At 34.4% G+C, this 288358-nt stretch overlaps 8 protein-coding genes across 18 annotated transcripts; 4 read left to right on the top strand and 4 right to left on the bottom strand.

Moving 5' to 3' along the window:
* The first annotated feature begins 21928 nt into the window (after positions 1 to 21928).
* Positions 21929 to 22959, top strand: LOC127872689 (EGF domain-specific O-linked N-acetylglucosamine transferase-like). The gene has a single exon (XM_052416020.1). The coding sequence runs from the start codon at positions 21929 to 21931 to the stop codon at positions 22523 to 22525; it is 597 nt and encodes a 198-aa protein (XP_052271980.1). The 3' UTR covers positions 22526 to 22959.
* A 58311-nt stretch (positions 22960 to 81270) lies between these two features.
* On the bottom strand, positions 81271 to 88147 carry LOC127872016 (D(2) dopamine receptor-like). Its single transcript, XM_052415370.1, has 2 exons — positions 87954 to 88147; positions 81271 to 86425 (listed from the first exon to the last, which is right to left on the bottom strand). Exon 2 carries the CDS (start codon positions 85954 to 85956, stop codon positions 84484 to 84486), a length of 1473 nt encoding a protein of 490 aa, XP_052271330.1. The 5' UTR covers positions 85957 to 86425; positions 87954 to 88147; the 3' UTR covers positions 81271 to 84483.
* Positions 88148 to 91607: 3460 nt separating this feature from the next.
* On the top strand, positions 91608 to 204934 carry LOC127871969 (replication factor C subunit 1-like). 4 transcript variants are annotated; one of them, XR_008045659.1, is made up of 24 exons: positions 91608 to 91721; positions 109205 to 109624; positions 110040 to 110166; positions 111564 to 111638; positions 114168 to 114409; positions 117629 to 117727; positions 118899 to 118923; positions 121338 to 121447; positions 122374 to 122526; positions 122813 to 122902; positions 124196 to 124375; positions 125141 to 125254; positions 127184 to 127669; positions 129665 to 129871; positions 131368 to 131505; positions 133827 to 133922; positions 139400 to 139498; positions 140460 to 140614; positions 142953 to 143070; positions 145238 to 145383; positions 147960 to 148173; positions 149661 to 149873; positions 151877 to 154430; positions 204419 to 204934. XR_008045659.1 is itself a non-coding variant. In XM_052415270.1 (23 exons), the coding sequence occupies exons 1-23, from the start codon at positions 91713 to 91715 to the stop codon at positions 151994 to 151996; spliced, it is 3636 nt and encodes a 1211-aa protein (XP_052271230.1). In that variant the 5' UTR covers positions 91608 to 91712; the 3' UTR covers positions 151997 to 155498. The 4 variants fall into 4 exon arrangements, 1 of the variants encoding a protein (XP_052271230.1); XR_008045660.1 differs by lacking the exon at positions 204419 to 204934 and adding an exon at positions 204117 to 204370; XR_008045658.1 differs by lacking the exon at positions 204419 to 204934 and adding an exon at positions 203961 to 204370.
* Positions 164442 to 173447, top strand: LOC127871998 (ankyrin repeat and BTB/POZ domain-containing protein 2-like). Its single transcript, XM_052415359.1, has 3 exons — positions 164442 to 164717; positions 171119 to 171444; positions 172635 to 173447. The coding sequence occupies exons 2-3, from the start codon at positions 171189 to 171191 to the stop codon at positions 173168 to 173170; spliced, it is 792 nt and encodes a 263-aa protein (XP_052271319.1). The 5' UTR covers positions 164442 to 164717; positions 171119 to 171188; the 3' UTR covers positions 173171 to 173447.
* On the bottom strand, positions 174354 to 183572 carry LOC127871990 (uncharacterized). 5 transcript variants are annotated; one of them, XM_052415344.1, is made up of 10 exons: positions 183196 to 183572; positions 182760 to 182879; positions 181877 to 182092; positions 181240 to 181431; positions 180842 to 180955; positions 179656 to 179820; positions 179196 to 179393; positions 178502 to 178588; positions 177939 to 178086; positions 174354 to 176198 (listed from the first exon to the last, which is right to left on the bottom strand). In XM_052415344.1, exons 2-9 carry the CDS (start codon positions 182809 to 182811, stop codon positions 177971 to 177973), a joined length of 1140 nt encoding a protein of 379 aa, XP_052271304.1. In that variant the 5' UTR covers positions 182812 to 182879; positions 183196 to 183572; the 3' UTR covers positions 174354 to 176198; positions 177939 to 177970. The 5 variants fall into 5 exon arrangements, with proteins under 5 accessions (XP_052271304.1, XP_052271302.1, XP_052271303.1 ...); XM_052415342.1 differs by having other exon boundaries at positions 179656 to 179832; positions 183196 to 183563; XM_052415343.1 differs by having other exon boundaries at positions 178502 to 178576; positions 179656 to 179832; positions 183196 to 183560.
* LOC127872688 (uncharacterized) lies at positions 192581 to 198572 on the bottom strand. Its single transcript, XM_052416018.1, has 2 exons — positions 197120 to 198572; positions 192581 to 192730 (listed from the first exon to the last, which is right to left on the bottom strand). The coding sequence occupies exons 1-2, from the start codon at positions 198458 to 198460 to the stop codon at positions 192581 to 192583; spliced, it is 1491 nt and encodes a 496-aa protein (XP_052271978.1). The 5' UTR covers positions 198461 to 198572.
* Positions 204935 to 227708: 22774 nt separating the features above from the next.
* Positions 227709 to 236457, top strand: LOC127871993 (glycoprotein-N-acetylgalactosamine 3-beta-galactosyltransferase 1-like). Its single transcript, XM_052415348.1, has 6 exons — positions 227709 to 228016; positions 228616 to 228792; positions 231239 to 231477; positions 231702 to 231869; positions 233949 to 234092; positions 234978 to 236457. Exons 1-6 carry the CDS (start codon positions 227878 to 227880, stop codon positions 235107 to 235109), a joined length of 999 nt encoding a protein of 332 aa, XP_052271308.1. The 5' UTR covers positions 227709 to 227877; the 3' UTR covers positions 235110 to 236457.
* A 7288-nt stretch (positions 236458 to 243745) lies between these two features.
* Positions 243746 to 271929, bottom strand: LOC127871976 (uncharacterized). Of its 4 annotated transcripts, none has more exons than XM_052415298.1 (12): positions 271774 to 271929; positions 249969 to 250782; positions 249299 to 249467; positions 247813 to 247950; positions 247531 to 247641; positions 246543 to 246746; positions 245990 to 246070; positions 245755 to 245858; positions 245407 to 245533; positions 244962 to 245194; positions 244468 to 244625; positions 243746 to 244286 (listed from the first exon to the last, which is right to left on the bottom strand). In XM_052415298.1, exons 2-12 carry the CDS (start codon positions 250743 to 250745, stop codon positions 244118 to 244120), a joined length of 2271 nt encoding a protein of 756 aa, XP_052271258.1. In that variant the 5' UTR covers positions 250746 to 250782; positions 271774 to 271929; the 3' UTR covers positions 243746 to 244117. The 4 variants fall into 4 exon arrangements, with proteins under 4 accessions (XP_052271258.1, XP_052271259.1, XP_052271260.1 ...); XM_052415299.1 differs by having other exon boundaries at positions 245755 to 245855; XM_052415300.1 differs by having other exon boundaries at positions 245990 to 246052.
* Between the last annotated feature and the right edge of the window lie 16429 nt (positions 271930 to 288358).

Raw genomic sequence — 288358 nt, 5'->3', positions numbered from 1 at the left:
ACTTAGAACAACTGGAATCTCAAAGCGGTTGCTGAGTATTTGTCTTTCAAAAGTATTTTGAAAAAAATGACGCGACAAAACGAACAACACGCTTATATGTAATTTCTATTTAATAAGTAATTTGTGATATAAAGACCTTAGTACCATAACATAAATCTGAGGCATAATGAAATAAACCCAAAGCGACTATCATGTACATCTCGTCTCGATTAACCTGCACAAAGCATATATCAGTGTAGGTGTTACACTCAGGTTATTGTCGTGCAATGCAGGAAGAAGCAGCAATTGGGTTGTGCAAAGCAAAATTACTAAGCTTGATTGTGTATATCAATCTTATACTGAGTATATTTACTTTTCAAATAGGTTAAGATATTTCAAATGGAAAACAGATCACATCATGCCCTTTATTGACGACAAGGGATCGAGTACCAAATCAATATTCAAAAGGTTTTAACTTCGTCAGCATTTAAAAATGACGCTTGCACATACATTTCAACATTCACGTACACCGCAAAGTGTATTTAACATTCGTTTATATATTTTGTATACTCACTGCAATTTTTCCAAAGTATACTATCATCGTCACAAAGCAGAATCATTGCCAAAGCAAACATTTGCATAGAAAATCAAAGTCAGCTACGAAGCGAGGAATTCTAAATTTCTCAATTCTCATTTTTCTAAATGCTATCGTGGTTTCAGGCTTCATTTTAGATATGTTTATTGAAAAGTGGCGTTAACAACATTATGCCTGCGAATTGTTCCTAAAAAGAAAACGATACTCGTACATAAGGAGTTTTAATAATTCACTGAAGTTTTTCTTCCAGCATTTATGTACGACATACAACTGATACACGATTGATTTTGTGAAAGCACGCCTTCTATAGGTAATTGCTAACCGTTTATATGTACTTTAATATAAATATAAACATTAAAACAACGGAAATAATACAGCACTTACTGAGGTCATTTAAAGTAAATACGGTCCATATGTTTTACCCAAATCATCAAAAGAATATATATACACATGCGAACAGTTAAATTACTCGTATCCTTTGACATTTACAAAACACCCACAAATGAAAAACGAACAGTTGAATTGTTTTCTGTTCAGGTGATTTATATCAAATGTAAGTATACATGCCAAATTATGCATGTGTTACTCGAAATTGTAAGGTCTTTTCAATAACTGTCTTTTCTTAATAAAGGGATGAATTTGTATGAGAAAAAAAAATCTATTACACACCAGCATTAGATAAAAAGTGTGTAAGCACGTGCGTATTTTTATGGAAAGTGGCAAATTGTAAAACATATTGCCATATTTTTTAAACACTGAATACAACGAAAAAACTACAGTATAAGCTTTCAGGAAACCGTTAGAAGCTGTTCAACGCATGATTAAGTGTTTCTATCATATAATAAGACATGTTACACGTACCTGCCTATTGTAATATGACATAGACATGTTCTGCATCACTGCATTCATAAAGAATATGATTGATGTTGTACCCTGGGTATTGGCAAACCGTTAAATAAAACACTGAAGTTGAAGTACGAAACGCAGTTGTCTTCATCCGTCTAAGTGTTCTCCTGAAATAGTTGCTCATGCAGAAAATTATTAATTATGATACAATCTCTTTGTTACTAAAGTGGCCATTTTCATCAAATCCATTATGCGTTAGAACCGCCTGACAAGTTGCTTTATCTTTATGTTTAAATGTTTACAGTGTTCACTCTTACATTAACCTGCACCTGATGACCTTTGTTTAAATAATTACTTAAAAAATATGTGTAATATATTTTGATAATCGGGTTATTATTTTATATATGTATTCAGGCTACTTTGACCAGAAACCCCGGCTACTTTTCAATCGGCAAAAAAAATCCCGACGTAAATATTTTAAATTTCGTCCAGGCAAAGTTAATTTAAACTATTTTTCCCCCAATCTGAGTCGATTGACAAAAATTACGCTTGGAATTCGAAGTCAAATGAGCGACAGTCATCGCCATCGGTCATATCCAAAATGAAGGTTACATTATACTAAACAATCGTGTAACATTCCACTAGAAAACGGCCGAAAAAAAAGAAGGTGCTAAAACAGGCGATATTGATTTGTGTCATTTTATTTCCTGAAAACTGCGTAACATAACATTTTATTGTTGAAATCAATTCAAAGTGTAAAAAGTTTCATTTATTTTCGCGTAAAGTTGTCTCTTTTACATGAATGTTATAAGGAAAATATTAAGTATAATGTGACCTCAATTATCGAGATCATCAGACGCTTATGAACATGAATCGGAACGGCCTGCGACGCTTTCTCGCTGTCAACAGCGACGACGGACGAAGACGAAACAACAGAAGATAACATTTTTTTCCCGAAAAGGTAATTAAACAAGTACTTAAACGTGCTGTTTTTTTTACGATAAATGCCACAAGAATTACTGACAATTTAGACGAGTTTGACGATAAAATCCAACCTCAATCGCTGTGCCCCATCCACTTTTTTACATGAACGTAACTCTCGATTTTAATTAATTAAATGCCAATTGAGTGATCGAAGCAGGTTTCATTCTTGTCAATATTTAAATATATAATAACGAAAACGGTATGGATTTAATTTTATTCCTTCAACCTAAAAAAACATCATAAGCATGTTAAAAATCTAACAGTTATCCGGACTTAAGTTTATCATTAGACATTGCAAAAAGTTATCCCGCCAAAAATTAAAATAGCTATCTGCTGATTGATATCTCTCTTAGGTGAATGGAGACAGGAAAAAATGGTATAATCTAGAATATGCATATTTGTAGGAGCTCTGAACCAGATGGAAAAAAAGAATGTTCAAGCCAGCCCCCCTTGGCCAAAAAGATATGTAGGATAGGTTTGTTTGTTTAACAAATTATACAGTATGAAATTGTTTATTTTGGTGTAAAACTGTTTCAACTGCATTTTAATTATTTTATGGTAGAATACTTATTCATTGATGCATCATGCCACATGATCATTGATGTGTTATATTTCAATACATGTGCTAAGGAAAGACATTTAAAGACACTCACGTAAGAACAAGGGCCACACGCAAGAATAAAATCTGTGACTTCTCATTTAAAACTGTGTACCTCTACTGACACAAATATATATAAAAGTTGTTTCCTTTTAAATATTAAGAGGTTTTAACAATACAATACACTATTTAGTACAGTAACAAGGAAACATTGTGACAAAATGAGACAATACTTATAGCAATTATTATTTTGTCAAAATATTGTCTTACTAAATCTGCATGAAATGGATATTTATTTGATCGCTACAGCAAGGCAATATATCCAATACATATTTTTAAGATATTTCAAAAATCATTCTTAATTTCAGATTGTCCTGTGAATGTCAATGAAGCCGAGACAGAGACAGAGTTGCAAAACACAGAATTGGATTCACATATTACTGAATAGGGAGGTTTGTTGGTAGTTTTTGTTGCTAACTTATTTGTAATTGATTAGATGCAATATTTTTCCTGATTTGATACTTTGAACCAGTACACTCCATCCTGCAAGATCACCATCAATTGATCATGATCTGCTATACCACAGGAGACAATGGCATTCCTTGTTTTCTTCATAAATTATTATTTTTCAGTTATCTATCTGTGGGAGGGGGGAATCAGAAGTGGTCACAAGGAACCTTGTGATTAAAGGGGAAGCAGCTTTCTTTTTTTGTAGTAATATCTTATTTTGTCAGAATATTTGATTTTGCTTAAGTAACCTGCACCAGGTGGAATAAAAAAATCGATGTGCTCTCAGATCATGGTGCATCATGCATTGTGTCAGAGATGGCCCCAATGGACAGTGACCACAAGAGCCAAGAATTCATAACAAAGCCTTATATTTATACAAAGGTTATATTGTTATTGTTATTCGGTGTGCTATATTGTTATTCATTGTGAAAGTAAATGTTTCCATTGAATAAATTGAAAGCAAATGATGATAATTTTGAGGGTTTTTTTTTCTCATGGTCCATTATACTTTAAACTTGACTTCAATAAGATATCACCATAGAAGTACAAGTTTCCATATGGCACTATTAGCACTTAATAAGTGCTTTAAATGTCATTTGGATATGTATTTCATTTTGCATCAGAAGACCTAATATTCATTTTCGGCAAGGGGGCCTTTGGCTCCCTGGACCTCCGGACATGGGGGCGTTGCCCCCTCGACCCCGAATGGGGGAGGTCCCCCATACCCCCCGCCTACTTTTGCAAATCACCCTCCTACTACAAATATTAATGAAACCCCTGTGTATTATTTATTTATTTATGCTTTATGTCAAATTAGGAAGAAAATTTAATCAATCTACTTTCCCTCGAAAGTCTTTAGTAGAAAACAGTTAGAATGTACACATTTTTACAGGTACTAGAGACATGCTCTGCTTGAATAAGAGGCAATGGACAGTGGTACGGGCAATATTCACGGGCTTTTTTTTCAAGCTTTTTATATTTAGGTGCCATTGTTTAGCCTTGTTTTTAACTTCATGTGCTTAATAATTGTTCTAGTTGTTTTCAGTTTCTCGTTATTCATATGTATGTGCTAAGTTTTTACTTTTACAATTCTCAGGTATGTTACTAAAGTTACATAAACCATTCTTAGTGCCAGCGGGTCTTGAGTGATAGACTGGTCCAATGCTAAAAATATATAAAATCATTGTTTTTCCTCACAGAAGTATTACATTGAATGTGATAGAACTAATAAATACGCACGCTGTAAATTACTATAATGTAACTTTTATTATTGAGCGTTTGTTCAAGTGATTATTTTGCGCGTGTTTTAATGATATGTAAATGCATATTTTTTCGTGTGATTCATTTTAAGTCTCATACATACTCTTAACAACGAAAATTTCGAAAAATATTTCGTAAAATAAAGTAAACACATAAAAAGCAGTGTTTCTTATAGCATTACCCTAAATTCAACGCTATATGTGGTATGGCAACATAGATTTAACGCGATGCAAAATTTGTTTTTATTTTTATTTTTTGTGCCACAATATATTCCATGTAAATTTCCAGCCACTATATCCGAACATTTACGAACGAACGCAGGATTGGCTTCGGGCATCGTTGGAAAAACGACGTTTGCATGAGAACTACGTCATATTGAACAAGATATTCTTTGATTTTGAGTGGTTATTAGCTTTTAAGTTTAACAAATGGTGGAATTTATAACAGCGGCGTCATTTTGATTTAACTGAACAATCGATTTTAAACCCGATATATTAACACCGGAATTATACCTTACAAGATAAATACATGTACCCTACAACTTAGATTATTCTTCATGGAAGAATTATCGTGTAAGCCACTTACATATGTTATTTTACAGATGAAGAATACGTTGCGATAAGAAATAAAAATGTACAGGATCTAGCTACACGTATCGCAAATGGTTTTGATTGCATGAGAAAATAGTGAATTTTACAAATATTGAAACTCTTTTTGGCTTTCAATTGCCTGTAATTATCATTGAATGTAGTTAACGTGGGTAAGTCGTTTAATCCATACATTTTTCCAAACAATACTGCTATTAAAATGCAGATAAATGTAAGTTTGTCATTTGCAGTTGGACTGCAAAAGGTCATAAGCCCATTTCGTTTAAAGTAATTATATATTATAATTTGTGAAATATGATCTGTATTAAACTTCCAAACATAAGTGCAAGAGGGATTTACTATCAGCTGTGTAAGCGGCCCGTTTAGTTCATCCGGTGTATCTATCTTGATAGCGAAAGGTCCTGGTTGCAACTCGCAGACGTGCTGATCCTTTTTCACAGCCTGGCGACATTAACTACACATGTAGGATGATAAACGCCTTTCCTGTGTTAGCTATAGAAATTCCTTCAGTAATTGTTTATTCGTGTATGACCTTCGTTTTAACCCAACACGTGTTCATGCATGTCAAGGCACTTTTCTAAGTGGATCTAGAGACACTGTTGTAAATTCTTCTGAAATGCTCATTTGATGTTTTTTACTGGAAGAAATGTGTATATAAACAAAATGAACATTTGGATTTTAGTGCTTCATTTAATTGAAATAACTGGCTTGAAACGTGTGTGGATAGACATCTAAGTTCCCAGTTCTAAGTGGAGATTTTGTAAGTCAGAAACAATTATGCTATTTTGGCATGATACATTATTTTAGATTTAGATACCACAATTCTGCAATTACAAACATCTTTATTATCTGTTAAGAACCATGTAATTGACTTTTGTTTTCAAAAATAAAATTAATAATGATCAAAAAAAAGACAGGCACTAGTCTTTCTAAATTATTTATATCAGTGAGGTGAGAGCACATGCCGATTCCGTTTCACTTACGCTTTTATAGTCAAACATATATACTACCATCGTTACATTCGATAAAACCTTTAAGCTGGCGACCGGTTTCGTTAATATATGTACTTGGATTGTCAATGTATTTTATAAATGCACGACCATAGTAATAACGTGCGCACAGTCTTATCAGAGACTATACTTTCTTCTCGGAGTGAATGTTTCATTTAAGGGAAGCATCTTCTAAAATAAGAATCAGTTCAGGCGAAGTCAACGTCTCTGGTTTGCCTCTGTGGAGGGCAAATATAAATTCTGGGGCCATACTTTCTGCACATGCATAAAGTATGTTTCCAAGAGCGCCGCTCAAATCAATATGAGAATGTTAAGCACGTATCAGACACTTATGTTCAAAGGGAAGGTTTATTATCGGACGCAGCTGATCGAGTTGGTCATTTTGATACATTTTTAATATTCTGCGATCTTTCACTTGCCGTGCAACACATGTTACCTGGATTATATCAGGATTATAATTGCAGAAATACAAGAAACTATGTAAACATACAAGTGATGATCTTTGCCGAAACGTTCTACGCATATCTAAAATCCCATACAATATGCCATGGGCTTGATTTCAATTCTGAAATTGTTTTATTTATCTTATTATCCAACAAAACAGGTGAGAAATATTTTAATAGTAAGAATCACCGCTAGGTGTATTATTAACAGCTGTATTAGACGTGTGTAGCCAATGCTTCGGAAAACCTTCATTAGCTCAACATCTGCAACGAGTCAGAGCCAGAAAATAGCATAAGGTTTCTTGAAATAAATTGTATTTTTTCCATTTAAATCACTTGTAACGAACAAGCAAATTACTGCGAACCCGTGATAAAATCATCATTATTCACATCGGTTGTATATAGTCGTGATCAAGATGGTTTTTCAATATATCACTTTAAATGACACTTCGAGAAGGGAATATTTTATCCTTCTTCAATCAACGTGCCTAGAACGCCGAATCTTTGTGTTGCAATCTTCCTGTAGTTCTACCATGCTTCAATTTAATAATTCGCATAACATGCTGTGATATAATCGCGTTTTTACCTTAAATTTTATCAGGATTATTCACTGCACTAATCTATCATCTAATAAAATACAAGATCTTAATATTACTGGTAATACTTTTTATCGTTGTTCCCCTTGTGAAAAATGTTTGACACAGACCATGCAGCATATAACTCATGAAGTGCTTCACAGTTAACAAGTGGCGCGTGTATGTTTCATTTACGTTGTATTGAACATTTCCTCTAGCCTTAATGTTTACTGAGATTTTATAATAAGCTTTCGCTTTTTTTCAATAGAAAAGCAATTGAAAATATCGCAATAAATGTCTTAATTTTTTATAAAAATGGATTTTTTATAAATTATTGTATATTTTGAATTTCTAAATTTAATTCATTTTTTACACAACTAAACAGCACAAAAATAAACATATACCAAACATTATGTGTTTTGTAAAGAGGGTTTATAAATGTTCACATAATAAATTAGGCGTGATAGCATTGCTTCTTGTCAATACTTACGCGTTGAAAAGTCCACATGGACGCTTTCTTTTTATGAAAAATGACATTTGTTAAGTATTAAATTCGTTATTATAATTCGCCGCAACGACGTCATTTTGCCGAGGATGAACGGAAATGAGATACTTTTCTTATATGTTCACTTTTTATTATTTGTATGTCAACCGAGTCTCACAGAAAATGTCGGACAGTGTGTTTCATTGAACATGCCCGAAATGGAACGATCACAATATATGTACGGCTTTATTATTTGTAAATAGATTCGATTAATTGCCTTCAAATCCGTGGTATGAATAGTGTAACAAAGATTTTTTCTTATATTCTATGATAATTATTTTTCCCATTTGTTTTCTGACCACACATATGGACATCGTCGCGTACGGGAATGATCTAGTCCGTAATGGTAAAGGTTACATACATGTATATCAAAAGATGTAGTTTCCTTTAAGCGTTGTGCAATTTATTACACGGGCTGCTAAAAATGTAATACGGTATAAAACCGTTTTTTTGCTTTAGAACACGCATGTCATTCATTAATATTAGTTATGTTGTATATAATTTTGTGATATGGGTTACTGATCACGATTTTATTTTGCCACGCAAGTATGTACTCAACAACTGTACAAAGGGCGATCGCCCAATCTTTTTAAATAGTACATTGAAAGGCATTGAAAATGGTGTTTTTAATATATTACAATATCCGCTTATTATAAGATGGGAAACAAAATAAAATCCCGTTACCTGGAAAAATGCTAGTGTATATCTGGATGTTATTTTTACAAACGATTTTTAGATTAAAAAAGTCTAAAGATTTTAATCGATGAAATATTATGACAATCGACTTGTCATCTTTTCAATATTTTATCTCACAATATATGGATCCATACTCCTTGTAACACAGTTTCCAAATAAAATAATCAATTTTTATTCATTAAGACGCCGTAAGCATGGTATATGAATACTCGCGAAAATCTATTAGAAATATGACTAATTATGTCAAATTGAAATTATTTGTTTGGGTTTATATATTTTGATTGCAAAAAATAGGGCTAGTTGGTGTACAAAGATAATCCACCTTATAAGCTGACTCTGACCCCCCGTTCACACATAGCTGCGACTTTACGACGATTATCCCGATCAAGCCACGATCTGATAAAAAAGGATCGAGGCCGATCGGAGTCTAAATCGAACAATTTGGCAAATTATGGTCTTCATTTCGACCGTTCAACGATGCCCCTACGACAATCGCTTACTGCGTTTACTGCCGCCACATTCAAGATCATACAACGACGCTACGTTGAGCTTTTACTGCGCTTTTACTACGATCATGAAGATCTCTCTACGATTCTTACGCGCTGCCTGAAAGATTACGGCACTTCTACTACGCTCTTTTTACAACGATTCTTTTTGGCCACGATCCCGCTACGCTTGTTTTGAGCATGTTCAAAATAAGCGTGGCGAGAGCGTAGAGCTCTCCGATCATGAAGACACTACCGCGATCATACTGCGCTTATGAAGACTCCACTACGTTTCTCCTGCGATTTGTTACGATCGGCCACGTTTTCGGCCACACTTTGATCGTAGTAAAAGCGATGTCTATGTGTGAACGGGGGGTTATGTTGGCTTCGTGCACTTTATGCTAAAAGCAGAGCAGCAATATACTGTTTTGTTGGGCCGAGAAAGAATGCAGAGACGACACAGAACTTGTTGGGTGAGAAATTTGGCGGAATTATTTCTTGGAGGCATTACAAATGTACGTCTGGTCGGCTCAAAGCGTGAAACATAAATGAGAACTGGCAGGAACGTAGTCGGTTTTATAATCGCCGTGCAGAAAATGGCTGCAACTACGTCCTAAACGTACTAAGAACGTAGAAGGACGTAGTGAGAACTGCCTTTGAACGAGTTACCACTGCACAACGAATAAAGAAGAACTGCGAACGAACGTAATCGAACTAGCTGAGGACGGGCTCGGTCTGACTGGGAACGGTATACCAACGGGAACAATGGGGAAATTGACCCGATTTGAACTGGATAAAGGCGGAATGGCAACGGGATAGGGCGGGATAGGAACGAGCTGCACGTAGCGCGAACTGTGTATGAACGTCATTAAGTCATATTTCAGATTTTTTTCTGACCAAAACTACACGTTCAAGCAAGTTCATATCCCGTTCTGCATTTTCTTCAGAACTTGGTCGAACTGACTTAGAACACGTACTTGGTGTATTGGGCCCTTTACATGTTTAAGCAGCGGATTGATTTTGTATTAATTGTATTTTGAAAGTGTTCTTATACTCAAATTAAACCAAGACTACTTGGTTGGTAAAGCCCTTGAAGCAACGACTTTACAGAAAACCAAAAATGTTCTGTCAGTTGTTTTTATCTTGTGTGAGTTCTAAATGTTATAAATGTAAATGTTCAGTATTACTGTTTCCTCACAAATATCATAACTAAAAAGAAAATTGGCGAATCTGAAACAACTTTTTTTTAATTTTATCAATTTACCAAAACGTGAAAAGGTCCCTTTAAATAAACTGTGATAAAAGCGAACATCACACTTTGAAAAATGGTTTGGGCTTGTTCGGTGTCCGCATTCCTGTTCTGGCTTTATCAAAATTTGCTTAAATACGGTAATCGCAATACAATTGCACTTGAAACTGGTGTATATTTTTCAAGTGTTTGTATAATACATGAAACTTAAACAAAACTTAAACATTGAGAGTAAAGTGAGTGTACACGATTATGGTTGAAGCGTTTCATTTTCGCAATTTTTAATCAATAAATACGTGCGCACGAGGAGTGACAAATAAACAATGGCTTCATTTATCCACTTGGTTGAACTACACTAAGGGTAAATATCAGTTCACATTTTGCACATTATACTAAAAATCTGTTTTGTTCATTGCCACCAGCTTGATTGTTTACAGAATTCGCCCCTTATAATACTTTATTCGAAAATCTGACCCCATGTGCCCCTAGCAACCTTCTTAGCAACACGAAGGCTACAGTTGGCAAGAGATGTTTAACACATGTTATGTTCGAAAGTACAGGTGTTTAATATGCTAAACGTTTGCCTTAGAATACAACGAATACATAGTTAAGTCAAAAGCACGTATTTTGTGTGAAAAACGGACCAAACTCAAATTCATTTATACTTGTCATCATATAAATCCATGATTAAACAGTATTCTTATTTGATATTCCTAAATCCTGAGGCCTAACGTAACGAAACCTATGGAACATGATCACGAATCTGCTCTTCAGCGAATAAGATGATAATGTTTTGGGGGTTTAGTTGAGTCGCGTTCTGAGAAAACTGGGCTTAATGCATGGCCGTAAAGTGTCGCCTCAGATTAGCCTGTGGAGTCCGCACAGGGACGACACTTTCCGCTTTTATGGTATTTTTAGTTTCAATGAAGTCACTCCATACCAAAAATCAAGTTTAGGCGGACAGTGTCGTCCCTGATTAGCCTGTGCGGACAAAGTTTTCTCAGAACAAGGCTCAATTGTGTCTATGTTGAAGCTGGAGTGATCAGACAACACAGGCAAATACTCTTCGAGCGTTCACATATTCACCGTCACCATAATGAGAGAAAAAGAAATCTCACTTTAATGAGCTATGAAATCAAGATCACTCTCACCGAGATATTTATCAATATAGCTGTTAATTGAAAGCCTTACAACATAAAATTATTGTTAAGATTGCTTTTATCGATAAAAAACTTTCCAAAGCTCCGTTGAATAATTCAACCACACAATAATCAACTCTTGATTCTGTTGCGTTTGAATTATTGATTAGTTGATATTGATGTGTTTTAAACACAAACCTGTATTTAAATAACCTACAGGGTATCCTTTGTATTTACGTATGAGTAGATACTACGAGGTTTGCCAAATACAAATCATCACAAAATGCGAACATATGCTGACATTATTTAAGCAATTGAGAGGCTGAGGCACCGGGGCTTTTGAATAATAAATTGTCAACTTACATTTCATGAGTCCATCAAGTTTGAGAAGGGAAGAATAAAACGTTTGTTTTATGCAGCTTATTTTCCCAAACAAGCGAACATGAAAGATTAATGGTGTATAAATAAATATAATGTGTTTTTGTTTGTTACACCGTTTTTATAACCTTATGTTGAACATTAAATGCTAAATAAATGTCGAAACGACGTAGAGTATATGGAACGTTTCTTCAAACAACTGAATTCAATTAGAGTTTCCCCTGTATCCCTTTAAATAGGGGCATGTTTCGGTTGAAACATTAAAAGCAACCCTCACCAAAAGGACCGTTTTATCACTTAAGGCGGGGTTAATTTGTTGATTTAAATTTGAACATTATTTACTGAATATTTGAAGACACAGACATTCAGGCCTGAAGATGCCATAAGTATTGACACTCTTCTTTCATTGTACACAGGGTGTAGTATCAACGGGGTTTCCATTGGGGTTAACACACGGGCTAGACAGAATATAAACACATCGTTAAATCTGTATTCTTATATTATCTCAAGTTATTGAAATACTTCGCATAAATCTTTAGTGCATAAAAGACTGGTTTTCTTGCAGTTTGTGTCGATATTATGAGGTAGAAGAATAAATCCCTGAATACGTCTTAAATAGGTGACACAATTTCACGTTGTGTGAAGCACAACCGTGTAGTATTAACCGAATTAATAAGAACACAGGTTTATTAAATAAAGTAATTTCGATGTAATTCACATTTGCCATAAGAAGCATAAACATTTGTCTTTTATTTGCTAGTTAAAATTCTTTAGACAATTAATTCGGAACTCGCGAGCTGTGTTTTTTCCGATTTCTGAGCGCGCGCGGGAGGTACAAACATTGTCATTAATACAGTAATGACCAGTTACGTCGATATCCGATTTGCTTCCCATTTAGTAGTGGATAATAAGTATTTAAACGACAGAAGTGTATCTTTTAGGTAATGTCAAAATTGAAGTCTTTTGTTGTTATTACTATTGCTATTATAATTAATAATTAAACAGAAAAAATCTAACACTGATATACATGTATGTCAGACGTTTGATACAGGATTAAAGTCTAAATACACCGTTCAGATGAACAGCCGCCTACACGAATGGGTCCAGTAGCTAACATACTTAAAAGACATGAAAAACAGACTTTGTCAGCTGTATGGTAATGAAGGAATATATACAAACGGCTTAACATATGCAATATTTCTCTTGTAAAACATTTTTTTTATGGAAGTTTGTCAACTAAACTACCAAGACAGTGACTCCATCGTATATATACTATACTATTCAAATATATTTAAAAGTATACAGACAAGTACCAAACAACAAAAACCTTACTATCCTCAGTCCATTCGTAGTACTAGTACTAATATATCGTTCCATATCAGTTGGATATTTATATGTCTATTGATATAGCTCTATTGTGATGTTTTTCTAAATTCGACTTTCTCGCTACATTCTGTGTTTTGCTGTAATATTTTGTCGATCGAATGCTCGGTCATTGGTCGCCATATCATTGGTCGACAGAATCAGAACAACCAACCAGATGACGCGTTATAAAATTTAAATGGTGTACATGTGTTGATGAAACACCGAGTGACATATAGCGAGTAAGTCAAATGTAATTGAATATTAAAGTTATTAGCCGAGCAGGAGATCGGTTAGTTGTGTAATCACGTTGCTTTTACTGTCTTTTAACGAATCCAGTTGCATTTTGTCGGCAACTGCATGGGAACATGTGTGTTTTCGGTGAAAAAGGTCACGTCCAGTGTTCCACAATCTTTCAGCAATAGACATATAGTACGTTTCATACCTTTTGTATATATAATACCTATACGGGGGTTATTTTTTCAAACTGTGTATTTTTGTCAATATTCGTTGTTGAAAAGTCAAACCATACAAGGTGTACATTTAACAATCTGGAACTCCTGGGGTAAGCTCGGAGGGGGGGGGGGAGGAAGGATCCCGGGGGGCAAATTTATATATATTACCTATACGAGGGTTATTTTTTCAAACTGTGTATTTTTGTCAATATTCGTTGCTGAAAAGTCAAATCATACACAATAGGTGTACATTTTACAATCTGGAACCCCTGGGGTAAGCTCGGGGGGGGGGGGGCAGGTTCCCGGGTGGGGGCAAATTTATGATACTGCTGCTACTTTACAATTAGAAGGCACATCACTAACGAGCTTTACCATACAGTACGTTTATTTGCTATATCGATACAGTGGTGTTAACTATTCAGCGATAAGAGAAATTATTGATTCACTCTCTTTTAAAATATGCTAGTCAGCTTTTGTTTGTACCTACCGCGCTAGCTCAAATATCGGAAAAACCCAGACTGGAGAGTTCCGAATACAAACTAATGTTTAAAATGTTATTTTAAAAACTTGCCGTTGTGTTTACATCTATAAACGTTTAATTGGGATCCCACAAAGTCACATGATCCTGCAACCTGGTACAGATGTATTAAAGGGGCCTTTTCACGTTTTGGTAAATCAACAAAATAAAAAATAAAAGTTGTTTCAGATTCGCAAATTTTCGTTTTTTATTTATGAGATTTGTGAGGAAATTGTAATACTGAACATTTCATATGTTCTAAAATATCCATAATATGCATCTTTTGACGATTTTAAAACCTGAAAATTATAAAGCGTTGCCACGCGAAACGATTGAATACGTTGGAAAGTTCTTCTGTTGTTGTTATATTTTGTGAAACTACGAAGATTGCTTATATAGGTAAAAAATTGATGTGCTCATAACATGAGCACGGATGGTCGTGTGGTCTAGGCGGGAGACTTATTATGACAGGACTTCAGGAGTCAGTGGTTCGAGCCCAGTTGAGGTTTACTTTTTTTCTTTTCTTTTTTTTATTGTATTCTTGTTATTTATTTTACTTGAGATTTTTAGGTAATATGTTTAAATTTATCAATATAAAGCATTTTATTACAAACTTCAATACACGCCAACAGCTGTGAAAAGGTCCCTTTAAAGAATGACATGCTCGGTGCCTCAGACTTCAGCACCGGTCAGATGTAGTGAAAATACCATGGATTTAACTGCAGATTTTTCACCGAAATATGGAGTTTTCGTTGAAATAGATGTCCTCATGTTGCCACCAAATTAAAACGTCATATAATAATTTATGGTAATACTCTCAAGGCAATTGTAAGAATGAACGCTGCATGTATACACAAGACTCACTTTTGGTTTTCTGTTTGTCATTAATCGACATTGAAGTAACTTGCCGAAAACGGTTATGATTACTGAACCAACAAAATAACTGGGAATAAATGTATTATTTTTATAATTGTATATATAGAATATTATGTGAGTTTTGAATAAAGATCAAGTTTATCATGCGAGGCTTAGAACCATGGTAGCGCGAGGCTTGCCGAGCGCTACCATGGTTCGAGACGAGCACCATCAACTTGATCTTTATCCAAAACTCACATAATATTCTATTTATCCTATTATGTGTTCCCCTTTTCCATTTATAATTATAAAAAATCGCATTTTTTACGATTTTATCTTTTCGTAGTTAACAAAAACATATTCTCCAATTTTTGGAAAAACCCAAATCTGATCTAAAAATAACGATAGTATAAAGCTAAAGTTTAAACGATCGTAGTAATACTATCGATTTTCATCTGGTAATAGGATGGAAAAAAAATAGCTATTATTGTCACTTTTAATATCATTACTGAAAACAGACTTCTAGACAAATAGAGAATACTATGTTAGTGTGATTGTGTACTTAAATTTATCCCACGAGTGAAGAAAGGTTTACATGGCGAGGCTTGCCGAGCCTTGTAAGCCTTTCTGACACGAGTATATTATTATTTTATAATATATATTATTTTATTTTATTTATTCCTAAAATTTAAGCAAAAACACATTAAATTACTGAATCTTACATTGCGTAGTAATATTTATTGTGATCTTTCCTGTTTACGGAAATCGAAATAGTCCTTAAGAATTCCACGCAAAAGAAAAGTAACGAGACAAAATATCGCTATACGCCTCGATTCAAATTTAATCAGCGTTCCAAATGTAACACACTCAAGTAGAACACAGACGGTTGTGTTCAAACTACAATTCTTGTTTCACCCCTGTAAAAAACCAAAAAACAAACATGGCTCCCGCCATTTTGAAGTTTACAAAATGTGTAGACACACAGTATACCGTGGCTACGTGAAGCATGATTCAGCATTTATTCCCACCGATATTGTTAATTTTAGTCTTTAGACAACTCTTCTTTTTACACACTTTATACTTACTAACATAAAAGTATTGTTCTACTCACCGAAGTTGTATAATATCCACGTCCATGTTTATTTTCGTAATGTTTAATTTGCTTCCATGACGAGTTAAAATACTAGACAAATTTTCATCGCCATCCATCTTTTCCATTTTAAAGCACTGGGTGTAAGCAGGAAATTCTTTGTGGATACACATTCTTTGATCGACTGACAAAGGAACGACTAAACCATCAAAGAAATTACCATTTTAATTCGACATCGATTTTCTTCGAAAAATTAAAGAACAATTCACAGACACTTTTCTTAAATTTAATCCATCAATTGTTCAACAAAACATCGCGTTATTCGAGTACATTCGACAGTTTAATTAAATCGAAAATGCAGTCTCACCAGTTTCATTCCAGTTTTATATCCAAACACTGTGTTTTTCACATTCATAATATTATAATAATCCATCGTAAACACACACACTCGTAAACTCGTTAAACGACTGCGTACCCAATGACCTAAATGACGCAATCAGGGGTGAAAGGCCAAAAAAACTAGTCCCTACGTAATGTTCTAAAAATAAGTGTGGATTAAACCTGATCTAAAAAAACTGTGGGGAAACCCTTATCTTTTCCTTATGAGTCGTATTTGTTCTATAAAATCATTTAGCTGTATGATAAATCACAATTCTATGCTTATGTGCTAAACGTAATATGTATTGATACCAAACTAGTCAAATACGCGTCGTGGTTTGTTATGTTAGATAACTGTATTTCTTTTGTTTATTTTAGCTCGATTGCGTCGAAAGCCTATGGCTTATATCAACGCTCTCTAGTCCGTTTCCTGGGCCTAGAACCAGTACTTGGTGTCTATGGAGGAGATCTAAAGAACGCTCCTTCGATGGGGATGGAACCCGTGACATCCCGGTCGCTAGGCGGACACCATAACTATTACACCACGACGACCTTATATATATATATATATATATATATATATATATATATATATATATATATATATATATATATATATATATATATATATATATATATATATATATATAAACAAAAACGCTGTATTTATTTTTTGCCGAAGCTTTCGACCTCACGGTCTTCATCAGCGGCCAATTCGGCGTGAAGACCGTGAGGTCGAAAGCTTCGGCAAAAAATAAATACAGCGTTTTTGTTTAAATACAACAAGGCTAATAGAGACTTTGTTATATATATATATTTATATATATATATATATATATATATATATATATATATATATATATATATATATATATATATATTTATATATATAATTATATATATATATATATATATATACTTATATATACTGTATTTTTTTTATTCGAATAGCGGTATCCGATTCTGAATGATGTGGTTAATGGCACGATATGTGTCTGTTAAAACATCAGAATATCTATTAATATTCAGTCTTTAAATCTAAATACTGTTAAACGTACATTGAAATAAAATTATGATAATTAAGGACATACATGAATGCGGCAGTTTTAATGAAATTTTGTTATATCTAGAATTTGATAATTTTTGGTATTTAGCTAGAACCATCTATTGTGGATAGAAAAAGTACAATACAAATCTTGGGTCACCGATGTTGTTAATTTTGTATTCGCACTTGAACAAAAAGCCTATTTCAGCAAAAAATGGACAGTTCTGTTCCTAAAAAATGAGTAAATTATAGAGAAAACTGTTAAAAACAACTTCCATTTCTCTCAAAATGCATCATGCTCATTCAATGTGACTGCAAATTCATTTTAAAAACAACATCAATCTGATGAATAATGTATTTACTAGTTTTTAGCAATAACAAAAACAACATAATTTTACATATGGTTATTAATAAAATATACACTAGTCATTATTATTTTTACATGCCTTCCCATATCAAGATTTTGTCCAAATTAACCAAATGTTTTATGAGTTATAACTTTATAAAATATAAAAAGAAAAACATAGATCACCGTGGTTATTTGTTCACAACTGCAGTGTCACTGCATGAAGAAAAATACAATGAAAAAAACAGGTCAAAACACAACCTAGTACATGTATTGCTATATGTCAGTGGAAAAGAAGATTTGAATGTTAATGAAATCACACATTATTTGTTAAAAGAATAGAACACGGTTAGTAGAGCATCCAACTTAAAACAACATGTATACCGTTCATGTAAAGGGGGTAATTCGGCGATATTATTTGCAATTCTTGACATGACTTGACCAATATATTGCGGTATGCCAATTCAAACGTAGATTGAAAGGAAAATAAAAACACAAATTATGTGTAGCAAAATCAGTAAAATTAGGATATATACCCATCCCCATCAAAAAAACAGAAAATGTATAGAATACAGTTAAAGAGTAATTCTTGGCACGACCTAATCAATAAATTGTTGTATTCAAATACAAATTCAAATACAAATATTGATTTAAAGTTAAATGAAAACACAAATAATTAGTAATATATATTGTAATCATTAGAGTTAGGTTAATAACGTTTCCAATTTAAAACAAACATGTTAAACACTCATTCGCCTCCTCCTGAAATTATAATATTCTAAAGTCCTTGGCTGTATGTAATGTAATGATACTGATATTAGTATTTTTTTAATCTGTATTGTCTCACAATTTCTTAAGCAATGAATACATTTGAAGGACGTGCGCGGAAGTTTACATTATATGTATTACACATAGAATATGTTTGATATTTTGTTAGTTTGTTAGACCCATTTTTGCTGATATAAAATGACATAAAAATCGTGGTGGGTGACTGGTGTGACTGGTGTTGTAATTTTGTATACTAGTATAACTAAATGGTGTTTCCAATTCCTTAAAGTGATATTAGGGCATTTTTCACTGTTGAATTGAGCTGAAAAGAATTAACAGGGCAAAATAATTAGTTAAATGTGGTAACTGACCAATTATCTATAACTCTTATTGCTACCAGTTTATATACAAAATATATATTATTTTCAATATTTTACATGACTCACACAGTCCTCTAAGCCGACAGGATCCGTGAAACAAAATTGTGTCTATGTGTCGTATGAACGAATCTGCATGAAAACTACATGTAGACTCGCATCGTACATCGAATTATTTCTGTCCTAAAATGTCAAAACGACAGTACGGTTGATATTCAAATGGATTATTTTTCTCTTCCCGAGATATTTTTTTAGTAGGTTGATGCTGCATTGACAAATATAAGTGTATATGAAGTGAAAACACCAAAAATAAACAACGGTTGCGATAGACACCTATATACTGATAGATGCCCATACTATCACTTTAATACGGGCCTTATCAAGTCCCGTATGCTACACGTGGTTGCATGTCGCGTCTTAAGAAGTTCAACGTGTCACAAAAATAGAAAGAAACATTTAACAATATCAATGTTTCTTTTCATAAATTGCTAACCAAAAATAAACAAAATGTTTTTTCTAATCAAATTGGTCTGAGAAAAAAAATTATGTGAACAAAAATCAATAATATTCGCATAAATAAACGAGACGCAAAATGCAACCCCGTCCGCACGTGGTCCACACGTCGTGGATAATTGATTTTAATTCATCAGGTATTCTATGTAGTAAATGATCTCAAACAACACTTCATGGAAGTTGATATCTTAAGCCGTTGTCCGAGAAATTAAAATTATAAAAGTGTTCCGATTGATTTTTTAGGCATAACATTAAATGTATATACAGGTTTTGATTATAATTCATGTGTAATCAAATATATTTTATGATTTGTTTGAAACATAAGATGATTCAATACCAATTTGCTTAAGACTACGGAAAGCTATCCGTTTTAAACAATATTACTTGCAACAAAAAGATTGTCAAAGGTAAGAGTAAATCGACTTTTTCCCGTAACTAGACTCATGCTCGCCGTTACAATCACGCGAGAAAAAGGTCTGTGTGGTGTTAGTGATGATGGTTGATTCGTATTGTGTAGTTTAAGGGCTACACATTGAACATCAATTAATATTGCTTCATAATACTTTATTTCTTGATATGTTCTCTTATTGGACATTTATCACGTTTTGAAACGACTATCCGCAAAAGCATATACCATTTCGCAATCGGTTACAGTAAAAACAAATTTGCGCGAAACTAAACTGCCGCGTTCGTCTTTAAACATGCTTTGTAAAAAATAAAATTGGTTAACGACATTATGTAAAGACACGAATCACGCGTATTCAATTTCTTAACAAATTTAACTTAAATTAAGCAAGAGATGTGTTTGTCAGAAACACAATGCCCCCTTATGCGGCGCTTTGATTTTTTTACCTTTGACCTTGAAGAATGACCTTGACATTGACCTTTCATCATTCAAAATGTGCTGCTCCATGAGATACACATGCATGCCAAATATCAAGTTGCTATCTTCAATATTGCAAAAGTTATGACCAAGGTAAAAGTTTTTGTTAAAGTTTTGGGACACACACGCACATAAAATGACAGACAGGCCACAAACATTATAACCCCGATCATTCGATCCGGCGGCATAAACATGTTCAGAGAGAACTTGGGTATTATATTTAGATGCATGTAAACTGATAGTTTAAAATTTAAATAAACCTACTCCAACATCATACAGACATTACACGCATGATGCTGTCTTAATAACGAATAGTTTAGCGGGTTTCTACGTTCAGGTCACGGTTGAAGACTCTCACATCTTGCGATAACATGTACTCGCTTTTATGGGACCGTTTGTTAAATGTGATAACTGTAATCTATATAAAACAGGACATAAATGTATTCATAGCGTTTTCCTGATTGAACATTTGAGGATCGTTTTATATGTTTTTTATAAACAATGGGATTATTCGCTCCTCTTTCTCAATTCACATTTTTGACGAGCATAGGGCGACACTGTAATGAAACGTTACTGGATGATTGATACGCTTTCAATCAATCGTTATTTTTGTACAATATCCAGGAATAATATACGGATTGAAATATTGTGAAAATAGTCAAATAAGAATTGATAGTAACATAAAATTATGAAGCTATATTACAGAATAATTTGCTCAGTATGCGGTGTGCTGTTAGGGACATCGTTAATAACGTGGTTGCACCAGCAGGATGTATGGCAATCAACAGCCTCGGTAAAGATTAATCGTTACAACTCGTCTACTACTCAATAAGGAGTTTTACAATTCATTGCATTAAAATACGGAAAAACAAAATTTAACCATTTGAGCATTGGAGATGAATTTTCTACTATTCAGCAACAAGAAAACTGCAACGGAAAATTCATTGGATTCGAACACAAATTTGCTCTGTTAACAAATGTTGTGATACTTCCTGATAAAGGTGTTGGCCGCTCAAGTGGGGAAAACATATCTCAGGTACAAAATCAAAGGGAGGATGATGAGTATTATACGCTTCAAAAGGGATATTTTACATTAAATTGCCTTACTAGATCAATAAATTATGAATTCAATAAAGTAAGTCATTTAAATAAATGGTTGAAAGCTGTGGATTTCATAGACTTTTCGTACAAAAGTGAACGACGTGTTGAGCTCTACACACTAGCAGTTCAAAGGTATGAATATGCAAATTTGTATCACACTATAACTGACTTTAATAATGTATTATTTATGCTGGAAATGTTTAATATTAAAGTGGAAAATGTCCTAATACTGTTTTTTTGGATGGCCACCCTCAGGGTGCATTGGACACGACATGGGGCAAACTATTTAATGGATTTATACGAGCCAGTGGTATCAAACAACCTACCATGTTTACGAATATGCTGTGGCCTACCGTTGGGTACGACAGCCCATTAAATGAGCATGAATTAAAAGGCGTTCCAAAATTAGAGGAATTTAGAACGTTTTTCCTTCGACAACATGGCATTGCCATAAACGATAAACTAAGTTGTGATAATTTAACAATTGTATTTCTGTGGCGACGAGATTATGTAGCACATCCAAGAAACCCATCTGGAACCGTATCGAGAAAAATAAAGAATGAAGAAGAAGTGGTGGCAGCCGCGAAACAACATTTAAGGGAACACTCGATATTGGATATTCAAATTGATCTATTGGCTATGAGAGATCAGTTGAAGATGGTATCACACACAGATATCCTGATTGGAATGCATGGCGCAGGTCTTTCCCACACCCTATTTTTACCTCGACACGCAGGGCTAATAGAGTTATACCCCACCTACTGGTCAACAGCTAATGTGCATTTTAAGGGTATGGCGCGATGGCGCGGCCTGTACTACCGAAGTTGGCAAAACAGTGACATAACTAAAGAACTGAACGATAAGTACACAGTCGTTAATGTTAACAGTGTCATATCTTTATTAAGTAGCATGGTGCATGAGATATGTACATCTTAGTTGAACACAAGCTTAAGGGTTCTTCTTTTAGTTAATAGAGATATAATATATAAATTTCTAACAAATAAAAGAAGAACCATTTAAATTGTGTTCAACCTAACTCGTATTCGAAAGTTTACAAAAGTTGATATTAAAGCGAAACTTATAGCTTATTGTGCAAAACATTCATGGTCTAAGCACGTATAAAATAGACAACGTATTGTTTATTGTCTACTGCTATGGTTATTCTTTTTTTCATTGTGATGTGACAAAGTTTACCGTCTTCCGATTTGTATCCTTACATGTATACACATTAACAGCTCTTCAATAAGTTGTGGCCTGCGTTGATTTTATAAAAATGAGATAAAACACTCATTTTCCACTTTAATGAATCTGATTTTGGGTGGTTTATACACCGTTATCATGTTTTTGGCATCAGCAAATTTCCTTAAAGGCTCTATTAAGGTGAAGATCCGTAATTATTTACCGATTTTTAAATATTGTTTTCATATTTTATTTATAAAGGTTATCAAAAAACAATATATATATATGCTATTGGACATAACAATAAAAATGAGCAATACAACTTGTTTTGAGCTCAAAATAAAGTGTCCTCCAAGTCAATTGTGTTAACAAACAATCAGTTTATTTACATCGCTATTTACTCGGAAAAGAGAAAGTGAAAGTGACTCAGGTCACCAAAAATATAACGATGATTTTTAACGTTTTCCGGTATCACCCACAAAGTAGGTCTCTTCGTAATGGTTAAAACGTTTGTAGTGATCTAATAAGTTACTTTCTGCTGGTTAAAAGTTGTTTAAAATAGAATTAAAATTTAATTTTCTTTCGGCTATTTTAGCATATGTCACCGCTCTGAGGCTGCACATCACGTTAGTTGCAAAAATGTAAACATTTCATCCAATTATGAAACGGGTTTATCTTCCATAATTCTTGACAACGTTGTACCGATGCTGTTTTATAAGCAGTTTTTATGCAAGAGTGACTAAAATCCGGTATAATCAGACCAGTTGATATGCATAATAACTGGATTTGTCACCTTTATAGAGCCTTTAATAGCATTAATCGCAATTAGATTGTACTGACAGAAAATAATTGAGCCTCGCTCTTTTATAAGGTTTTTTCGTGCATGTGTGTAAAGTGTCGTTCCAGATTAGCCTGTGCAGTCGGCACAGGTTCATAAGGAACGACACTTTTCGCCTCAACTTGATTATTGCTACGAAGAGACTGTCAACGTTTTATTTTTTGAATCTTTAATCAATACAAATGTGAGCATTAACGAGGAATGATCAATAAATGATGGTACCAGTTATCAGACCAAGATCACTCCGATATTGGGACGTTTAATCGTTAAGCTGTAGAATAAAAAAATGTGTCTGTGTAATATCGATAAATCTGCAAATTATTATCGGGATTTCTCAATATTACAGATCTTTTGCAAAATAAGTAATTGGCTGATCAGAGGAAAATTATTTGCGATCCAATAAACCGCTATTTTTGTTTTTCTAGTTGCACTTCTTCAGAACACATATCATCCGGTAGTAAATTGAAATGTGATTTTTTTTTTAAGTAAATTACGTCTTGCAAACCTATATTTGAATTGTGATTCTTTTATTTAATACAAAATAATCACTAAGCCAACTGTGCAGCCTGGTGCAATAATAACATGTTAAATTATTGTATTTGTGTGATTTATGATGTTCAAATTGATCTATTGGATATGAGATATCAATTGAAGATGGTATCACAACAGATATCCTGATTGGAATGCATGGCGCAGGTCTTTCACACACCCTATTTTTACCACGACACGCAGGGCTAATAGAGTTATACCCCACCTACTGGTCAACAGCTGATGTGCATTTTAAGAGTATGGCGTGATGGTGCTGCCTGCATTTCATTGAAAACTTACAGTTTCCTTCAGAATTTAAAATAGCACACGTAGCTCCTATATTTAAAAAGAAAAGCACCTTAGACAAAAAAGCAAATTACAGACCTGTTAGCCTTTTACCTGTCATGTCCAAAGTCTTTGAGAGAGCCATATTCACTCAACTAATGAATCATTTTAATACCATTTTCAATCCTGTTTAAGTACTTTTTGACCGGATTATGGATATTATACATCTTTGCTAAAAATTAGTGAAGACTGGAAAGCATCTATTGATAAAAAACATTACGTTGCAGCTATTTTGATGGATCTCTCGAAAGCTTTCGACTGTTAACCGCATGATCTATTAGTTTTGAAATTTAGACACTATGGTCTTGATGAAAAGTCTTTATCTTTTATTGATAGTTATCTATCACAAAGGCAGCAATGGGTCAGGGTTGGTGATATCCATAGTTCTTGCCAAGAGACATTGAATGGAGTTCCTCAGGGTTCTATTCTAGGCCCTGTCCTTTTTAATATTTTTATAAATGATATAATTGGATTTGTAACAGAATCAGACCTTTATACCTATGCAAATGACAATACACTCTCTTTTAGTAGTACATCACATGAACATCTGATCAATGTTCTTGAAAATGTTTAGTCTCATTTAATGGCTCCATGAAGTAAAATGTAAGCAAACCCTGATTACTTTCAGGCAATGTCCCTTGGGAAGAAAACTCACAACTTAGAACTTATTTTCCAATTTAATGATGTAAAAATAAAATGTGAAGATGAAGTTGTTCATCTTGGCGTTACCTTAAATTTTAATCGTAGTTTTAACTCTCACATAAGTAAAATCTGTAGAAAGGCATCAAGGGAATTAAATGTAATGAAGCGACTTGGACATAATTTAAATATGCTTTGTAAAATCACAATGTATCAAGCTTTTATTTTATAACACTTTAATTATTGCCCACTTACCTGGAACTTTATAAATAAAACAAATACAAAGAAAATGGGAAAAAATAAATAAAGAGCACTAAGATTCATTTACGATGATTTTACTTCAGATTATGATGCTCTACTCACAAGGTCTGGTCTTCCATCCTTTAAATAGGCGCTTTAGAATAAATTCCCAATTGTTGTTTATGCCCCAAGATCGAAAGATCGGGGGCATATTGTTTTTAGCCTGTCTGTCTGTCATTCATTCATTCATTGTGTGTGTCCAAAAACTTTAACCTTGGTTAAAGTTTTGCAATAACTTTATGTGTAACTCATGGAACTGCACATTTTGAGTGGTGAAAGGTCAAGGTCAAGGTCATCTTTCAAGGTCAAAGGTCAAATAAATGGCTTCAAATCGGCGCAATAGGGGGCATTGTGTTTATGACACACCCATCTCTTGTTTTAAATTATAATAAGGATGGACCATCTTATTTACATGATTTTGTTGAAATTAAAGAACGTTCTTATAATTTTAGTTATTAAAATACAGTTAGGCTTCCTAAGCCAACAAGGTGTGGTATAAACTCTTTCAGATACACACCTGCAAAACTCTGGAATAATTTACTTGAAAGAATTGGAATCCTTCAACTCCTTTAAATCCATGCTTGGGTACTGGAATGGGTCAGTCTGCTCTTGTCGACACTAAAAGGGTTTTAATCAAATACGACCTTGTATTTGCTATTGTCTGCTCTTAGATATGTTTCCCTGCATGATCTCTACTGTTTGCCTTTGTTTGTAAACTTAAGTGCTTATGCTCCCTGTTTTGCTTTTTTAAGTCTACCCTTATTTTTTTCTTTTCATGTGTTTACATATTTGCGTACATGCATGCAATGTAAATTAATCAGGTTCCCTATTTTATAAAGACTTAATGCTTATTTGAGTCGTATTATATATGTATATCTGTATATACTGTTTCCTACTTTTAATATAACTGTGTCTCGTGACCAAGCCAGTGCGCTCTTGTTAATACGGACACAAGTGTTAGCTTATTATTTTACACTCTAAACTTCTTTTTCGACACTTTCTGCATAACAAAAGCCTGCCTGAACAATATTGTCTAAAAAGTCATAGAATTCTTAGAAGTAATGTTTTTACTTGTACTATTAAAATTATACAACATCGTTTAAGTTGTGATTTTTCTTAATGTTATGATAGAGCTTTTGAACTTTATGTTCTATGTTATTTTTTGTTAGCTGCTATCTGATGTTTTAGCTTGCTTTATATATGTTCTATATGCAATGGGAATGTCTTGTTTATGTTAAATGTGCTTTTTTATGAACCTTGGTTTTCCTATTTGTACTGCTTTTCATTTTAATGCTTGTCCTTATATGTTTGTTTGCTTTGTTCAATATTTATTTATGCATTACTAAGCTCTGTAGTACTGAATTTGTCTGATATTTTAAGTGCATGTAAACGCTGGTCTTTTAAAGTAATATAAAGTTATCTCTAGTCTTTTAAAGCAATACTTTATTCATACTCATATTCTCTGCAGTTCTCAACTACAGGATTGTTATTATAACAATTATGTTTGATTGTATGTGTACTATATCATGCTGCTATCATGCAATGTAATGTGTAAGTCGGCGTTAAAAGCTCTTCAGAGCATGTGTTATCATGTTTGAAATGCCCGACTTTATGAATCAATATAACTTGACTTGAAGGTGGCAAAACAGTGACATAACAAAGAATTTAACTAAACTTAAGTACACCGTCGTTGATGTTAACAGTGCCATAGTTTCATTAAGTAGCAAGATATGTACATCTTAGTTGAACACAAGTTAAACGGTTCTTCTTTTATTTGTTAGAGATATAATATATAAATCTCTAACAAATAAAAGGAGAACCATTTAAATTGTGTTCAACCTAACTCGTATTTGAAAGTTTACAAAAGTTTATATTAAAGCGATACTTATAGCTTATTGTGCAAACCATCCATGGTTTAAGCACGTATAAAATAGACAACGTATTGTTAATTGCCGACTGCAATGGCTTTTTTTCATTGTGATGTGACAAAGTTCACTGTGTTCGATTTGTTTCCTTACATGTATACACATTAACAGCTCTTCAATAAGTTGTGGCCTATGGTGATTTAATAAAAAATGAGATAAAACACTCATTGCACTTTAACAAATCTGACTTTGGCTTGTTTATACGCCGTTATCGTGTTCTGGCATACGCAAATTTGCTTAAAAGCATTAATCGCAATTAGATTGTACAGACAGAATAATTGAGTCTCGCTCTGTTAAAATGTTTAAGTGCATGTAGTAAACCCCCTTTTCACATAACACGGCCCATATCTATTTAAAGGCTTAGTTTCAACAGTGATTGCATGGTAAGTTTTCAACGGCGTTAACATTGAGATTAAAGCGAGTCAATGCGATTTGAATGTCAACGTTTTATGTGTACAATCTTTAATCAATAAAAACGTGAGCATGAACGATCAATAAATGACGGTAACAGGTATCAGACCAAGTTCACACCGATACTGACACGTTTAACCGTATAAGCTGTAGAATGAAAAATATGCAAATACTTATCGGGTTTCTCAATATTACAGATCATTTGACAAATCAGTTATTGACTGATCAGAGAAAATTATTTGCGATTGAATAAACCGCTTTCTTTTATTCCTAATGATCAAATGACATATCTGCAGTGAAATAACAGCAGTGAAAATACATTGTTATTTTCACCGGTAAAAATGACAAATTTTCGGAACTACTTTAGATTATATAAACTAATTAAACATATATTTTTTATGATCACAAGTGAATTTAAATCGATATTCCATCGAATCCAACACATTTTCTTTTTATTTTATGCTTTTATTACCGTGTCTTTACATTGTAAAAGAGTTTAACTGGAGAATTTCGCTGGAATAATGACGTTATTTTGTGTATTGAAATGTATTGAGGCACGCCACGGGAGAAAGAGTAATTTTTCAGCGAAAGGGAAACATATGTTCATTTTCTTGAAAAAGGGCCATAAATGAAACAGAAAAATTGTTCTTGTCAGCTTTAAATATCATTATTAGTTAAGTATATTAGTTTAAATGGTTCCCACAGATATTTGTTACGAGCTATTAAAAATAAATACTCGTATCCAAAATTTCGTTCAACTAGTTTGTTTATTATATCATATTGTTTAAAGGGGCATTTTCACGTTTGGGTAAATTGACAAAATTGAAAAAAGTTGTTTTCGATTCGCAAATTTTCGTTTTAGTTATGATATTTGTGAGGAAACTGTAAAACTAAACATTTACCATGCTCTAAAATTACCATTATATGCATAGTTTGACGATTTAAAACCCGAAAATTATAAAGCGTTGCAACGCGAAACGAATTAATAAATTTGAGAGTTCTGTTGTTGTCGTTATATTTTGTGAAACTTCGAGGATTGCTTATATAAGGTTTAAAATACGCCTCGCATTGTATCCGGAAGGATGGCCGAGTGGTCAAAGTCGTAGTCTTTTTACTCTGAGACTCCGGGGATCAGTGGTTCGAGCCCTGCTTGGGGTTACCTTTTTATACGCCCGTTTTTAAAAACGAGACGTATTATAGTTTCACCCTTGGCGGGCGGGCGGGCGGCGGGCGGCGTCCACAGCAGTGTCCACTCTCTTATTCAAATAGTTTTCAGCCGATCTTCACCAAACTTGGTCAGAAGTTGTGTCTAGACAATATCTTGGTCAACTTAAAATTTGGGTCATGCCGGGTCAAAAACTAGGTCACGGGGTCACTTAGTGCATTTCAAGGATTAAGCATGGTGTCCGCTCTCTAATTGATGTTGTTTTCACCCGATCTTCACCAAATGGTCAGAAGTTGTGTCTAGATGATATGTAGGTCAAGTTTATATATGAGTCATGCCGGATCAAAAACTAGTTCACGAGGTTACTTAGTGCATTTCAAGCATTTAGCATGGAGCCTGCTCTCTAATTGAAGTAGTTTTCATCTGATCTTCACCTAATTTGGTCAGAAGTTGTGTCTAGATGATATGTAGGTTGAGTTAGAATATGGGCCACGCCGGGTCAAAAACGAGATCACATAGTGCATTTCAAGCATTTAACATGGTGTCCGTTCTCTAATTGAAATAGTGTTCATCTGATCTTCACCACATTGAGTCAGATGTTACATCTAAATGATATCTAGGTCAATTTCAAATATGGGTCATGTCGGATCAATAACTAGGTCTCGAGGTCACTTAGTGCATTTCAAGCATTGAGCATGGTGTCCAAAACCTTCGAACGGGCGTATCTTGTGACAGTTTGGCACTCTTGTTTATATTTTATTCTTGATTTTTAATGGAGCTTTTTATATCCAATGTTTACAATTATCAATATAAAGAATTTACTGAAAAAACTTCAAAACATGCCAAAATCCGTGAAAAGGCCCCTTTAAAGCTTATACCCCAATACACCGACTCCGTGCGAAGTACGTTCTGAAAAATGTGACTAAACGGGCTCGAACTGTGTGAGAACGGAGTGATCGTAGTAACAACGTGTTACGAACTGTCTTCGAACTTTGTGGACGCCCTGGAACGGGGTTGAACGGGCGAGGTGTTTCAGAACTTTGAGCCTACTTAAAATTTTCTTCCGATCATCCCGTTTTACAATTAAACGTAGTAACAACGTACTGGAAACGGAATGGACGTACTAAGAACGGATAGGTCGTATTAAGGTCGAGTTAGGAACGTGCCAGAACGTAGTGCGATCGGACCGAAATTACCTTACACCCCCCCCCCCCCCCCGTTCACACATAGCTGCGACTTTACGACGATTATCCCGATCAAGCCACGATCTAAAAAAAAGGATCGAGGCCGATCGGAGTCTAAATCGAACAATTTGGAAAATTATGGTCTTCATTTCGACCGTTCTACGTTGCCCCTACGTCTATCGCTTACTGCCTTTACTGCCGCCACATTCAATATCATACAACGACGCTACGCAGAGCTTTTGCTGCGCTTTTACTACGATCATGAAGAGCTCTCTACGATTCTTCCGCGCTGCCTGTATGATTACGGCACTTCTACTACGCTCTTTTTACGACATTACAACGATTCTTGTTGGCCACGATCCCGCTACGCTTGTTTTGAGCATGTTCAAAATATCAAAATAAGCGTGGCGAGATCGTAGAGCTCTCCGATCATGAAGACTCTACCGCGATCATACTGCGCTTATGAAGACTCCACTACGTTTCTCGTGCGATTTGTCACGGTCGGCCACGTTTTCGGTCACACTTTGATCGTAGTAGAAGCGGCGTCTATGTGTGAACGGGGGGTGAGGAAAGAGCATTCAAATACTTAATTTCCATAAAAGCATTCAATTAAATCCACCTTATAAGCCGACTCTGAGTAAAGAGCATTCACATACTTAATTTCCATTAAAGCATTCAATTAATTCATTTTAATTCATTCAGTTATGTATATTGCATATTGTTCGCATGCACAAAACCGCAAACAGTTCACTTGATGACATGTACAATTAATTAATTGAGCAACATCGTGTTTTAACTGAAGAACAATAGCTTGCCCATTCTCTACAGATAATGAGGATCTGAATCCTATTTTATGATTAAATACTAATAAGGTCATTCATTAGATTTCATTTTTTGGAAAAACATATTCATCGGTAGTTTTAGTGGAGTCAGCTTATCCAATCAAAAAAGAATAACCAATAAGTGTGAATATGAGATGCGTCATTAATAAATGCTAAATTCATTAACAACAACAATGTAGCATAAAACGAAGTCATACACACGCGAACTTATGTTTAATATTTGATAAGATAACTTCGTTTCATGTATCATTTTATTGCTGTTTTATTTGCCCTTCAGATATGGTTTATTTATTTCTACAAGAACACCAATAGTAATAATAATGCAAATATCGCCACAGTTTGTTTAACTTTTACATTCCATAAACTTCTGTGGATATAAAAGAAATCAAGATTGTTTTTCAATAAATTTCAAGGTAAATAATTCGAATGAAAATGTCAAATGAATGTATATTCTATACGTGGATAACTACCGTTGCAACAAGACAATATACTCAACATTACATATGCCTTTTTTATCTTATTCTTAACAAATAAATCACGATTCCGGTTCCGGTAGTGGACATATTGGTTGTGTTTATATCGACTCTCGGAAATTTGCTATATTTCACAAATGATGTGATTATTCACCAATATTTGTTGGGTGTGAAATGATTCAGTGTGCTATATAGAATAGTCTAATGATCTCAAATAAATTAAAAAAGTGGATATAATGATGAAAATCAGCTGTGAACATCGTGAGTAAACAGTCTTTGTTTTGAACTTTGAACTATTTATAGTAATACACTATATATAGAAGCAACACCTGGTATCTTGTCAGCAATTAACATCGTGCAAACGTGTACATACATAGCTGTCAAGCCCAATATTTACCTATTCTATACTGTTCAAATTAGAAAGTGCCCATAATATAATGAGTTTTACTGCGTCGACCCCTATTACTTCTGCTAAAACAAAGAGGACTATTTCCGTGTTGTCAAATCCAGAAGACCAAGGAGAGCAAAAGAAAAATCGAATCAAAAGCGTTTCAAGCTGTAATTTCAATTACACATTTGAAAATAGAGCCGAAACTGACAATTTTGGTAATGTTGCACTTGACGACAACACCATGATGGCAAACAAACAGACCGTCCAAGATGCCATCAACAACGCTATTTCGTCTCAAATGAAATCTATGATCGAAACAATAATCACCGGGGTAGTTGATGGTCTATCAAAACGTATTGAATGCTTGGAGAATGAAAACATGCAACTGAAAAACGAGAATCGCATTCTAAATGACACGTTGGATGCCAGCGAGCAGTACAATAGGCGCAATAGCCTGCGCATCTGCGGCATTCCGGAGAGTGATAAAGCAAATGAAATACTGACACTATTGTCATGAACCTGTGCAAATCTTTGGGGGCGGATGTACCCATAGGCGAAATCGACCGCTCACACAGAACAGGAAAACCAGGTGGGGGACGACCGCGTCCCATCATTGCTAAATTCATCAGCTATCGGGCAAGGAAAAAGTTGTATTCCTTACGAAGGAACCTCAAGACCCACGCAGAGTACTCCCGAGTCTTCATAAATGAGGACCTGACTCAGCGTCGTGCACAATTGTTATATGTCGCGTGTGGGCTTGTAAAATCAAAAATAATTGAAGGTGCCTGGTCTGCTGACGGAACAATTCTAATACGGGTGATTGAAAACGGTGAGCCGAAGATCAAACGTATTGCGTGCGAAATCGAGTTGGACAATTACAAGTCAATGCAACTGAACTATTCTTTTTAGTGCAGTATATAACTGAAAAATACCATTATTATCTATAAGCACACAAGTAACGGGATAAACGCTATTTGTTAACTATTCATCTTTGTATTGTTCTCTCCAAGCCCCGAGTTAATCTATAAGTCCCGCTATTATGCACTGCACCACGACAGTGCTTTCTTAGTGCCTTCATCTGTACTTTATATTTAATTCCTCGTAAATACCAAAACAAACCCTATTGTTGTAATTGATTTCTATAAAATAGCTGTACTCGTACTCAATAAATTATATATAATTAAAATAATTCGAAAATACTTTCTACTGTACTTTTCACGAGTATACTATTTACAGTTTGACATTCACTCGAATTCGTAAACGTACAACAAATACTCCACCTAGTAGAGCCTTAGGGAACTTGAAAAACATTTATATATGTGTATGATACTGTTAACATAAATTGTTTTTATTGTACTTTTCATATGGGCATCCTTACATTCAAACATTATTTTGCTTTGCATGTAAAACTAACGTTATACACAATCCAATAGTAATACATATAAGTAGTAAAAGAACTTATGTTATGTTTTGCAATAAACAGTTTAGTTAGTCACAACGTAATTTCCCATCAATAAGCGCATGCGTGCTACTTATTATATTTTCCAACGTCACTTGGCGATTGTTATTTTTAATATGAAATAGTATTTATATGATATTGTAATATTGTACAATGTATGATTATGTAATTTGCAAGTGACTTATTGTAAATATGAATTAGAATTTATCTGATATTGTCATGTTGTACAATGTATAATTTTGTAATTTGAAAGTTATGGAAAAAGTAGTGGATGCAATATCTAATTTTGAGTAAAATAGTACATGTCTAAAGCTAGAATCATGTCCCATTCTATTTAGTTTATATAGACTCATCATTTCATTTTTTTTCTACGGTGTAATTTCATACCAGAACTACTCAATCTGGTTTTAACACGCGTGATGGCTTTAGGCTTTTCTTATTGGCAACTCATACTGTCTTTGCTAACGGTGATCAATTGTCTGTGTTTTTGTCAGAAAACGTGCTAATTACACCTTGGGGCTCTTTTTTTCCGCTTTTTCAAAAAGGGTCTCTTTATGGTGTAATGATTTTTGTTTAAGTTTCAATACAACGTATGTAACATGTAAAGTACTTTTTAGCGGGTTCTGCATCGCATAGATCTATTAAATAATAGGCTTGTGCAATGATGCAGCTAAATTTATATAAAGTTGTATTGTATGTGTCTGGTGTGCGGGCGGGCGTGATACATGCCCTTGTTCTTACGTGTGCTTGCAATATTACATATTAACAAAAAAATTATCAACCTTACGTCTGACACTATAAATTGTGTCATTTTTTATCTTCGCTGACCACATAATATTAAAACTATGCCCTAGTTTACTTAAACTAATTTTTTTTAAACATTCTGTAAAATTCGATTCGTGATAAAAAGTGATGATGTTATGTACACCCTCTTTTTATATCTAATTATAGCGATCTTGAGTGTATACAATTTGTTATTGCCTTACTTTATTGTATCACTATATTGCTGCATTCTGCGTAATGCTTTCACATTATTATATTTGTTAGTGTACTTTTTCGTAAACTATCTTCATTATGGTGACGCTTACTAAAGTCAATTGCAAACACTTTTTATCGTTCTGCTCACGTGTATTATTTACGCGATTTTGATATCATTGGTTTTACTGAAATATGTCTGAATAGCTCTATCCCATCTACTGATCTTCTCTTTGATGGCTTCCACCAACCAATTCGTAAGGATCGTCCATCAGATTCTCATGGTGGCGTTGCTATTTATGTTAATGAAAGTATTGTTTTCAAACGCAGACATGATCTTGAAGTGAATAACGTAGAATGTATATGGATTGAAGTCTTTCCCTCAAAACATAAATCCATTCTTTTTGGCGTGTTTTATAGGCCGCCTAGTGCAGATAGATCATATATGATTTCCAATGAAGATTCTATAGGGCTAGCCAGAGACACGCGAATAAATGATATAACAGGTGATTTTAACATTAACGCTCTCGCAGACTCGTCGGAACAAAAGAATTAATGATTTATGTAAACAACATGACTTAACACAACTAATAAACGAACCAACACATTATACAGAACACACATCGTCAATAATTGACTTAATTTTTGTAAGCAACCGGAATAGTGTACTTATTTCTGGAACAGGCGAACCCTTTTAGATCAAACTGTTCGGTACCACTGCCCTGTTTTCATTACATTAAAATTTACAAAACCCAGATGTAAAACGTTCTATCGACACATATGGCGTTATGATATTTGAGATTTTCCGAAACTACGACAATTAATGACGGATACTAATTGGGGTCTTCTAAAATGCGAAAATGTCGATATCTACGCAGAAAATATTGCTAAAACAATATTACACATTTCAAGCACATGTATTCCGAACAAAATGTTTGTATCCGTTCTCGTGATATTCCATGGATAAATAATAACATAAAGAAAAAAAATCGAAAACGGAAACGTCTATACCAAAAAGCAAAACAATCCAATAGTGATATACACTGGTCTAATTTCCGTCATGTTAGGAATGAGGTTGTATTACTTTTACGCAATTCGAAATTAGAATATTTTAACAATATTTCACAGAAACTAAAGTCATCCGACCTTTGCGCTAAAGATTGGTGGAAAACTCTTCGAACATTTATTCCTATGAAATCAAATAAAACAAATCCACCTCTTTACGATGACCTTACTAACATCTTTGTAGTGGATGACATTTGTAAAGCTGATATGCTAAACCAGTACTTTGCTAGCCAGTGTTCAATTGATGAAAGCAACCACGAACTTCCAGCCATGCACCATACAAACGATAACAGTCTTCAGTCCATCAATGTAACACAGGAGGAGATTATTGACTCAATTAAATGTCTAAAAGTAGGAAAATCGTCCGGTCCTGATGAAAAAGATAACCGTATCCTCAAAGAGGCAATGCATCAATTAAGTTACCCTTTGTGTGGTTTGTTTAACTCTTGTCTTACTTCTTGCAAAATGCCTTCTTGTTGGAAAAACAAATGTTTGTCCGATTTTCAAAAAAGGCGACCCATCCTTAACGTCTAATTATCGACCCATATCATTCTTAAAACTATCGAGAAGGTCTTTGAGAGGATATTACATAAACACATATTTAATTTTCTTTGTTCGAACTCATTCTTTGCACCAACTCTATCTGGATTTTTGCCAGGTGACTCGACTGTCAATCAGTTAACTTATATTTATAACACATTTTGCAGAGCCTTAGACAATGGCCTCGAGATCAGATTTGTGTGTTTTGATATTGGAAAAGCTTTTGATAAGGTATGGCATAAATGTGTATAATTCAAAATCCAACAAGCAGAAATTCGAGGAAATCTATTATCTTTTCTGTCTTATTATCTCTCTGATCGTAAACGAAAAGTAATTTTACCGGGAGCGCATTCAGCTCCTATCGAAATTCTCGCCGGTGTCACTCAAGGGTCTATCTTAGGGCCACTTATGTTTCTTGTGTATATTAATGACATCATCACTGACATACAAGCACACATTCATTCGTTCGCTGATGATACCAGCCTATTCATGGTAGTTAATTCGCCAAACGAAACTGCAGCCGTACTGCAGTCAGACATAGACAAAATATCCAGCTGGGCTGACAAATGGTTGGTATGTTTTAACCCATCAAAATCCAAATCAATGCTTATATCCCGAAAAATGAATCAACTATCCCATCCCCCATTGACTATGCAGAACGAAAAAATACCCACTGTTGATGTACACAAACATTTAGGTGTCTTTATATCAAATGACTGTACCTGGCATGCGCATATATCTTTCATAAAGGAAAAGGCTTGGTCACGAATTCATATAATGCGTAAATTAAAAATAATGCATGATAGAAAGACTCTCGAGAAAATATAGGTGTCGTTTATAAGACCAATATTGGAGTACTCAGACGCTGTATTCGATAATTGTACGCAATATGAAAAAGATGAACTTGACAAAATCCAAACCGAAGCAGCGCAAAAAGTATCTGTATGCACGCGTTTAGTCTCACTTGAAGATCTGTATAATGAGTTAGGATGGGAAACTATCAGTCAGCGAAGAAGCAAACATAAATTAATTTTTATGTATAAAATGTACTCTAGAAATGTACCAAACTACTTACAATCCCTTTTACCCGCAACAGTTGGATTGCGTAGCAATTACTCATTAAGAATTGCATCTAATCTCCAAACAATTCCAGCGCGAACATCACTGTATTCGAATTCGTTCTTACCATCTACTGTATCTGAATGGAATAATCTTCCCGATGACGTAAAGAACGCTGAATCGATCCATTCCTTCAAAAGGCTTTTTAACACAGATCGACTGATTCCATATCCATTATTTTCCTACGGTGAAAGACGCCCTCAAATGTTACACATGCGCCTAAGAACAAAGTGTAGCGCATTAAATGACCATCTCTTCAGACGCAATATTATTTCCTCTCCGTTATGTATATGCGGACTTCATGAAACGGCGTCAGATTACTTTCTCGTATGCACACAGTATGAACATATTCGCGGTGAACTTATAAAAACAAAAGTGCATTGTTTGAAATAAATATGTTTAAACTAAATAAATTGACATTAGTACATTTGTTTTGTTTCGAATAAATAATTCTAATGTTGTAGCAGACATTCATAATAATATATATGTAGCTGACTTATGTATCATCCAAATGCCCCCAAAAGCGGGTGTAATTGTCAACTTGTATTTCTTTGAAAGCAAATAATGTTTCACCTATGATTTTATGTCCACACCAAATCAGTTCATTTTGAAAAGTTGTGAAAGGCACCATGAAATTATATTTCAGGGAAAACTTGCACAAAACATCACGCCACTTTGTGATATTGCCTGTAAGCTAGTGATACCGTGGTTGGATAAGAACAGAACATAACGTTAATACTGAGATTCAATTGGTATCCATAATCAGTGTACAGAAAAGAAAAATATACGGTTACATCCATACCTTACTAGCAATTCAGCTGTTTCAATGCCAATCTCAGATTTATTGATAAGGTATCCATTTAAAAAGAAGTGCTACTTACCTATGCCGAAAACATGTATGGGCACGTGTATATCCACGAATATCGATGTCTAATTTAAAATAATCTAATTGTGAAGTAACCGATATTCGTATTTTAAAACGGGTAGATACACACTGACCGCTTTCAGATCAAAAGATCTTTATATTAAGCATTGGTTACTGGTAAATATGCATGATACCATATCATTATTGGTTGATATCACCATTATCGTTATTGGTAATAGTATTGCCATCCAATCATTTATTTAAAACACTCAACCAATACTCAACTGTTGAACGAATATCGTTAAATATCATTTCAGTGAACTTCTATATTGGTCTGTTTAATTAAACATTCCACCAAAAACGAAGAAAAGCATACTTTAAGAGAATATTAAGACCAGTAGCATTGGAAGTGAAACATGGGCTTGTCAATAGCTTAATCTCTCATTATCTTAATAATATGGTGCGTATGTTGAGAGTGGCAAATCGATATCCACCGGCCCCCAAAACACACAGTGTGTCATGTGTGAGTGATGAACAACGACGAGCTTTGGAAAATCAATAAATTGATTTAGACAGAAATTAAAAGATTGTGCACACATCAAGTGCATACAGTTATAAAGTTGTTTCTCACTTTTAAAGACTTAGTTTTGCCAAATCAAAAGCTAAACCTAGTAACGAATATGTAGTTGGCATTGCCCTAGACAATTCAAGTAAATTGCAACCCAAAATACACAGTTTTACATTAAAACTAACTATAAGATAATAACAGAGTTGTCAAGACATGTTTTACAAAAATATATACGGTTTGTTTAAATATAGAAATTAACATTATTAAGTTATTGATATTTTAGATGAACACCAAACACACATACTCAAACAAAAACAACATTAACAGAACAGATACGGATCGACTATTTTATATCCTTAACAAAGAATATGTTTGATCATGGAATCAACGATTTTAAACATTTTGGAATGCTTAAAGTACCAATGTGGCTTTTGAAAGTTATTTATTAAGAATCTAGCCTTTTGAGCTTGGGAAGCTAACTTGTTAAGTGCCAATTTCCATAATAATATAAGGCTAAACAATTAGTGCCATATACTTTTACACTGGTGTTGATTTGACTTCTTTGCACAGAAAATTCCAACGTTCGTTGCCTTTTAGTACTCTATTATTAAGTAATACAATTATCTCTATTTTAGATTCATTTTCATTCATTTGTTTTGACAGAAAATTTCAATTAAATTAATTTGTTCCTGAACTGTTTGTTTTGAATCTGCGAAATTCGCAGTATCATCAGCACACATTACATAAATAACGTCGGGGATATTATTGGTAACAAAAATACCGGATCAACAGTGTTCACGCACAAAAAAAGATAACTGTTCAATAAAGACGGAAAATATTGGCGAACTTGTTTTGTCTCCGTATATGGTGCCGATGTTACACGAGAATCAATCGTTAGCAGCGTATTAAAATGATTGTGTGTAGATTTCGTTTTTGCAATTATAGTGTGTGTAAATGTTAAAAGCATTCACCAGCATGGTAACAATGTGGTATTTGCAGAATAACGTATTTATAACGTCATTCCCTCAGGCTTTACATCTTTTTGTTTGTGTCTCTATGTCTTGTGTAGGATACGGCAATAATGTATTACAATTCTGGGGATGTAAACACTATTTTCGAAAGTGCTATAATTCATTTATCGTGTAGGATACGTTACATATTATTCGTTTAAAGCGCATTTTTATAAATCGTTTCGAATCATAAACGGATCAAAATTGAAATCGACGTGTACCGGACCAAATATATGTTCTGTTAATGAGTGTTCATCGATTATTATTGTTTTCACAATTGGAATATTCTACGAAATTTGTTTGTTAAAATCAAACTTAAAGAACCCCAACAGCGGTGTGTTTACTTAAAACTTAGAGTGTTCTTTTTTGAACGAAAAACAAACACATGCATGTATGAAAACTGTTAAGAGAATGTAACCGTTAATCAATGAATTCTTGAAAACATTATATTTTAAACTTTTCAACAATACTAATTTTAGTTCTAGTAATGTATTACTTGTGTTAATACGAGCATTATCTATGAACCTGCTTTATGGTCAATTGTTAAAACGTGTTTTACCTCATCAAAATCATCAATAAATTAATATCAATTTGCAATTCAAAGTATCCTTGTTGTCGTTTTATTGACGATGCTGTTTCAGCGAAGCAGCTCGTCTAAATTATCATACCATGAAAAAATTCTTCACAATGACGACATATGTAAAAGACCGAGCTAGTCCGATTGAGTTAGCTAAATTTTCTCAATCGGCATACCTCGCCGATTATCATTGATAAAGGTAAAGGCGACTTGGTTCCCGTCCTCTTTCAAATTTATCGAGAGGTTTTGGACAGGAACCAGACACGAAGCTGCCAGGTGGCACTTCAAACGCTGTGACGCAGGGAAATTCCCAAATGTAGTTATTTTAGATTTGATCGAGAATGTAACCCGCCTCCAAGTTTTGCTGAATGAGTCAGGTTCCCCACGGGCACTTTTTCCCCGTACCCCCGAACAATTTTTCGTACCCAATTTTTTCGAACCTAATTTGTTTTCGTACCCAATGTTTTTTCGTACCCACATTTTTTTCGTACACAATTTTGTTTCGTACCCAAATATTTTGTTCGTACCCAAATTTTGTTGTTTGCATAATTGTTTCGTACCCAAAATTTTCGTACCCAAATTGTTTTTCGTACCCAAAATTTTCTTATCAGAATACACAATTGTGGTGATGTAGATAAACTTAAATTGATGCTTTTATATCCATCCTTTTCAAAAGCATCGTCACACCAGTACTGTCAGTACTTTGATTGCTATGCTGTAGTTAGGTGAACACAACGAAGCCACGATGTTCTGTTTAATTAAACTCCACTATATGGATCCTTTTGTTCCGTACTAAGTTCAACATTACATTTATTGGAATTATATTAGTTTTGTATGTTCCGTTATTTAATTGCACGGCAAAATATGACCATCTATGCACATAGTTAAGACAAATATGTAAATGTAGGCACTTTGTATATTAACATAATACAACTTTACAACTTATTCAAATTTTTCTATAATGTACTACAATAATTTGATAAAGTAATGTGTTTATTTTTTTGATGTGTTTAGATATGACGAGAACAGCCAAGAAGATTTGTGCCATTCACGCTGGCTACGTTGATGCAATGCAAACCTGCATTTTTAAGAGCACTTTAATATATTCTTCTATATGTTATGAATAAGTTGATTTCATATGTATATTTTTATGAGCTGAGAAGAGTTCTCTCAAAATAATGGGATTGTTGAAATTAATAAGTAATACTATAACACATAAAATACACGTACAATAATTGTTCAAGTAAGCAAACTATTAAAATTGAATAGATATATCGATCGGTAGAAAAACCGATTACTAACGAATTAAATTGGTATATATTACTTTAGATTTTGTCTCTATCAAGGTAAATATGTATAAAAAAAAACGATGCTTCAGTAGTAAAGGTTTCTTTACCAACATTTGATTGATACAATCGTCACTTATTAGAAGATTGCTCAATGCCTTACATTCTCGCATCATTGTTAAAAGCTTACTATTTGCAAATACTATCGCAGAATTATTCACGTATTTCGTCAGCGGTGCCTTTTATCTCCTTTTAAATCGCGGACGCATCAAAACGAAAAGAACGCGTTCATTTTAAAAATGAAAACCTTCGGCTCTACAACATCTTTTTTTAATTAATAAACGTGACACGAACGGACTTATTCCCTGGATGTTGACTATTTTGTTTCGCCCTGAATACAAAAACCCCGATAGGTAAAGATTTCTACATTTCTTCATTTTATGTTCAAAGATTCATCACTGTGTCTACTTTTCAAAGTATGATTTGATTTTTAATAAGGGAATTCTGGTATATACAGGAATGTATGTTCGGTTCGGAGAATATAATTTTTGGATATGTTAAATTTTTTCATTTGTTTCAGCAATAACGTGCGCTCGCATTCGTCAAAACAATTCTTAATAATGAATACATTTCTTATCAATACACAGGTCTAATGTTCAAATTTCATTATTTCTCAAGTTATACCTTTGTCTCAAGTTGTTTACATCATAGTGTTAATAGGAGTTATGCATATTGCGGTAAATGATCAGTAAGAATATTTAGACTCATAAAAATATTAATTTTAAATATTATTTCATTGCTGATTTAATAAGGTGCCTTAGAATAATGGACTATATTTTGTATAACTTGTCATTTCTTCAATACTAAAAGACATTAATTTATCTTGTTAGTGTGTTTGAAATCATTTTCAAATGTGCACTGTACTTGTAATGCAATCAATAATATCCTGAAGGGGCTAGGATATATAAACCAGTCGCCTTATTAATCCTGTAGGTTACGTCTTAGTTGCCATTATTAAAGGACCCTTCCGTGTCTTGCATCTAATTTTAATATTACTGGCATGGCTGGAGTGTTTTGCATTTAACATATCTCAATGCTCAATAGTAACTTTGGCTACTTCAGAATGCAGAATAGCTAAATATCATTTCATATACTGTCAATTGGGTGGTGCTATCTGGTTATTTGTTTATCTGAATGCTCATGGATAAGGTTTAATTTCTAGTATTGTCGTATAAGACATTATAAATATTAATAATTATTATAGCAATCTTAAAAAAAGTAAAACAGTTAAGGTTCTTAAACTATGTCTAATATGATTTGGTTTATAAAGATTATAACGTTATAGAAATTGCACCTTTATCTTCTTTGTCATGATGTTCTGTTAAAATATTGCAGGACAATACAACAATTTCTAAGAAAAGAAGTATTGGGAAAATACTTAATATGAAGGATTAAAGTGCCTGCAACTGCTTGAATCATTTTTAACGCCAAACTAGTCAACTTTTCCTCAACTTGCTCTAATTGCATATCACATTAAACCATATCGTACAATGAGTTTAAATAAATTAAATGCAAGGGATGAAAATAAAGTGGATCATTAAAATTAACTGCCTTGAAAAACGCCGATATTATTTTCAATGTTAATTTTTACATTTAATAAATTGGTTTCAATTTCTTGAAATACCAGACTCACAAGTTTGGCAATTAAGTAGGTAAATCGCGCGATACGTTTCAGAATTTCTATGCCTGGTCACTATTACTTTGTATGGAATGAGGAAGGATTAACTCCGTATTCATAAGACTTCAGGGGAATAGTTATGATTGGATATACAATGTGTTTCGGTGATCCTTTATAGAAAACCTGGAAATGCGTTCGATTGGCGTTTAAAATCATTTAGATATCATAATGAGTTTTAAGTTTTTCATTCTTTAAATAAACGACACGATATACTAGAAACTTCATTAGATGGATAAAGCTCAGTGTTTTTGTTCTTGGGTCAATCTAAACATTTCAAGACAAATAAAAATAATTATACTTAAAACACAGTGACAATTATTGTAATAATAATTGTCATTCTTGTGTCAAATTATAATATGTGCAAAAACAAACGTAAAAATTCGGTCGTGTTTAAAACGACATATATTAGATATTTGAAGTATTTACGTATACGAAATGCCTGATACACAAATAACGAAATGACGTGCACCGATGTAAACGTTTAAATCAAATGCAAAAATAAATATAAGCTCTTAATTCCTTTTTCACAAATAATATGGTAATTACCTTATTGTAAACCTGCATGTATTTAAATTTAATTCACATTAACTTGTATAAAAAATATACGAGTTCAATCGATATTATACTTATTTTATCTATTTCAAATAATGTCGATGATTTTTAATAGTATTAATTTAAAGTGATATTATGGGCATTTTTCACTGTTGAATTGAGCTGAAAAGAATTAACAGGTCAAAAGAGTTAGTTAAAATGTGGTTACTGACCAATTATCTGCAACTCGTCTTGCTACCAGTTGTTTTTAAAAATATATTTTATATTCGAAATTTTACATGACACACCCAGTCCTCTTAGCCGAAATGATCCGTAAAACAAAATTGTGTCTTTGTGTCGTATGAACGAATCTGCACTAAAACTTAATTTAGGTTCACATCATACACGCATGATTAGTTGTCAAACGAAAGAACGGTTTGTCTTTCCGGGATATTGTTTTAATATGTTGATGCTGCATTAACAAATATAAGTGCATATGAAGTGAAAACACCAAAAATAAACAACCGTTGCGATAGACACCTATAAACTGTTAGCTGCCCATATTATCACTTTAAGATTGTGTTCTTCTTTGTTAGATTATTACGCCGTTACAATCGTATTATTAATTATTTTCCAAAACAAACATATGCTAGTTTATTTTGAGGGATTATGTCAGACATAAGACGTTACCTGCGGTTGCAGAAATAAAGGAATAGGATCAGACATATGATTTTATGAATTGTTTTTCCGACCTCTGAGTGTATTCTAATGGACATTTACAAATAGACAACTGATTCATTTGTAATTTAGAAACAAATTCTTCCTAGATTTTATTTTAGTTTTAAGAAGTCTTCTTCGTCACGATGACTTCAATCAAAGCGAACACTTACTTCCCCAGTTAGACCTTGCAAACTGCGCGGGACTTCAATCAAAGCGAACACTTACTTCCCCAGTAAGACTTTGCAAACTGCGCGCGCTAATTAGGGACGACACTTAACGCACATGCATTCATCTCGGGATATTCCAGTGGGCGGAACGTTTTTCTATTAATTTGTTATTTTTACTAAATATCAACACTTATTATAATTATCTTAAACAAAGCAGCAACATGTTTTGTCATGTAATTATGGCCATATGATTGTATAACCGCCGGTCGTTTATTCAATCTGGACATTCATGTCTACATCCGACTGTTCTTTTTGTCATGTTTTCCATGATGTTATCAGCGTTATGAATAGTGAAATGCAGTTTCATATTTAGACTATGTGCCGCTCATTTTCATGTCGATTGCGAAGTGAAAACAAGTTTATGTGTGAGGACATAATGATTAAAATACATTAGCATAAGAGGGGCACGCGAGAAAAGGGTGTATTTTAAATTGTTCCACTTGTCATGATTGGATTATAAACTGAGTTTAAATATTTACAAACGCTATGGAACAATTATAATAAGTGTTTACAACATTATATAATGGTTAGGTAGTTAAAATTCAGTTATAAAAAGACGAACATTTTTAGTTTTATTAGACCATAATTTAGTCATTTAAACTGAAGTTATAATGGTTTAGTTATATTTTAAATATATTTTTCAGTTACAGCAAATTACATCTCCAATTAAAAATACGCATTCTGCTAGATACAAATGAATAACAGCACACGCGCAGTGTTTGTTTTTGACCAAAGTTGTTTCACCATCGGACCGCAGGTTGCTCAATATTTAGCATCAATAAACGAGTAGATCACTGCACCAACGCGGAATTGATTGGATGAAGTTACCTAGGCGATTTATTTCTAAGAGAAATTGGTTCTAAAGTAATTTTAAAACAAAATCAATACGATCTGGGAAAATAAAACAGCTGTTCTTAAATTATGAATATAACGAATACATCATTATATTTAATTGAAAACTTGACGACATATTTGTCAAGCAATTTCAATGCAAACCCTCCGGTGAAAATCCTATATGTGAGCTTTTGCTTAAGAAGACGATGGACGTCATTATTTACCCAATCATATGTGCGTTCGTTTACATCATTCTAGGATTCGTTGGAAATTCCACAGTGATATGCTTCTACTTGACAAAGTGGAAACAGAACAGGGCATATTTATTCTCTGCTTAGGAATACTTGATTGGTTGAACTGTACGTTTTCCGTTCCGTTAGAAATAGCTATATTGTTGCACCCGTTGTCCTTTGACCATCACATTATTTGCAAAGTCTGTCGCGGTCTTACATATGTAATAAATAACACGGGAAGTCTTGTGCTTGTATCAATCGCAGTTGAACGCTTTCTGGTTGTTCAGTACCCAGTAAAGAGTTGGCAGTTAACTCCTCGATTTGCAAAAACATTGTGTTTGATATCATTTGTAGTACCTTAGGTCGTCGTTTGGCCTATATTTCTCATTAACGGCACACACACCCTGACAATACCTATACATTTGACAAATGGAAGCTTGTATATTATTGAAAAACATGTCTCATAGCGGATGAGCATGAAATTAGAAAAGTCTTAATATTGATTTTTACGACTATTCTGTTAGGCCTTCTTTTTCTGATTTTCGTTATTCTGTCCATGCTTTACATTGCCAAAGGACGTATAATCTACATCGCAACATGTTCTGATATCGGTGAGGTCACTCCAAGTTCGGGACACATGATGCGGACAAGCATTGTATCTGCTATCACCGGTTTTAGAAGACAAAAGAAATAGCTGAATTGAGACGAATGTCGACGCCTTACCTAGACTTGGGGTCAAAAATACAAAACAACAGTGTTGATCATATACATGATTCAGATACAAAGACATAAACGCACTCTCATAGTAATAGGGAGACCATGCTTAATAAGGCTCCAGAAGTAACGGATGACATGGTATCCAGAAGAGCTTCGCTACCGGCTATGTCGACGTTAATGGCAACACACAATCCTGCAAGAAAATATAGCCATGGTGAAATGAGCAGGCCGATAGTGCAACGGTCGTTTTCGACTGTAAAAACAAGGGCCACACGGTAAAACACTTTGATGATGCAAATGGTTACGATTGCATTTATGTTGTCATAGACACCATTCCTGACAATTTTGATAATACGCTACACACTGTCGTACAGATATTACCTTTCTCTTGGAAAAGCTGCAAAAATAGCTTATAAGGTATTCCTAAATTCCTATTTCTTAAATAGTATGATTAACCCGTATATTTATTTTCGAAATATATTCTGTTGTGGTTGTATCCTTACTTTTGGAATTCCTCATTTGAATCACATGTATTTGGATATTGGAAACCATTACCATGACCTGTTTTACTTTCATGTTTGCAAAGTTGGAAATCTTTTGATAAAAATTTTGGAATTAATTACAGACGCAATTTACTTCTTCGCGAGCTTCATGCATGCATTATACTTTTTCAATGTCGTACATTTTCAAATAAAATTAAATCATTGTTTTGCGAGCGAGCATTAATTTTACAATTTAATTACATATATGTATATCGATTTGAATAAAAATGGATTTCTTTGTATTATGTTTTATTCGACTAATATGTATGTATTCTAAATATTATACTTTAAATTATGTACGAAAATATCAATATGTTAGTATAAGTACAATAATTGTACTATGTTTGTGTTTTTTGTGTGTTTGGCAAATTATAACAGTTAACTTTATCTCCTGATAATATTATAGTGATTATCAGAAAGCCCATTTATCTCTTAATATGTCATATTTCGTTGATTAAGACTGAATAGTTACTTTACTGTTAACTGTATGCCATACGGACATGAACGCGTCATTAGAATAATTAATTAGTGACAGATTCGTCAGCACAATAGTCACAGTATTTAACAAATTACATAATATGCACGTCAGGTAATTGTAGTTCCGTTATATTAGGCTTTGAAGTGCAAAACAATTTTCAGGTGACGTAAATAATTATGAAAATCGTTTAAATTGTCCATGTCTACATTTCAAACACAATGAAAAAGCAACTAAAAACAGCCAAACATTGATCAAATCTGCACTGGTTTTATTTGATATATTCTTCAAAAACCAGCATTCTGATACGGAGTTGTAATTATGTCGTGTTGATGGATAGAGTGTCTTGGAGATCGATTGATTCATTTAAGTTTTTTGTATAGTCTTCTTTATGTATGAACGTATTTTGTGAAAAGAACCTCATTAAACACTAATAATCTCAATACCGGCGGCCATAATTCATAACGGAGCAATCAATGTAGGCAAAAGAATATATAATATATAATCACAACTCGAACTCCTACTCCTCAAAAAAACGCTTTGTGTTAAATTATACACTAAAATAATATATAGAACAAGAAAGATACCCGTGTGATATTGCACAACATTAAGAATAAATAAATGAAAAACAAAATCAAACCCTGAAAATATCAGTCGGAGAGGATCCACCTTTAGTTTATACCAATACATGAGTTTACGTGCAACATAACAAACTTGGGGCAAACAACTCAGAAAGGTACCTAACAACTATATATATTTATTAACTAAAGAAATAAAACCATCAAATGTGTTAACTTTCATTGATATGCAATATAGTAAATCAATTTCGCAGTCGGCAAACGTGTTTTATGTCAAGTGTGAAAACATGTAGTTTTGGTATGTTAAAAATAATTGTCTGGCAATGTTTAGTTAATGCCACTAGTGCAAACATACATAAGCGGCGCTGGCTCAAACTTTAGTATGCAACTGATTCGTCTGAATTCGCATGAAATAAGAAATGGATTAACACTAAAATGTTGCGGACAACATAAGTAATGATGATCTACAAACGTCTTATCTGAGATGTTTTAATATCAAAGAGTCGCCTTGATGATTTTTGAAAATCGTTCTCGTCAAGCGCAAATGGAATGCCTCGGTCGTCGAGTATGATATACGTCAGGTACGTCGTCGAATCTATAACGTCTTACATGTTAACATTTGGCATTGATTACATACATTCGATATTATATGTTTATGTATTTGTCATGCTGTAGTACGATGAAAGGCAAGGCTCTTGCATTGACCTTTTTTCTCTTCGTTATGTATAAATCACACGAATATAATTTAAACTGTAGATGAGAATGTGTTTACTTGCATACAAATATTTATAATTCGAACATTATTATTATTGCAACATTTTGTCAGATATGTTGCAGTTGTGATAAATATTAAACTAAGCTACGTCATTTGTGGGACTTCAGTATTATGTTGCAAATGAGATGTGTTTTAACGAGGTCACTGAGATAATATTTGAATATGTATTTATGTATAGCGTAAGTGCGTTTTTTTTGTTTGCTTCCGTTGTCGTCCTGATGACATATCATACCCCTAATGGACCAATAATAACAGCTTGCCGGAAACAGGAAAATGTAAAAGCTTTTATCGTTCTTTAGGCAAAATAGGCAAAACTCTGCATTACGGAAGAGCACAGATGTAATATACAGATAAACATTATATAGGTGGTATGTGTAACATATTTGTGTCTTATTTGGCATTTGTAATTCACACACCATATTGCAAACAGATATTGTTCACTACAATTTAATAATTTTATATAATCTATGACAATATGTGAGAACTCAAAGAGTGATTTGAATTTCAATACAAAACAATGCCGTAAAATGTAAACAGTAGCAATATCTCTCGGTTCTCTAGTTTTAATGTCGACAAATTTAAGACATATATTACGACAAAAAATAATAGTATAACAAATTTTCGAATCGTGATTGTGTGTTAAGTGTTGAGTTACACGCTTGTCGCCCTTTGAACTATATAAACACACGCGTTTTTGTTTTCGCCCGCTGCTGTGACCTTATGTATGATATAGCAGTTAAGATTATAAAGTCTTACACAAATATGTTATTTGCTCGAATTGTACATATCTGGTAAGATTATTAAACCAACTTATATTTATTATGATAATTCTGGTTACAATACATTATATACCATATATATATGAAGTTGTTTGTCACCACAAACGTTTGCCGTATTCGAAGTACTTTGACGTACAGTTATTGACAGATTAATATCTACAGAAAATAGTTGAGATTTTAAAGTTGAAGACATTTTAAAGAAATTTTGAAGACAGAATATATGATGATTAATTGTGACTGCTTTTCAATTTGCAAGAAGATTTGGCATAATTATAGCAAATCTTTAAGTATCAGATTAAATGTGTTGTTTAAAGTGATCACGTTAAAAATGTCCAATTTCACGTTAATTGCAACATAGAGAAATAATACACTTATTCAACCAGCGTAATTGGAAAAAATACTATGCCATAAAATGTTAGTCATAAGCAGGTATGGGTCTTTCATTTATTTATGAACACACATGATTTTTTTGTCAGCTATAAAGTTTTTATAATTAAACGAAAGGTATATTATTTTATCAAATTGTTTTGCATACTGCATTATTGTATACGGATTGTTTATTATTTCTTTCTATGTTTTACTTTATTAACAATTTTAAATTGAAGAAATTCAATATGATTTCTTATCCAGATTGCTCACTAAAACGATATCGATAAAGATTGTGTTTGTTAACAACAATACTGTCCAAACATTTCACATCTGAAGTTTACATTTGAGAAACATTTTTTGCAGTAAAAAAGTGCACCAAACACTACAGAAAAATAGTGTTAATGGCTTGACCTTTGAGAGTTTAGTGTTTTTTTCTACACAATTAGGCTATTGTTCAATGCAAATATTTATTCTATTTTAGCGACTTAATTAACCTAACTGACACTGTGTTTAAAATAACATAAGAACAACAACAGACCAGAACAGTACGGTTTATTTGCGCCTTTTTTAACACATTCGTCAAAATTACAACACAAATTTTATGCATTTTACAAATATGACTTTTTGTTGGAATTAAATATGTTAGAGAAGGGTTTGTATTTTTCAGCGAACGTGCGTAACAGTTTTAAATCCGTAATTGCTTGCGAAAATTATGTTGCAATTAATATATTATATACCAAATTTCAATTCTCAGACTGGTAAAAAACATATATTCTCTCACCAAGCTATATATTTTCGGCACTTTGTTTAATACTTAAATACAGATATTAGTTAGACGTATCAGAGAACAACGATGGAAATCTTTAAATGCGAATAAATATAAGGGAAGAGACGAGCATCGGTCAATTTTGCAGCATGATGACGAATTATTCGCAAAATAGTTTGTCGAATAAAAACGCCGGACATGAAAATAACGGTATGTATTAATGTATACCATGCTCGATATACCATTGATTTTGACATGATACATCATGTGGACTAAATGAAACATTATGGAATCATCCAACACCGCCAGCTGTTTTAAGCACAATACCTCTTTATTCAATTGAATCATTTCAATTTCTTTTTCTGATCTGATTTGTTTAAAGGGTGTCCAGGTATCGTGCGTATTTGGTAAGAAACAGCTATAGTTTACGTTGACAAAACACATTATAAACAATTTCAATGGGATCACGATAAACAATTTCAATGGGAGCACGGTTAACATACAGCATAAGATACTGTTTATGTTTTCTCAAGAATAACAAACTTACAGGTGATATATATATATATATATATATTCTGTGTCAATCGCGCGACATAGAATAGGTATTTTCCTTGTCAAATAATAATAACCGATTGCTGAATTGAGGATAAGTATAAGTTTTGATGATCTACAAAAGGAATAGACGTTTGCCTCCACATTAGTGAAAATTGCGTATGTTAATAAGTTAATATACAATCATTATGCGTAAAAATATATGACTGTTAAATATCGCTGTCGTCATTAGCGTATATTTACCCAGTCTCATACTTGTAATATCTCATATGTTATGTCATACCATTCCACAATTAGTGAACGATAAATTTAAGGGTGCTGGCGAATCCTTTTAAACCGGCATTCCCAAACAAAAACTATTAAAATAATGCAGTCTCATTTTGGTAGGTACACGCGACAAATAACAGCCCAAGTTTAACATAGACAATAAGTGACATTGATGTGTAAGCCAAAGTGTTAAAATACAAAAATAAGTAATAATGATGAGTAAGCGAAATATTTATTCTACGAATGTTGATAAATAGCTATTTTTCGTTATTTAAGTCTCGATCAATTAACTGTTTCAATTCGGGTGTTAGTGTATATTTTGAAGTTAATGAGTTCCTTCCGCTCCTAAGGCTTCTTTATGTGGGCGTCTGGAATGTGTCCAAGCTGTCATACATCATTAACAATTCGACTCACGAAAGTTGGAAACAATTTCGAATTATTACTGCAATATCCAGACATTTGAATTTTACTGATATATATTTTTAATTGTGGTCTAATGATGTGGGGGTGGCTAAGTATCCGGGGGAAACCAAAACTTTCGAGCATCTGTTTTTTTAAATAAATATTAAATGGTAAAATGTACCTTCTTGGCAATTTGTATGAATTACTTTCCTGTTCGCCCTTCACTTATTATGAAATTTTACGCTTGGAAGTGAGTTGTTATTTAATAGTAATTTAATGGAGAATTGATTTGCGCAGACCGATCAATGTAGCCTTTCGAATGAGCAAAACTCGATAGTATTCGACGCCAACAGCGAAGCATTTTATTGATTTTTTTTTCCAAATTTGATTTAGTTTTGTTGTTCCGTACGAATTGTAACTAAATCACTTGCAATCTACCAGACGTAACAGAAATTCAAATCTGTGCACAATGAACAAATCTACCCATAGAACTTTACTGAATCTAAATTTCATGATATATGGTCAACATTCAACGAGACAAAAACAAACACACCGAACAGAATACTGTTTGAGTTAATATAAATTTCGACTACACGTTACTTTTACACATATTGATTACACAAATTCACCACAAAAAAAACGAGGTCATTTCACATTATCAGAAGCATCCAAAAACCACCTGAACACTCTTGTTACCACATATCTTTATAATCATGGCCTGTTTAGTAAAATGGTCTGAAAGTTAGCCAGATGCTTATCCAGACACGTGTTTATTTCGGTTGTGAAAAATGTTACCGCGGCATGTGCTGTAATAAGACGTTATCTAAACGTTTGAACCATGATACAGTCATGTTTGCTCAATTACTTTGGTGCAATCCTCAACATTCAAAGAGTTGGCATGGGAAATTTATATATTAACTCGTGCTTTCGAAGACCGTTATAAAATACCTCAGTCGCGTTCGTGATATTGCCCGTAGATATAGCATAACTCTATGCAGCGTTCATTTTATAGGAAATTGGACTCCAACGCATTAGGACAGTTATTTATAATTATCAATAAAAACATTTTAGGATGGTTTTTAAAATGAGACCTACGTATATAGAAACCATTATTTAAATACTAATCAACAATAATTGAATTTGTTTGTATAACACCGTCTGTATCGTCGATACGCCTCTAAAATCTTTGTTATTTCATTGTAAACGATTTTAAAAAATCAAACACACACACCGTTAAATTCTAATTATATAGTCTTTATGTAGGCAACTAGATTATACTACTTTTTAATATTTCACGCCGAGTAGTGTTAAATAAGGCAAATGTTTAGGACTGGAAGGCTTTTGATGTATAACACAATTCAAGTCAGATAATTATTTATTGTGAACATGAGCATTTAAATTCATTTCAAAGCTCACCGTGTACGTATGTAAGCGACTGTTTGGCAGCGACAAGTTAGAGCGTGTTTATTTTCAGTTTATTTCTATATTAATGTCATGAATTGGCCTCCATAGTGCAAGTTCAATCAGAGAACACTTATGAACTTATACACTGTGTATTTTTATTTTATTAAAATTGGCTATTGGCTGCGTACTTTATGACAACATGTCGACTTTTTTATTTTCGACGCTTGGGTTTTCTAGGTACATTACAGTTTATCAGGGAGTCTTGTGTAACATTTCAAAAACGTAAGACAGAAAAGCAAGATGAAAATAGAAACATATCCAAATTTGAGATATAGAATGAGCACCTCTGCTCCGTATCTTTACTTAATTGTCAATGATTTGTGGTCGCAATGATATGTATGTGGAGTAAAGAGTACGCAGAATATTCTTTGTAACCGCTTTAATGTACAAACATAGTGCATACTATCATTCAAATGTACTATCTTTAATATTTGTATCAAAACAAACAAGGTAGCATTGCAATTTGACGGACTGTAAATGATATGCATTATTGCTTGAAATTAGAACAGTTGTGTTTGCTTAATGACTCCCTACTCGATAGTGAACACTGGAAACGCTCAAAACGTAGGTAATGGATGGTATACGAGTATGTATTATATATCCAAAATATAATGAAGTTTATTTTACCAATTGTTATTTTCCTACACGTTTTTTAAGAACAACCTTATATTAAACTTTTTGTTTGTTTTATTATCTGTTAATAACAACGTATCGTTTGATCATGGATCATGAAGGACGTCCGCAGTATAACTTAGTTGACTTGTTTCTTATCGTAATGCAACGCCGTATATCTTTTTTAAAAGATATTTCTTGTTTGCATATAATGCGAGAATAAGTTCCTCACTTGACGGTCTAGGCCTTAAAGATACAAGAGTCTACGGAGACAGTAAGAAGAATATTTGTCTGATACATTTTTTGAAGACATTATACTTGGTGTTTATAAACATATTTTTAGATATTGTTATTTTATTTTGCGTTAACGAGACATTCAAGAAAAAATAAAATAAAAAAACAACACATATTCATGATAATTCTCGGAAATATACGAAGTTACCGGATATGATATTTCACTGCGCAGATCGAGCGCGCAAATCGAGCGCGAAAAGTTCTACGTGAGACAACGTACACAATCTGTACACCGTTCTTTATCAGGGTAAAGGCCCCGTCTCACTATGATGCCGGCGGAGCCCCTTTGCGTGATCCGGGATCTACCGGGATGAACTGGGGCTCTACCTGGATTAACCGGGGCTCCATCGGGGACGATCGGGATGAACCGGGGAAAACCGGGGCTCCACCGGGAAAGTATTAAAATGTTTAATACCTCCGGTATAAACCGGGAGTTACCGGGAAGATTCCGGCAACGACCGGCGCGGCACCGGGAACAACCGGGACGGCACCGGGAACAACCGGGACGGCACCGTAGCTCCACCGGGGCCCATACAGACCTTGGCAGAGCTACGAAAACGCCCCGGTGAATGCCGTTAGAGTCCCGGTATAGCTACGGTATATAAGAAAACAGGCGCTCTGCCGGAACGCCACTGGCATTCACCGGGGCTCGGCCGGGGCATTACCGGCGACGACCGGGGTAAAACCGGGGCGTTGCCGTTGCTCTGCCGGGGTCTGATGCCGGTATAGACACGGTGAGTGCTGGCGGTGTTACGGTATACCGGGGCTCTGCCGGCTTTCACCGGGGCTAAACCGGGGCACTACCGACGACAACCGGGGCTATGCCGGGACGCTGCCGGCTTTGACCGGGGAACTACCGGCGACAACCGGGGCTCTGCCGGGGCTTCACCGGGATAAACCGCAGCAAGTCCGGGTTGACCGGGACTCTGTCGGGCTGTTGACCGGCTTCAACCGGGGCGGCACCGGGCAATAGTGTGACTGCGTTTAAAATTTCTACGAATCATCCCGGTCCTCGCAGGTTGACAGGCGTTAGCAAACCGGGATGGACCGGGGTACTACCGGCAAAAGTGAGACTTGGGCTTACGTGGATTTTCTTTTGTATACACATTACAAAGGAAGTATGAGTGTTTTCCTTCCTGATATGTTTATTATGTAATAGGAAGCTATTTAGGCCATTGAAAGTGATTTATTTGACGCTAACAATAACAGTTTTTTTGCTGCCATGTTGTTGTTGTCGTATATCTTCGCCGCCTGTGTAGACGAACCTCAACCAGATCTGTAGAGTAGAACAAAAGGTTATCGTTCCCACAACTAGTATCATGTTGTCCTCCACCGTCTATGTACACTGTAGTATATACACAATTATTGTCTTGTCTTACAGTCTCTGAGCTTCTGCACTCAACCGCTAGGGTCAATCCGTATAAATTCGGACAAAGGAAGAAATTCGGACACAACATCGTAAATGCATTTAACGTCACACTAAACCTAGCCCCAGGCATTTAGCGCCTACAGCGCTTTGATTCCAATCTGTTCTTGTCAATTGTGTCACTAATTATTGTTAATTTTTTATGGTTTACTTGTGTAGTAATTGTTATCTTACACAATCACTAGTTTGATAAATTCTCACACAAAATGGTCTTTTGTCGTTTCCAAAATGTTAAATGAGTAAAGTTGAAATTAAGCAACTTGTTAAAGAGCTTCAGGTAACGTTTCACCCAATTTACCTACACAAATTGATAGCACAAAAAATAATTACATCAAATTTCAGTTTATGACTTGAAAAACAGTCTTGATACTCAAATTTCATCTTTGCTAATTATGCAATAATGTATTGTATTAACCTCACATTTTCATCATTTTAGCATGTGACTTGAGATTTTAGGTGAAACCATTATGCCACGGAATAACTTCCAGACAATCCATACATCGTTCTAATGTTGCCGTATTTTACCCTCATACCATTAACCCATCGACCATTAATGTAAGCAATGGAAATTCTGTCATACAAAAATATGCATCGTTAAACAGTAAGTTATTTGCACATCCATTCTCTTATTCAGATCAGAATCGGTTTTTAGAACTATATTATTGACATTGAATAATGTAAATGAGAATAGTATTGGCATACTGATTGATATATTAATGCAGAACAAAAGTCTCAAAGTATTTAAGTACATGTGAGCGAGTTATTCGAGCGCTTTATCCATGCGGTACAATTCAGGCACAAACCCGGGTTGTTTTTGCTAGTATACTCATTTATATTCTCGACTTCGTAATGAACGCTTAGAATGATTTTTCAAATTTGAAAACAAAATAAGATATAAAGTGTTGTTCAGTGATTCGAACAACTTGTGTATGCTTACATGTATTGGTTCAACTGATACTTTAGAAATGCTGAGTTTTTGTGTCGTGATTTCTTAATTATAAAGCATGGATAAGCATTGATAATGACACGCGTGTTTTTCCATTTGCGACGGCGCACTGGGTTTGCTTACTTATTTATTGGCGACTGCCATTCAAGTACTTATGTATTGGCAACTGCCATTCAAGTGAATAATATATGGTTAAATTCGAAGTTCTACACAATTTGCACTTATATACTAATACTAATACAACTAGTGCCGATCTATTAAAGGAACGAATTTCAAATGTTACAACAGCTTGTGTTGTTATGTTCTGTTAAACGAGAAAAAGGCGGTGTTGATCGTTATATGCATATATGTTTGTGGATAATTAATATAAGGACTCTTGAATGCCACAAACCATGTTTGTTAATTTTATGCAAAAAGCGTTGAGACTGCATAAAAATTTATTTTTTGAACTTTATATGTTACTGTTATTTGTCTTCATAAATATAATGAGTGTGATGAGATGTACAATTATCTCGAGTTCACAAAAGGATGGAAATTTAAACACGTGTCATTTGTCATAAAAAGAGATCATAAGGCATCGGCATAAATTAAAAATATTATGTTCTTAACATTAAGTGTATTAAATGAGTTTTTTCGAAAGGTCAACGACATACTTGTTTTGTTTTGTAAGTTGTGTACACATTAATTTTTTCATTGTATTATTAAGCACATGTTAAAATGAATGATACACACATCGGAAACTGAAACTGATAGAAAAAAAAGTGAAAATGTTAGTTTGGGCCAAATCCCTTTATTGTTAATATTCAGAGCATTTATTTATGTCATGTTATTTCCATATAATATATTTCAACGTCATTTGATTATCTTATTTTTCTTCAGGCAGCATGATCTAAGGAACGCACACCTGGAAACTCGGAGTGAATATCAGGATTGTCATAATGAAAATCGTAACTTCCGGTACGTTCGTCGACACGTCAATCATGAAAACAGTCGACACTGCACAAACTGTGGACGTCAAAATCATGTTACACGTGACTGCAGACTACCCAAAAGACAATAGGTTACTGATGACAGACGTTCTACATCGTTATATAGCACAAATAAATTTGACATTCTTTCGTCGGTATGTAACCAATGTGACTCGCACAAATGAAAGTGTAGTTTAATTATTGCTAATGATGATACAAATCAACATAAACTACATTGCTTAAGATTGAATAATGTTAAATGTAGCACCATAAATAATTTAGACACTGATATATCATCCCTGGATAGTGACGTTCTTATGGAAGCTCACATACAATCTACTTTAAAATGTAACATAAATAATGACCATTATATTCCATTTACATATAAAGGTTTGCATATTATGCATTTGAAAATCCAACATTTATTGCCTAAATTGAATGAAATTCGTGTTTACTTACACGAAAATAGTTCTTTAGATATAGTAGGCTTTTGTGAAACATTTTTAAATGATAAAACGGAGATTAATACAATATCCATTTCCGGTTACAGCATTGTAAGACGTGATAGGGCTATTTCTGCTGGAGGCGGTATAATAGTTTATATAAAAGATAGCATCTCTTTTGTACGTAGACATGATTTAGAAAGTGACGATATTGAATCTATTTGGCTACAAATCAACATTGTAAAGTACAAACCATATCTAATTAACTTTGTTTATCGCCCACCAAATAGCCCTCAATCTTGGATTGACTCATTTGAATCACAGATAAATAAGGCAGACATGGAAGATTGTACTATGTATTCAACCGGGGATTTATATTTTCACTGTTTAAGCAAAAACATATTAAACAATAAGAAATGGGAAAAACTTATCACTGATTTTAATTTAAAACAACACGTGTCTTTTCCAACAAGGGTTACGGAACGTTCATCATCAATATTAGACCATTTGTATTCAAAATATGACAACATTTCTGAGGTAATCATACCAAAAATAGGCATAAGTGACCATTACCCAGTAGTTTTTACATTAAGCGTCAAAGGTAAAATTGTTAAAACAGATGATCATAAAATTATTAAGTACAGATGTTTTAACAAATTTAATGAAATCAATTTTCAAAATGACTTAGCAAATGCTAATTTTGATATGGTTGAAACAATAGAGGATGCTAATGAGGCATTTGAAGTATTTTATAACATATTAAACTCAGAATGCCCCTATCAAATATAAAAAAGTGAAGAGATTACAACAACCTGGTTGGTACAACGAAAACTTAAAACAAGCAAGGTCTTTAAGGGATAAATATAAACGTGAATCTAATTGGCCACAATATAAGTTGTGGCGTAATAAATGTAACAGTGCAATCAAAATGGCTAAAAAAGAATATTTTTCGAATGCGGTACAAAACAAAACAAGTGCGAAATCGCTCTGGAAAACTATTAAATTAGCATCAAATAAACACATAGAATCCTCTATTTTGCCAAATGTAATAAGGAAGGATGATCAGATAATATCTGGTAAAACAAATGTAGCTAATGCACTTAATGACCACTTTGTTGACATCTCGAAACTTATTAAAAAGACTAAATTTGCTGAACACGATTTCCACTCACTGAAAACATATCTAGATGCTAAGCTAGAATCTAAGCATTTCTCTGTTCAGTTTATTAGTACATCGGAAGTTAGTACTTTAATTAATCAACTTCATTCAAACAAATCTGCTGGGGCTGATGGTATAGGGCCCAGCATTATTAAACTTTGCAAAGAAATCATTATACAACCAATTACTGCTCTATAAATAACTGTATATCACATGGAACCTTTCCCGACATGCTTAAAATTGCAAACGTAATACCTTTATACAAGGGTGGATCGGTAGAAGATCCCAATAATTATAGACCAATATCACTTTTACCTACTATATCTAAAATATTTGAAAAGCATATAGCTAAACAATTGCATATATATCTAGAATCTACAGGTCTATTAAACAAAACTCAGTCGGGTTTTCGCAAATATCATTCTTGTCAAACAGCATTGATTAATATAGTTGATTCGTGGCTTAAACAAATTGATAATGGAAATCTGGTAGGTACAATTTTCTTGGATTTAAAAAAAGCATTTGATCTTGTGGACCATAGGGTTCTTTTACACAAATTAAAACTTTATCATTTTAATGATATGTCATGCGACCTATTTTCTTCATATTTCCGCAATCGATTTCAGTTTATCAAAGCAGAAAACACTACCTCTACTTGTAAAAGCATCATTGCCGGTGTTCCCCAAGGATCTATTTTAGGACCTCTTCTATTTCTTATTTACGTTAATGATCTTTCGCTAGATCTTACATGTGATTCTGCAATGTATGCTGATGATACAACATTGCACACTGTGGGAACAAATATTCAAACACTTCAAAATAAGCTACAAACAAATCTTTCAATTGTTAATGATTGGTGCCAAACTAATAACATGATTATTAATCCACTAAAAACTACTTGTATGGTATTAGGGTCAAAACGGAAAGCTCAAAACATAACAGATCTAAAACTTAAAATTTCAGATACGGTGATCAAAACAGTAAATTGTCAAAAACTTCTTGGCCTTTATATTGACAATACTCTATCTTGGAAACTACACATTAACAGCGTTTGTTCAAAAATGTCATCACGAATGTTTCTTTTGCAAAAAATAAAACCATATTTAACCCTTGAAATGCGTAAGCTCTTTTATAATGGTTATATCTCACCTATATCCGACTACGCATGCGTTACCTGGAGTTCAGCGGCCAAAACGGAAATTAATAGAATAGTCAAAATACAAAAGCGTTGTGGTGCACACATTTTAAATAAAAAGTACAACACTAATTCAAAAACACTATTTAAAGATCAAAAATGGTTGACTTTCGAACAGCGTAATCACTATTTCACGTCAGTTATTGTATTTAAAGCATTACACAATCAAACCCCAACATACATACGTGACCTTTTGACACCTTCACAAAATAATCACTATAACTTGCGATCTTGCGAAAAGGGGGATTTAAAGCTAGTGCGAATACCCAAAACAAACTATTTCCAACAATCGTTTGAATTTCCTAGCAAAACAATTTGGAATTCGTTACCCAAATCTATACGTCAAACAAAAAATTTAATTACATTTAAGAAAAAATTAAAAGCTTATCTTTCTTCCACACTTAATGAAATAAACTGAACATGCTTCATGTTGTTTTGGTAAATAACATTAGTTTAATGTTTAAATACTGTTCTTGCATAAATGGTTATTGTAGTTTTATGTCTGTCATTTGTTTTTAATTATAGTATATATCATTATATGTGCATGCATATATGATTCTTTATGTTTTGTTCTTATTGCTCAAGATGAAATGTGATGTATTTGTTGTAAATTGTATCTTGTTAGAAGACCTTGTTGAAAATAAGAAATGTATTATATAAATTGCATATTATGTAATTTCATCTGATGTATTTCTTGACAAGTCTTTCTTATTTAAATAAAGATATTATTATTATTATTATTATTATTATTATTATTATTATTTGTACGGGAAAGAAGTGATCTGACGTGTTAGATTTTCAAATACTATATCTTATATTTGTTGATACTATTACAGTGTGCGACTGCGTTGTAATTGTATGTGTTAAATGTTAAATATTAAACAGCATTCGTATAGACCCAATAATGTTAAAGTGAAAATGATTTCCAGTTTGCCAAATGGAGATTTCTCACGGGATCAAACCGTCATTTTAGCATGCGTTACAATACCCGATGATAGGAACAATGTTGTTCTCGCTAACATCTTCAAGAAATAGGAAAGGTAGGTTGGTTGCTCTCGCTAACATATCCAAGAAATAGGATAAGTAGGTCGGTAAAACCTTTAGCCTAACCTTTTTAAACTAAAATAAAGTTATTCCCTACTTGTCTGAAGATTTACTGATGGCGCAATCTTTCGCATCTCCAAACAACATACTGTTCTGTATGTGTAAATTTTGCAAATATTTTGCAATGCAGAGATAAATGATTGAATCTAGCACACACACAAATCAACGGCTCCAAATTTATGCTTGTTCGGATTGGTTCTTTGTTAAGTAATACGGATGCATTTACCGGATGCTACTATCATTTACTATGATATCGCCATATAAAGTGTGTATATGTTTAAATGTTTCCGCGCAAAACAAACCATTCTAAGTGCTTATTTAACACATAGCCAACAAATCACGATGAAAGGAAATTGTCCTTACCCTCTATCGGATTGTCAGATCAAATTTTAAACGTGTGATTTAATTCTTATATTCAACCCATATGATTTGTTTGCCCGAAAATTTGCGATAGGCCAGAACAGACAAACCATTTAATGGGGCTTGGGACCAAAGTCCGCTATCAAATATCTTTTGAATTGTGTTGTACAAAACATAAGATAATGCACCCATAAACAATAAATGATTTTGACATATAAACCATCATTTAAGCTTTTGACCAAATTGAGGTTGATGTGCCGACTGTTCAAATTACACGTCGACGTGTTAATTTCTTCACACAAAATGTGAAACGATCCCAAGCCGGACAGCAATCAAAATTAACCAAATTCTATGTCTACTATTTAAATAAATATAAATATGTTGATTTATTTGTATGGTTATTGTATGTAATATATGGACAGATAATATGTGTTTTCTTTATGTTCCATTATGTAGATGTATCATAAATATCTCGCGTAAATTTGACTTCCTGCTTTACTGTCGGATTAGTTTACTAGACACATTGCATGTGCAGGATGAAAATAAATAAAAAGCATAATTTTAAAATTTATATAAAAATATATCGGCCAAGCATGCATCGTTCAATAATTTTATGAATGGAAGTCTCTTTATATATGACATTCAGCTTCAAACCAGATACTTCACATGTTTCACGGGTTTCTTCGATTCAAGCACAATCGATTCACTTGCATGGCGTTTTTGTATCTTATAAGAGATGATGAATGAACACATTAAGTTCAACTCACATTATATTCTGCGTAAATATAAGCCAACATAGGCAGTTGGTTTTTATTAACTAAACGCATTATATTTCCCACTTATATAATTATAGCGCATGTGTTACTTGAAAGGAAACAGTCTTGCAGTCGTAGACGCATATAATAATTTCAGATTCATAATGAGGAGATGTGTCTTATTTATTATTTAAAACGTCATGGTAAATATAACGTTAATGGTTATTTAATCTTATAATGTTTAAACTAGATGTTCATAAAATATTTCATTGCCGATTTTATGTTAAGACAATGGTACATTTATCATATATGGGGCTTATTTTATTACTCACTTTAATCCCATTGCATTACCTTTACAGGATCTATATATATCTTTAAATATGGCTCTGAGAAAAAATCGTGAAAGGCTGCATTGTAATTTGCTGCCATATAAACGTTCCGTTTTAACGGGAGGTTTGAATGGATAGTTTTAACGACTCTCCTTCACTGGCAATCTCAAACAAACATGCATGGGAGTATGTATAATGTGATAACAGAATCCAATACATTTTTGTTTTGGCTAGGTTTGAGATTCGACGCGTCATTCATCCGTGTTGCTTTACATAGACCGTTCCAAGATAGTTACCCAAAATTTAATCATGGTAATATTTTATTTATCGTTTTGTATTGAATCTGTATGATCCACTGGTCACTTGCCTAAAATCAAACGTTAGCTTTGGTTAGTTAGTTTTGCCCTCCTTACAACGGGCTGGTCATTTATTATTCTATATATCGGGAATCAAAGGCAACACTGGACAACAAATAATTGCCAGAATATTTCCAACTGATCAATATTTAAAACGATGTTTAGACCTTAAAAACTTAAATTTGTAAGCAATACTTTGCGTTCAGTGTACTACTACAGAATCAAGCGTTAGTGGCGTAATATAAATATTAAATCAGACTTACAGGTCCTATGCGGATACGGTTTCCCTGTAATATTGACTTAAACCAAAATCAAACGCATGACTTAGTTCTTTACGTAAATATATATCTCACAAAATGCTTCAATTCAAAGATTATCAATCTTGGAAGCATGTTTTGTATATGATTACTGGTAATGTTCGTTTTCCGACCAAAGTGGTAATAAGGTTTAAAAAAACACTTATTTCAACCAACTGGCGTGCTATATAGCGTTAGATTTCCCGTTATTTGTTTTGTAAACTCTAGTTGGTTCGTATGGGGTAGTAGAATTGACGTCCTACTCACGATCAGGAGGTATCGAATTATATCGTGGATTCGAATCGTTCTCGAGATTTATCAAAACACGTGAAGCACATAATCTGCCTCAGACAATTATTCGGAAGAGCCTCTTAAAGTCTACAAAATTGAGTTTTCTGGTGCATTCTTGCTAATGTTGATACATATAACTATTGAAACTCTTGGTTCTTGTATGTTATCAAAGTGTATTGAAAGAATCATTTACTGTATTTCGCATAAACGCTTACAATTTGACAAACCTCTTTGTAAAAGGACGCTTGTTAAATCTAATATAGTTTAGTGACTTATAATTACCTGTTTTAAGTGTGAAGAAATGTCGTTTTACTTATAAGCTATACATAATTTCAATTTATAAAGAAGAATTGCATTGCATAAGCATTAATTAAAGAAGTTTTTTTTGCAAAAACAAATATATGAACACATCATAATGCAAAGTGAAGTGCATGACTTTGCTGTATTGTCTCGTATAATTACAATAGTGTGCATCAATATTAACAAACGCAGTTTCTTGAAACATTACAGTATACATTTTTTCTTTTTGAAATGGGCATATCAAACTTTATTCCTAAATAAAATAAAATACGATGATTTGAAATCCATTATTAATGTATTTATAAAAAAAATATCTACAAGCAGATAGGCGAAGCATACGGCTTTACAATACATTACACGCAGAAATATCTTCTACACATGAAGTTTTTAAATAACGATTTTAATACAGTAAAGTGAATATGTTTATTTTACCAAGCTGGATAATGATTTCATATAGAGCGATATATGTATATTTATTTTATTTTTTATTCACATTTATTTTATTTTTTTATTTTTTTATATTTATATATGTATCTGGCATAAAAACGGTCAAATAATACACAGTTTGACCATGAGCAAAATATTGCTGAAAAATACCTGCTTAAATGTCGGGATATTTTTTAAGTGTGTCGGTCAATGCATTTAACTGTCACTGTAATTTATACAATATCCAGTTCAGAAATGTCGATGTAAAGTCTTAACGATTTTCATTTGGACCCGCTTAACTTTTAAACTGTGAATGAAATGTTTTAACCAATTTCATTAGCTTACCCTTACTTTTAGCACGATTTATTAGACATTTGGTTTAATGTTTGTTATCTGCAGCAAAACGACATCCTAATGTCACTCAGAGATTATAATGCAAATAGGCTACGTGAAACTGACATACAAACTTACAAAATTAAGTGTCTCGCGATTATTTATTCATTAAATCTTCAAGTGAAATACGATATGGTTAAATAAGGTAACGATGCAATAAAACTGACAGAGAAATGTGTTTTATAACCATACTAATCTATAATATTAAATACACTTATGTAAAAGAAGTATTGTATTCAAAAATTGAAATGATTTTGTTTTAAATGGCCGCGAAAAAATTTGGTATTATTTTAACGATGTAAATTATACATGGAGGTAAAACCCACTTCCTGACTGTTTTTGCTTAATGAACAAATCTCCATTTTTCAAACATTTAGTATATATGTATATATACATATATATACATATATATAAATGTATTCATGTATTTTAGAATAACCGAAAAATTAATTATGTATAAGACCCTCTGCCAGGTTCCTACAAAGAATTAAGCAATACTAGTTCTTCAATTTTTAGTTTTTGTCTTATCTGTTAGTTTGAAAGCATCCTTTGAAAAGTTATTTTAGATGAATTCCACATCATTACTGAATATACGGTTGTGTTTCTTTCGAAACATTGCAGTTTTGTTCTTGCATATTTTACTATTGATGTCGGTTTTAAAGTTGCTCTTGATCAGGCATGCGTTCACATAAACGCCTGCAGATACAGAGATGGTCCTGGCAATACCGTGTTACTAACTACATTTCATCTAAACACGAACCAATTAATTTTTTGCTCTCAACCTTTTATTGACGGATTAACCTCTTAAATGCCAATGAATTATCTTTATTACTTCTTGAAAAGCACATAAGCTTTCGTAAAGTTCACGTTGAAAATCATAACTTGAGATTGTATCAGTTATGTTTGCATATAGACTCCCTACAGTCATCCGCTGTACGTCGATAATCCAAACCCAGTTGGATAATTCAAACGGAAGAAAAAAATGTTGGCCGAAACTGAAACTGAAACTGAAAGGTAGGTGATTATTTTATCATTTCTGCTAATTTAGTAACTATAAGGGCGTAATTTTTCTACACATGTGCACACACATGCGTTTTGAGTTTTGCAATGATTTAATAGTTTTCTAGTAAAAAAAATGATACATTTGTCTTGGGAAAATGCTAATTTTCATGAAATGCGACCAATGTGTTGAATTATGTACACGTTAATTGACAAAGGAAAGAGCGAAACTGTAACAGAGACATGCAAAATTATATAATGAATGTCCTATACAATTTTACTTTAACACATAGTGTGTTTCTGTGATAAAATCATGTGTTTGCAGGAGGGGTATAAAATGTTATGGATAAATCCAAACTGATATGAAAATTTCTGTGGATAATAACCAAACTCAAAATGGATAATGCACAAACTGCGATGTATTGAACATGTTTTCCAAAGACAGGTTGGATATTATTCTTTGAAAACAACTATTTATAACCAAAAACTCATACGATGTGTATAATGGAATATAAAAAAATGCTTTCAACGAACATCAACATTCATTTATTTGTTGTTAGTGAAATCAATTTCAACTGAACTTGCATATATATATATAATTGATATTAGAAGCAAAATAAGCATGCGAAATTTGCATTCCACGTACACAGATTTACCATAACACGTGTTCCATGTCATTTTGGATATGATGAAACGCATAGGAAATTAAATATGCCCCTACTTATTATTTAATCACTTGGTTTAAAGGGTTCGAGTCGAAGCTGCAGGTTAAAGTGGCACTTGCCCCGCGGATTCATATATTTGTTACCATAATAGAGGTTTCGAAAATTATTTGAGGCATAACTGATCTGATTCATTTTACATTTTATCAGAATGATTGCATCAAATGGTACACAAATATTTAAGGTACATATCAACGGCTAGTATAGCATTTTACTTTCCGAAATATATTTACATATTGAAAGAACATATTAAATGATTTCTCAATACACAGACAAATATATAAAAAATCTTCTATAAATTATGTATTTTAATAATAATAAAAAGTTTTCCCCGTGACCCTTTTCGCCGGCGCGAAAAATTGAAGTAGTAGTAATACAATTACGAGTGAATTGTACAGTACCGCGCTATTCGCATGGAATGACTTTGAACCCTATTGAAACCTATGTGTGTCTAATATTTTTGAACTTAACCATTTTTCTTTCCGACTTCATCAATTACGTATTATTCCTTCCGATTTTATGTTCATAAAATTTGGACTTTTCGTAATTTTGAATATTTGATATTTCATTATATAGGAAAATACCGTAGATTCGCTCCTTTAAACTGGTGGCAAATAGTTTTAGAGCCGGGGCTTGGACACAAAGTATTGCATTTATTTCGCTACATGGTAGAACCAGACTGATAGAGGCATTCGTATGAAAATGCTTTTTTATTTTCAACATTTTAATACAGTTTTATGAAATATACATTTTTCAGTACAACTCCTTTGGTGGAAATCGAGATCGATCGGCATGACGAAGAATTTGAGTTGTCATTTCAAGACGACAAAGAAGAAAAGAAGAAAAAAAGAAAAATGTTTTACATGAAAAGAAAACAAAATCATTTTTATGATGATTGTTTAACGATGTGCTAAAATGCATTTGTTGTCAGCAATTAAATAAATCTAGAAATATTTAACAAGAGTGTTCATTTTACATAGATCTTTACAAAAAGACATATGGCAGTTTGGTCATTATCCATCGACTTCCTTATGTTAGTTTGGAATTATCCATACACTAGTTAGGTCATTATCCGATTTGTATATTCTTGTCCCAAACAAATACGAATATATTGCGTTTTCGAGCATTAACGCCAATCAAATTTTTTACATACATATATGAAAGGTAAATACATAATTCCATTCATAAAAACATTAATAACATTCGATTATAATTGTTTTTGGCCTAAAACTGTCGAAAATTTTATTTACTTTTTCCAGATTTTCAAACATATCATTTTATTTCGACGTAACTGTTTGTAATCGTTATGGGTTTATTAGCGCATTGTATCTGGCAAATAACATGTTATAAAAAAAAAACGTTTATTATGTCACAAGTAAACTTAAATAAACGTGGTCTTAGAAATAAATGACTGGAGTCTTTATTTCTGTCGCCATTTTTTTCCTCAGTTTGAATCCTCCTCCTCAGTTTGGATCATCGACGTACAGGGGGTGACAGTGAAACCCCTAATACGCAATCTGTTAGCAATGCACTGTATTAGTAGGAATTATTTTATGACATCCGAAAATCCAATATTGTTTTTTTGCCCTCACTGCCAGTTTTACCGAAGTTTTCAAAAAGTCTTGCTCACGAACAGACTGTCAATTTAACATACTCCCGAAAATAAACAATTTAAAAATACTTTTATTAACATAAATCTTAAAGATCCAAGCAGATTTTTCAAATTATGTTACTTCAGTTCTAATTCGGCATTTCTAATAGTTTCGTGTTGCAAACTATGCAAACGTATAAATAGACGGCATTTCTAATAGTTTCGTGTTGCAAACCAGGCAAACATATAAATAGAACATTCATACTTACAGTGCAGATACCAGATTTATTTTAATTAAATAACCAAATTTCAAAATTAAAGTTTGCTTCGATTCATATTTGGTAATTTTCAACTTTGGTTTGTGCAGATAATTGTTATATTCCTAATATAAACTCAACCAAACGTATTCAAAAAAGTACTTTTAACAAATGTACTGAGTTCAAAAGCCATACTTTTTCGTTTGTAAACAAAACGAAATATCATATTATCACAATAATAATCATTTAAATCATGAAGCAAATCTTTCACTTAAAGGAGAGTATAGACATGTATTTTAGAATATAAATAGATACAATTCGAAGTTATATCTCTTTTCACTAGTTATAAACATTAAAATGACAACCCGGCGATGAATCAAATCACAATGTATAAATACAAACCTTACGACGTAACACAAAAACATAATAAGCAATCAAATCAACACGTGGTTTATGCGTTCAACGGGATTCATTCTTGTATTTTAAATTGGCAAAGACAAATTGATTTGTTATCTCATCTTTTCCAAAAGCGTAACCATACGCCTGTCTTAAATAATAGCATATGCGCGCTTAACCCTTTGCATGCTGGGTAATTTGTCTTCTGCTAAAATGTCGTCTGCTGAATTTCTAAAATAAGCATTTTCTTCGATTTTTTTCAAAGAATACTATCAGAATAGCAAACAGTTTGGATCCTGATGAGACGCCACGTTCTGTGGCGTCTCATCAGGATCCAAACTGTTTGCAAAGGCCTTCAAAATTCGGTTCCCGCACTGAAAGGGTTAACGTAGAACATAAAAGACTGTAAATATCTGTGAGTCATAACTGCAGCACCTGTTGAGGGGATTATTTGAGTCCATCACATCGGCGTTTACGAGCTGATATTCTGGCGTATAAATAAACAACTGACAAACCATTACTTTCTGTAACTTAATTTACTAACATTGTATATTAATATATTGGGATCTTTATGTTAAATGGAATTCTTCATACACTTTCATTTTGATTTCTCCATTGCTTAAATATGTTATAATTTTAGTTTGTTTGTTTACATCAAACATAAATATTTCAATAAAATGTTGAGCGCAATGCAATCAAAGCCTCTGGTATTACATTTTTTATTAGTGGATGTTGCAAAAATGTAAATATATTTCTCGCTTTAATCATCTTAGTATATCGCGCCAATATTAAATTTGCGCTGACATTTATGCACGAAGTATGGATGGGAACGAATATTCGAAACTTTGAACATTTGAAAATATTCGTTTATGATTAATATTTTGGATAGCAGGATCTTCGGACGTGTCTATATATGTTTACTCAGTCAGCTTGCAAGCGTGGGATTAAATCGTGTCTTATCTATTATCAAAGATAATTGGCATTATTTGTAGTTTAGCGTCTTGCAAGCATTGTAATGGCTATATCCCTGATTATATGAACAGAAATAAATACTCTAGTATTAACCTATCAAGTATGTGTGTAATCAGTATATATACTATGAATGTACTTAGACTCGAGAGCGGTCATTTGAATTCACACTGTGTACAACATACATCCATCACAGTGAGGACTTCTACTACCTATATTCTCCATTTGTGTTTAGGCATTTTGTAACAATATCGATTGGTATGGTAAATATATTTCCAAATATTAATTTATTTAAAGGTCGATTGTTTAATTTTATGACACAGGCCGATCTTTTTAAAATTACCTTCCATCTGGAAGGCTCTATTCTGTACAGTCTGTGGTAGTTTTCTACATTATGCGTAGCAACCGACTTAAAAACGTAAAAGTTTGAGAATTTAACCGTTTTCACTCACGACGTTTTCAGCTTTGATTATGCTTATGCTTATATTACTTTATTTTGATATAAAGAATGCAAAGAAAACGATTTATTAACGGTTGTTTTGGGATTCATATCTGACATTCTCACTATCGTGTTCAGGGTAATTGGGGGTGGGGTGGATCGACGTTTAATGGGGGTGGGATGGACCGCCGTTGGCATCGATGAGGACTTTTATTTGAAACAAAGAAAGATAATGTTGGCTTATTTGACTCTTTATTTAACATATAATCAGTGTTGTGTATAGTTCAGGAATTGCAATGTCATTTGAAATCAATAGTGCTCGTTTTTCTTGGCCACGCTTAGAAAATCAACATATTAATATAAACACTACATATTGCTACTTTATTGCTTATATTATACTGAGCCACATGTTCATTTAGTTTATTCTACTTTTATCAGCAGGAGTAAGGATCACAGTGCGGAGAACACGCTTGACATTTGGATATGGTAAAGCACGCAGTTTCGAACGGCAAACTAAGACTAAGCACGACAAATCGAGCTTTATTAAATACGTGTACTATTTTACCCTACGCTAAATATTTTCTATCAATTATTTTTGCAGATTCATAGCGCTCAGCGGCCTACGCTTCTGAATGTCACACAAATGGTTTAAATGTAAATTTTCGATTGGAAATTAAATTGGCGATAGGAAGCAATAAAAAGATAATATTAACTGTACCATGAGGTTGTTGTTGTTTTTTGAGCGACACAAGACACTACACAATGACATTCGTCATGGGTAGTTGGTACCAAAAACGCACCAATATACTGTGCAAATTTGTTACAAATGCGACACATAGACACATTTTTGTTTCTGCATTAAAGACTGGCAAACGTGTCGGCTTTGGCGTAATATTGGTCATCCAATGTCGATATAAGTAAAGATCGTTTGATAAATGACACCTTTGTATGATGCCCGGTAGTTAATATTATTTATTTTAAGCTCATCGTCAATATTCATGTATTGATTTAAGATTAAGGAAATGAAATCATGACATTTTTATCGTGTATACTATTTTTAAGGATAGCAACCAACAGCCTATTCAATACAGGGACAGATGACAATTTTTTTTTCTAAAGCTCCTCGTCAATATTCATGTATTGATTTAATATAAAGGAAACAAAATGGTGACATTTTTATTGTGTATACTATTTACGAAGGAAAGCAACCAACTGACTACACAATACAGGAAAAGATGACATCAATATCAAAAGGGAGTTTTCTCTTCCGGGTCAACTATGGCTGACGTTGTTTTTTTTTTCAAACTCTGAGAAATAAGTGATTTTTGTTTAAGTGATTGCATATTTAAAAAAGGATTCTGGATAGTAAAATAAAGTGAGTAAAAGTGAGCATGTGACTTTATGTTATCTAACTTACAGGCATGTGCCAGGAAAACATTATAATTTGGACAAACAATGTGTTAAATAATTTTAAAAACTTATATGAACGCAGCCATATTGGACACCATGTTCATTGAAGCTTGACCATTTCACTATCGATGCTTATTTAAATCACGAAGGTCACGTTCAATCACTCTATCTATACTTCCCAAAAAAGATCAGTACCACGAAAATGTCAACAGAGGGCAAACATGACAAAAAACGTAAAAAAGAAATAAACTCGACGGGTAGCGTCAGTGAACTAGAAACGGACTCGATTGAGCCTGAACTGTCTAAAAAGCAGTCTTCAAGTGATCGCGCTGCATCAATTGAAATAAGCAGCGGCGAAGAAAATACTCGTTAAAGTGAAATCGCTGACATAAAAAACAATTGAAAGACATTAACTCAAAATTGTCGAATATTGTTTCAAACGTCGACAAATCAATCAACAAGATGAACGATAAGGTGAAAGATATAATAGAAAGAGACGACGTTTTATTAACATCATGTACAAAACAAATTGAAATTTTAGAGGCAAGACTATTTGAGAAGGAGATTGAAAATGATACACTGAAGAAAGATGTCAAAAACCTGAAGTCGCAAGTAAATCTACAGTCGGAAGAAAATGCAAAACTGAAAACTGAATTAGCGAACCAGAAAAAAAGAAGATCAGAAAATGACTCTAACCAATAGAGCCGAAGCAATTATATAATTCTAAGTGGAATAGAACATTCAACCACAGAAATTGACCCCAACGGAACGCCTTTATTTGAATCAGCAGAGGAAACCACTAAAATCTCCATTGCCAAAAGTATTGCACCACCAAGGAGAGCATTACTATGGAAGACGTTGACATCGCCCACCGACTGAAAAGGAGTCCAAATGGCAAGAAAGATATAATCTTACGCTTCAAATCACGTATGACACGTAACCGAGTGCTGAGGCAAATCAAACTGCTTCGTACGAAAGGCGTGTTTGTACGTGAGGATCTAACCCCCCTAAATCGTGAGATGTTTATGAGCGTGAAACGGAAAATGTCGGACGAAGTTAAAAGTGTCTGGTCCAGGAACGGTGCCATCTCCTACAAAGACGCAAGAGACGTGGTTCATCGCGTAGAATGGGAGGACTATCAGCACTGGCTTGATCTACCGTGGCCAAAAAAATAACATTGATACCTCAAACTACAATTTTCTAAAGTGTTGATAGAGTAAAAATTACATTGTTTACGCTATTTTTGTACACTACATACTAAAGGTGCTCAATAACCAAAAACGATAATATGCCGTAAAAGTTTGATTTTGTGAAAATGTTATGGTTGATAACGCTACTTTTTTGTACACTTTACTTTGAACTCGCATTGGACTGACACGTCAATAAATAAAGATTAATGCGCGAGTTACACGGGTAACCCGTTTCTAGTGAAGCCGATCAATAAGGTTTACAGTGCTTGACTTAATGAGATAAGAGTACAATCTAGACAAATGTTAAATGTATTGCGTACTATAAAATGTCATGGAGCAAAATCTTTGGGGACTTTATGAAAACATAAATTTGGTTTAACATTACTTTTAACACCTAAAATAGTCTAGTAACGTTGTGTTTTTTTCTTCAGTTTTCGTTTCTCGCTGAAGAAAGAAACATCCTCTCTTTTAGGAAGGCATTTTTCCTTAACAAAAAAGCAGTGGCCGTGTTGCATCTTTTTATGCAAAAAATATGTGTGCCTCGGCCTCACTGTCTTTCTTTATTTTTTTTAAACAATAACACAAACATAAGCAACCAAATGCATATTTCATATCTTCATGTACAAACATTTCAATATGAGTATGTTAAATTGCCTAAGCATTAATGATATTTACTAATGATGGATGTTTTATATAATCTTGAGCGCTATTCTTGCTTAGACTTATGTCCGCCTCAACTATCAATTGTGGTAATTGCCTAAAAAGTATATCTGGCGCAAATATCAGGAACATAAATCAAGTCATATTGTTAGTATTGCTATATTGCTTTTAATTGTTTTACGTTGTGTTTTTTTGCCAAAAAAGGTCTTTACTAAAGCAACATTACTGTATTACTTATACTCAAACTAATTTTTACTCCTTACTCGAGCTTATATTTAAAAAAAACATGTACATATATTGTGTGCTTAGAATGCTCATAAATATGTTTCCCTACTCAGTTTGCCTAATGTAAACCTGATATGTTATGAACTTAGTGATGTTCACTACATATGTACTTATATTATTCTAAGCTGCACATTTTGAGTGGTGAAAGGTGAAGGTCAAGGTCATTTTTCAAGGTCAAATGTCAAATATTCCGTCCGTCCGAAAACTTTAACATTTGCCATAACTTTTTAAATATTGAAGATAGCAACTCGATATTTGGTATGCATGAGTATCTCATGGAGCTGCACTTTTTGAGTGGTGAAAAGTGAACGTAAATGTCATCCTTCAAGGTCAAATGTCAAATATATGGCGTCTGTCCGTCCGTCCAAAAACTTAACCATTGGCCTTGACTTTTTGAATATTGAAGATTGCAGATTAATATTTGGCATGCGTGTGTATCTCATGGAGCTGCACTTTTTAAGGGGTGAAAGGTCAAAGTTAAGGTCATCCTTCAAGGTCAAATTTCAAATATATGGCGTTACTCCGTCCAAAAACTTTAACATTGGCCATCACTTTTTAAATATTGAAGATAGCAGCTTGATATTTGGCATGCGTGTGTATCTCATAGAGCTGCACATTTTGAGTGATGAAAAGTAAAGGTGAAGTTCATCCTTAAAGGTCGAAGGTAAAATTTTGCAATATTGAATATAGAAACTTGATATTTTTCATGCATGTGTATCTCATGGAGCTGCACATTTTGAGAAGTGAAAGGTCAAGGTCAAGTTCATCCTTCAAGGTCAAAGGTCAAGGTCGAAGGTCAAATTTTGCAATATAGAAGATAGCAACTTGATATTTGGTCTGCGTGTGTACCTCATGGAGGTGCAAATTTTGAGTGGTAAAAGGTCAATGTCAAGTTCATCTTCAAGGTAAAAGGCTGTGGTCAAATGCCAAAGTTTGCAATATTTAAGATAGCAACTTAATATTTGACATGCATGTGTATCTCATGGAGCTGCACATTTTGAGTGGAGAAAAGACAAGGTCAAGTTCATCCTCAAGGTCAAAGGTCAAGGTCAAAGTTCAATTTTTGCAATATTGAAGATATCTACTTGATATTTTGCATGCTTGTGTATCTCATGGAGCTGCACATTTTGAGTGGTGAAAGGTCAATGTCAAGTTCATCTTCAAGATCAGGGGTCAAGGTCAAAGGTCAAAGTTTTGCAATATTGAAGAGAGCAATTCGATATTTGGCATGTGTATCTCATAGAGCTGTTCATGTTGAGTGGTGAATGGTCAAGGTCAGCCTTCAAGGTCAAAGGTAAAAAAAAATCAAAGCAGCGCATTAGGGGGCATTGACAAACACATCTCTTGTCTTGTTTATATTATGACGTCTACTGTTTGAATTTTAACGTCATAATATGTTCAATGTCTGTGTAATAAGTGCTTTTTTTCCTGTAATGAATTATTGTCGTCATAAGTTATAATATGTTCAATGTATGTGTAATAAGAGCTTTTTCTTGTTTGAATTTTGACGTCATAATATGTCCAGTGTCAGTTTAATAAAAGCTTCTTCTTTCATAATATGCTCAAAGTCAGTGTAATAAGACCTTTTTCTTGTCTTAATTTTGACGTCATAACAATTTAAATATTAGTGTAATTAAAACTTTGTCTTGTTTGAATTTTTGACGACAAAATATGTTTCAAGGTCAGTGTAATGAGAGATTTTTTTCTCCGTAACAGGCGGAATGGCTCGGCTGTTGTTTTGTTTGTGTCTTTTCTTGTTTACATTTTGCTGATGTAAAATCCTGGTACTTGCCTACCAAAACCTCTTTCTTATGTTAGATTTTTTTTCTTTTTCAATTTATATTACTTCCGTTTTGTATAATATTGGAATATTCATATTTTTGTATCCATAATTTTTGTTTTCTTTTTTTGTGTGTATGTATGGACATCTTGTGTCTTATAATAGAAAGCAACTGGACTTGTTTTAAAAATAGAAAGCAACTGGATAAAAACACAAACAAATTATCATTAACATCACCCTCCACCTCTTTAAATGATTAAAATATGTACTTTTAATGTAAAAGGGCTAAACAATAAGAGACAAACGCATAAAAACCTTCAAATGGTTAGACGAAAAAAAAGTGTATGCCTATTACAAGAAAGTCACTTGACACATACTTTAGCACAAACCTTAAAAGATGAATGGGACGGAGACATCTATATCAGTGGACAACTTACTAATAAACAAGGCATTGCCTTTCTGATTAAAAATAATATAGGAATCACAGTCGATAGCTTTAACGAAATAATAATTGGCAGACTAGCAAGTATAGATATCAAAATACACGAAACACAATTAACATTAATCAACGTTTACGGCCCTAATAGAGATGATTCCACTTTTTACGAAACATAACAATCCTTTATAATTAATAACCAAGATAAAAACAGCATAGTCGGTGGTGATTTCAATACTGTTCTTAACCCATTATTAGATAAAAAGAAGGGAAACATTTATACTCATCCTAAAAATAGAAACATTTTAAATAACATAATTGAAAACTACAATATGATAGACATCTGGCGTACAGTATATCCAAACAAAAGCAAATTCACCTGGCACTCAAACACAAAACCAACAATATTCTGTAGATTAGACTATTTTTTAATATCTGAGTCACTTTGCAACATTATTGACACATGTAGCATAAACCCAGGATTTATTACTGACCACTCTCTAGTTGAATTTAAACTACACAAAATACAACCTGAAAGAGGCACATGATACTTCAAAATTAACAACAGCATCTTATTAGATACACAGTATCAAACGCAAATAATCCAAGAAATTTTACAAACAGTTCAAAATATAAAAGATGCGAACTCAAACACCTTATGGGAAGTTATTAAAGGAAATATACGTAACACAATAATTAGATACACATCTTTTAAACAAAAAGAAACACGCACACTTGAAACTGAAACTATCAAAACCATTGAAACACTTGAAAAGCAATTACATGAAACAAACACAAACGATACCAAAGCCATTGAAAATGAAATAACATTGAAAATAACAAGTATTAGAAGATATTTATCATACACATATCAATGGAATAATACTACGAGCACGTGCACAGCATGTTGAACACAATGAAAAAAATACAAAATACTTCGTAAACATCGAAAGACGTAGAAGTGAACAAAAAACTATACATAAATTAGTAGTCAATGGCGAAGATATAACAAACAGACCTCAAATACTAGAAGAACAACGTTTATTTTTTGAAACCCTCTATAACCGAAAACATGTTAAATATAAAAAATACACATCATGCTTTAAATCAAGAGGAAAAACTGCTGTGCGACGGATTACTTAATGAATATTAATGTGGATTAGCACTAAAAGAGATGCAAAATAACAAAAGTCCAGGATCTGATGGAATCACAATCGAATTCTATAAAATATTCTGGAATGATATTAAAACATATTTAATTAATTCCCTTAACTATTCATTTAACAACGAAAACTTAACTACGCTACAAAAACAAGGTATAATACCACTCATTCCAAAACCTGGAAAAAACTTAGAATCCTTAGCAAACTGGCGCCCGATTAGTTTACTAAACAATGATTATAAAATTGCAACTAAAAGTATATCAAACAGAATTTAAAAAAAAATATTACCATCAATTATCGCATCATCTCAATCTGGTTTCTTAAAAGGACGTTACATTGGTGAAAACGTACGTCTGATACAAGAATGCATAAACTGTTTCAACCAACCGAACAATTCTGGCCTCATTTTCTTTGCAGATTTCGAAACGGCTTTCGATTCACTAGACCACTCGTTTATGTTCTCTTGCTTAGAAAATATGAATTTCGGTGAAAGTCTGATTAAATGGGTCAAGCTGTTTAATACCGATATTAACAGTATAATTAATTAATTATTAACAATGGCTTTTTCTCAAACAGTTTTAACATCGAACGAGGGGTAAGGCAAGGATGTCCACTATCATCCTCGCTATTTATTATATGCATGGAGTATCTATCACACTATATCCAATCAAATAAACATATAAAGGGAATATCGCTTTAACCTGACGAAGAAATTAAACAGTCCCTATTTGCTGACGACGCAACTTACTTCTTAAATGACAGAAGTGACTCATTCAATAATCTTATAGAATCGCTAACCCTTTTTGGAATGGTATCGGGTCTTAAACTAAACAAAACTAAATGCACTGTGCAACGAGTTGGTAAATTCAAACAAAGTAATATTCATCTTAAAAAAGAAATGAAATTCAAGTGGACATCAGATGAAGCAACAACGTTAGGAATAACCTTTACAAACAATGAAAATGAAACAATTCTAAAAAACATTGCCTAAATTACAAAAATTAAAAAAAAAAAATAAAATCATGGCAGCATTGTAAACTTACACCAATCGGAAAAAAACCGTGTTAAAAACGTTTGCACTTCCTAAATTAATGTATACACTAACAGTTCTCCCAAACCCACCAAATGATATTATTGAAGATATAAAATCAGAAATATTTAATTTCATATGGGACGGTAAACATGAAAAATTAAACGAACTCAATTTATTCAATCAGTAGAATATGGAGGTATCAGACTAACTGATATAGGTTCATTCCTGAATGCAATCAAATGCAGTTGGGTTAACAGATATTTGGATAATACCAATACGAGTAAATGGAAATTATTCAACCAGAAAATTCTTTAAAATATAGTGACTCCTTACTTTTTGAATGTAATATCGACAATAATATCTTGGATAAAATTTCAACCAAAAACATATTTCTATCGAATGTTCTATCGGCATGGTGTAGAGTTACTCATAATTTAGAAACCAAAATAGACAGTAAAATCATTCTATGGAACAATAAAGACATAACTACTAACAATAAAACGTTTTTCTATAAAGATTGGTTCGAACGAAACATAAAATATGTAGATCAATTGTACGGCTACAGAATAAAGGACTTCTATTCTTTTGATAACCTTTGCTACATATTCGGAATACCTACTAGTAATTTCCTGATGTACTACACATTGATTAAAAGTAAACATATACTTATAAAAGCTGCTACCAATACAAATAACACACCATGTACTCAAAAAACATTCGCAGAAAACATAATTGCAAAACAAAACAAAACGAACAAAATATTTTACACACTTAAAATTAAAACCCCTGCCGAAATCTCTAAAGCTCAAACTAAATGGCAAAACCTTCTTGGAAAATAAAGAACTAAATTGGAAACAAATGTTTGTCATATGTGCAGTGAACATATTGAAACAATAGAACACCTTTTCTGGGAGTGTCAACATATTCAATCTCTATGGAATCAATTGACAACCCTTCTAGAGAAACAACAATTAAATGTTAGACTATCTCTCTTAGACATCAGTTTTAGGAGTAAATACCTTCAAAATACAAGAGGTTAATAACACTGTGAATTACATAATTATATTTTTGGAATTTTTTATATTCAGTATGAAATGCAGCAAACTACCTACAATGAATTGCTTCATCAATTATTTAAAACTGAAAATTAAAATTGAAAAAGAAATAGCCCTAAACAATGATACACTTTATATATTTGAACAAATATGGAAACACATTTAACTTTCATAAACAAATCCAGTATGCTTTCTACCCACTTTATGAAACTCATCCGTTTTCATAACTATTCTGCTTGATTAAAAAATGTTCTTTTTTTTCTAAAAAAACACCTATCAAAAACAACCAAAAATACATATTTACCTTTTTTTTGGCTTAATGAAACCACAAGGTCAAAAAAAAAATATAAGCATATCTTGTATAACTTGTCTGAACATTATTGTTGCTACATGGTTTCACTTTGTTTTATAATCATATACATGTATACATTGTATGTCTTCTATTAAGTAAAAAATATATATCAAAAGGATTGAAGTTTGAATCACGGTTTTTGAAGTCAATTTTAAGGGGCCTTTTCACAGATTTGGGATGTATTGAAGTTTGTCATTAAATGCTTTATATTGATGAATCTATAAACAGCTCCAGTAAAAACCAAGAATAAAATTAAAGAAGGAAAAAAATGTAACCCTCAACTGGACTCGAACCACTGGGAATAAAAGTATATCGCTTAGTCCACTCGGCCATCCACGCTCATACAATGAGTGATGGATTTTATACTTTAGATAAGCAATCCTTGTAGTATCACAAAATATAACGACAACAACAAAACTCCAAATTATTCTGTCATTTCGCGTTGCAACGCTTTATAATTTTCAGGTTTTAAATCGTCAATTATTAATTATAGATGCATAGAATGGATATTTTAGAGCGTGGTAAATGTTCAGTATTACTGCTTCCTTACAGATATCATAACTACAACGAAAATTTGCGATTCTGAAACAATTTTTTTTAATATTGTCAATATACAGAAACGTGAAAATGCCCCTTTAAAGGCGCGCCAAACCTCAAACATAATCAATCACCAAAATGAGAGGTATAAAAGTTAATAAAACACCTTAAATGCAAAACTTGGTTAACATATGGTTATCACATTTGGATGCAAAACACCTTTGATGCTAAAAACCGTTAAGATGGCGCGCCGGACAACATCCTTCATATTTGGATTGTATCTTATTATTTATAGAAATATGTTAGTTCATTTTAATGCGCACGCAAAGTACTTCAAGTGACACTTATATTATCCACTCAACATTTTATTACAGACAGTATTATTCTGCCTATACGCGTACATGCAGTGTGATATAGGTCTTTATTGTGTTTGAAACGTCTTGCTTATACGATATTTCAAACGGGGAAAAGTAAACACAAACAATGTTCCTTATAGTTTCCTTTTTATGTGCAATGTATTATTTGAAATGCAATCCGAGATACTTGTGTCATTCCTATTTCATTAACGCGTGTTTGACAACAACTTTTTCAAGCACCTTATTGCAGTTGCACAAAAAAATTGTTTTTAAGTTATTAATTAATATTGTTTGTTCAAACAGCTTGCAAAAATAGTGAACTGAAATATAAGTAATTAAAGTAAATTTAATTACACAAACCCACATATGTAAAAAATCGAAGCTTAAAAACGAAGGTGTGCGTAATCTTACATTTAGCAGAATTATAGCAATAATGAAACTCAATAAATAATATATCAGGCATGAAATTCTTGTTATCATCCGCTCGTATTTACTTCAAAGCAGTTGAAAAAAATTGTCTATACTATGCATGATATTATATAAAACACGGTATTTAAGATAAACAGTAACTTCCAGTTTAATCAACAGCTTCCGGTTAAATAAACACTTTCCAATAATATGAACACATATTTTATTTTATCGATGTATGCGCTCAATATGTTGCTTTTGTTCTGTATTTATAACATAACATGATTAATCATTTCAAAACACAGTGTTAAGCTTTATATTGAAAACGGGTGAAGTGTCGGTAAAAGTACATTAAGTCCAAAAATCACAGTATATTAACATAAATTTGAATTAAGTTAAATTATTAGAGAGGTTGTTAAATTGTACATAAAACACATTTTTACAATTTAATAATTAATCATACCATTAAACTCTTACGGTGTGATAGTGAAGTTGCAAAATGTAATTAGGATTTGCCAGTGTTCAAGAGTGCAAAGAACTAGAAAATAAATACAGTGCACTGAATACTTATGGATGATGTACGAATATATATAATTATACCACTTATCATGCAACCTAGTTATTTTGTCCTAATACAAAGATTTAAAAAAGTGACCGTATGGTATAAATAACTCAATGTTTGGAAGTATTCATAATGCAAGGAATTATCTGTAACGTTATATATTTCGGTGTTAATGAATCATATGCAAAAAAAAACAATTTGCTTCAAATATAAAGTACAATTAGGACACAACGCGACAAAGAAAATTTACATATTTTTATATTAAATGCAAATGCTCTCGACGTCATCATTTACACGTAAAATGTCATACAATATATTCATTCCAGCTACACACGCTGATTCGAATTGATCATATGTTTATTTCTTTAAGAATTAGGTATGGAAGTATGAAAGCGTACATGGTACACCCTAATGCTGTGATGATGCCAACATTCTATGACGGCATGATATGAAAAAAGTGTCAAGGCGTAAAAAATAACTCATCGTGTCGACTAAAACTATGATGGCAAGTCATTTTCACAAGAGCATGACGCCAAAAACTATGTTGATTTGTCGACTTAGATCATGTCGACCAAATATTTATTCGGGAAAAGCCGGAAACATTTACGTCGAGACTTTACCTTAATGTAGTTATGGCGAATAAAATTAAGAGGGAAAACCCTACAAAACTATGACGACATACTGTGTTATTTCAAAGTAAGTCGATATAAACTAATCCGGCATGACCATATTATTAGGTTGTACCATATTCTTTGACGACATGATATGAAAAAGGTGTCATGGCGTAAAAAATTACTCATCCTGTCGACGAAAACTATGATGGCAAGTCATTTTTACAAGAGCATGACGCCAAACATTATGTTGATTTGTCGACTTAAATCATGTCGACCAAATATTTTTTCGGGAAAAGCCGGAAACATTTACGTCGAGACTTTAACTTAATGTCGTTATGGCGAGTAAAATTAACAGGGAAAAACCTACACAACTATGACGACATACCATGTTATTTCACAGTAAGTCGATATTAACTTATCCGGTATGACCATATTATTGGGGTGTACCACATACGCTTCCGTAATCGAAGCGTATACTGTACACCCTGATGCTGTGATGATGTCAACATTCTATGACGGCATGATATGAAAAGGGTGTCATGGCGTAAAAAAAACTCATCGTGTCGACTAAAACTATGATGGCAAGTCATTTTCACAAGAGCATTACGCCAAAATTAATGATGATTTGTCGACTTAGATCATGTCGACCAAATATTTTTTCGGGAAAAACCGTAAACATTTACGTCGAGACTTTAACTTAATGTCGTTATGGCGAAAAAAATTAACAGGGAAAACCCTACAAAACTATGACGACATACTATGTTATTTCACAGAAAGTCGATATAAACTAATCCGGCATGACCATATTATTGGGGGTACCATATTCTAGGACGGCATGATATGAAAAAGGTGTCATGACGTAAAACAATTACCCATCCTGTCGACGAAAACTATGATGGCAAGTCATTTTCACAAGAGCATGACGCCAAAAATTATGTTGATTTATCGACTTAGATCATGTCGACCACTTTTTTTCGGGAAAGCCGGAAACATTTACGTTGATACTTTAACTTAATGTCGTTATGGCAAGTAAAGTGGGAAAAAGGTACAAAACTATGTCGACATACCATGTTATTTCACTTTAAGTCGATATAAATTAATCCGGCATGACTATATTATTGGGGTGCACTATATACGCTTCCGTAATTAGGGTCTAGATATATGACATTAAGAAAAACAGGTAGTTGCCCGATCTGTGTGTGAAATATATGACTAAGCACGATAAAAGAAACCGCTCGACAAGCCGTGTCTAAATTTATTCTGAGCCTCACCAGGCACTTAAAGGGGCCTTTTCACAGATTTTGGCATATTTTGAAGTTTGTCATTAAATGCTTTATATTGATAAATGTAAACATTGGATCTTAAAAGCTCCAGTAAAAAATCAAGAATAAAATTTAAAAAGGAAAAAAGTAGCCGGTACCAGGGCTCGAACCAGTGACCCCCGGAGTCCTGGAGTTAGTCTGAAGTAAAAACGCATTAGCTCTCTCGGCTATTCCGCGGGTATACACAGTTTAAGTATTTTATACCTTATATAAGCAATCTTCGTAGTTTCGTAAATTTAAACGACAACAACAGAACTATCCAAATTATTCAATCGTTTCGCGTTGCAACGCTTTATAATTTTTAGGTTTTCAAATCGTCAAAAGATACATATTATGGCTATATTTGACTATGGTAAATGTTCAGTAATACTGTTTCCTCACAAATATCATAACTAAAACGAAAATTTGCGAATCTAAAACAACTTTTTTCAATTTTGTCAATTTACCAAACCGTGATAAGATCCCTTTAAAGCGTCATACAAAAAGATACGGCAGTGATGCTCTTTATGTACAAGACAAACTAGTGAAAAAACAGTAAGGAATACCTACAAAATAATTAATACGCAGTATTGTTGATTCGCTTATGACATTTATAAATAAAGTTCTGTTTTACCTTAATTTAAGAAACAATTTTGTTGCTGTACTGTTTTTGTGTATCTGTCAAGATTTTCCATTTTAATATTTACAAAATATCTTAACTTATCAAATTTAATAATCCGACATAAAATTCATGTGTACTTTAAGAACGAAAAAAAATGGAAATCATGCATGCATCTGGTTTTGAATCTTACACAGAATTATCAAAAGTTTCACTGTAGAAACCGCTCATTTATTTCTACTAAAGTAACTGATTGTGTATGCTTAATGCTTTAAAGCGATCCTCTCAAAAATTGTATTACATTACACTAAGTATTATAAACGTTGTTTTAGTTCTTACATATGATGCCTCGTTTAAGGAACGGGATGTAAAAATATTTATAGTAATTTTATTAATATAAAATAGTGCTTGAAATTTGTGCAAATATGGACACACAATAACGTCTGTAAATTCGTCAATTTGAAGGTCTGTTAACAGGTCCCTTAAAAATACAAAATATATTACGAAATAGAATGTTTACCTGCTTTCTAAATTGTACATTCATAAAACCATAAATATATGGGTTAATCATACTATTAATAAAATAGGAATTCAGGAATACTTTATAAGCTATTTTCCCCGCTTTACCGAGGGATAGGTAATATTTAAAAGAATCCGTACCGTGAGTATAGCGTATCATCAAAATTATCAGAAACGGTGTATAGGACAACATGAAAGCAATAGTAACCATTCTCATCATAATGGTATTTTTCCTTGTCGCGTTATGTATCACGGTTGAAAAAGATCGTCTCAACAAAGGCCTTTTTTGTATTGTTTTTGGAGTATTAGCGTTCAGGTCACTCTGGCTGTAAGTTCTTTCTGTCTTATTCGCAGATGGATTCGCTGATATTTCGAGCTCGGAAGCGTGGTTTGAAGTAACGCTAACCGATTCTTCTGGAACGCTATCAATTCGAGAACTCCCACTATTAGTTGACTTTATTTTTGTCGTTGTCTCTAAATCACATGACCGATCAAAGCTTTCAGTTCGGCGAAAAGACCCAGAGTCCTGAGACATTGAAGAAACTCGCCGAAGTGTAGCTACACTGGTAACACCTGTTATAGCCGAAACTAAACTTCTCCGCATCATTCGGACCGAATTTTCACCGTCCTCGCCAACATCCCTATATGCCGCGAAATAGATTTTTCGTCCGATGGCTATGTATAGCGTAGATAAAACAATGAATACTAAAATCAGCAGAGCAAACAATACTGTTGTAAAAATTAGAATAAGGCCTTTTCTGATTTCATGCTCGTCAGCAATAAGACACGTCTTTCCGATCACACGGGCGTTGTATTGTGGCACGGGTATTGTTATGGTGTTTGTGCCGTAAAAGACAAACGATGGCCACACCACTGCCGATGCTATCACAAAAGAGATCAAACACAATATCTTTGAAAATCGCGGTGTTAATTGGCGACACTTCAATGGATAGTACACAACAAGAAAGCGTTCGATGGCGATGGAAACTAATACAAGAGCGCCTGTGTTGTTTATGACAAAGGTTAATCCTCTAGATATTTTGCAAAGGATGTTGTGATCAAACGACATTGGGTACCATAGGATGCCGATTTCTATCGGAACAGAAAATGTACAGTTAAGCCAGTCTAGTATTCCAAGGCAGAGAATAAAAACACGTGTTCGGTTCTTTTTCCACTTCGTCAAATAAATGAATATCACAACTGAATTTCCAACAAATCCTAGAATGACGTACGCCACTGCACATATAATAGGGTATACGTTAACATCCATCGCTGCAGTCCTAATTCCTTCTGATAAAAGATCGCATGTGGCGTTTCCACGTTCAGTTGCCACGCAAGTCAAAACATATGTAGTGGAATTTTTTGGTATATTGTTCGTCACATTTTCCATTATTGGCAATATAGACATCGTATTATCACAATCAGAAATTTAAGGCAACGTAGAATTTAAATGTTCTTAGTGTGTAGTTGTGTCTACTTCCATTTTACAATGTCATATCATTACAACACGATCCGACGTTCAGCTTATATAACAAAACACTTCCAGTTACTTCTTGTTTATTGTATATAGATTTAACAAAACAGTGCAACACATTTCAGTGTATGTGCTGTATTATATATAAATACTTTATGGCACGGTTTCTTTGTTAACAGGTGTTCGTGCGTAAAATGAGCGCTGTGAATTGTAAACAGAACTGTTGATGTCGTGAAATTGAATGCGTCATCCTTCAAACATACTGCATTTAACACTAATTCAATACTGCCGTTGGATCGTTCGTGCATTGTCTGTCGGGGTTTCAAATTCAATCAATTAAAAGCGTAACGCGGAAGAGGATGTGTACTATCATTGCCGAACGACCGACCAATTATTTCGCAATCTGCAAACAGACAAAAATAAAAACATCAAATAAAGGTTTGTCATGGCTTACTATAATTACTGTGCAGCTTTGTTTAAATATGATTTCATGATAGAAATAGGATGGGCTATCAGAGTTACAAGTCGTCCAATAACCATTGTTGGTCAACAAAAAATTAGGTGTTATATATGATGAGTAATTGGTCCAGTGTTTTACGTATACCAATTGATTTAAAAAACAAATGAATTAAGTTACTGTTCAAATGAAAAAGAACGGATTCGTAGAGATAAAAGCTATAAGATAAATTGGCTGATGGGTTCGGAGAAAGAAACCCAATCGATTATATTATTAATTTCAGTATACTGCTTAACACTTTGTGTCTTTTGACGCTTTATTTTTTTTATATTCTACCTTTCTATTTTTATAATCGGAGGAAATATTCATAATATATAAGAAACATATAACAAGTTCACATTGTATTAAATTCTGGAAAAAATATGAACCATTAATATTTAATGATAAGATGAAACGGAAAGTTTTCATATGATTGCCAAATTTCAAAGTTTTTTTCTACCGATAACATTGATTACATAATTGAAAATCAGACTGGACTCCATACTATTGATGAAAGCGGACAAACAAGCCAAACCTATATCTCGCTACTAAATTAGACCAATCACAAACGATCCCTATTCACAATATTTGATTATAATGCCTTGCATATCTTAATAACGAAGCCGTGGTAGTCGCACGTTTAATAATTAGAGAGACCAAAACATGTTGTAGTTGTATAAACGCAACGAATAAAATTGTTTTGGACAATGGTGTCTCTAATGAGATGTTTATAAGTCGAATTCATAAGCCAACAGAATAAGAACAAAATAAAATGTTGAAACAGATTCCCCACTAACACCGTACCTAGCGTTCTTGTGTGTATGGAGAGAATAATTGTGAAGCAAATGAAATCTCCTTTAAATCAATATAAAGATCGTTAGTTTACAACCATTTATCGGTTTACTTAAAGCGACAGAAACACTCAAAATCTACGAATATTTGATAAAACATTTCGTAAAATAAAATAAACCAATACAAAATTAGTGTTCTAAAATGTCAACACGTTGCATAGTAACATAGATTAAACGAGTTACAAAATGCTCATTTTTTTTATATTTTGTGTGGCAATATATTCCATGTGAATATCCCGTGATGATATCCGAACATTTACGTTTTGGCTTTCGGGCAGCGTCGGAAGCACGACGTTGTTCTCACGAGCTGCCCGAAGCCAATCACGCAGTCGCTCGTAATTGTTCGGATATCGTCGCGGGAAATTCACGTGGAATAAATTGTCACACACAATTAAACGAGCGAGCATTTTGTATCTCGTTAAGTATATGTTAAGCTTAAAGTGTAAGCTTAATTAACGCAGAATCTTATATAACACACGAGTTAATGTCTGCTTAAGATAAAACAGTTTGAAGATAATGTTTCATTTTACATATGAAGCCAAGCTTCCTAGACACCAGTCCACATCTTTCTGTATTTGTCTTACCAATGTTCTATATATTCCAAGTGTAACACTCTGAGAAACACACACAATACACCCACATTATGATTTTGGTATCTTTTCCTTAACAGTCACGACAATCTCTTTTTAAACTTCCGCCCTCAAATATCTCAAACATAAATTGAAAGAGGGTGTTTTACTGTGCATTTATTCATGAATTTACATTTTATTATCGCGCACTGCAGATATTCAAAGGCTGTGGTAAGGATTTAAAGTACCCACGACACAAAGAGAACATTAAACTAGGAGTTTGCAACACAACTGCAACGAATGAATCTACTATATGATTTAAAGCGAAATAGAAGTTCCATTGTTTGCTATATATATTGTGCATTTAAGTATTGTTCGTTCATAAAATGTTCATTTCAAACATATTTCCTAGGGCATAAAGTATACACTTTTTAGTAAATACGACCTTGTACAATTAAAGTAAGAACTCACAAGATATAATGATTCAATCAAAGTTCATTATCTACGACTACAAGACTCTCGTTAAAAATTATTCTGACAAAGTCACTTTTTATTTTCTGAAGAATTGCAAAATCCATAAAACTTTGAACGTCATAGTGATTGTTAAAACTATTATGACAGTCGTGTCCCTGTACATAGAGATAAAGGCATTTTCCTTATGATCCTTGCATATGCTTATTTGATTACTATACAGGTGATCAACCTTTACGAACAACTACCTCTAAGCATTCATGTTATACCGCAGACTACTTATCACATCATTATTTGTGACACCTGATACACGTTATTCAATTATTTTCTATACCTTTCTATTATTCACAACCCATAAAGAACCGCCAGTGTACACAGGACAATTACTTCTTTTATAATCGTAAAACTTAGCAATAAAAGTTGACGATGAAATTGTTTGGTTGACTTGTACAAAAAAAATACAACTTACCCGGTACACAAACTTTATTATTAATTTCCACCGTGATTTATTTGATCGCATTTAACTAACATTTAACTAAAAAATCATTTACTTGGCGTATGAAGTTTTCCAATTAGTTGAAGATTATAGTGAAAATAATGATTTGAAGTATAATAACAGCAAAAAAAAACTTACTTAACCTAATGTTGTTTGTGCAGTAGTATTCAGCGCAAATTGAATTGCTTTAAATATATTGTTGTAAGATCGAACATCGTTTTGACCGAATCAACAAATGCACTGATAATACAATTGTACTAGTGTAAGTTTCAATAGTATCTTAATTATAGTGTCAAGCACAATTTCCTTTTTCATAGATCGTTTCAAACATCTGTGGACAGTGGGTTTGAATCCCAAGTATATACCAGCTGGTTTGTTTATCTGCTTTAACGATAGCAAATTGTTAAACTTAACTATTGTAGTAAGGGATAATGCTCGATTATAGATATGGTATAAAATCTGTCACATGCATGCGTTTGTTGCCAATGCAATTGTAAACAATGAAACAAACAATGTCATTCTCCTTAAACCGTAAACATTTCTGACGGTCATATGAGCCGTTAGAACAGATTGTTCAGTCTGACTTTGAGTGTTATAATACAGTTTGGGCTAATAAATTTCATCGCTGTGACACTTGTGCAACATATCAAAAGTGTCATATTCCGAGCGTTATGTTTTTGCATTGATTAAAAACAGACAGTTACATTATAGATATACGCATTAAGTAAGTTCAGTGAACACCCCATACTTGATTGATTCCTCTTCAAACAAATATACAAACAATACTGGTGTATTATGTTTAAAATGATATAGTCGTATTGTCCTTCAAGCGTGTATCAAACGATTAAAATGGAAACATTTTATTTCCTCATTATTAAACGAACACATGAATACGAAGAGTTTAGTTTTTAAAAAAGTTAATGGTTTCATGAATTAAGATCTGTCCCCTTTAAGGACTCTCGGACCGAACTGCAAATGCGGGACGATACTTGGAGCAAATGCATGAACACGGCTTATTTGTATTATGTTGCATGACACAATAGACGTAAGAAAAAACTTACATAAAATAGTGGGGATTTCCAATAATGTCTTTGGTACTAATACATGTACCTCCGCTCGATTGTAAGAGTGAAACTTGGTTGTATCGTCTACCAAAAGTTGTCTCCACATGTAAATTGCAATATAACAAGTATGTGATAATTTTGTATGGCCGTATCATGGTTTGTGACTTCTTGTTCGTGCTAGTCAGCCAGGTAACTAACCCACTAACCAGCGTCGTCTACACTTTGCCCCAAACCCTCTCTCTTTTGTCTGCGCCGCCCGTAAAATAGGTGTAAGAGAAATAAGAACTCATGCAATTCCTATGTTGAAAAACAAAAACAGACACGTACAGTGTACTCTTTACTCTTTGAAAATAAATATTGCATGATTTTATGAGGTTGTACGTAAGGATATCAACGGCTACCAGAATTACTATCCGAATTACCGTATGTGTTATCAGGATACATTTTAAATAAGCATAAAGGTCGGCGATGTTGGACGAAATGTTGAGTCATACCCGTTTATTTATTGAATGCGGAGTCCTTAAGTACTAAAATCATAAACAAAATTGTTATAGCGTCTAAGCTACTCTACAATATGTAATATCGTGTGATGGCTTGTGTTAAGCATATACATGTATGTGCATTTCTAACATAGATTCGTCACAGCGTTCGCACAAAGTGTTTTCGAACCTTTTGTTATGTTTTTTTTCGGTAAAAACATAAATAGTTGCTTCAAACAATTAAACGTCTTAACGTTCAGTGCAATTAATCATCTTGCTTACATATAAGAAAACCGTAATAAAAACATTTATTTTATTACGATTGAAATAAGTTAGTGCATTTTTGACAGCATACCAGGACGCGATGGGATCGTCATGGAGGCCGTAGGGTCGTCGAGAGAATCCATACAGACTCCATGCACTCACTTAGAACGCCTAAGTCGATAACCTGACAGTGACTTCTTTGTACATTTTAAAAGCAAATTACGTTCATACGACGTCCTGGCAAATACGCCTAAGAATCGCCCTGAAGAATCCATAGACGCAGAAACAAACGCCATGCGATGCAAAAGTGTCTTAGAAGACAAGCTTAGAAAGAAGTGTGGAAGTAGTGAGGTCGACGATGATCTAATATCAAATGCGTATTGACACTTAAAAAATCTCTTGTGTAATAGCGTCGTTGAAAAGAACTTTGGCCAGCTATGATTTGTGTCTTTCTCATAGCCTTGTATGAGGATATATTTCATAGTGAGTTGTGGGTTCTCTTTGAGCCACTCCGCCATAGCGTCTTTGTTCTGTGCGTGAAGTTCGCCATTGAACAGATATTCGTTTTTTTTATTTAGTGGGCTTTTAATGCTCTGCTAGTTAACTATTCGTACGTGTGGCACGTTTTGTATATTGTGAGTATGACCATAAGGTTATCTTTGGAGATTGTGTCATTGTTTACACTTCCCCGCCCACGTCCATAGGACTTGTGAATAATGCTGAGTTTAATAAGACTTCTGCGAAATTTTCAGCCGTTTTATGAATTTTGCAGACGCTATGCTGTCTATCGTTAAAATTTAATTATAAAGCTTATATGAAGACAATCTTATCAGAGGGAAGCTATGCTCGGAACCAGTCTATTTACCGTTGATGTTGGTGAAGTGTAGCCTTTGATCTTGACGCAGGCGCAGTACGCGTAATGGCGCGAAAAATGTCAACATAAAAACATTCTCATATTAAATAAATCTCCTGTTTAAGTAAACGTTTTTGAACTCTTGGCATGGCCACGGTAACTAATTATACTTTGAAAACTTTTAAATTATTAAAAAATCACAGTGGAATATGCGGGAAAATCCAGCATTCATATGTTAATAAGAACACGAACGTCCGATTTTCATTTCACTCAATCACTGTGTAAACATTGATGTGTTTCGACTTTCATTTGACTAGTTCTGAACATTTGCATTGTAATACAAAATATGCAAAAGTAATTTTGTTCTAAAAAAACGCCTGTTTGCGCTAAGTTTGCCATGAAAGCGTTTAAGGGTTCCCACAGGCTTTAGAGACCAATTAAGGGAAGCAATAAAAAAGCTTCAAAAACAGAGTAAATTTACCTGAATGGAAACCTACCTTATAATTTGCATGAACCCTGAAAAGACACTACAATGTTTGAACACGCTATTCTTGTTGACATTTTTTATGGCGAAATTTGGAACAGTGTAAATATTCGAAAATTGTTATGGACTTTGGCTACATTAAAAATAAAAATGTACATAATACTAATATTACTTATTTACTTTTGGACAATAGACAGCGCCAGGGCCCTTGCTACACTTTGGGGGATCGGGGCCCTTAGAGGGGGGAATTTCGCGTTGTTTTGGGCGAAAATGGGAATTTTAGAAGATCTTGTCACCAACCATTCAACACTTAAAATTGCTACATGTTAATGTAATTTATAAAAATATACATATAATCAAAGGTTAATAGCATGATACCAGCTGGCAACATAGTTATAAAACTAAAAAAAAAAATTTTTTTTGGCGGTGGGGACTTTTTTTGCTGAAAAAGGGGAAAAAAGTTATTTTTATTTTTAATGTAGTTATATTTTTGACCGGACTTAAAGCAAAATGAAAAAGACTAAAAATTACACTTTACTTCCAAAAATTAAGAAGATCAGATCATTCATACAAAAGAAAATTCGTAACTCTTACTGGGACTACATGAACAACATAATATGTGATGAAACAGAACATAAACATGGGACAACTAAACGTTTTTGGTGGTTCATAAAAAGCTTAAAAAATGACTCATGTGGTGTAGCACCCTTGAGGAATGATGGGGTCTTAAAATCTAACCCCAAGGAAAAAGCTGAAGTCTTAAATTAACAATTTTCTGTTTTTACTAATGACACAAACAGCTCATATCCAGATCTTGGTAATAGCCCGTATAAAAACATGCCATCAATTAATATTACGGTAAATGGTGTTAAGAAACTCCTACTCAAACTGAATCCTTACAATTCTTTTTAACAAATCACTTATTTCTGGTTCTGACTGGTCCATGGCTTTTGTAGCTCCTATTTTTTCAAAAGGTGAAAAGTACCAAGCTAGTAATTATAGACCAGTCTCATTAACATGTATTGCTTGTAAATTGCTGGAGCATATCATTGTTAGTAACATTTTAGACCATCTTGACAACTTTAATATCCTGGTGGACAACCAACATGGCGGTCTTGCGAAACCCAACTTGTGGGTTTTATCCATGACTTAGCTTCTACCATGCAGAGAGACCAGATGGATGTTGCCATCATGGATTTTAGCAAAGCCTTCGATGTTGTACATCACGGTAAATTGTTGCTGAAACTAGCCCATTATGGCATCACGGGCACTACACACTCTTGGATTAAAGCTTTTCTTGGTAACCGTAGTCAACAGGTTGTTGTAGATGGGGCAACTTCCACCATGGCCCATGTAATTTCTGGCGTACCCCAGGGATCAGTTCTTGGGCCTCTTCTGTTTCTGCTGTACATTAATGATCTACCTTCGTCTGTGAAGTCAAACGTGCGTCTATTTGCGGATGACTGTGTCATGTACAGATTCATAAAAACTTTGGCTGACACTATTCAGTTTCAGAGAGATCTAGATAGTCTATCATTGTGGGAGCTGAAATTGAAGATGTCTTTTAACATAGAAAAATGTCATATCATGCATGTTACGAGAAACCGTAAACCATTAAAAACAGCCTACACTCTTCACAATCAACCTCTGTCTGTTGTAAACCAAGCCACTTATCTTGGCGTTGAAGTAAGCTCAACTTTAAACTGGTCACCTAACGTAAATAAAATTAGTAGTAAAGCAAGCCAGAGCTTAGGATTCTTAAAACGAAACATTCATTCTTCTAAAATGGAAACTAAGGCAGCGGCATATAACAGCATAGTTAGACCATCCTTGGAATATTGCTCTTGTGTGTGAGACCCTTACCATCAGAAAGATATTGATAAAATTCAAATGTGCAGCGTCATGCTGCCAGATTTGTAACGAATAATTACAGCAAGGATTTGAATTGGAATACCTTGCAATCAAGAAGACAACAAGCTAGACTCATTTTGTTCTATAAAATAGTATATAATCATGTTGATGTCAATCCCCTTCACTATCTCACTCCATACATTAGACACTCACGGCATCACCATCACATGGCATACCAAATACCAGCAAGTACAGCTGATTACTACAAATTTTCTTTCTTTCCAAGAACAGTTGTACAAATTACAATGGAACACACTTCCATCGAGCGCTGATACGATCCTTGGATTTAAATCAGTGCTGTCTACATCAGTGTTCCTTCCTTAGATCACATGATTCTGCTTTTATCCTGTTTTTAACTCGACTAATATTCTCACCACATGCACAGTTGTATATGTATATATTTAAGTCTTAAGGGCTTAAGGTGTTAGGTTTTGCAACTTTTTTATCACTGTTGATAGGATATTCCTGAGTGGATTGAGTAACTCGGGAAACCGATCAATCTATTTCTTTTTAACCCCCCACACATGGCCATAATGTATCAGTATTGAACATAGCCATTATTATAAAAGAAAAGAAGAAGAAGAAAAGTTTACTATTTTAAGGTGGGAATGAGGCCGAATTCGACCCCAAAAACGGCAAAATGAGGGCCCTTAGCGCATTTGAACTCTCAGCAACCCTTTGGCAATTAGACAGGCGATCATAATCTTAGGGAGGACTAATAACGTTTACCTATCTAAAGCACAAACTCATGAAAATGATATTGATGATTTCTTGCTTTAATGTAGCTAAAGAAACTTTAGCGTACAGTTAGCTAAAGAAACTTCAGCGTACAGTTAATATAATATTGACATAGCTATACGCTGAAGCCAACCCCGTATCGAAAGTCAACCAGAGTCGTAACATATTTATGTCACGCTATAAATCAAAGAATGCTCATTTTCTTGGATACATTTCTAGATATTTTGGTGAATGAATATAAATTACTGCATCGAGGAATATTTTAAGGTTCAAATGTTTCGAATGCATCTTACAATAGATGAAAATAACTCTCATCAGTCTGAAATTCACAATTTTGACGCCATTGTCGCTTTGTCACGTGACGAGTTTTCATTTGGATACTTTCAGATCCACCTTGACATTTTATGCTGAAATGGTAAACATTACTTTCGTTTTCTAAAACCTATTATTTGTAATTAACAACTTGCGTCTGGTGGATTATAAGACTGATTTCATTGTGAATCAGGTAGTTTTAAATAATATTTACGTTGAGTTTGTATTTACACTACAATTTGTTTACAAAACAAGCCAGAATAATCTAAAATACCGGGAAATGTCATTCTGAATTTGAAAACACTTGGGCACATGGTATGTTACTAAAAATATAAATAACGTCATATGACCGTGAAATCTCGGGAGATTCGCATTTCAAGAAAGTTTGTCACATCGCTGTTTTTTAACCAGGTTTTCCGAAGGAAAAAACTGGTTATTAGATTGGCGAATGCGGGCGGGCTGGCTGGCTGGCTGGCGGGCGGGCGGAACAAGCTTGTCCGGGCCATAACTATGTCGTTCATTGTCAGATTTTAAAATCATTTGGCACATTTGTTCACCATCATTGGACGGTGTGTCGCGCGAAATAATTACGTCGATATCTCCAAGGTCAAGGTCACACTTTGAGTTCAAAGGTCAAAAATGGCCATAAATGAGCTTGTCCGAGCCATAACTATGTCGTTCATTGTCAGATTTTAAAATCATTTGGCACATTTGTTCACCATCATTGGACGTTGTCGCGCGAAATAATTACGTCGATATCTCCTAGGTCAAGGTCACACTTTGAGTTCAAAGGTCAAAAATGGCCATAAATGTCCCTTGAGATATAACCTTCATATTTGGTATGCATGTGTATATGGACAACGCCTTTCCATACGCACACAAATTTTGACCGTCCGTGTGTCCGTCCGAAAACTTTAACGTTGCTCATAACTTTTGCAATATTGAAGATAGCAACTTGATATTTGCCATGCATGTGTATCTTATGAAGCTGCACATTTTTAGTGGTGAAAGGTCAAGGTCATCCTTCATGGTCAAAGGTCAAAAAAATAAATTCATGTGCATATCTCCAATGTCAAGGTCGCCACGACTAAAAATAGATTTATTTTAAAACAAACTTACAAAGGGGGTTAATTTTCTTTGTTCATTTCAAAAGTTCAGTTTGAGTTGTCTCCCTTTATCAGATTTTTTTTCACAATGAAAACCTGGTTTTGTGACAATTTTGTCCCTTGTCTCGATATGTAAGAGCAGAATAGATAAATTTTAAATGTTTAAGATAGTATTTTGGGAAAGAATATTCCAGTTAAATGTGAAAAATGTCAATCTTTCGGATCAAAGTGGTTGATTTTGGTCAATAACTGCATTTAAAAACTGTTTTGGACAGGTCTTTGTTAACTGTCAACTTTTCGGGAATTTCTGGTTGACTTTCCTTAATGGGCAGGGCTTTCCTTAGACCTCAAATCTGAAGAGTCAAGGACTCTTTGGACCATATTTTCAAGAGTCAAAATCAAACTTTTAAGAGTCCTAATAATAACGCAGGAGAGTCAATGCTTTTTTGCAATTTAAGCAAATTACTGAGATATAATATTATATAAAAAGCAACAAATTAAAAGATACATGTATGTTAACATTTATTTCTTACATTTTACTGTCACTAAAACACTATGCATTTAAACACAATATCTCAATGATTAATAAATACAAAACATGTATTCTAATACAACATTTACTTCATGTATACAGCAGAGTAATATGTCATATGTTCTAAACAACATCTCAAAGAGTAATATGTCATATCATGTCTTACACAACATCTCAGAGAGCAATATGTCATATGTCCTACAAAACATCTCAAAGATTACATACAAGATATGTATTCTAATACAACATTTACTTAATGTATACAGCAATACAATATGTCATATGTCCTACAAACTAACAATCATTTGAGCAAATAAATAAATCATTCATGCATTTAAAGAGTGATCTCAAATGGGTGCCCTAGTAAAGAAAAGGTAACAACACTATGACTACACACACACAACTAGCATAAAACCAGCAAACTATCACTTTCTTCTCTTGCACATGTCCTGAAACCTGCGCAGCACATTCTGGGATGGAATAACAGATTCTGGGATCCAATAACTTTGTTTGACCGTTTCGCTTGGCTATTAAATTAAGAATGAAATACAAAATATTATAAAAAAAACCATTTCCGCTGGCTATCACAAAAAAACATACGGGTGGCACCTTAACACAATAGCCTATATAAATCGGTAAACTATAAAAGGAAATTATTTCTACTCACCGATAAAGGTGCCTCCGTATTTAATCCCATTAAAAATTCCGACACCCTTAAATTATTTCATGTGCCATCTTTATTGAAGACGTGCAAAAAACACGCCTACATGTATTGTCACTTTGCCACAAGGTCAGTTATATCAGTTCTATAGTTATTTTTAGCAACTTTGATGCAAAGCGTGTAATTTGACGTTGTAGACAGTACATATGACAGCATAACTTTCGCGCGCCTTTGAATTGAGCAAACATGAAGTAAAACAGTGATGGGTGCATTCAGCTTTGGAAATGCATTCTGACATACTCTTGAAATATCTCAAAATATGCTTTACAGTGTACTGTGGATATGGATGTTATTATTTTATATTGAATATTATTAAAACTGACGCGGATGAGTCCATTCTGTTTTGGGGGGTTTATAGTTCTTCTTAAATACTCTGAGCTTTTATGAGTACATACGTACAGCTCGGAGGGTCAATACCTGGGAGTTGGATTATTACAACTAGATGGGTTTAATACACGTCTTTTCCTCAAACAGCTGATAACAAACGCTATGATAAATAATGGAAAGTTAATACACGCGTCATCGAACCAGCAGTGTTTTAATTGGTCAATACTAGATTTCTCAATTAACCAAACTCCGCCTACTGGGTGGACTTGTGCTTCGATGATTGGAAGCGGGCGTTAACGATTAGCGTCTACTTAATGAGATACTCCGCCCTGAGCCAATTATCGCTTAGTCTTAACAACTTTTGATCTCGTTGACGCAAGTCGGTATATTCCCCCGGGTCAAATGTGACGCAAGACATAATTTTCTCAAGAGTCAAAAAGGGGTCTTCTGTAATTTTCAAGCGTCAAAACCCGGGAGCTCGGGTCAAAGGAAAGCACTGATGGGGTTGGTCCATAACTATAAAGTCGCGCCAGTCAAAAATCATAAAAAGCGACATTTAAAGTTATGGTAGACAGAACTAGCTTTAATGGTAACATTTTAATGAGTTTGTGCTTTAGATAGGTAAACGTTAATAAGTGTTTGCAGTATCAGTGTTTCTTTGTCCTTAGAGTGGTGTTCAAAATGTGCACTTTTGGACAATAGACAGTAGTGTTGCAATAATACGCCAAAAACCGTATTTCAATATATTGTCAGTTCAAAAACCCGTATTGCAATATATCACAATATATTGCTAACTTGTACCAAAATTATAAATTATATACCAGTTTTAAAGCAAATTCTGGTAAATATTTACTATAAATGTGCTCAAGAATAACAAGAAACACAAACATTCGCAAATTTTCTTAAGTATCAAATACATTTTGGCATTTGTTACTATTTAAAGATGTGATGAAATAACGTCCAACCAGGGCATTTTATTCCACTGAACTCGCGTAATTCACCCGACATGATGTTCCCGTTTTTATACAACACAAAATACACCCATACTTTCCATGCCACATTCTACATGTCTGTATAATTTTTGCGCGCTTTTTATTGAGACAAAGGATAAAGCACTTTTTATTTGACGCTAGAATTTTTTATTGTCGCATTAGCATTAAAATTTGGAAAAATATTTCCAAAATTCGGATTACAAATTTAATAATGCTCAATTCAGAATCGAACGAAACATTTACAGCTGTGCGCAATTAATTCAACAATAATCTGTTCAAAAGCATCGAACGAATGCTCCGATGTAACAACGCTACTCCGGATAATACACTTTTCAGAATGCTATTTTTACGAAAAAATTTATTTACACTGCTTTGTTTTGTTTACCTTGTTATCATTATTTCGGATGGCTTTTCTGGACGAAATGTGAATGAATTTTTGTAAAATGTTCGTACCGGTTTGATGAAAATCGTATCGCAATACAATATGCGTATTGCGAGATATACCGATATACCGGTATATTGTTGCAGCACTAATAGACAGCGCATTTCAACTCTCAGTCTCAGCAATCCTTTGGCGATTAGACTGGGGATCATAATCTTAGGGAAGATTCAACAGATAGTCGATGCCTGATTTTTGCATATTTTCACATTTTCAATACTCAGTGTCGTCTATTGCAAATACTTACACATTTCCATGAATTGTTAATGCATTTGAAACTTGGATTAATATCTTTATCCTGCAAGTACACCAATGACCATATCATGTTATTAAATTATTTAAATTTGTGCATAATGGATATATTAATGATTTTTTTGTGTTTATTTATGACAGAACAATGGTTTTTTATGCCCCCGGTAGGGTGGCATATAGCAGTTGAACTGTCAGTCAGTCAGTATATGTGTATGTCAGTCTGTCCGTCTGTCCGAAAACTTTAAACCATAACTTTTTCAATATTGAAGATAGCAACTTGATATTTGGCATGCATGTGCGTCTCACGGAGCTGCACATTTTGAGTGGTGAAAGGTGAAAGTCAAGGTCATCCTTCAGGGTCAAATGTCTAATATATGGCGTCTGTCCGTCCGTCCAAAAACTTTAACATTGGCCATAACTTTTTCACTATTATATCAACTTGATATTTGGCATGTATGTGTATCTCATGGAGCTGAACATTTTGAGTGGTGAAAGGTGAAGGTCAAGGTCATCCTTCAAGGTCAAAATGTCAAATATATGGCGTCTGTCCATCCAAAAACTTTAACATTGGCCATTACTTTTTCACTATTGAAGATAGCAACTTGATATTTGGCATGCATGTGTATCTCATGAAGCTGCACATTTTGAGTGGTGGAAGTTCAAGGTCAAGGTCATTCTTCAAGGTCAAAGGTAAAAAAAATAATCAAAGCGGCGTTCTCATGAAGCTGCACATTTTGAGTGGTGGAAGTTCAAGGTCAAGGTCATCCTTCAAGGTCAAAGGTTAAAAAAAAAAATGTTTTTTTCAACAGGAGTTCTCATGAAGCTGCACATTTTGAGTGGTGGAAGTTCAAGGTCAAAGGTAAAAAAAATCAAAGCGGCGCAATAGGGGGCATTGTGTTTCTGACGAACACATCTCTTGTTTTCATTCAAATTTGGGTCCGGTAGGGGGACTCACTCCCAAAGTATATATTTTTCCCTAATGGGTCCTAATAATTCCCAAATGAAGGTTTCCAAAAAAATATTTTAATAAGTCTAAACATGTCAATTATCTCCAACTCCATCTCTATAAGATGATCTTTAGAAAATATAATAATGGAACAAAATCGAGACGCACCGTTAACAGTTTAAATTGTTCTTGGAATCAATCGATGCTTTTTTCATGTTTTTGTGAAGCTACCTTGGCCCACCATTTTGTGAAAAAAATAGTTGTGAATTGTTAAAAATTGTGAAAAAATGAGTCATGAACTTTCTAAAATTGTGAAAATTTGAGTCGCGAACTCCTTGGAATTGTGAAAAATTGAGTCGCGAACTTCTTGGAATTGTGAAAATTTGAGTTGCAAAATTTCAAAAATTGTGAAAAACTGCCATTCTCACAGCAGAAAAAAGCCCTGTAAGAGTATACTACTGCGATTGTTGTTAAGAATGTTGACAAAAATGTTCTTTTTTATGTCCCCCACTATAGTAGTGGGGGACATATTGTTTTTGCCCTGTCTGTTGGTCTGTTGGTTGGTTGGTCTGTTGGTTGGTTGGTTTGCACCAACTTTAATATTTTGCAATAACTTTTGCTATATTGAATATAGCAACTTGATATTTGGCATGCATGCGTATCTCATGGAGCTGCACATTTTGAGTGGTGAATGGTCAAGGTCATGATCATCCTTCAAGGTCAGAGGTCAAATATATGTGGCCAAAATCGCTCATTTTATGCATACTTTTGCAATATTGAAGATAGCAACTGATATTTGGCATGCATGTGTATCTCATGGAGCTGCACATTTTGATTGGTGAAAGGTCAAGGTCAGAGGTCAATTATATGTGGCCCAAATCGCTTATTTTATGAATGCTTTTGAAATATTGAAGATAGCAACTTGATATTTGGCATGCATGTGTATCTCATGGAGCTGCACAATTTGAGTGGTGAAAGGTCAAGGTCATCCTTCAAGGTCAGAGGTCAAATATATGTGGCCCAAAGCGCTTATTTTATGAATACTTTTGCAATATTTAAGATAGCAACTTGATATTTGGCATGCATGTGTATCTCATGGAGCTTCACATTTTGAGTGGTGAAAGGTCAAGGTCATCCTTCAAGGTCCAATATATGGGTCAAAATTGCTCATGTAATGTCACTTCTGCAATATTGAAGCTAGCAATTTTATATTTGCAATGCATGTGTATCTCATGGAGCTGCACATTTTGAGTTGTGAAGGGTCAAGGTCATCCTTCAAGGTCAAACATCATATAGGGGGACATTGTGTTTCACAAACGCATCTTGTTTATGTCCAGAAATATGATGAACAATCTTTGGAGGTAAAAATCCCCGGACAGTAAGTTTGATGATGCGAGTTACTCGCAGGCTGTTCTGGTTTTCTGCTGTTTGCACATAGCCATTTTCGCTCTGCTTTGTTAATCTGCTCCAGTTATTGACTGTCATGAATTTGTGTCTTAATATTACTGATTTAGTCCACAAAGTTAAAGGTATCAAAATAAAACATCATCTTTTGAAAAATCTTGAATTTGAAAAACTGCCAGCCCACCATTTTTGGGATTTTTCTCCATTGGTTACCCATGTGATCAACAGCATGAATCCTGATCACTATGTTATAGAAACAGATGACAAAATTCTCCCTGATTATATAAATGTGCAATATCTCTTAGCTAGAATAACATTTGACTGGTCTCTGGACTGTCAAGCTTGTATTTGGCGTGATGACTGTGTTCCCATTCTGTTTAGATAACCAAAAAAGTTATAATAACAACAGACATTACCATGATTACATGCTTTTAAGTAGACTATGGAGTTGTATTGTTCAATAAAAATTATATTTCAGTGAAAAATATGAACTGTCTAAGACATTGAACATGTTTGTAGAATATTCACAAAAATTGTTTTTACAATTAATCCATGAAAAATATCATTTATACCATTATTTAGCTACCAATTAATACACTTTCAGCGATTTTCTTCCTTCTTTATTAAGCACCAGAAAACGGCACTTTCCCAATTAGGAAAAAACTACAAATTTCCCAATTGATGTAAAAAAAATTCCCAATTGAAGGTTGAACAAAAAAAATTTTTTTAAATAACATTTAGTTTCCCTATGCAGCTCTATGGCTTGAACCTAAATGAATATATTATTGACAGCTTGACAACACTTATTGGTAGTTATCAATTTTAAAGTATTTGGGAGCAAACAATCAAATACACCAATTTCCCAAAATGAAGAATTCATGACGCGAATTTTACCAATTTTAAGGGTTTTTTTTGCGCATATTTGATACCAATTGGGCTGGTAATGGCACAGGTAGTTAGCGTGTGGCTATGATATTAACTAGTGAAAACATCATTTTGAATGATAAATTATCATATCATAAAGAAAAATCAACTTTTCTGGAAAAAAAAAATCACTATCAAATATATATATAGCAAGGTATCCAACTAGAAATCATCCGAAAACGGGGTGCATCGTTTTGAAAATCCATTTATTCCTCAATTTTGCAGCGATTTTCATGAACCCGGTCTTATTCAAGCAGAAATGAATTTCCTTTCTGGAAATGTATATATCTTGTTATATTTCTACACATGCTGGGTCAAATTTTAAGAAATAACGCGATACACAATTCGCTTGACTCGGTTAATATTGATCAGACCGTATTTACACCCCCATTACCATTGGTAATGGGGGCTATATAGGAGTCACTTTGTCGGTCGGTCGGTCTGTCGGTCGGTCTGTCTGTCCCGAAATTTCATCCGATCTTCACCAAACTTGGTCGCAAGTTGTATCTAGATGATGTATAGGTCAAGTTTAAATATCAGTCATGCCGTGTCAAAAACTAAGTCACAGGGTCACTTAGTGTGTTTTAAACCGAAAGTTTGTCCGGACCATAACTATGTCATTTATCGTTAGATTTTAAAATACTTAGTTCATTTGTTCACCATCATGGGACAGTGTGTCGTGTGAACAAAGTACGTCAACATCTCAAAGGTCAAAGTCAGCCTTGGAGTTCAAAGGTCAAATGCATGTCCGCGCCATAACTTTATCATTTATTGTGAGATTTAAAAATCATTTGGCAAATTTGTTCACCATCATTGGACGGTGTGTCGTGCGAAAGAATTTTGTCAATATCTCCAAGGTCAAGGTCACACTTTGAGTTCAAAGAAAGGTGAAATGCTCATGTCCGGGCCATAACTTTATCATTTATTGTGAGATTTTAAAATCATTTGGAAAATTTGTTCACCATCATTGGACAATATGTCACGCGAAAGAGTTACGTCGATATCGTCAAGGTCACACTTTGAGTTCAAAGATCAAAAATGGCCATAAATGAGCTTGTCCGGGCAATTACTATGTCATTCATTGTGAGATTTTAAAATCATTTGGCTCATTTGCTCACCAATATTGGACAGCGTGTCGCGCGAAAGAATTACGTTGATATCTCCAAGGTCAAGGTCACACTTTTAAGTTCAAAGGTCAAAAATGGCCATAAATGAGCTTGTTCGGGCCATAACTATGTTGTTCATTGTGAGATTTTAAAATCATTAGGCACATTTGTTCAGCATCGTTGGCCAGTTTGTCGCGCGAAAGAATTACGTTGATATCTCCAAGGTCAAGGTCAAACTTTGAGTTCAAAGGTCAAAAATGGCCATAAATGAGCTTGTCCGGGCCATAACTATGTCATTCATTGTGAGTTTTAAAATCATTTGGCACATTTGTTTACCATTATTGGATGGTGTGTCGCACGAGACAATTACGTCGATATCTCCAAGGTCAAAGTCACACTGTGAGTTCAAAGGTCAAAAATGGTCGTAAATGATCTTGTCCGGGCCATAACTATGTCATTCATTGTGAGATTTTATAATTACTTGGTACATTAATTTGTTCACAATCATTGGACAATGTGTCATGCAAAAGAATTACGTCGATATCTTCAAGGTCAAGGTCGCACTTGGAGTTCAAAAGTGAAAAATGGCCATAAATGAGCTTGTCTGGGCCATAACTATGTCATTCATTGTGAGATTTTAAAATGACTTTGTACGTTAATTTTGTTCACAGTCATTGGACAGCGTGTCATGCGAAAGAATTTAAGAGTTCAAAGGTCAAAATGGCCATAAATAACAATGCCATAATAATTCTTAAAAATCACCATTTATATTCTCTTGTTTTGTGAAGGCAGCTTGCAAAATAGTCTGTGTCAATGCAGCATGTGGGGGTATATATCACGTCTATGACAAAGCTCTAGTTATGAATGAAATTTCCAGTTGTAAAGACACACCTTCGCATCGGACCAATGAAATCACTTGTGTGTTTAAAATGTCACTTAGTTGAAATGTATGTAAACAAAGGTTTCAAAATGCGCTGGACAGTTAGTTTTGATGCATAATGCAACAGCAAGCACGGTAAGAATGTTTTTTCATACGTTTTATTAGCTCATCTATTTTTTGAAAAAAAATTATGAGCTATTGTCATCACCTTCACGTCTGCGTCGGCGACCTCGGCGTCAGGTTAAGTTTTGCGTTTAGCCTTTAGGTCCACTTTTCTCATAAAGTATCAATGCCATTGCATTCAAACTTGATACACTTACTTACTATCATGAGGGGACTGGGCAGGCAAAGTAAGATAACTCTGGCGTGCATTTTGACAGAATTATGTGCCCTTTTTATACTTAGAAAATTGAAAATTTGGGTTAAGTTTTGTGTTTAGGTCAATTTTATTCCTTAAGTATCAAAGCTATTGCTTTCATACTTGCAACACTTACTAACTATCATAAAGGGACTGTGCAGGCAAAGTTATGTAACTCTGACTGGCATTTTGACAGAATTATGTGCCCTTTTTATACTTAGAAAATTGAAAATTTGGTTAACTTTTGTGTTTAGGTCCACTTTATTCCTAAAGTACAATGTATCAAAGCTATTGCTTTCATACTTGCAACACTTACTAACTATCATAAGGGGACTGTGCAGGTACAGTTATGTAACTCTGACTGGCATTTTTATGGAATTATGGCCCTTTTTTAAATTAGTAATTTGAAAATTTGGTTAAGTTTTGTGTTTTGGTCCACTTTACTTCTAAAGTATCAAGGCTATTGCTTTTAAACTTCAAATACTTTCATGCTATCATGAGGGTACTGTACCCGGCAAGTTGAATTTTAGCTTGACATTTGAATGACCCTGACCTTACTAAAATTGCCATTACTTCTTTATTTATGATTAGATTTAATTGATACTTTGACAAAACAACTCTTACCTGACATGCCACAATAGACTCCACCAAACCATCCCCCACGCCCCCCCCCCCTCCTGAATCCCCCCCCCCATTTTTTTTTTAAAGATCATCTAATAAATGACCACCACACCCTTACACTATACCCCCCCCCAACCCCCCCCTTCCCAAACAATTTTTTTTTTTTGAAACATGGTTAAAAACACACAAAAAAATTGTGTTGAAACATGGTTAAAAAACACAAATATAATTTTTTTTTATGTATTATTTTATTTTTGAAATACCATCCAACCATCCCACCCAAGAATCCCCCCCCCCCCCAAAAAAAAATAATAAAAATTTTGTTTAGCATTTTTTTGGCATTTTTGGAAGATAATGTAATAAATGACCACACCCCCACACTATACACCCCCCTCCACTCCACCCCTCCCTCCTTTGTGATTGAAATTGAGATAGGCCCCTTCACCTTTAAAAAGAAAAATAGATGAGTCTTCTGCACCCGCAAGGCAGTGCTCTTGTTGAATTATGGTATTGAGGTTCGTGAACTTTACAGGGAAAATGCCCTTTACTCCGTGAAGATTTCAGTCATGAATACGGTCTGATCGATGTTAACTAGGTCATGCGAGTTGTGTATCGTGTTATTTCTTAAAAGTTGACCCAGTATTTGTAAAAATAATGCAAGACATATACATTTCCAGAAAGGAAATTTATTTCTGCGTTGAATAAGACCAAGAACGTGAAAATCGCTGCACAATTGATGAAGTAATGACTGTTCAAAGCGATGCACCCCGTTTTCGGATGATTTCGAATTGGATACCTTGTTATATATATATTTGATAGTGAATTATTTTTTTTTCATAAAAGTTGATTTTTTTTCATAATATGATAGTTTATCATTTAAAAGGATGTTTTCACTAATTAATATCATAGCCCCACGCTAACCACCTGTGGGTATTGGTACTTTTCCCAATTTGGCAAAAAAAATGGCTGTCTTTGTATCATAATGCTTACCAATGACGTTTTTAGCACCTATTTTGATATAATGAAATGTGATTAATGTATAACATAATTGTGTGTGTGTGTGTGTGTGTGCATGTTCGATCTATCGTACAATGTTTTGTAAAGATTTATTGTTTTGGGTGTTTGATCATTTATTTATTACTAGGGGTTATAGAAAAGTAGATGTTCACCAATGGCTCTGAAACACATGAAAATGTTTGTCCCATGACCACAGGTGAGATACATTTTTATCATACTTACAGGGGTTTTTTTTTTAAAAGGGGAAGACGCTGGACGCTGGGTGAAAGGGGAAAATAGAGTATGAAAGAGACATATTTGGGGAAAAAATAAAAACTGTTTTAATCAATGTCTATAACTTATCTACCCTGATTTCAGGGGGTTTTCAACACTGTCTGTGCCTCCGGAAAATGGAGACATTCCCAAAGCAAAATAAAACGCCCCATTCCCAATCAAATCTAGATGACATTTTTCCCAATTAAAATACAGAAGTTTTCAGTCAAAATCATAAAAAAAAACGTTAACAAACACTAATGACATTTAGAGTGACTTCCCCTTATCCATTACGTTACATAGCATGCGCTTAACGACTCAGATGTCAGGGGTTTTGGGGGTTGTGGGGAATGGGACGTTTGACAAGATTAAATTGAAATAGAATTGAGATATTATAATCATGAGACACATCTTTCTATTAAAAAAAAAAAAAAAAAAAATTTGGGGGGGGAATTTTCTGGTCAGGAAAGGGGAAAAAAACAGTCTTGTTCGATGGGGGAAGACGCCGATATTCGGCGTCTGTTATATAAGGTAAAAAAAACCTGACTTAGTAATCGTCAAATATACTCTTTGTCAATCCTTTTTATGCCCCTTGATCGAAAGATCAGGGGCATATTGTTTTAGGCCTGTCTGTCATTCATTCATTGTGTGTGTCCCAAAACTTTAACCTTGGTTAAAGTTTTGAACTTTTGCAATTACTTTTGCATTATTGAAGATGGCAACTTGATATTTGGCATGCATGTGCAGTGATAATTTTTCATGTGCGTTTTGCGTTATTTGCGCATTACAATTACCAAAAGCGCATGTGACAAAAATGTCTGCGTCTAAAAAAGCGCATTGATTCTCAAGAAAGACAAAATCGGAAAGATACTTGTCAATACTTAACACAGCCCGAATTTTTCCACATTTTATCGGAACGCAAAAGGTGATTTTTACTGTAACACCGGCTATATGTGTACTACGTCATTCGTATCTGCGTTTCATACTGGTTCTCTGCTTTGTGCGTGAACTATAAAATTGAATAAGACAACGTAGAACCATCCAAACGTTGGCATCTGCTTTCGCTTTCTGAACTGTCAAAATGCCACCAAAAAAACCCTGTCAAGATCAATTACTTTTGAAGGCTACATTTGGAGTTGCCGAAAGTATTAAGCATGTAGCATCATCCGAGAGTGTCAGCGAGGCAAGTACATCAAGTCACCTTCACTTTCGTATTTTAACCAACTATAAGTTATTTGCCATTTAGGCAACAACTTTTTCAAAATAGTAGATGTACTTGCCTCGCTGATGCTCTCGGATGATAATATAACAAACTCGAAACTCAGTGTTAATGTTTTGTGTTTTTAGTTATAACAGTTACTTTTAGAAATGAAAATGTTTATGAATCATTAAAAATGCGTTGATTTTTCAAGTTTTTTTATTAAAAATTTGAAAACCAAAAAAGCTAATTGTTTTTGGAAAAAGCCCATTGTTTCAGAACATGTGCACTTTAAAAACATATTGTTTAAAAATGAAAAAGTATAACTGATGTGTATCTCATAGAGCTGCACATTTTGTGTGGTGAAAGGTCAAGGTCATCCTTCAAGGTCAAAGGTCAAATACATGTATATGGTTTCAAAGCAGCGCAATAGGGGGCATTGTGCTTCTGACAAACACATCTCTTGTTCATTTAATTTTTGCTGCAAAGACAGTGTTTGCAAAATTTCCTGACCAGCACGTTTTCTGAAAAAGTTGGTCTAGTTACAGCCGAACTTCTGAACATATATAATTATGTCTTTTTATGCCCCCGGTAGTGTGGCATTTAGCATTTGAACTGTCTCTCCGTCCGTCAGTCTGTCCGAAAACTTTTTTTTTACATTGGCCATAACTTTTGCAATATTGAAGATAGCAACTTTATATTTGTCATGCATGTGTATCCCATGGAGCTGCACATTTTGAGTGGTAAAGGTCAAGGTCATCCTTCAAGGTCAAAAGTCAAAAAATACAATCCAAGGGAAGTAATAAGCTTTAAAAGGGATATAATTTCTAAACCTGCCAAATGATATATCGAAATTTTATTTCAAAGCGGCGCAAAAGGGGGCATTGTGTTTCTGACAAACACATCTCTTGTTCAATCTTGCTATGTTTTATTTGGTCGGTAACTATTGAAACACACTTTTGTGGAAAACCTGCACTTTTTAGTGCGGTTTGTGAAAACTGACAAGGAATATTTCGTTTTCACTTGCATAGATATTATTTTTACCACATGCACAGAGATCTATTACCTTTACAGGTCTATAAACATCAGGACATACAGTTTTCAATCTTTTAATTTCAGGACATCCGAAAGTTTTTCGGCAAAACGCCTGTCAAAAACGATAAACCTTCAGAAAAAAGTAAACCAGAGCTGACAAAAATTAAAAATGGCAAAGATAGACCTGAACAAAAATACGTGGACCTTACAGAGACAATGGATGTTGATGATTTTCAAGATGAAAACGGGAATCGAAAACAAAGTAAGAAAAAGCAGGATTCAAAAGACAAGATTAAACAAGAAAAGAGAAAATCTTTAGAAAAAGATCAAACTAAAGATAATATGCACAACAAGGAGAAAGAAAAACACAAAGATAATGACAAGAAAAGCAAAAAGAGTGAAAAGGGCACAAAAAAGCAGCTGGATTCAAGTACATCAGAAAAGGATGAAATTGATGGTGAAGCAGTTACAAAAAAAAGTAAAGCAAAGAAACGTAAATTGGAGGTATGTTGTTACGTTAATAAATATTATTGAAAAAAAAAATGTTTTCGGGAATTTTTCACCTTTTGAAGACCAGATGGGTCTTATCAAATTCTTATTGTGAAAAGAGGGTTATCTAAAGGGTAGCCTTGTTATAGTGCTGTGTTGCCTTATTATAGTGCTGTATTGCCTGATAAAAGTGCTTTGTGGCCTGATTATAGTGGATTTACAGTAAGCAATATTGCTGTATATTGACTTAAAAACATTTTTGTAATGCTTGCCAAGATGTATCGACAATATGATGGGCCACAATACTTTAACGATCAAGACATTCTTGAAAATGTAAAGTCTGCGCCTTGGTTGTATTAAAAAATTAGCTTTGTGATCTGATGTATCTTAATTCTCATATACTGATTTTTATATGGACTTCTCTAATCAGATATCCAGTGATGAAGAAGTTATCAATGTTGAAAACAACCAAGATGATGAGGACGATGATGAGGTCATAGTTAAGAAATCACAGCTGAAGAAAAAAGGAAAGAAGAAACCTAAACTGTTTGATTCAGGTACACTGCAGGTTATATTTAAAAAATATATAAGAATTTTTCACACATTGATTTCTCCCCCCCCCCCCCCCCTCTCCTGTCAAAGAAGCTATGGTATGTTGCTTGGCTTGTTTCTGTCGGTCGGCTGGTTTGTTTGTCCATAGACATATGTTTCAGGGGTGTCAAAGTTCAGGATTATTCCTGATTTCAGGATTTTGGCCCTCAAAAACTGCTTTTGATGTTGATATAAATTAGAGGATTTTTGTTGTGGTATTTAAAGATTTTTGTCACAAAATGTCATTTTTAACATAAATTATTTAATTTGACATATTGTTAACACAGTTAACATAATTAAATGAATAATTAACCCTTTTTTGGCACTGGCCCCCCACATGCTAGGCTTAATTTCAGGATTTTAGATTTTGGCCAATTGACACCCATGTGTTTCTTTGTCATATCTAGAGAATGCTTTAACTTGCAACGGTTTAAATTGATATATGCCTATCTATTTTCAGCAAATAAAATTGTAGTCTTTGAATGACCATATTTGTTTGTGAAATATTGAAGGTTTAAAGTTATGTGCGTAAATGGGTTTCACATGTTGAGCACTGGTCAAAATTGTTTTGTTCACAATTTTAACTGTGAATTCAAAGTATACATTAACTGCCTTCGACACTTACAGGAGTCAGAGGCTCCTTCAAACGAGACTCGGACTCCTTGTTTTTGTGTCAAGGAAGTTGATGGAACTCCTACAAAATCATCTGTGAATTATAAATAATTTGTTGAATTTCTTATTCATTTCGCAAGATCAGAATGTCTAAATTTTTGCTGATCCGAACAATATGCCACTCTACATTCTGCTTGAACACAAAAACAAAACAATCCAAAATTATTTATTTTGGTTCCCTGTCCAAGTGGCACAGACTTTAATGTGTAGTGTTAGGGGAACACCAGTGTTGGACACTAACTTATCTTAGTAAGAAGTCCTTTGGACTTCTTAATTAAGTTGTTTTTAGCTGAATTTTCAATATTGTTGTAAATGCCTTAAATGGCAAAATAAATTGTGAGCCCTGGTCACATGGGCTTTAACCAATGATTATCATGAAATTGATTTCTGCACAATAATTAGAATATTCATAAAATCATACAAACGTTTGTGCTATTTAGTGTTGACATTCCCTTATAATTTTCAAATCAAGATGTCTTAGGGTGGGGTTGGGAATACTTGATTTTCTCTTGTTATTATTTGAATATAAGCAGCTTAGATATCTTGTACTATTTATAAAATAGTTTGATTAACCAGTGTTTTATGACAGCTTGATGTTTCAATGAAATTCCATGTATGTAGAGCATCTTTGAAGTGAACCAAGTGATTTCAATAAGATCAATGTATTAATAGAAGGGTATTTCTCCTTCAGACGAGGATGAAGATCCGATCCCAAAGGAGAAGAAGGCAAGGAAATCCAGGAAAATTGTCCACGTCGGAGGTTCAGGTATGTTTGTTGGAAAATGGTAAGGAAATCAGAAGTACATCCATTTATGTTTTTCATATAAATTTAAATTATCTGTAAATTTTCCTTAATATTGTACAGTTAGAGATGCACAATTTCTGAACAAGAAATTGCTGTGAGTGTTTTTTTATGTCCCCCAGTCTATATTTGTTTTTGCCCTGTCTGTTGGTTTGTTTGTTGGTTTGTTTGCATCAAACTTTAAAATTGGCCATAACTTTTGCAATATTGAAGATAGCAACTTGATATTTGGCATGCATGTGTATCTCATAGAGCTGCACATTTGAGTGGTAAAAGGTCAAGGTCATCCTTCAAGGTCAAAAGTGAAATATATGGGGGGGGGGACATAGTGTTTTACAAACACATCTTGTTGAATTATTCGTTTATTTTTTTGATGGACATGAAGTGCATGATGGCACACATGTGATTGTTAACAAACATTAATTGTTTTCAAACAATTTCATCTCTTTGCAATTTCAGAGTACATATGCCATTGGCTTAAAAAAATCACAATTTTGATCAGCTCCTGACCATTTTTTAGCTCACCTGAGCACAACAACATGCTCATGGTGAGCTTTTGTGATTGCCTTTTGTCCGTTGTCCGTCGTGCGTTGTGCGACGTCAACATTTGCCTTGTTCACTCTCTAGAGGCCACATTTATTGTCCAATCTTCCTGAAATTTGGTCAGAAGATTGGTTTCAATGATATCTTGGATGAGTTTGAAAATGGTTACGTTTGCTTGAAAAACATGGCTGCCAAGGGACGGGGCATTTTTCCTTATATGGCTATATATGGCTATAGTAAAATCTTGTTAACACTCTAGAGGCCACATTTATAGTCTGATCTTCATGAAACTTGGTCAGAAGATTCATCCCAAAAATATCTTGGACGAGTTCGAAAATGATGCTGGTTGGTTGAAAAACATGGCCGCCAGGGGGCGGGGCATTTTTCCTTATATGGCTATAGTAAAACCTTGTTAACACTCTAGAGGCCACATTTATTTTCCGATCTTCATGAAACTTGCTCAGAAGATTTATCCCACTAATATCTTTGATGAGTTCAAAAATGGTAACCTTTGCTTGAAAAACATGGCTGCCATGGGGCGGGGCATTTTTTCCTTATATGGCTATATATGGCTATAGTAAAATCTTGTTAACACTCTAGAGGCCACATTTATTGTCCAATCTTAATGAAACTTGGTCAGAAGATTCATCCCAATAATATCTTGGACAAGTTCGAAAATGATGCCGGTTGGTTGAAAAACATGGCCACCAGGGGGCGGGGCATTATTCCTTATATGGCTATTGTAAAACCTTGTTTACACTCTAGAGGCCACATTTATTGTCCAATCTTGATGAAATTTGGTCAGAAGATTTGTCTTAATGATATCTTGGATGAGTTCGAAAATAAATATGTTTGCTTGAAAAAAATGGCTTCCAAGGGGAGGGGCATTTTCCATATATGGCTATAGTAAAATCTTGTTAACACTCTAGAGGCCACATTTACTGTCCGATCTTCATGAAACTTGGTCAGAAGATTCATCCCAAAATATCTTGGATGAGTTCAAAAATGATGCCGGTTGGTTGAAAAACATGGCTGCCAGGGGGCGGGGCATTTTTCCTTATATGGCTATTGTAAAACCTTGTTAACACTCTAGAGGCCACATTTATTTTCCGATCTTCGTGAAACTTGGTAAGAAGATTTGTCCCAATATCTTGTTATCTCAGGTGAGCAACTTTGGGCATTTCAGGTCCTCTTGTTTTCAAAAGCTGAAATTTTATAATTGTACACATAAAAATGCACTTACCGGGTCAGACTAGCATAAGCATAAGACATGATCAGGCTACCTTATAAGATTGTCTGGGACAATGTCCCTCACCATGGCCAGTGGTCGAGTGGAATCCACATCCCTTTTACCAATGGACGCTGCCAACTTGACCTCAATCAGAAATGAAACAATAGATGTGTTTGTCAGAAACACAATGCTCCCTAATGCGCTGCTTTGATTTTTTTGTTGACCTTTGACCTTGAAGGATGACCTTGACCTTTCCCCACTTAAAATGTGCCTTTCTATGAGATACACATGCATGCCAAATATCAATTTTCTACGTTCAATATTGCAAAAGTTATGAAGAAGGTTAAAGTGTTGGGACACATGGACACATACAATGACAGACAGGCCAAAAATAATATACCCCCGAGCTTTCGATCCGGGGGCATAAAAACAAACTGCTTTGTACTTGTATAGATGGTTAAAGTTTTGGTTTAAGTTTTTGAATTATTTTCTTTGACCTTAAAGGATGACCTTGACCTTTCACCACTCAAAATGTGCAGCTCCACAAAATACACATGCATGCCAAATATCAAGTTACTACGTGCAATATTGCAAAAGTAATGAAGAAGGTAAAAGTTTTGGGACACTCGGACACATACAATGACAGACAGGCCAAAAACAATATACCCCCGATCTTTCGATCCAGGGGCATAAAAACAAACTGCTTTGTACTTGCTTAGATGGGTACACAGAGGAAGAAATTCCAGAGCCAAAACCAAAGACAACATTTATGGATAAGTTCTTGGCCAGTAAGAGCCCCAGTAAAGACACTGGCTCATCAAAAGCATTGAAACCAGAGCCTGCCAAAAACCTTGGGACTGCAAAGAAACCAGAAGAAGTTAAACCCACTGTCTTAGCTTCAGCTTTTTTTGGAGACACTAGCATTCATCGGGTGGAAAGAAAAGTGATCCCAGCTAAGAAGGTACTACTAAAAATAACTTGGATTTTTTTTACCATTTGATTTGATGAAATACAAAAAATAAAAAAATGTTGTATGTTTTGCAATCGTTTTGCTTAATTGGTTACTTGCCTTTATTTAAAGTTTCTTTAACTATAACAGCTAGCAATAAAAAGCAGTGCGGAATGCATATAATCGGTCTTCGAATTAGCCTATAAGCCTGAAGCCCGAGTCGATTCTTGGGCCGGTCGGTCGATCCTAAATGCTTATAAAATAGCCCGACCGGTCGATTAAATATTTAAGCGTCATATCAATAACATGATTTTTACGCGCTTTTAGAGGCAGGCTTAAATTCGCGATTTAAATGCCTAAAATGACGTTATACGTTTTAAAGCATGTGGCCGTCATTTTTCTAAACTGTTGTGTAAACATCCGGGTATGTTGCTATTTAAAGTAATGATGCAATTGACGCCCAATCAAGACGAGGTTATTCAAACTGAACATGCATAGATCACGTTCCGGGATGTTTGCGCATCGCGGCACTTCGTAATGTTTTAAAATAATGACCAATCTAGAAGCATATTTAATTTTAGAAGCGTTTTCCGAAAATGTATTTATACTTCATGAAAAATGGACGAAGTAATTTTTCAATAAAAATAAAGAGTCTGTAAGGGATATTGTATGCATTGAGTTAAAACAAATTGATCCTTATTACAGTTTGGTTTCCATGTGTTTTAATCAATTATTCTTGCGTATTAGAAGACGTTTGTTCAACTTATTATTAATAATTGTAGTACTTTCGTTTATTCTGTAATCTCGTTCTACGTGACCTACTTTGCTACTTATAATCTGTTTACGAATATTCAATACTTTTCACGGTTGACTCGTGATGCTTATCAAAACATCGGGAGTATATTACAGAAGCAGACATTGTCACTTGGTAGATTGGGCAATTAACACACCCAGTGGCCTTTTGTTCTGAAGCCACATGCCGACAGTTCAGAAATTCACCGGCGATTGTCCTAGTAATAAAACGATAATAATCTGTTATTTTAATAGGCTGATGTATTTTTGAAGTTCTTCGGATATTTTTTAAACATGATAATAATTCAATTTGCTTTAAAATTAAACCAAACACCGGTCAAACTGATTAATAGAATCATTGAATGAGAACATGTGTAATTATAAAGTTACAATAAACAGCATTATTATCCGGTGCATTTTGTATAAAATGCATTTCAAAAGGAAACAGAATACCCTTTATTACTGTAATCACATGCATCTGTTTTTACTAATGGAAGTAGATTTTCCAATTGTTAATAACTATTTTGGTGTTCCTGGCCAAAAAAGTCATAAAATTTAAATTGACCTCATCGGGCTATTGAACATGTCTTCGGGCTATTCAAAATTCCATCTGATTTTTCAGTGATTAGCCCGAAGGGCTATTTGGCTAAATATTTAGTGTGAAGACTGATATAATCAATTTAAATATTGTGTCTAACTTTCCAAAGCCTTGGCAGATCAATGCTTTAAACTCGTGCAACTATAATGCAATGAGGATCAAAATACCCCAAAAAATCAAATAATAAATCTCACTTTCAAATCCTGGCTGGAACACTGATAACATTTCTGGAGTCTATTTGTCCCCATATTTGATGAGGTTTTTAATGAAAATAAAAATATTGGTCATTAGATTGGGGCTATGTTTTACTGCGTGGTGGTCTCGCAGGCATACCCGCTTGCATTTAAGTTTTAATTGATCAATCATGAATACATTTTGGAAAAAACAAGCTTGCCTGGAGACTATGTGGGGATTGTGTTTAGGGCGTGTTGGGTCCAAGTAACTGTTACTTATAAACAAAATACATTTTCCGCTGTATATCTTGAACTTGGATGGAGATATTGTTTTTAAATGTTGTGTGTAGGTAGTTTACATGAAGACCTATTTTGGTATTTCTGTTTGGGCTTGTTGGGTCAAGGTCACATTAACTAAAAACAGAAAATCAGAAAACAGGTGGTTAAATTAAATTTAATTTGGGGTTTCCCTTTACACATTGCAGGGGTTTTTCTGCCTATTTTGGGAAAAGGAGTCTGATGAAATTGGGAATTTTTTATTGACAAAATTGTCCATTTTGGGAATTTTTGCTTCGATGAAACGGCTCATTTAGGAAAACATTGTGAATTTATCATGCTTAAATAAGTCAGTGGTTTAACAAATAAATTTGTTTTCATTTGTTATTTTGTCTTCTTTTAATATATAAACACATGCAATATTGGGCATGTTTAACGTTTATTCAAGTGCTGCAATTTTGTTTTTCAGTTACAGTTACACAATGAGATAAGAACTGTACAGTCAAAAACTTATAGCAGATATTGTTGACCAAAACAAACACTGGTTAGTCACACAAGTTACAGCATAATTTTTCTCTGATTTCTGTTTTTGAAAGCATCACACAGCTCCTCCAATGTTTTGTCATTCAGGTGCAGGTAAGCATCAGATGAGTAAGTTTGCTTTGTGTGAATGTGCTGCGTAATGTGGAGCACAGCGAGTTCATGATGCTGAATCCTTGCTCAACCCCAGCAGTGCTTTTTGAAATGATACACATCAGCTGGACGAGTTGGAACATTAATAATCTAATAATCATAAGTCAAAAGACACTTCTTTCTAAAAAAAAAAAAAATTGAAAAACCCCTGCATCGGCAAGCATAAATTAAATAGCCTACCTCTATTCATGGCTAAACTTGTACCTGTTCTTCATGTGACCCTTACATCTGTAAAACATGACTGAATGCACATGCAAACAAAATCTTGCCTTAATGGTATTTTTTGTTTAAAGGAAGTATGTTCTTTGCCAAACTCCAGTTTAGACGGAAAGTGTGGTCCTTGATTAGCCTTTGCGGTGTAATCTTGGACAATATTTTACCCACGTGCATTAAGCCCCGTTTTCTCAGAGCAAGGCTCTTATGTGAGTTGTGTTCTGAGAAAACTGGGCATAATGCATGTGCTTAAAGTGTTGTCCCAGATTAGCCTGTGCAGTCCGCACAGGCTAATCAGGGACAACACTTTCCGTCTAAATTGGATTTTTGCTAAGAAGAGACTTCATTTAAACGAAAAATGTCATCAGAGCAGAAAGTGTCATTTCTGATTAGCCTGTGCGGATTGCGCAGGCTTATCTGGGACGACACTATATGCACATGCATTTAGCCCCATTAAGCACAGCTCATATATGTCTTCCACTACAGCCTGTAGGGGAGACCATTGTTGACCTAGAGCTGCACAGCGATGATGAGTTTGAACGCACCCTGGAGCTTATAGATGAAGAAGAACTCACTGGATTGAAGGTGGGCAGTCAGGGGCCATTGGCCCAAAAATATTCTACAGGGCACTGTTTCTTATCAAAGATCTTATGATAAATTTAGACTATGGTAGTGATGGATGTTACTACAGGTTCACATTCATGGCACTATTTCTTATGTTTTTCAATGCATATTTACAGACTTGGTAGCATTTTATAGCTTTAGTAATAGTGTATATGAATGATTGGAACAGGTTTTTTTTTGGCCCGATTGTATAGCCGAAATTCGGCTATGTACCCAATCCCAAAAAGTATACTTTTTTCCCCAAAATGTGGCAAAAAATTCCCAATTTCAAAAAAAAAAAAAAAAATTTTTTTTAGAAAGTGTCTTATGCGTATTTTATCTCAATTTTAATTCAATCACATCTAACAAAGTATTACATGATTTTGATTTTTTAATTTGAATAAATATAAAGAGTTATAGCAAATTTAGTACATCCCTAAGGCTAATCAGTGGACTTTTCATTTGGAATAAAAAGGCTAATGAATTTATTTTCCCAATTTCATGAAAATGCCGATAAAATTCCCAATTCCAAAGCCATGGGCTATCTTCCCAAAAAGTGGAGAAAAAAACCTGGGGAATTCAGGTGCGTTTTGTCCAGCTTTTTTTAGCTTTTACGGTACTGTTACAACTGATTTGTTGGATCAAAACAAACATACATTGATGATCTACATGTGAAAGATTTCTGGATAAGGATCAGAAATTTCTGAAATTATATCATTATTTGGATTTTTAACAAAAATGAATCATGATGTAAATCTTTGTACAATCTATTAGAAGACAGGTCTCATAAGTACAAACATATCTCAATCCATAAGTCGGTGACATTGTTCTTATTAAAAGCACACACCCAGATATATAAGCACAACTGTCTCTGTAAGTTGGCATCATATTGATTCTGCACATGCAGTGTCCCATAACAATGTTTCATAATTAATTTGCCATGTTTATTGAGTAGTGCTTGATATTTTATACTTTCAATGTTATCGTATTTTCGTAATCTTTTCATTTCCCTTTAGTTCCAATACTGCAAGCTTTAAGGTAGTTTCTATAGTGTTGTAAATATATAGTACAATGCTCCATTTAAGTATTCAATTTGTGATTGTGTTAAAATAATAACAACATTAGTGTAATATTGGTATTTCTTTCATTCCAGAAAATTGACAGTAAAGGAACTTCAGGTATTTGTTTTTAGTAATATTTATGTTTTTCAGTCAACTTTAAAATATGATTATAAAATAATGCTGTTACTGACTTAAGTTATATTTGAAACCTTATTCTCATTTGATGATAATAGTGATAACTGCTTTTCACCATGTACATGTGTTAGTGGGAAACTAATATTCATACAGTTGACCACTTATGTTTGTGGATCTGCTTTGCTACAAATCCAATGGTCAACATTATGTAAAAATCCAGTTGCTTCTATGCAAGTCATTAAGACAACTAACCACAAATTTAGCAAACACAAAATAAGCCAATCTTACTATCCGCAACATTTTATATCAACAAAATAAAATTAATGCACTGATAAATTTCCTGTAAAAATTTACAATCCTGCCCTTTAAGTAGTAAGAAGTTGCATAATGACTGATTTATCAATATCAGTAAAAAAAATATAGGTAAAGATTCATAGACTGCCTTTTTTTAGCTCACCTGTTACAAAGTGACATGGTGAGCTTATGTGACCGTGTGATGTCCGTTGTGCGTGTGTGCGTGCGTGTGTCCGTCAACAATTTGTTTGTGTAGACAGTAGAGGTCACAGTTTTCATCAAATCTTTATGAAATTTGGTCAGAATGTTTATCTTGATGAAATCTGGGTTGGGATTGTATTTGGGTCATCTGGGGTCAAAAACTAGGTCACTAGGTCAAATCATAGAAAAACCTTGTGTAGACAATGGAGGTCACAGTTTTCATGCAATCTTTATGAAATTTAGTCAGAATGTTTATCTTGATTAAATCTGGGTTGGGATTGTATTTGGGTCATCTGGGGTCAAAAACTAGGTCACTAGGTCAAATTATAGAAAAACCTTGTGTAGACAATAGAGGTCACAGTTTTCATCCAATCTTTATGAAATTTGGTCAGAATGTTTTTCTTGATGAAATTTGGGTTGGGATTGTATTTGGGTCATCTGGGGTCAAAAACTAGGTCACTAGGTCAAATCATAGAAAAACCTTGTGTAGACAATAGAGGTCACAGTTTTCATCCAATCTTTATGAAATTTGGTCAGAATGTTTATCTTGTTAAAATCTGGGTTGGGATTGTATTTGGGTCATCTGAGGTCAAAAACTAGGTCACTAGGTCAAATGATAGAACAACTTTGTGTAGGCAATAGAGGTCACAGTTTTCATCCAATCTTTATGAAATTTGGTCAGAATGTTTATCTTGATGAAATCTGGGTTTGGATTGTATTTGGGTCATCTGATGTCAAAAACTAGGTCACTAGGTCAAATAATAGAAAAACTTTGTGTAGACAATAGAGATCACAGTTTTCATCCAACCTTTATGAAATTTGGTCAGAATGTTTATCTTGATGAAATCTGGGTTGGGATTGTATTTGGGTCATCTGGGGTAAAAAACTAGGTCACTAGGTCAAATCATAGAAAAACCTTGTGTAGACAATAGAGGTCACAGTTTTAATCAGATCTTAATGAAATATGGTCAGAATGTTTCTCTTGTTAAAATTTGGGTTGGGATTGAATTTGGGTCATCTAGGGTCAAAAACTATGTCACAAGGTCAAAGTTTAAAAAAAACTTTTGTAGACAGTAGAGGTCACAGTTTCCATCCAATCTTTATGAAAATAAGCCAGAATGTTAATCTTGATGAAATCTGGGTTGGGATTGTATTTGGGTCATCTGGGGTCAAAAACTATGTCACTAGGTCGAATCATAGAAAAACCTTGTGTAGACAATAGAGGTCATAGTTTTCATCTGAACTTAATGAAATATGGTCAGAATGTTTATCTTGATAATATCTGATTTTGGATGGTATATGGGTCATCCGGGGTCAAAAATTAGGTCACCGGGCCAATTCTAGTAAAACCTTGTGTAGATGAAAGAGGTCACAGTTTTCATCACGTCTTAATGACATTTTGTCAGAATGTATTAATTAATTAATGAAATCTGGCTTGGGATTGTATATGGGTCTGATAGAATTTAAGTTGATGTATCAAGGTTAGTCAGGTGAGCGATTCAGGGCCATCATGGCCCTCTTGTTTATAATTGGAACAATGTCAGCACTTACCTACAAGTGAATCTAAAGAGAGCTATAAAGCACCAATTTAGCTTTTTTGTACCTGTCAATATCTGAGCCTCATTCTGGAAAAACGGTGCTTAATGCATTTGCATAAATTGCAGTCCAACTCCACATAGGCTAATAAGGGACGACACTTTCTGCAAGTATGGTTTTTAATGTTAGTGGGAAGGATTTTTTTTAAACAAAACTCCAGTCTAGACGAAAAGTGTCGTCACTGATTAGCGTATGCAGACTGCACAGGCTTGTCTGGGACAACACTTTAAGCACATGCATTAAGCCCAGTTTACCCCGAACGAGACTCATCTAAACTCTTGATGATGGCGTGGCCCTTGTTGCAGATAAGCTCAGCCTCTCCAGTAAGCTGGCCAGCAAGGCGAGGGATCAATCTGTCCAGTCTCCAGAGAAGAAACCCCTCATACTGGCGCCTGATACACCAGTCTCCAAACAGGTCTGTAATACATCTTGTGTTCCAACACCATGCATGCATTGACAAAATATCATTCAACAATGTAAACTGAGTTGTATTTCCAGCTTGTTTTTAATTGTTAACATGCAGTTAAATGAAGTCATAATATATTTTTCATGATGTTATTTGAAGTTTTTTCATTCTTTTTGTACTGTTATTCTCTCGCTACCTATGATTTCAATAGGACAATATGTCAGTTACAGGCATAAGCTTCTGTATATAGTACTGGATAACCAGCTATCTATAGAAAAGTGTGAAATGGTAGACTGACTGTAATGATAAAACTGAATACTTTTGACAATTGAAAACAATCCAAAAAAAGCAATTTTTCATTTTTTTGTAGCCTTATTTCTTTGAAAACTGTATTTTTCTATCCTTTTGCAGCTATATTTGTCTTGCACTAATTAATTCATGGGTAACAAGATGTGCACAATATATAGAGAATTATTTGATCACTGATAATCTAAAAGTGTATGCTTGTTTTCTTTTGAGGATATAAAGATGCCAATTGATTTGGGTTAACATGTCAAATATCAAGGTTACTTGTGCTTGTAGCATGAACATTCTCACACACAATATTGATATAATTTGTAGGATCAGATAAATATACAGGTTAGTCTGAAACAAGATCAGTAATGATTTGCAAATTACGTGATCAAGTTTATATGATGACTTTTTTAAGCCACAGTGGGGCAAACATGTTTTTACAAACTCCTCTGTCTACTGTAATAACAATAAAGTCAGCATTGCCAAGTCTTGTCACTATGCACGTGAACTTTGTTACTAACAAAGGACCATTATTAAGCTTACTGTATACCCTGATTCCAGTGTATAAATGATATATTTAGCAACTATGAAAACAAAAAAATTACTACATTAAAACAAAGAGACCTTTTATGATCCAATAGCCTTCTCCAAAGAAAGCCAAGATGGAGTTTATTATGAACAGACACGAGAGGAAAACAGAAGCGCCCGCTACAAAGAAAACGCCAGAGAAGAAGGTTTCCCCTGCTAAGCAAGGCTCAGAGAACAAGACAAGTCCAGGGAAACAAGAGTCGGACGTGAGTTTATATTGCAATGTTTCTTCATTTCTTTGTTTGAAACTTTCTATTGCACTTTTATATTGTTTGTGTGAGTTTTAAAGATACTTATTTATTTTCAAGTGAGGATCTAAGTCACTTGTTTATATCTGAGTCTCATATTCTTTAGATTCTTACCAGGAGGTTGTTACAATTCTTGCTCAGAAGTCAACGTGAAGAGAAAAAAATTCTGGATTGGCTAACCACAAATAATTAAGTGGTTTCATAAATATTTATGATTTATAATGTGAAACCATCTTGGTTTCAGGGCTTCACTCCAAAGGGAGGTGGGGCTGGCTACCGGGCATACCTCAACAGGGCCGGGCCACAGTCACTAGGGGCCAAGGAAATACCAGAGGTAGCAAAATAGAGCGGGGTAGAAAACTTGCATTGCTGAGTGAACAGTTCTCACTATAGGGTGGTAACAGTGTAAATGAATTCATTCCACGGAAAATACCAGAGGTAGCATAATAGGGCGGGGTAGAAAACTGGCATAGCTGGGTAAAGAATTCTCACTACATGTTTTAGGTGAATAGTCTGTAAAAGAATATTGTGCCCCTCCCCCCCCCCCCCCCCCTCTTGCAACCAAGAGATTGCTGTTTCAAGTCCCTTGTAGGAGGTTTTCTTAAAGTCTTTTCAAACTCACAAAGTATTTTTTACAGGAAATGCTGATTGCTTTTGATGCAATTAAGCTTAAATAAGAAGTGTAAAATTAATCTTACCTCATGTACAGATGACAAAGTGAACTATGTCTACATCTATGACATACTTTGTATTCCATTATTGTTTTTAGTAGAAAATTAAGATTTATTAATTTCTGCTGTATTTGGTTTGTTTTAATGCCCCCGGTAGGGTGGCATATAGCAGTTGAACTGTCCGTCAGTGTGTTAGTCAGTCTGTCCACCCGTCCGAAAACTTTAACATTGCCCATAACTTTTGCAATATTGAAGATAGCAACTTGATATTTGGCATGCATGTGTATCTCATGAAGCTGCACATTTTGAGTGTTGAAAGGTCAAGGTCATCCGTCAAGGTCAAAAGTAAAAAAACAAAATCCAAGGAAAGTAACAAGCTTTAAAGGGAGATAGTTTATATTTTATATCATTTGGCAGGTACAGATCATTTTCACAAGGGAAGTAATATTGTTTAAAAGGATATAATCTGAAACAAATTTTAAGGTCAATGTCATCCTTCACGGTCAAAAGTCAAAAAATACAATCCAAGAGAAGTAATAAGCTATAAAAGGGAGATAATTTCTAAACCTGCCCAATGATATATTGAAATTTTATTTTAAAGCGGCGCAATAGGGGGCATTGTGTTTCTGACAAATCTCTTGTTTTAAGATATCTCTAATATCTCTGAGACAGTTGTTGACTTACTGATGTATATTACAAATTTGAAACAAGGTAGTCAATTTTACATGTATATAAATAATCTGAAGACATTAACTGTTAAATGAGTGAAAACCAATTAAAATTTAACATGGTTATCATTTGATTTTAATTGGTCATTATCAATAAAATTTATTTGACAAAAATTTTGTTCACAAAAATATTTTCCCCTGAAAAGGAAGTTTCAAAGGTCATTTCTGTCTAAATTAATTATATATTTAAAAATCTGTCAAAAAAGACTACATGTATCTCTTGTTAAGGGAGCTGAGAATTGCCTGGAGGGTCTCACATTTGTGATCACGGGAGTCCTGGACTCATTTGAGCGTGACGAGGCAAAGGTCGCGGTAGAACGGTATGGGGGAAAGGTCACCGGCAATGTTAGCAAGAAAACAGACTACCTTGTAGCTGGCAGGGATCCTGGGCAGAGCAAGATTACCAAGGTAAGGGATAGGCCTTGTCAGGGTTCTGTCTTATAATGGTACTTTTTTGAGATTTTGATCTATATTTTTTATGGTGGTATGGAGAAGGTCACTCTACTGATAAATCAGTCTCTCATTCTGCATAAAATGTTATATGATTTTGGTGAGTTACAAAAATAATAATTCTTAATCAAGGATTTAAACATTTTATAATTATGTCCACAACATGAAATGTAGATGTGCAAGACTCTTTTCATACCAAGTTATTTAAGATTTAACAGACAAAACGTTTCTAGGCTATAAGTGGTGTGTGACCAATCAAAAAGGACTAGTTTAAAACATGCCACATACAATGGCTTGGATATTAGCTGTGCAGACGTATAATTTGTATAAAAGCTGCTGAAGGGGAAAACAGAGCTTTATGCATGGTCGTTAAGTGATGTCCAAAATGAGCCTATGCATTCTGCACAGGCTAATCAGGACCAAAACTTTCTGAATTTATGGAACTTTTGGTTAAAAGTAAGCCTTCCATATGAAAATACTTTCCAGGGGAGAAGCGTCAACCCTGCGGGGACTGCACAGGCTAATCTGGGACAACCCATGCATTAAGCCATATTTTCCCAGAGCTCAGCTTGAACATAATTGGCATTTTTGTGATGAAAATCTGCAGTCATTGCAATAAGAAATCACCTCAATATTTCTCTGATTTAATTACAACTTGCTTTTGAATCCTCTGCTATGAAGTAAGATTATATTTGATCTTATAAAGCCTATCATTGTTTTTAGGCTGAAGCCTTTAGAACCAAGATTCTGGATGAAGATGGCCTACTTGATTTGATACGTACAAGACCTGGGAAGAAATCCAAGTACACCTTACAGGCAGAGGCATCAGTGAAAAAGGTGAAATGTTTGGATATCTCTCACATTTATGTTCACCATCATAGTGTGCCTGATGTTATTTTTATGCCCCCTAAGAAGCGGCATATAGTGATAGCACTGTCCGTCATACTTCGGGTTTAGGTTTCGAAAAATGCTCATGACTTCTATGTCCCTTGAGCTATAACCTTCATGTTTGGTATGCATGTGTATATAGACAAGGCTTTTCCATACGCACACAAATTTTGACCCCTGTGACCTTGACCTTGAACTTAGGGTCCAAGTTAAGGTTTCGAAGTCTGTGTTTAGGTTTCGACAAATGCTCAATACTTCTATGTCCCTTGAGATATAACCTTCATATTTGGTATGCATGTGTATATGGACAAGCCCTTTCAATACGCACACAATTTTGACCCATGTGACCTTGACCTTGAACTTAGGGTTCGCGTTTAGGTTTCGAAATCTGCGTTTAGGTTTCACAAAAAGCTCATAACTTCTATCAAGCGTTAATAGGGGGAATAAATCATCCTATGGTGACAGCTCTTGATTTTATTTGACTTTCAACAAAGTTGATAATTCCCATGGTGCGTACAGATATAGCAAAATCAATGTAATAGAGAGTATAAGGTTAGTGTCTCAGTGCACTTGGATTTATCTGAGGAGTTAAAGAAAGGTTTACACAACGAGGCTGGTCTGTAATTTTTTTATTTTGAAAATATTTAGATTTAATTCATGGTGTAGATGCATATCGGTGGCCTTTCTGTCAAAATGCTGCCTCTCTGTTCATTCTTTGCTGCCTCTCTGCCATAAACAAGAAAAATGGATGATCGTAATTCACAAAACAGGTAAGAAAATATATAATTAAAACCCGTAAACACATTTGTGCATAAAAAGAGGTGGTCCATGAGTTGAAGCATATATCCAGCTACAGGTTCACAGTATGCATATGCATCTACATCGTATAATTGCTTAATATAATTCCAAAATAATGCATTAAATTATCTGAATTTATTCTTGCACAGTTAAATCAAATCTGTTTATAATATTTTTAAAGAAACTTCCTTTGGCCAATAGAAACATTCATTATCAATTCCATGCAAAACAATTGTAACAACGCTTAATATTGCTATATGCCTCGATGCAAGTTAATCAGCATGGAACATGTTAAACAGTACAGTAGCAAAATGAAGGTATTGTGTAAATATAAATTCTGGTTTCTCTAACAACAAAAAAACACCATAACTAACATTTCTGCTGTTTTCGCCATTCAAAAAGGGTAGTTGCTGGATGGATATCCTCTGTCACTGTTATAAGAAATCTTAAAATAATTCTTCATTTACGTATTAATAGTTGTTTGTCATACTTGTTTACTGGCATAAACAATAAAAAATCGGCTCTAACTCAAATCTATGCTTTGTCGAGATCTGCTCACCAAGTTATGGTTTTTAGTAAAAAAATCATCTATATTCTAGTGAAGCAGTTCTAGACATACATATTCTAGCTTCTTTGATTTATACCGTAGTGATTCTGCATAGAAGACAATTCATGTTCAACTGCCTCATTTTTACAGTTGCTGAAAGCAGATTATTTTTTGTGGAAAGACATTGTTTAGTCAAAGAAAATACATATTTATCAAAGAAATTATTTAAATTTAACATTTTCCATATAAAAGAAATGAAAAATCAGCACATAAGAACATAATAGGGGCAATAATGTTCTGATAATATGTTATCATTTAATTTGTTCTTGTTTGATTGGTGATGTCTTTCAAGTTTATTAGTGTGTTTGATTGTGTATATGCTGATAAGAATATGTCAAAATGCAAAAATTACAGCAGGCATTAAAAAAAGAGAACTTTTGGAATTTTGTTTGTAAGTAAAGACAATTCTTTAACTTTGATGCGCCAGTTACCCAGGTTCTACAAATATGTGAAGACCTTTTACTGTATTTCAGGAAATGGCAGAAACTAAATCTTCTACAACAGAAAAGTTGTCTTCATTTAAAAAGGAACAGCAAACACCTTCCAAGTCTCTCTCATTCAATACTAAAGACACCCAGTCAGTTTCAAACAAAACATCGCATTCTATCATTTCAAATAAAATACAATCAGATTCCAGTATTTTAAATTCTGACCAATCGGAAACTAGTAGCAAACCAAATACTGAACCTTCAGAGCCATCATTACTTTGGGTCGACAAATACAAACCAACCAGTCTAAAGCAAATAATTGGCCAGACTGGAGACAAAAGCAATGCAAAGAAGCTCCTTCAATGGTTGACAAACTGGCACAAAGATCAAGCCTCTGGGATTAAACCGGTTTCAACTGGAAAGTTTTTTGGTGGGAAAGGTGGGAGTGAAACCGGTGCAGGATTTAAAGCTGCATTGCTATCCGGACCACCTGGGATTGGAAAAACGACAACTGCTACTCTTGTATGCCAGGTTAGTACAGCTGCTTTTTAATGAAATAGGAAACATCATCATGTTTCGAAGTATAAATTTTGTACTGGCAATGTTTTTGGCATGTCAATTAGCCTTGATTCTCAAATGCACAAAAAAAAGTTTTATGTCCTGTGTTCTAGAACTAATTGGTTACAACCATATGCAATTCTAACTCAATGATGTAGATCTTCTACCATTGACAAGTAAGGCTAGTATTCCATCTATCCGTATCCGCATCCGTATCTGCGTCCGTATCCACAATATCATATTACGGACACTATATTCCATTTATCCGCATACGTCGAACGTATCTTTCTTTTATTATATGGATAAAACTGAAAATTATTATTGACATGATTATTATGAAGGACAAGCGTGAATTTAAGTAGATATAAGGTACAAATCATCATTCTGTTTGGAAAATAATACAAATGGTAAATAAATAAAAAATCTGCTTCTAGTGTCTTGGCTATGCTTTTCCAATAATTTGAAGTGAAATCAGAGTCCCGATATGCAGAATTGCGTTGGTTTTAAAATTTCGGGTAATTTTTCACGAATTTGTTTAGTTTTTCAGTTGATTTTTGAGATGACAGCCCCCTCAGCGCGCTTAATGCCGTCCGTATCTTGTCCGCATCCGCATTAGAATGCTCACTTGAGCGTTCTATTGCGGATGCCTATTGCGCATGCAGATATGCTGATGCCGATGCGGATGAATGGAATAAGCGCAGTGCATTTCAACTTGTTCTATTTTTCTGCGGATGCGGATACGGACAGATGGAATACTAGCCTTCAACTGTAAAATTAACTTGTCTTCAAGTTTTTAAAAAAAGAACTACATTTTGTTTGAAATATTATATAAACAACAAGCAAAGTTAATTATTTCTTCAAACTGTTTGGGGCAACTTCTTATAATTATTATTCAAATATAATATTTTTGGTTTTATCAATTTTGACACAAAATATGATTTCGTGCAACAATTTTATTTCTTTTTTTTTTTATTAAATTAGTGTAAACAATATTTTTTAACTTATAATAAATTCATACAAGTTAAATTTCAAAAGTTATGTTGTTATCTAAAGTTATGAAATCCATTTTGTTCTCTGAAAATGTTATTTTGGCTGTTATATTGGAGATGATTCAATTGTAGACTGTTTTTTATGTTGGCTTGTTTTGACTTCCTTCTTTTTAAAGTAGAAATAATGGTACTAATTTCCGATCAGTTTTTATTCAGTCATCGATAATGTTAGGGGTTATCATTAAAAAACACTTTTGTACCTGAAATGTTTAAAATAGAGTTATTTTGCCAACAGTGATTAGTGTATTGCAATTTTTTATGGTCGATTACTGTTTCTTTGTTGTTGTCTGCTGAAGTTGTTTTTAAAGTGCACTTTCCCTGGGAGAAAAAAAATTGGGGTCAGGCAAGCATATCATAGGAATTGCTCATTTTAGCATAACATGTGCATAGTAACTCAAAAGAATCTACTGACTTTACAATATTAATGCCCTTTTAGTTCAATACTTTTACAATTTTTATAAAAAAATTCTTTGTTGAATTTATAGACATTAACAAGTTTAATACTAAGTGTTTATTTCTTTAATCTATAATGTTTTTAATGGTAAGTTTTTCTGAGATGAAAATTGAAATTGACTATATGCAACCAGCATAAAACCAGAAAAGCCTGCCGATAACTCGCAGTCTGTTCAGGTTTTATGCAGTTTGCTTGTTATCGGTATTTTAGGGTTAGAAAGGACCTTTAAAATTTTGATCAAATAGTAAAGGTCTTTAATTGAATTAGTTTTTCTTATGGACTTCAAACAGGCCAAATCGTAAATCTGAGTGGTTAAGGGATGATCGCCGAGGATATACATCATATGAGCATTGCTCTGGCCTAATAGGGTTTCATGAATGTGTGTAAAATGGCCTCCCGGATTAGCCTGTGCAGTCCATTTTCCTAAGGCAAGGCACATAAATTCCAAACCTATCTGCCAAACAGGAGGCAGGTTTCTCGTTTGTGGAGTTGAATGCGTCAGACACACGCAATGCCAAGAGCCTGAAAGAGGTGATCTCCCAGTCGGTAGGCAACACAAGCATCGTGGACTTCATGGGTAGTGGGGTGTCCAGCACACACGGGCACAAGCACTGCCTGGTGATGGATGAGGTGGACGGTATGTCCGGGAATGAGGACAGGGGAGGGGTTCAGGTGAGAACAGTGGTGAGGTAGAGGTAAATGTACACAATCATAAGCAGGGATCATATTTTCCCGCAACATCAATCGGTCCAGATATAAATGGGGAAAAGTATCTGAAAATGTATATACGAAATCATGACAAATTACGTTAAAATATATACCATTGATTTTGCCATTCATGAAGGTGGTGTAATACATGTACAAGTAAAATTCCCTTAGGCATTTTTTTAAACGGAACGAGTTTTCTCAACTGGTTTTATCATTTGGTATTTCATTGTTGTTTCGTGTGCTGTTTTATCAGACTTTTTTCATCGTTGTCAATATTTTTAATCTGTGTAAGTCTATACCGATGTTTTAAATTTTTGTCGACTCGATAATAGCTTACAAACATGCACTGAACCAAACAAATGTCTGTGCGTAGGTTGGCTACTGACAACAACAAACCAAATAATTAAGAAATAATTTGTTGTCAAATAACCCACGGCCGATAGTTTAGATGCATAGGGATTTAATCACGAAGCGAAGCATTTGAAACCACACATCTTATTTTCCGGTCGTGAGTTATTCAACTACAAAGTATAAAGTACACGAATTATTTTGATTTTAACACGATTTTACTAAAGATTTATTCAATGTATATTATTTTTCTTGTGTACTATTTTATGTGAAGTTCCGCCCATAAAAATAACTTTCGGCTGTTCTGTCGATCAGATCCGCGACTTTCATTCATAATTATATAACCGGATTATTACGCTGGTGGAAAATGTATCGGCATGTTTTGTTTAGTTACAGCGCGTGCATTCAGACGCGTCTTTTCGGATGCGTCTTTAATCCGCTGTTCACAAGTTTTTGATTCTTGGTCTGACGTGCAATAACCGGTCCTGACCGGTTTAGAGACTGCAGCGAATGGTTTATCACACCTAATCGAGATAAGAATGTCATTAGGGTGTGTTAGCATGTACACTGTGTAATCGATTTCATGACATGGGAATTTTAATAGCAAACAGAATCGGACCGACTGTTTGGGATTTTCAATCGGTCTTTCGTGACCCCAATCGGTCTAGGACCAACAAAACCGAAAAAAATATGATCCCTGATCATAAGAGAATGTGTCAGGTCTAACATATTTCTCCCTCAGTCAAGGTCGGAGCTAGAGGTTGAAGGTCAAATTTGGCCATTAACAGCTTGAAAACTCTTGTATAAACCTTAACTTTGCCATTTATTGATGGATTTTAAAAATAACTTGGCACAAATGTAAAGCCTGACTAAATGGCATGTCACATATAACACCCATTTTCCTTACCCAAAGGTACAGGTCACAGAGTTCAAAGATTTTTAAAAAGAAAATGTAGGGGCATCTTTGTCATCTGTGTTCTATGGACACATGTTTCTTGTTTTTATTATTTTCAATCATTGTGCTTGTATATCTCTGTAGAGTGCTAGGTCCTAAATGATTTCCTCTTGGTCTTTTGATGCTGTCTTTTTCATCAGCACATGCTTGTGTACAGGAATTGGTGAACATTATCAAGGCAACGAAGATTCCAATCATCACCATGTGTAACGACCGCAACCACCAGAAGATGAGGACGCTGGCAAACTACTGCTTTGACCTGCGCTTCCAGAGACCCAGAGTGGAACAAATCAAGGTCAGACAGGAGAATAACTTCCTTCTACCATTTTACCATTCTTTTGCTTTACATAAATACTTATTTATGTATAACACAATATTAAGTGATTCTGAACACAAAAAAGGTTTAAGATTTACATCTACACTATAACAACCATTTCAGTGTTATGATTGGCATAAGAATTACTCTACTCTAGGGTTCTGTCTCGTCAATAATTATTCCGCCGGATAGAATATATATTCGGGGGTATATTGTTTTTGGCCTGTCTGTCTGTAACTGTATGTGTGTGTCTGTCCCAAAACTTTAGCCTTGCTCATAAAATAAAAACTCTTGGGTCTTCGTTTTTTAATCTTCACATATGCATGCATCTCATTTAGACCGCAATCAAACATGGTTTGAGGTCACTTATAGGTAAAAGGCCAAGGTCACTGCGACCTTTACATTCAAAATATAACATTGTTTCTAAAAACGCTGCCGTGTGGCTTCAAAGCGCAGTAGGGGGCATTGTGTTTCACAAACACAGCTCTTGTTTTATTACATGCATTTAGGCCTTGTTTTAGACTCATTCACTTGAGCACACTTTCACACACTAGCACACACCTCCCCACCCCTTCCCGCTTGAAATTGCATGCATTACCTAGAGTATTAGCATGACCATAATCGTGCTTTAAATAAACAAAGTAATTTTCCTTTTGCTGTAAAAATTTGTTAGCTGAAGGGCCCTGTGTCCTTTCCAATAATCTTAATAATGAAAACACTGCCAAACTTAACCATTAGAAATACTGTAATTATTCGTCGCCATAGGCGGAGGGATATTGGTTTGGCGTGGTCCGTCCATCCGTCCGGACGTCTTTCCGTCCTTCCGTCCGTCCGACACTTTTGTGTCCGGAGCCATATCTTGAAAGTGCTTTGGGGGATTTTCCTGAAACTTGGTATGAGTATATATATATATATATGGATAAGAGGATGATGCACGCCAAATGGCATTGTACACCATTGGATAATAATGGAGTTATGGCCCTTTGTATCTTGAAAAAATGCTTTTTTTGGTGTCCGGAGCCATATCTTGGAAGTGCTTTGACGGATTTCATTGAAACTTGGTTTGAGTATATATATATATGGATAAGAGGATGATGCACGTTGGCGTTGTCCATCTGTCCAGAAAACTTTTGTGTCCAGAAGTATAATGGCGAGGGTTATCAATTCAACGAATTTGCTTGTTAGTCATCATTCTAAAAGTTTGGTCTTAGATTTTGTATTTCTTCAAATGTATTTTTAATGTTTTCATTTTACTGTTTTGTTTATCTGTTCTTATGTACATGTGTAAAAACTTTACAAAGTACAGAATTTATCAGTGAAATATATATTGACAAAAAAAATCTGTATTACTCTACTTGTTGCTTTTTACAATCTGTATACAAAAATTAGCGCTACCCCTACTACTTTTTAAAATATTGTTTCTTCATTACACTGCATGTTGTTGTTTTTTTAAATACTTTATAAATTGACAATGAAATGACAGAATTTTCAGCAAAGAAAGTGTTCAAGTATATATTTTGAATATTATGAGCCTTGTTCTGAGAAAACTGGACTTAATACAATGTGCGTAAAGTGTCATCCCAGATTAGCCTGTGCAGTCCGCACAGGTTAACCAAGGAAGACACTTTCTGCCCAAACTTGACTTTTGGTAAGGAGGAACTTCCTTGAAACTAAGAATACCATAAAAGCGGAAAGTGTTGTCCCTGATTAGCCTAATCTGGGAAGACACTACGCTCATGCATTATGCCCAGTTTTCTCAGAATGCAACTCATATTATGAATATTTAGCAGATGGTCCTACCTCTCCTAGGATAAAGTATTACACGAGCCACTTAATTAATTCTAAATGTTTGAACAAACAACAATCATTATCTTCCATGTTTATGGTATAAGACAAATATTATTTTGACTTTACAAAAATATCTCTTCTAATCATGCTTGTGGAGAAATCATTTTTCCTATATTTGGGGGAAAACCACATATTGATTTATTTAAAACATTTTAGACTATGGGAAAACAAGGCTAAATGCATGTGCGTAAAGTGTCATATCCCAGATCAGCCTGTGCAGTCCACTGAGGCTAATAATAAGGGACGACACTTATCTGCTTTTATGGTATTATTTGTTGGAAGTAACCTGGTGGTCTCTTCATAGGAAAAATGAACTTATAAGCCTTTGCTGCTTTCACAGGCTATAATAGGACATTTTATGCACATTAAGCCTGTTTTCCTGTTAGGAGGCTTATTTGTGTTAATACTTTGTTGAGCACACTATTTTGTAAACTAGTTAACATTGGTTACAGGCAGCAGTGATGTCCATAGCGTTCAAGGAGGGTTTAAATGTGCCACCACCAGCTGTCAATGAGATCATAGTGGCAGCCAACCAGGATATCAGACAGGTAATATAGGCCTCAACCAGGATATCAGACAGGTAATATGGCCTCAACCAGGATATCAGACAGGTAATATAGGCCTCAACCAGGATATCAGACAGGTAATATAGGCCTCAACCAGGATATCAGACAGGTAATATAGGCCTCAACCAGGATATCAGACAGGTAATGTAGGCCTCAACCAGGATATCAGACAGGTAATATAGGCCTCAACCAGGATTTCAGACAGGTAATATAGGCCACATCCAGGATTTCAGACAGGTAATATAGGCCTCAACCAGGATATCAGACAGGTAATATAGGCCTCAACCAGGATATCAGACAGGTAATATAGGCCTCAACCAGGATATCAGACAGGTAATATAGGCCTCAACCAGTATATCAGACAGGTAATATAGGCCTCAACCAGGATTTCAGACAGGTAATATAGGCCCCAACCAGGATTTCAGACAGGTCATATAGGCCTCAACCAGGATATCAGACAGGTAATATAGGCCTCAACCAGGATATCAGACAGGTTATATAGGTCTCAACCAGGATATCAGACAGGTAATATAGGCCTCAATATCTCACCTCCACATTTCAAGTGTTAATTTAAAAGATATCCATGTACAATAATTTGTGAAATTCAATATCAATGTGATAAAATCGTAAAATGACTCCGTCATAGGTTTTTAGCTCGACTATTATATATCAAATATATATAGTGGAGCTATCCTACTCACCCCGGCATTAGCGTCTGCGTTTGCGTGCAAATGTTTAAGTTTTTGTACTACCCCAAATATTTTCTTTGTCCCTTGACATATTGCTTTTATATTTTGCATACTTGTTTACCAACATGACCCAAACCTATAAACAAGAGCAGACAACTCTATCAAGCATTTTGTCATAATTATTGCCCCATTTCCACTTAGAATATGCAGCAAATGTTAAAGTTTGCGTACTACCCCAAATATTTCCTGTGTCCCTTGACATATTGCTTTCATATTTTGCATACTTGTTTACCATCATGACCCCAACCTACAAACAAGAGCAGACAACAGTATCAAGCATTTTGACATAATTATTGTCCCTTTTATACTTAGAATATGCATATTATTGATAAATCTATGTTAAAGTTTTCGTACTACCCCAAATATTTCCTGTGTTCCTTGACATATTGCTTTCATATTTTGCATACTTGTTTACCAACATTACCCCAACCTATAAACAAGAGCAGACAACTGTATCAAGCATTTTGACAGAATTATGGCCCCTTTTATACTTAGATAATTGAACATTTTGCTTAAATTGCCAAGATAATTGAACATGTTGCTTAAATTGCCATAACTTCTTTATTTATGATCAGATTTTATTAATACTTTGACAAAACAACACTTACCTGAATACCACAATGGATTTCACCCAAACAAAACTCCACGCCCCAACGCAGAATCCCTGCCCTCCCCCACCCCCCCCCAAAAAAAATATTTGTTTTTCCTTTTTTTTATTTTTGAAAGATCATCATATAAATAACCACACCCCACATTATACTATGCCCCTCTCTCACCCCCCCCCCCCACCCCCCAACAAAAAAAAACTGTTGTTTTTTTCCCTTTTTTTTTTAAAGATTGTCTAATAAATGACCACACCCCATATTATACCCCCCTCTCAACCCCCCTATCCCCCCCAAACAAATTTTTTTTTTTCTTTTTTTAGCTCACCTGTCACGAAGTGACATGGTGAGCTTATATGACCGTGTGATGTCCGGCCTCCGTATGTGCGTGCGTGCGTCAATCAACAATTTGTTTGTGTAGACAGAGGTCACAGTTTTCATCCAATTTTTATGAAATTTAGTCAGAATGTTTATCTTGATGAAATCTGGGTTGGGATTGTATTTGGGTCATCTGGGGTCAAAAACTAGGTCACTAGGTAAAAAACTAGTTCACATAATAGGTCAAATAATAGAAAAACCTTGTGTAGACAATAGAGGTCGCAGTTTTCATCCAATCTTTATGAAATTTGGTCAGAATGTTTATCTTGATGAAATCTGGGTAGGGATTGTATTTGGGTCATCTAGGGTCAAAAACTAGGTCACTAGGTAAAAACTAGGTCAAATAATAGAAAAACCTTTTGTAGACAGTTGAGGTCACGGTTTTCATCCAATCTTTATGAAATTTGGTCAGAATGTTTATCTTGATGAAATCTGGGTTGGGATTGTATTTGGGTCATCTGGGGTCAAAAACTAGGTCACTAGGTCAAAAACTAGGTCAAATAATAGAAAAACCTTGTGTTGACAATAGAGGGCGCAGCTTTCATCCAATCTATGAAATTTGGTCAGAATGTTTATCTTGATAATATCTGGGTTGGGATTGTATTTGGGTCATCTGAGGTCAAAAACTAGGTCACTGGGTCAAATAATAGAAAAACCGTCAACAATTTGTTTGTGTGGACAGTAGAGGTCCCAGTTTTCATCTAATCTTTATGAAATTTGGTCAGAATGTTTATGTTATGAAATCTGGGTTGGGATTGTATTTGAGTCATCTTGGGTCAAAAACTAGGTCACTAGGTCAAAAACTAGGTCACAAGGTCAAATAATAGAAAAACCTTGTATAGACAATAGAGGTCACAGTTTTCATCCAATCTTTATGAAATTTGGTCAGAATGGTTATCTTGATGAAATCTGTGTTGGGATTGTATTCTGGTCATCTTGGGTCAAAAACTAGGTCACTAGGTCAAATAATAGAAAAGCCTTGTGTAGACAATAGAGGTCACAGTTTTCATCCAATCTTTATAAAATTTGATCAGAATGTTTATCTTAATGAAATCTGGGTTGGGATTGTATTTGGCTCACCTGGGGTCAAAAACTAGGTCACTGGGTCAAATAATAGAAAAACCTTGTGTAGACAACAGAGGTCACTGTTTTCATCCAATCTTTATGATATTTGGTCAGAATGTTTATGTTATGAAATCTGGGTTGGGATTGTATTTGAGTCATCTGGGGTCAAAAACTAGATCACTAGGTCAAAAACTAGGTCACTAGGTCAAATAATAGAAAAACCTTGTATAGACAATAGAGGTCACAGTTTTCATCCAATCTTAATGAAATTTGGTCAGAATGGTTATCTTGATGAAATATGTGCTGGGATTGTATTGGGGTCATCTTGGGTCAAAAACTAGGTCACTAGGTCAAATAATAGAAAACCCTTGTGTAGACAATAGAGGTCACAGTTTTCATCCAATCTTTATAAAATTTGATCAGAATGTTTATCTTGATGAAATCTGGGTTGGGATTGTACTTGGCTCACCTGGGGTCAAAAACTAGGTCACTAGGTCAAATAATAGAAAAACCTTGTGTAAACAATAGAGGTCACAGTTTTCATCTATTCTTTATGAAATTTGGTCAGAATGTTTATCTTGATGAAATCTGGGTTGGGATTGTATTTGGTTAGTCAGGTGAGCGATTCTGTGCCATCATGGCCCTCTTGTTTATTTTTGAAAGATCGTCTCATAAATTATTGAATATGAACAATTTCCCCATGATGGCTTACGTTCAAGCAGTCGAATAGTCGAGCGCGCTGTCCTCTGACAGCTCTTGTTATGCCTCTGGTAGGGTGGCTTATAGCAGTTGAACTGTCCTTCAGTATATCAGTCAGTCTGTCCGTCCGTCAGAAAAAAACTTTTACATTGGCCATAACTTTTTCACTATTGGAGATAGCTACTTGATATTTGGCATGCATGTGTATCTCACGGAGCTGCACATTTTGAGTGGTGAAAGGTCAAGGTCATCCTTCAAGGTCAAATTTATGGTGTCTGTCCGTCCGAAAACTTTAACTTTGGCCATAACTTTTTCAATATTGAAGATAGCAACTTGATATGTGGCATGCATGTGTATCTCACGGAGCTGCACATTTTGAGTGGTGAAAGGTCAAGGTCATCCTTCAAGGACAAATTTATGGCGTCTGTTCGTTCGAAAACTTTAACATTGGCCATAACTTTTTCAATATTGAAGATAGCAACTTGATATTTGGCATGCATGTGCATCTCACGGAGCTGCACATTTTGAGTGGTGACAGGTGAAGGTCAAGGTCATCCTTCAAGGTCAAATGTCAAATATATGGCATTTGTCCGTCTGTCCAAAAACTTTATTATTGGCAATAACTTTTTCACTATTGAAGATAGCAACTTAATTTTTGGCATGCATGTGTATCTCATGGAGCTGAATATTTTGAGTGATGAAAAGTCAAGGTCATCCTTCAAGGTCAAATGTCAAATATATGGCGTCTGTCTAAAAACTTTAATATTGGCCATAACTTTTTCAATATTGAAGATAGCAACTTGATATTTGACATGCATGTGTATCTCATGAAGCTGCACATTTTGAGTGGTGGAAGGTCAAGGTCATCCTTCAAGGTCAAAGGTTAAAAAAAAAAAAAACTTAAAGCGGCGTTCTCATGAAGCTGCACATTTTGAGTGGTGGAAGTTCAAGATCAAGGTCATCCTTCAAGGTCAAAGGTAAAAAAAAATAATTTCAAAACGGTGTTACCATGAAGCTGCACATTTTGAGTGGTGGAATGTCAAGGTCAAGGTCATCCTTCAAGGTTAAGGTCACCCTTCATGGTCAATGGTAAAAAAAACAAAAAAACAAATTCAAAGCGGCGTTCTCATGAAGCTGCACATTTTGAGTGGTGGAAGTTCAGGGTCAAGGTCAAAGGTAAAAAAAAATACAAATTTCAAAGCGGCGCAATAGGGTGCATTGTGTTTCTGACGAACACATCTCTTGTTGTCTTTTCGTTGATAAATAATATATTAAACAATGCAGCACCAAATTTTGTGTCCTTATAAGACAGATAAGTCTTTCTTGACTTGATAAACTGCTGTTTAGGTTTTAGTAGATGAACAGATGTGACAAAGAAAACTGAGAATACTTCAACCCTGCTGTTACCTTTGTTTAATTGTGTTTTACCATGTTTAATGTAAATATGGCAGAAGAACCATATTTTAAAACTCACTGTAGCACCATGTTTAATTTTGACCAAGCAAGCCTGTATTCCTATGCAAGAAGAGACATTCTTTAGTAAAGGAAAAAATCCATAAAAGGGGAAAGTGTTTTCCCTGATATGCCTGCGCAGACTGCACATGCTCATCTGGGACAACACTTTAGGCACATACATTAAGCTCAGTATTCCCAGTACAAGGTTCACTTAATGGAGGGTTGATGGGTTTGTGCTAATTTTGATCTCCGGAATGGGGGTTATATGCGGGTGATCCACAATTTTGATCATATATTTTATTGCACTGTTTATGAGGCAATGAGAAAATTTTGCAGACGGATCTAAAGAGTGAAATGACAGGATTGGTCTTTATGTGAATAATTGTTTTTAATTTGGGTATGATTTTTCATTAAAATGATTTTTTCATGGTTGGTTAAAATATTAATTTAATGGAAAAAATCATGATAAAATTTAGGCAAAATTTACCAACATCATTGTGTGTATTTGCAGGTGATTCACAATCTGTCCATGTGGACTGCAGATAGCAAAGCCATCACGTACGACCAGGTGAAGTCAGACGCCCAGCACGCTAAGAAGGACTTCAAGCTAGTATGTACAAGGCTGCTGCTTAAATCCTTACCACTCAGAAACAAACTTTGATGTATTTGGAGTCCTTTAGAAAATCAAATTAAATTTAAGTCCTTTCTGAATATATTAAAGTTAAACACTTTAGACAAAAATACAAATTCTGATAATATATTTTATTATGCTCCCAGCATCTACAGATGTTAGGTTGCAAATAGCGATAGGTCTGTCAGTTGTTTTATTTTTCATCAGCATATCGGTAATCCAAAATGATTTCTCACATTATCAACACACCAGCATCAACTTACCTTTTGGACCTTTGAGCTAGTTTTTGGCTTAAACTTATACAGAGGGTCCAAACGCTTGCGATGCCTTGTGTCTTACATCAGTACATTCACCTTCTTTGAGACTATGACTTTTTCACTTCAGTTCATGAATCAATACTGAGAAAAGATCCCACTTGGGGATATACCTTTATGCAGCTTATACAATCTCACATTAAAATAAACAAATATTCTCTATGTCTGTTGTAAAGCATTAATAACAGGGTTTTTTTGGCCCGATTTTATAGCCGAAATTCGGCTATGTTCCCAATCCCAAAAAGTATACTTTTTTCCCAAAATGTGGCAAAAAATTCCCAATTTCCCCCCCCCCCCCCCCCCCAAAAAAAATATTTTTTTTTTTTTAGAACGAAGTGTCTAAATGCATATTATATCTCAATTGTAATTCAATTACATCTAACAAAGTATTATATGATTTTGTTCTTTTAATTTGAATGATTATAAAGAGTTATATCAAATTTAGTATTTCCCTAATCTGTGGACTTTTCGTTTGGAATAAAAAGGCTAATGAATTTATTTTCGCAATTTCTTGAAAATGCTGATAAAATTCCCAATTCCAAAGCCATGGGCTATCTTCCCAAAAAGTGGAAAAAAATCCCTGAATAACATTCAATCCAATACACATAATATATCCAACTCAACAGGGTCCTTTTGACGTGTGTCGGAAAGTGTTTGTGGGTGGGGAAGAGACCAACAAGATGACTCTCAACGATAAGTCGGACCTGTTCTTCCACGATTACAACATTGCGCCACTGTTTGTGCAGGAGAACTACATACATGTGATACCGTACGCTGCAAAGTAAGGTCAATATATAAATTTTGTATGCCCCTTTTCAAAGAAAAGGGGGTATATAGTTTTCGCACTGTCAGTCTGTCACAATTTTCGTGTCCACTCTCTAATTCAAATAGTTTTCATCCGACCTTTACGAAACTTGGTCAGAAGTTGTATCTAGACAATATCTAGGTCAAGTTCAAATATGGGTCATGCCGGGTCAAAAAGCTAGGTCATGGGGTCGAAAAAACAAATCCAAGAGAAATAAAAAGCTTAAATGGACATAATTATCTGATCTGTCAAATTATATATTTTTGTTAAATAAATCAAAGCGGCGCAGTAGGCGGCATTGTGTTTCTGACAAACACATCATGGTAAAAGGTCAAGGTCATCCTTAAAGGTCTAAGGTCAAAAATATAGATCCAAGTGAAGTAATAAGCTTTCATTGGAGATTATTATTCAATATTGAACATAGCAACTTGATATTTGGCATGCATGTGTATCTCATGGAGCTGCACATTTTGAGTGATGAATCTTCAGTCACGGTAGTGGCTTTTAAATATTTGCTACTAAAAATAGAGATTTGTTAGAAACAATCATTTTCAAGGCAAGTAATTTATATAATTATAAATCTCAGATTATATATTTCCTTACAAAGAATTTAAGTTCTTTTCACAGTTACTGTACAGATTTTTTATTTTGATTATTTATAACTCAAATGATTTATTTGTCAAAGGTGTTTTTTAATGATATATTTATCATTTCTTTCCTGTACTAATTTGTAAATGGTAGGGTTCATTACATTCATGTGGACTTATGTCCATAGATACATGATGAACTCTGGCTATGATCTCTTTGATAAACCACAGCTTGGTTGTCGGTGATGTCTGACTTGGTCATTTTTCCCCCCTGTAGGGTGGCATCTAGCAGTTGAAATGTCCGTCAGTCAGTCAGTATGTCAGTCTGTCCGTCCGTCTGAAAACTTTAATGGCCATAACTTTTTCAATATTTAACATAGCAACTTGATATTTGGCATGCATGTGCATCTCATGGAGCTGCACATATTGAGTGGTGAAAGGTCAAGGTCATCCTTCAAGGTCAAATGTCTAATATATGGTGTCTGTCCATCCGTCCGAAAACTTTTACATAGGCCATAACTTGTTAAATATTGAAGATTGCAACTTGATATTTGGCATGCATGTGTATCTCCTAGAGCTGAACATTTTGAGTGGTGAAAGGTAAAGGTCATCCTTCAAGGTCAAAGGTAAAAAAAATAAAATCATTTCTCCATTCAAGCTCTTACTTACTTCTCATGGAGCTGCGAAATTTTTAGTGATGAAAGGTCAAGGTCATCCTTCAAGATCAAAAGTCAAATATATTGCTACAAAGCGGCGTAATAGGAGGCATTGTGTTTCTGATTTGATTTCTATACCTGCCAAATGAATTTTATTTCAAACGGCGCAGTAGGGGGCATTGTGTTTCGGACGAACAAATCGCTTGTTTATAATTAAAAAATAACAAATCTGCATTGACAACCATTATATAATTTACACTAATCTATGGAGGCTATTTTTTTATGTCTTGTACAGTTTTAATGTCCAGAGGTCCAAATATGAGGAATGGGTGTAAAATAAGAAAAATTGTACTCATTTTCAACTTGGTGTTACATTTTATTTAAGGCCATCATTCTCGGAGCATAAACTTCCTGTTTTGTGTCTTCATAAAAGGTGGTATTAAAAAAGCATCTTAAAATAAATTGTCTGCTTTCACTGCAATTCAGATTAATACTTTTTCAGTACAGGAAGACAAATTATATCTTATTGATCGCTTTTCAAAATTGTATATCGGAGGAAAACAAGTTTGATTCCTGGTCTTTTCATATTACTTGTTAGGGGATTGATCATGTAGCTATTACTCCAGCTGCTGTCTCCCGCCTTACTTCTAGGTTAAGCACTACAAGTGTCAGTTACTGGCATTACTATGTGAACTGCACTGGTAAACCTGCTACCCAGTAAAAGTGTGATAAGTAAACTGATCGCTGTAAGAAGAATACACTGCTGATGCAAATGGCAAATAATCCAAATAAACATACACAACTGCCGCACTCAGAGAAAGCAGGGATAAATTGAAATGTCAGCCAAGATTAGCCTGTGAAGTTCGCTAAAGCTAATCAGGGACGACACTCTCCGCTTTTATCATTTGACTTTTGTGTAAAGAAAGTCTCTTTTAAGTAAAAAGTCCGGTTAGGAAGAAAGTGCAGTCCCTAAGTAGACTGTGCAGATTACACTGGCTAATCTGGGATGACACATAACATGCATGCATTAAGCCCCGTTTTCCAAGAGTGCAGCTCCAATGTTCCTTGCAGGGGTAACAATCATCGGCACCTGTCACTACTGGCCCGCACAGCTGACTCAATCAGCTGTGGAGACATGGTAGAGAGGAGAATACGTACACTGCAGAGCTGGAGTCTTCTCTCCCTGGAGGTAGGGCAATGAAATACAATCTGACCTGTGGTCCCTGGGGGGCGGTAGGTTAGTGTTCTTGGAGGTAGGAAGGGATTAGTGGTGGAGAGGAGGATATGCACCCAGCAGAGCTGGAGTCTGCTCTCCCTGGAGTTAGGGGCAATGAAATACAATCTTAACTGTGGTCCCTGGGGGGCGGTAGGTTAGTGTTCCTGGAGGTAGGAAGGGATCAGCTGTGGAGACGTGGTAGAGAGGAGGATACGTACACAGCAGGGCTGAAGTCTGCTTTCCCTGGAGGTAGGGGCATTGGGAATACAGTGTAGGAGCAAGGAGCGTATATTGACATCTAGAGTCCCTGGTAGGAGTTAGTGGAGTGATTGCGTACAGCAAAATTACTTTTTATCTTGGCAATAAACATGAAATTAGAGGAAAATCAAAGTTTAAAATCAGTAAAATTTAAGTTAAGACTTCAGTCAATCTGGACCATATATATCCTTTAAGGTTGTATATCCTAGAGTTCTGAGTGACAAAGATCATTTTGCTGTTTGCTAAATGATGCTTAAGTTAGAATACATTTGACTGGACTCACTGGGTTGATTGTGAGGTTTGTTTTTCGCTGAACAGAATTGTGAAAGAATTGTGACCTATAGCTTGCACCACTAACAGTGAAAATAGGAGCAATGAAATACGATCTAACCTGTTGAAATCATGCTGTTTACCTCATAAGATGAATGTATTTTTATTGTAAACCCTTTTTTAATGCAAAAAAAATGCATGAATGATGTGACATTAATTGAGATTCAAATGTTCCTTAAAATAAGTTGATCAATCAAATTGTGTTTTGTTCTTTTCAACGTGTGCAATGCACGAATGACTTAAAATTGCTTGCACTTGTTTAAATTGCCGTAAGTATTGGTCACTTTGTTGATTTTTATATAGTCACTGCTTCGTCTGTCTGTCCATGTGTCCGTCTGTGCACAATTTTTGTCCGGGCTATTTCTCAGCAACTAAAGACCGGAATTCAATGAAACTTTATGGGAAGCTTCACTACCAAGAGGAGATGTGCATATTATCAGAGGATTCTGGTTAGATGGTTTTTCACAGAGTTATGGCCCTTTGAAATTTTCCATTAACTGTACATATAGTGCAATTCTTGTCCGGGCTAATTCTCAGCAACCAATGACCGGAATTCAAATAAACTTTATGGGAAGCTTCACTACCAAGAGGAGATGTGCATATTATGAGTATGTTATGGTCGGATGATTTTTCACAGAGTTATGGCCCTTTGAAATTTTCCATTAACTGTACATATAGTGCAATTATTGTCCGAGCTAATTCTCAGCAACTAATGACCGGAATTTAATGAAACTTTATGGGAAGCTTCACTCCCAAGAGGAAATGTGCATATTATCAGCCGGTTCTGGTCGGATTATTTTTCACAGAGTTATGGCCCTTTGAAATTTTCCATTAACTGTACATAGTGCAATTCTTGTCCGGGTTATTTCTCAGCAACTAATGACTGGAATTCAATGAAACTTTATGGGAAGCTTCATTACCAAGAGGAGATATGCATATTACCAGCGGGTTCTGGTTGGATGATTTTTAGAGTTATGGCCCTTTGAAATTTTCCATTAACTGTACATATAGTGCAATTCTTGTCCGGGGCTATTTCTCAGCAACTAATGACTGGAATTCAATGAAACTTTATGGGAAGCTTCACTACCAAGAGGAGATGTCCATATTATCAGCGAGTTCTGGTCGGATGATTTTCCACAGAGCTATGGCCCTTTGGAATTTTCCATTAACTGTACATATAGTGCAATGCTTGTCCGGGCTATTTCTCAGCAACTAATGACCGGAATTCAATGAAACTTTATGGGAAGCTTCACTACCAAGAGATGTGCATATTATCAGCAGGTTCTGGTCGGATGATTTTTCACGAGTTATGGCCCTTTGAAATTTTCTATAAAAAAATTATTGTCCACCCAACTACTGTGCCCTCAAGACGTTTCCTTTTATCTGAATATATAGTGCAATATTGTGACAAAAAAAAACTTTGGGGAGCATCACCCGTCTCCGACGGTTTCTTGTTTTTTTCTAGTACCATTTACAAATCTTACAATTAATTGAGTGTCTTTGTAAAACAAATGAATCCCTTTATTCCTAACCACTTAATGCCTTTCCCCAGGCGATGTACGGCAGTGTTATCCCTGGGGAGTACATGCGGGGTAACATCACCCAGATGATTGCATTCCCAGGCTGGCTGGGTAAGAACTCGACCACAGGCAAGAATGAGAGGATCCTACAGGAACTGAGGACTCACATGAGACTCAAGTAAGCCTTGTTCTGAGAAAACTGGGCATAATCCTTGTGCGTAAAGTGACGTCCCAGATTAGCCTGTTTAGTCTGCACAGGCTTATCAGGGACAACACTTTCCGCCTTAACACGATTTTCGATAAGAAGGAACTTCCTTTAAATGAAAAAGACCATAAAAGCGGAAAGTTTCGTCCCTGATTAGCCTGTGCGGCACTTTACGCACAAGCATTATGCCCAGTTTTCTCAGAACACGACACATATGATCAATGCTCTGATGATACCGATCTTGATGCATAGGTGTTAAAGATCCCAGATTCGCCTTTGCAGTTTGGTCTCCCCTTTTATTATAGTTTTGGCTTGAAGAAAGTCTTCTCTCAGCGAAAATTCAGTTTAAGCGGAAAGTGTCATTGCAGACTAGCTTGTGTGAACTGCACAGGCTAATATTGGGCAACACTTTACGCACATACATAAAGCCCTGTTTTCCCAGTAGTAATGGTTCCTAAATGAGGTTTATGGAACCTGGTATGTCGATAGATGGCTCTATGGAAAATATTTGCAAGTTATTTCAGTTTGCTTTGTCAGAGACAAAGTTATATAAAAAAAAGATGTTTGCCATAGTTACATACATAAATAAAAATTGAAATCTGGATCCTGTGATGACTCAAAAAGTACTCTAGTTGTATGTGGATAGAGGGCCATATTGGAAAATGCGAGTTATGTCAGTGTTTTTGTAAGAGAAAACTGTGGTTGGTACGGTGACAGTTGCTATTGTTACAGAAATAATTAAAAATATTAATCTTGATCCTCCTCTGATAATTAAAAAAGTATGTTAACTCCGTTAATGAAACTTATTCAGTGTTTTCAGTGCGGCTGTTTTTGGAAAAAATCAATCACAGTTTGCAGTGAGGCGCAAACTTTTAAATGCAAACTGTAGAGTAACTCACTTAACAGTTTATTGTCCCCTACCGGTTTCACGGGAGGGGACTTATGGTTTGCGCTTTGTGAGTCTGTCTGTCTGTCTGTCACACTTTTCTGGATCCTGCGATACTTACAAAGTTCTCAATATTTTTTCATGAAACTTGCAACATGGATAGATGGCAATATGGATGCAGGTCATTTCATTTTGTTCCTACATCAAAAATTGTGGTTGCTATGGCAACCAAAAAACAAACCCCAAAAAATTCTGAAAATGGTGGAATTTCTGACAAAGGTGGAGCTGGTAGGGGACCATATTGCTTGACAAAAGCATTGGTTCCATGCTGTGTTGTCATTTGCCAATACATGCAAATAAACCGAATTGTATCGATTACAGTATTCATACCGCTTTTCTAATGTGCACATTTATCTGATAAATTAATCCAATAAAATTACAACATCACTTACAAAAAAAACTTGAACATTTATGACGATAAATATGTTTAAGAACTTCATAAACACAACAATAATTATGCAATCTCTTGCACTACGGTTGCATTACATTCATTGAATGTGAGAGCAAGGAACGACAACTCTGCGTGGAGATTGAACCATGCGCATAGGCCATTGTTCAGAAGTGTAAAGAGTACAGTGCATTATGGGGCAGAGCTTTCATTGGACAAGCAAATATAAATTTAGATTGAATGCAATATGATACATGTACAAAGAACTGTTTTATTGCGTCATACGCAGTCATGTAAAAAAACATGCTTCACGGGAACTTTCTGATACGGGGCAAAAATGAACGTGAATCTTTGTTAACAATTGCACTGCGTTAGCATGTTAATAAATCGTCTGGATATAAATTTAATTAATTTCTTGTACACGTACTGAAAGATTAAATGCCTTAATACTAGAGTGATAGGTTATAAACATGATAATATACACACATTTATATGATAAACAGTGATAACATTGGAAATATAACTGATTCCATATAACTGAATACTCCTGATTATTGAACATTCGGACGTGACAAATGGGCTATTCTATTAAGCGGAATCTACTGTATTATCTTTATGAGTCTTGTTCTGAAAAAACTGGGCAAAATGCATAAGCATTAAGTGTTATTATATATATATATATATATTATATTTATAATATACCTTCTTTATGTTCCCCAAAAATACAAGTTGTATAAATCGGTACGATACAACTCCACAGAAATAAGTCTCGTATTATGCTACTAGCTAGTTTTCCAATTCCGTATTACCATACTAGCCAGACTACTTTTAATGACGTCACTTTGAATGCAAAAAATTATAAGAGCATTCTTGGTTAATTATGAAGGCTTAAACTCATTTTTTTAACTTAAATGATTCAAAGTTGTATAAAATAAAAGGAATATTACGCAACTCAATTGTTACAAGTCTTTGTATCAGTCTGGTGGCTTGCGCTTATTCGATTAACACTTGAGGCTCCGCCTCTCATGAGATACATCATCACACGAGCCACTGGACTGATACAAACACATGTAACAATTTACTAGCGTAATATTCCGTATATATTTATCGATGGAAGCATGATAGTTGCGACATACTATAACCAAAAATCTCTGCAGCAGGGTGTCTGATGACATGATAGTTGATACATACTTTAGGCAAAGATTTCTGCTGCAGGGTGTCTGGTGACAAGCGGAGTCTCAACATGGATTACCTGCCCTTCATGCGTCACTCCCTCACGGAGCCCCTTGTGAAACGCGAGGAGGATGGTGTGAAGGAGGTGATCCACCTGATGGACGAATACGACATCATCAAGGATGACTTCGATAACATCCTGGAGATCACCAAGTGGCCCAACAGCAAAGACCCGCTGAGTTTACTGAGTACTAAGGTATAAGAAAAAATAGTTCATTCTTTTAATGTCCCCCAGTCTATACTGGGGGACATATTGTTTTTGCCGTGTCTGTTGGTTTGTTGGTTTGTTTGCATCAAACTTTAACATTGGCCATAACTTTTGCGATATTGAAGATTGCAACTTGATATTTTCCATCAGGGAAAAATCAGGGGAAAATCAGGGAATTTTGTTCATACAAAAAGCTGGGAACCTTGTGCACTCTTACAGAAACTTCAAAAGCTATCAATCATATGTTTATTTATTATGCTGCATATAGTCACCGCTTCGTCTGTCCGTCCATGCACTTTTTGTCCGGGCTATTTCTCAGCAACTAATGACCGGAATTCAATGAAACTTTATGGGAAGCTTCACTACCAAGAGGAGATGTGCATATTATCAGCGGGTTCTGGTCAGATGACTTTTCACAGAGTTATGGCCCTTTGAAATTTTCTATAAAAAAATTCTTGTTCCCCAAACTACTGTGCCCTCAAGATGTTTCCGTTTATCTGAATATATTGTGCAATATTGTGACAAAAAACCTTTGGGGAGCATCACCCGTCTCTGACGGTTTCTTGTTTTAAAATTTATGCTCTTAGCTCATGTGGAAATAATATGTTTCGCAAATTGAACCATTTTATAGAAGTGAATTTTGTTTGTGATTAAAATGTGCACATGGTGGTGTTTGTTATTTTAGTTAAATGAAAAAAAAATCTTTAACAATAGCTGGGAATGAATTCTTAAGCCATTTCAAAAATTGTCAAGTGGAGTCACACTGAGTAAATGAATGAAACAGCTTGTAAAATTCATAGAGTCCACATTTATGACCAATAAAATGTATATCGCAATGATATTTCGGCTGAGTGCATAACTAGGTCATGTTGGGTCAAAATCTAGGTAACTAGGTAAAATTAAAGAGAAAGATAGTAAACACTTAAGAGGTCATATGTGTGTACACATGTTTTTAAACCATTTAATCTATCAAGAAGTCTTATTTTTTCCTCACTCATCATGACACTTACCAAGAATATTAAATCTTTGTATCTTGCCTTACTTTGACCGTGATTGTGGTTTGTTGAAAGACGTGGCTGCTAGTTGTTGGCTCTGTTTCCTTAATTTTCTACTCACACCTTGTCAGCACTCCTTGCTAAAAAAATTAATTTTTTTCTGGCCCAATTTGAGTGCCTTAAGTTCTTTTGGGTTTATGGTGAACACCTTAGGGTATTTGGTCCTCTTTTTATTGTTAACTCTTTCAGTGCGGGAACCGAATTTTGAAGGCCTTTGCAAACAGTTTGGATCCAGATGAGACGCCACAGAATATGGCGTCTCATCAGGATCCAAACTGTTTGCTATTCTGATAATATTCTTTGAAAAAAAATCGAAGAAAACGCTAATTTTATAAATTCAGCAGACGACATTTTAGCAGACGACAAATTTCCCAGCATGCAAAGGGTTAAATTGCTTAGTCACTATGGTTGCTCTTGCAGACAAAGGCAGCATTCACACGGACGTACAACAAGGAGGTGCACATGACCCCATACTCCACGGGAACAGTCACCAAGAAGAAGGGGCGTGGAGCGGGAGGGACTGACCTGGACCCTGACCTCCTGGGGGAGGGGTCAGAGGTCATGGAGGGGGTGGGGTCAGAGGAGGAGGAGGAGCATGGGGAGGACGACCTGGAAACTGACACCATGATAAAGGTACAGGCAGTTGTTTTGCGATTTTTTAGTTTGTTTTTTCAAATTTTTTGTCAAGACTGCAAACAAATACATATTAAAATGCAATAAAATGATATAAGAAATGAGATGATCATAGAAAGATGTGAATGCAACACATATGTATAAAGTTATTTGTAAAATAGAAGTCAATTGCAAACAAAACATTGTGGTTAATAAGGTGGACAGTCTTAAAACATGTCTACACTAACTTGATAGATGTGAGAAATACTTTAACATTACATGTATGTACAGAATTTAAAAGCTAAAATTTAAAGCTACTTAAAGTTTTGTTACAGTGGGCGTTTTGCGCCTCTCTTGGGGGAAAGGAACACATCAAGTTTTGGGGGAAAATTTTCATACCATCAATCACGGATATTGGAATTTCTGTCAGTACTGGCCTACAATTAGCCTATTGGGGCTATGTTGCACTCTGTTGGGGAAATACATTTGTTGTATTTTGATAGCAGGAAGATGAAATACTTGGGTAGCATAATTTTTACCTCACCTGAGCACAAGGTGGTAAAGTTAAACTATTGTCGTAGCTCTTTGGCTGGTGTCCTTTGTCTTGAATCATACGTCAGCAACTTTAAGCACATTAAAACTGCCAATTGCATTTTTATCCAATCATGTTGAAACTTGGTAAAAATTTATCTTGACCATATCTAGGCCAGGTTCAAGTCTGGTTTATGTGCACCAAAACTAGTTCACATGGTAAAATCTTTTAACCACTCTTGAGGCCACAATAATTAATTTTCACACACATTATTTTTATGATCCCCAAAAATAAACCAAAATTTATTTTGGGGGGAGCATATAGTCGTCTGTGTGTCCGTTTGTCCGTCCGTGCACAATTTTTGTCCCGGCTATTTCTCAGAAACTAATGACCAGAATTCAATGAAACTTTATGGGAAGCTTCACTACCAAGAGGAAATATGCATAATATCAGCAGGTTCTGGTCGGATGCTTTTTCACAGAATTATTGCCCTTTGAAATTTTCCATTAACTGTACATATAGTGCAATTCTTGTCAGGGCTATTTCTCAGCAACTCATGACCGTAATTCAATGAAACTTTATGGGAAGCTTCACTACCAAGAGGAGATGTGCATATTATCAGCAGGTTCTGGTCGGATTATTTTTCACAGATGTATGGCCCTTTGAAATTTTCCATTAACTGTACATATAGTGCAATTCTGTGCCCTCAAGACGTTTCCTTTTATCTGAATATATAGTGCAATATTGTGACATAAAAAACCTTTGGGGAGCATCACCCGTCTCCGACGGTTTCTTGTTTCACATTGATGTAGATAGATTTGACTCATATTTAATGACTTGTATGAAACGCAGCAGACAGTAATTTTTGAGTACAAAAAACATTAAAGAAAATAACCTCCACAATGGAATAAAATCAAAGGGAGAGTATTCATACCTAAGATTAATTTTGTGGTGAACAGAATTACTCCCTTTTAAATATACATGAATGATTTATTGGAGTCTCTAGATTCAAGACTGCCCTATCTGGTATGCAGTTTCACTGTGTGTTACATTCTTCATCATATGAACAGTAAAAGCATATAATATAAATTCACATTCTTGAATACATTTTGATATAATAACTTTTATTATAGAAAGCTTGTTAATGGAGCTCATATTTGCCTTACATCCAGAAAATATACTTTGTTAAGTTAAAAACAAGAAGACCACCAGTAAAAACCTATTTAGATACTTAATTACTTTCCGAGATACTTAAGTAAATAGACTACATAATAGGTTGTATTTGCTCTTCAATTTAACATATCTAGGGTTAGTTTGACAGTCAGCACACACTGTTTTTTCTTCAGAGATTTCCTTTTTGTGACTTCGACTGTCCACTACATTTATGTGTATTATTATAGCCATAGGGAACAAATTTGCTAGTATGGATGTATATTTGTTTTGTGAAGCTACCTGATTACTGTATACCAATAAACTGGATTTATTTTGTTAGAAAAAGACAGCTTCAAAGGCAAAAGCAGAGCCCAAAGGCAAAGGGAAAGCTCCTGCAAAAGGGAAATCAGAACCCAAGGGAAAATCAGAACCCAAGGGCAAAGGAAAGGGGAAAAGATGAGGAAAACTAAGGAAACAAAACTGCCAGCATCATTCTATGAGTCTGTAGACATTGTTGAAGATATGACAATTTTGTTGTTATTTACAGATTTTTGTTGATGGAATATTATCATGCAGATTGAGATGAACCTGGTTGATGTTCAACAGGCACAACAGTTTGTTGCTAACCATTGTAAATTTTTCTTCAGGCACAACAGATTGTTGCTAACCATTGGAAATTCTTCTGCATGACTTTTGGTAGAAATTTAAAAAATTTCAACATTTATAGTCATTCATGTTGCAAAAAACTGTCATCAATTGAGTTGACTCAAACAGTTGTTGATATTTGGAACTTCATTGATTGTTCAATGCTGTTAGAGACTACTTAATCTTCTGCAATGATCATTTGAGCCCATCATACGGAAATGGGCCCTAGAAGTCTGGTCAGCAGCTGCTCAGTCCACAAATGAGACCACCTTATGTGACTTTATTTTTGACAGCATAGTTCCTGACCAGACTGCATGATTGCATGGTCATGGCTAGAGCTACGCTGTTGGCATATGGCACGAGAACTATTTTCGCAAGGCCCAGGTCATAAGTGTAAATAAAGCCTATGACAGGCGAACCTGCTGATAAGGTTTTTCCATTATTCCTAAAATGGCTTTCACAAACTATTTGTGAAGTAGTGCAATTGACAGAAGTTTACAAACATATGTACATGTAAATGATTGTAAATTGAATTGTTAAACGTCAAACAGGTATATATTTGTGGAGGAAAATAGTTAAGAAATTTTTATTTGAGCACTACTTAATTTAACATGCACATGTACTTGGCTGTGCACTTTTGAATGTGTCAACATTCACACAGAAATTTCAATTTTTGTTAATTACACCTCCATTTATCTGAATTCGTGTTTTTGTTTTGTTTGGTCACATATCAGTTAGCATGGCTAATGTTTAATTACTTTTGGTTCATGCAAAGCTAAAACAATTATACAAGTTTCTGAAGGTTATTGGAAATCTTTTTATTCACTTGAAAAGAAAGTTTATCTGCGCATTAAATAGTGTTAATTTGTTTTTCTGAGAATTTTGTAAAAAGTTTATAAATTTCACGTAGAAACTTTTCATGGTATATGGCTTCTTAAAATATCTGTCTACAGCATTTAAATGCTAGTAAATAATTATTGGTTGTTTGCAAACTGATTTTTGTCCGAATTAATTATTCAGAACATATTTATGTGTGGAAGTAAAATATTGGTCGTTATATTAAAATAAAAATTATTACAATGATATGTAAATTATTCAAAATAAATTGAGGCAATTTCTGAATAGTCTTGGACAAAACACAAAGTAAGAAGAAATCAAGTTCGCATGGTTGTTTGTAAAGTCACTGTTGTGTTTTTGGTGTTTGATTTGATAAACAAAATTTCTCTGAATCACAGTCCTGGATATGTACATGTCTTTCCAGCATGTCAATGTAGTTTTAATAAATGTGATTTTAGCATGATGTGCAAAAATATTCCTTTATTATACTTTTATCCATTTAATTCAAGCAAATGTTGTTAAACAAAAACAAGTGTAGAATAAATTGCTGAATTTAAGACTATTGAAAAATATTTGATTTATTTCTCAAAATCATTTAAGCAATAAAAGAAAATGTGTAGTCACGTGTTGGCTGTTGGCAACATTAATGTTCTATATTGCTGAACACCAATACATTTGTAGAGGCTGATAAAATTCATTTCATTCAGAAGAGCAACCCTTTGCCACTCTGTCATATTGTGTTACTGTTTTCATTCACTTCAAATGTGATATTAGTGTGTGCTGCTGAAAACGAATGTGGTGAACAAAATAATGTCAGATGGTTTGTTGATGTGGGTTGCTTGGTGTATGTCAAAAGATTTTTCTTTGCTTTATTTGAAGTTTAATCTGCTATTTCGTTTACAATTGTTTCTTGGTAAAAATGCTGTATTTACTGATAATTGATTATTCGATACTGATTTCCGGAAATAAATATGACAAGTTTTTTGAAAAATATTTGTGTGATATTTAAGATTTTTTTTAAACATAAGTTTGTTAAAAAACACAAATAACTATAATGATTAGTTTGCATGTATAGCATGTTTGGATTTAAATAAATGCAGTTAGCTATAGTTGCAGTAATTCAAATTTTTGCTTGATATAAATAAAATGGATAAACAGCATCTGAATGTAGTGTCATTCAAATATGTTAATATTGTTTGAATAATTATTGTCATATGTGCGTGTATTATATGACATTAACGTTTATTAGTATGTTTGCGAGTGTTTATTATACGCCCGTTTTTTTAAACGGGACGTATTATATGTTCACCCTTTGCGGGCGGCGTCCACAGCAGTGTCCGCTCTCTAATTCAAATAGTTTTCATCCGATCTTCTCCAAACTTGGTCAGAAGTTGTGTCTTGACAATATCTAGGTCAAGTTCGAATATGGGTCATGCCAGGTCAAAAACTAGGTCAAGTGGGTCAATTAGTGCATTTCAAGGATTAAGCATGGTGTCCGCTCTCTAATTGAAGTAGTTATCACCCGATCTTCACCAAATTTGGTCAGAAATTGTGTATAGATGATATGTAGGTCAAGTTCAAATAAGGGTCATATCAGGTCAAAAACTAGGTCACGAGGTTACTTAGTGCATTTCAAGCATTTAGCATGATGTCCACTCTCTAATTGAAGTAGTTTTCATCTGATCTTCACCTAATTTGGTCAGAAGTTGTGTCTAGATGATAAGTAGGTCAAGTTCGAATATGGGTCATGCCGGGTCTAAAACGAGGTCACATAGTGCATTTCAAGCATTTAGCATGGTGTCCGCTCTCTAATTGAAGTAGTTTTCATCTGATCTTCATCAAATTAAGTCAGATGTAACATCTAAATGATATCTAGGTCAAGTTCAAATATGGGTCATGCGGGGTCAATAACTAGGTCTCGAGGTCACTTAGTGCATTTCAAGCATTATGCATGGTGTCGTAAACCTTCGAACGGGCGTATCTTGTGACAGTTTGGCACTCTTGTTGTATGTTTGTATTGCATATTAGTGATATAAGCTGAGATCGGGAAGGCCAGTCCAGGGACCTATACACTTGTTTGTATAGGTCCCTGGCCAGCCTATGGCGGCATATACGTAAAATAGCGTCCCAGATTAGCCAGTGCAGTCTGAACTGGCTAATCTTGGATGAACTGGCTAATCTTGGATGACTCTTTACCCTTAAACAGAATTTATTATTTAAAGAAAGTAAACGAAAATCCAGTCATTGGGAAAATTGTCGTCCCACATTAGCTTGTGTGGACATTAAGTCCGGTTTTCACAAAGGCCAAATATTATGGTATTGTACATGCTATTGAGTGATGTGTTTATGTTGTGTGCTTCGAAATGACCAGCTTATACATCGTGATCATGACCCTATGTGCTATCGTTGTAATTATGGAATGAAAATGAACATTAATAAATGGCGTAGGAGCATATGATTGCTCCTGCCGACATGTTGAAGCCTTGTTTTATTTTGCTCTTCTAGTGCGAATATGTAATAATTGATAAATCGAACGTGAAGCTCGATTGGTGGTTGTCGGCTGGGGTACTGCTTAAATGTACCCCGGGTACTCTTTAAGTACACGTAAAAAATACCCCGGGTATGGAAAATATACAAAAACGTACCTGGTCAAGTTAGATTGTACCCGAGTAATATTCTCTCCCAAAATCCAATGTCGTAAAACACGCTACTGATTACGGAACAAAATTCTCTTTGAAAATGATTTTTGGAGTTGGAGTTTCGATAATATAGAGGCTATTTTACAGAATATTGATATAAATATGAGCATGGTTAGTTTATAAAAAAATAGCTAACTACCAATTTAGGCTCAATTGGTCTTTGTCGGCTCGGGTTCTACCTACATGTACCCCGGGTACACTTAAGTATACTTACATGTACCCCGGTGATAGTAAATATAATAAAACGTACCCGGGAATTTTGACGCTTTATCGGCCGTTGTCAGCTATTTTTTTATTATGTTCATATTCGTGTAAAATTTCTGTTATATGGCCTGTGAACTATCGAAACTCGTACTCAAAGGTCATGTTAATGCAGTTTAATTTTAAATAAAAGTTTTGTTTCATCATTTGGGAATCGGTAGCGCGTTTTACGACATCGGATTTTTGGTGGGAATAAAACTCTGGTACAGAGTATCGGTCGGGTATGTTTTAGTATATTTACCATACCCGAGGTACATTTTAGTAGTACCCGAGCCGACAATGACCAATTGAGACCAATTCAGCATTAGAATTCTGGAGTACGTGATAGTATATTTTCCGTTCCTGGGGTACATTTAAGTACCCGGAATACATTAAAGTAGAACCCGAGCCGAAAATGACCAATCGAGCATAAATATGTATTTTGGCACCTATAATAGAAAAGTCATAAAATTTGAAGGCACACTCTGGGATCGGTGTTTTATGCCCCGAATTTTGGGATTAACTTGATATATATTGTTAAAAGATTCAAATAATTAATTATAATGGAATCGTTTGTCCAAATATATCCGATGTAAGTTATATTTCATATATTTTTATGTTCTTGTTTACTGGTTACACAGATTGTAAATGACGAACCTCTACAACCATTAAAAAATACTATATACGTGTATTAAGTCGCCGCTGCAATGCATTAAGAGAGTATTTTCATTGTATGTATCAAACAGGTTCATATCTACAATACTGCGACGGTGTAGTTTGCATTGTGAGGTCGTCTGTTCTCGTAATAGACTGTATCGACAAAGTTCCTGCGCCATCGAAACGGGTAAACATGAGAGACACGACTCTCCAATACACTACATTACTAGTGGTTTAAAACTGTTGAATGGGGTTAAGAAGTATTCTCAACATTGGCCATGCTTATCAGCAATGGTAATAAATAAATCACTTGACACCACATAATCACACATGCATGAAGAATTTACCAGCTGCAGGTAAATAACCTGTTTATAGAATATAGTTTCATCCTAAGAATATAATTTAATAAATGTTAAAAGCCCTGTTTAAGCATTTATTGATTCTTAGTTTTGATACTATCTTTTCTTGTAATATACATAATCTTGTAATTAACATAATTTAATAAATGTTCTTGTAAGTTACATAATCTTGTTATTTGCATAATTTAATAAATCCTAAGAATATAATTTAATAATGTTAAAAGCATGGTTTAAGCATTTATTGATTCTTAGTTTTAATAGTATATTTTCTTGTAATTCACATTATCTTGTAATTTACATAATAAAATAAATGTTCTTGTTATTTACACAATCTTGTAATTTTCCTAATTTAATAAATGTTAAAAGCCTTCATCCTAAGAATATAATTTAATAACTGTTAAAAGCTATGTTTAAGCATTTATTGATTTTTAATTTTAATACTATTATTCTTTTCTTGTAATTTCACATTATCTTGTAATTTACATAATTTAATAAATGTTCTTGTAATTTACGCAATCTTGTAATTTACATAATTTAATAAATGTTAAAAGCCTTCATCCTAAGAATATAATTTAACAAATGTTAAAAGCCCTGTTTGAGCATTTATTGATTCTTAGTTTTAATACTATATTTTCTTGTAATTTATTATCTTGTAATTTAAATAATTAAATAAATGTTCTTGTCATTTACACAATCTTGTAATTTACATAATTTAATAAATGTTAAAAGCCTTCATCCTAAGAATATAATTTAATAACTGTTTAAAGCCCTGTTTAAGCATTTATTGATTCTTAGTTTTAATACTATCTTTTCTTGTAATTCACATTATCTAGTAATTTACATAATTTAATAAATGTTCTTGTAATTTACATAATTTAATAAATGTTAAAAGCCTTCATCCTAAGAATATAATTTAATAACTGTTAAAAGCCCTGTTTGAGCATTTATTGATTCTTAGTTTTAATACTATATTTTCTTGTAATTTACATAATCTTGTAATTTAAATAATTAAACAAATGTTCTTGTAATTTACATAATTTTATAAATGTTAAAAGCCTATATCCTAAGAATACAATTTAGTAAATGTTAAAAGCCCTGTTTTATCATTAATTGATTCTTAGTTTGAATACCATCTTTTCTTGTAATTTACATAATCTTTTAATTTAAATAATTTGATAATTGTTATTGTTATTTACATAATCTTGTAATTTGCATAATTTAATAAATGTTAAAAGCCCTGTTTAAGCATTAATTGATTCTTAGTTTTAATAATATTCGTCTTTTCTTGTAATTCACATTATCTTGTAATTTACATAATTTAATAGGTTTAATAAAACTTCATAGGTACATTGATCATGACTCGCAGATGACCCCTATTGATTTTGAAGTCACTAGGTCAAAGGTCAAGGTCACGGTGACTTGAAATAGTAAAATGGTTTTTGAATGAAAACTCAAGAATGCATACGCGGCCAACAGGGCACACTCTGAACAATATTACTAAAGCAACTGGTCTGTAATCCTAAATCTATAATTATCAGTCCAATGAAACATCATCCTTTTAGTAAAATACAGTGGATCCGTAAAAATATTATCAGAATATGAGATTTTTTGTATATTTTGTATTTTAAATATTGTGTTAATGTTTAATTTTGTTGATTAATATAAATATAAGCAGGACAGGGGAGGTAATACACTATTATATCTTTCTTATATACAGGGGAAACAAATGCAATAAGTTTAAATTTATTGTTACAGCATTTGCCTCCCTTGTAATATATTTAAATTTTACCAAATGTAAGGCTAACTGCATTTTTGTAATGCATACTACTACTACTACTACTGCTGCTGCTGCTACTACTACTACTACTACTACTACTACTACTACTACTCTTCTACTACTGCTACTGCTACTGCTGCTGCTGCTGCAGCTGCTGCTACTACTACTTCTACTACTTCTACTACTACTACTACTACTACTACTACTACTACTACTACTTCTACTACTACTACTACTACTACAACTACTACTACTACTACTACTACTACTACTTCTACTACTACTACTACTACTCCTCCACCACCACCACCACCGTTCACAGTGACAAAAAACGTATTCACACAATGGCTGCTACTACAACTTATAGCCCATATAGGGGGGGCATTCATGTTGTACAAACACCCTTGTATATAAAAACATTACATACTAAATGTTCACATGCATCACTTTGTATTAAGACTAGTGATCTTGTAATAAAGAGCATCAATTTTTAACTATACTTATTATGTTGTGTTGTTTAAGCATCTATCACAAACAAACAAATCAAAACAAATACCCATAAACAATTGTTAAATCTAAAAGGAAAACACAAGGTCAACAACATGCATATATTTCTTGTAATTTATTATCTTGTAATTTAAATAATTAAATAAATGTTCTTGTCATTTACACAATCTTGTAATTTACATAATTTAATAAATGTTAAAAGCCTTCATCCTAAGAATATAATTTAATAACTGTTTAAAGCCCTGTTTAAGCATTTATTGATTCTTAGTTTTAATACTATCTTTTCTTGTAATTCACATTATCTAGTAATTTACATAATTTAATAAATGTTCTTGTAATTTACATAATTTAATAAATGTTAAAAGCCTTCATCCTAAGAATATAATTTAATAACTGTTAAAAGCCCTGTTTGAGCATTTATTGATTCTTAGTTTTAATACTATATTTTCTTGTAATTTACATAATCTTGTAATTTAAATAATTAAACAAATATTCTTGTAATTAACATAATTTTATAAATGTTAAAAGCCTATATCCTAAGAATACAATTTAGTAAATGTTAAAAGCCCTGTTTTATCATTAATTGATTCTTAGTTTGAATACCATCTTTTCTTGTAATTTACATAATCTTTTAATTTAAATAATTTGATAATTGTTATTGTTATTTACATAATCTTGTAATTTGCATAATTTAATAAATGTTAAAAGCCCTGTTTAAGCATTAATTGATTCTTAGTTTTAATAATATTAGTCTTTTCTTGTAATTCACATTATCTTGTAATTTACATAATTTAATAAATGTTTTTGTCATTTACACAATCTTGTAATTTACATAATTTAATAAATGTTAAAAGCCTTCATCCCAAGAATATAATTTAATAACTGTTTAAAGCCCTGTTTAAGCATTTATTCATTCTTAGTTTTAATACTATCTTTTCTTGTAATTCACATTATCTAGTAATTTACATAATTTAATAAATGTTCTTGTAATTTACATAATTTAATAAATGTTAAAAGCCTTCATCCTAAGAATATAATTTAATAACTGTTAAAAGCCCTGTTTGAGCATTTATTGATTCTTAATTTTAATACTATCTTTTCTTGTAATTTATTATCTTGTAATTTAAATAATTAAATAAATGTTCTTGTAATTTACATAATTTTATAAATGTTAAAAGCCTATATCCTAAGAATATAATTTAGTAAATGTTAAAAGCCCTGTTTTATCATTAATTGATTCTTAGTTTGAATACCATCTTTTCTTGTAATTTACATAATCTTGTAATTTAAATAATTTGATAATTGTTATTGTTATTTACATAATCTTTTAATTTGCATAATTTAATAAATGGTAAAAGCCTTAATCCTAAGAATATAATTTAATATTTGTTAATAGCCCTGTTTAAGCATTTATTGATTCTTAGTTTAATACTATCTTTTTTTGTAATTTTTTAGCGTATATAAGTTCTGAACCTAATAACGGCAGTATGCTACATATGTGTTTTTATGCATAAACTTGAACTTAAGATAAAGAAATAATTAATAACATGGAAACATTGTCATCAAATCCTGAAGCTTTGCAATAAGGAACACAAGAATAAAACACCATAATTACAGAGGAATGTATACAAGTCAGTGATAAACTGATATGTACAGCTGGCTTGGAAAACTTTGTTTACCTGTTTCAATTCACTGGTGATATCTTGTCGATACATTGTATATTGTGACACTAAGCCCTGTTCCTTCCGTGCATAGATCTTCGGTAGGTATTCAGTGCCTATAGTCACTCTGTGATATCTATGAACATCCATATCTTTGTGTCTTGGGAGCCCGAGAACGACAATGTCATATTTATTCAATGTTTAACAAGTGAATATTATTATGCCCCCTTTCGAAGAAGAGGGGGTATATTGCTTTGCTCATGTCGGTCGGTCGGTCCGTCCACCAGGTGGTTGTCAGACGATAACTCAAGAACGCTTGGGCCTAGGATCATGAAACTTCATAGGTACATTGATCATGACTCGCAGATGACCCCTATTGATTTTGAGGTCACTAGGTCAAAGGTCAAGGTCACGGTGACTTGAAATAGTAAAATGGTTTTTGAATGATAACTCAAGAATGCATACGCGGCCAACAGGGCACACTCTGAACAATATTACTAAAGCAACTGGTCTGTAATCCTAAATCTATAATTATCAGTCCAATGAAACATCATCCTTTTAGTAAAATACAGTGGTTCCGTAAAAATATTATCAGAATATGAGATTTTTTGTATATTTTGTATTTTAAATATTGTGTTAATGTTTAATTTTGTTGATTAATATAAATATAAGCAGGACAGTGGAGGTAATACACTTTTATATCTTTCTTATATACAGGGGAAACAAATGCAATAAGTTTAAATTTATTTTTACAGCATTTGCCTCCCTTGTAATATATTTAAATTTTACCAAATGTAAGGCTAACTGCATTTTTGTAATGCATACTACTACTACTACTACTGCTGCTGCTGCTGCTACTACTACTACTACTACTACTACTACTACTACTACTACTACTACTACTCTACTACTACTACTACTACTGCTACTGCTGCTGCTGCTGCTACTGCTGCTGCAGCTGCTGCTACTACTACTTCTACTACTACTACTACTACTACTACTACTACTACTACTACTACTACTACTACTCTACTACTACTACTACTACTACTACTTCTACTACTACTACTACAACTACTACTACTACTACTACTACTACTACTACTACTACTACTACTACTACTACTTCTACTACTACTACTACTACTCCTCCACCACCACCACCACCACCACCGTTCACAGTGACAAAAAACGTATTCACACAATGGCTGCTACTAATCTTATAGCTCATATAGGGGGGCATTAATGTTTTACAAACAGCCATTGTATATAAAAACATTACATACTAAATGTTCACATGCATCACTTTGTATTAAGACTAGTGATCTTGTAATAAAGAGCATCAATTTTTAACTATACTTATTATGTTGTGTTGTTTAAGCATCTATCACAAACAAACAAATCAAAACAAATACTCATATTAAACAATTGTTAAATCTAAAAGGAAAGCACAAGGTCAACAACATGCATATATTAGCATATCTTGTATAACATGTTTGAACATTGTTGCTGCTTTATGTGTATCACCTTGTTTTTGTGATCATAAACATGTAAACCTTGTATGTTTTATATTGAATATTAAGAGCATCTTTTTTTTAACTGACCTAAGCACAAAAGCGCTGATGCGAAGCTTTTAACCCTTTGCATGCTGGGAAATTTGTCGTCTGCTAAAATGTCGTCTGCTGAATTTCTAAAATTAGCATCTTCTTCGATTTTTTTCGAAGAATATTATCAGAATAGCAAACAGTTTGGATCCTGATGAGACGCCTTGGCGTCTCATCTGGATCCAAACTGTTTGCAAAGGCCTTCAAAATTCGGTTCCCGCACTGAAAGGGTTAAGAGAACTTATTGCCGTCAGTCTGTGCAGTCTGTGCGTGAGTGCGTTTATTTCGCCTTCAATCGACTTCTCTTTAATCGTTTAGAGCTTTTAACGAAACAGGAATGATACTCGGATGACCCTCTTCCAAACTCGTTTCGTATTAAATATAGGTCACATGAGCTACAAATAGGTTTAAAAAAAAGAAAACTCTGAAACCGCGAGGGTAAGGAGTTAAGTATATGCAAAATCGTCTATTGGTCTTCTACTAAGGTTCGTTCAAATCATGTCCCTGGCGATGAAAACGGAATCGTCATAAGGGTAAAATGATCAAAATAGTCCAACATAGCCAAATAATGTGTTTATCTCTAAAATCGCAAAGTTCAAACATATTGTCATGTAGCATTCATAGTCAAATTTGGCGTGTGGTGTTGCTTGTTTCTAGTTTATGTTTATGATGAAAACTTATTAAATATCCACCAAACCCGCAAGACCAAGAGGTTTGGTGTTTAGCATAGAAAATGCTATGGTGCCCCCCCCCCCCCCTATCGAGTTAATTCAAATTATGTCCATAGGGTCCACAAAAGGTGTTAAATGCATGTTCGTAAAGTGTCGTCCCAGATTAGCCTGTGAAGTCCGCACATGTTAATCAGGGACGACACTTTCCGCCTAAACTTGATGTTTGCTTATAAACTAAAAATATCATAAAAGCGAAAAGTGTCGTCCATGATAAGCTTGTGCGGACTGCACAGGCTAATCTGAGACGGCACTTTACGAACATGCGTTAAACCCTTTTTTCACAGAACGCGGAATAACAATGGTATGACTATTGTGCAATCATGTGAACACTGTAGATGTCGTAGTGTTTGCCCAATCATCAGGAAACTTAACTCAGATCATATGTTCCATTTGTACATTTACTGATTTCTTAAGTCGTTCTGGAAACATCACAACTGCGCCCAGACGTTCAGTTCAGTACAGTTTCAGGCGAGCAACCTAGGACATATGGTACTCTTTATTTAAAGCTCAATGATAGGTTTGTAACTGTTTTAAAAGTTTAGAAAATAAGATCCCAATTGTAAAAAAAAACTGTATGACTTCACGTAATGTCTACAAAACGTCAGCTCTTGAAAAGTAATATATTCTGATTTACACAAGTGCACACAAAAAATCAAATTTGTATTATAAAATGTATTTATGAATAACACATGTAATGTACTTCTTTGTGTTAAAATTAAATGAAAGTTGTTGAATACCGTATGTGCCGAATATTTATTTATTGTATGTAAAAACGTATTTATACACATATACTGAACGTCGGTTTAACGTTTTCAGTGACGAGATGGAGTGATACAAACTACCGGTATACGGCTAATTAAACGCTCATGAGTTTGTGATATTTATATTTAAAATGATATTGTATCAATGCATTGATCAGCTCTTGACGTGAAAACATACAGCTTTATCTGGAAGTTATCGTTTAATCATTTACATGTATAAGCATTAGTTGATATTGATTAAGAAACTGCTCTAAATACAAAAAATCATATACATGTTAATCGATTCATAAATAGAAAATGAAGACAACACACACGAGATTTCCCTCTAAAAGAAGTGCGTCAAATAATTGAACAATAAGTTGACATATTCCCATGCAATTATTTCAATTTAACGTACGAAAAGCGAGCTTTAAGCATATTTTACATCGGGGGGGGGGGGGGGGGGAGTATCGACACTTGTTCACTGAATAATGCAAGATGTTTAACAGCTGGACGATAAAGAATTTCACAGTTAAACTGTTTCCGAATATTGATTTTATCCGATCGCGTCTTAACTAAATATAATGTGGTGGATTTAAGACGGACTGGTGTATATTGTACCCATAAGGTTCACGAGATATATTTATGGCAGGTCGTTTGTGAACAAGTGAAAGCGATCACCGGATATCTATGCACATTGGAATGTGAAGGACTTTTCATGGTGGTGAGTGCATAACTTTGATTGTTGATATGCTGTTATGTGCATGCACATTACATAGTTTATAATTGCATTTGATACTGTTCATTCATTCGTAGTACTTGATCAGTTGTCTTAGCAACCGATGCACAGCATCAAATTACCACTGTCATTAAAAACACATAATGATCATCAATTTTCGCCTTACAGCACCATCACACAAACCACCCACTATAAGCATCATTTACTAGCAACATCAAATGATAATAATAGTCCAAGACAACAACATCATCACCATTTCCGTTACCACCAAAATCTCCCCCATCATCAACATAAGCGTACTCTCTGTCGTCTGTTTAACTGCCCTTTACTTAGTTCATTAATAGATTTGTGAGGTGGTTTACCAGTTTGAACAGTAAGCTATCGATTTCATTTTTTTTATCTCAAGTGCATAAAATAGTTTTCATTTGATTGAATGAGTTTCCTCCGTTTCTTTGTTACGTACCGGTATCTGCTTTTAAATTAATTTCGATAATATTAATGCGATTCAATCATTTATAATCGTATACATCGATTTAATGACGTATTAATCTTAAGCATTACAAGGAAAAAAGTTACTACGCTCAATATTATATAATAATAATTACCGGTATATAAAATTATATAATATAATATATCGTAATACAATAGTGATATTGTTTCTCACCTGTTGACGGTATTGTACAACTTACAAATATTGTCATTATGAAAGTATGTTTTAAGTAAGGTGATAATCGAATATTACGTTATGTCAAAATAAGTTCTTTGTATTTCCTTGTTTTCACTAGTCGTTTTCTTAAAAAAAGCATCTCAACACATTAACACACGTTATTCAACATTAAGATTTGTTAAGCTTGTCTGTCATCTGTTTTGAATTTTTCTTAGGAAACCTTTTATTTTATATATTTATGGCGGTTTAAACATTCTTTAATAATTATGCATAATTTGATTTCCTACATATTATTTCAGAGACAATTAATCGATTTAATTAAACAGAACTGATAAGAGAGTTGACACTAGCTCTGTGGCAAGTAATAAACAGTATAACCCTTTCATAATTTAAATCTTTTTTACATGATTTAAAAAAAATTATTTGAAAAGACGTGAATTAAGAGATGCCTGTGTGTCCAAAACTCGTAGGGTTCGTTACAGAACGTGAACACAGATCGGGGAAATGGAACTCCATCACTAAGTCTTATGTTGGAATAATATGAGTTCCCGTTGCTATTGGTTCAAACTTATGTCTAAAGCCTTGGCAACATTAAACTTCGTGTAAAATTACTATATTTTCGTTGGCAATTGTAATGATTTGTTTTATATTGTAACGAATGTGACTATACACAGTAGACGATTTTAATGCGACTTCCGATAATTTTATTATGTTATCAGATTATTAGTATCAATATTAGATTGAATTGCGGCAGTCATTTCGTTAAGACATAATATATGTCGACACCCTTGATAGAACGGCATAAAACATTCACCATCAGCATGCTGCATCAACGTCATCATCATATCTGCATTGTCGAACAATAAACCCATTTATGCATAGTGAACTCTCCTATCCTTCTAAATTGGATCAATTTATTTCCAAAATTAGGGATGTTTAGTATATTTATTTCCATATTTAGAAAATTTCTTACAGAAAATCCTTTAAGCAAACAGCGCAGACCCTGATGAGACGCCGCATCATGCCAAGGCGTTTTTTATGGACGCTAGGCATAAATGGGTTAATGTAAGGATGATAGTTATTATTGGTAAAAACTTGCAGAGCTCTTTCTTCATAGTATTTCACATTATGGCTGGAAAGATAACAGGTTTAAAATAACGTGCCAAGGTCTGTTATTCAACAAGTAAAATATTTTCATAAGTACTTCTCGTATATATAATCATTCGATTTCGTTTATACGGGATAAAAACTGTTTTCAATCATACAAACAGGTAATTATGCATGCACCATTACCATCTGAAAAGAAGGGAATAATACCAGCTTAAAACGGGTATACTTTAATTAAATAGATATTTGATATCGACATTTAAGGTTGTGTACACCTTATCAATATTTTCTTATTTGAACAATGTTTATAATTCGCAAGCTGCTTTCATTGAATCGATCGTTTGGAAATGTCTAGATTTAAATTTTTGTTAGTAACCATTTACAGTCCATTCTAATCCTACAAACTTCTCGCGTCTGAGGATTTAATTCTGCATTGCAGTTTTTATTGCATTTGACAGCAAATACAATTTGCACGTGAGGTTGAATTTATAGAAGGTACTGTTCGATGTTCGCCGAAAGCATATACATTTACATTACTTTTGGTAGACTAGCTTGAAAGTGTCCAATCTGAATAAAAATGTATTTGTTCCTTATACTTCATGTTTTATGCATTTAAATTCTGTTTAAAATTTCAAAAAATTTTATACTATAATAACAGCGATGCCCCTACTTATCGCCTTATCAAATAGCGCAATAGATGCACTTACACACTCGAGTCCTTACCTTAACCCATTTATGCCTAGTGGACTCTCCCATCCTTCTAAATTGGATCAATTTATTTCCAAAATTAGGGATGTCTAGTATATTTATTTCTATATTTAGAATATTTCTTACAGACATTCCTTTAAGCAAACAGCGCAGATCCAATGAGATGCCGCATCATGGGTCTACGCTGTTTGCAAAGGCCTTTTTCTAGACGTTGGCATACATGGGTTAATATTGAAAGGTCCGTTCATTTCCGGTGTAAAATATAACTTCAAATCGATGTTTTTTTAAGTCCATACAAATGTGATACGGTGATTTGAGACGAGTTTAGGGAAAACTGAACTTAACCCATTTATGCCTAGCGTCCTGAAAAAAGGACATTGCAAATAGCGTAAACCCAGATGAGACGCCGCATGATGCGGCGTCTCATCTGGGTGTACGCTGTTTGCTTAAAGGAATTTCTGTAAGAATTGTTCTAAATATAGAAATAAATATACTAGACATCCCTAAATTTGGAAATAAATTGATCCAACTTAGAAGAATGGGAGAGTCCACTGGGCATAAATGGGTTTGCATGGGCATTATGAGTCGTCCAATATTAACCTGTGTACTACAGGCTTATCAGGGACGACACTGTCATCAGCCTAGACTGTATTTTCGTTTAGAAAATACTTCCTTTCAACGAACAAATTCATACAAGATGAAGTTTCGTACCTGGTCAGATTATTATCTATAAATTCCTTTTTAAATCTTTAACAATTAAGTAATTATACTAAATACAGCTCGCCAACTTGTTGACCGGCCCCAATTAATGCTAGCCCTTGTTTTTCACGACGCGCTCTTCGTTTGGTTACAGACGAAGACATAGAAATCAAAGAAGCTAACATAATGAATAACGCTCAGTGTTTGGTACATTTACCACACAAATCCTCCATATAAACGCCCTATGCATTCTGTGTTCAAATCAATAGTTTTGCACCCTCGCATGCATACAAATGCAAATTTAAAGTAAGCTGATGCGATAACAAACCAGCATAATGGGCGACAGAGTGTGCATTGAAATATGTTTAAATAACTCCACACGATCGCAAAGGAGAAGTTATATTGCAGTATGCGCATTACAGACAGACAAAAAGTTTATGCGACAGACAGAAAGTTTATTTGAGTCTCTCTTTTATACATTCATGATATATAAAACGTGTAGAAAATTAAACAAGTTCATGTATAAAACCACTCTAATAGAGTTATGAGAGATGCAGCATATTGAAACCGGACAGAATTTAGAAAAAACACATAGCGATCGAACTTTAAGTATAAGTGAAATAATTACATCTTCTGATACAACTGTAGTTTGAATTATAAAAAAAATGATACGTCTATTGTGAATGACGTGGTTTTAAATGTCTCTGTCGATAAAAGACGTGTCTAGTGATAACAGTATTCGACTATTTAGAATACGACACCTTTATTGTTCATACGACGCGCATACTTCGTAACCGATTACGTTTTGTCATAAAAAGATACGGAATATGATAACAACATACGTCGTTAACGTTCATCTACCGAACAAACGATACAGTATTTGAAAAGATCTTAACGCATATGAGCATGTTTTCAACGATGCATTTTTTATGCCAAGAAACGTATTGGAAACATTAATAAAAACGCATGATTTCTAACGTTCTAAATAGTAAACTGCTTTATGACATATAAAACAAAAGCATACTTTACATATACATTTCATGTTTGCATATAACTATGTTTTATTATCAGCTTTAATTCAACATTCGTCCGAACTTTCGTGGGCCTAGTAAGTTAAGTATGAAGGAGGGCTGGGATACACAGCTGGTCCCCACATAATGCGGCTTTAGACGCATAAGGACCGAATAAACTTCAAAATACACGCACGGGGTATTTCAAATGGCTTTTACTAACATTATATCAATTAAAAAGACATGATATATTTGGGAACACATCAGTGGCGTAGCCAGCCTCAAATTTTAGCCGATGCAGTATCTTAGGTCATCCAAGGGGGGTCCGGGGGCATGCCCCCCCCCCCCGGATTATTTTTATACCCAGAACGTCTCTTCATGTTTTATGCATTTAAATTCTGTTTAAAATTTTATACCTAAACTAGCGGAATCGTGGACGCTATATATGACCGTTAAGCATCAATATTAAAGTTAACAAAAAATATGCTTTAAGTCTATTGTTAATATTAGATTCTATTACCATAAACGGTGTTTGAAGTGACACTGATGTAACAATCTTAACTACGGAAAAATAGTCATATTATTCATGTGAAGTCAGATAGAAAACGAAAAAATTGAGACGCAGCTCTCTCATACAAGCCATGATAATATGAATATGGATAATCTAGCTCGGTACGTTCCTAAGTCCACCATGATTATAGCATCGAAGCGTACAGTGCGACGATTTGTTTAATATACGGATTTTCCAAATCATTTTGCTTATCCATTTTGGCATCAATTGAATTTATTAAATTGAACAATTATCTGCCTGAACATGAACCAATTGTACTTAGTATTCTTTGACATAAATTTTCCTTTTTTTTCCTTGAAATCTCAACATTGCTCTGCAAATTTTAGCCGAGGCAACTGCCTCGGTTTGCCTCAGCGTGGCTACGACGCTGCACATGCCTAAAAACTAAGACATTTTTTGGAATGTAAACTACTGTTATGTTTGTAATTACCTATACTAGCGGTTCATACGTTTTCCATAAGTTTAAACCATTTAAAGCGTTTACTTTTTTAATGAAACGTCTTAAGTAAAAAACAAGTACATACGAATAACATAATAGATCTATATATTTAACATAAAATACTTTATAGTCGATTTATGATCATGAACTTCTACTTATCCGTTAACAAGAAACGAAATACAATCTTTCATACACTAATGATTACACCAAAAAAGTTAAAAGTAAAGAAAGTAGACTCTTAAGCAAATAATGTCAAATAAACCTGTCGACATATATTAGCAGTCGGGTAATTTACCGTGTACTTAAAGTGGATTAGGCGCTTACAAAACAAAGCTGCTTTGAAGGAAAATCACCGCGACCTGTACAGAGCGTTATCTTAAATAGTTTAGCATATTATCCAAATAGCCTTGTTGTATGAGAGACACAGCGGTTTCGTGTGTTTAAATATATCGTTGGTGCTTTAATAAATGTTATCTGTGAGCAAATCGTGACACTGCGACATATGTATTAGATCATAAGCGAAAAACACATTCTTGTATTACTTACACGTTATTTTAATGGTGGGTCTAACAGATATGTTTATAAACAATACGAACACGGCACGTGCCAAATTTCATATAAACAAATATGAAAATCGTCTATGGGTTATTCTGCAATAATTATGGGCGGAGCTTATACACTGAAAACACGCGCTGTATCTAAACAAAACTTGCCAATATATTTTCCATCAGCGTAATAATCCGGTATTTTATGAATGAAAGTCGATCTGATCGACAGAACAGCCGAAAGTTATTTTTATGGATGGAACTTCACATAAATAGTACACAAGAAAAATAAAAAACATTGTATAAATCTTTAGTAAAAACTGTTTTAGAATCTAAATAATGCGTGTACTTTATAGTTTGTTGTCGAATAACCCACGGCCGGATGTTTAGATGCGTGGTTTCAAATCACTCGTGCTTCGCACTCGTGATTTTATCCCTACGCATCTAAACTTCCGGCAGTGGGTTATTCGAAAACAAACTATAACGTACACGAATTATTTCTTAAACAATATGGACAAACGATTGAGATGAATCGAAGAAAACAAATTGTACATCTTTATTAATGCTTATAATAATAATGTTGAATTGAGATTGCCATTATGTTATTGAGTTGTTTTGATAGGATCTTACTTTATTTCAGAAACAAGCTTGAATGCGGAATATGGAAGCGAATGTTTAACACATGAACTTACGCGACTCAGTAAGAAAACATGACGTTACCACCACCACAACGTGACTTTACAAAACATGACGAACTGAGTGACGTCAATATCGTGGTGGAGGGAACAATCCTTTACGTACACAGGCAATATTTAGCGGAGTGGTCAGGCGTATGGCGGAAGTTATTTATAACTGACTGCCCGGATGATCTGACGTCATCAATAGAAATAGTTCTTGAGGACAAAAATCTCGATGACGTTATAGAACTTTTGCAGTGTATTTATTCAACACAGAAACCTATTTCAGGTTAACGTTATTTATTCATTATAAGGAGGCATGTGTTTATTGTAAATGAATCAAATAAAAGATTGTTGTGTGATAGTGTGAGCCTAAATCTGCAGGAAAATGACAGTTTTAAAGGGGCTTTTTCACGATTTGGTAAATTGACAAAATTAAAAAAATTGTTTCAGATTCGCAAATTTTGTTTGTAGTTATGATAGCTATTTGTGAGGAAACAGTAATACTGAACATTTACCATGCTCTAAATATCCATTATATGCACCTTTCGACGATTTAAAAAAATGAAAATTATAAAGCGTTGCAACTTGCAACGCGAATCGACTAAATAATTGTATTTGGAGAGTTTTGTTGTTGTCGTTATATTTTGTGATACTACGAGTATTGTTTAAATAAAGTATTTAAAATGCATCAATGATTGTGTGAGGACGAATGGCCGAGTGGTCTTAGCGGTTGTCTTTTTCTTCGTTTACTCCAAGTGTCAGTGGTTCGAGCCTGGTTGAGGGTTACTTTTTATTCTTTTTTTAATTTTATGCGTGTTTTTTACTGGAGCTTTTTAGATCCAATGTTTACGTTTATCAATATAAAGCATTTAATGACAAATTTCAAAACATGCCAAAATGTGCGAAAAGCCCCTTTAAATGATACGGATAAAGTTGCTTGGTCAGTGTGGTGACTGATTTATGCTTATTACAAAAAGTAACTATGACCAATGTTGGATACAGATCGACATACAATTTGAATCAAGGTGTTTGTTTGTGTGTGCATGGGGGGGGGGTCAACACAAGCATTCGCTCCCTCTTCACTTGTTCGATTTGTTAAGCTTCAATGTATTAAACATATGGATTAAGCTTTCAGTAATGACTAATGATAACTGTTTTTTTTATACTAATGCATTTTTTTACATCATTAATGAGCTGTTAGTAATTAATGTCAGGATTTGGATAAAATATTAATTAATCATGCGGAGAATCTAACTGATATGGTTCAAGATTTTGATCTATTAGCGTAATGGTTTAATTGGTTGATTTAAAAATTGGGTGTTTGCTTCATTTGCGTTTTGATGCTTTCTTCATTGTTCGATTGTTAACATAATTTATCGGTTTCACAAATGTCCAATTAATTGTGTTCTTTATTGGTCAAACGTTTGCTTGTCTGATGTTGTCACTTTATTATTAATTGCGTGTCTCCATTTACAGAAACAAACGTTACATTCCTCCTTGAGTTCGCAGACGAATTCGACATGCCGAGCATGCGCAGTCGTTGTGAAACATTTCTGTGTGCACAAGACGCTTGCATCGACAGTCTCATTCTCGCTGAGAAGCATGATTTAAAGCAACTCTACAAACAGTGCGTAGACTTCGCTAAAACCCGAACTATGGAGGATCTTGAGCGCGACCCTCTTTGTAAATGTCTGAGTGAACGGACGCTGATTAAAATATACAAGGAAAAAGTGAACATGATGAGGGATTACGCACAGGATTTGAAAAATGCCGAGACGAAATTGGAAAGGAGGAATGGTCAGTTGACAGATGAGAAAGACGGAATGATTGAGATGTTTAAGAACATAAGTAAAATATGGGATATGCCAAACAAGAGGTGCTACAAACATATGACAGAAGTGACGTTCGATTTCACGTGCCGGGACTGTAACGAGAAGATACAGCGCGAGGTGCGCCGAATGTGCCATGACGCGCAGCACGTGCGCAGGTTTTTCAAAATGAACAACAAATAAGTGTAAAAGCATATGCGTAGTTGAATAATAGGGATGTTATGTGTTTACAATTGAAAAAAACTACCATTATTGTAAACGGTTCATACAAATAAAATGGAACTGTCAAATTAAAAATTCCTTTTAAATCATCTATGCTAGCGCTACTCAAAAATAGCATTTTTCTATAAAAAAAAATCAAGTCATGTTTTGTGTACAAAGGCAATTTTTTGCATACAATATAAAACGTATCTACGTGTGAGAACCTATTTGATTAAACTCAAATACAAATGAAAGTTTCTCTGGTTGCATTGACAGTCGTGCATTTTTAACAAAAGGTAATTCAATTATAAAATAAAGCATGATCTTTCATTTCAATTTTTGTTGTTGACAAGCGGTAATTCCAGATCAAGAAAGGCGCCTGATCTTTTCTGTTACCTCCCTTCTATCATGAGCTCTGTGTACTGGATGGACATGAACTGGGTCATAGAGGCAAACGGCTTGTTAACCCATTTATGCCTAGCGTCTAGAAAAAGTGCTTTGGCAAACAGCGTAGACCCAGATGAGACGCCGCATTTGCGGCGTCTCATCAGGGTCTTCGCTGTTTGCCTAAAGGAATTTCTGTTAGAAATATTCTAAATATAGAAATAAGTATACTAGACATCCCTAATTTTGGAAATAAATTGATCCAATTAAGAAGGATGGGAGAGGCCACTAGGCATAAATGGGTTTATTTATTTTTTATTTTTTTGCAATCTGATCCTACCATACACCTCTCCCCACCTCATTTATGGTTGCTAGTGAGTATAGTGTTTTATGAAATTCTTATTTTTCTTTTGTAATTTGTGTCGGTTTTTAAAATAATTTTAAAACCTCGATTCCAGGGCTACCGAGATTTTAGCGAATGTTCATTAATAACTAAAATGTTCTCGATATTGTCGTAGTTTAAATTTCGTATTTAATTTACGGGAAAATCGACCAGATAGGAAACGTTTCAGCAAAGAAGTAATAATGGTTCTATTTTAGTAGTTTGATGTTAACCGTGAGAGCTGCATTTCATCTAGAAAAGTTGCACCACAACCAGGGTATTGATCCGGGACCATTCCGATGTCTTGACGTAACGTTTTACAACTATCAAAAGTGTTGAAAACTCTGAACATCTTTGATCCTGCGTACAAGACAAAATCTAAAGAACAAAAAGTTATAATAATATTATAAATCATCTATTTTTTATATATACAAAGAAATACAACTCTTTAATACAAATGTATTAAGTGGTATTGTTAAATTGTCTTTTAAGACGATAAGGCATAGTAATTAATATTACTTTGACAAAAATCGTTTAACTTTTGAAAATTAAGTCAAGTGTTTGGGGAATAAAACCGGTAAGTAGAACACAATATTACAGGAAATTGTCTGTTGCAATTTAGAATCATATCTAATGTCATAAAATACCGTTCTGACGGAAAGTGTGTGCTTTAAACTTTAAACATAATTATACTTACCCATATTAAATATCGTTTAACATGTATTACTTACATTCTATTAGTAATGCACAACATACGAACAAATCCGCAAGTGTAATTAATGTTTAAAATAAAATTCATATTGGTTCTATAACAATGTTAATTACAAAAGCACGTACATGAGTTCTAGCACTATTACATTAATACAGCAGTTCAATATAGACGCAAACCGCAATTAACCAAAGTTTACAAAATCTAAGTAATCTGGCGGTACAAACAAAATTGTCGAATTGGCGATTTAAAAATTCTTACAATGTAACACAATATGTAAGATGTTATCCTATGAATGAAAGTGTGATTAGTGTATATGAAATGAGTCAGTATTGTTTGTTCTTTCTATTTTCTTCAAATGTTTAGCAAAAATAAATATTTAAAAATAAAAAAAATCAATACATAAAAATGAAAATACATAAAAAAAAAACAATATACAACTCCTTTTACAAAGGATATCAAACATAATACAAAACAAATAAATGCAAAAATGCAACAAAAAGTACAGACAAAAACACAATGAAAGAACTCCACAATCTGTTTAACATAGACGAAAATAGCTGTCAAAGAATGAAAAAATCTTGAGACAAAGTATATTCACTGCGGTTCTCCCAGTTTATGCCAGTGAACATTTTGTATAAAAATTTACAACAGACATACATTTCCGCCAGTGTCGTCATGCACTTGTTCACACTAGCTTTATTACGGATTTGGTTTCAACCTTACTAATCTGCAATCAAAGATGGCCAATTGGCGATACGAAAACCCTTTTAATATCACACAATATATCAGCTGTTATCATATGTATGAAACTGGACTTGATGCATTTTAAGTGAGTCAGTATTTATTTTCACGTGTTTTTTTCTTCCTAAGTCTAGCAAACGCAATTTGTTAACAAACGGAGAAACAACACAAAACAATCAATACATGCAAATAAAAATATACAAGCAATGTACAAATACATTTACAAAAGACTTTAAACACAATTCAAAACACATACATGCAGTCATGCCTCATACAACTGGGAAAAGGCGACGAAGATACACGTAAATGAATGACAAGATCTTTCGACAAAATATGCATACGACGTGCCAATAAACTTTTTCAAACGGGAAACACTGAGAATACATTTAAATATGGCGAAACTAACTGTCCATTGTGGATCGACTCAATGGCTGATCGTATGCAAATCAAATATATAATGACATTACAAGTAATATTTGTAGTTATATCGTAAGAAAACAAAGAGAGTGTTGTTGCTCGAAGCACTTTGACGACCATTCCATCTTACAGCCGTTTAGATTGTTAAGAAATATAATCAGTAATAATTAATAATAAAATTATTTGTTCTAAAATAATTGCAAGTTGGTTGATAATAAGGTACCGTTAATATTACTGTTATGCATGTAATGAGTTAACGGAGAGTTTGCCTGATCTGCTGTTAGAGGTTTGAGAATTTGGACCTTGGTGTCTTTGATCTGGTCATAGTTATGGAGTTCCGGTCTTCATATCGTTGTAACGCACGGAATTTACTCCTAGAACAAAATTGATAGTAAAATAGTTTCTGACAGGTTTACAAACTTATTTGCATACAAAGTTTACCAACATTAATCTGGGGTCGTATTCCAGAAACATCTTAAGTCATTTCTTAAATATTTTCACTTTCGTTCAAAATTACAATATTTTGTATTTCTTTACTAAAGAAAGACATGCATGTTTTTTGTATTCCTCAAATAACTTTGACATAATGATGTTAATTTGATGTAATTTTTAGATGCCTAACTATTGCATTATGAAATGAAACACTAAAGAAAATTTCCCAATTTAAGGATAAAAATAAAATTTAACTTAAGATGCTTCTGAAATACCACCTCAGAATCTTGTTAATTTAATTGTATGTTTTTCACACTTTTAATGGCGTCATAAAATTATTCAGTATTTATATGTGTTGATAGGTAAAGGTAAAGGTCTTTTTTATTATAGTGTCAACCCTATTGAAAGGGCCAGCCAATTTGGCTTATGAGACACTTAGCGTGTATACCATGTACCTCCAAACTCCTATCACTATGCCAGGCGCCAGGCGGATAGAAGTCGGTAAACATTCATGTTTAACGCTCGCGACTCACGAGCCGGCCATATCGGAATAAGTCCCATGACAAACATCCATCCTTCGACAAACGCTCCCCATGGGGCTCGAACCTTCGACCTCCCGATCTTGAGGCGGACGCCTTATCCACTAGGCCACGGCGATCGGTGATATGTTATTTTATGTATCCGTTTCCATTAATTTAAATATAAACAATAAACGTCACTACAAGCTTTATCTATATGTTGGCAAACACGTGTGTGTTTGTGTCGGGTTTTGTTAAATATGTTTTATCATATACTTTTATACCAGATCAATTAAGTTAGTCATATGTAAAAATGTAGACCTATTTATGAAAATTGTTAGTTTATTAATTCAACGCGTTTTAATACATTTGTATTGATATGAAATTCTCAATTAATAATGCAAAACGACAGTTTTTTCTTCCCCGTGTACGTCGATAAACGGAACTTGCAGTAGACAAACCAAAGTGCGCACACCACTATGCAGTTAGAAGGTATGTGCATATCTATATATTCTGATATCATAAGTATATCAACATACATTTTATAAAAAAAATCCCATACTATTAAAACGATAGTACATCTTAATAATCTTATACTGAAATCTACAACTATCTTTGATTGGTTTTATGACTGTAGTCATTTTTGAAATTATTTCCAAATAGATTTAGAAAACAGTACTTAAATATGATTGCGAATTAACATTTGTAGATCTTTAAAAATAATTATTAAACAAAAATAAGCACTAAATTCAGTTAACCCATTTATGCCTAGAAAAAAGGCATTGGCAAACAGCGTAGACCCAGATGAGATGCCGCATGATGCGGCGTCTCATCAGGGTCTGCGCTGTTTGCTTAAAGGAATTTCTGTAAGAAATATTCTAAATATAGAAATACGTATACTAGAAATCCCTAATTTTGGGAAAAAAATGTTCCAATTTAGAAGGATGGGAGAGTCCACTAGGCATAAATGAGTTAAGCAGAAAATCACTTATTGTCGATTGTCTTTGCGGCACTTGACTCACTTAGTCTCTACTTGAAACATCAAGAAACCCGAACAATCCTAACACATTGTTTCATGACTGACATGAAACTTAAAGAAATTCAACTCTTGACTTTTAAAGTAAAAACCGCACAGAAAAAGAAAGCAATAGGCATTATACTTACTTAAGTTCTATTTCCGTTTTCTTAGTAGTTTCTTAGACCAGTAAAATAGCTACACCTATTAATAGTACAGCTGCAACCACCGGCAGAACAATGCCCGAGCTTGTATTTTTGCTATCGTCGGTTCGTAAAAGAAGTTGAGTGGTGTCCGCTATGAACAATTGTACAATAAACATGTGTTTTACTTGTTAACCTTAGATGTTGTCAAGTATCGCTTCAATCTTAATGCTTTTGCTCCTTTCTTTATCATTCAAGCGAGGCCACATTTTCCTACGATTAACTTCATAGTTGTCTTATAATAAATTAAATATTAAGAAGTTACCACCAGTATTTTTTTTCAAAAGGTACAACTTTCGTAATTATTGAACTAGCATTTGATGATGTTCTCCGATTCGTAGTTATAATAGTTTTATAAGCGTATGGATTAGGCGCGTAACATAATATTTCCAATTTATGTTGTTCTTTTTTATCAATACCATAGTTTATTTCAATAATCTTTTTTCCCCTATTTAAGAGCTGAAATATATATAATATGCTTATTTCTTGATGATACCTTGTGTGCTTACCTTTTGTAGTATCGTTATCATGACTGGCCGTGCTAGATTGAAGCTTGGTGGTATATGGCTCCGTTATTACGTGACCTATAATGGCAGCTGTATGTGTACAGTTATTGATAGATACGAGTAAAACAGTCATGCAAACGCACACAATTGTCATATGTTAAGAAGCGACAATAGTTACATTGCTTTGGGTATGTTTTAGGAAACGAATCTGACACATAACTTATTGCTAAGTATACACACGTATAATGCTTTAATTATAACACAAATAATAATAATAATAAATTATTATTTTGGGTTTTGGTTTAATTGCGTTTCCCACATCTGATTATGTGTTGTATTATACATATCTTTGATAAAAGTTTTTTAATCAGAACATATAGCAACTGCGAAAAAATAAAAATTAAAATGCATCCACACACAGTTCAAATGCTCATTTAACAAATCAAAACGTTTAAGGCATGCACTGTGTTCATCTTACTTGCGGACACACACTGGCCGTCATGCATGCGCGAAGAGGTTATTAAAATGAAAATTGAGGCGGCTATATGTTAATACAATCGCATGAAATCTAAGAGAGACCACCAAGAGAGAAACCATTTCTACCAGCCCCTTTTAGACAAGCGGCTAATTGCCCTGACATCAGAGAACGCTACAAAAACATGAACTTTGCGCTCCACAAAGCATTAATTCAACTAACCTTGTTCATCGACTGCACCGTGAAGCTCTATCTCACACAAGGACATGATATGCATCTCATACTCCAGTGTGTGGAGCTGCACATACCGAACCGGGCTTGACCTCAACTCAGTCGAAAACTCGCCGTCTATTCGGTCCACAAAGATTTCAGGCCTCAGCGTGTCCAACTTTCTCCCCGTGGACACGATGATGTTGTCACCTTTGTAATCATAAATACCATGTTTATGATTTATATTGATTTATCATAAAACAATCCAATAAGTCTGCGATATATAAAGTAAACACACGAAGCAGAACTTAATAAAATATTAGGTCACTGCCTGTGAAACGGTCAATGCAAAGATTAGGGGGTTTCAATGTGGTAACGAGGATCACATCGATCACACCTTATCTTTCAAACATGGAACGTCGAAATACAATATAATCATGGCAGCAAATAACAATTGAATAAACAGTAATACCTTTTCCGAGTATAGTTATACGTGTAATCACAATGATCGCTCCAAGATCCAATCTCCACCACGCTTGGTTGTAAATGCAGGTGTCCATGTCACCATCTCGAGGCTTTCGTGTCTCGTCTTCGCTCGCACATGTAGATGCCATAGTTTCCTGACTCAGTTTTGATTCTGATGATTGGTCTTTGGTCACAAATTAAACACATATGTTTTAGTAACCATCCATTTTGAAATAATGACTCAAGGCGTATTCATATATCTATGAGCGCACATGTACAACCTAGAGGTTCACATTTGTAAAGTACAAATCTGAGGCGGAATATATAATCCATGCTGCAAACACCATCACCAGCATGATAAACTCATACTTCCAGATAGTCTTTTTAACAGATTCTTTTGTCATTTCTGGATGCATCAACAGCAAAAACAAACTGCCTCGCCTTACAGTAGTAGTTCAAACATATTTCAGAATTATACTCCACAGAACCCTCTCTCAATGGTAACGCAAACATTATAAGATAGACAAAATGGCAAGGCTGGGATTGACGAACACCAAGAAGAGAACAAAGTAAGTGTAGAAGAAATTAACATCAGCGTCAAGTGCTTATCCAGAACAAAACAGCTGCAGAATAGCTATCAGACTTAAACGTCCGTCTTTGAACAGCGAACAATATACAAAAACGTCATATGTACCAGATGATCTATCTCGCGCAGCCTAAAAATGCCCCTGTGAAGAAGATGACCAAACGGATGAACACTCCTCCAGGAATGCAGGGACCACGTACACTTAATAATAAAATGCGTGACCCACACATGTGAGCATGAAAGCAAAGCATTATGAATAGGTTATGAAAAAAAACTATCTAATTCGTGGCCCCGCACACGACTTACCAATTAAAGTTTCATTGAAATAATAAGTGTTTACAAGGAATGTGATTTTGACAGGAATTTAGATGGGACATATTTGTTTTGTAACCACATATTGAGGTGCTTGGTTTTCCAACTTGTAGCACTTTCATGAGTAAGTCTATTTATATTAAAAAGTAATACATAATATGCAAACGCCACTATGGTGCTTCCTAATAAAATGCTCAGGCGCTTAACAGAAACGCGATAATATTGTCCCTTACATTTTGTGTATATGACTGTAAACATAGTAATAAAATTATTAAGTTAGTGTACAACATCTTACTTGGAATAATTTGCGACTGCACATAACTTGTGTTTTCCGGACTGGAAAAAACAATTGTCCGATTTATACTCCTTTCAAACTTCAGTTTTTCTTCGTAACCTCTGTCTTTCCTTACTGTAAGCAAAATAGAACATTTGAAGTAAAACAATTAGACATCGGATTATTAATACACATATTTTTTTAGGTTTCATACAGCATTTTAGTTTCGAACTTTATTTTCTTTTCAAAAGTTTGATTGTTCCAAGCTTTGAATAAAAGAGAAAAGTAGTTAACAAAAATTCCGATTCTGCTATTTTTTCTTGAGTTGCATGTACAAAAGTCTTCTAATATCCGCTATGGAGTTTGAACACTGTTAACACATTGATCCACAGTTGCATGCTGTATATGTAAATACTTACAATAATGTCCAAACGCATTCACCTCACATAGAAAGCTGCCATTCTTGCCAAGGCGCGTTATTTGCAAATATTTTGCCATTGTTGGACGAAGGTTGATCGAATAGTTGGAACCGACATCTTCCACAAAATCAACCGGCCTAATGAACTCAGACTCAACTCCAACGCTCACCAAAATCTGTGTACCATGCCCAACTTAAATAGAAATAAATTGTTGTCGAAACGTTCTTCTAAAGAAATATTGAAAATCAAATAACCAGTTATACCAACTATGCAATTATTTTTTGGAATTTGCGTTTACTGATCCATTATAACTGATTTGGGTATATCAGTCGCGTTATAATAAATTCTAATTTTAGAACGATGCGTTATCAGGCATATCAATCCAAAGTTACACTATTTAAATTAAATAAATCAGTGCACGTATCCGTCAGCTAATTATTAGAGAGAACGCTATGCTCTTCCATTTTATAGAAATTCGTTCACCCTTAAGTTTAACACTAGGCTTTAGAATGTTTGCAAAGCATATGTAGTGGGACTGAGTCTTTCCATGAATGTAAAATGTATCAAAACGTTTGTAAGCCAATACTTGTTTTAAAGTTTAATAATGTGATACAAAACCAGTTTTCTGCATAGTTACCACAACATTGCTTGTCATAATTGAGCTCGATTCTATTCACCATGTGCACGTCATAGAATGTCAATACCCAACTTGAAGTAGATTGATATTGAGAGCAGGCAGCCTCGCACGAGTTTCTCTCCAAATGATCAATAATAGGCTCATCTGTTATGTTCTTTTTGTCGCAGGAATTACATGATTTCTTAAGCCACTTAATTTGAATTGGACCTGTTCTGACTGCAATAAAGAATGAAACCTTACTAATAAATATTAATATATATATAATATAAATTATTGTGTCCATGTCTCCTGGGATGTGGAATTATTCCATTAAGGCATGGCGTCTAGAAAAAAAGGCCTTTGCAAACAGCGTAGACCCTGATGAGACGCCGCATGATGCGGCGTCTCATCGGGGTCTGCGCTGTTTGCTTTAAGGAATTTCTTTAAGAAATATTCTAAATATAGAAACAAATATACTAGACATCCCTAATTTTGGAAATAAATTGATCCAATTCAGAAGGATGGGAGAGTCCACTAGGCATAAATGGGTTAAAGATCATATTCATGTCTGAAACAAATACGCGACATACATTTTTCAATGCACATCAATGCAAGGCTCAAATCGTATTCATTATGATAACTTTACACTAAATATGCTATTGCAAACCACACGGTTTAAATATACCATTCAAAAGAAGCAAAACATAAGAAGTATATCGATATATTTTGACCAAAGCAATTTTTTAGAAGCCCCATTTATGAATTAAGAGCATGAAACTCCAAAAAAGTATCTACATTTTAATGTTGTAAAACGAATCATAGTAGATATTCTCAAACATAATCAAGAGGCTTGAAGTATCTAATATTGCATGGTTAATGTGAGTCCAAAGTAAAACCTACTTACCTGCTGAAACGAGGAGTTGTAAAATAGCACAAGAAATGAAGAATGTCCTCATTTTCCCACGTCACAACAATTCTTTCTCCATGTACTTTTGTTGTATGTTTGTGTGTATGTGCTGGACGCCTTAGATGTAATATAAAGATTGAATCGAATCGAAATGAACATATCGAAACCGAACATATTTTTCATAATAACAACGAATGCTTCAACTGAAATTATTTCTTTGTTTATGAATTTGATTTGTTTCACCATTCAACAAAATTCTTGTATCTGTTTGTTAACTGATAAAAAACAGAAATAAAAATATGTTTCGTGTTCATATTAATATTGCAATATCTTTTAAAAGAGTAAGGGCAAAACACCGTTTGCAAATTCCGGTAGACACTTAAACAGCTAATAATATTATGAAATCTTTATTTTATTATGTAAACACGCTAACCTTTTGATTTCGCACGACGCCAAGACTCAGGATTTATCTTGAGGATAGAAAACTCAATTCCATATAATTACTTCGTGATGTACACTAACACTAACTACATAACATCACAAAAACACCACATATAGTCATGAATATGGGTTTCACGCGAAACGAGTTACATTTCTTTGAAAAATCTAAAATGAAATTGCTTACGAAGCTGAGCAATTTTCAAAGTAAACTTAAACTTAATAGCCCTGTTTATTATATATATTAAAGCACCATCGTAAGTAGCAGCCATGAGTCGAAACGGGTTTGTCAATCGATTAATTTTCCGTGCGTTAAGTTGAATAAAATATTTCCTGTTGAGTTTCGCCATTCACATTAAAAATAGTGTCATTTTTGTTTCACTCGCTTAAATGCATATGCCATTTTACCATCACTACATATATATGTTTGGAAAATTAAAGAAAATGAACCCAGGAGACATTTCTTAACTCTATGTAAATGGTAAGGTTTATATGAGCAATCTGCCACTAAATGGGCGTTCCTAGGCAATCAATGGCCCGGAATCGTTTTTATTTCAGAACGAAAATAGTACACATGATGTAAATCCAATGGGGTTTGCATTGTGATATCATAATAATATGACCACAATTCGGTGCTTTTAAATAAATGATTATTGTTTAGCAGTTTTTTGGGCCGTATATTAAAATGTTGTGTTGGTATGAATTGACCGAAACGCATGTCAACCATCTGAAAATGTAGTACTTAAAATGTATTACGCTAATTTTTCTATTAAACAACTTGCTTATATAGATCTAATTCAGGAGGATACGTAGTTGAACTGGTGTATGTTTAAATTCACTTAACAGTTCATGTGCAAGGACGAGGTGAGCTTATGGACGTTCTGGTGGCTAAAAAGTTAGCCTGTGGCTCGCCTGCCTTGGCGTTGTGTCGTCGAGTGTGACATACGCCAACATGCGGAGTTCGAACGATATTCACCTTCAATATACTGTATATGCTAGAAAGCAGCCCCCATACACATATCAGTGGACACAGAACACATTTTATCTATTTTCACGATAAGTGTGTAGTCAATTAATGCAACTAAACAGTAAATAAGTTATTTGTTGGTAGAAAAAGAATGTATTATTTCTTAAAAATAGCCTTATATTTCATTATTGTTCAATAAATTTGGCTCAGCTAAGACCTTCACAGCACCGACTAAAAGTATAGTAACTGCACATCATCGTATATAGGACCGTCTCTCCAATAGGAAAGAGTATCATATTAATATAAATATAAAGCGATACGTATTCGATGCTTTGGAATTTACTGAATTCACTGCAGTCCGCACAGGCTAATCAGGGACGACGCTTTGCGCTTTTATGATATTTTTCGTTTCAAGAAAGGTTTTTCTTAGAAAAAAAGTTTTGTTGCGGGAAGTGTCGCCCCTGATTAGCTTGTGCGGACTGCACAGTCTAATCTCGGACGACCCTTTACGCACATGCATTCAACCCCTTTTTCACAGATCACGGCCAAGATGTATCCATTTATAATGTTAAGGTAAAACTTATGTGAAAACAGTAACCAATCAGATGGATTCAATAATATAGCACTAATATATTATTGTAATAATACGCATTTTGAGAATAATATGCTATAATTTGTTAATATATAATAAAACTGGTCACTAGATAATTTCAATTGACATTCTTTATCTATCGCGCTCATATTTATCGCTTCTCAATTATTGAAACAACCTAGAAAGTTTAACGAAGTATTATGATGGTTTTAAATACTAAATTGTTATAAAATACGTTTAAAACTACTTATTATATATTGGCTTTAACTCGATACTATTAGATATATAATGTTCAATACAGTGGCTTTTGAGTAACATTTAAGAACCTAAGCACGCAGGAAATTAATCATCCATTGTCTTAACTCTACTCGTCCAAGTTTTATCAATTAAATACTTCAAATTAGTTTGCAATCCTTACATTTATAGCATGTCTTCGCTTTAAGTTCCCGGCGTCCAGGAAGACTGAATGAAATTTCAAGCGTTACTTTCCCATGCCCTTTTCCGTTTTTTTAAAGCATCATGACCACTTTAACAGCCACAAGTACAAAGCAGGGTACTTAAATTTTTAGGCAAAACAATTCCCTTGCATTATTGTCAGAGTCAGCTCACAAGAGTATTTTGTCGGAGATCAGTATCAATGGCATGTGTTTGTGAGACGTTTGCGTAGTCCGCATTATGGACACAATTAAGTGCGTACTTGGGTGAACCATACTCGTCTATAAATTTGCAAAATAACACAAATCAAACGAATTGTTTGATATTAACAACGATGAAACGGTGGTTCAAATATTGTCAACCATTCAGTAGACTTGTATAGAAGGCATGATACATTGCCTGAACACCATAATAAACACACACATAGATTTTAGATTTTATTCGTGATTTACAGTCTAGCAGCGTTAACATTACCGTATATTTAGGAAAACTAATGTATTTAATAATATATGATAAGCAGATAAACATATACACGCCCATTAATCACGGGCGCCACCTCTTTTTGTGGTGTATTATTTCATGAGCAAATGGTACTTCCGAGGCGGCGCTAAGGACAGGATGATTTGAAATTTCACGGATAATTCTTTAGAGTGAGTGGGTTTAATGTTGTTGTTTTTCCAAACATATTTCGCATTATTTTAAAAATCTTGCGATGTAGTGCGATTCAGCGAAGATAAATTCATCCACAAAATGACAGAAACATACAATCACAACCCATTTGGAAACGTGAATACCTATATAAGTTGTAGCACGGTGCATTTTTTTTTAAAGCAAATCGATGTATTTTACCTGTGTGACGAGCACATTTCCACATTATGTGTGGACCCGCAGTGTGACCCTGCACTCCGTCCCAATAAACCTACTAGACTCATGAAAGTTGGACGAATTAAGAATTATAGCTGCAATTTTACATCTATTTCGTTGTTACAGAATAATTGATTTTTTTGTATCCAAACTCACATGCTGCCGGGACCAGGACTTGAACCCGGTCGTCTAGGTGAGAAGCGACTGTAACAACCACTGCGCTAGCTGGACAGCTTAATCATGTATTCAGTCTGTCAATAAGTTTATATTGCAATCCTTGCGAATCTTAAACAAATCCATGACACTGTACAGACGTCACATCCACTACCATCGTCTCGACAATGAATGAAGGTAGATATCTAATTAATATGTTGTTTAAATCCTCAAATCAGTTATAGTAACCAGTCTATTAGAAATTCATCTCACTAATACTATGATAAATACTGAGGTCTAATAATGGTTATACCCCTACCAATAATTATTAATTGCAAATTCTTAGTTTATATAATGCTTTACAACCATCAGATATGGTCATACATTTTGTAATTGGAAACGCCATTTTTGCAAAATATATTTATTTATCTCGCCCGTGATCACCACTACTTAAGTCATTAGTCTTTACAATAATTGCTATAATGCATGAATAACTATGAAAAAAGTGTAAACGGTGAAATTTCCACTATCAAAACTACACATAACAGAGTTTCTTTAAGCCTGAATTAATTTTCAACTAGCCCTACGTTGTAAGGCTAATTGTATGGCCGATCGGACTTCCTTAACTATGGACAATTATTAACATTCAAATAGCAGTTCAATAAATACTTACGTACTTTTTAAATATAATATGACAATCATGGAACAATAATTGTTTTAATTGAAATTGACTTTTTTAACTATAGCATGAGCAATGTTAGACACAACAGTCTCATCTGTCGTCATCATGCTATAAGCTTATCTTCAGTCCGTTACTGACCTTGGGCAAACTACAGTTGAATTTTATCAGTTGGTCTTCAAATCCTCACTGCCTATCTATAGTTAATTGTCGAAGAATTTTAAAACTGGTTCAAGAATATGCAATGATGAAGTCATAACCATCATTCGGATTATTTAATGTTAGTCCAAATGTTCTTTGATCTTAGCAATATAAGATCTCATTTCCTAATCAATACTTATTAAGGTCATTTCTTTGGTCTCATGATTATGACAAGCAAAAATGATCATATTATCATTTACAATCTCCATTGTGGGTCCCATTTATTACTGGCACTATAATCTAAACATGTCCATTATTTTTGCCAAACCGTTGGTTTAGCAATTGTAAACCCAACTGTATTTCTTGGCATTGCGACCAGTATTATTTTTGTGGATGTTATAAAAATTATGATTTGAGTACCTGTAAATAATTGGTGTTGCTGTATTTATGACTTGCAAAATGCTTTACCTTTGTGTTACACTTGTTAATGAGATTTTTGGACTACGTACTGACTACTTCTTTTTTCATAAATTAAAGACCAAGACCGGAATATATAAATATGTTATGGAGGTTTCTCATTATTCGAGCCATAAACACAGCCTGAGAGCAACAAGCAAATTGGTGGAATTGATGTCCACCGCCGAAAGTTTTTATCATTGATTGGCGCAGAAGTAAATTAATAGGGTTGAGCTTTTCCCAACTAATTTATAGATACATAAAAAAAACGAAGGAAAAATAACTCTCATTTAAGAAAGTTAAGGTATATGGTTCTTGTACATCGCAGTTCGCCTGATTGATATCTGAACACCCATTAAGTTTGATCTTGAAATCATGCATCGTATCTAATATATAGACCCGAAAATTAACATCATTCAGAAGTAACAAAAGGCAATAACTCTTATTTAAGAAATTGAAGGGTTATGGTTTTAGGGGAAGGCACTTCTTCTAATTGATATATAATCATCAATAACGTTTTTGTTGAAATATTGTATATGTTCTGAGATTTAGCCCTGAAAAGTAACATCATTACAACAAACAAAGGGCAAGAACTGTTATTCAAGAACAAGTATGGTTATGGGATTGTTCACAGCGCTCGTTCTAATTGATATCTTTCACCCATGAAGTTTCATGCTACAATCTTTTAGCGTACCTGAGATATAACCCTAAAAGTAACATAATACAACAAAAAAAGGCAATAACTCTTTTTAATAAAGTGTAGAGTTATGATTCTTATGCAAGGCTTTTCTCCATTATATCAATAAACTCATGAAGTATCATGTTGAAATATTATTGTTTGTGATATACAGCCCTGAAAACTATATTAATACGCCTTTGGTAGGGGATAATAACAATATGCAAGCAATACCAAAAAAACACATATTGATAAAATACTCTTCTTTTATTAAGACATCTACAATATCAACAGTTAAGCATATGCACATATAATAAGTATGATCCATATATTAAAATAGCAATGTTCAAGTTGTTTTTATTATGTCAATAAATGTTTACAAAGGAATGAGACTATATTTGACTTCAATAGCAGCATCTGTTTCATATCATGGTATAAACTTGGAGACTTTTCTTACACACTTTTCAAACTTGAATATCTCACTTGTTAGTGACAAGTTTGATTGAAACTGTTACATGTGGTCATTAAACTTCATTTTGAGCAAGATCACGATACATGTACAATCATTCACGACGATCTGACGCTTAAGCACGTGTGGTATGTATGGTTTCAACTTAAAATGGTAAAACAAAAATCTATTCTAAATGTATTTCAATTTCATCATTTTAGGTGGGTTCTTACATCAGGATCACATAAAGAAGTATGGCATGTGAGAAATTACAGGAGCGCAACCACCAATTTGGACCAATAGCAGGTTACCTGCAAGTGTGTTGAAGACTTTTCTAATGCAACACTTTACAAACTTGAATATCTCACTTATAGGTAAATATTTTAATTTAAATTTGTAGATGTGATCATTTGACTACATTTACACTTTATGTTGTATGGTAATTTATGTTTTTATTTTTTTGCATTAACATCTGTTAAGAACGAGTAAAATTCAGAAAATAATGCATTTCTCATTTTCATCACATTATGTTTTTAAACACATCATTAACATACTAATTATTAATGTAGTATAATACAGCTGCGAACAACTAATTGTGTGTGTGTGTGGGGGGGGGAGGGTCTCACATTTATACATGTCAAAGATAGAACAATTGCAAATACACTTAATTTGATATTATTAGTATACACGATGCCTATGATTCAATCTATCTTGAATATTTTTTAATCACAATTTCCCAACAAAAGCACTTAGTTAATACTGAAAGGAAGTAAAGTAACGAGGTAAACAAAACAAGTTCCTTTTGATCTCAGATAAGCATCTTCTGGCCCATGACCTTCGTATTTATTGAATTCTGCATAACCTTGCTTAACACATTTTTGGAAATCCTATGTGTATTTTCAGATAATCACTGGATAGTTGAGTCTTTTAGCCAGGGAGATGACAGACAGTTGGTCTCCTTAAGAGAACAGCAATCTAAAGATTTTGTTCGTGCCCGCACAATCAATTGCAAACTGGTCACCTGGAAATTTTACAGTGTTTTCATTCTTAAATGTTGGTAATTAGTACGTTAGTTTAGTTTGTATAGTCTGTGTGCATGTCATTATGTCAAAATAAAAAAAATCATACCTGTTTTATGTCTTATTCCATTTTGAGTTATGTGTATTTCTTTGTAAACACAATTTGAAACCTAAAATAATAATTGATTTTAGGCCATTTTGGTTCACTTTTGGCCTTTTTGGTACGCTTTGGGGCCTTTTTGGTAAGGCTTTTTTTGTATTCGGCCTTTTGGTATGCGGTCTTTTTGGTTTTCGGCCTTTCTGGGCCTTAATCATTATGATGATATAGAAATTACAAATAAGAGGATTGTGGGTTTGAATCCCAGTCTGGCCACTAAACCTGTGGGAGTTGGTGATGAAATTATTCTTATGGAATATTTCCCTGTTAATTCACATTGAAGATTTTCTCATCTGAAATACCTGAGAGTAAATAACAACTTGGTAGGGATGATTTTTTAACAGTCTTCTTCCAAATAAGTTTGAAATCAAAGCTTCCAGTATTTGGCATTTTGCCTGTAATAAGTACACACCCAAACAATTTGTCTGGGATAAGGCCATTTTTTACATGAGTATATGTACAATACTAATTTAGAAACAACCAATCTAATTTCACACAAAGCAACATGGATTGGTTCATAAGCTATTCTGTCCACTTTAAGCAATATATTTGCACAGAACTTAAGTAATCTTTAGATTATAAATCTCGTTGAATAATTGTCAGCTGAATTTGTCTATCTTTGTAAAGTTGTATATAATTTTATAATTAGCTAATTTTAGCATGCCATTATACCTCCTATAATTCATTTGGACCAGCCAATAGCATGTAAACAATAAGTAATGTAAACAGTGTTTGATGTACTAAATAATTTTACAATTGTAGGTGGACTTCAATATGTACGACCACCTCATCCTGCCACACTGTAAAGGAAACAATTTCTGGGTTTTGTTGGTTGCAAGAGGTGCGTAAAGTTGGCACACCGCTCAGTAATCGACATCAGCTCAAGAAATTACGAATGCTGATCTGGCACAAAACATGGCTTGACATTTTAGATCATTATTCATGTTAAAAGTGTTACGGCGAATGCTGAGCCAGCACAACACTCTAGCACGACATTCCAGATCAGCATTCGTTTCAAACGTGTTACGGCGTATGCTGAGCCAGCTCAGCACTCCAGCGCGACATTCCATATCAGCATTCGTTTTTAAAAATATGACGGCGAATGCTGAGCCAGCTCAGCACCCTAGCGCGACATTCTAGATCATCATTTGTTTTAAAAGGTTACTGAGCCAGCTCAATACTCCAGCGCGACATTCCAAATTAGCATTCGTTTCAAAAGCGTTAATGCGAATGCTGAGCCAGCTCAGCATTCCATTTTAGCTAGGAGAATTAGCATAAAAATCTTGCAAATCTGTTAGCAAGCATGAAATTTAGCATGAACACTCAGTTTGATATGCACATTTGAAATAAATCGTTAGCCACTAAAAAATTCAAAATGGCCACCATTTTCAAGATGGCCGCCATTTTCGATTCAATCTATATCGCCATGTTGGGTATATCTTAAGCAACTGTGCGTAAAAATTATGCAAATCTTCAATTTAGCATGACATTCGGTATAAACACTAACTTTGATACACACTTTTGATAAAATTATTTTGTCAGTCAAAAATTCAAGATGGCGTACAGTTACAAGATGGCCGCCTTTTCTGCTCTCAGTTCATGTGAACAAGTTGGGCAGCTTACATAATTATGCAAAATAATCTAGAAAATCCGTAAGGAGACATGCAATTTAGTATGGAAACTCATTTTGATGTGCGTTTTAAATAAAACATTTGAGCCACCGAAGATAGAAGATGGTGTCGATTTTGTTTCAAGATGTCAGCCGTTTCCAGTCTCAGTTTTGTTGTCCAAGTTAGGTTAATCTTAAACTAGTAGTATTTGTGTATTTTAGACATGACATATTTTATTGACTGCCATTATCAAGTCAAGTAATGGTTTTGTTCCCGTGTCAATTAAACTATATTTGTCTTCTCAATACGGGTTGAAGACTCAAATTCAAAGTCCTTAAAAAGTGTTTTATTTACATGATCTCATTGATATAAGTCGAGATTAGTTTTTACACATGCAGCTACACAAACCGGTACAGGCAAGACCAAATCCGTAACATTTGCAGCGACCAGAGCAGTCTGTTTTGCAGCCACACTTGGTTAACTCTTTGCAACTTTCTGCAATTGAATCAAGGTTTGTCCAGAACACTTTCCAAAGAGTGTTCTTCTTTGTCCAGCCCCATTCAGCAGGATCTGTCACAGCCATGCTTCAATCTGAACTTTGACCCCAGACGCAGCCTGCTTTGTATGCTGCACGATTTATATGCAGACAAAGGGCTTCTCTTGTTGGAGGAATTGCATCATATTGTCTTTGTTTTCGAGCAAACATGTCTAATCTTGCTGTTTGTACATCAGCTGCTGAACTGGATCTGTCATACATGGTTATTACAAATCTTTCTAATGCCTCTTTGTCTCCTGGTGTAACCTCAATCAGATATTTGCTTAATTTTGAGAAAACCTCGCCAATCTCTGGGAGCACATTTCACGTTTGCCATGCAGCTTTTTTACCTTTCCCATGGAATGCTGTAACAATGTCACACCCTGTAAATGCGTGAAAAAAGGAAATACCATTAGTTTTGTTCCCTATTGAATAGGGATCCACCTCACATTTGCTCCCTGACCGTATTCAAGCCAAAGTTTCTCCAAGCCTAGATTGCTTAGAGCTGAATAAGTTATAACAGCAATCACTAGAACATCAGTGTCACTAGCCTTAATGATGATGTTTTTATTACATTGGTTTAATGCGTTCTTTACATGCAAACACATCCTTGTGTCTGCTTCCTCATGATTGCAAGGAACTAGTCCCTCAGAAAGATCTGATGAAGGACAAAATAGTCAACTCCATTGTCAGCACAATATGACCAATGGTGAACTGGAGACTTTCTTCCGCTCGCTTCTCGCACCATTGCTCAAAACAAAACTTTTCCGACTTGTCATCGGTCTCGCTGCAGTACATCTTATATGAATATGTAATGAGCTTATACAAGGCACAAGCTGTAACCTGGTGCGCTTTTCTGGTTTTTGTCACACTTGTCACAGGCAGGAATGATTGTACAGTTCCTGAACAAGCAATTTCAGCTTCTGTAAGGGCGTCCGTCCATCCACTTGCTTGCAAAAACGTTCCGATAGTTTAGTGCAGCCATTTCAATCTGAAGCCCTCCAAACATCATTACGATTTTGTCCTCGCCGAATTTATCAGGCCATCGCCACTGTATTTGTTTAGCCAAGGCATACAAAAGTTGATCTGCAGTGAGAATAACAACCTGACCAGGATTCAGGAATGCAATAGTGTCTTTCACCTTGTCCATGACATATAAAGAAGTGAAACTCCAGCCGCTGGAGCAGTATTGAATTTTCATTAAAAACAATTAGTTGGTCCTTTATTTAAGGCAAGTGACCGATTGCCCAAACAGTACAAAACAGCACAATACAAACCAACATAAACACAAAATATGAATAAAGCTGGGGTCACCGCCTTGGAACGGTCAATGCAAAGCATTGGGGGTTTAAACCTGGTTATGGAGCGCTCTACCTCACACTTGGCCCAGCAATATTCATAATACATTTTTAAGTGTAAATAAAATTTAACGTCATAGCATTGTAACTCAAATTAAACAATAATAAAAGGGAATTAAAACGCATTCAATTTAATTACTATTTAATTACTCAATTGCATTGAAGATACAAGAGTAACAGAATTACAACTTTTTGACGAACGATCAAATAAAACTATTAACAATTGTCAACTACATTCCTTCTTTATAGAAAAGATTTGAGAATATAGAATCATATAGTTAATATCTCAGATAATCATCGCGCAAATACAGGAAGAAGCAGCAATAATGGGTGTAAACATTCCATATTACATAGCTTGGTTGTTTATGTGACTGCTAAACAAATTAAAAATAATTAAATCAAACAAGAAACGCCTATCAGAGAGAAAATATAAATAAAATGGAACGTTATAAACCCAATGACCTATGCATGTAGATTACAACTGGGAAATTCGGTCGTATGACGTCACAAAAATCCATAATGACGTAAACAAATTCCAAGGGCAGTACTAAATAAAAATATTAATGGGGCTGTGCTACTAATAAAACAAGTTTAGGTGATTTAATATTAAGAAGCAAATGAATTAAAATGGTAATTCCATTAAAGCGACATTATTGGAATCAAACAGTATATAGGTGTTTTGACAACTGAAGACAGAAATTATTTGATGTACGATTTGAGTCCAAATGTAGTTTACATGCAGATTTGTTCATACGACACAATGACACAATTTTATTCAACAGTGAAAAATGCCTATAATGTAGTATTCATGCAGATTTGATCATACGACACAATGACACAATTTTAATCAACAGTGAAAAATGCCTATAATATCACTAATGATTCCAAATTTTAAGGGAAGAAAGATATAGTGAATCGAAAACCATCAAACACGTGTTTTTAAGTACATAAGCATCGTATCCTTTTGTTAAAACAAGTTAATTAAATTGAAAAGTTTAATATGAACATTTGGTTTAACATATTTTAATTTGCGGACACGCTTCAAAACATCTCCGTAAAATGATGGATGGGAGATTCCATTATTTAAATGCCATTTTAAAGAAACATTATATTTTGAAATTAAATCACCATACTTAGAGTAAAATCTAGCAAATTTATTTCTTAGGTTATGATACAAAAAGCCTTGTTTTAGCAATTTTTTAGTTAATATTAGATTACGATCATTAAAATCTTTAATACACGAACATGCTCTGGCATAACGTACCAACTTCGAAATGTAAATACCATAGGAAGGTCCTTTAGGGATGTTGCCATCTAGAAACGGAAAATTTACAATTTCAAAGTTAAAATCGTCCCTTTTGTCGTATAAACTAGTTTTGATCAAATTATTATTAATAGTTAAATGTAAGTCTAAATACGCAGCGTCTGTATTGGATATACACGATCTATTTAAGACTAGTTCTTTTGGGTAGATTTTGTGAATATATTGTTCAAATAATGGATTATCTAAATTAAGTATGTCATCAATGTACCTACTAGTAAGGTGTCGTATAGTAGCCACAGAATGAGCGGATTCACGAAGCAGTGGCAGTAGAGATCCAATTGTAACTTCAAACGCGACGCCTCTTTCTTTTGATGCATGATGAGCAGACCAGGTAATATTCACATGTTCAAACAGTGTTTCAGTAAGACAAACCTCTTTGAGCCATTCAAATTCACAATGTAAATCGAGTAGTGGGTTTTGAATAGAGATTCTTCCGAAAAGAACTGCAGGGGGGACATTTGTGATCGAATCTGGAAGTTCTGGAACTTTTTTTGACTTGTTCCTAATACTAAAGGGATCGCGCTTTTGGCCTTCCTCGCAAGAGCTTGGATGTTGGAAAAATGATATGCTTGTTCCATGGAAGGATGATGAAAATGTGGTGGATGTTTGGTTGTGGTCAATGTTGTCCATTGCAGCCGTGGTAAATATGCCTTTCCTAAGGATAGATGGACAAACAAGACCTTCTTCAATGTACCTTCCAACAGCTGCATCTCCTAATTGTTCAGAAACCTCGGGAACTCTTTTGTACGGTATGCAGCGTCCATGTTCATTTAGCAGCTCAACAAGAACTTTCTCGCGGGTTTTTGCACACATATGTCTGTTCGTAACCAAACTGTCTTTGAAAATCAGTTAAGTTTGTAGCAGTTTGGCCTTTGTTAAATCTGTCTTTGATGCCCCAAACTGCAATTGCGATTTTATATCTACTCCATGCTCAATCATACAGACAAACTGCAACAGAGCGGATGGGACTGACCGTTAAATACAACTCTCCTTGAATCTACCGTCAAATGAAGTTTCGTGGCCAAGCATAAGTCGGCGTAAAATTCTTGCTGCTTTGATGAGCACAATTGCTTCAGAGAATTTCGAAGCTTTTGAAAGCTAGAACAGTATCTCGTCCGCTTTCATGAGCTTCAATCTCTGGAATTTCTGCCAGCAGTCTATACTTGAGCCTTGTTGAATGCACAGTTGACATTAACGGACTAACTCCGAATTGCTCTAGTCGTTGTTTGAACATCTTAACGAGATCTGCAGGACAAAATACTATGGGGTCTGTTGCTTTGGATTTAGATTCCACAATACATGTCACCAGCTCTGAAAATACAAGCGGGTATACTTCATCTTCCATTACCTTCCAATAAATCGCAGTTCTCCTGGTCATCAAGTCTTGACCGATGAGCTTTCTCCCTGTAGTACAGAGAGGACAAACATTTTTGTGGTACTTGAGCTCTTGTGCCACTGCATCTCCACCACTAAGAGTGGCAAGGAGCTTCCCACCATTTAGAGTCCAGGCACATTCGTAAAGTCGTCTATCAATATTCACAGTCATTGCTTTCCGGAGGTCTGACTAAGGCGTTTCGCTATCACACAGGATGCATTTTTCTATTTCCAAGCTTAATCTTCTAGATTTCAATGGCACTTTCCCTAATGCATCGGATTTTGCAGAAGATATTTTTCTAGCTCTATCAAGTTGTGTGTCGTTAAACATTAGACGGCAGCTCTGGTGATATTTTGCCTGCCTTTTGCGCAGGTTTGTTCCAATTCAATCCCCCTCATCCAACCTTATTGGATCTAAAATCAATGGAAGCTGGTTCATTGCGTAAAATGCGGAACGTTTGTTGCTTTATTAGTATAACACTCATCACCCTTGCTGTCGGGTGAAGGCAACTTTATATCCTCATCTTTCTTTTCAGTCTGACATAGACAACACTTGTCCCAGTTGGTTTGGTGCTTTGAAATGAACACACTGACGTTAGCCATATAATTTGTGTGACTTACCCGAGTGGCTAACCTTTAACAAACATAAGCCACTAAATCTAACAGCTTATATTGACCCGTATAACCAACAGACTCAGTTACAATAAAAATCGATTTTATAAAAAAAAAACTTAATTGGAAAAACAATACTTCTCTTTGATAGAATAATTTTGATAATTAATTTATGACTTCAATCAACTAGAGCAACGTCGGCTATTATCGACAGTTTTAGACATAAGCCTTACCCATTTCGATGACAGCCGCTGCAAAAAGAAATGAAAGTTATATATAGAATATTTAACGGACGCTCTTGCCATTGGTTGGTATAAAATATCGGCGCCAATTTGTAAAAGTAAGAAAAGGGAGGTCATCATAAGTTGACTGTGCGGAGGGCGTTATCTACAGGATTCGGCTATTACCGACATCGTACACTTTTTCAAGTAAACAATTTAAAAACTCTTCTAACTTGTCATTATTTAATTCCATTTTATTGTCTGGTAGTTGGATGGGGGCATGTACATTGTCTTGTACTTGGATCGGGACCGGATCCTTTTCTGGGGCTTGGGAAGGGGCATGGGCTTGTTTTGAGGCTTGAACAGGCGCTTTTGCATTGTCTGGTACTAGGGCTTGGGCAGGAACTTGGTCTCGATCAAGAGCCATGGTGACAGGATTGGCAAGTTTAGAAGGCTCAAGTTTTGTTTTGTCTATCCCGGAAGGGTCCAACGGGAACAGTCCGGACCTTCGAAACCCCCGTACAGCTAATTCAAAGCTGGTAACGGCGTCCCATGCTGCCTTGAACACTTTGGGAAAGTCCTTTTTTGTTAAAATCTCTCCAATATTTTCCATTTGCCAATTTTTCAAGTGTCTCTTCCAAGAAGCCTTCATGGGGGAAAAAAATCCAACATCGCATGGTTGCAGAATGTGGGTGGCGTTAGGCAAAAGACAATATAGAATGATTCCATTAGCGGCGCAGAATTCAGCGGCGCTCCTGGACATGTGAGTCGAATGTCCGTCAACGAAAAGTATAACAGGTTTGGTAATTTTCTTCTGATCTACGTAATTTGAAAATTCTTCCAGAAATGTCACAAAGAGCTCACTGTCCATCCACCCATTAGAAGTATGGCCATATATAGCTTCTGGAAAACTGCTCAATCCGATATCGCGGAATCTTTCACCTGGATAGACAATCAATGGTGGGAAGAAGTCGCCAAATGCATTGAAGCAGACCATGACCGTAATCTGCTGTTTGTTACTAGATGTAACGTTGTAAACATGTCGTGCACCCGTTTGTGCAAGTACTTTTCCAGATTTATAACAAAGTGGGAATCCACTCTCATCGGCGTTAAAAATCCGTCGAGGGTCTTGAATCATATTTTCATACCCATTTATTTCATCTCGAAGGTATTTAAACAGATTTGAATACCATGATTCAATCATAGCCATATTAACAAAGGCGCGTTGGTGCCCAAGTGTCATGGCGAAGCGCTCGCTTAAATCTGGATGACGGTTCTTGAAGGCATAGAACCAATCTTTTTCTGGTTTGTTGTTTTTAAATGGCGTTTTGCGCCCATCAACATCAATAATCTTTTTGACCTCGTTTAAAAGTTCCTCGCGCGAAACCGGATATCCAATGGAAGCCATTAATTTGATATAATTCACCAACACGTCTTCCTCTGCTGCTGATAAGACCGTCGCTGGACCAGGACGAGTCCTTGCCTCCGGGACACGCCCACTCAGCTTGTCTAAGAGCGTTGACCTCGGCACACCGAACGTCATGGCAGCTTTGCGTTTAGACATTGCCTTACTTCGAACGGCCTCAATAGCCAGGCCCATTTTCGTTGGCGAATACTGGACTCCAACTTGTTTTGACATATCTGTTACCTGCAACAAAACAGATAATGCAGGTCAAATTAAAATGTTATGCAAACCTTAACATCATTACATTTTTTACAATTTAGACAGATGCAAAAGACAAAACAAGAATTTACCCTTCTCCTGTGTTAATAGATCGAATTTTTCAGCAAACGAATTTGAAAGCATCAATATAAAAGAACCAACTTATTCAAGAATAAGCGTATGGATCTAGTGACCAAATTGAAGTTGAAAACATAGGAAAAATATGAGGACTATCCCTTTGCCACAATGTTTTTAGAATTTCGACTGCTGCAAAGACGTAGTTAGATGGCCTTTCTTTTATGAATCGCATATCGCAATATCAATAGGTGCAAGATCTATAGCTGAACGCGATATATCAACATGTTTTAAATAGTGTTTAGACCTTTAGTTAATTTGTCATTTATTAAAATAAAAACCTGTCGATAATTGCCTATCGCACAAATTTGCGTCGGCATTTATCGACACATCTGATATTTGAAGTTTCAAGGGCAAATCACGCGCGATTTTGCTATGCGAACGTTGTTCCATGTATTAAACTTGTGTTATAGTAGAAATGTATTCAATCGAGTGCAGCCAAGGACACATGACATTGGTACAGAAAAGGCATCATCCTTATCGTATGTGTTAACGTCATGAAATTTTAGTATAGTAAAATTTTACTTACTTGTTTTGTTTGCGTACAAACTGTTGAGCTCGTTCAAATCGAAAAGATCGAAAAGTGACGTCATGTATTACATAATTCATTACGTCATTTACCATCTTTCGTGAAATAAAAGGCCAAAATCAGGAATTGACGATAAATACCGACGGTCGATAATAGCCGACGTTGCTCTATCAAAATAATTGCTTCAAAATTCAATTTGAAACCTATCGCTATATTATTTAACAGCAGGACCATACATGTTGGTGTACTAACTGACCTGTGACAGAGGTTATAAAATACCAAAGAAGTGACGTAATAAAGATGCATGACGTAGTATACGATGCTCCTTCTTCGTACTTATTACCTATAAATCCATAATTTATCCCATTTTCACCGCGACATTGACGGTATAACACGTTGTGGAATATACTTGCTTGTATTCAACACTGTGGAATATACCTGTCGCGTGCACGGACTACTTTTTAAATGACGTCATGCGATATGCGCTAAAATTAGGTCGATATTGTTTGGTTCATTGATCGAATTTTAAGGTCACCCATTAGAAGTAAATGTGCATATTTTGCAGAAAAATATATATATGACATATTCACCAAAAGAAATGTTGAAATAAAATATAAAATTACACGATTTTTGTTTTGTTATTTTTTTATTTATATTTACCACTGAATGATTTTTCATAAGAAACAAAGTCGACAAAACTTAAGCTTCAAAATTATTGGACCTTCAACCAGGGACCTATACAAACAAATTGTATAGGTCCCTGTTTCAACCTTTAAATCTAGTCATATGACATAATTTTTCGCCATTCGTATAATGAATCAGCTGATTGATGGCGTCATAAAATGACATACTTATTGCGTCATTTTCCCCATTGACGATTTATTATAAACGCGACTTATTTCACATGTTTTCTACATGTACTGTATGTCGACATATCTGAATTGTCAATTGATCACATTTTCCTTCTTTCGTGTAATGTGCATTGTTTATAACCAAACCATATACTTTTGACATTTAACTTAAATATTAAGAATGTACAACAAGCCATACACATATCGCACAGTTCATGAATAATCTGCTATGTTTGCTTTCCTATTTAATTCACGTTAGGCATACAGCTGTGTAAAGTATAAGATGGTAAAAATAGCACCACACTGGAATTGGGAACGTCCCATTTTGTACACGGGTATTTTCTACTCATTTATCTGTTGTGTACTGGAATGTTTTCCATTCTTTGTGTATTTATATATTAAATTATTTTCTCGTACAATAAGGGCATTTACCAATGATAAATAAAACATTGTGCAAGTTTAAACATAATTATGTTTGTATGCAGAAATCTGCAAATGCAACCGAGTTTACCAACGGCTATTATTAGATAAACTGCTCCGGTTCATTTGAACAGCAGTAATGTAGAGCACATGACGTAGCGTGTGACGAAGAAGAAAGTTTATCGCGTTCATAAACTCATTTGAATAAAGTGATAGAATGGCATAAGGGTCTTTATTTAAATATGCTGAAATAATTATTAAAGACCCTAGAGGCAAAATCATCAATTATTGAGTTAAATGGATTATTAGATGGATTTTAAAGGATTATTAAAGGTAAGATACTAGTTCTTACGTGTTTTGATTTTTGTTTGTACTTTTGTCGTTCCCTGTTCTCGGGGAAATGATTTTAACATGGGCGCCATTGATGCATCGGATCACACACGGCATACCCATAACATAATAAAAAAAAAACACGTTCTGCGCGTCCTTAAATTTGTCGTCCGAAGTCGGAAAACGTATTGCCCTGTATATTTTGTAAAATAAAGTGTCAGTCGCTACAATTGTCTGTTTACTCGTCAAAATTGTCAAGGTCGTCGATAGCTAAAGAAACTTCAGTGTACAGTTTATTTAGTATTGACAGACCTGTACAAAGTCGCGCCAGTCAAAAATCATAAAAGGCGACATGTAAAGTTATGGTAGCCAGAACTAGGTCGTTGATGGTGTACATGTATGTTGACATCGACAGCATTTTGTCAGGAGCAATCGCCGCCATATTGTATTTTGATCATTTTCTTTCGAAAATAAAATGAATTATAGTAAAGTTAAATCTTCTTTTCGCGGTCGTAATGTGTTAAAATTCGCATACTGCGTAAAATTGAATGTAGGCATATGGTGATATTTTTACTTGTTTTACAGTTTGTGTGTGAATTTTTTAAAGACTATTTTGCGTACCAGAACAAATACATGTATATCACTACGCATGGTTACATTTGTTAGATTTTAAGCGCTTTTATGACTGAATTAAAATTATTGTTAAGGTTATTAGATCTATTTATGTTAAATGTCACGTTGAAAAAAAATCAAATGGGATAAATAGAATACTAGGATTAGCGTTGAATACAGAGAAGTTTATGTTGCTCGGCTCGAACACCGAAAGCGCTCGCCAAGGCTCGCGCTTCCGGCGTTCTAAGCCTCGCAACATAAACTTCTCTGTATTCAACGCTAACCTAGTATTCTCTATATGCACATCCACGAAGTGAACGACGATCCTACTTCCTACGTAATACCAATAAGTCCATAATAAGCGCACCCCTGGGTGTAAAATAGTTTTCTTTTTAAATGCTATATATATTTATTCAACATGTTTTAAAACAGTTGTCTATGTGTGTCATACATGTGTATGTATTGTTTTTACATTACCGTTATGATAACTGTATTGTGATATATACGTACATATGTGTTGTACAATTATTTTGCAAATTGTGCGACAATTTCGATACAAATGTACAATATTTTTACATCTTAATGTCAAGAAGAAAAAAAATGTATATATTAAACATTCTTTATAACAAAGCAACCTTAATAATGTTTGTTTTTATTTGTCTCCGAGTGCAAATGATTGATTTTGAAGAAAAAATGTATATAAAATATTATGCGGCCGCCAATTTAGAAAACAATGGCCGCCATGTTTTTTTTGTGGCTTACAGGTTTCTTGGAAAGAGCACATATTAAGGTACATTCATGGAAAGTTTGGTGCTTGCTTACAAGTTTGCAAGATTTTGCTGATAAATGGACCTAAATCCCCAAGCTACCAGCGCGACATTCTAGATCAGCCTTCGTTTTAAAGGCGTTAAGTTGAATGCTAAGCCAGCTCAACACCCCAGCGCGACATTCCAGATCAGCATTCGTCTTATAAGAGTTATGGCGAATGCTGAGCCAGCTAAGCACTCTAGCGCGACATTCCAGAAGCATTCGTTTAAAAAGTATAACGGCGAACGCGGTGAGCGATGTTAACGTAGTGTCCCAGGTGTGCGAGAGTTGGTAGCGGCCCCCGTCTTTGTTAAGCGCCGGTCTTATTGCACGGATGTAAATAGCCTCCTTGACCCCTCTCTCGAACCAAGATGGCTCACGGACCAGAATCTTAACGTTCTCCAGCTAAACAAGGACGGGGGCCGCTACCAACTCTCGCACACCTGGGACAGTACGTTAACATCGCTCACACCGACAATTAGCGGCGTAAACGTTTCCCAACAGTTGAAATCATTCTGCTGGTAAAGTCCGTAGTACAGGGACGACAGAGCTCCATGTATAGCTTATAATACTTAAAGTGTGATTTGACAGTCTAAAACTTATTGGATTATTATGGAAACCACAAAGTCAAACTTTCATCGAAGATAGAGACAAGTATTTCCTGAGTTGTAGGATACTATAGTGTTCATAAATAATAGTTTTCAAAAATAATATGCTTCACACACGCATGAAACATCGTATTCTTATGTATCACAATGCAAGCTTGATTAAAGAGGCTTTTTAACGTTTTGGTAAATTGACAAAATTAAAACAATTGTTTCAGATTCACAAATGTGCGTTTTAGTTATGATATTTGTGAGAAAACAGTAATACTGATCGTTTACCACGCTTTAAGTATCCATTATATGCATCTGTTAATGATTTAAAGTGATATTATGCGCATCTAACAGTATATGCTATGTTAATAGGTGTCTATCGCAACCGTTGTTTATTTTTGGTGTTTTCACGTCATATACGCTTGTTTTTGTTAATGCAGAATCAACATAATAAAACTATATCCCGGAAAGAGAAAAACAATGCATTTGAATGTCAACCGTACTTTCGTTTTGACAACTTACGACAGAACTGCTTCGATGTACGATGTGAATCTAAATTTAGTTTAAGTGCATATCGTTCATACGACACACGAACACTAACTCCGATCCTAATAAAAAGACAGTTCCACTCGGCTTAGAGGACTGTACAGTCATGTAAAATTTCGAATATAATTTTTTTTTTCAAAACATCTGGTAGCAAAATGAGTTACATATAATTGGTCAGTTACCACATTTTAACTAACTATTTTGACCTGTTAATTCTTTTCAGCTCAATTCAACAGTGAGAAATGCCCATAACATCACTTTAACAACCTGAAAATTATAAAGCATTGCAACGCGAAACGATCGAATAATTTGGAATGTTTTGTTGTTGTCGTTATATTTTGTGGAACTACGAGGATTGCTTATATAAAGAATAAAATACATCACTCATAGTCGCCGTCATTGTATGAGCACCCGGATGGCCGAGTGGTATCAGCCTTAGACTTTTACTCCAGGGGTCAGTGGTTCGAGCACAGTTGAGAGATACTTTTTATACGCCCGTATAAAATACGGGACGTATTATGTGAAACCCCTTGGCGGGCGGGCGGGCGGGCGGCGGGCGGAAGGCATCACTTTGTCCGGACTCTAATTCAAATTGTATTCATCCGATCTTCACCAAACTTGGTCAGCAGTTGCATCTAGTTGATATCTAGGCCAAGTTCGAATATGGGTCATGCCGGGTCAAAAACTAGGTCATAGGGTCAATAAGTGCATTTTCAAAGGGGCCACTTTGTCCGGACTCTATTTCAAATTGTATTCATCCGATCTTCACCAAACTTGGTCAGCAGTTGCATCTAGTTGATATATAGGCCAAGTTCGAATATGGGTCATGCCGGGTCAAAAACTAGGTCATAGGGTCAATTAGTGCATTTTCAACGGCGCCACTTTGTCCGGACTCTAATTCAAATTGTATTCATCCGATCTTCACCAAACTTGGTCAGTAGTTGCATCTAGTTGATATCTAGGTCAAGTCCGAATATGGGTCATGCTGGGTCAAAAACTAGGTCAAAGGGTCAATTAGTGCATTTTACTTTGTCCGGACTCTAATTCGAATTGTATAAATCTTATCTTCACCAAACTTGGTCAGTAGTTGCATCTAGTTGATATCTAGGCCAAGTTCGAATATGGGTCATGCCAGGTAAAAAACTAGGTCATAGGGTCAATTAGTCCATTTTCAACAGCGCCACTTTGTCCGGACTCTTATTCAAATTGTATTCATCCGATCTTTACCAAACTTGGTCAGTAGTTGCATCTAGTTGATATCTAGGTCAAGTTCGAATATGGGTCATGTCGGGTCAAGAACTAGGTCATAGGGTCAATTAGTGCATTTTCAACGGCGCCACTTTGTCCGGACTCTAATTCAAATTGTATTCATCCGAAACTTTTAAACAACTTTTTATCCTGCGTCAAAGTGGTATGGGGGTATAAGTCACATTCAGTGACAAAGCTCTAGTTCAAGTTGAATTCACCAAACTTGGTCAGAGGTAGTATATAGATTATATATCAGTCAGGTCTGATTGGAGACATGCAACCGATTAACACATGCAATATTTTTATGCAATATTTTTATCCAGTTTTATTTTGCGATATTTTCATCGGGTTTATTTTTTTCGCGATTTTTGAAATTTTTTTTTGCTTATTTCTAAAACAAATACATCAATCATCAGTGTATCATCTCCAATGGCACACGAATCGGGCGTATATTGCTCCGTCATGCGGCGCTCTTGTTTTAAATCAATAACACTTAATAGCATAGCCAAACAGAATAAATGCAAATTGCCTTTGTCGAAATTTGGAAGATTTTACACAATGCATTTATTTTCAGAGTAAATTTATTATACAACCCTGTGTTGTGTGATTAAATCTGGGCTATAAAACAGTTTTAGTATGGCTGTATATCGGATGAAGTCCCTTCTGTGTATATACATTTACAGTTCTATTAATTGACCTCTCCTTCAATCATATTTTATTTTGCCAATGTCGTCCCTTATGTGATTTACACAACCTTATTGTTGTCTTGCCTTTATACATGGATCGAGGAATATTCTTGTCAAAAGTACAGTGGCAAAAAATCCTTTGTAGGCATATAACAAACCAGACTAGAGATTCACGGATTTCGCGTATATGCGTTCAAAGTTCGGTGTACCAGTAATAATTCCAAGGGACGGTAATCAATATGTGCTTTAATCTATTTGAAAATCACTTCAAGAGTTTTTGCTGCTTGTTAAGACTAAAAGGACAATCGGAATGCTGCTCTTCAGAGTTTACGCGGAAATTTTCCACAAGTGCTTGATTGTGTTCGAAAGTGTTATTTATCACTTCCTCTTCTCTTCTCCGATAAACTGTAGGAACAATGCACACATGATAGGCAAAGTTTGCATGCGGAGTAGAATACAACACACGTAACCTTTGGTTTTTCTGCCGTTCACCATTGCAGGAAATTCAAAATTCGCACTTCTTAAAACCCTTAATTGTGTTTGTATGTGTTATCGATAGAATCACAATCTAACTTGTACAGTTTATACGCAATAAAGAGAAGATATCTTAGCATTCATGTCTTTTTAGGCCCTAGACTATTTTCCTGTTTTGATATGTGATGTTTCTCAAAAACGTGTCCTTTGCATTTTAAGCTCATCTATTTTTTGAAAAAAAGAGATATTGTCATAACCTTGGCGTCGGCGTCTGCGTCGGCGTCGGTGTCGGCGTCGGCGTCCGGTTTAGTTTTGTGTTTATGTCCACTTTTCTCATAAGGTATCAAAGCTATTGCATTCACACTTGGTACACTTACTTACTATCACGAGGGAAATGGGCAGGCAAAGTAAGATAACTCTGGCGTGCATTTTGACAGAATTATGTGCCCTTTTTATACATAAAAAATTGAAAGTTTGCTTAAGTTTTGTGTTTAGGTCGTCTTACTTCCTAAAGTATCAAAGCTATTGCTTTCATACTTGTGACACTTACTAACTATCATAAGGGGACTGTGCAGGCAAAGTAATGTAACTCTGACTGGCATTTTAACAGAATTATGGCCCCTTTATACTTAGAGAATTGAAAATTTCGTTAAGTTTTGTGTTTTGGTCCATTTTACTCCTAAGGTATCATAGCTTTTGCTTTCAGCCTTGGAACACTCGCAAACTATCATAAGGGACTGTACAGGACACGTTGCATAACTCTGGTTGTCCTTTTGACGGCATTATGGCCCTATTTTGACTTAGTAATTTTGAATATATGGTTAAATTTTGTGTTTACATCCACTTTACATCTTAAGTATCAAGGCGATTGCTTTTAAACTTCAAATACTTTCATACTATCATGAGGGTACTGTACCTGGCAAGTTGAATTTTACCTTGACCTTTGAATGACCTTGACTCTCAAGGTCAAATAATTACATTTTGCTAAAATTGCCTCGAATTCGTTATATAAATAGCCTCAATACTTTGACAAAACAGCTCTTACCTGACATACTACAATAGACTCCACCCAAACCATCCCCCATGCTCCCCACCCCCAGAATCACCCCCAAACAAGTACGTTTATTTTTTTATTATTTTTGAAAGATCATCTTATAAATGACCAAACCCTCACACTATACCCCCGACCCTCCCTCCCCCAATTTTTTTTTTTTGAAACATGGTTAGAAAACAAAAATATTTATTTTTATTATTTTTATTTTATTTTTGAAAGACAATCCAACTATCCAACCCAAGAATCCCCTCATTTTTATTTTTATTTTTGGAAGATAATGTAATAAATGACCACAATCCCACACTATACACCCCTCTCCACCCATCCCTCCATCTTTTTTTTTGAAGTATTGAGATAGGTCCCTTCACCTTTAAAAAGAAAAATAGATGAGCGGTCTGCATCCGCAAGGCGGTGCTCTTGTTGTATTGTGAACAGTCTCCTGACTGCTTTTTTTTCAGATACTAGTATGCAGCAATTTATTCGTTTAAAATGATTATTTAAAGGTGGACATATTCAATAGTCAGTATGTGTCGTATGAATAGATATCGTTGCAGGAAATTATAATGATCCGTAAAACTAATTTAAAATTTAGATTCACATTTTGACATATGTTCTTCTATTCTTTTACTTTTATTTATATTGAAATATATGTATAATAAGTTTTGTAAAATTTTATATAAATTCTTAAATATTTGACAAAATCGTAAAATCTCACTTTAACAGAAATAAGGTCGCGGTTGCTTAGTAGATATGGTGGATATGGTGATCGCCTAGCGACCGGGAGGTCACGGGTTCATTTCCCACTGTGGGAGCGATCTAAAGAACTCCTCAAGAATTTAGTTTTATTCCCAGAAAAAAAAACATTCGAGTACGTTTCAAAAAAGCTTAAGCGTAACGACACAGTCAATTAAAGTATTTCAGTTAATTAAATAAAACTAGGTGGGAGCGAAATCGCGAGTACCACAACATTTATGTAAAATACAGCATTCGCGATTGTGTGATAAACATTTTCATTATTTGCTGTTAATGCTAATAAGTGGGCTAAACTATATTTGTTTTTAAAGTTTTTAACAAAAAACATACTATTCTACAGCGCACGATGTTTGCATCTACTAGTTCAGCCCCAGATCATACTGAAAATGCTGTAACGGTGTTAACACATTTGTTTTCGCGTAAATAAGACCTCCAACCAATTGAAAAATCAAAAATTTATTTAAAACTACACCGGACAATGTACGATTGGTTTTCGCCAAAGCTCAAAATAAACAAGTTCTCCCCGATACTCGTTTCTGATATTCGACTTTCATTAGGAGTTTTCTTCCGATGATGTCATCGTACACACATGTACATTCGCTCGAACAGAATTTAGAAAATTGTTACAATTGTCTTTCATTGGACGCTTTCTCAATTTAGCACGTAATTGGTAATTATATGTTCCTTTTATCAGATAGTCAAGACGGATCTTTTTTCAATTGCATCCACTTTCAATGTCCCAAATAGTACTTCTGAATCAGACATTTGACAAAGCACAATCAGGGACGTTAAGTCCATATCAATAACTAATCCTGTTTACGTAATAACGTGTATCTAAAGTGAAATAAAAGTATTGATTTAATTTAAAATTGAAATAAACGGATATATGTTTGATTTAAACGATGAGATACAATGTTGGAACAAGGCGTGTTATAAGTTGTGACACCAGTATATCATAATGATTGTCCGATATAACAATATATTATATATAACAATATACACATAACAAGGAACCGGACATAACTAATAAAATAATTGGGAGTGTGGAGCACGGCAGGTCTACTATCAAAATAACCGTTGCAGATATAGGTTATTTTACTGTTCGAGGAGTGTCGTTCATATGGACCAAATATCATGACTCCAAGAAGACACTTTACCAATCATCTTTGTTTTGTTGTTGTTGTATATTCAGGACCAATATTACATCAGTGTTAAATTCAACGTCGCCTGCATGTTCAAAAACATTGTTTGTTACATATGTCATCTACCGGAACAAATTGACATGAATCTTGCCTATTTGTACTATGTATCAATATTTAAAAATACTTACATCACTACATTAAAGTAAGATCCTTAAAATTATATATTGAATAACTTCCATTTGAGAAGTTAAGTCATTAAATCGCAAACCGCGACCATAATATAACTGCAAAAAGACACAAATGCGTTAATATATACAGCCGTTCTTGCGCTAGGTCTAAAAGTAATGTTTTATTGAGTTTTTTTCTCGCAAGGTAGAATTTCTGGATAGGGATGTCATTTTAAACCGGAAATACCATTTGTACACTACACTTGGGGACTTTTCTACCGCATCACTTTTCAAACTTGAATATTTCAGTTATGGTTTAAGATATTGATTTGAAATTTTACATATACAATCATTTGACTACATTCTATGCAAGCTCTCGATAAAATTATTCATAAGTGACAATTGGACGCTTTAATAGCACGTGGGGTAGATGTGGTTACATATTTTTGCACTTGGAAATGTTGAAATGCGATTAAATTCTAATTTTGATTTAAATATTTTTTAAGGGGGGTTCTTACACAAGGAAAACATAGAATTAATTTACAAAACAATATCGCTCGTATGAATATTCAGGAGCGCAATCGCGCACATTGCATTTTACAGGCTACCTTTCCCACTTGCTAAAGCGTCCGATCGTCACGGATGATTGATGTTATCGTTAGCTTGCACATATTTTAATCAAATGATCACATGTGCAATTTAAAAAAAATATTTACTCATTACTGAGATATGTAAGTTTTAAAAGTGTTGCGATACAAATATCAACAAGTTCAGTAAAAGGCGATATATACTACCCAACATTTGCTAAGGTTCACTTTTTATTTTCACATTATCTTCACTATAATTTAATTTATTTAAATTGTTATTTTGCAGGTTTTGATATTCGAATGTTTGTTTTTTATTTTATTTTTATGTATTGATTTATCATTGAAGCGTGGCGCTAGCTGAATCTAGCTAGGGGTGGACTTCAAATTACACATACTATAAAAAGTGATCCTTAGCAAATTTTGAGTAGTACATGTTTTTCCAATTGAATTTCAATTTTATAATTCTAGGAAAGTTTTTACACAAGAAAAACAATATGGCTTGTATGAATATTCAGGAGCGAAACGGCTAAATCGGCATGTTGTAAGCCAGTCAGTTATTAAGACGTGTAAGTTTATGCGTTTTACTTTTCACATTAGTATTATTTAACGTTGTACGAGTTTGCGAATTCGACTTTTGAAGTGACGTTTTTATTTTGTAAAGTTTTATATTTTGTTGTTTTTCAATTTCAATTAAATTTTCAGGAATTATCGATATGTGTTGAATTATTTTTGGTCCAAATTTTAACACAAGCCGTTCAAAAATAAGGGAGCTTTATTGGTTGGCGTCGCACTAAAGTGCGGCGACTAGTATGTAATACGATTGTTTTTTGCTTATGGGAGAAGTTATTTTTCGGATCAATGTATATATTTTTGTTTTAAGAATATCTTGCATAGTGGTGATTTTTGTGTAAATTAGTGTAAATAAGTACTGCATTTTTGCCTATTACATTTACTACAACATTTATTGCCAATAATTCAAAGCTAATTCTTTTAATTAATAACTGATCACAGGGACTGGGCAATAATAAAAGATCACAGGGACTGGGCAAATACGCGAACCGGTGAAACTTTCTGGTTTTGTATAAAAACAAAACATAATCAAAAAATATTTATTTTGTGGTTTTTCTAACAATAGCGCAGACTTTGCTGTTCGAGTTTTGGTTAACGCATATTTTCTTAAATTTTACAAGACGACAGTGATTACACGGTTTATTGCTGTATTGATAACCGTTACACTACAGTCACTTATTAAGGCAGTAGGTGCCTAATGTGATCGGGAATAGTCAGTCGATATCGACGTATTCGGAAAGCGTTTCGGCTATAAGCGATATCTACGGTAAAGTCCGGAAATCATACTAAATACACGAAATACATTTGTATTTTTCTATTTAAGAGTTAAATTTGATTATCTATTTAAGATTTAATAACTATACAATACAAATATAAGTTAATTTATTTCGTTTCATAAAATATTTGTGTTCATGACGTCACGGTTGTTGACATTTTCTTAGCAAAATGAAAGTGCGAAAAAAAGCGAGCGATTTGCAAAATCGAAAAAGAAGCAAACACCGATCGACAACGTTGTGTTCGATAACAATTATTCATTTATCGAGCTCTGCGATGGCGATTTGTGTGAAAATGACTCACGTAAAAGCTATTCGCATTTGCTAAATGTCGTGAAAAATTTAAGCAGAAGTGGGTGGGGGATGGAGATTGATTGATTAACTCGTTGAGCTAGAGGTTTTGCTAAACAAATTACAGTATGGTCAGTTTTGCAATCTGTGTCCCATTCCTTTGACAATATATAACATTGTTGGCGAACTACAAAATGGCCTCAGTGGTTATTTGTACGTTGTGAAAACCCTGACTGTAGAGAAGTCAACCGTGTTGCTTATGTAAAGCAGCACCATCTCAAGATCAGGGGAATGCCATGCTTTGACGTAAATACCAAGCTTGGAACAGGTATGCATGTCTTCATTTTTCAACCTGCCATTTATATCAATGTTTAATCATTTTACAATTGCCATTGATCTTTGGACTTCTTACACATTTTCAGACCCCTTAAAATTTCAAGGGTCATTTCCAGTGAATATTTGTTTATCGTGTAATATATAAGGAAACATTCCGGTGTCCATCATATTTAGCTTTCAAATTTAGCTTCGTATTTGTGTTGCTAAATCCAATTGATTGATCATTCATGTTATTTAATTATGTAATGGTGATACGAATGGATTCATTGAAAAAACATTGTGACGTCATTATTAAGTAACTACGGCCTTATTTCGTTTTTATGTTCTTATAATTTTCAATTCTCTTTTCAGCAATGAAAGTAAGTTAGGGCAGGCCAGTGAACGTAAATAACTTACTAACCACTCTAAACATAACGCTTATTGCAAATAGAAATCTTAAGAAGATGGAGGCTCGTGCTGGGGAGGCCATCAAGAAAATCTCAACTGCGTCGTCTAACAAGGCTGCCATTGATGCTTATGAGAAAGAAATGGAGTGAGTGTTAAAACTAACTTTTAATACAATGTTATTGACTATTCTGGTGCCAAATTTTAGTATATTATTTCTCATCAACTGTCTTCTTATTTCCTATTCCAGATGAACATGAAACATATTAATAATAATTGTTTTATTAAAGGCACTGTGTTCATAGTTTGGTAAAATTACATTTTTTTTTAAAGATTTTTGGTTAGAACCCCAGGGCAGGCACATTATTAAATATATTTGTGATTGTGATTATAAATATTAAAAGCTATTCCAAATATTACAATTTTTTAAAATAAATTCATTACTTTTAGTAATAAATCTTATGAAGGAGCATAGGCATATTAAAATTCTGAGCTATTCATATAAATAGTGAATTCTTTTCGCAAGCGATAATTTGAGTTCAACGACTTGTCAATATGTAATGTGCTTGTTGTGCTGAAAATTGATTTTCTCATAACCAACGATCATATAAGGCGTCAGATTGAACCTTAAATGGGAATTATAAAATTCATTAAATAAGCATTGTGTGAATTTAATTATGTATTTCAGTTCGAGGTACAGTAATGCCTGATATTACTCAGATTGCTGCTGTGCATTTGAAGACGGGTTTTAAGTTCTCGACATATGTGAAGACAACAGTGCCAATTTCTTGCGAAGCTCAGAAAGTGATTGGCATCTCTGTTGATGATCATGGCATAATGCTTGTAAATGGTGAAAGTAATGATAGTGTATCAATTAAAACTTCTCTGCATGACTGTATGATGTGGCTTGCAAAGTTTCCCAGGGCCATTTTTTGGTGCTCATAATGGGCGCAGGTTTGATTTTCCGGTTTTGGTTAGTGCATTGCTGAAAACACACTGTTTTGAAACGTTTTGTAATTGTGTAAGCAGTTTTGTTGACTCTTTGCCGGTTTTCAAAAATCGTATCCTGGACAGTCACACAAACAGGAAGATCTAGTGAACGGGTTCTCCAGGCAACCTGCAACGCCCACAGTGCTCCTGATGATGTTGAAGCACTGGGATCTTTTCTTAAAACATGTAAAATTACTGACAATATGGCCCACATCTTTACTGTTACTGCAATCCATAATTCAGTTTGTTTAAGTAATGAAAAGCCTTAAAGACAAAGAACAATAGATTGTTAGACGTGCTGTTGCATAGAGGAACTCTAAAGCGACCAACAGCTGAAAACATTGCGGGATATGAACTGGCCTTGTATCATTTGAAAGCCATATTTTCTAGTTCCGGAGAGAATGACTTTGGGGATACTTTCATTGCTAAAAACAATGAGGGACTACCAAAAGTCACAAACGCAATAAAATATTTTATCTGGAGTGGTCCCTAAAATCGGCCCGTTTTTCAGTGACGAAAAGTGACGGAACGAGATAATATGGCTTTCAAATGACATGCGGCCAGTCAAAATCACGCAATTACTTAATACTGATACAAAATTATGTACTTCTGGTTGTCATTAATCTGGCTGTTTTTATTAAAATATAAGTTGTATATTTTTGTGCTACATGTTTAAAGAAACATTATAACTTATACATCTTTATGCTACGTAATATTGGGACAACTTTGACATTTTGTGGTGAACTGCGCCTGTATTCATATGTTGCCTTTTGACTTTAGGTGTATTACTAATGTATCATATATCAATATTACTTCAATATTAATTCAAAGTTGGCTTAATTTCTTCACATGTCATGGATTATAACTGTATCTTTTAATAAGCAACTAGAAAACCCCCAAAAAGAAGTGATATACAAATTTATACTAAAATTCATTGCGTGAAAATGAATTTGGGTAGGTATACTTAAAGTAAAATTTCTATAGATAGGAACGGTAAAATTTCCTGAAATTCATTCAGTGTGTAGAAAATATGTTGTGTTTAATAAGTATGTACAATATATGCATTTCATCACAATACAAGTGACATCAAACGTAATTTAAGTTTCTCGTCACTGAACCATTTGTTGTCGTTCTTGCCATTTTATCCAGATAAGTGCATATAATATTGGACATCAAAGGCACAATTCGCTTTTAATGACACTTTGCATGCCCCCCTTCGAAGAAAAGGGGGTATATTGTTTTGCACATGTCGGTCGGTCCGTCCGTCGGTTCGTTCGTCCGTCGGTCGGTCCGTCCACCGGATGTTTTCCGGATGATAACTCAAGAATGCTTACGCCTAGGATCACGAAACCTCATAGGTTCATTGATCATGACTGGCAGATGACCCCTATTGGTTTTCAGGTCACTAGGTCAAAGGTAAAGGTCACAGTGATTCAAAATAGTAAAATGGTTTCCGGATTATAACTCAAGAATGCTTTCGCCTAGGATCATGAAACTTAAGCGGTACATTGATCATGACTGGCAGATGACCCCTATTGATTTTCAAGTCATCAGGTCAAAGGTCAAGGTCACAGTGTCTCGAAACAGTAAAATGGTTTCCGGATGATAACTAAAGGATGCTTACGCCTAGGATCATGAAACTTCATAGGTACATTGATCATGACTGGCAGATGACCCCTATATATTTTCAGGTCACTAGGTCAAAGGTCAAGGTCACAGTGATTCGAAATAATAAAATGGTTTCCTGATGATAACTCAAGAATGCTTACGCCTAGGATCACGAAACTTCATAGGAACATTGATCATGACTGGCAGATGACCACTTTTGATTTTTCAGGTCACTAGGTCAAAGGTCAAGGTCACAGTAACTCGAAATAGCAAAATGGTTTCCAGATGATAACTCAAGAATGCTTTCGCCTAGGATCATGAAACTTAAGAGGTACATTGATCATGACTGGCAGATGACCCCTATTAATTTTCAGGTCACTAGGTCAAAGGTCAAGAACACAGTGAATCGAAACAGTAAAATGGTTTCCTGATGATAACTCAAGAACTTTTTGGCATAGGATCACGAAACTTCATAGGTACATTGATCATGATTGGCAGATGACCCCTATTGATTTTCAGGTCACTAGGTCAAAGGTCTAGGTCACAGTGACAAAGAACGTATTCATACAATGGCTGAAACTACAACTGACAGCCCATATGGGGGGCATGCATGTTTTACAAACAGCCCTTGTTTCATTCTGTATCTACTAACAAAAACCAGTCAAGTACGTTAATTAAGTTAATTGTCAAAGTATATGTATATCCCAATGCAAAAACTATATATTTTGGATATAGGGTAAATCCATAGAAAACGCCCAACCGAGTCAAGGGGTAGGTGTATTCAACCAAGTATAAAAAGTTAACCGGCTGGTAAAAAGTTTTAAAATTTTGCAATTAGTTGTGATTTACAATTTACTATGTGGAAATAATAACAAAGGGTTTTCTGGAAAAGTACCCATTAGGCTCCCACTTCCTTAATATCTTAGTTAGAATTGAATTTTTCAAGCGGTTCCGTAGTGTAGTTGTTACACGCTCGCTTCACATGTGAAAGGTCCAAGGTTCGAGCCCCAGTAGATTCAAATTATTTTATTTGTGTTCTATGTTAACTTTTTGTTTTGATGTAGACATTTTAGTTTAAATAAATATGCTGTTTTATTGTAACCAATTTTTGTTTTTATTATGCCCATGAAAAATTTGTGTGAGAGGGTGGGGAGTTCGTAAACACATTAAAACCTTCTTTGTTCCAATATCCTAGCAACAACCTAGTTACTAATAAAGGCGCTATAGAGCGCGAAGCGCGACACGTAATATTAATTGTAATAATGAATCTTGATAAAGGAAGCAGCCGCTTATCAACGAGGAGCACCATCACAGCACCCCAGTCTCATTCGTATCAAGTCTTCCAACTGTTTTTTTATAGAACCATATATAGAAGGCCGCAGACCTGACCCGTATCTTGCCAGTGGTATGGACCCTTTGGTATGGACCTTTAACCCCGCTCACTACCCAGCCTTTAAACTTCCGGGTTAACCGACTATTAGTAGCTTATTAATATCTTAGTTAGAAGGTGATTTTTCAAGCGGTTCCGTACTGTAGTTGTTACACGCTCGCTTCACATGCGAGAGGCCGAAGGTTTGAGCCCCAGTAGAATCAAATTGTTTTATTGGTGTTCTATGTTAACTTTTTGTTTTGATGTAGACATTTTAGTTTAAATGAATATGTTGTTTTATTGTAACTATTTTTTTTAATTATGCCTATGAAATATATGTGTGAAAGGGTTGGGGGGGGGGGGTCGTAAACACATTAAAACGTTTACAGTATTTTCATATCAATGAGTACTCAACCCCTATCGTAAATGAGCAACGTAAGAATAAGTTCAGAATCATCTCCCCTTGAAGTTAAGAAAAATATGAAATTACGCTTACAAGACAAAGCAGATTTTTTAAAACCTACACAGTTCTGTTCCATTAATGAAAACTGCACACGATGCCAGTAAAAAAGGAAACCAATGTAAATAAAATGAACTATGAAATATTTAGGGGTTACAACACAAAATCATAGATAATGGTTATTTGGGGGTTATAGAACAACATCATAGATAATAATGCTTATTCGCTCAAGAATAAACTGTCTTATTCAACGCTAACGCCATTTTCCTAAGGGATCACCGAAACCCAAACCCCAATGGTATAACCCATCCTACCCAGTCTACTGTAACACATAGACTCGTCCACTAAGTACAAAACCACGTGATTTCATAAATTTGTCTTTAACTCTTTCCTTTCAAAGGAGAACTTATTTAATTAAAGGCAATTGTATCTTGTAAGTTTTATTTACATTTAGAATGTAACATTCAGTATATATTTTGGGGAGGATATTAAATATTTTGCATTTTAGAATCCAGTTTGACCGACCTCATAAATTTAAATGGAGAACATGTATAATTATGAACAGTTGTGTCACTTAAGTGATTTAGTGAAATGTAAAGGTATAACAAAAAAAATCATATTAGGTTACCGTGAATTATTAGACAAAGCTTTATTCTTAAATGTTTTATGTTTGCATTAATTTGAAGTTATTGTCTAATCATTGTTCTCTATCCGATTGTATTAACACAACTATTAAAATTGTTTTATATTGCTACCACGGGTCAAAAGATGTCTTTTGGAGGAAGCGTTGTCGTCTCAAGCCATTGGCACGGAGAATAGACTTGAGACCGAACCAGAGGTAACGGCGTCGGTTATATAAAAGAAACGTGGACTCGTCTGAGCGTGCATTAAGGTCGGTTAAATATGATGTTTCATTTATCACTACAGACAAGACAAACATTTCAAACGAAGAATTTGTTTCCTATATGTCTCTATAACAAAAATGCATAGAAATAACTCAGCAAATAGGCTGCAATTGAGAAATTATTGTGTGCGATTCCGGCGTCATTTAAAACATTGAACGTATAGAATTTAGTTTAACGTGTTATTGATTTATATGGCTATACAAAGTACAACTTATGGAAGTAGAAACAATCATTTTATCTTTATTTTGTTTATGGGCAATCACGCATAGAAATAACAAGAAATATCTTCACAAAGATCAACGGCATTCCACGTTGGTTTGTTTTGGTGAAAGATAATAAGTTAAAACAAAGTTCGCATTACCCTTTCTAAATGCGTAATTCCTAACTGCGTCACACTGATATCAAAAACGAGATGCTGTGCCCATTTTAGTGGCTTATTTCTCATTTTATATTACTTTGGAATATATAATTATATGGATGAAACACATAAATGCGCTGTGAAGGAAAACCATTAAAGTTAACCCTTCAAACGCGATTCATGCATATGTATTTCAAACATGTGTACGCGCGTTCTCAAACAGACCTGTTTAGTAGTTTGCCGTACACAGCTATATGACTCGATTATTGATAGTATTGTGAATCATTCCGATCATCAAACTTATTTATTTCGAGAGTTGAGAGTGAAACGCTTGTATCTACCTCGCTTTTGTACTGGGGATTAAGTAGTCTCAAGCAAAACCCTCAGTTTATATCGTTGCAAAACGTAGAGCTGTACTCATATGGTTTAAAATTGTATGACGAAGAATGCAAATGTTGTAATGCTAAAATCACAAATAGTTGGTCAATGTAATTACCTGTTTACAATCGAATTGGTTGCTACACATTCTACCGAAAAATTATCGGTATAATGAGGGGTCATTCGACAGACAAGGTCGCGTCGTCCTTGTGGAAAGCGTTGGTTTTTAATACTTGATTGCTGTATACAAACTTTGTAGTGCAGAGAACGTTGAGATCTTTACTTTAAATAGACAAAGGGTGCCGTTCACCATTTCGCAATCGTGTCAACACATTAATTCTGTAATAAATTAATTACGGACTAGCTGTAAGAGCGCATAAAGCATATCAGCGTGCATAAGAAATGTTTGAGGCGTTCTTTCAAATCACGAATACGATTCCCGAATATATTGTATTATTAAATATCAGTAAATAAGATTTCCGAATATATTGCTTTATAGTGCGTTAAATTCTGGAAGGTTTTAAACGTGGTCACGTCAAAAGAAATTCTCAATTGTCCCATATCTCAATCCGTTTAAATGCTGCTCGAAAGATAAAAATGCATTCATTATCGGTGAGGTGATACATATCCAATGGAGCGGAAATCAAGATTGCCACGTGCACAGATTTGTAGGGTAGAGCGTAAACGTGATTGAAATCGTTTTATTTATTTATTCTCTGTTTGTTTAAAGGTTAATATTATGTTTTACGTGTTTCAGTTTAATGGGAAATAATTGCGTAATAGTATGCATCAGTGCGTCAAAAACTGATCAATGCCGTTAAGTTTATTCGTTTGCATTCAGTTTGACCAACTCACCTTTGTCGTAACAATGCTATTTTAGTCTGGTTGATTAGGTCCAAAAAGTATGGGTGGAAATCTGACGCATGAAAGTTGTACATTCGTAAGAGGATATTATTATGCGCTAATTTTTTGTTCTCGCTACGTACTCAATCGTCAAAACTATTAGATAGTGTGACGATAATAAAATAAACACGAACGGAACATAACGTATTTTCTTCAGTATGGTTCCATGGGTGTATTTATATATATCGTAAAAAAACTAGGTTTATTTCTAGCCATATTAAATCCATGTCGGCATAACACTTGGAGTCTGATTTATTAAAGTTAATATACTCAATACGATTTGTAAAGCAGAATCGCTTATTATACCTTGGTAAAAACGCTTTTCCCGGGTCTCTATTGCAACGAAGACTAAATCAACGAACAACAAATATGATCGCAGCGATCAACTTTATCTGCATACTATATTAATTGATGGTCGTTGGTTCGTATCTTGCAGCACTTGTAATATAATCCATGTAACAAAATTAATAATAATAATAAAAACATATAATGATGATAATACTAACAAAATATAACACATCAGAGGCTAATTTATTTTCAAAATTATGGTGTTGAAACGATCGCCCAAATTGGCTTATGGTGAAAAGCTCGGTGATCACTTTTGGCTATATGTAAATATTAAATATATATCAAGTTCTTGGTACATAACGCCGTTCCCGGGTCTCTACCGGAACCGGGACCTAATCCCGTAAGAACTTTGTGGTGGTTATATATAGTGGTACATGGTTGGTTGATGGTGAACAAAATGTGCTTATTCATTTTCAAAATTACAGTGTTGAAACGATCGCCCAATTGGCTTATGGTGAAAAGTCCGGTAATCACTTTTGGCTATAAGTAAATATTAAATAAATATCAATATAAAGAAGTTCTTGGTAGATAACGCCGTTTCCCGGGTCTCTACTTTAACCGGGACTTAATCCCGGAAGAACTGTGTGGTGGTTATATATAGTGGCACATGGTTGGTAAATGAAGCGATAAATGGGCTTCTATATTTCCGAAATTACGGAGAATACATTATTGCCAATTGGCTTATGGTGAAATGCACGTTGATCATCTTTGGCTGTAAATAAAAAAATATCCGGTTTTTGGTAGATACGCAGTTCCAGTTTTCAAGTTGTGGTAAAACGATCGCCATTTGGCTTATGGTGAAAAGCCTGGTGATGAATTTTAAATTAATGTATTAAACAAATCAATAGGTTATTCATAGATCTCTACTGAACTGGGACTGGATCCCGGAAGAACAAAGGTCGTTATTTAATGCTATATAGTTGGCTACCAGTGCCGTCTTGTTTACATATACTTGTTTATCAAATATTAAATAAAAAGTTGTTTATAGTAGCCAAGTGGTCTACGTTGGAAAGTCTGACTTAAAATGTTCGTTTTTATCGAATCATGTACAAGTTACTTGAAAAAACACGTACATACAACCGTAACATAATTATATATGTCTTACTGTTTTGTAATATTTAACTTTAGTTCGCCGTGGTATTTACTTGTAACACGTAAAAACTGTATTACGTGTCATTTTGTTGTAAGGTTTGAAACTCAACGGCCGAGTTCCTGGTGGTCTGAACCTGTATATTAATCGGGTATTTAAATGTCACGTAAGGAGCGTATGAATAATCGGATAATCGGTGATATGGGATGCCTATCATAGGGCAGTAGACGTGGCAGACGGTTCTAATCTAGGCTTGCAATATTTAGGGATCCACATCACGTGGGGTTTTAAAAGGCGGAATGCGCCTGAAACACATAGAATAATCCTATAGTTCGCAATTGCCCTTTTATCAACATGCTGTACTTTTGACTACCACTTATGGTGGTAACGAAATCGGACACCGATCAATGTTACACATTTCCCATGATTGTCGATACATAGTGGGCTACCTACAATAGCTTTTATCTGACCCGATCCAAGTTTACTCCTTAATCTTTCCGCGCATAAACTGGCGCTATGCTGTTAGTAAACATAAATAAATAAATAAGGAAACAAATATAGAATTCCCGAAAAACGTTACTTTTCTTAGATGCGGGAGGTTGCTATATCAAATACTCTGACATTGTTGAATCGCTTGTCCTTTTCAAATCCGATGTCACGCACAAGTTCTAGTTAGGATCGATATCATGTTGAACACTGTCCGGAGCAATCTAGCCTTTTATTGAGCAAGGTTTCGTTTTCCCAAACCCGATTTTAATTCATTGTTATTGCTTGCCAAGGCTGGCGTGTGGTCATGGCCGCTGTGTGGCAGAAGGCCCACTTCCTGCGGCCGTGGTCCTTTTTGGCATACTCTCAACGAACACACTTCCCGCTTGTCAAGGGGGATAGACAGTATGTACTTAAATTTCCCGTCGTTCTCGGGGGAACCTGTATAATATAATTGATCCCAGCCCTGACATTATTTTGCCAAACCTTTAAGATAATAAATTGCGTCGTTAAACTGTTTTGCGTTTGTCGTTGAATAATAATGTTTATTCGCTCAAGAATAAACTGTCTTATTCAACGCTAACGCCATTTTCCTAAGGGATCACCGAAACCCAAACCCTAATGGTATAACCCATCCTACCCAGTCTACTGTAACACATAGACTAGTCCACTAAGTACAAAACCACTGCCCGTGCAAATTGTCAGTCATTAACTAGCTCGTCGCATCACAGGGTGGGTCGCGCTATGGTTTACAAGTATACATTTAGCACCCACCCTCCCACTTAATTTTTTATTGTCACACGATGCTTGCCAGATTTTGTTATATTCCAGTGGTGTCGAGAAAGACGAGCTCCATTAGAAACCCACATCGTCATGGGTGGGACTTAACAGCGTACGGAACACCGTCAGTCTGTCCAATGGTCTACTTAGTTCGGCTCCCGACGAAAGTTCCTGCGTAATTGACTGTACCAGTGTTAGAGAATTTTCAGTTCTGTGCGTTACGGAGTACAGCACAGAACGTATGTCTAAACATAACCCACTGCACAAAACAGGTACATGTGCGGTTCGTACATGTGTATGGTTGTCACGTGAGTGATGGTCACTCAGGCGGACATATGCGGGAATGTGCACGGTTTTCATTATTTGATCAGTTCTACGATAGACTTTGATCAGTAAACTTTTACTTTTTGAAATTCCAACTACATTAATAAATTAGTTAAAATGACCAGTTATGTTTAAGTTACACAACGTCCACAGTTACATGTAAATATCGGTTGTTTTCGGGTACAGTTTTCAAGAGTTATTTTACATTGAGTGAAGTTTTATCTATGGTTTTAACACTGGCCTTGGAAACACTATTTAAGGATAAAGAATAGAAGTGATATATAAAAATTAAAGTTGTACTGTCATGTTTTTCTAAGAATATACGTGATTGTTATATAATACGATATGTAATATTCTGGTATGTATGTTGTCAAAAAATTGATCGTGCCCAATTCTAAACGATTTGTGTTTTGAGCTTAGTTGTGTGAAGACCAAATTATTGTGTTCATCGGCATAGTTTCCAGGAACACACTTCCCGCTTGTCACGGGGGATAGACATTATGTACTTGCATTTACTTAAATTTCCCGCCGTTCTCTGGGGAACCTGTATAATACAATTGATCCCAGCCAACTACTACTACCAATACCACCACCACCACCACCACAACCACCACCACCACCACCGCCACCGCCACCGCCAATGCCACCGCCACCGCCACCGCAACCGCGACGGCCACGGCCACGGCCACGACGACCACGGCCACGGCCAAGACGACCACGGCAACGACGACCACGGCCACGACGACCACGGCCACGACGACCACGGCCACGACGACTACGGCCACGACGACCACGACCACGACAACCACGACGACCACGACCACGACCACCACGACCACCACGACCACCACGACCACCACGACCACCGCGACCACGGCCACCACGACGACGACCACCGCGACCACGACCACCGCGACCACGACCACGACCACCGCGACCACGACCACGACCACGACCACCACGAACACGACCACGACGACGACTACCACGACCACGACCACCACGACCACCACCACCACGACCACGACCACCACCACCACGACCACCACGACCACCACCACCACGACCACCACCACCCCGACGACCACCACCACCACCACCACCACCACCACCACCACCACCACCACCACCACCACAACCACCACCACCACCACCACCACCACCACCACCACAACCACCACCACCACCACCACGACCACCACCACCACTACCACCATCACTACCACCACCACCACCACCACCACCACCACCACCACCACTACCACCACCACCACTACCACCACCACCACCACCACAACTACGACTACCACTACAACGACTACCACTACTACCACAACTACGACTACCACTACTACCACTAATACCACAACTATCACTGTCACTGCCACTGCTACTGCTTCTGCTACTGCTATTGCTACTGCTGCTGCTGCTTCTACTACTACTACTACTACTACTGCTACTTCTACCTCTGCTACTAGCACTACTACTCCTACTACTGTTAATGGCGATACATTTTTATAATCAGTGGAACCCCTGACAACTTTTAAATTGCAAAATAAATATGTAAATCAGATTGTGTATATATGTTTCTACATGTTGATTATAGTTGATGTCTTGATAAACCAAGAGTATACAATCAATAAGTGATTTTTCACCAACCTGAAAGGAAATCTTTTGATACTCGGAGATTTTAATTACCCCAAGTTCTCCTTGGATACAGAACACAGACGCACAATAAAACCTGGGTGTAGTAATGTAAAACTATATGATGACTTTATTGACTTGCTTGCAGATTTTAATCTTACTCAAATGGTGACAGACAACACAAGAGGAAACAATATCTTGGACCTTTTCCTGACCTCAAATCATACTCTTGTTAACTCTGTAAAAACTCTTCCAGGTATTTCAGACCATGATATTGTATCCTTTATTTCAGATCTTAAACCAAAAAAAAAGAAACCCAGGGTTGTACCGCTGTATAGAAAGGCAGACTGGGATTCTTTTATAAAGAGTCAGTGAGAGGTTCTTGAAAAAGGTGAAAGTGTCAATCGACGACTAGGCTTCCCGTGCCAGAAAAATAAGCCGATCGAGAGGCTTTCCGTGCCACAACGAAAGCGAAAGTAGGCATTTTCAAGGAAAATTGATGCAAATTACTTCATAGCGTACATTGAACGTAAGGATTTGAACATAAAGAGGATACCAATGACACTAGATATTTGACATATTAGTGAAAAGCTATGTAAAAAAGTCATCAAAGTGGCATGTATGCACGACTGTTCCACCAAACTCGTCATCCTTCCATCTTCGATAGAGTTTGTGATAAGTGTTTGGACCTGCGGAATACTGTGAACCTGTAGCTGGATATATGCTGCAACTCATGGTCCACCTCTTTTTCTGCACAAATGTGTTTACGGTTACTAATTTTAGATTTTCTTTCCTGTTTTGTGAATGTCGATCATCCATTTTCTTGTTTATGACAGAGAGGCAGCCAAGAATAAACAGAGGCAGCATTTTGACAGAAAAGCCACCGATAAGCATCTTCACCCTGTATATATGTTTGCACCGTGAATTTCTAATCATTAATATTTAATATGAAACACAAATACATAGTGAAGATAACAATATATTGAGATCATTCATTGGGAAAAATCAACAAGATTTCCATACAGTTTCATTCATGTATATACAATCAATTGGGCCACAATTAATTATAAAATAAGTTATCGTAGACAACAGTAAACTTTACGCAAGAAAAACTAAACTAAAAAAACCGAACGCAAGAACATAAAATAACATCACAAGGGACACAAATATCAATGTAAAATAGAATTATCTCATACAAAACAGTGATCATATAATTATATTAAAAATGATGACTAATTTGAAACATGTACATGTTACAATTAATAGAATTGAATGACTGATCTTGAAAAGTAACACACATTCAAATAATACATTTTAAAGAGTTATGACTTATTAAAAAGGCTGCATGTTATAATGACTAAACGTTAACGACTGAAAGCTTTAAATGATAAAATACTCATAAAAATGCTGCATTGTAAGTAGGCTCTTTGAACGACATGGTTTCAAAAATAATTTTTATACTGTAGCTTTAAATGTTTGAGTTCCAAAGAAGTTTTACTTTATCCTGATATATTTCGCCAAAATCGGTTTTTTCAAAGTTTGTTTTTACAAATTAGCAAAAGTTTTTTTTCTGTTACTCAACAAAAAAAAGACTGAATTACAGTAATGGTCTTATAAGAAATTTTTGTCAATAAATGTCTTTACCAAAGGTTGCAATACAAATGAACTTATCTACGACAAATAGCACACAACATGGCTAGGGGTAAATATCGAAGCATTTCAAATATTGAAAGGCAACTATATTCGTACTGATGCTATGTATACTATGCCACACATACTTGAGAGTTTATATCATACACACAAGCTTATAAAGTATGTAACTTATCAAAGATTTGATTATTGCATAATTGATAATTGCATAGCCCTCAAACATATCGGAACGTGAATCAGTTGGACTGGAAAAGAACTTTTTGCATCATCAACAACAACATATAAACGAGGTACGACAATGTCTCATGTAGGGCAAGCCATGGTGGGAAGCTTAGACAAGAGTCCAAAATCCAATATTCTTATATCGCAGCAAAACACTGTGCCTGGAATATGGCTTACAGGTACAGTAAGCTAGTAAAATCTTACAGTTTCAAATTATTTTTAAAAAAGTTACCAGTATGCAAATATATATTAAATCAATAAATGTAAAGGAAATACACAAAACAAGCATTGTTATCTACATTTTTTGTTTACCCCGAGTCAATAAGAAATTAAGAGTCTGTGACAGCGGGTTAAATTTAATTAACATGGTAACCCTAAATACCTGACTCATGGTAGTTGATGGAATGCATTGGTGTTAATGGAAAGTGCTTGAGTGACTGGTGGCTGCAACCCTTAGCCTCCTCTTGTGTGGCTACCTGAAACAGAAAAATATATATATACCTTTAATAATCAATATTAATCGCGTTGTAAAACATGTCTTATACCCTGACACTTCTTAGCCATGTTCAAGGCCAAATAACCCAGGAATGTTTGGGAATGCAAAGTGTCCTTCACATCTACAGTTTATGTTGATTATATATTTGAAGTTCCAATTAAATTTCGTTGGAAATGCGGAAGAAATTTAGTACACATACTACTAACATTGTATGCCAACACTCAAACAAGAGTTTGTTTTTGGCAATATATTTAAATTAAACAGTTAATGTTGATGCTGTCGAACATTTTAACAAGTAGGCCTACATGGATATCATACACACATATGTTGTATACATTCACTATTAGTATTGTTTAGTCCATATAAACGACTCCCAGAGCCTTAGATAATTTTTGCTATGACGGCTCTAGTGTTGAAACCATTTTCAATCAATAAATCTATTGACTGTTATGAATTTTTAATTTATGAATAAACATTATATGTTAACTACAATTATGTCTATATGTATCATACACAGTAAGCTCTTTTTTTTAAATATTCATAACAAATGAAAAACAATTCCCTTACCGCCTTAACACGTAATTTTAATGTCAGTAACAAAATTCGATGGCTTGTCAAACTTTGAGACACCCCCTTTTACTCATGTAAACTTGACACGCTTGATGCGCTATTGTCATAATTCTTCATTCCCTGTACGGTGGTGCAGCATCTTAAAAACGAAACAAAACTGTTTTTTTTTCATGTAGAAAGACTACTAAATGGCCTTTAAATATATTCATATACTCTTTACTTACCAACCTAGTAATTAAATGTGGCCGCGCTAAATGTCCAACCTCGTTCTCGAAACAAGACGGAAGTAAACAAAGTCAGCAAATCACATGTCAGCAAAACACACCAAAATTGTTGCCAAATAGGTGCCCGATTCTGATAAAAATATCGCGTTTTAAAGAAAATGCATTGAATATGCTGTCTGTAAAGTATCATCTAAAAATTATAAATATTAATTGTAATACGCATTCTTGAACATCAAAGTGATCCACTATTGGTAATGATCCGTTAATGGTAACTTGACTGAATATAGCAATAAAAGATCGATGCTTCGGCGAGAGTTCGAGCGAACAGGAATTCGAGCCAACCGTATTCGAGCCTTCAGGTTTCAACATTTCAACAAACATGAGGAAAAAATATGTATTACTGCATTTCAAAATCTTATTACTTCAAATAAAATAATAAAATGTATCCATATTCCATACATTTTAACATTCTGTTTGTCCCCTTCAAGACGCTCCACACTCCACATACATTGAAGCAGACAACTGCACTAGTTTAAACACAGCACTTCTATTGCCTATTGTAATGGAGTACTCTCCCTTTGTTGTGATAAGCGGGAATTATGTTAACCATGCAAATTGTTAGCAGCTTTTGAATGGCAAAACTCTATAAAAAAATCTACAAATCCTGACTTTGAAATAAAGGTAGAAATATACTTTCTAAGCCATTCAATAAAAATAAAGGTTTAATTATTGTTGTGTTCTTGTTTCCTCTAAAAAGTCACATATCCAATTCATGAAATGTTTGTCACGAAGTGCAGTATATTAAACCATACATTCACAGCGAGTTTTCGTCTGAAAACTTTTGATCGGTCGGCACGAATTGATTATAGATTAAATTGTACATTTTGATTGATATTCAAAATAATCGCCAAATAAAATAAACGTCGACCGCGTGCAAAGTGAATATTTGCATTTCGTGTGAGGGAAAATAAATAAACGACAAAAACAATATTTTTGTTATATTTTATCTCTTTGTATTAGAGCCACAGCATATTGTTGTATTATTGTAACCTGTGAAAACACAATCAAACATGCACCTTTAAACCCGACAAAATAACATTGATTAAATCAGTGGCTCAAATTTCATAAACCGCAATGCATTGTAAAGGCAAATCGTAAAGACAGGCACACAATGCCGGATTGGTAATTTAGAGTTACGATCAACAGTTGAATAAGACAACTCGTTTAAGCTAAATAGGTTTGTTGAGTGAGGACATTTTATCCGAGTACCTCGTGAGGGTTTAATAAAGGATATACTATGAATTTTTGTAATTACACATTCGTTTGCATGACAAAGTGTATTAAATTAAGCCGGCTTAAAGTGTTTGGTATATTTGTATTATTGCTGTTAATAATGGGAAGTTCGTGGACCGCTTTGTACAGTCTCAAACACAGAGGTGAGTCCAATATTTAACAACTGCTACTATTACTATCATCATCATCATCATCATCATCATCATCGTCATCGTCATCGTCATCGTCATCATCATCATCATCATCATCATCATCATCATCATCATCATCATCATCACATCATCATCATCATCATCATCATCATCATCATCATCATCATCATCATCATCATCATCATCATCATCATCATCACCACCACCATCGTCGTCGTCGTCGTCATCATCATCATCATCATCATCATCATCATCATCATCATCATCATCATCATCATCATCATCATCATCATCATCATCATCATCACCATCACCATCATCATCATCATCATCATCATCATCATCATCACCATCGATATAATTCTACTACTACTAATACTAACAATAATGTATAATAAAAATGTCTCAGATGCATTAATCTGTATGCATGAATCTTTGTATTGTTGAATACAATTCTCAAAATAATACTGTTAATTAAATGCGCACACCTTGTTATAATATTATTCAATATTTTTATAGATACAAAACTTGAAGGCTAAATTGAAACGTAATGCTTGAATAGACATGTACAGATGTTTTTATTCTTACAGAATTGAAGACACTACTACCACCAGACATGTGTTCGGTTACACGACAATCAAGTCAGGATAGAAAACCACGCATGCGCATTATGTGTATCATTTTGACTTCCGGGAAAGCACTAGAGAAGATGAATGCAGTTAACAAAACTTGGAGCAAACGATGCGACAAAAAACTATTTATGTATTGTAAGTTACACGATCTTTTCAACTGTATTTACTTTGTGACTATACAGATGTCCGAATTGGTAAGAATAGAACACACTTGATGTAAACACAATATAAATACTAGCGAGTTGCGATTATTTTGTCAACACGCCACTACACTGAAATAATTTATGAAGCAATTATCAACTTAATAAACACAATATCGGCTTGTAAGAACACAAACACTATTTAAATTCCTGTTAACATCTGGTTCCAAATTATACTGTATTGTTGATATTTATTGATGACAATTCATGCTCGCCTTGCAAGGAATGCATTCCGTATATTAATGTTAGTGTAGCTTCTGAGAGTAAGATGACTCATTTGTTTGTTGACAGTTGATGCATGCTTGCAATTGCGTTTAGGCTCTTTTTATTACATATCGTGACAATATTACATGGTCAATTGGTGTTGGTCTTCATACTGGACGACAAACTACACGTATCAGATTGATGGTTTGAACCTTGCTTTATGTAATCATTGTAATGGCTAAAAAGCATTTGAGAAGACCTATCTTGGCAACTGACAATAGAGAATCCAGCAAATGAGAGAACAATTCAACTTGTTGTTTAAGTCCTAATAGGGCAGCCGCTCTTTTCGGGTTGACGGATTCCGTCATGTCCTGGAAGTTATATTACTTGATTAAATATGTAATTGACTAGAGCGCCTTGTGTTGACAACTTAAGAAAGAACTAAGAACTACTCTTCGAGTGTGTGTATATGTGTTATTATGCGACACTGATATACAAGCGAACCATTAAGTAATAAGTGTTTCGTTGAAAGAATTCTACATTATCGTTATATTTGAATTTCGATTCTATGAGATTTATATTCATTTATATGTGTTTGTTGTGTGATTGATGCAGAGCTTAGTGTGGGTTTAGAATAGCTTTAAACCTGTTTAAAACATACATGCTTTGCAGTGACCGTTTAAAGGCGGTCACCCAAGCTTTAAGGTTTTTAGTGGAGTATTATGTTTTATGAATTGCGTTGTATGGTATAGGTTATATGGATAACGTAGGTGACATATGAGCGGATGGTAGAACACATTCCTTTGATAACGTGTAGAGAGTTTCAAGATTCTTTACAGTATATTAAATCCGCTTGCTAGAGTGGTACCACCTTGAATATCATTTGTCTAATATTTTAACAATGTGCAGCTTGTAATTTTCTAAAACATGTGTATGATGGCATCGATGTTGCCATAAGTTATAGGGGTGGTAGTTAACATGATGATTTGTTAGTGTGAAATAAATTAAAGAACAATTTGATAGACCGATTCCAGCAATTTTATGAGAAATTAGAGTATTAAGATATTTCCTTGGTATTTTGTATAAGGCTGTTTTCACACATGACATTGTGTGACATTATAGTTAATGTCGATACCGTACATTGTTTTGTTCGGCTTACATCGCATGTGTTATTATTTGTTATGGCTGAGGTTACATTTGGTATCATTTGTACGGCTGAAAGCACCTTTGACCAAAGTTATAACAGGTCAGACGTCACATTTTGTATAATTGTTTGTAAAGCTGATACCACATTGAAGCCTTGTATCATCTGTTGTCAGTCTGGCATCTGTTTTAGCTCATCTGTTCAAACTTACATCGCCTTAATGTCATTTATAAGATTATATCACATGTGACCTTTTTCCATAATTGTATACATTGTATTGTTTTCATCCGTTATTGTGCTATTATAACTGATGGCATCATTCTATGACGACATTATCGTTAACATTAATTGTAAGCTTTTTTTAAAAGTTCTTATCACTTGATTATGAGTTAATCGTTTACTTAAAGCAAACACAAATGTTCGATCTACATACCTTCATACACGCATACCTTCCGTTCTAAAATGTAAGGCCATTTAACTTGAAACAAACACGTTGTTTTTTATTTTATATGAAACAGTTACATGTGTAGTTTAAGAACGCAGACGAGTGTGTTTATTTGATATGAATCAGCTGCACATATTGTGTAGGGTTACATCATCTTGTGATGGCTTAAAATGTTTGAATCTGCGTCTTGCAACTTTCAAAGTTTACAGGTTACATATCCACAACTGCTATTGTATGAATTATCTAAATAGATGTAATACAAACTCATGATTTTTAAGTCACAAAGTCTAAACACAAAACAACGGTCTACCACTCTTAATTGACGAATAAATCAAACACTATTTATAATGGAAACACTGAAAGAATTTCCCATTGCAAACATTTATATGTCTGTGCGTATAGAGTTTGTACGTAAGAACGTGCGTGAGTGTGCCTGTACACATCGCTGACTCTTAGCATCGTCTATAGAAAAATAAAGAGACTAAAGTCATTTCACTCTGATGGGCGAATCCAACTAATATTATTTATAATGGAAATTCCAAAAGATTATGTCTAAGCATTACAAGAGTGAGCAATACTACATTTCAGCTAGCGCAGTGAAGTCCCCTGTGTCACCATACACCATTCATCTGCCTGTCTTGGAGAGTCGCGGTCACCTCACTGGAAAAGTGAGGAAAACATTGGAGCACATATATCATCAATGTCGCGACTCTTTTGATTGGATACTCAAGAGTGATGACGACACATACGTCATAATAGAGAACCTCCGTCATCTGTTATCGGACAAGGATCCCCAAAAAGCCGCATATCTAGGATACCGCTTAAATGTAAATATTCTGATTGGTTAACACGAAACTAGTGATCAAGTTGAAAATTTACGCTAGAATAGTTCATGAATATAATTAAACCCATGCTCTTTTAAAATATAATTGTTATCCTCATTATAATGATTAACGCTGCATGCCACCATAAATATGTCCCTTATCCGCTAACAACACATGTTCTTTAGAGATCCAATGTATGGAACATGTATTTTATATTCTCTTAACAGGCGTTTGGAGACAATTTTCTACATCTACCAAATGGATATATGAGCGGTGGTGCAGGTTACGTCCTTAGTTCTCGTGCACTTCATGACGTAGTACACAAAGGCTTCAAAACGGGCGCGTGTAAGGAAGTTGGCGGCGAGGAGGATGCAGAAATGGGAAAATGTTTGGATGTAATTTCTATAATTTACTTTACGTAAGAATAATAACTTTTGCTGTATTAGTTGAGATTTTAACTAATTTGTCAGTTTTCATGCTGTATTAGTTTAGATTTTATCTCATTTGTCAGTTTTCCTTGACAAGATAATTCTTTAACAAATAATTAAGGGACTGACCGGAATATCAGTTTATGGGTACCTGGTTATTAGGTGGAGTGCATTGCTAAAGAAATAGATATACAATATTGGTATAATAATAGCACTTAACTGTGCCACTAACAGTAATATTAATCATGTACAGAAAATGTTTGCAGAGGACATAATAAAAAGTGTCTTGAAATACATATCCCAGCTATGAGATTAACATTAAACTTATTTATTAATCCGTTAATCGTCAAATGATTGAGCCAACAAGACACGTGAATTAACAAATGACAAATGCCAGCATCAATTAGCATATATCACATACTCGACCTTCGATAGTACAACATGAAGAAAATGAAGATTCAAAATATCAACGATTGAATGGACTTGTCCATTTAAAATGATCCGAAAGGGGAAACTCCTTAAACAATCTTAATTTGAAAACAACAACCACAACAATGCCATAAAATAAAGGATCTAACTCTAGATATTAGTTGGACTGTAAGTTTTGCATAAATATTTTTAAAAAGTTTTTATATTTAGGGCTGGTTACTATTTTTTTTATCGAAAGTTGGTTGTATAGGGGTTTTAGTTATACTGTTAAAAGTTAACATATCATTACAATTTTTTATATATTTACGTAATATGTTAATTAATTATTGGCACGTAAGGAAATTTATGTTCGGACGTGCAAGGATGGCTTGGAAAAAAACTTTCTGTCATAATATCATTCACAAAATTTTATTGAGACTTTTTAAATAAATATGACTGTGGTTAATTTTAAAATCTTGATTATACCATAGTGGCGAATCCAGAATATCTTCACTATCAATTATTGGAAGCTGTTCAATATACAATAAATAATTTTTCAAGAAAACAAAGGCATTTTGTCTTTAATGTTAAGCATATTTTATCGGCATAGTTTTTACCAGTGTTACAAAATTTTGCCTCCAAGTTTGGATTAAATAAGTTAATTAAAATTTTCATCGCATTACAATAATATTTACTTTTCTGTATATTTCAAGGAACACACATTTATCATATTTTTATCCAATTCGTGATATTCCTCTACTATTCCAGTAACATTACTTTGATTTGGTCTTGCACTAAGGAAGTCAAACAGTTAACAATGAATTTATTTCCTGGTTTATTATATTCGTGTTGGTAGTGATAAAAAAGGGGTAAATAATGGTAGAAATAGTCATTTTTACAATAAGTTTTTCCCATTTTTTCTACAATTCCAATGACCTATGAGTTGTTTTATACATACGATTTTATTTAATTTATATGTATAAGTAAAGTGTATTTAAGTAAAATATCTATACTTTAACTTGCAATACGAATATAGTTTTTGTTTGTCATAGTCCCTCTAAGTCTATTTTTAGATGGTATGCAAATGGATTATTTCAAATTGCTGTAACAAAATATGTGTTTTTGCATCGTTTATAAAGCGTAATGATTGCTTTTCACGAAAAAAAATGTTATAAATTTTAAACTTACCTACATGTCCTTTAGGTGGAATATAAGAGGCTCCGAAGCATACGCGCAGTGTCAAATAAATCATAAAGAAATTATATAATAACATGACCTACGCTCCAGGAGTGAAATAACGTAAGGCTCAATTTTGTTTATTACACGGGTGTTATTACACTAGTTATAAAACTGTGAAATGTCATCATTTTTTGACGAAATGACGTCATTATCCCAGCGAATTTCTTCAGTTAAACTCTTTTACAATGTGAGTAAACGGTGAAAAGAGCATAAAATAAAAAGAAAAAATGTTGGTAATGTTATAAATTGAATCTTAGACTCGTGTTCATTATGTATTACATTTATTATATTCGGTAAGCCTCGTTTTTATTTTTATTTAGATGGCTTGTTTAATAAATTCAATACAAAAAGACCACTCATTCAAGATCCTATATATCCTAATATTAATCCTGATCAAAGGCTTCCGGTGTCCCTATGCTGTCGACACTGGCTGAGGATGGAAAGGAAACATTTCATCCTCAAGATCTGCACACGCATTTGACACTTAACAACGATACCGTGTTGCGGGAACCACCAAGGCAGGAGCGCAATAATGGACCTTGGGTAACATGTTTATACTACGCTATGTGTTCAAATATAGGCGCATAAATTATCCCATTGAGGTCTTCCCGTGGGATTTTTAAATTTCCCCAATGAGAATTTTCGTCTTCTAATGTTTGTTTTTTGTTGTTTTTTTCACATAGGATTTATTCCAATAATCTGCATCGGATTTTTTAAAAGTGTTGTATATGTTTTCAAGGCTTAGTTATCAATGTTTATGATTGTAAAAGTATTTGTGCTGATTGTCGTTCAAACTCTTTGGTAGAAAAACTTATTTTATATGGGATAATATCCGATGGGAACAATAACAAATCCGATTGGAAAAAGGAAAATTTCATTTGGCAGGTTATTTTGACAATAAAATCGACAAATGAAAATAAAATTTAAAAACCCCATCATTTAATTATCACAAAGGAGCATTTTGTCGCAATTTTGATCTAAAATATGAATGTACACTTTTTTCATACCAGGGAAGGAATTGTTTCTATTCTTATTGTGATGTTATAACCCATCCGCAGCCTCTTGAAATCCGCGTTTCTTTAATATTATAATTTAGAAAATATATTTAATACAAATATACATATGTAATGAACATTTATATTTATATTACTAACGATAATATTTACAATCGCTTTAATGATTTGCTGCTAATATATGACCCAAATAAAAGTCGACCGTTAACACTTTCTATATTTAAACGAATATTCATCCAATGGTGAAGATTTGAAATAATTAAAACATGTTATGATCGATGTATAAACAAAAACAAGCATTTGTGTACGAGTCGATATCTTTTATCGCGACCGATCTTTGTATGTGACTATCGACAAAAGTAGTCATGTTAAAGGGTAACAATTTTAATATAACATAATGTTTTTGTTGTTGTAGGGAGAATCGTGTTGCAGTCGCTACCCCGTGTCATTTCACTGGGTGAAGCCAAACGAGATGTATATGTTTGAATATCTCATATACAACATCAGCGTACACCGCGTCAACACAGAAAGACCAAATGCTGGATAAATACAATAAGCCACGTCCTGGAGAAACTGGGCTTAATGCATGCGCGTTTAGTGTCGTCCACGCAGGCTAATCAGAGACACTCTCCGCCGAAACTGGATTTTCAGTTAAAAGAGACAATCTTTATATAAACAATTCCATAAATCGGTAACTTTCGTCTCTGATTAGTATGAAAGGCAATGTCCACCAGTCCACACATGTTGCAAAATGACAATTACATATTGCTTATTGACAATCGTAGTTTAATTTATGACAACTCCATGTTGATATATTACAATTGGGAATATCCGCGATTATATGCATGTTGCCAATGACAATTACGTATTGCTTAATGATAATTGTAGTTTACTTTTTGACAACTCCATGTTGATATATTACAATTGGGAATATCCGCGTTTATATGCATGTTGCCAAATGACAATTACATATAGCTTAATGGGAATTGTAGTTTACTTTAATACAACTCCATGTTGATATCTTTCAATTGAGAACATCCGCGATTATATGAATATTTCCATTGACAATAACATATTGCTTAATGGGAATTTTTGTAGTTTACTTTATGACAAATCCATGTTGATATATTAAAATTGGGAACATCCGCGATTTTATGCATGTTGCTAAATAACAATTACATATTTCTTAATGAGAATTGTAGTTTACTTTTTGACAACTCCATGTTGATATCTTACAATTGGGAATATCCTCGATTATATGCATGTTGCCAATGACAATTACGTATTGCTTAATGATAATTGTAGTTTACTTTATGACAACTCCGTGTTGATATATTACAATTGGGAATATCCGCGATTATATGCATGCTGATAAATGACAATGGCATTTGCTTTGTTTTATTTTTTACAATGTAACTGCGTCCTCTTTGCGTCTTTATGCTTTGTTTTTATTTCTATTAGTTGGGGTTAGTTTGCTCGCATACTCCGTTTTAATGTTTACTCGATATATGTTAATCGTGTATTCTTTCGAGTAAACGACAAATGAATCATTTCTGTTAAAATGTTCATGTGGCTATCTTCTTGATGCCGAACTATTAGCATTTCACTTCTTAGTAATTGTAGAAAAGGCATATTGATTGTAAGTTCTACTAATCGAAGTGAATAAACACAACGCAGCAGCTCACATGAAGTAAGCCGAATTCCTAATGGATTAAGACAAATTCATTGGTAATACTGATTTCATATAAGACGGAGAACCAGAGATTTCGTAAAAAGTTAACAAATGACAAATTCACACAAAACATTGTGTTAGTTAATGTCTACAGTGTATTTTCTTTACAAACAATCTGTCCTGGTTTCATTAGCATTTTTAATAATAAATGACAACTTACTCATGTATTGGTTTCTCATCACCGATGGGACCATTTACATCAAGGAACTCGAAAAACGAAACTTCAATGACATCTGGATGGAGACAGTTAGCTTTGAAGCCAGTGTGCTCAATTATGCACTTTATCCCTGCCTCGTCCATCCTTTCCATCAGCTCTGGGTATTTTGTGCAGCATTTGCAATCAGTCTGTACACGATATGGTGTGCAACATGAACATGTACACCTGAAAATTCCTTCTTATCAGAACAGGTTAAAGTATCCGGGCCCGTATTCACCAACCGATTCTTAGACTTAAGATTAAAGAAAATACTTAGAACCAAGAAAAATGTGTTCAGTGTTTGAATATATACAGGCCTCCACTGGTGATTATGTCATTAACAAAATGTTCTATATGAAGAATAATATAGATAGAGGTGTTTACTGCAGAGTCTGACTCAATATTAAAGAAATTCTTGAATATTCTTATTTAAAGAATTTTCTTTATTCTTAGACTTAAGTCAAAGAATTGTTTGGTGAATACGGGCCCCGTTCTAATTTATAATTATTAACCATACTTCCTAGTCGTATTCAACAAGCTTTCACTGTAGAAGAGCAATCAAAGAATTATTTTTTTGTTGTTGTTTTTTCCCGACACGAGCATGTAACACAATTAAATATTTTCCAATCCGTATTCCCAACACGATGGTCGTCTCAAGCATCGGCAAAATTTTCCTCGTTGTCCGAGTCAAAATCAGAAAAATATGACAGACAGTCACTAAATTCTGGCTCATACATATACGGTTTAACGGAAAACTCATCATAATCACTATCATCTTCCATTTTTCATCAATTTTTGGCCTGGCGCAAAGCCCCTAGGCCATAGTACTGATACCGATTTTTGCGACAAGCTGACTTGGCTGGCTGCCAAAACAATCACGAATGAATGAATTTGTAAAAGTCCGATTTACCACTTGGCGGTCATTCATGCGCAATCAAAGAAGACGGACCTATACAAACAAATAGGTCCCTGCAAAGAAGTTCTCAATAACCCGCATTGTAAATACAGAATATCACTATATAACATGACAGTGTTATAAAACGTGTAAAACAACATTATGTTTCCATATTCATGCGAGAATAAGTTTCTCACTTGGCGGTCTAGGCCGAAAATATACGAGTGTCTACGGAGACAGTAAGAAGATTTCTTTACTGATACATTTTTTTAAGGTATTAGCACTCTAATTAACTTTGTGCAATATCGCATTCTTTCGTACATATCCGTCACTCCGAACGCTGGACTGTGCGGAAAACTAAGAATATTCTATAAATAAGCTATGAAATACTAAATGTAGGACCCGCTAAATATAATGACAACAAATATGGCCGACATTGTACCTGACAGATTGGGTCGTTTAAAGAAAAGGCAATTTGCTATATTGAAAGACAACAATTAATAAAAGTGTTATTATTGTTCATATTAATGTGACTGGATTTAATGATAAACGTCAACTAATGCATGGCAGTGTTGATATTTATGAAGAAAACGATTCCTGGAAATACGAATGTCAAACGATTGAAAATTTTGACCACTGTGAAGAATAACGTTTAGAACCCGTGTCATTTACAAAATTTAATATTGTTCTTGAGCAGTAAAAGGGGATAAAGTGGATTTATGATTGTGTGATGACTGTAGCCATGTGAACGAGTTATCTTTCGGCAAAACCCATCACGTAAAGAAGAGTCTTTAACTTTTCAAGAAAGGAATGCCTTGTTTTGCTATCAACACAAAGCTCGGAACAGGAAGGTACATGAATTACAGTATGCAATATTTTTTCAAGTATAACAGTTTCATTATTCATAATTGGAGTAAAGTAGATTTTGTAGGAAAAGTGCACCCTGTCAGTGATTTTTACCACATAGTCAGGCTCAAATTTGCTTTCATTTTGAAAAACACAGTGTCATACAAAGTTAAAAAAAAAATTATTGAATCAAAATTGTTAAGCATTGGCTACGCCATAGTTTTTATTGTTTACATATTCATGCGAGAATAAGTTCCTCAATGTACGGTCTTAAACTACCGTTTTCGCGGAGTTTGTTAAAACAAGATCAACCTGTTTGCCATTAATTATAGTTTTACTTTGAACTTAAATACATGTAAAAAAAATTTATTGAATCAAAATTGTTAAGCATTGGCTACGACATAGTTTTTATTGTTTACATATTCATGCGAGAATAAGTTGCTCACTTGACGGTCTCTAACTACCGTTTCGCGGACTTTGTCAAAACAATAACAACTTGTTTGCCATTAACTTTGAACTATAATCTAAACCAATAAAAATAAGTCAGTGGAACTTTAATATTTCCGTATTTTCTCTTGATTTTTACATGGTTTAAATTAACCTCAGCTTTAATAACAATGAATAAGTAGGGCACAGTCGATAGTGACAATTTGCGGATAAACTTCCTGGTTTTTTCAAAGGTAAATTAAAATAAGTTTTTCATTTGTTTTCTCATTAAAAAATCAAAGTTGGTCTTAAAGGATGGAATTTCATGTTTAATGAATCTATTACACCAATCATGATGTTTGTATGAGCCGTTTTGGTGGTCATAACGACGATTTTAGACGCTGTTTATGTGTCTGTTTGCCTAGTTCTTCTTGAATGCTCTGAGCTTTTATGAGTACATACGTACAGCTCAGAGTTCTTCTCTGTAACCCATTTTTTAATATAAAAAAATTATGTCTCACGTATGTCTATAAAATCGAGTTCAATCAGCCTAATACATTGTAACAACCACAATACCTGTTGCAATCGACATCAATTTGCGTGTATTTTGTTGAGAAATGCTCAAAACATAAACTTGATAACAAATTGTATATGGCGGTAGTTGTGAATTGTCGATTTGAGCAAAGCAAACGAAAAGGTTACACTGCACAATTTGTTTTCACTGTAGTATCTGACGATGTCTTGTGGTAGCAGTTGAAATTGTATTGCGCATAACATTGTAGTTTGAATTAGGACACATTCTTATTACTGTATTCTCGCTGCGATCGGATAAGTGGCAGAGTCCGTGCTTTTAGATACGGCATTGTATAAACAGTTATTGCGCTGTATACTAATTGAACTGACAATCCGGAAAAAATCTGGATGAAGTGTCGGGTGTTCTTACATGCTTAGCAAGACTACCGCCCTGTTATGTACTCTGCGGTGCATTGACAAAGGGATTAACACGTGCGAATGTCTTTGATAAGGCACTAGACCATTTCAGAGCTGATGAGGGTACTGATTATCGAGGGGTAGATAAAGCTATTACTGAAAGGGGTTGCCTAGAGATAAGGCTGTAGTATGGAATACGTAATAAATGTTTAATTTGTTCATGTTATACAATTTAGTACTTAATTAATTAATGGAATGAAATAAATATTAGCATAAACGTATATAGATGTATGTCTACTTATGTACATATTGTAAAGCTTGATACTGTGTGTGATTATGAAATAAATATTAAAATAAAAGTGTATAGATGTATGTCTCTTAGTGTACATACTGTAAAGCTTTGATAATGTGTGTAAATATTGAAATACATATTAAAATAAAAGCATATAGAACCCGTCCCTTGCAGTTGTCTATCCGTATGGTCGTTCGTTAGTGGGAGACAGTTGACTGAGAGAGACGTTTAAGAGTGTTGAGTGCTTAAGGCTGTCTGTATTAAAGACTTTGTTGACTAAAGAGATGGGTGAAAGTGTGGTATGCGTTAGGGAAGGTTGCGTTTTAAAGAATTGTTCTGTATGTGAGTGTGATCTTTGTCAGTGTTGTTCGAGGTATTGTGCAAAATGCGGATGTGTTGGTGTAATAGGTGTTTGGGAGAGATGTTTCATTTGATTGTTGTCACTGATTAAAATGTAATGATAAACAGACAAGAATAACAAGCGAATAATATATATTTATATCGGCATTTCCCCAGGAATTTCGTCAGGCACTGCGGCAGGCGGTTGGTGTCGAATTCTTTATATACTTTCTAAATGTTATAAATCAAAATCCACTCTACTTTGGAGCTACCAAATCACACCATTTGTTTTAATATTTATGTATTGGTCCTCAGTTCATTTCATTCAAGTCATATATTATAATATTAAATAACAACCAAAATAAACAGAAAGCAAAAAAATATTGAAAAACAGTATGTGACCCATGGAAAATCTAGCTTCCAACTACTGGTCGTTTATTTGATTGTATTCTGTCATGCAAAAAGACTAAAGAAAAATGTGTTGCAGGTATATAGCGAATTTCGTAAATATGAAAGAAACTATATATCTATTGGATCTGAATATATTAAATATTGGTACTGTTAAGCTATAGTCGCCGTTAAGAAAATAACGTGAACACATTTTAAAGTCTCTATAACGCTCAAAATCAACGAAAATTTCGTTATTTCGTAAAATAAAGTTAACACCTTAACAATCAGTGTTCCTTAGAGCAATATCCAAAATTTCAACGCTAGATGTGATATGATTACATAGATTTTTGTAGATACAAAATGCTCGTGTTAATTTATTTGTGGCCACAATTAATTCCCGCGAATAAATCTATTCACACGACACACGAACACCATTTAAGTGTCCATGTGTCGTATGAATAGATATGCAAAACAATAATGAAAACGAGCATTTTGTATCTACAAACATCTATTTTACCAGTCCACATCTGGCGTTGAAATTTCGGCAATTGCCATAAAGAACACTGATTTTTAATTGGTTAAGTTTATTTTACGAACAATTGTATGGAATGCTTTATGATTTTGAGTAGTAATGTTACTGTAAATGGTCGAGAGCAATCAAATAAGACGTTTGATTCCAATTAATTGTATTTATAACTTAAATTACGCACAACCGCAACACACATCAGTTACGGTTTGTTTTTGAAGCAAGTTCTTTTCACTTTTTATTTTCTGCAATAGTCGTAAACAAACCACTAGGAGCGTTCCTTTGATCTCCCCCAAAAGACACCAAGTACTGGTTCTAAGTCCCAGGAAACGGACTCGAGAGCGTTTATTTAAGCCTACGGCTTTCGATGCAATCGAGCTACAATAAATACCTTGCATGTTGCGTGAATGATCGAATTTACGACATTCTGTTAAAAATATATTCTGTATATTTCTGTAAAAATATTGTCATTTTAATCTAAAAACTTCAGTCTTACTGTGGGAAAAAGTACACCGGATATAACGCAATTTTAATGAACACACATAGTAATTGCACTGTACGTGGCATTTCGTTTGGTTACGAACTTATAATGCATAGTTTTGATCTGTCATTATTTGCTTTACCTCCCAGTTACTTACCTTTCGTACAATATCAGAATTTGTACAATGCATGATGGCTACTAATGTCAAATGTATGTACAATATCTAGGTCAAAACGTTCGTAAAATATCAAGATATGCAGAATATAGTTTTGTAACCATATCAATATTTGTTTAAAAAAAAACACGGTTCAACTGTGAGTAGCTCGCACATCTCGTTTCAATATCGTTTTTCATTTATTTATCTAATTGCAGTGATATCTGTCAGAAGTTGGAAGGTTAAAACCAACTGCACTTACATGTGTTAAACTAGCGTATGCAAGTCAATGACAATTACAATGGCGGCAAACTCCGACCGCAGCTCTGTGAGTCCTTTATTCATAAGGGCTCTTTTTTTTATCTCAGCGACGATGTTGGCATGTCTGATAAGCCCCAGTCGAAAAGGACAAAGTGTCAGTGTTAAATTACAGAATTGAAAAACACCCCCTGGCATAACTAATATCACAAAAGATTATTTTGTCGTAATACATGCTGCCCCTGGCGAAGATGTATGGCAAAGATGTATGGTGTTGTTTCCTTAGTAGTGACATTCTAGACATTTCCTTTGAGGGTGAGTTGGAAAGGTCCATTTATGATAAATGTTAAAATACCCCCAGAGGCTCTGTTTACTATTATCATATAGTATCATTTTTAAGGTCGCCGTGGTGTAGTGGATATGGTGTCCGCCTAGCGACCGGGAGATCACGGGTTTAGTCCCCATGATGGTGCGTTCATTAAATCTCTCCTAGAGACACCAAGTACTGGTTCTAGGCCCAGGAAACATTCTCGATAGCGTTTCAAATAAGCCTTATGCTTACTTTGCAATCGAGCTTAAATAAATAAGTTTAAACTAATATAATATAATTATACTTGATAATGCCCTGCGTTCGATCCCATTTACTGAAATTGCTTAATTGCATAAAAGTATCTTTACAAACTGAAAGCACTATGTTAAATAAATGTTATTGCTATTGAAAATCCATTTTGACATTTTTTTGGAGTTTAACAAATCGACTGCTCTCAGATATTTTGATTGGATGAAAACATGAAATCAAATAAATATTTTAGTATATATAGATAACGAAATGCACAACCAGTCTTTAATTTGTCTATATCGTATTTTGTCTTTTGCGTTTTAATCTTTCAATCGATATCTTGAAACTGAAATGTTAAGTTATTGTCTATTACTTGTGTCAATAAACGATAGCGTTTCAAACCCTGATCGTAAGGCATTATTAGCGGCACTCGATGGATAAACTGCCCAAACAAAACTTCAAACGTGAAGAATGTAGTTTTGCATGAAGTTTCATAAAAAAAAAACATTTTAACGTTTGTTTGTTTTTATTTTCTTAATTTCAAATGGATAAATGATGACTATTAATTTGTGAGTATTCAATGGGAAAATTTGATGACAAGAGAGCTTCGACGAAAGACATCCATTGTTCGTTGGTTAGCATTTGTTATAAACATTCATTAGCTGATTGTTTAGCCCAGTGTTTCATGTAATTAAAAAAACTAATGTGTTGTCTGTTTTTTCTTAACCTTTTTACGTTAATTTAATTTAGGATGTTTAGTGCTAAAAATAGTATTTTCATAGAACGTAACATGTAAACACATTGGAAAGAAATGGACAATGAATATAACCAGCCCACCATTCTTTAAGTGTATACACACATAGTAGAACGAATTGTAAATGGCATAGTCAGTTGTATAAGTTTTTTGATGTTACACACCAATTAAGCAGATAAAGCATTATGTTTGAAATGCGAGTCAGAGGAGCTTTTTTACAATTAAAAACTCTCTTCGAAAACAAACTATAAACCATTCAAAGGTGAAGGAAATGGTTAATTCGTCTGCGTAGTTATGTTTAAATACATGTGCATAAATTACTGAATTATTCTGCAAAACATGTATGATATTTAAAGTAAATAAATGTGTACTTTTCAGTTATTTGCTACAGGAGCAAAAATTAAATAACAATAACAAATAATTTATTACCAGTAAATGACTCCTAAATGAAGTTAACACATGGAGTAATCGTGTACTAAGTTCATTTTACTCTTCATTTTATTTTCTATTACTTAAAAAAAGTTATATTCAACGTGCACGTATTAGCTTAAGTTCCACGCAGAACTGTGGTTGACACTCACAGACGTTGAAGCATATCAATATTGTCTAGTAACATCTACCATTAAAAGTGTTCAAATAAAATAAAAACGCAAACACTACAAAAAAGGAAAAGAAGGATCAATTGCTTTAAAATCTGCATCTATTGAACATTTTAATTCTACAATTTGTTCAAATTTGGTAAGTAGATTTGCCTTTTTTACAACTTTCTGCTTAACTTTATATGTGTCCGTTTTGGGTTATCGTCTGCAAAGCCCATACAAGTTTCGACAGCGATGACAGGTTTTTCAACATATCATGGGTGCATCTGTAAAAGAAGTCCGGCGACTCCATTCTCATTTGTAAGAGCAGTGCTATGTCATCTGTGTTGATATTGGATGGAAGTACACTGAAATCGACATAAGTACTATTTTTATAGTCAACAAAACAATCAAAAACAACTAATACATTTAACCATTTCACATAAATATTGTCACTGTTTCATGTGATGTGTAATTTTAAAAGAAGAAAATAAAAAGACTTATAGAAGCTATCTTATTTAAAAACATATTTAAACAGGCATTAAATACCTTTTCAAACCATTCTTATCGATCCATGTTTTAAATTCAGAATCTGTCCATTTCCTCACAGCATCAATGGTTTTCATGGAAACTATTATTCTGCTAGAAGCACTCGGCGCGGAGGCGGAATCTACGTGGTCAAATGCTACAGTGGGTTGTGTATAAACCTGGATAAGATACAGTTTCGCTTATTAAATATATTTTGATATGATATATCAATTCGAAACATTTTAGATTATAACATATATTTAACAGTAGGGATTTGAACAAAAAATCATCCATTAACATACTGATTATGGAACGACGCCGGCGGTTTATTAACTGTAAATGACATCGTTTTTTGTCCTAATGACGATATCAAATCAATGAGGTCCCTCTCCGCATGATTTCTTACAAAAGGAAAGAGAATCGAATTACATAAATTCTTTTAAGAAAGTTATTATTTAAAATAATAGAAACAGTATGTCCAGGATAAAGATTGTAAAACAAATTATTAAAATAACCTTTTGTGAAAATTTCGGTTGTATGCTTAGTTCTAACTGTGGACCTTTTTTATTCCAGTTCCTAGCCAATGCTCGTAACAATTCTTTTAACTTGTCCTCAAATTTATATTTTCCACTGAACTCATAAAACATCTTTGTGCCGCATATGATGCCCAGCCAACCGTCCGGGTCGTAACCTCTTTCCATCTTCAAAGGGAGAATCTCCTTGTTCTTTTTAAAGGCATACTCGGCCTCTAAAAAACAATCGTGCGATATTTTCAAGAATGAATCCTTTTTTTCAACTAAACATGTCAATTGCCCTTCGTAAAATAGTATAACATTGCACATGCTTGGTAAAATATTATTTTAATGCTGCTGTGCTGTTGTTGCTGCTGATGATGCGTATTATATTGTGTCGTTATTGTTTCCATTTAGATGAGCCAGTTTTTTATAATTAAACGCAAACCTGCTCTACAATTGGGACTTGTCTTGTATTTCTGTGACATGCACAGCAGCACTAATTCTGCATTCTCCACTGCGCTTGCCATGGCTTCAAGAGTGGACCCACGCATCTCGTCAATGTCCATCCAAACCTTTTAAATTAAACAAGCAATCAAGTTAGTGACGAGCACGATACATTTACCCGTTAAGCCTTTAAGACTTGAAGGTGAAAAAGTGTTAGCAAACAAGTATACGTTAAGAAAAATATTATATTGCGTTAAATTGCTACCATTTTTATATAAATTTATTCAACATTGAAAACTGTTATAATTGATAAAGTTAATAAAAAATTAGTTAAAGATAAAGTTAATACTTTATAATTATTTTCTTGAAGTTTGTCTCTGATGACTTTCAGTAATTGTTGATTATCCCACTGGTACGAGATCATTATGTGCCCTCGGTGATCGTCTGTTTCTGCTGCAAGAAAACTACAAACATTTGACGTTTACACTTGAATTAATTTGTTTTTTAATCTTAATAAAAGTTACTCTAATATTAATTTGCAGTTTTTGGAACTCAATGTTAAAACAACAGTATATTGAATCAACCTTCGGTATCTGTTTCTTTTTTTTCTTCTGCTTTTGTAGAAATGCCCGCGTCCAGTTTTTCCGCTACAACAACATTTTCCGCTACAACAACAGTAAAGTGGATTTGTTTAAATAAAACCGTTCGCGGCTAAAAAAGCTAAAGGCTTACTCGAGTATTCGTCTGCAATATTACATGGAGCATACCCATGTTATTATCATTGGAATGGCAAAATATCATTTAGATGACACTTTTCTTCATTGAAAGTATTTCAGCACAGTTTTTGAAAGCTTTAACACACTGTTGGTGTTTAGAAAATTGTAAGAAGTTATCTCGAGCTTAAAATCCCCTTGTTAATAAATATGCATTTATGTCAGGTATATTAACCGATATTCAGAGATGAACAATGACAAAAATGATATATTTATAAGGATATATGCATTAATCGTAGATATTTACAACACGCATCACGCATTTATATACGTAAATATATATATACTTAAAATCTTTATGAACGCTTTAAATAAAAAAGAAGTTAGTATAATGAGCGTTTAGTTCTTAAAATGCAATCGATACCAAATATCCTGTATTTCTGCAATTTAGACGATGCCAAGGCATCTCGCAGCGTCCATAAAGCACCATTACAGGTCTGGCGTATACGGGCACTGGGAGATTTTTTCAGGTCAAATAACAATTCCACCACTCCAAGATTTTCATCCTTAGCGACCATCTCTTGGTTGTTCTTGTCAAAACAGAGTACCCATACAGCTTGTACACTCTCTGCAAATTGAACAAATGACAGACAGACACACAAACTAAGTATTTGTTTCTACTTTAAACATGACTGTATGATTCATGGAATGGAGAGTGGGGCTAGGCATGTACTTATGAATACTCAAATAGTCCAAAGTAAGTTCACGTTTAAAAAAAATACGATACTGTGGATTAGAAGGAAAGTATAAATTTGGTAAGCCTTTTGGTAGGCAAATATAAATAAACAGATAAATGTGCTTATACAAGAAATAACGCATTGCAATTACATTAACTAGTATTTCAAATTAGGTGCACGTTATGTTCAAAACACGGTTTGGTGATATTATTAAATTTTCAAATTGGCATAGCATTTATTTCCACGTTTGAATGCATGTGTTGTAGCAAGAAGTTTGTTAAAAAAGAAGAAACTTAAAATATCTACAATTGAACTACATGCATGATGATTTAAAAAAAATCGAGGATGTAGATGAACGATATTGGTTTTACGACTACACTTTGTGCAATCAAGTTAACTAAAAATGATGATTGAATCAAAGTTTGAAGGAAAAACTGACATGACAATCAACATTAACCTTCTACTTTAAGACGCCAGATGGCAATTCAATTGTCCCCTCCATTATTTCTTTTTAAGTGCATTGTTATGCCAGTCTTCATGTAATTAAAACGAATTTAATAGGAACTAAACACGGTAACTCTGTTATGCATATTCGACAAGCTTAATTAAAATGACATTTATTTCAAGCTTAAAATAAATAACGCGGCACAGGGCAATAAAGAAAAGACATATTACCATACTGTTCATCCTCATTTCCTTTTTTTCCCAATATCACCAACAATTTCAGAGCACCAAGTTTAACGAGCAATGTCTTGTTTGCGTCATTCTGTGCAAGCAGTCTTACAGCTGTCAAAACAACATGTTGTGTCTGTTTTAAATACTTTTCGATACAATCATAATTTTACAGTCGTTAAAAACAAAACACTATATTTACATCTAGGCAAGAACAATGAATCATACTTATGCTCTATTTTCAAATTTAAAAAGGAACAAAACCAAGGAGTTAAGTGTACACACTGTAGGCACACTCTTTGCACGACCACCCTTTGAAGCGTCGAATGTTTGTATCCAAACCTTTCTCCAACACGTCTAAAAGGTTTTGGACCCTTTCAGGGGCTGCATTGATGATTTTACATTCAGCCTCATTGACAATCGCTGAAAAAGTGGCTAAATATGAACATCGCCATTAGCCTTGCAAGAACGTATTAAAATTGTACTTGATAAATGATAGTGGTTTATGCATATTCCACATAATATTAGATTATTTAACAACGGTGTGTACAATAAGTTTGTATATATAGACGAGTGCATATATAGCATACCATATCGGAGGAGTCCATCGCCGAGCCCAATGTAGATACGATAGCTACGTAAGAGTTCACTTATTTCAAATATTTTCTTAAGTATATTTAAATTGATAAATCTTCAGCAAAATATGAGTTCTTAAAAATCCATCTCCGTTATTAACGTATTATAATTTCATTTAACGGATAAAGCAATTTTGACGTAGGGAGAGTGATATAATTTCTTTTAAAATCCAAACAGGCCATTTATAGCTGCACTTTCTAAATTTTAATGGGACAAGTATTATAAAAATGGTTATTTGTTTTTAAATATAATATTAAGTACAATATCTAGGAATTAAAAACACATGTCCGTGCTATAAAATGAATGCGTAATTGGAAAATTATAAAGGAATACGAGCAATCATTTTGACCAGACATTCGATGTCGTAATCGCGATGAAATTTTCTTATCAGAAACTTAAGCATGCGATACAAATATGGTGGTTTCAATATAAAATGCATATAAAGATCCACAAACACTCAAAATCAACGAATACTTGGTCAAATAAAGTTAACCCATAACAAATCATTGTTACTTATAGCAAGAGCCATTATTTCTTAGTTATATGTGATTTGGTTATATTGACTTAACGAGATACATAAAGCTCGCTTTTATTTTTGTGTGGAACAATATATTCTATTTGAGTTTCCAGCGACAATATCCAGAAATTTACGAGCGGACGCAAGATTGGCTTCGAGCAGCGTTGAAAGCATGACGTAGTTCTCATTAATAACCATTATGATATTAATTAGCGGAGCTCAAGCGAGGACGCCCTGCTCTTAACGATTCAGCAAGAAGAAAAGAGAGCGTGCAAAAATGAATTTATGTGTGGGTCAAAACATAACTGGATGGAACCGCGTCAAGATAAGAATACGGTGTTCCCATGATTTAAAAGTTGCCCGTTATATATTATGAAGTTAACAGGTAACCATTTATATTATAATAACTTTTCCTAACTTGTTCTCGTTAACGGCTTTTATCGTAATAAACATCTACTTCATTCACATGAACTTAACTGTCAAATACGAGACAAATACAGAACGTGTTGGATTTATATACGGGACTATATTTGACGGTCACGTGACAGAAATGAACAATGCCCATTGAATGTTTTTGTTAGAATAATACAGTTTATGAGTAATTAATAAATTACCAACCGGCTAGAGTTGCTAAGGTAGATCGGCTAATGCCTTCATTCCAGGAGTCAAGGTACGGCTTTAAAACGTCAGTAAAATTGAGGCTCCGAAGACGAGTGACATTATTTGTCCTCATAGACACATTATGTGCAACACCCATAAGACCCTTCAGTATTTCAAAGTCAGCTATCTGCAAAGAAGACATGTGAACAAAAATGTATGTTTTAATAGGGTCATTTTATAAATTGATAATCTTATGTTTTAACTATTTTTTATTTAGATTTAATCATAAGTGTGTGGACACATAATTCGTTGTTTCTTTTAATGGTATAAACCAGTCAATGCTTATCTTTTTGTTAATATTGATCATTTGGTTTTAAGTATTCAAGCTAGATTTTGTGAACTCTTTTTTCAATCTTGTCTAAAGCTTTATCAAACATCGAGTATGCTTAGAGACATAGCATCATATTGTTTCATATTCAGACAATCGTCGAGCAATTCAGAATGAAGTTGCAATATGGCTGTTAATATGCCTATCAATAGGTACATACAATTGTAAATGTTAAATAGTTTAAAGGAATAAAAGCATACAACTAATTCACCAAAAAAATCAACGAGATATTCTGAAAAATAAAACACTTCTCATACGCAATATTCAACGGTAAGGTAAATACAATGCCAAATATAATACCGACAACGGCGATCTATCGTTTTTGAGATGTTTGTCAGCTCTTTCTTCTAACATCGTTTTTATAGTTTCCATATATGTTTCGTAATTGACAAGTGACTCAACAAACTCATCTGACAAGTCCGAATAATTGTGCATAATCCTCACGATAAGCAACATCATGGCATAACCAGACTTGTCTATGATTCCGTCGGCACTCACCCACCCACGAATGTGAATCTTCAAAAAACAGTCACATATTACGTCTATGAGTTTTGTCTCTATCAATATCTTCGCTATTTCATTTCGGGATCGAATTATGTGATCTATCGACGCTTCTTCAGGCATAAAGTACGCGTCGTAAAATAATCCAATCGTGTTCTTTAAGTCGTCAACATAAAGTCCATCGTCGTTCAACTTCTGCTTTATAGCCGTTGCGTCTGAAGCACGTGTCCTTAACATCATGTATTTTTTGGTTGTTAACTCGTTCAATTCAGTTTCGATCATGTGACGGTTTATTGTCTCTCCAGTATCACCCTCATCCACCTTTAAAGCATTATCTCCATGTGAAGTAATGGGACGGTCTATACTATTTTTGGTATCATCAGCCGTTGGGGCTTTTTTTCCATGTGAACTTGAAATTTCAGATTTCGATATGATAGTGTCTGAACTTTTAAGTTCGCATGTAGATGACACGGTGTCGGCAATTTTAGTAGAAGACTTGCCCTGTCCTATTGGGGCGCTTGATGCTGGTTGCAGATGGATTGCTCGGTTAGACGCAGTTGACGTTCCTGATCCCATTGTGCGTATCTACTTGTGACAAATTTCCATGTAATACCTATAAAGCCATATACAGCTTGTTACAGAAGATTAACATTATACATATGATAAGAGTATGGTGTCTTATCATAGACACGATAGAATAGAACAAAAATGGTACGGCCAATAATCATGACATAAACGAAACAATATAAAAGCCAATATACAACATATGTTTATTCTACTGAACAATTTTTTTTTTACTTTAAGTAAAATGTTGCCCTCCACTAAACAGTTATATATATATACATAGTTTAAAAAAATATATCAGTAATTGTTCAAGATGATTATTTTTAAAATTTGCGTTTATTTATTTAACATTAAATTCAAAACAGTAAATTTAACGAATTCCTGATTCATCTTTCTTTCCGCACGACGAAAATCGTATTTGAACTGTTTTTATTGATTCACTGCTTGATAACATTCTTACCAAAGCAAGGATTTTAAATCTGCAGCTTATTAAGGATAACAATTATCAGTGGGAATTGATTGAAAAAAATAACAAAGTTATAGATAAGTTTCGATGTCTGGATTAAAGTATACCTTGCTTCAATCTTCAAGTTTATTAACTTGAAGGTCGTGTTATAGATAGTGAAAAGTATTTAATTCATTTAAAGTAGCGAATCTCTGCGAAAGAAAACAACTGACCATATTTATGCATTATGCATTTTTTATTAGCAAATCCGTTTAACATGAACCGTGCATATTGCATGTACCTTAAATAATCGATTGTATGCCATGCTGTATAAATATATTCGTATGACTATATTAAAAGGCATCAGTCTCTCTGTATGGAAACGTATTCGGTTTTGCAGTAATTGAAACGGATTTTTTAACTGTACGTGGCATTATGGTCATTCGATTTCTATCGATGTCTCATATTATTATGTATGTGTATGTCATTGTTTATGTTTCCTAATTACTCACCTTTTGCAAAGTATCAGGTTGTGTACAATATGTGTCGTAACCTGGTCAAATGTGTGGTTTACAACATTGTCGAACATGTTATCATCTCGAGCATTTCGTTTTCGATATCGATTATCTATAAGGCATACCTAACTGTACTTGAAAACAAATCTATTTAATATATGTGTTTTTTTCTTTTGTAAGTCTCAAACCTATATCATCTATACAACGATAGCATTACAAGCATGCAAGTTGAGTGTTTTTAAAGTAATTATAAAATGTTTGTCAATTTAATTAACTTTCTGTGACAAATTATTTTTCTGACTATCTGGATTCCAAAACATTCAAGAATATTACTGACGACGACAAAGGCACATACAGTGGTTAAGATAGACAGTAAACTGGTTTAAACAAAATATTTTATTACCGCATTACAACCAACACAAAGTGTCCGTTTGAAGCTTTAAATAATTACTGCAATATAAACGCATGCACACATCTGTGCATATGTTGTTACTGGTTTGTCTCAATAACACGTAATCCATGACATACAATATCAAATAAATCAAATTATACAATCCCCCCAAAAAGTATCAAGTAAAACAATATTAGAACAAATATTGCACGCTTAATAATTGAAAAACATACTAATACATAGACTGCAATACACAGTAAACATCTTCTTACGGTAGTCCAAATTCCACTTTAATTTTTGTTTAATCCTATGTACAAAATGTGTGATTTTTAAACTAAATTTACAAACAAAAATGCACGAATGTCTATAAACAAGGTACAGAATGAACGTTAAATGTTCAAAGAAGTAAACACATATATGCTTTAAGACCTACTTGCGTTGTATTTGTTTATTCGTATTCGTATTCGTTAAAAAAAAACTCACTTTTTAACGAATGCTTAGGCTTATGCGTACTGTGCAAATTTCATGTTTCCACATTTAAAATCCGGAGTTTGTTTCCCGACAGTTTAATGTAAAGTGTACAATACAATGGAATGTTTGCACTTCAATTTGTTGTTCTAGCGTATACGAGTCTATGACGTATCATATGTACGCTGGTAGACGTTGATTACGGGTACATTCCGTATAGAATCCATACATGTCAAGCAAATTTTCAAACGATTCCACGTGCTGGCCTATACAAATTGGTTGAATTTAGATTTGCTCATGCCCTAAAAAGTGTGCCTAAACTTACTCTCCGCCGGAAAATTAAAGCCAGTATATATGATTTAAACGTCAACATGTTGTATTTTATTTCGCAAGCTAATTCAAAAACATACACAATGAATATAAATAAAACAATCGATGTTTGCCCCGGCTTCCAGCAATTCATCCCTTGACAATGACCTTTGATCTCTTGATTTGAAAATCATAAGGGGTCTACATTCGTCAAGACTAACCAGCATTTTACGGAAGCCCTTTTAACACAACTGTGCCCTTGATCTTTTACCCGTTTACCTCAAAATCAATACGCATCTTTCCATCCTCCTAAGCAACCAGATAAAATATTTAGATGATCACATGTCAACGAGTTCTCACGATGCAATAATCTTAACATTATCTTTGTTATGATGACCTTAATCTTACACATAGTTTTCCATAGTCAACGAGTTCTTACCATTTGATGAGGACACACATTTTCCGATAAAAGTCCATATGGCATTGAGCTTTAACCTGTTGACCTCAAAATCAATAAATAACATAATTATTTATTATAGTACTATAATAATTGGTATCGTTCGTTTCCGTAGCAAACCCTTACTTGGCCAGATATTTGCTATTTGATATTTTCAATATTTGCTAACATAGTTTAATTTATTATTATATTTCAGTAATCAAACAAATGGAAATAATTATTCCGATCGACTGATATCTAATTACTTTCGACAATAAATACGCACGTTAGAATCGGAGATGCTCCATACACAATACAAAACCTATTGCTCATGTGTCATTGTCAAGCTTATATACGGTTGATTTAGACAAAATATTTGTACAATATAAAAAATCATTTAAATGAATGAGCCTCGCATCATTTGTAGAATGCAGAGAAGCATCAATTTGACTCGATTCCATTATTGTTCCAGTCCAAATATTTTTTGTCGCTGAATATAACATGTTTGTTTTTTATTCACAGACAGAAAGTGTTTTACCAACAAGAGTTGTATTTGTTATCATTTAATGCAAAAGAAACGTGTGAGCTTCATATATCAATGCAAATGGTAGTCATGATACTGGTTCATGTATACATTCACCAATTACTTGATATATGTATTGTATAGTTGTTGTTTTTTCCTCAAGTTCACTTTTCTCTACTCATACACCATGTTGTTAGTATGAGAATGTTTTTCCTAAAACATAGTGTACATGCGAACTTCTATCAAAAGGATTGACAACCTTGTGAAATATGCGAATCGATTTTAGTAATATACAATATACTTCAATTTTAATTGTCTCACAAGTTATTGCATTAATGATAAATAGCCATATTTTATACTCTAATTGTTTTTTTATTCGAGAAACTACTGAAAAACGGAAAGTCCGAAATCAATACAACTGTGTTATACGTTTTATTTTTATCAAATATAAAGAGGAAAGATCAATTTCGATATTTCTCATGTGATTTGTACACCCAAATTATGTAGTCTTTCTAATACATGCGTTATGAATTTGAAATTATGTGTACAGATATACTTTTCAGCGGAACAGCTAAATTAAAGAAAGAAATACAAAACACACATAAAGTTTAAACCTTCTTTTTTACATACTTCAAACGCTTCATTTGACTAAGCAGCAAGACTTTCCATTGTCAGATTCTTTTGATAACAAATGCTATATGCTTTTCTTAAAACTTTACAAACTTTATTACAAATCTACAAATCAGACTATGACATTTTTATTGATTAATTGTTAACACTAACTTAAAAGACGAATGCTTCGGTTATTGTAGGAAAATATGTACGAAATATCTTCGTCACAATATGCTCGGCGCGCTAATTTGTGTTAGATATATTTTATGAAATTCGTCATCAATTTATATTTTTCTTGCCTATTTTGTGTTATTGTGTTATTGTAACATAATTTATCAATATATTACAAATTAACACATATAACAAATCGTATAATCTCGCTTTTATATAAATTATAATAAAAGTTAAGAAGAACATGTGTCGAAAAATGCGAAATAAGCCAGATATTAATTCCGAAATCGAAAAAGGCTGTACAGTCGAATTCGCCAGCATGTAAATAATGCATGTACGATGTGAATCTAAATTTAGTTTAACGGTTCATTTTAAATTCCCTCTGCGATATCTATTCATTAGACACACGAAAACTTACTAAAAAGACGAATGCTTCATTAATTGTAGGAAAATATGTACGAAATATCTTCGTCACAATAGTCTCGGCGCGCTAATTTGTGTTTGCTACATTTTATGAAATTCGTCATCAATGTACAATTTTTCTTGCCTATTTTGTGTTTTTGCAACATAATTTATCAATATATTACAATTTAACATATATTAAAAATCATATAATCTCGCTTTAATAATAACACAGTTCCGTATTGTGTGAGAAAAAGGAATAAGGAACTGGTTCCTTATTCCTTATTCAAATCGAATAAGGACCTGGCTTTTTTCATACTAAACAAACCATTAAAATGTACAAAAGAAACCAATAAACCAATGAAAATCATTGTAAATTTAGGTTGGGTATCAAAAACATTAATTGCAGTACATCTTTACTAAGTTTAATTTAATCATAACATAGTTCCTTATTCGGATTGAAAAAAAAATAGGGAACTGGTTCCTTATTCCTGATTCAAATCGAATAAGGAACTGGCATTTTCCTACTTAACAAACTATTAAAATGAATGAAAGAGACCAGCAAATCAATGGAGTTTAATCAATAAGTTTCATTTAATGATAACCTAGTTCCTTATTCGGATTGAAAAAGGAATAAGGAACTGGTTTCTTATTCCTTATTCAAATCGATTAAAGAACTGCCATTTTCTTACACACACATACAAATAAAATGAACCAAAGAGACCAATATGTCAGTTTTTTTATGGAAATAAAGTAACCAGGTGCACTATCTTCGGAACAAAAAAGACTGGGGACCACCAAGACCAGCACTTTGTTGTCGTTTATTACGACCTTTAATCTGGTGGCAATGTTGAAGATCGCCGGATGAACCGTTAGCATCCACGATGGAGAAGATGCGTTTTCGAAGATAGAAAATGTATTTAAATATAATCACTCAAGTAAAGCTGGTATACACATTTGTTATTTTTGTAATCAAAAAACATAATACGGAGGAATTTCTATAAAACTTTCCAGAGGCCTGTGAGTCGCTGCTTCCGGTGCAGGCTCGCCTTTATGGTGACGTCGCACTGATGATAACGCTGTCCGAAATATTCCACCAGAATTCGGTACGAATAAAGTCGGAACTGTTAGGATTACATCGGCAAGGGACAGTTTTCCAAAGAAGCCATCACCGTTTTGTAGACCCCACAGTCAATAGTCGTGTTCTGAGGTTAAAGGTCGCCGGATATACCGTTGGTCTAAATGAGTGAGTAAACGCGTGTTCGCACTTAAACAAATCTATGGAAAAAAAACACTTCTACACCTAGTATGCGCGCATGCGTTTGAATGATAAATAAAATATTGAGGCATTTCGATTAAACTTTTAAATCTACTTGATGAACCTAGACCGCTGCTTCCGTTGCAGGGTTGATTTCATGTTAACACATTGAAATCGCTTTGCATCTTTAATCATATCCCCTTGTAACTGTTTAGGTATAAAAACGGAATGGGATAGCTAAAACATGAGTAGTATTCAGCTATCGGATAGTTTTCTACAGAAGTTAGGGTCAGAAAAAAGTTCAAGAACTGTATCAGAGATATAAATTTGAAATAATCTTGCATTAAAAATAGCCAATAATAACACATATATAGCTGCGCTATTCTAAAATGATCCGAATTGAAATATCTGAAATTATGGCCTCTGAATAAGGAATTGACGTAAATGTAGTTCCTTATTCGGAAGCCTGGATTTTGGACAATCACTTTCAGATATGCTCTATTTAAGATGTAGTGTGGGTTATTTAAGCTTGATTGTGTTCTATGGAAATGTTCTTTAACATTTCTACTGTATATTAAATTTTGCAATAAGCGCTGAAAATATGATAATGAAGACGATAGTAAGAGACTGGCCTTTCATAATCAAACATATATACTGTAACCCAACATTAATGAACGTCAATGTCAATCATGGTTTATGTAAGTTGGATAAAAAATACTTATTGCCGTACAATTTTACTTAGTTTATTAAAATGATAACCCAGTTCCCGTTTTTTGCAACTAAATAATGAACAAGTAACCAGTTGCTATAACTTGAAAAATACCGGTAGGCCTGGTGATCAAATAGAAAAGCACGATTTCTTCGCTTCCCGTGACCTTTTATCGCGCGCCAATTTTGTAAGTTGCCGGATATACCGTTTGCATCCAAAATCGAGAAAACGCGTTTTTCAGTGATAGAATATCTGTTTAAATACATACACTCAATTACGGATTGTTTACGCATTTTTTTAATGAAACTTTCCCGTCTAATAGAGGCACCCGGGTCGCTGCTTACGGTGCATTCTCGCCTTGATAGTGACGTCAATCATGTCTTACTGACGGCAACGTTGTCCTAAATATATCTGATGGTCCCCTAATATATCGTTGGTCTGCACGAGCGAGAGATATTAATTAGAATTCAAAGGGTTAATACAGTCAATTACTCATTTTTTTAAAGCCATTACCTTATTCCACTGTAGCATATTTATTTGATTTGTAAATTGTCCCCATGACATACTTAGTCGATGGAACGACTTACTAACTCGTGGGAACGAGTGAGCTATGTCGTGGTCACGACTTACTAAGTCGAGGGAGCAAAATTGAAACAAATAGGAGTGCAAAACTGAATAAAGTAGGAGTGCATTCCTTATTCGATTTGAACACAATCCGAATAAGGAACTAGGCTATCATTAATTGAAACTTAATAGAGATGTGCTGCAATGAATGTTTTTGATAACCAACCTACATTTACAATGCTTTCATTGATTTATTGATCTCTTTGGTTCATTTTAATATTTTGTTAAGTATGAAAATGCCAGTTCCTTATTCCTTTTTTAATCCGAATAAGGAACTAGGTTATCATTAAATGAAACATAGTAGAGATGTACTGCAATAAAATGTCTTTTATACCCAACCTAAATGTACAATGATTTTCATTGAGTTATTGGTCTCTTTAGTTCATTTTAATAGTTTGTTTTGTATGAAAATGCCAGTTCCTTATTCGATTTGAATAAGGAATAAGGAACCAGTTCCTTATTCCTATAAGGAACCAGTTCCTTATTCCTTTTTCACTTCGAATAAGGAACAAGGTTATTATTAAAGGAAACATAGTAGTGATGTACTGCAATTAATGTTTTTTATACCAAACCTTAATTTGCAATGGTTTTCATTGAATGATTGGTTCGTTTTAATGGTTTGTTTAGTATGAAAAAGCCAGTTCCTTACTCGATTTGAATAAGGAATAAGGAACCAGTTGCTTATTCCTTATTCGCACTGAATAAGGAAATGTGTTATTATTAAATAATACTAGGTAGAAATATATTGTAATAAATATTTTTAACTTCGAACCTACATAAACCATAATTTTCATCGTAATTTTTATATTATATGGTTAATTTTTATTTATGTTTGAGAAAGGCAATGCCATTTCCTAATTATCCTCTTAATACTACTTGTTTTCAGCATATATGTGACAGAATATGTCCATTTAGCATAATCATGCTTAAATAACCCACACTACATCTTAAATATAACATATCCGAAAGTGATTTTCCGGAATACAGGCTTCCGAATAAGAAACTAACTTTACGCCAATTACTTATTCAGAGGCCATTATTTCGAATATTTCAATTCGGATCATTCTAGAATAGCACAGCTATATATTCGTCATTATTGGATATTTTTACTGTAAGATTTTTTTTAATTTATATGTCTGACACAGTTCTTGAAGTTTTTTCTGAACCTAACTTCTAGAGAAGACTTTCCGATAGCTGAATACTAGTCATGCTTTAGCTATCCCATTCCGTTTTTATACCTAAACCGTTACAAGGGTATATGATTAAGGATGCAAAGCGATTTCAATACGTCAACCAGTTCCTTATTCCTTTTTCAATACGAATAAGGAACTATGTTATCATTTAATGAAACTTAATAGAGATGTACTGTAAATAAATGAAGCTTAATAGAGACGTGCTGCAATTAATGTTTGTTGATACCCATCCTACATTAAAAATGATTTTCATTGATTTATTGGTCCTTTTGGTTCATTTTAATAGCTTGTTTAGTATGCAAATTCCATTTCCTTATTCGATTTGAATAAGGAATAAGGAACCAGTTCCTTATTCCTTATTCAAAGCGAATAAGGAACTATGTTATTATTAAATAAAAAAAGTAGAACTGTACTGCAATTAATATTTGTTACACCCGACATACATTTACAATAATTTTCGTTGAGTTATTCGAGTTTTTTGTTCATTTCGACTTATAATTTATAGAAAGAAAATCCCAGTTCCTTATTCGATTTGAAGTAGGAATAAGGAACCAGTTCCTTATTCCTTATTCACACTGAATAAGGAACTGGATATCCATCACTTAAAACTTAGTAGAAATGTATAGCAATTAGAATTTTACATATACAACCAACATATAAATAATATTTTCATTTATATGTGGTTAATTTTGGATCAATTTCATTGATGTTTAAGTAAGAAAATGCCAGTTCCTTATTCGGCTGGAATAAGGAATACGGAACTGTTTTTTTTTCCTTATTTAGCCTCGAATAAGGAACTGGAATATAAATAAAAACAAACATGTTTAAATGTACAAGATTGTTTTTTTTATATCATATGCATGTAAAATAATAGTATATACTTTAGGTTTTGTTGATGTGAAATTAGTTTTCCAATTAGAAAATATCGGTTTGGTTAAAACAGATCCTATGCAAGCGCGAAGAAGAAACATGAATATGTAAAGTAATACATAAAGTAAATGTGTTCGAGTTATTTTGTTTTAATTTACTTCAGAAATTGTTGCATTATTGTTCTTTCAAACCCTATAACAAATATATTACGCGTGAATAAGGAATAAGGAAAAGGGAACCAACTTATCACCCATCTAATATTATTGGTTTCCTATTTAAAGATAGATTTCAGTGACATGAATGAAATTCAGATGAAATAAAGACCTCACAGGTGTCAATTTCATACATGGTGTGTTTTAAATACACAGATGTGATCCCAAATAGCAGCATAACTGGGTCATATTGATTTTATGATTTTGACTTTTTGTCAGGATTTGAAGTTGAAGTAAGAAAATTGTCTCCTTTCAAATAAATCGATTTCTATTAAATCGCGTAAAAATCATGAATCTGCGTTTAATGACAATCCCAGGACAATATTTATATTTTTGTTTAAATATGAACAATATTTAAACTAAACAGTTAATGCTTCTGGATAACTGCTTGAAGATCATGTTTTTTATATGTAAGTGGAATTTTAAAATTGCAAACTGAAATCGATCATATTACTGTTATTTGATCCTATTAAATTAATGTTGGGACCTTGCAGGAATGTTTTTTACCGTAAACCCTATATTCACAGCAATTCAAGCGGTTTGAATTTCAATTGCCTGACACGACAAATGAACAAAGAGTTCTATAAGGCCGTTATTGGAAAATACATTACGCTGATCATTAATTAATAATGCCGGCTGTAATGGGAATAACTCTATCACAAGAACTATTAAATATCCTATTGGTATAACCAAACAAGTCAATAGTTAAGGGGGACCATTTGACGTAAATGAATGCAGTTTGGAGGGATATTTAGTTGTTGAGAGTTTGAAAAGTTTGCGTGCAGTACATGTATATAGATTTCAAACGTTATAATTTGACCATATAATTTGGTTTGAAATCTGGTGTTTCTTATGTCGTCTATCTTCAAATAATTGTATCAACTTTAATGATCGAAGGAGTAAATCAAGTACTGTGCCAATGAGGAGTATTTAAATAGAGCTAGTATTATGATGTTCCTATTTTAAGATTGATTTCAGTGACATGAATGAAATTGAGATAAAATAAAGACTTACCAGGGGTCGATTTTATCAAGGATGTGTTTTAAATACACATACGTGACGCGAAATAGTAGTATAATTGGGTCATATTGATGTTAGGAGGTTGAATTTTTTGTCAGGATTTTATCGGGTCGAATTGAAGAAAGAAGATTGTCTCCGCTTAAATTAATAAATTTCTATTTCATCTCGTAAAAATCAGGAATCTGCGTTTAATGATATCCCCAAGACAATATGATATTTCAAATTGATTTCAAGAATTTGCTATTTTGTTGGTTAGCGTTATGTGTTAAGATATTTTTTAGCCAACGTCAGTGTAGCTCCAAAATACGGAGCTTCGCTTTCCGCAATTGAGTCACGCATGTTGTCATGGTCTCATCGGCGACAGGGTAGCTCCTTCCCAGACTGAGCAATTTTGTAGGCTAGAGCTACGCTGGTCGATTGTGGCCTAAGACTCATTTTTTCACGAATAAAGATCTCTGTAAGTAAAGTCATTCGGCGAGTTCGGACTCTGTAGATGTATACTGGGCTCGCTCTCTAAATATGGTAATGTGTGTCTGGTTGAGTTTAATGGAGGAGGCGTTGCTAATTTGGGAGTTGGGACAGCTAGTTCTATTTTCTTTTCTTGTGGAATGCATTCGAGTCAATACAATTAATACTGTGTTCGATTATTTGGAGTCCTTTGTGGCGAATGACTGCTTGTTTGTGTCGCAACGGGTTATATTGTTTCATTCATCTCTTATAAGTGTAACCATAGTAACTTGGCTATAACGGGAACCTGTTACAGATTAACGTTTTGAAAGTGGTCCGAACGTGTGACACAAATTCCACAGAGTATCACATAATTTGTAAATAAAGCACACACAAAAAACTTTCGTCAACGTAAGAAATTTCATTTGATACTTTAATCAGGAGTCAATTGACCCCTGATCTGAAATAACACCTTTCCCATTCAGAAGCAAAATGAAAATGGCTATGTGCAAACAGCATAAAATCAGAACGGCCTGCGAGTTACTCGCGGTCTGTTTAGGTTTTATGCAGTTTGATGCTCATCAGTATCTTAGGGTTGGAAATGAAGCCTTTAGAACCTTAATCTTAAAGGTTTATAATTACATTAAACTTTGTAAGTGACTACAAATGCGTCAAAATACCGTATCTGAGTGGTAAAGAGTTAAGGGAAGTCAAACTGAATTTTGCAGGGGTCATTTTGAACGCGGCTAAATTTGTTAAAAAATTAGTTGCAAGAAGTAATTATACATTGTATCAAATTTGCAATTGCCTTATTGAATTATAATTATCAAATAGTTTCCAAACATTGTTACACAATCACGACAAATATATAATACATTTAATATTTGCAATGCATACTTATTAATTTTAAATAGTGGATAACTGGAAATATGTTTTGCCAAAAAACATGTTATTTTGTATATTCTGTGTTGCAGTGTGTGGTGTGAATTCGAGTCATATTTCAAACATAGATTCGTTTTGTAGATCGTTGCATTCATGCAAATACAAAAAAAGTAATGTCTAGGGCAGGACGTAGTTTTTATCAACTTAGGCCCTATGGGTATTTTTTAAACAACTTTTGTAGAGGATCACAATATGACCACAATACGATAACATACCAAATATTACCCTAGGTTGCAGATATGTTTTTTAAGTTATTTACTTTAAATGTCTACATAAACCATTAGGCGACTGGGGTGTGGCAAGTTTAAACCTCAGGGGCATGAATTTAAAGCATGACCGCTACACGATGGTACACGCCGCATAATAAACCCTCGACCCTATGTGTTTTAGAAAATACGATTTTTCAAGTTTTCATTTGTCAAATGAATTTTTACGTGAACTTCATATGCTATGTATCGGAACGATTTTTACAACTTTGAAAGGGTTGCAGCCAAGCTACGTTCCAGTGAAGTTCCGTTTACATCTGACCAGCGGTTCAGGAGCCGTTGTTACAATACAAATGTGACGGAAGCACGATTTGTATTAAGTGTTTTTTAATAGTTAAAATTAAAACATTTATAGCTATGAAATGTAATCACATGGCTCACGAAAGCAGTAACGCAACTTAACTTTAAACGGTGACGCAAGCTCTTAATGCATAAATTGTTCGTGTGACACACGTGAAAGCCTGGTTTAAAGATCTGTATTTTCACTGCATACATTCACTTATTGAACTTCTAACGACAAAGACAAAAGAAATGTGATGGGGCCTGAGAAGTAACTTTTTGGCTGATTGTGTACTTATATTTTCAAAGAATATCATCTTAACATAAATCATCTTAAATTGCCTTTATAAGGCATTTCATTCGTACATAAGTTTGTCTTTTATTAAGAACTTAGTATTAATTAATTATAAACTACATAATTAATCTATCTATTCAATGTAATGGAAAATGTTGCCAGTCTCTATGATTCTGTTAAAATACTTGTCAATATAATGCGCCACGTGTAAATAAAACATGTGAGATAATTATACGTGTATTTAACATATGGCTACGGGTCACCACTGGTCCGTGTAGACGTGTAAACGGAGAACAAAAATTAAAATCCTGTTTTAAAGATATAAAAGAGCAATTATTCAATTTTTTAGTGTGCGTTCATAAAGTGAAGTGTTTATAAAAGTATGGAAGATACAATTTTCTCAGAAAGTGAGGATAATATGATGTATTACATTGAAACAAACAACAGGTATACCGAAGGTCAAAATGGCGCCAGTGGCCGGGTTGAAATTGTAAACAAAACAAATTTCACTAATATTTTGATAATTTTTGTTCAGTTGCTCAAATATCGATGTGAGTTTATCATCTACTGTCATTTTATGCAAATGAATACGAGGAAATAAACCCACTTGATCCACTTTTAAATTTTCTCTTATTTGTTTTGTTATATTGCTCAGGAGTTAATGAAGTTGTCTAAGGAGAACAATGATAGTGCTTCAAATCCTGCAATTTTGTTTATGCAAATGCATTATATTGAATTTATATCTGTATCTTTATTTACCCCATTTATTATATCGGTATTCCATTATAAGTGTCAACAGTAGTGATGCAGTGTGTTGTGGCTCCGGGATATGAACCCAGTAGAAACTTCATGTTACATATCGATCAATTTTGGCAAAATTATGTTCCTTGATTTGTAATATGGTATATTGTGCACATGTGTAACATAATGGTGTGTTAACTGCACTTAGGAATAAGGTATTCAAACCAAAACTTGGTTGGTCTATAAAATTAGTAAGATACTGTAGGGATCCCTTTTGGGATCACTGGGATCAAGGTAACGGTTATTGAAACAGAAAATGAAAGATATTTGCTCATTAGCTTTAGTTAGGAATAATAGGTAGCTTATAAGAAGATTATAAGAAGATTAAGGGTTTGGATTACTTTTGGTTCCACTAGATCAAATTCACTGTTACTAATATATTGTTTCCTTCATTTGAAAACCTGGTTTTCGTAAAATGTCCATGTTTTATCATTTCATCACTAAGCTTTGTCATGACATCCTGGTGTTAGATCTAACTAGTTACAATGATTACATAACAGTAGTAAAACAATAGCAAAAACTCACAAGGGATCAATTTTGGATTTTTCAATTCACTTTTAAATGCACTTTGATTTGAAATTCAGAAAATACCTTTTACCAAAGACCATAATAGAAAGTCATGAATGTCAAAATTAATAGGTTTCTTAATTTATTCAACTATGATGTCATTTCCTCTCGGTCATGGCTTAGATTATTGTGTAGATAAGCTATTGATTTATACATAACGCAGTCACAAAGTGCAAAATTGCGCATATAATTACTATCAAGGTTGGTTGGCAAACGCTAAAAAATTTAGCATTTGAAAATAGTGTAAGTTATTAGCAGTAAAGTATTAGCATCCCTTGTTTCTTACTGTTGTAGAGGTGAGTTTCTTAATATTGGTCAATACAATCTTCAAATCCATGTGCAGTTAATTGAATCATGTATGTGATAGCTGTAGTTTAAAGGCTAATGTCGGTGCTTATTTTTAAAATACCAATATACTTAAGCTTATGATAATTTGTTACATTTTCAGCATGGCTTTATACCGGTTTCAGACTCTAGAGCAGAATCTGATGCGGTTTTTTACCCGGTAAGTCTTCCTTTGGTGACCTTTAATTGTCTATATTTGTTTGGCTATGTTCGATGTCAAACATGAAAACTGCAAATACTAAACCAAAGATTGTTTAAAGGATTATCATCACAAGTAGACATATTGCATGCATGAATCATATAGTTTGCTCAAATATCAAGGTCGCAGTGACCAATTGAAGTGTTTTTGCATTAATGAAAGTAAATGTGAGGTTTAGATATGACGCTCTTTTATTTTGAAAGTTTTTGTGTGATATAATGTCTGCCACAACGCTCATTTAGAAATAATGCAGTTATAAGTTTAGATCTTATAAAATTCTAAACAAAGGGTTTGAAATACATGTCTAATTGTTACCTATGTATTTGTATATCGCTGATGTGCAATGTGTGGTTTTTGTTGTACTTCAGGTGCTGAATTATGTTATAAATGGGGCTTATGCCACGGACTTCACGAAATAACCAGGTGATCTTTGAATTAATATCCTGGGGGCCATTTCATTAATGATTTTATTACAATCTTAATTTACGATTAAATTTTGATACCCGAAAATATACAGGCTGCGGAGAAATATGCACTAAAATTTAGACCATGGTTGAGAGAACAATTAAATGAATACATTTACTTAAGATAAATAATATGACACTATGGCATTCAGTGATAATGGCTCTTTGAATTATGTATCATATTCTAAATTTGTCATGCGATGATTGATGAAACGGTCCCCTGTACTGAAAGACATACGCGTTCTCGCAAAATACAAGTCGTCTGCAAACAGTGCATCCCATGGCATACACCTATGGTTAAAGCAAAAAGTTATAATTCAAGGGATGCTTGTATTTTATCTGCCCAATAACTATAACAACTGGATGATAATAGACCTGGGTCGGTCATCTAGAATCTTCTAAGAGAAATCTAAAATTAAAATTCTCTTAGCTGAAAATTTTGGAATAAATTTTTTATTAAAACTTAAATTCATCAAATTATGCTCACACGATAAAAAAACTAACTACAATGTAAGAAATATGTTTTAGATTTAACCACAAATAAGCCAAAAGCACACACATAACACGGATATTCCTCAAACAAAATTAAGGTGTGTTAATAATTTTCTTCGATTATATCTGTCAGAGAACATTCCAAATATACCAGCCCTGGAGTGTTGTATTTTGAAACATAGATCCTTCTTGCCAAAAAGTTTTAAATTACCTCTGTTTTAAATTTTCTCATTGAATATTTATCTAGCATATATTAACATGCTCAAAGGGGTTATTGAGATATCATGCTTGTCACATCGCGTCCCATTCTGTGGTGTCCCAGCTGACTCAGATAGTTTAGTTGGTAATGTTCCAGACTACTAGTCAGGAGACCAAGGGGGTCATCGTTCGATTCCCGGTCCGGCCACATACACACATGGTGATTTGAAATGATTTCTAATTCTTTTCGCCCCCTACCCCTGAATTAAGTAGGGCAGCTATCAGTTTGTGACGTGTATGTGCACATGTTTCTGGTTAACTCCCAGGATTCGTGTGGGACAACGTTAACTGACAACTGTGATATGACTAAAATACTGTTGAAAACAGTAAAATCCAGACAGACAAGACAATACTGCGGTGTCCCATTATAATGGCATTGTTCACTACTCATATCAAATCATGGCTAGATAACTCCAACAAGGCAGTGTGTGTGTGTATTTATTCATCTTTAATTATAGCTCGAGTTTTAAGAAAATTCATCCAAACTTCATACCAATAGTTCATCTTTACAAAGAAAATCAATACAATAGCCATTATTTATATGTCAATGGATGTATCTTTTGTGTAAACTAATTTTATATATTTCCTTGCACTTTCATTTTCAGTTCGATAAGACTATGCATTCAGAAAATCAGCCAAAAGATCTGTACCATTTCGATGATTCTGACCAAAATCCTGATTACAAAAATGGTAAGCATAACACGTATTAATGGGGTGGTGGTGGAAGTAAAAGTAGAATAACAGTAATCTGGAACTTGGCAAATGTAAGTTTAACCTAGCTTATCATCAGGTACAAACAAACCTTTACCGTTATAGCTTCAAGATGTATACTCGTTCATAAAAGAGATGTGTTCAACTTGATATATACTTACCATCAATTAATGCAACATGGTGAAGCGTAACTGTTAAAGTTTGTTTGTGCCCCCTGATTGGCTGGGGAAAACCCAAATATTCTTTATTCTAGTTAATTCTTTTGGCCAGTTGTTGGCACTGTATGAAAATGCAGGGAGGTCTTGACCTCTCCTTAACCCAAACAACTGACAACATTATTGGTATGAATGGTTTCACAGATTGCTTGATTTATTTGAAATTAAGAATGTGGTGACCGTATCATGAACATCTTGCATAAGCATTTGACTAGTTAGCCCTTTGTACTTCACGTGCACATACTAGAAATAATTTTTTATTGTTTGATCAAACAGATAAAGCAGATTCTAGTGACTCAGATTCAATCGACTAAGTTGGAGAACCAGCCGTGAAGAAGCGCAAGAGTGAGTTTTTTTTAAAAAGTTTGTTATTTTGAGAAATCTTGGAAATTCTACTCACAGTTTTTATTTGCCCGTTCAAATCGGGACGTATTATAAGTGTTAGTTAAGTTTCATAAAAGTAACATAAACCATAATAAAGTAATATAATTTTTAAATCGTTTAAAGTTGGCATTGATTCCGAGTGTACTTACATTTTCTTGCGATAATTATCCCCCAAAACCGAGGTGATTCTCAGTGCAAAAAGTGATGTGCTTTTATGTTTTATTGTTGTTTTTCCTTCTTAAATAGTAACACCGTGTGTGTGTACATGTTTCTAGTCAATTTACAATAATTTAAATTCATTTTGAATCATTATAAATTATTAATAAACGTAACAATAAATCTAGTACATTGTATTATGTATTATGATTATGGAACAGCTAATGTGTTGCATATTATATAGATTCATACATTCATGTAAAACACAAAGCCGCAAAACGGGTAAAACAACTTTTACAGTGCCATACAAGCACATGTATTAGTTACTTAAAATCTCGTTCTGATCAATATTCAGACATCTTGGACATCTAAAGTGTATTCATAGATATAACCATATACGGAATACAATATACTTTCTTAATAAGCAAAAACCAATACTTTTGCTTTTTATTAGCTCATATTGCCATGACACTGAAATTGTAATGTATAACACATACATGTCCTTACTCGTTTCAGCGTGATACACATTTTTTTCAATTTCAAGAATAAAATATAAATTGGTAGGCTTCAGGTTTACATCCGGGATTGTTCATGATTTTTAACCAGTACAATACCCAATCTGATACTCGCAAAACGATATTGAACAATGTTGCCATTTGTATGCAATACGTATAGTTGTCCTGTTATAAAATTACTTGATCTTAGCACCCTGTGCATCAACTAACACAAAATACTATTTAACATTAATATTCATTAAATGACATTTGAAAGTACTGTAACAAATACATATATCACTATTTTCCAAGACAATGATTTATACATTTAGTACGGTTATATAAAATGTTCACAATTCAGAAAAAATGTGTAAAAAATCATATTTTGAAATAATTTCATAATTTGATGTTCGAATACTGCTAACATGAAATGATCTCTGTTGCATAACTTATTCTTTGCTTACATCGTTTCATTAGTTTGTGATTAAAACGAAAAAAACATTGTCAATATGAATCCCATTTTAATGTAAAAGTCACGTTAAATCATGTATTATAATAGGGCCTTGTTCGTTTTCTTTCTTGAGTTCGTTTAAATCATTAGATGTAATGCCAAGTCTTAAAGAATGTAGTCGTTTTGCTTAATTAACGTTGTAGTGTTCCCGAATGAACTGAGCGCCTTTCGGAATTCCACCGAGGTTGCTGATTGTTCCCTCCTTTCTTTTGCGCGGAGTCCTTACGTCAAACTCATGGTTTCTGAAACATTAGTGTTTGTAGCATAAAGAGAAATCCAAAAACTGCAATTAAATTTAAATGCTGTTTTGTTATTCTCCCGAAGGGAGGCCTATAATTTTTACAACTTCTGTCGGTCTGTACGTCTGTCCACAATTGTGTGTCAGGTCCATATCTTTGTGACATTTGCATAAATACCAGTTACAGAAAGTGGGGTTACTGTGCTCAACATTTATGGAAATGGGGATTACTTTTCAAGTTTTGATGCATATATTGTGATTGCGTGTTAGAAGCATCCGGGTTCGCATGCAAGGTATACTATGATGGTTCTTGAGTCCACCTGTCCATGAAAACTGCGGAGAAAACCTTATATACAGTCTCAAAATGCACATACAATGAACCGTGACAATTGTAAACAACGAGGCACTTGCGCACTAAGTCTTCAATAACTTTTTAAATATTGATATTGAATCAACAGGATTTTTACCGGGGTTAACTGGATATCAGTAGATCATCCTGCTCGTAAGTATCACGTCGAATAAGTATGGTAAATGTACCAACCTTTCAAAAATCCCGACGAAAACACTCAAAAATCATTCGCTAAACGCCATTTTGAACAACAGTTACTATTTTTCTCACTTACGCCACGCAAGTTAGTTGCATACATTCCACCCCCTGTATAACATTTGGTGGATTTTATTTAATTACTAAATATACAAATTGACAATCGTAATATGATCGCTTGTCGCGCTCTAATTACGGTTAATACCTTCAAGGTCAGGTTACGAAAATTTTGGCAATATTATGTCTTATATATGTGCCATATTTGTGACATTTAACGATTTGAAACAATTAAGAAAAAATAAATACAGTACCAATAACCTTAAACAGTTATACTTGTTTAAATTGTTGAATTATAGTAACTCAGCTTTGCCATATATCTTTAAGATAAACTAATAAACAACTTAACCCTAAATTTTAAGTGCGGTCCAAATATTACCAAAGATGCAGATTCCAGCATGTTTGCGCTAATAATTTGAAATTGGTTGTTTTTTTACCGAAGCGAATTTTCTTCTTTGCATAACTTTGACCTATCAAAATCCTCATCAGCGAGTTAATATCAATAATACACATCACTTGTGCTATGGTAATGATCCAGCTATGCTACTTATTTACATCACACTTGTGTATTAAAATACCATCGATCGATTAAATAAACTACAACGGACGTTGCTTATCTAATCTAAATTCCATAATGTCAATGCCATCAAAATTTATAAGGGATAAGCACAATAAGAGCTTTATAAAAGTATTTCTCTTTAGTTAAGTATTTGCACAATCTTGGTTAAGTTACTTTGATCCTTTATGTTGATATTATTATTATTATAATCAGTATTATTTGACAAAGATAAGCGGTACAAACAAACATCACATTTTGTATGGCCCAAGTAAAATATTGGAAATCTATATACAACTCAAAACGCTTTAAATAATTAAATAATGAAATTGTTTTCTCAATGGAATTCATTTTTGTCAAATGCTGCTCTCGATCAAAAATCATTTGCTTTGGTATCCACATATGCTAATAATCTACACTCAACTTGTACAGATAACAATATGATATTTCAGAATGGCTAGATCGGGTTATACGAATTATAATGTAATTATTAACGTTGAATATTTTTTAAATAACTGCCTTCTATAACTCTGTGTGCAATTGTCGTGACAGGCAATTTAAACTGAAACCCGTTAAATTACTTTTACTTAATGTTTTGAAACATCCATTAAAAAAGCCACATAATTAAACTAGGATCAAATTACATGTAAGGTTGGCATATTCAGTCAGTAATTTCGCAATGCCTATTGATATAATAGGCATTGCGAAATTACTGACTGAATAGGCTTACCGTCTTTTTAAATGAGTTATTAACAGTGGTAATGAAATATAAAGTCTGTCATATGTATGTCTTAACACTCACATTTCGCAAAAAGTGTTATAGTACGTTTGAAAAATATAAACCACAATTAAAGAAATCAATATTTACGCGAAAGACATTTTACGTTGATTGCTTTTCAGATGACCCAAAATTAAAAGAGTACCAATAGGATAGGCTAAGACCCCCAGACATATTATATGTTATGTTTGTTATAAGTTGTGCAAATGATGTGATCATACTATGAAAATGGTAATCATTAACAAAGGACCCATGTGTATCACATGGATTCACGTCAAGTGTACATAGTTTTCCAAAAAAATATTCAAATCATTTCCTTGGGTTTTAAACTAAATATGGCCCTGGAGGCACATGGTTTATAGGGAATTTTATAGTAATTAATTTTAAAAATCTTATTCTCTGCAATGACAAGAGTAATGAGTTGAATGTTTGGTATTCGATATCCTACGTCTGTCCTCTTCTAAGTTTAAACAAAATATGTGTACATTTGAAGCAACATCTTCTTTTAACTTAACACCAAATAACTAAATATGCCGTGCTAAAAAGTCACCCTGCAATATTAGGTTTGACACGTCAAAATGTCTGAAAAATGTCTGAATATGGGTCATTTGACTCATTTTTTAAATCCCTTAAGATACATATGTATTTATATTTACAACTTCAAAACTTGACTAAATAAAAATATTTCGATACATGTTAGCCTATCAAAAACGCATAATTCAGGTATATTTTTAACCGAGTGCATAGCGCTCTTGATATATTTATAATACATGGTACATAAAGTTTCAGAATTCAATTCTCCATATGTTTTTGAATAATTACATAATATTCATTTTACTTATTAATGTGGTATTAACAGAAAATCAATTAATTAAACACGTACCTTAAATTGGCAGTAGAAATGTTCCTGAAGAACGAAAAAAGTCACTTTCAATCCCTGCTTTGACAGCCTACCCATTGACTGTATGTTTACATCGTTACCCAGGCAGAGTTTAACGTGCTATCGATTATCGACTAAAAAACTGATCTAGCCTTAGATTGCATTGATGTCGTCGACGGTGTGTGAACATTTAAATCGAGTCCATTGGGAATTACCCATCCTGAACAGTATTCGTTAATGGCTTTTTCCTTACGGTGATTGACCTAAGAAAACTTTAACATTTGGTTACTTGCGATAGTGCGAGATACAGGAAATGACAAGGTGTGTTTACTCCACTTCGTGAAGCGCCTTGTAAGCTGCACATTGGTCCTACGTCTCATGCGAATGACGAGTTGTTAAGTGAGTGTTAACCTTGGGATGTAATCTTCAACCCCTGGGATCAGTGTGTTACTGCTAGACCAGGGATCCGCTATATATCAATAAATATATTAAAGAAAAATAGTTGGATATTCATGAGCTGTGAACAATACCAGCTTGCTTATAAAAGCGTCAATTTTAAACAATTCTAAATATGCATGTTTATGTAGAATTTAGTTCAAATGTTTTGAAAAAATACACATGCTCGATGTCGTGTTAGTTATTTTTTTACAAAATGTATAAAGTTGAGAACAAAGATTTTTTAAAGAGGATATTTATAAACCCTAGTTTATTCAGTGTGCATAGATGCTTTCCCAGGTATCTACGAATGGTGTTCATACCCGAGTAATAATAATTACTAAATTTGAAGTTCTTTTAAAATAAACTTACATGTCGCGCCTTCCACCGGTTTAAGCAATTTATACAGAATAGGCATAACAACTCTTTGTCGAGTTTGAAAATGAGCGTTGTATAGAAATCAATCAATATGAGTGTGCTTCGCTAATAATGCAGGTAATGCATGACTTCATTTGGCAAATACGATTGTCTGTCTATTACGGGTTTAAATCTCACTAATCGACGGCATACTAAAAACGTCTTTTAAATATTTGCAAATTTAAATAGTGTTCGTGTTGTTAAGAATTCTCACTTCGTATACGATAACCTCAAAATTGAACAGATAGGCTCGACAAGCATGAATTAATTTGCAACCCAATAATACTTGGTTGTGCAGCTTTGCCTATGACTGCTTTAATAACATTGTTTACGCCTTGTAAAGTACATGTGTGTCTGTTATTTTATGACGTTATTAGTGGTATAATTGAAGTTTTTTTTAAACTTTAAATCAGAATTTAACACCAAAATGTTACCTGTAGTATTTTATTAATTAACGCTATACGTAAATGCAATCAATCAAACCTATAGTTGAAAGTCGCATACTTACAGTCAAGAGTTCAATGTCATCGCTAATTAACCAAATATGAGAGTTTTTACATACACAATAGGCAAGCTTGTGCGTTTAAGGTCTCGCAGTTGGATAAAACATGTATATATTGACATTTACATCGTTTACGAAAGAATGTTTATGTATAGGGAATTAAAATAGACTGGTCAGATGACATTGAAATCAGCTTGCAACTTAACACCATTGGGAATTGTTGGTGCCTCATATGAGGTCTTGTTTCTGAACACTTTTCAAAGAAAGAGTTATATTTCTTTTTAGGACATTGGCATTGACCGTTCGATTAACACTTCCTAACGGTGTTCCGTAATGGCTTCTCGGCCGAATTGCCGACCTCTGTATTACAAGCGCGAAGATGCTAGAAAACTATGCACAGTAGCGAGATCATGATACGAAAACACGATATCTCAAAGGGATTTATGTTTATTTATATTGCTATTTCGTATTTGAATATTTACCTTTGCATCATGTTTCGCGTTCCCGCATTTATTTTCATATGTTGAAACTGCAAAAACACGATTCGATATCATAATATTAATATCGCAATCTTGAATCGGATTTTAGCAACCTCTTATCGAAACCTCGCAACCTGGCATCGTGATTTTGAACTGTCAATCTATTATGCGAGAATGCAAGATTACGATTAGTGATTACGATGCGAGTTAACGAGATTACATAGTGACAGTCATTTTTGCATGCTCGATCTTGATGATTCAACATCATGAAGCAAAGACATGGGATAACAATTAAAGAACGCGAGCTTTAAACAAAGTTTTGCATGTTTATAATGTTTAAACATATTAAGTCGCGAAACTCAGTCGCACGTACATAAGACATCTACTTATGGGAACTCTTCGAAAAAAAATAAGTGTTCTTAATAAATTTGTAGTTTTAGTTTTTATGTTCAAAGAACATTATAAATGTAGTATATTCTAGTATGTATATTATGTGTAACATTTCTCGTTAATATTCTTAATTTACTCCAATTTTTTCAAAGTTTTAGAACTCAAATCGTTGACATTAAATAGTGTATCCCCAATAAAGGGCCCGACTCTTTTCTTCTTAATATACGTTTATATTCTGAAATGTGTACTGTTTTAATACTATCTTTTATCTGTGACCCCCAACACTTTTAGATTGTCAGCGCGTGGTCGTTGCATAGTGACATCAAACAACGAACATAAAGTCAGGATAGGCCATAGTCGTAACCGTGTGTATCCACGACTGTCTGGTGGATGCCTGACCATTGCAGTGTGACCCCCAGACAAGCTGGCTTGTCCCAAACGGTACATAATGATTCTAAGACATTCTGCGTATTTCATTCCCGTGTCAAATCCTGATGACTCGCATACAGTCTTACACGCTCTTAGAATTTATATCGTGATTCCCGAAGACACACACAAGTTTGACTAGTTATTGGACAGCCTTGTGTTTCCCAAAAAGTCACATTCCGTCTTGATATTTCCTTGACGTAGCCGGTTCCTTTCAAAGACCCCATATACTCTGGCAAGTCTGGTTATCGTCTTATCGTAGCCGTGTTACTCCATAATACTTCCAGCCAGTTTGACTAGTGACTAGTCTTAACCGAGCTTCCATGCAACCCAAAAGTATTGCAGACATTCTGGCTAGTTCCTGGGTTTAACCTTGTTGCTCGTATAGCCTCTCACACAGTAAGGCTATTTCTTGGGTGTAGCCTAGTGACTGTCAAAGACACAGTCTGTCCATTTTTTGGACGCATACTAATGACTCCAAAAGACTTCCAGACAGTATGGATTGTTCCTGGGCGTAGCGCTATAATTGTGTGCGAAAGCAGAAAATACTCTACTTAAAGATGCCCCGTCTTATTAAGTGCCAGTCTAGAGACCAGGGAAGGTGTATTCACTTCAACGGTTGGAAAACCTCTTCACGTTTTGTTCGGTTTTTGGTCCGGTTCAGTGCACTTCAAAAACAACGCTATGTTTTAAATCTCATTAATATAAAAATGGCTTCACCCTGGTGGCTGATATCTGCGAAAGAGAGAGATAGCAAGAGCGAGAGAGAGAGAAAGTGAGAGAGAGAGAGAGAGAGAGGGAGAGAGAGAGAGGAGAGAGAGAGAGAGAGAGAGAGAGAGAGAGAAGAGAAGAGAGAGAGAGAGACAGACAGAGAGACAGAGAGAGACAGAGAGAGAGAGAGAGAGAAAGAGAGAGAGGGGGGGGGTTGCCTGAACCGTAAAAGTCGGGACATTTAGTGATCATTCCATCCACGATCTGTCCCCACATCAACGGTTCATATTTCGAATGCTAACGATTCATCCGCCAGTTTCACAAAGATTGAGGTAGTGGGGACATTTGTCCCCACATTATCATCTCACCCTCTTTTGCCCATCTTTCAACCAAATTTCGCGCTCGATGTACACCATCAGAAGCATTCTAATCACCTCGGACACTGTCGTTAGAGGTATATGTCGAAATAAGCCAAGAAGTTCCAAACGATACCGGAAGTTGTCCGTAGCATGAACAGAAAATGGCGGCATCTAAACGTAAGATTCTCTTTTGAAATCAACTCAGTTTGATTTACTGAGTTTATTTAATAAATTTACACATTTATGTTATTTGTTTTGATTGCAGCGATAAAAACCTACTCTATCCATTTTCCGAAGTTTAAAGTAAATCCATTGCATTAAATCAAGATTTGTAAAAAAGGGTTTTATGATAGAGGTTCCGTCACATTGCAGTTTCGTACCACTAAATTTACTGTTGGAAAATGGTAGACGATTCGTCACAATAGAAATATATATTTTAAGTTCAAACATGTATTGCATAAGACATTTTACAATGTTTATAGCATTTCGTCCACATACATTGAACAATAGTTAGAGCAAAATAAATTTATCTGGAACATGAGATAGTAAATATAATATTATACAGTTTAGCAGAGGCGTAGATTTTAGTTACGATATTCTGGTCTTATTTGCTGCATATAAAAAATAAGATATGCTATATTGGATGTCATCAGTAATTCAAATTTAGTAAGGAATGGCCAGTGGCAGTAATATTGCTAAAATAATTTATTTCTGACAGAATGATATCTTGGGCAAACTAAACTAAAGTGACTCTACACTTTTCTGTTACATGATTGAAATTTGAACATAATCGTCTTGAGGACTATTTTTGTACTGACCTGTTTCAATTGATGGTTGGTGCGATGAAGCTCTGATTCTTGCCAGGGCGTTACTTAAATGTTTCTTTTTAATAACATTGAGATACGTTTTCATTTCAAATGAATATTTAAACAATGCATACGATTTTAATGATGGTCTTATTTTCTTAGTCGTCTTTCTTCAACATATAAACTCGACACTTTCATCTTGTCAAATTTTAATTTTTGTCCTCTGTCATGGCACTTCTGTACAAAGAGTAACACCCAGAAAATAGAGAAAATTCGAGAGAGAGCTTTGAGATTAGTTTATGATGATTATGCTTGTAACTATGAAGATTTGTTAAATAGAGCCAATTTACCACCTCTACACATTCGAAGATTAAGAACCATGGCAAATGAAACTTTTAAAATTGTTAATAGAATATGTCCACCTGTTCTGCATGACTTAGTTGAAAGAAGAAATAATAATTATAACTTAAGATACTCAAATATCTTGCAGGTTCCATCTGTAAAGACAGAACACTATGGTAGGAGAAGTTTCAGGTATGCAGCCCCAGGCCTGTGGAACTCGCTGCCTGGCGAATTCAAACAAGCAGGCTCCTTCAGCCAATTTAAAACCTTGATCTCAGGTTGGAATGGAAAGATATGTAACTGCTCAGGGTGCAATCAGACTTTGCTGTCCATATCTTCGTTCCAACTTATCAGGTAGCGAGTCTGCCGATTGGGACTGCTGACCTGACATGTTTTCTAGTTTTGCTTTCTTTTGCTTATTACTTTGCTTATTATTTTGCTTATTATTTTGCTTTGTCTTTTGTCATGTTCTGCTTATTTGGCTAGACTTGTCTTAGTTGCTGCATAGATATCTCATAAATATATGTATACTACTATGTGCTTATAAGCCACTATGCCATGCATGCTTATTATATTTTTTAAATTGATTTAATTAATGCGTAGGCATATAGCCTAGATTAGCATAAATCTATCAGTTTTATGTTTTATTTCTTGTCACTTCCCTTTGCCTGACAAATGCTCTGCAAGTTATGCCATATTGCCCTAAGTATTAATGCTTGTATTAACAATGTTTAAATTATTTTACTGTCTCGTTTAACAGCTGCTTTTAATATGTTATTATCTGATATGCTTTCCCTATTTATTTAAACTGTTTTAATTTATTTGTAGGCGTATGGTCTTTATTAGCATAAATATCTCAGTTTTTGTGTTTATGTGTAGTTACTTCACTTTGCTTGACAAATGCTTTGCCATTTATGCCATGTATGCCATTATGCACTTTTGTATTAATGCTTGTCTTAACCATGTTTAAATTATCTTACTGTCTCTCTTAACAACTGCTTTTTAATATGTAATTATTATACATTTTTTAAGAATGTCGGTTTAAAAGCTAAGTATAGCTTGTGTTATATGTTATGTACTCTTGCCGACTTTATTTAAAATTTACTTGACTTGACTTGACTATAAGCTATGCAAATAATGCTATTTTCGTTTCGAGAGTATTTTGTGCCAATATTTTATGATATTATATTTACGATATATATATATACTCCCAATATATGTCTTAATCATCGGATATGAATTATTTCCATGTCGGTTGCTGGGTGGAATCCCCATAATACCTTGGAGCAGTAATTAAATTGGAACCAACTAATATATCAAACAATTTAAGTTTTTGATTTATTGGCAACTCTATGTTTTTAAGAATCTGAAATAATTAAGGGGTCTCAATCGCTTGTTTTGGGGGCCGAAATAAGGCCCCATTTCCCCTCAGAAAAAGTATATATTTTGCCCCCATTTCAGATAAAAATTCCCCAACACTTGACCAATTTTAGATCAAAATGTTCAAAAGTAAATAAAATTGTGATATAAGGTGCATATTATTTAATAGACATTGGTCAGTTGGTAAACAAAGACTAAACAAGTGCCTATAAGAAATAATTGTCATTGTTTTGTATGCTTTGGTTAAAATTCCCCTAGTTTGAAGAGTGCCTCTGAACTTCCACTGCCTAAGGGCTCATGTAATGTTCCCCCGAACCAGACGGATACGCCTGTTAATTTATGAAGAGAGAATACAGAGTGTTGTGCAAACTGTCTTGGGGTTCTTAGAAAGTTTCCATTTTTAAAAGACGCATTCCTAGGTATTTGAATGACTGAACAACTTCGATTGGAGTGCTGTAAATTGAAATATCTAGATGGGTATGTCTGCCGTTTTCACATACCATTGCTTTTGTTTTACAGACATTTATTATTAATCCCCAGGTGGTACAACATGATCGTTCTATGTCTTTGAGCATTGATTTAAGGCTTTCTTGAAAATTGATTTGGAAAATAATGTCATATCGTCAGCATACATTAATTTAAAAAAGTGTAATATCTTATAGAATTACAATTCCCGGTAGGTCAGAATTTATTTCAATGATTAAATCATTAACAAAGAACATAGCTAGTAATGGTGAGCTTGAATCACCATGCTTCATGCCGATATTGTAGCTAAAGAAGGGAGGCATTTCTTACATGTATTATTTTTCAGTTTTTCTTGTTTAATCTTTGCTAATACATCAGGATCATTAGTTTATACGTAAGGGGCGATGATTACCCCTTAAACGTGTGAGAATACTTATAATGTCATAACCTCACTTTTTGTAGATTTTGAAATTTTAAACATAAACAACATCCGGTGTAATTGTAGGTTACTCTCTTTTATAGAATTACATTGAACGAAGCTATAACGTCATTTACATTGTGTGCAGGCGATAATCTTTTTCTAAAACCAGTTAGAAATGAATATACCTTATAATTCTTCATGAAATACAAAACTATGCATACCATTTATTACGATTTTTTTTATGTGTAAATTAATAAGACTTTTTATTTGCTGTAAATTATAACCTATAAGTTTCGTCTAAATTCCAATCCAATGTGTAGAGAAATAAGTTATTTATAAACGACATTACACAATGCATATGGCTCCAAGCGGACTCGGAACAGTGATAGTGTTTTTAGATCTGGAATAGCATTAATGGAAAGTTTTCATTAACTTTCTTTCTTTGCAATTATTAGAATAATGGTTATTCTTTATATTGAATCACTCTTTCATGATCATTATTTGCCGTTACATGAATGTGCAACCATTAAAGAATATGACCAGGGATCGAGCAACTAGACGAATTGTGCGATTAGATCGCCGCAGCATTCTGGCTTGGACTTCTGGGAATGTTAATGGGCGAGTCAGATTCTGGGCTAACCGTAGACTAGCATGACAAGTTGGCCCTACGCAAATATTGAATTACTATTGATATGGGCAATATCCGCCGATGGCGAATTTAGCCCCATATATGAAAGTAGCTATAAATACACTTTTAACGTCTCATTTATTAGACTAACCGTAGACTGACTGGCGGTAGTAGTATTCCCCCAAAAAGCATCGAGTTTTTGTGTGCCAATCGAGACATTGTTTTTGTATTTACTTCGATAGTACTTCAAATAATGAGACATTTTCTTTGGACTGGGTCCGATTTCCGCTATTTTTTTACCGAAATATATTCTTTTGAACCACAGTAACGTTGAAAGTAAAACAATTCCACATTTCTTTATTTAAGACCTTCGATAGATTCTCAACAAATTTACAAAAATAAATACATACACATGATTGTCATTTGTTGTATACATTACCTGATAATTCTGAATAATCCAGCACTTCAGAGCAAATTCTGACCGAAAATGTGTCTTAAGAATTGCATAAACACAACTGGCCGCCGTTTTGTTATAAGTGTCAAGGTCGCGAACAATTGCACCATGGAACACTCGATATGATGACATTCTGTGGGGTATTCCTATTGGCACGCTTTAACACGGCATCCGGTTATTTCAAACACGTTCACTACCGAGAAACGCATTTTTGTTGGAAATTTGGGAAACAAATTAGAATTGGGAAATAATACCCATATTTGTCATTTGGAATGGGTCCGGCTATCTGACCCATGAGATAGGCTGAAAAAGGCCTGGATCATCATAGCAGTGTTTTAGGGGAAATAATCACCTTTAGGCTTCTGTGATTGTTCAAGTTACCGGTATGTTTTGTATTTTAGTGCATTACTGACGACATAATAGTGAAGACAGCTGAAAAACATGAGGCATTCCTAGAACTTAGCCATCAAGGAGAGGTAAATACAATTCATGAAAACGATTAATCTTTACAGTCTGTACACATATAACAATTTACATAATTACACTTCCTACAAAATATGAAATTTTGTAGATTATCATAGTTACCATTGTCGGAATGTTACCTATGTCTGTTAAATTATTTATTCAAAGAAAACACATTGAGACATTTTCTTATCATTGAACAGTTTCGCAAATTGTCTTGCAGCATTCTTTTGTGCTTATTGCAGATATATTTGGTCGATTCAAGTTCCAAAGAAATTCAGCTCCTCACTTACAATACCATCTTCGAAGTTGGGAGCAGGGCATTTAAATGGAGGGCAAATATAGGTACTGAATTAGAGATATTCAGTTCAATGACATTAATGTTGTACCTTCTCGTTTACCGCTAGGAAACTTTTGTTTAAGAGTCAGTGTACTCAGGTTAGCGACATATTAAAGGTCATCATGTCCCTCTTGTTTTAAATTCTAAAATGACAGTTCACGAGACTTGCTTCAGGCAGGTTATTAAGCAAACTAAGTGTATGAATACTGGCCGAATACAAATATTTTGGTTATAACTGGGATACAAACACGCATTGCACTTAATAATAATGTGAAGTTAGATAGCCTTGGATCACTCTGCCACCGCAACAATAGTTTGTGCAAATAACGGGTGTCTTTAGTGGTCACTATTTACAACATATGCATGCATTTATCAAGGTCATTTGGGGTTTTTATGCCCCTTTAAGAAGGGGTATATTGTTTTGCTGGATGACGATCGGTCTGTCTGTCGGTCGCTCTTTCAGTCTGTCTGTAGGTAGACCATGCATCGTGTTTACAAAACAGTTTTGCAATCGAAAATCGATTTTAACTGACACCGATTTTCATTTTTGATTAGCAACTACAATGGAAATCCATTTTCAATGACAAGCAAAATCGATTTTCGATTGCAAAAGCTGTTTTGTGAACACGGGGCCAGTTTGTTTCTGATCAATAACTCGTGAAAAAATTAACGAATTTTCTTGATACTTCGCATGTGCATTGGCCTTGGACAGTAGATGACCCCTTTTGAACTTGGGTCACTAGCTCAAAGGTCACTGTCACACTAAGAGTGAAAATCAATTCCGATCACTAACTTAAGAACGGATTGGCTTCATACTACACATGTACATTGGCCTTGCAGAGTAGATGACCCCTATTGAAATTGGGGTAACTTGGTCAAAGGTCACTGTGTCAAGGCCCCGTTTTGGGGCATAAGAAACCCCCCTTACTGTTGAAAATCTTACTGTTATCAAAAGTGCAAACCTTACAGTTATAAAAAAAGCATTTACAAGTACTTATGCTAATAATTTATATTTATTAAAAAACAGCAACAATCATACAAATCCACAATTTGTTTATAAAGATAAGAGATGTTTAAAAACCATTCTTTTTCTGCATCCTTTGGTGTGTGTTTTCAGGGCAATGTTTGGTATAATGCGGTCAATATGCCCCATTTTAAACAGTCATTTATTTCTGGTTATAAGTGTTCATGTTTGCGTTCACTCATCGCTATGTGTTCAAACATGTCTCTGGCAAGAAAATATGTTTGCAGTGTTGTCTTAAATGTATTTCCAAAAGATAACCTGTATCATAATTTCTCATGTAACCACCAAAGGACTCTCATGTATTTGAAATTTTTACATCGGTGTTTATTTTTACCAGCTACAAACTAAAACGTATGCAAACATTTTTTGGTACAAACTATTCTTTCACCGCTGTTTTTCTGACAATGCCTGCATTAAGTCTCATTATTGATCAAAGCTAGTTTATTTCTTGATTGAAATAGGAACAAATAAGACAAAAAAGAAGCATAACTGTATTTTACCAAAAAAATACATTTTGTTTAATTTCTCCCAAACACCCTTATTTCAGCAGGAAGTTATGAGACCAGTCCCACTGGTACCCTGCAGTCAGATAGGAAGCAGTACCAGACACAGCAGTATCAGCAGAACCAGCAATACCAGACCGGTACCCTGCCTCATATCACTCAGCAGATTGTAAGCCCCGGGTACCAGACTAGCACTCGCCCTCATCAACAAAGCTTTAACCAGGTATGTGCAGGGAACCAAATGAGCTTACATGTGTATGCCATTATCTGTCATGGTAACCAGACATGCACAGATAAGTATTAGTCATGGGAACCAGACTATCATACATAATTTTCAGACATTGCAACCAGTCAAGCCAGGCCCGTAGCCAGGGTATTGAAAAGGGGGCGCGAATTTTCCCACCAACGATTGTTATTGAACAACGAAGTGACGAAGGGGGTAGGTGCGGGAGAGGCTGTCCCCGTCCTGCAATCGGGGAGTTTGGAGGTCCTCCCCTAGAAAATTTTGAAAATGAAACTTACAATTCTACATTCTGATGACTTTTTATCTGTATTAAGAGACTGAAGTTATAGAGCATTGTGACATGAAATTTCACTTTCATTGACCATACTCAGTGACTGATCAAAACATGTTGGGTGCGAACGCACCTAACGCACCCCCCCTGGCTGCGGGCACGCAAGTATTCATACTAAGTAACTCGGGCATAAGTTATTGAAGCCAGACTTTCACGCACAATTCTCAGACTTTTGAGGCGGACCATCCCACATAATTTACAGACATGGAAACCAGACAAGCACACATAGCTACCAGTCATGGGAACCAGACTCACGGTTCTGAGACATAAGAACCAGTCGAGAACACAAATCTGGCTTTACTAGACTATTTCTCACAATCTCAGACTTGAGAACCAGACTACTACACATAGCAATCAGTCATCGGAACCATCACACACAATTCTTAGATATAGGAACCAGGTTAGTGCACATAACTATCAATTATTAGAACCAGGCTATTGCACTCAATTATCAGACATTGGTACCAGTCAAACAAACATCAGTCATTGTAGCTTAACTGTTGCACTCATTCTCAGACATGATAATCAGATTAGCTCACATAATAATTAGTCATGGGAACCAGACTAGGACACTTATCAGTAGTGCGAACCAGACATATACCTGTACATTTATATTCTTATGATTGTAATATTTATTTAAAGTTCTGTAAACATCATTATTTAAGAAACATCCTACTATCTGATTTTCATTGTCATCAGCATCATTATCATCATCTTCAAAGTTCCATTGATGATTATTATTGTTAAAATAACATTGTTATTAAAATCAACATCCTATGAAGGCAACCTTATCTAATTTCCATCATTATCACCAGCAGCTGCAGCAGTGGTAGCAGTACAGCACGTTAAGCTACCACACTCAGCAGTACAGCTCGAGCGCCACCTCGCAACGTTAAGCTACCACACTCAGCAGTACAGCTCGAGCGCCACCTCGCATCAGGCGCACGACGGCAGCCTGCATGTGGAAACAAATCTCAGAATGCTTATTACACAACCCGCGCGGTCACCTGGCGCGTCCTCTCTCCGGGAAGGTTCGAATGTTTGTCTCGCGTTGTCACCAACGGTGTGGTCATACTCGGTGTATAAGCCTTTGTCTTGCTTTATCGGTGACAGTTATCAGTTTTGCTTTACTCGTTTTGTATTACATCACTTCCTCATCGCGCCTACCTTTTCTGTTGATATTGTGTCCGGATTTTCCCTGTAATGCAAACGATACTCCGTAGATGTTTTACGCCACTTCCTCAAATGACCTACCTTGTCTGTTGATTTCGCGTTTGGGTTTCCCTTGAAATGCATATGATTAGATTCATGACACATTGTACTTGACAGAGTTCTTTGAAGATGTATTTTTTAAAATGGCCCCATTGCCTTTGAGTACCGTACGTCATCTGAGCCCAGTGTTGCCACACTGTGTGGCGTTAAACGTCACTTCGGTTAACATGCAAAGATGAAAAATGTTAACATTTTCAACACTTTAAAATTTCAAAATTGTGTAAGTATTTTATATCCTACTTTATTTTAATGAAGTAAAGATGATGCTTCAGGAAAAGTTGAGCTTAAGCCTCAGTTGTACATATATTTGTCATATAATTGGTAATTTGTTAATGATTTTGGCAAATGTTTGTTTACCATATTATTTGAATGAAAAATGATTGTCTCAATTGATAAACAAAAAATCTGATGATGAGTATAAGAGTTTAGTTGGGATAAGAGCTCAACTTAAGATATTAACAAAGATTTATCATTTCTTGAAAGATTTGATGTTTACATTTTTCTGCTTTGGTTTTAGCCAAAATTATATAAAAAAACCTCGTGAAATGGCCGCAGTAGTGTTTTACTTAATATTCACCTTATAACAATGCCATCCAACTAAAAACAGCAATACGAAACAACTGTTTTTCGTTTCAGCCCTCCGTCACCCGGCAACTTTAACACTCTGCGCCAGCAGCTCCACGCGGCGCACACTATGTCCAGCAGCGCCATGTCACCAGACACACACTCGGTCACCGGTCAGTCGTCGCCAAGCGTTTACTTCGGACTGTCCAGACGCGGACGTTTGACCTCATTGACTGACTCCCGCGGCTGTCGTGGTAACACTAGGGAAGTCATAAGGATAACTGTCTGATAAAATGAGAAAGCCTTAACTTTCAATTGTCGTTCATGTTTCTGAGTAGATATACTTATGTGTATATAGATACAAATATATATTACAAATTTATGTTGTTCTTTCTCAGTATTGATATACTAAAGTGTCTACAGATATAAATTTAAAAGATGTTTTAACTCTGTATAGATATGCTTATATGTCTACAGATATAAATAGATACACATTTATGTCGTTCACTAGGTCGAAGGTCAAGGTCACTGTCACACTAAGAGTGAAAATCTTTTCCGATCAATAACTTGTGAACGGATTGCCCGATTTGCTTAATACTTCACATGTGCATTAGCCTTGGAAAGTAGATGACTCCTATTGAAATTGAGGTCAGTAGGTCAAAGGTCAATGTCACTATAACACTAACAGTAAACATTGTTTCAGATCAATAACTTGAGAACTGATTGCCCGATTGGCTTGATACTTCACATGACGTGCATTTGCCTTGGACAGTAGATGACCCCTATTGAAATAAGGGTCACTAGGTCAAAGGTAATGGTCACTGTCAATGTCTATTTTAGTCTCTGACCGCGGAGCTCTTGTCTATTTTGAGTTGATGTAGTCCCCACTATGATGGAACGTTTCTCTCACTCTCCAGTAGGTGGGTACATTTCTGAAGTGGTGACAATTTGTTCATTGTATATGATGGAACTCTTCCTCTAACTTTCCAGTTAGTGGGGACATTTCTGTAGTGGGGATAATTTGTATATAATGGAACTCTTTCTTTCACTCTCCAGTTAGTGGGGACATTTCTGTAGTGGGGACAATTTGTACATGCTGGAACCAGTCTTCGAAATTAGCTTTGAAACGTTACATGCCAGTCGGGCCAGTTACTTAAGAATGTGTACTTGCCCAACATATTATTTACATGCCCGAACTATTTTAACCAAGAATATAACAACTGGCTGCAGAGTGACATGGGCATTGTTTTACAAGAAAACCGCTGCTCCCTTGTCAATGACATAGGACTCTCCTATGTCCAATACCTTTGCCTTGTCAAGTTTGCAAATGTCAACAAAGTCCCTAAAAGACATATAACGTTTGGCAATATAATGAGCTGCTCTAAATTTGATAGCTAATTTTTCATAGTCAGCTTTCTTCAACTGAATGAGACACTTGGCAGCCTTGGACTCGGACACATCTTGAGTAGAACTGGATTTTTTGACAGTACTATGCTCATGTAGTTTGGTTTTTTCATTTACTTTTATTATACCCCCACAAACAAAGTTTGGGGGGTATATAGGAATGAGCTTGTCGGTGGGTCGATCGGTTCGTCGGTCCGTATTAAGGGTTTTTTCTTATTCAAGTTGTCTTCATCCGATTTTCACCAAATTTGGTCAGATGTTGTATCTAGATAATGTCTATGTCAACTGCGAATATGGGTCATGCCGGGTCAAAAACTAGGTCACGGGGTCACTTAGTGCGTTTAAAATATTGAGCATGGTGTCCGCTCTCTAATTCAAGTAGTTTTCATCAGAGCTTCACTTAACTTGGTCAGAAGTTGTATCTAGATGATGTGTAGGTCAAGCTTGAACATGTGCCATGCCGGTTGAAAAACGCGTTTTAAACATTGAGCATGCTCCGCTGTTTGTTGTGAAGACAACATGCAAAATATTATGTGTAAATGCGGCATGTTGGGGTATTCGTCACGTCTATGACAAAGCTCTAGATATTTCAAATTTAAGAACACTTGCACCTTAACAAAATTGCACAACTTTTCTTCGGCGGTCACTGCTATGTCTGTACACCAACTACAGGACATGCCATTTTTGTACTGGAGCCACGGTCGATCGTTACACCAGTGCTCTTAAAAATAGCGTTCGCTGGTGTCATCGTACCGTTTCTTGGCTTCCTATTTCTCTAAATTATTGTCAATTTTCAGTAAATGCAGTACTGTACCGGGCTTAGCCTCATCAACATACCTTAGATACTGCATAGCATCTATGTCGACAATGACATTTGTTGACATTGACGAAAACGGAAGCGCATGACTTGATTGAAATAATCGATTCAAAAAGCATCTACTCGATTAATTTCTAGAGAAACCGTCGATAAGAACCGAATATTACCGAAATGCATCGGTCAAAAACAATAACGATGACATGCGCAAGCAGGTGCGTGTTGTTAAACTAATCGAATTTCATTGCTTTACACCTTCCGGAAAGGTGTGTGTTCGCAAAATTGAAAAAAAGATTTGCAAAAATCAAAAACTACTTATGATTTTTTATAAACTTTCAAGTTGCTTCAATAATTTACATGCCTGGCGGGCGACAATCGTGAATTTTTGGTATGTACTTGGCAGTGAATTTACTCGCCACGGGCGATTGGGCGTGTGATAATTTCGAAGACTGTGGGACTCTTTCTCTCACTCTCCAGTTAGTGGGTACATTTCTGTAGTGAGGACAATTTGTATATTCTTGAACTCTTTCTCTAACTCTCCAGTTAGTGGGGACATTTATGTAGTGGGGTCAATTTGTACTATTGTATGAACATGTTTTGTGTTTGTCTGACACTGCTCTAAAATCTTAAATGAACTGGAAGCCATGTTGAATTACAGATAAAGCAAGAAAAGTCAAACAATAAATCAGTAAATATTGAAATAATATTATAAGGCATGTATGAAAATCTACTAGACAGTTGTTTAGAGGATTTAAGTTTGTGTAATATTATAATTATCAATTAACTTGAATTCCAATGTAAATTGTAGTTATAAATATTTGTCCATACATTGATTCAGTGTGTCCACTGTCCAGTAAATCCAGATTTTAATTTAATTTCCGAACATGAACTAGAAAATGTCAAATTCATGATCCAAGTGGTGAAAATCGAGGTCAAGATCTGGACGGAAATCAAGATGATGGTTATACTAATACAGTTTCCATAAAGTAATCCTGATGTTTTGAAAATCGGTGTGTAAGAAAGTACTTTTATTTAATTTTGGTGTGCAAGTTAACTACCTTTCAACGTTAAAGATTTGGATCCATATGCACAAATCGCCAAACAGGTACTTTGCTTATGTGGATTCACATGTGTAAAAATAAAATACTGGCCTTATACAAACATTTTGGTTTTACTGGGATACAAACACACACTGAACGGCGACACCACTTAATTATAATGCGAAGTTAGTTAGCCTTGGATCACTCGGCAACTGCAACAACCCCAAAAGAGTTTGTGCAAATAACGGGTATCTTAAGTGGTCACTATTTACAACTTATGCATGATTTAGCAAGGTCATTTGGGTTTTTATGCCTCCAGATCGAATGATCGGGGGTATATTGTTTTTGGCCTGTCTGTCTGTCATTGTATGTGTG

The sequence above is a fragment of the Dreissena polymorpha genome, chromosome 3 (genome assembly GCF_020536995.1).
Source record: "Dreissena polymorpha isolate Duluth1 chromosome 3, UMN_Dpol_1.0, whole genome shotgun sequence".
NCBI lineage: Eukaryota > Metazoa > Mollusca > Bivalvia > Myida > Dreissenidae > Dreissena > Dreissena polymorpha.
Note: the sequence above shows the minus strand (reverse complement) of the source record. Positions and strands in the feature narration are given on the sequence as shown.

Excerpts from the sequence above, each read along its gene's own strand:
- LOC127871990 (XM_052415342.1), bottom strand. The coding sequence starts at position 182,811 with ATGAGGACATTCTTCATTTCTTGTGCTATTTTACAACTCCTCGTTTCA. Across the intron at positions 179,394-179,655 it reads TATAACTATACTCGGAAAAG|GTGACAACATCATCGTGTCC; the intron begins GTATTACTGTTT and ends ATGATTACAAAG. Across the intron at positions 178,087-178,501 it reads TGATAACGATACTACAAAAG|CGGACACCACTCAACTTCTT; the intron begins GTAAGCACACAA and ends AATTGTTCATAG.
- LOC127871976 (XM_052415298.1), bottom strand. The coding sequence starts at position 250,745 with ATGGGATCAGGAACGTCAACTGCGTCTAACCGAGCAATCCATCTGCAA. Across the intron at positions 246,747-247,530 it reads AAATGAGGATGAACAGTATG|AGAGTGTACAAGCTGTATGG; the intron begins GTAATATGTCTT and ends TTCAATTTGCAG. Across the intron at positions 245,859-245,989 it reads AAAAGAAACAGATACCGAAG|CAGAAACAGACGATCACCGA; the intron begins GTTGATTCAATA and ends GTTTTCTTGCAG.
- LOC127872689 (XM_052416020.1), top strand. The coding sequence starts at position 21,929 with ATGCTGTGGCCTACCGTTGGGTACGACAGCCCATTAAATGAGCATGAA.
- LOC127871998 (XM_052415359.1), top strand. The coding sequence starts at position 171,189 with ATGACGTTACCACCACCACAACGTGACTTTACAAAACATGACGAACTG. Across the intron at positions 171,445-172,634 it reads AACACAGAAACCTATTTCAG|AAACAAACGTTACATTCCTC; the intron begins GTTAACGTTATT and ends CTCCATTTACAG.
- LOC127871993 (XM_052415348.1), top strand. The coding sequence starts at position 227,878 with ATGAATTTTTGTAATTACACATTCGTTTGCATGACAAAGTGTATTAAA. Across the intron at positions 228,017-228,615 it reads GTACAGTCTCAAACACAGAG|AATTGAAGACACTACTACCA; the intron begins GTGAGTCCAATA and ends TTATTCTTACAG. Across the intron at positions 228,793-231,238 it reads CAAAAAACTATTTATGTATT|CTAGCGCAGTGAAGTCCCCT; the intron begins GTAAGTTACACG and ends ACTACATTTCAG.
- LOC127872016 (XM_052415370.1), bottom strand. The coding sequence starts at position 85,956 with ATGTCTATATTGCCAATAATGGAAAATGTGACGAACAATATACCAAAA.
- LOC127872688 (XM_052416018.1), bottom strand. The coding sequence starts at position 198,460 with ATGTCAAAACAAGTTGGAGTCCAGTATTCGCCAACGAAAATGGGCCTG. Across the intron at positions 192,731-197,119 it reads AGGATCCGGTCCCGATCCAA|ATGTACTGCAGCGAGACCGA; the intron begins GTACAAGACAAT and ends TATTCATATAAG.
- LOC127871969 (XM_052415270.1), top strand. Across the intron at positions 114,410-117,628 it reads AAGTGATCCCAGCTAAGAAG|CCTGTAGGGGAGACCATTGT; the intron begins GTACTACTAAAA and ends CTTCCACTACAG. Across the intron at positions 139,499-140,459 it reads CTAAGAAGGACTTCAAGCTA|GGTCCTTTTGACGTGTGTCG; the intron begins GTATGTACAAGG and ends CCAACTCAACAG.